At 28.9% G+C, this 288,358-nt stretch overlaps 5 protein-coding genes and 1 long non-coding RNA gene across 10 annotated transcripts; 4 read left to right on the top strand and 2 right to left on the bottom strand.

Annotated features, from left to right (window-relative positions):
- Positions 1-15,734: 15,734 nt before the first annotated feature.
- On the bottom strand, positions 15,735-16,723 carry LOC126735189 (uncharacterized). Its single transcript, XM_050439140.1, has 2 exons — positions 16,600-16,723; positions 15,735-16,045 (listed from the first exon to the last, which is right to left on the bottom strand). The coding sequence occupies exons 1-2, from the start codon at positions 16,721-16,723 to the stop codon at positions 15,735-15,737; spliced, it is 435 nt and encodes a 144-aa protein (XP_050295097.1).
- A 1,771-nt stretch (positions 16,724-18,494) lies between these two features.
- On the top strand, positions 18,495-31,363 carry LOC126735176 (uncharacterized). The gene is made up of 4 exons (XM_050439125.1): positions 18,495-19,322; positions 19,418-19,787; positions 20,798-20,879; positions 31,228-31,363. Exons 1-4 carry the CDS (start codon positions 18,495-18,497, stop codon positions 31,361-31,363), a joined length of 1,416 nt encoding a protein of 471 aa, XP_050295082.1.
- A 29,897-nt stretch (positions 31,364-61,260) lies between these two features.
- On the top strand, positions 61,261-64,079 carry LOC126735213 (uncharacterized). Its single transcript, XM_050439165.1, has 6 exons — positions 61,261-61,427; positions 61,481-61,671; positions 61,726-61,931; positions 61,989-62,277; positions 62,328-62,525; positions 63,823-64,079. The coding sequence occupies exons 1-6, from the start codon at positions 61,337-61,339 to the stop codon at positions 64,054-64,056; spliced, it is 1,209 nt and encodes a 402-aa protein (XP_050295122.1). The 5' UTR covers positions 61,261-61,336; the 3' UTR covers positions 64,057-64,079.
- Positions 64,080-69,422: 5,343 nt separating this feature from the next.
- LOC126735132 (uncharacterized) lies at positions 69,423-94,655 on the top strand. Of its 2 annotated transcripts, none has more exons than XM_050439064.1 (6): positions 69,423-69,587; positions 69,640-69,830; positions 69,884-70,092; positions 70,144-70,432; positions 70,488-70,685; positions 93,670-94,655. In XM_050439064.1, the coding sequence occupies exons 1-6, from the start codon at positions 69,497-69,499 to the stop codon at positions 93,724-93,726; spliced, it is 1,035 nt and encodes a 344-aa protein (XP_050295021.1). In that variant the 5' UTR covers positions 69,423-69,496; the 3' UTR covers positions 93,727-94,655. The 2 variants fall into 2 exon arrangements, with proteins under 2 accessions (XP_050295021.1, XP_050295020.1); XM_050439063.1 differs by lacking the exon at positions 93,670-94,655 and adding an exon at positions 76,919-77,990.
- Positions 92,786-94,454, bottom strand: LOC126735133 (uncharacterized). Its single transcript, XR_007660334.1, has 3 exons — positions 94,306-94,454; positions 93,339-93,594; positions 92,786-93,279 (listed from the first exon to the last, which is right to left on the bottom strand). It is a non-coding gene; the product is annotated as an uncharacterized LOC126735133 (long non-coding RNA).
- A 60,484-nt stretch (positions 94,656-155,139) lies between the features above and the next one.
- On the top strand, positions 155,140-284,628 carry LOC126735310 (zinc finger and SCAN domain-containing protein 10). Of its 4 annotated transcripts, XM_050439258.1 has the most exons (4): positions 155,140-155,422; positions 206,159-206,198; positions 244,891-244,948; positions 279,635-284,628. In XM_050439258.1, exon 4 carries the CDS (start codon positions 279,765-279,767, stop codon positions 281,178-281,180), a length of 1,416 nt encoding a protein of 471 aa, XP_050295215.1. In that variant the 5' UTR covers positions 155,140-155,422; positions 206,159-206,198; positions 244,891-244,948; positions 279,635-279,764; the 3' UTR covers positions 281,181-284,628. The 4 variants fall into 4 exon arrangements, with proteins under 4 accessions (XP_050295215.1, XP_050295216.1, XP_050295217.1 ...); XM_050439259.1 differs by lacking the exon at positions 244,891-244,948; XM_050439260.1 differs by lacking the exons at positions 155,140-155,422; positions 206,159-206,198; positions 244,891-244,948 and adding an exon at positions 263,105-263,718.
- The last annotated feature ends 3,730 nt before the right edge of the window (positions 284,629-288,358 follow it).

Raw genomic sequence — 288,358 nt, 5'->3', positions numbered from 1 at the left:
ATGTGAACCCCTGTCATTTTTGAAAATTTTACTGCTATCGGGTGCTTCTTTATGCTTCGTTCGCGAATTACGTTTTTTTTCGTTATGGACAAGCATCTATAAAATTAACGAACACAAAGAAAACACAAAATGTCGGTTTGACAACATATAACAACAGGCTATACATGTTTCGCTCTAGCTAAGGCATCATCAAGCCTAAGATCAAAAATATTAGTCAAAACCTTTAAAAGCCACACACAACCTTCACACTACCTAAATAAATAATAATTTTTAGGTTTTAAAAAACAAAAAGTAGAACGTAACAACAGAGACTCATCGAGAATTGAACTCGGTATTACAAGAACTATTTGAAGTTTATGTATTTTTCTTTATATTTGTATTATTTCTTATGTATATCTAAAAATCCAATGAACCATGAGGAAATGTCAATACTTCAGGCAGGTATTCTGGACCCAAAACTAAATATAAAAGTCTATAGAAATAAGGCAAGGACTTTGAGTCCAAAGTAAAGGGTATTAAAGTTTTTATTTAATTTTTATCTTTTTTAAATACAATCTATGATTATGTTAATATTGGAGTAAAAACTGGTATCCGGATATGTCTTAAAAGTACATAATTTAAAATTACGACGCATCTGATTTTTTAGAATTAATTTTTTAAGTACACATAAAGTGTCTATGTTAAATATAAATTTATTAAATTTTTCAGATTTGGCATACTTATCAGCCGTATATGGTCAAGGTATATTTATTAAACTGTGGAATATACGTATATTATATATTATTTAGTTTAAAAAAGGCTTTAAAATTTGCTTGAAACTAAACGAGGATTTAAAAAAGAAAATGTATTTTAGAAAAATGCAGTGCTGTAATTTTTTTTTAATTAAGAAAAATTAACGATAAACCTCTTATGGACGCCATTGCTAAAAATCATTTTTTTTCTTGTACGTTGAAAAATGCTCCTTGATGCATAAAACACATATGCAAATTTAAAAAAAAATATATCTCTTTTAATAAATAATTTTGCGTTTTTTATTAGACCTGATATATTGATAGTAAGAAGTTATTTAAAAAAAACTTTTTCTAAAAGTTTTAACACCCTATAGATCCAAAATTAAGACATTTAGAACCTACATTCATATTTTTTCTTACTTTTGGTTTTAGAATTACCCTGTAAAGTTTGTCACCAGGATGCATTACAATTTAAGCTTAAATAGATACCTTTAATATAAGTTCCATATCAACAATTACTTAAAGATTAAAATAAGGATTTTATACTGTTTTTCTATAAGTAAATATCCAATGTTTTGTTGCTAATAAGTATATTAGTTTAGAAGCTCATCCCACAAAACCTATTTTGTAAACGTTTTTAAATAGTATACAATATACCGCACTCAATGTTAATAATCGCATATTATTAACATGTAATAAATCTTTTTGTCAAACCTGAATAACATAAGCATAATATTAAATTCCTCAGCGTATATCACGCGGACATTTTATGCGATATTTATGCTTGAAATTTAAGCAAAAATCTGCGCCTGGTGTAAACCAAAAACGAACGTTTATTTAACTATCGTGTGATGCTTGGGTGTTAATAGAAATATAGAAATGTTCCTTGCCTGCCAGAACAATCGCTGGTTGGCGTTGCCATATTTCGTAGTGCTACTAAGCAATGCCTATAAGTTACAAGAATTACTGCCTATAAGTTACTGCCGAATTCTGTTCATATTTCTTTTATATCGTGAATATGCATATATGATATTCGTTTACGGCTTTTGCAATGCGGACTCAATTTAGGCAGTCATGAAGTACCAGCGTCGTTTTCCAAATAGAAGGGTGCCAAATAGAAGAGGTTTTCAACAAGTTTTCATAAGTTATAATCGGCGGTAGTCTTACAGGAGAAAATTATTTAGAGTTCTATATATTAGAGAATGTCTCCGTTAATGAAACTAAAAAATTTAGAAGAAAATTAAAAACCCTTTTGGTAAACGAATCTTTTTATACGCTAGGAGAATTTTTTGACAAAATATTTTTAATATAATATATAAATATGTATATATATACCCACCTAATTGAGTACCTAACAAATGTCTTTTAGGCATATATTTGTAATTGTATCTATTTGTTTTTTTTAATTTAAATAGTGTTATTGTACTTTACCAAATTTTAAATCTGTAAACTGTCTTTCAAATGTTTCGTATCTAATTGTACTAAACTTTTATATCAATTTTTTTTTGTAATGTCTTTTTAATTAATGGTTTTTTATTATTCTCTTTTTAAAACAGTGTTGTAATTTGATCTTGTAGACTAATAATTTTATTGTACCACAGGTTATTACTTACAGCAATGCGTGATTATGTACTTATTATAACTTATCTGTCAATTTATTGATGTTTCTTTTACAGGAATTAACTTCTGCAATTTAATTTTGAGTCTAATTACAAATAGTTAGATTATTACGATCTAGTCATTAGCCAGCTTGTGTTGATAGAAAACTTTGTATTTCTGAACAATAATTTTTTTAAACCAAAACTTTCCAAACGGATGCATTGATCGAGGTGGTCCATATATTTGGCCACCTAGATCGCCAGACCTGAATCCTTTAGATTATTGCCTTTATGGGTGGTTCAAATCACTGGTATATTCTAATAAAGTAAATACAAGAGAAACATTACTGGAACGGATAACAAACGCAACACAGACTGTAAGAAATTCGTCCGAATCTATCCACAAAGCAACCCGAGCTTCTCACCACAGAGCTGACATGTGCTTAGAACTAACAATACTAAAGTAAGTAATTTTTTTCGCAAAGAGACCCGCTTAAATTAAATAGTAATAAATGAAACTTCAAGGCCACAGGTCTCAATTATATGGAATACAATATCACAGGATTATACATGTTTTGCCTGTACTAGGCATCATCAGATCTTCTGTGAAGAAGGAATAGGAATAATTAATCTAGTAGATTTGTCATGATTTTAGTCTTGCTTGATATTCAGCCTAACTTCTTTAAGTCCAGTTCCTTTAGCGTCTCCTTTAATTCAAAAATTTATTTTCTTCTTTTTCTTTCTTCTTATTCTTGAAGAAAACCTTAAAGTCTATTAACTGCAAATGGTCAATCCAGTTGGATATCCTGTGAGACAGAGTTCTAAATATATTTCTAGCTCTCTGGTGGTCTTCCTAGCATTCTTTAGCCGTCTTTGGCAATATATGCTCTTGGTCCATTTTGTCTTTCTATGGAGGACATTGCATCTTGCATATTTGTTCAATCTGTAAGTATCTTCCCTGTGATGCTTCTTGAGGTTTTCATCTCTGCTGTTCTGAGGATGCTCTTTGTCTTATTCGTGTCTGCTTTAGTCTCGACACCATAGGTCATTCATTCAATTTTATTTTATTTTTAACTTACATACTTCAAGGTTCTTCTAGTTACAGACGAAAACGATTTTTTTTTAAATAGACACTATATAATTTTTTTTATAAACACTAAAACTATTTATATAAAACCGATAAGTGCTATGTAATAAATCAAAGCAGACAACAAATAGGTATTTAAATTAAAAATTTATAGAAAAATAAAAACCACATCTGACTGCCAACTGCTTCAATCTGAACTAAATAATATATATGACTGGTGTCGGAATAACAGACTTTTTCTTAATGTGTCAAAGTGTTTTCAGGTAACTCTTTGTAGAAACAAAAATTTTATTCAGCACAATTATGAAATACAAAATTTTCCTTTGACTAGGTGTCTAAATTAAGGATTTGGGTGTTACTTTTGACCAAAATTTCAACTTTAAAAATCATATCCATAATACAGTTATAGCAGCATCCAGATCTCTGGGTTTTATAATTAGAAATTGTCGCAATTTTGATGAAGTTAGGGTGGTGCAGTTCTTATATTGCTCATTTGTTCGCTCCAAGCTTGAGTACGCTTCAATTATATGGCATCCAGTATATCAGGTGGAGATTGATAAAATTGAGTTAATTCAGCGTAGATTTTAAAATATTTAATGTGAAAGACTGATGGTGTTTATCCAACAAGAGGAACATGTCAAGATATAATGCTTGCGCGTTTTAACATGAAAGCCTTAGCCGACCGCCGTGTGGTAGCGGCCGTGGTCTTTTTATATAAGTTAGTTAATTATAAAATCGACTGTAGCTCATTGCTAAATCAAATTTACTTTGTCGTTCCCAGATTAAACTCTAGAAACCCTCAAAGATTTCAGTGTAATAGAGCAATAAATAACACTTTTAGAAGGTCACCGATTTATTATATGTGCAACTTATTTAATATTCTTTATAACCACAACTTGGACCTCTTTGTTGCTTCAATGGCTTTTTTAGTAGGATTTTTTAATCAATAATATTAAATCATGAATTGCTCTAAGAGATTTTGTAAGTAGGTAATAGGCTTTGAGTAAATGTATGTTTTCTAAAATTTTTATTAGCCCATAAGCCTCTTTCATAACTTTTCTTTTAGCTAAATATTATATTGTATTATTTAATTTTAAACCTTAAACCTGTTGTACACAATTCTTTCTGTATTTCCTGTAAGTGGGTGACTGTTGGAAATAAAAGCTTTAATATTATTATTTAATTTAAATCAGATGAGAAACCTCCAAGAATTTATCCATGCTATAATATGCTTTACTTATTAGCAGGTTATAGAATTTGGATTTAAAATTAAGATCTCTGAACTTTCGTGATAGTTTGTCGTAAAATTTAACTGCTAGATCATCTGGCCCATTTTGACACTCCAAGTCTGTGGTGTTGTACAGAGAGTTCCGCATTTACTTTTATTTTGATGTAAATGTAGTAGGTTTCGAAAGAAGACTCTTGACTAAACTGATAACATTTGAGTTTCTTTTGTGTACGAATAGGACAATAAATCCATAATCTCTGAAGCTGCACATAAGCCTGTCCTAAATCCAAACCGCCGATTGGAAAACAATTTATGTTCTTCCAGATATTCCACTATTCATTGAACAATACATTTCTTCCAAAATCTTGGATATGCCGGTTAATAGTGATATTTTTCGGTAAATTGACATGTGGTTTTCATTTTGCTTTTTATATAGTGGAATGACTAGAGCCTTTTTCCAGATGTTTGAAAAAGCAAATTCTCTAAGGCGTCTTCTTGCCAGTTTTTTTTGAAAATTCTTAGTACTTTTACAGATATACCAAAACAATTTTTAATTTGATTAAAAATTACACGTATCTCGATAAAAACAAATTAGTTTAGTTAAAAAGTGAGGCATTAGTAGGATGGGTTCAAAGATAATATTAGTAAGATTACTTGTCATTAGATTTGGAACAATATTTACGAAAAAAATTATTAAATTCATCAGCAGTATAATTACACTCTTGAACTTTTTTCACGAGAATTTCTATGATTATTGATTATTTGCCATGTGCATTTTAATTTATTGTTTTTATTAGAAATTAGTTTCAAATTATAGTTGCATTTAGCATGATTTGTAGCTTTTTGTAATCTTTTTTCAAACTAGTATTTTATAATGCAGGGTTTGTTTTTACATCATCACAAAAAAAAACTTAAATTATCAAGCATAGTTCCTAGATCATTATTAAGCAATTTTGTTTTAAATTCGTAGTTTGTATTATGGTTTTTCGAGAAAATTAATATGTATAGGTCCCTCTGATCAAATTTTTAAAAACAGTTGCTATGTTCTTAATATCAAAGTTTTTGTCACTTTTAAGATATACTTTCTATACAGTGAATTTTTTTTTCTAGCAACCCTTAGTTAAAGGGCCTTATATATTTTAAATTTTTTTTTTTATTTTGATAGCTGGAATATGAGTTTATTGGTCTAAAAATTAGTATCCACCACACTGATGCTGCAGTCATTTACCTGAAAATTAATGCAAATATTATCTAGACAGTTTTGATTATATATCTATCTTGTGCTTGTTCATCTCCAACAATATTTCCATCTTTATATTCTGCATCTTGAAATCTATCTTCAAGGAGTCTAATGACAGCACTCGCTTTCTTGTAAATATGCTCGCTATATTTGGTGTAAGAGCACCAATTAAGCAAGAATTTTCACTGTGTGGAGGTGATCATTGGTGCCATAACTTTTACGGAATTGTCACCAAAATACAATTCTTAATTCTAAATTTCTTTTTTTCTTTTAATACAACAAACACATGGATTTATTCTCCAAATTCGAGTACGTAGCTTCGATCAAATCCCAACAGTTTACGGCCAAAGCGGGACAATAAACAAGTAATTTTTCCACAATATTCCTGCTCGCCGAATGAATATTTTACGCAGGTTTATTCTCCTCATTGACACCTCACATCTTTATTTGCTTACTTCCCAAATAACGGTTGTAGCGTGCATCTTAGAACCGAGCTTGGGTTTCAAGAACTGGCTTATAAATTTGCATTTGTAAGTATGCGGTGCCTTATTTATTATCCTTTAACCCCTATAGAAAGGAAGAGTAGGGAAAGAATGGTATATCATATACTGAAGGAGCACTTCTCTATCCCGTAAGTATCAATAGGGTAGTATCAGGGAAGTAGATTATTTTTTTGCCATATATTTAAAGTCGCGCTAATTATCTTCCTGTTATCATAAATTGTTGTTTCAGAAAATTAAATGTAAGTATAATAATTTAAATAATATTTCCAAAAGTATATTTTTAATTTATCGTCTTTGGTATAGTAAAATATATATCACAGCAATGATTTAAAAATCTTTTATTTTTTTATCGACTTGCTTCAGCAGTGGTTTTTTCCCGGTATTGACTTGAAAATCGTAAAACTATTATCACAACAGTACTATGAAAACTATTAAGAAGAAATTATTTAAAAATTTATTATCACGTTTGTTACCAAATTTTATAATTTTTTTCTTCTCGCATTGGCTTGTAATTACTTATCTCAACAGTGATTTTACCAAGAAAATTTTTTTGCAAAATAATAAAATATTTATCCAAACAATGATTTTTGAGCATTCTAGGATAAAAACTTTTTTTATCTAGCAAACAAATATGATCAAATATTTTCATTATCATTTATAGGCTTTACAATAATCCAACATTTATCTCAATTGTGATTTTAAGCAACCGATCCAAGCACATCAATAGGACCAGGTTAGAAATGATTATTAAGGAATATTATTTATATTAGCAGTGATTTTATAAATTTGTCCACTCATAGCAAGCATATTTTTTTTTACTTGGCATTATATGATTAAATTGAAAGTAAAAGCGTTTTTTTTTTATCAACTTAGCAATTATACAAAGCCTACCTCAATTGTGATATGAAAGGTTCTAGTTTTTATAATGCCTAACTATTAATAACTGTATTCTTAAAAATAATAAATTATATACTAAGACAGTGATTTGAAGATTCATGGCTAGGAAATAAGAGTATTAAAAGAATATTTTTTTTAATTATTGGTTTGCTCTGGGTAGTGAGGGGATGACGTCAAAAAAACTCAATTTCTATTAAGATATGTCTTCCTCAATACTAGATTTGATGTGTTTGGCCGTTTTAGCTAAACAATATATAGGGCGATTCAAAATTGAGTGCAAAGATTTCAAGGGTGTATTTACCAGCCAAAAATAAGAACTTTTTTTTATATAAACGTATGTCCTAACTTGCTCCGGTTTCTAGATATAGAGTGTAAAAGTTTTCTAATAAAATCGGTCTTTTATCAATTACTCAAAATGTTATCAGCCGATTTAAATAAAATTTGGTAGGCTTATTTGTCGTCATAAAGGCCCTCCTTTGGTATAAGATAAATTTATTAATTCCAGTGGCGTTTCAGGGGGCTACCTACTTGATACTTAAAGGTAAAATTATGGTACGCTACCGCTTTTTAAGCGGTCGATAATGTAACTTTCTTGTCTTTTGAGCCTTACTCGTATCTAGCTTTGTTTCCAGAAAAAAAATCAAAATCTATGCCTGGCCCTATTAAAACAAATAATAAATTCGCATCGATTATTGAGATTCATTTAATTTCTTTTCAAAATTTAACTTAGTCTAAGTAATAGATACATACAAAAGCAGATTTTCATAACAAAAAAAAATATTAAAAAACTTTTACACTCTGTATCTAGAAAACAAAACAAGTTACGACATACGTTTTTATGAAAAAAACTTCTTATTTTTGGCTGGTAAATACGCCCTTGAAATCTTTGCACTCAATTTTCAATCACCCTGTATTTTTTAAGATTTTCAGGGTGGACTGTTTTGTCTCGGACACACTGTATTTGCTTGAATCATAAACTTTATTAAAGCAAATAATAAATATAAATAAAACTTTAAACTTAGAAGAAGTGAAGAACAGTGGTAAAACATTAAGAGATATCGTTGATCTTCAATAAGAAAGGTCCTAAGTGTGACTCTTCTATTGCACCAGATAGCACAGAAATCTCTTTTGATTGGTAACTTTTTACTTAAAATCAAATACATTTAAGTAAGAATCCAACAACACCCATTCTCTTTATTTTATATAGTAACATTTGGTAATTGACCCTGTCGAAGGCCTAAGAGAAGTCTGTGTGGACCTAAAAACCATCTTTCGGTGAGCTGGCTTTAAACTTAGCAAAACTAGAGAGAGAAAGAGACAGTCATAGTTTCGTAAATAAAACTTTTAAACATCTTAGGAATTATTAGTACGCTGATAGGTCTGTTATTAATTATTAATTATGACTAATTAAACTAATTAGTCATTTGGGAACGGTCACGATAAATTAAATATGGAGAATAGAGACCATGTTAATAGAAAGAAACTGAGAGAAATGGCATCCAATAGTGACAACTTGGTATAGATATCAGAAATTAAAATACATAATTCTGGACAATCTCCCTGGCTATACATTTTAGGACCAGAGGACTACAAGTCAACTGGTCAAATTACGAGACAGTTTTACCACTAACCAAAACTCTTTATTTTTAATCTCGATACGTGTTTCGCCAACGATGTTAGCATTTTCGGGAGAATTAAAACTCAACTAAAGCTACTTACAAATTTCCTTTTATACTTATGATGTAACTAATAGAGCGGAAAAAGCAATGAGACATGGCCAAACAATCTTAAGCTATGTAATTGACTATAAGAAAATGAACCTTTATCCCTGTTAAGAATGTTTTTTTGATTTTTGAATATTGCTATGCATCTAATTTTTTATTGTTATTAACTGGTTTAAGTAATTTTAAGTTGTCTATCCCTATAAAGTGACCAGTATTTAAAACATGTTCAGCCACACTTGACTTTTTAACTGAAAGAGGACTTAAATTCTGAATATAATTAAAGATCTACAGCCAAATTCCTATCCCAGGATATCCCCCATAGCAAAACCGTTGAAAGAATAAAATGGCAAATGAAATAGAAAGTAATGCTGTTCAACAACTTGATGAGTCAATAGGTTCCATGAAGTTCAGCATCAAAGCTACTCTTAAATCTAGCATTTAATTTTGAATTAATCTGGTAGAGGAAATTTTTATTAAGAAACTGACAATGGCAGTTTTTCAAGTTTCTCTAACAGCTTCGCAGATTGTATATATGCTTCACCAAATTCGGACACCCTATATACTTGGAGGACCTCTAAGAACTACATATGAATCAATTAAGGGAAAAGTTTAAAAGTTTGAGAAGGTCTGTGACATACCATAAAAATATTTTTGACTTTTCCATTTGACTTAAAATCTACATTCCTTATTATTTTAAATTTTCTCGTGATACCAGTAACAGTATGAGACAAAAAGATAATTGTGCATACCTTATTAGGAAATAAGTTCTTAAAGCGTCAAAAGATTCGTCATGAACATCTTTCATTTTCGTCACTCTTCGACAGCCAATAACTATAAAACACTAAAAGTAAATCCATCGTCTTACATGAGCTACATGTTCTTTATATCTGACATTAATTGATCTTCTGGTTTGTCCTATGTACTTTTTATTACAATCATTGCAATTAATCTCATAGATCCCAGAGTTTTCATTGGTCTTTATTTTATCTTTTGGATTTTCTAAAAGATTTCGTAACTTGACCGAACTTCGATAGACCATTCTTAGACCTAAGTCTTTGAAAACTCTATCAAAGCCTCTCATCAAGATAGGATCGTATGGTATTGCAATAAAAGTTTGCTTATTTTCATCTTTTTAAAATGTGGTAGAGTTTTTAAGATTAATTTTAAACCCCTGGTCTTCTAATCAGCTTATCAATAATCTTATCGTCATAACTTTTGACCCTAGCAATTGTTTTCATTGTTGCTTTTTCTTTATTAAATCTGCTATTACTTAGAGGAAATGAGACCAAATGATGTATCAAGAAATGCATGGTTAGAGTCACACACACATGTATCTAAAAGTATTTGTTTCTTTTCTATAAATATCAAATTCTAACTTATTATTATTTTTTATTACAAAAGTATCTAAGAATGCAAGTTGGTTATTTGTTTTATTGTTCGAAGATAAATTTATTAGATGGAAAACAGTTATTGAGTTGTTCTACAAAATTATCAACATTGCATTTGCTTTTGTCGAACACAGCAAACACATCATCAACATATCTTAACCAAACTCGTGGGAAGTATTGGAATGTATTTTTTACATTTAACTCAAAATGGTTCATAAACAGCTCTGCTAGGAAGGGAGAGAGGCAATTACCCATGGCTGTACCTTCCAGTTGTTCATAGTATGAGTTGTTATACTAAAAAATATTTTGTGACATACAAAGTTTTGTTAATGAACCACTACTTTCCAGAAGGTCAATCAGACATTCCAAAGTTTCTGGTATGGGAATGCTGAAAAACATTCATAAGGTAATTTTAATGTCTGAAACTGCGTTACTAAAAACTTTGAAATTTTGTAAGTTGGAGATCCTATAGTGGAGACAATTGGTCTCATTTTATTGCCAGGTTTATGGATTGATGGTAAACAATATAATTTTGAAATTGTTGGGTTCGAAAGTGGTAACTTGAATTTTTCTGAAGAGGAAACAAGGTTTTTGCAGTCATTTAATGCTCTGTCTTAACCTGCGAAATCATTTTTGATAAAGTTGGGGCCATTTTCAATTCCGCTCTATTAGTTACATCATTAGTATATAAGGAGATTTATAAGTAGTTTTGGTTTAGTTTTAATCTGTTTAGTTCTCTCGTTTTAATCTCCGAAGATGCTAACATCCTTAGCGAAACACGTGTCGAGATTAAAAATAAAAAGTTTTGGTTAGTGATAAAACTGTCTCGTAATTGAGCATCACACCAAAGGTTCCAACCATAGGACTATCAAGTCAACTGGTGTGATGCCTCCAATAAATGATCATCTTCTTTCGAAATCTAATTACCCCATAACTCTATCTCCTTTGTTTTAAGAATCTGAACTATTTTGCAGGAATCTCGATCTTTATAGCGGAGCATCACCGAAAAAAACAAACCTAAACGAACGGGCCGCCGTATTAATTCATTAATTTATATGCACTGTCTGGTAGCCAGGTTAGGCGTCAAGACTATATTAATGGGGGCCCCCGGGGTACAAGAACGGGACCACGCCCTATAATATATATGTATGTATGTATGTATGGGGCCGTCAAGCGGGGGTACCATGCACTTGCCCGTGTGTATATCAGCTCAACCAGATGGGTATCTTAACGAGCCACGTAGGTGGAAAAGTGCGTTAGATTTGCAAGGTGGTTTCTTGTTCCTGCTGTACCAGCGACTATAGATCGAGAGAGCTTTTTCGATCTCACGGAAAATTATTATGTCCTTTTTTCGATGCCATTATAACTGACATCGTGTCGATTTATTGGATGTCCGTCTATTGAAAAATGCGCGGAACGACGGAATGCTGGTTGTACCTAGAACGGTTTTTTGATGGACAGTGTCATCATTATAAGACATTTTTCATATTAATGAGATGTAAAACCATCTATCAATATTATTATGTTTAATATTAATAATAATAACAATAATAATAATAATAATAAATATTGTAACTTAATTCAGGAACATAATTTTATTGATAACGGCAAAAGCTCTAACCTGACTCGCGTGGAATGTCTTTTGAGTAAACAAGTAAAACTGAATAAAATGCTCCCTTTTAAAGACCCATGGAACCATTTAGCAATGTTTAGAATTTTCTTCATTGTTTTTGCGAAAACAAATTGTTTTGCTAAAATTTCAAGAGAAAACTAAAAGTTAAGTATAGGGTGTCCCATTTTGGGTATTTTTGGGGGATATCTGCGTTATTTTTAGAGATAGAGAGTTGCGGTTTTCGCAACACTATGCTACTTTTTCGTAAAACTAAGGATGCCATCAACAGAATTTTCATAGCCCTTTTAGTTTTTAAGATACAGGGCATTTTTGAAATTTTTGCATCTTGGGACCCCCATCGTATCTCTGTTATTTTTACAGTTTTTGTAAAAAGTAAAAACTCATTTTTACATTTTTTTTTCCGTAGAATCTAGTGGTGTATATATATTTTTTTTTATTAATAGTTTTTGAGTTATAACCCAAACTAATGTTTTTTAAATGGAACACTCTATATATTTATAGTTCATAAAATTGGTCTTTTTTTACTTTTTCAAAAATATATAACAGTATAGAATTATTTTCAAAAATACGCAAATAACTAAGAATTTTCTAAATTAAATGCATAATTTAATAGTAGGTCATAAATAACAGTAGAAGACAAATAAAAAGTTACAAATTAATAACGACAAATGGGAAATTGCATCATTCTTATTTTTTTTTGTAATAAAGACATAAACAAATATATAAATTTAATAAACACTATAAAAAAACAACCATATAACAAAACAACATTTTTAAAAGAGATATTCAAAATGACCATCATCTTCTCTGATACAAAATTGGCACATTTTTGTAACCCTTTGAATAGCATTCAAAATAATAATTTGTCTCCTTCTCAGAGTTTGAAATGCTAAATGAATTGCGTCTTGAAGTTCTATGAGATTATTGCATTGTCTTTTATACACTTGATTTTATATATACCCCCATACATGTTAATAAACATGTTAATTTAATAAAAAACAATTTATTTGTAATTTTTTTGTTTCTCATTATAAATAGGCATTGCCTCCCATTAAATTATGAATTTGATCATTTAAATTTAGAAAATTGTTATTTATTTGCGTATTTTTGAAAATAAGTCCATACTGTTTTATATTTTTAAAAAGGTAAAAAAAGGTCAATTTTATGAACTATAAATATGGGTGTTCCATTAAAAAAACATAAATTTGGGTTATAACTCAGAAATTATTTATCAAAAAAAATATATCTACACCACTGGATTCTACGAAAAAAATCTATAAGAATGAATTTTTACTTTTACAAAAACTTTAAAGATAACGGAGATGGGAGTCCCAAAATACAAAATTTTCAAAAATGCCTTGTATCTTAAGAACTGAAAGGGAACTCATATAATAATCTTAATTTAACTTATTGATGTTAGATTTTGGATTAGAAATAAAAAGTAGAAATAGATATATGTTATTCTAAGCGCAAAAAGAAAACATATCGTGGGCTTAAAGGTAAAACTGACCAAGTCAAAAATATCAATTTTTGGAAAATGAAATTTTAAACTTGACCCTAAATTTATGTCGTAATTACGAAAAAAGTTTGATTTTAATAAAAGTTTTACTTATGCGTTTATTTAAAATAAATTATTATCCTTTATTATATCCCTCAAAACATTTAAAAAAGCAGCCATTGATATTTGTTTTTTGAAAAAAAGTAACTTGGTCACTTTTTCCTTTTTATTAAAATTGTTAAATACGGACTTGGTCAAACAATAGAATTCAATAGAATTCTAGTTATTGGTACCATAGCGACGAGCTAGCTAAAATCCTTTTCCTAATTAGTTATGGGAGTTTTTTAAATCAAACACAGGATTTTTTACAAAAGAACTGATTTATACATAGTAAATTTATTTTCAAAAACTTTAAGTTAATAAATTAAAAAACTCACTTAATCCGAGTCTGATTCTGTATCACTCTCACTTGCTGTAGGTTCTGGGGCGGTATTTCATTTTTGTTTATCAACTGGTAGAGCCTGGTACCAATTGTGATATTCTGGAGGAATATCGTTTTGAGTACAAAGCTTCAAAAGACTATTTTTTTTCTTCTCAGAAATACTTAACTGTGCCTTGTATAATTTTGGAATTACGTTGGGAATCGCATTTAAGCGACCTCGTCCAATTACGTTAATCCTTTTAAATTCTATTTCGCTATAGTTATATTTAAAGAGAATTTGGCCCGGATTTTCTTTGTGGTAACGCATAACTTTTATTTTCAGCCATGATACCTTATCTCCGTTTTTATCTTTTAATCTATTTTTAAAAAAAGAACTTGCCAATGATTTTAAATCAAGAAAATCTGGAAACCTTAACTCCTTACATTGATAAGGCTTACTCTTTTTATTTCTAAGTCGCTTAGAACGAGCCAATCGAAACACATTAAGTAAATCATTCATAGTGAATATAGCAACATGTTTCTTGGTAGACTCAATAGCACTATGCAAAGAGTCTACTTCCATGTAAGAGTGGCCTTTCTCCAAAAAGGTATGTTGTATGGTCAAGAAAATACGTATTTTGAACTAAGTACAAAAATAAAGCGGGTATGTCCTGAATGCGGTTTTGACCGCTGCAAGTATCTGAATACATGCTGATCTCTGTTACGTCTTTTGGAATTGTTCTTGCCCACTCAAATAATGCAGTTCCGATTTCGGAACTCCCTCGTTGACCGTTAGTCTCCGTCCACGCGTAGCAATATGCATTATTTGGTGTCGCTGCTTCATAGACAGTTAAGTTAAAAGCACATAATTTCATACTGTAATAAAACTGGGATATATCGGAGAAAGGAATTTGCAAAACGCTTTGCAAATCAAACGTGATGCTAGTAAAATGCTCATCATTAGAGGCTCATACCTTATCCTGCATCTTGGCAGCATTTGCTTCATCGCGCTGATGTCAAGTCCATACTGTTTGGTATTTTGGTCCATACGTATGTGTTCTTGATAATCCTCAATGGTTATGAGTTTATTTTTGTATTGTTCACAAGTGGAACATTGATCTTTTTTAGGCTTGAAAAAAGCTAAATTATATTTACTGCAAAAAATATGTCGATACGTCGCTTCAGAGACCTTTGGCTCGTTATTGCTGTTCACTGTTACATGCTTCTATGTATAACTGATACATTTTTGTAATTGATAGGGTCCAAGTATTTCCAGTTATTAGATTTTCTGCAATAATGGGATTTAAGAGTAGGGAAACTTTCGATGTGGCTTTTAACTTTTTCTTCTAGCTTCTGGGAAGTTTTATTACCTGGCGCCTTACAACCACGTTGATCTGGTAAGTCAAATAACCCATGCTCATTTACTCCAGCAAAGGCATGGTGAACGGGCCCGTGACTAATGCTTAGAGTGTTAAAAAAAACTTTTTGCAAACACGGATTTCGTGAGCCTTTTTAAAAAAAAAATGATCTGCTTGCTTGCTTTGCCGGTCTGGTTTCAGTGCGAGGCTTCCTACACTTGGGTTTAACTGATTTTACACGGGCCAATATATAATCTTTTTGTCTATCATAATTTAATTGCCAGTAGGTAGCACACAATTTTCTTCTATCGTTCAAACTAAAGTGTTGTGTACATTTAAACTTGCAGAGCTCGCAATCAACATCTTTGGGAATTTTTGCATTTTTGCATTTTTTTATTGGTTTCGTAAGGTTCCCCCAAAGACCTTTTCTATTTATTTATGGCTTTTTTCCACTGATCAGGGTATGATTTTTTCCACCTGCTCTTTTGTTTAGTTGTAGTAGATACATTGTTGTGCTCATCATCATGGTTGTCTTCATCGTCAGTAGGATTATACTCACCTGAACTACCTTCTTCAAATTCTACCACTCCCATAGGAGAGTGCGGATCTTCATAAAGGTTCGCATTCAGATTTTTAGGGCGAAGAATGCGTTGGGTGTCTGACGTCGATGGTAAATTAGTGTCAGCAAAAGTGTTGCAAAGCCCTTTTGTCTTTTCTGCCACCAGATCACATTTTATAACTGAAAATAAAACGCAATAATAACTAATTAAGTAATTTATAAAAAATTAGAACTAAAATAAAAAAATTATTATCAATTAATATAAAGACCTTAATTTACACGTACGAATTCAAAATAAAAATAGGTACAAAACACACACTTAATGCACTCAATTTATAAGCACTAAAAACATATTTTTTTACTGATACAATAGAAAAAAATTATACATACTTATAATAATTTATTAGTTTTATACTTTTACTATTTTGATCAATTTTACGCTCTATTCTACGATGGGCTTTAAAAATTCTAATCTTTGTTTTTTTTTTAGTTTCCTGAGGATTTGAAAAACAGAACATTCCTATTCTTTTTAACCGTTATTCAGGCACAAACTTGCACAGGATAATTAAAAAAAAACAAATCCTAACCTATTTACTTAGTTATACGTACATAAAAAATAATAATACTGTATACATAGAACATAACAATGTATGTACATAGAGAAGAAGCTATACTTAATACTTAATTATAGCAAAGAAAATTTTTTTTATTTAAATTATTACAAGAATATTTACCTTCAGATACTGCTGGGGAAGAAGCTGAGGTGTTTATATTTCCAGGGGCATCCTCTGATGCTATGATGGGATTAATAACGGTTTCTGAATGACCCAAAACATTAGCAACATTTGATATTTCCATAGTTTGGCTTATTAATTCCTCATACAGCGGGCCTAGAATTAAACAGTTTCATTTAAAAAAAAGGATATAAAAACTTTTGACTGACCTAACCTATAAAATGTAAAAATCTAATTATATCTATACAAAACTTACCTTCTGCATCAATATAAATAAGAGTTTTTGATTTTTGTAATGCCAATTTAGCAATATATCGAGATCAGCACTCATTATAATAAATAAATCACAAAAAGCGGCAACTTCACAGCGCAAAACAAACAAAACAACTGCAAACAGTAGTATATCAATGACTAAGTATATCAAAGCCGTATGCAAAAATGATTAAGTTTCGTCAGGTTAAAGTGACCATGTCTACTTGGTCACAATAAAATCTGATATGCTATAACCAAAAGTGACTAAGTAGAGATGGTCAATTTAGGCTGATATCAACTTTCACTTTAGAAAACTTGATCATTATTAACTTATTTTACGTACCTGCTTCTGAACCCTGGGGGGACTTGGTCAGTTTTTCCAGGCAAAGATATATGATTTTTTAGACAGTTGGTCAAAAAAACAGAAAAATGGCAATTTAGGGCTTGGTCACTTTTACCTTTAAGCCCACGATATACAGAGCAAAAAAAAATTATTAACACTCTTATTCCTAAAACCGATTATAAAAAATTTAAAATGACAACACCGCACGCAAAAACTGAAGTCATCATGCTAAATGTCATTCTGTGTTCTGTGTTTTTTCTTTAGTTTTCGGTTGAAAAAGGAAAAAGGTTGAGTCATTTAACAGATCATTACCCTATTTATCTAGAGATTTTCTCCAAGCTAGACTACCCTAGTGATAATACTAAGAACCTAAAAACTCATTATACAATTTTTGAAAAGCAAAAGTTTACAGAACTTATACAAAATCAAACCTGGTAGGAAGTATATGAAATAAAAAACTCAATCCTGACATATCAAAACTTCATAAACATTTTTAGTTCCATAAAAAATAAATGTACAATAAATAAGATAGAGCAGCAGATAAGATAAGCAGTTGAGTGTGGATATATCTGTCTAGAATTTTCTTCAATTTCAGGCATTTCAGGTATTTTTTTTTAATTTCAAGCAGTTTTGACCATGTATAAATTTTGCCAGAATTTTCTCAAGTTCCAGGTAGTTTACACAATTTTTTATTCATCCATGGTTCAACTGCTTTGAAGAAACGATGTTTACTACACAGACGGGCGTGTTTTACCAATGGCGTTTCAATTTAACTTTTTGTCAAAAGTCATTGGGAAAAAAGGATGGTACCGTAGAATGGGGCTATTCTGGAAATCAGGGGTAATTTGAGAATTCATCCGAGAAATGTTAAAAGCGGCAACAACGCCCACAGAGTTAATAACAATACGCAAATGCCGCGCAAGGCCATTAGTACACATGCAACCGCGTACTCGAGCGCAGATCGACGAAAGGTAGCTGTTTTATTTTGGCGCGTAAAAATATTAGGAAAAACACGTGTTTTTTGGTGAAAGAACGGTAAGTGGTTAACTTTACTCTGTAAATCTAAACCGATTAATTGTATGATATTGGCACTTAATCCAAATAAAAGTATGGGGTTTTAGGAAGGTGTGTTGGTAACATAAACATTTTAGGACTCTTTTGTTTTTTTTTATTCAGTATTTTCTGGAGTGGGGTAATTTGAGAAGTGACTGGGGGCTATTTGAGAAGGCATGGGGGCTATTTGAAAATTGTTAGAAATTGCTTTCAAATAAAATTGGCTTTTTCAGAATGGTATGAGATAATGGTGCGCACTTATAAAAAAACATTAAGCCATTTCAGAAATGGCAAAAATTACGTGCCATATAGGCATTACTCAGAGAAAGCCTTAGCCAGAGCAATAGAAGAAGTAAAAAAAGGGCGGTTAACTTTGGCTAAGGCCTCCGAGCATTTCAAAGTGCCCATCGCCACCATAAGCAGACGTGCTAGGGGGAGCAATATATTTGAAAAACCGGGAAGACCTTCAATATTTTCCAAGGAAGAAGAGGAACAGTTTGTGAAATACCTAAATATTGTGGCAGCTTGGGGATTTCCCTTTGACATATTGGATCTAAGACTTTTTGTGAAGAATTACCTGGATAAAAAAGGTGTACAAGAGGTTCGTTTGAAGGATAACTTTCCTGGTAGAGATTGGGCATTAGCTTTTCTTAAACGACACGAAAAGCTCATATCAAACCGTCTATCATCCAATATTTCAACTAAAAGAGCTTCACTTTCACCAGAAGCTATCGATAATTTTTTTGATAATGCCCGAGATAATTTATTAGCGGTAAATCCTAGTTTAATGATAAATTATGATGAAACAAACCTTACCGACAACCCAGGCACTAAGAAATATATTTATAAAAGAGGATCAAGGTACCCAGAAAGAGTGATAAATTCGACAAAAACAGCCATAAGCTTAATGTATGCTGGTACTGCTGATGGCCAGATATTACCAGTTTATGTAGTGTATAAAGGTGAGCATCTTTGGGACTCATGGACTGAGGGAGGCCCTAAAGGTGCCAGATATAATAGGTCTAAAAGCGGGTGGTTCGATTCCGCTTGTTTTCGAAATTGGTTTTTTACTGTGGTAGTTCCATTTTTTTAAAATAAACCTGGAAAAAAGGTGAGTAGGTATAACAGAGAGGTTTAAGTCATTTTACCCATATTTAATTTTCATTTTAGGCTCTCATTGGGGACAACTTATCTTCTCACTTTTCCGAAGACGTCCTTAAAACGTGCGAGAAAATGGATATTGCATTTATTTGTTTGCCAAGCAATGCGACCCATGTCATGCAGCCATTAGACGTCGCATTTTATTCTCCACTTAAGAAATATTGGCGCGAAATTCTGACAACGTGGAAGAAAGGCCAAGGGCGAAAAATGACTACACTCTCAAAAGATGTATTCCCTAGATTGCGTGCACAGCTCCATAACAAGATTAAAGAGAATGGCAAAGGAAGGCAAAATTTAATCTCCGGATTTGCCAAAACTGGATTGCACCCTCTAAATCCTGCGCAACCAAAGGAAAGATTACCTGCATCGTCCACCACAGGTACAGATTCTAATATTTTAAATTCAAGCATTTCAAGCTAAGTTAGATGAAGACGAGGTAACAACCGAAATGATTATCATAATACTTAGCCCTCCTAAGATTGAAGGTTCAGGGACCAGGCAATTTTTTACCTTTTCGGATAATCTTTCAGAACTAAACATAAAATAAACATATAGTTACCACTGTTTGTAACCTTCAAGAAACCTTTGTTACCTTCAAACCAGAGTTATTTTTAAGTTGTTTTTTTTTGTTTGATTATTTTTTAGAGTTATCTACTTTATGTTTTTTTGTTTACATATTTTAATTGTAATTTGCAATGTTGCAAGAAATATTTTTTGTTTTGTATATTTTTTTTATATGTTAACATGTTTTTAATTTTTTTAAAAATGTTTTTTTGTTTTCCAAATATCCCCTTCAGTGGATAAATGATGATTTATGCAATTTTAAGCCATATTCTCAAAAAGCCCCACCCTATGGGGCAATTTGAGAAGGCCCTAAAAAATTTTTTTACGGCTCCCAGAAGAGGAAGCCGTTAGTCAAATATAAGAAATAGATACCTCTATTATAGGTCTTTCCAACGCCATTACAAAATTGATCAAGCTTACTTTTGTCTTATAGATATCGCTTAAAAACCTCAAAAAAATTCTCAAATAGCCCCATTCTACGGTATATATTTCCTTTTGACGTCATCTATCTTCGTCTGCATGGTTTGACATTCAGTACTCGGTTTTCTTGACCACCAGAGCAGTTTCTCTGAGGCCATTTTAGAGTTTCTATAAGTCAATGAACTCCCACTATTTAAGGAAGTATGTTGACAGAACGTAGATGACTCATATCCGTGGGTTTGTCGATTTTTGTTAGTGTAATTACATGCGCATGCTTCTAAGCTGTAGGGAAATGAAGAGAGAAGAAAATCCTCAATATGGTAACCAAAGATCTTATGAAAATGTTAATAAATCACCAAAAAACCTTTTAATATTTAAAATTATATCCTAATGTACACATTTAAGAGAGGTTCGTCTCGATTACCCACTTCCACATACCATATATAGGAATCTTCGACCATCCCAGCACCCCCACTGATAACACTATGTGAGAATCTACGAAGACCTCCTTACCATGTTATAAAATCCGAAGCTTCATTTAAGCTTGTCAATATTTAAAGCTCATAAACACTATCACATAATATTTATGTACCCTCAGGATGAAATAAAGAATGGTGAAATTGGTAGACTATATAGACGTACATGCTGGTCCAATTAACTGCTATATTTATAGTAAAATGGACGGGATTTAATAGGAAAGTTGTAGGTTTTTAAGCTGGTGATCGGATGCATTTAAGTTATGCATTATTAAAATATTTAACCACTTAATTTTCCTCCCAAAAAAAGAGAATTCTAGTAGTTCCATGGAACACGTGTTCGATTGAATCAATCCGTGGATCTCTATCTTAACAATATAGGAAGTCGCTATACACTTCGATCTTTTCAAGATGGTCAGATAGCGACACTGCTACGATTTAATATTTATATCGCTCAGGGGAGATCGCGAATGGGCCGGCATACAATTAAGCTATTTATTATAAAAAGGAAATCGAACGTTTTTAATCATCTATAGAATTTGTAATTGTTCGCTAGTATAATTGTGAGTGAGTGAGGTTTCTAGGTAATGCAAATATAAAATTCTCGTTAATTATAGGAAATTGGATTTTAATGGAAGTTTTAGCTCGTAAGTGATGAATTTTGTTTACTGGGTGCAGCCAAATAAGTATTCAGTATGCGAAATAATTATTACGAAAAATTTGTTTAAATTAAATAAAATTCTTTAGAAAAATACAAAAATACCTTTATAAAAATTTATTTAGATATTATAGACAAAAAGAATCAAATAAGATTATTGATGGTTTCTAAAAATAATGGGAAATTTTGAGAACGTTTAGAGACCATTCTGAAAAATTAATATTGGTTTTAATTTAAAGTGCGTGTAACTAATTAATAAAAATGCATCAAAATCTTCTCCAAAAATTTGAAGACCCATAAAAATGTCCTTGAAATTTAAAAAAATTATCAAGCCCAAAACGTGTAAGAATCTTGTTTTTTTTAAAATACCTGAAATCTTTTAAGATTTTTTAATTTTATTCTATACATAAAAATTTTTGAAAAATATATTATAACATTAAAATGACAATGTAATGTCCAACAATTTTTATGAAAATACTACTATACCTATATTTTTTATGGGTATTTTAAGTTTCTTAAAAAATTGGAGAGTACAAAGAGTAAGGAAATATATATATAATTATTTAGCAATCACCTGAAGATTTTGAAAATTTAACATAGCGTCAATAAAGATATTTACAAATCTAAAAAAAAATCTCAAAATATCTAGAAAATCTCAAAATCTCTGAAACATTTAAAATCATTGTAAAACATTTTTGTTACAAATCTAGTTAAAATTGTCTCCGTATATTTTTTTGCTTTGTGTTTTTCTAAACTTGTCTAAGGCTTTTGATAAGGTCGATTACATCATGCTACTTAACATTTTAGAAACAAACGGAATTAAAGAAGTTCCTTTCTACTAAGAAGCTATTTATCAAATAGGTTTCATTTATTATTTTATTATATTATTTATTTTCATGTTACCTTTAGTCTTCTAGTGAAATAACATATTTTGCAGATAACTTTGCCGTTATCTACAGAAAAACCAGTTGAAATTGTGAAAACAAGCAGAATATGACCCGGTCAACGTTTTCAAGTGGTTAAATAGCCAAAAACTTACCATTCATTCTGAGAACATTTTTTTAATGCGGTTTCGATGCTACACTGATTCCTTGCCTAATCTTCAAGCACTTACCGTCATTTTTCCTGATAAATCAATTAGCATTTACTTCATTGAAAAAATTAAATATCTAGGAGATGTATTTGATCCACACTTAAAACGGAATGATCATGTTGAACATGTTAAAAATAACGTTAGATCATGTTTAGATAAATTTAAAGACCAAAAAAAGTACTTTGATTTTTCATATTAAAAAATACTATACATAGCACTAATACAACTATATTTAACATAAACTATTTTGGTATTAGATGGTGCTTTAAAAGCACAAATAAGGTCACTAGAAACTGTGCAAGAAAGTACTTTATATCGTTATTAGTGTAATAAGTTTGATAGTACCAAATTAATATTTTTGTTAAAACTTTTGTATTTAAAGGATTACTTTGTTTGAATTATTTCTCTGTATATTTATAAACCCCTGACAACTTTAACCTTTTGTGTGTCATTTGTTTATTCGGAAATTTTAATTTTAAACTTTTTTTTACTGCCTTTTGGTAAATAAACTTATTATTATTATTAGTATTATTATTATAAAAACGTCTAAAGACATTTTTTAATAATGAATTAAAATATTAAAAAACTGGAATAAAAAGTCCTCAATGAACAGTCAAAAACTCTGCACCAACTAGATGGAAGTGCATTCAGTTCGATAAGTACTACTGCGTGACTTGTACACCTTATATACCTAATCTGTACTTTGAGCGTTTAAAATGTATTTAATTTCTCGTAATTTAAAGGTCTTCAAAAATAAATTAAGTTTTTATTTGACGAAAATTAAAAACCTTGCATTTAACGCCCTTTATGAAAAATGTCGTATGATAATCCTTACATTTTATACACCAAATTCCGATTTTTTAACTAAACTTTTAATCATGGATTAATATGTCTACTCAGAATCATCGGCGAGCTAGAGGAATCAATATTATACAAATTCAGAGATTGGAAGGACTCAATGGTCTCAGATTATGTTTATTTTTTTTAAAAACTATTACTACTATGTTTGTGGTGTTAAACAAATAACTTTACCATTCTGATGATGCCTTAGGGCGAAACACGTGTAATAGTTTTTTAAAAAATAAACATAATCTGAGACCATTGACTTTATGTCCCTCCAATCTTTAAATTTGTTTTATTACGAGGTCTCTTTACGAAAAATTGAGTATTATTTAAAAAACTATTAATTCAAAATAAATTTTTTCTATCCCAAAAAGCGGAAAAACACTTTTTTGGGTACTTTGGTGCCATTTACTTTTTGTAATTTTCATCGCAGCAAGTGGACTCAATGAGAAAAGTTATAGAAAATTATTTCCCCGACATTTTTTGTTCTTACAAATTTTCCCAAAAACTCACCGTTCCCGAGATAAATGAAATCCAAAAAACTTTTGAGTTTTTTCAAATACCCGGTACGCGTCGAGGTCGCAAATTTCAAGTTAAGCTTTTTCCGCAAAAGAAAGTGTAGGTAATTTTTCGTCATAAATTTGACAGTTTTACTGTACTATAATTTTTCCTAACGCTATGTGAGGAATGTGCTCTTTAAACATCAAAAGAGTTCGATCCATTAACTCACACATGCGTAAAAGTGCCTCAAAGTCATATAAGAAGCAACGACGCGTAAACGTTTCGTCATGATCCGATGGCCGTTTGGTGTTTGGTATCGTTTCGTTTTATCTCATCGGGCCGGTACTGTACATACGGGATGGTTCTCAAAGTAGTGTCGTCGCTTGCCACATGTCGCGCCCGACTCTAATTGAAATATTTCAAATGGAGAAGAACAACAACAGTACCACTGCGGTACCGAGACCTAATGGTTCGGATCAGCTTTATGCCTTTTGCTCTTTGGCGGACGCTCGTAACTTATGACGTCGTAATGAGCGAATGATGGGTTTATGGCCTTCTGTATACAGCTGGTGGCGAAAAAAAAACCCCGATGAATTTGTTTACTAGGAAGCTGCACGTATTTACAGTTATAACTTGAGGCATATGTTAGGGAAAAAGACATATTTTTGTGTAAACTAGACATGCGGCAATAACTTTTCATTGTGAGGTTATTTAATGTAAGAAGAAGGTCTTAGGAAACTCGCTATTTTCTTCTGTTTTTAGGTATAATAAGCTTGGATTCGAGTATCATTTTTGAAAATTATCGGCAGCAGGACACTTGTCATTTTCAAATCTAAAATATTTATTTATGTTATTATACAATGTAGTACTTATACAGGGTCCTGTAGCAGTGCGTCGGTCTTCCGTAAAGCTTAAAATAAAAGGGTTAACATGGTCTAATCTCTTATTCTCAAAGATTGGTGAATATAAGAAGAATATAAGAAGTTTGGTGATATAAGCGGCATTTTTTTAAAACGGAGTGCCATTTTATTTATTTCATTTTTGGGACCCCTTAGGCTACTTAGTATATGCGCTAAATATGGCTACTTTGTCATTCGTAGTTTGACTGCAATAATTTTTTTACAAAAAAAATAAAAAATCACTAAATCATTTAATTTCATTTTAACATCAGGAATATTAATTTAATGTCAATATTAGATTTAATTCCGATTCTAGCAGAATGGAGCATTACTTTGACTAAAATAATTACTCAATGCAGCATTGGCATTCCAACAAGAGAAACCGATCTAACAGAACATGTATTAACCATTTTTTTAGTAAATCAAACTATAATAAATATTACGATAATACATATATCAATAAAATTATTTGTATTAGACACCCAAATAATTGATCATTATGCAATTATGCTAAATATTGAACTAGTGGAACCAAAAACAGAAAACAAAAATGTTAACAAAATACATCACATAGTAGATTATGAAAAATTACTTAGTAAAATAAAAAACACCGACTGGTCAGATATATTACAATCAAATGAGGTGGAAATTGCATGTCACAGGTTTATCACGCAGTTTAACGAGCACTTAAATTCATCTAAAATTGAGAGGGGAAATCCCAGAAAATTGCATAAAATAAAAGAATGGATTTCAACAGAATTAATCATTGCAATACGCAAAAGGGACAAATTGAAAGGGAATTTAAAAAAACAATACCCAAGAATTGTAAACAGAATACAAACAATATAAAAATTATGTAAATATCTTAATTAAATGTAAATTTGATTACTATAAAACTTACTACTTACTACTATAAAAAGTTTTAAAAATAGGAATAATATTAAAAAAAATTATCAGATAATAAATGATGTTACTAACAAAAAAGAAAAAAGCTCGGCTACTCCTAAAATTTATAACAATAACAATGAAGCTTTTGAAACGGACAAAGTTATGGCTAATTTCTGCAATTAGTATTTTATAAATAATCATAGACATGAAAAATAAAACTAAAACTGCTCAGAACGAATTTCAAATTTCCCAAATAATTTAGTCTTCAAATTCTTCCTTAATTGTATTTGACCCAAGTAAATCAAAACGAGATTACTAAACACATAACTACTCAAAAAATAACTCATCATCAGGTTTAGACCAAATTTATACTAATATAATCAAATTAATAAATAAATTCATTTCAACTCCTTTAAGCCAGATTATAAATTTAATTTTCACAAGTGGCCAAATACCAGCTTACTTTAAACAATCTGTGATAACTCCAATACATAAAAAAGGTTTAAATAATAAGATTGAGAATTATCACCCAATAAGCCTTATAAATAATTTTGCAAAAATTTTAGAAAAATGTATTAAAAACCGCTTAACAATATTTCTGAACTCACTTGACATATTCTCGGAAAATCAGTAAGGATTTACAGAGGGCCTGAATACATCACATACAGTATATAAATTAACTTTAGAAGTAACAAAAAATTTAAATACTGGTAAAAAAAGTATAGCAGTTTTCATTGATCTGGCAAGGGCCTTGGGCCTTTAATACGATACAGCATACAAATCTTTTTCAAACTTTAAATCATTATGGTATTAGAGGTATAGCACTAAAACTATTTAAAAGTTATTTTGAAAAGAGTGACCAGGTCCTTAAAATAGATAATACCTATAGTGATCCATTATATGTATCCATCGGAGTTCCTCGAAGAACAATACTGAGACCTATATTGTTTAGGATATACCTAAGATCTCTTCTAAAAATACCATTGTCAGATCAAATAGTATCATTTGCTGATGTTACTGCTTTAATCTTTAGCTAGAGAGGCTTTGTGTGATGGATTTAGGCATGTAAGAAACTGGTTGTGTACTCAAAAATTAATTTTGAATATGGACAAAATTAATTACAAAGCCTTTTCTTTGACCAATTCAAATAGACTATCCTTTAATAAAATTTTATTGGATGATGTTAATAATGAAGAGATCTCTAAAAAAAAGAAAACTAAATATTTGGGAGTCATAATTAATCAACACCTCAAATGGGCAGAATACATTAATCATCTTGCTGGAAGAATTAGACATTTGATCCAAAAATTTTACATACTAAGAGAAATTTTAAGCACTAAACTTTGTATTCTCATTTATAAGTCCTTAGTAGAATCTCTAATAACATACCGCATCATAGCATGGGGCGGTACCTATAAAAGTACATTGCAGCCTTTGAATCTAGTACAAAATTATGTTTTAAAGGTAAAACTTAGGCCAGTATGATGAATGTTTGTGGTGATCTATACTGCGTGAAAATATACAAATTCAGTTCTTGTATATGTATGAAACAAACTTCTGTGACTTTATCCACGGCAAGGGACTAAATTCCGTTCAAAACCTTACACACAAAATCAGAGTTCATAATAAGCATAATAGATATTTTTGCACTTTTATCGATACTGTGACATGAAGCCGCTGCAAGGTTATAGATGGTTTCACTGTCAGCAGGCCAGTGTTGACCAAATTAGACGACACCTACGTTTTGTCAACCATATTAGCTTCAATTTCACTTGTCTTATTCCTAAAAGCTTGGATATTTTGATGAAATAAGCGTATTTGTTGCCTATGTCGTTATGCTATGTTCTCCACATTGCCTTATGTTTCTCAGGTTTAAAAAATTAACAACAACAAGTGTAGTCGCTAAAAGATTAGTTGGCTAAAAGATTCGATCTATAAACTGATTTTGATATTCTCCTGTAGTTAAAACTACTCTTTATTTCTGCTTTTTAAGCTTTAGGCATTGAGTATCTTTTTTAAATGAAAAAAAATTCAGGTTTCAACTGCGTGGAAAAGAATTTTTAAAATTTTTTAAAAGTGTTATTTGGTCATAGTAAAGTCGATATAATAACAAGTAAAAATATGCATAACTTAAATGACTACGATTACAATTTTAATGCAATTAGTGCTTCAATATAGTTAACATTTTGTATTTAAGAATAAATAAACCGTACGAAGGTCGAAAAGAGTTAACCCGGGTGTCAGTTAACCCGGGTGAAATTAACCTTTGTGAGATGCAGTGCGAGCGAAGAAGGCAACCGTTTAACTTGTTAATATTTTTTGAAAACTTCCTAGATTTAGAAAATGTTAATATTTTTAATAGTCGTAAAAGTGTTCGTGTTCATTTTCTCGCAAACGACGTTTAACAGTATCTACCATCATTAGGCACGGATGTCTTTTTTTCAATTTTAACTACAACTTTCACAATTTTTCTACAGAATGAAATTCACGAAAATCCAGAAGCTTTACATTACTAACTTTACTAACACCAAAAATTTCCTACACCTTATTTATTTAAATATAAAAACCATAAAAATAAAAAAAAGATGGTTTCAATAGTTCAACTTAAATAGTTATTTTCAACTTGTGATGTTTTGTGATCTTTTTAAAAAACTTTGAAATTTAACAATCTTGGTATTTTAAAAAATAAATAATATGACAATAGTACAGACATAATTTTAAAAGTCTTATATATTTGTAATAGTGCATTTACTTACAACCAAAGCAGCAAAAAATATTTAATTTTTTCTTTTTATTGTGATAAAATGGAAGTAAATAGAGACCAATAATTTAAAGTCTGGATAACAGAGAGCACTTTTTCAATTTTCTGAAATAGCTAAAAAGTGCGATCAAATTCCTGGAATTTAATTTAAAAAACTTTAGGAAAACAAAAAGTAACTGGAAATGTAAAAAAAAATAGGCAAAGCATAACCTTAATGTACCCGATACCCATTTTTTTCACAATGTTTAATTTTAAATAAAATGATCACTATTTTCCTTTAGAATCAAGTTTATGATACAAAAAAAAAAATCATCTGAAAGCCTGAATACCAGGAAGAACTATTTCAAATTTCTGAAAAAAAGAGAAAGTTATGCGATATTCCTGCGATAAAATACAAAAATTGAAAAACTATCTGGTAAATATAGGAAGTAGCCAAAAATAAAAAAACAATAAATAATTTAAGGGTAACCTCACTATACCTATTTTCTTAATAATTTTTAACTTCACCACTTTATGACTGATAAATGGCTCTTAAGTATTTAATTTTAATATTTATTTTAATTGACGTTAATGCACCTAATTAAATGTTTTAGAATATAAAAACCATATATAGTTAAAGCGACTCTGTGTTTTTATTTTTTTAAATTTAGGTATTAATGTATGTATCTATTCCAGATGATCAAAAATTTTCAGTTTTCTACTGTGTAAAAAAAGTGCGAAAAAGTTAGACGAAATTCCTGCAATAAAATACAAACATTGAAGAACTGCTTGGCAAGCATAGAAAGTAGCTAGAAATAAATAATAATAAATAACTTAAGGGTGACAAATGACTCTTAAGTATTTAAATTTAATATTAATTTTTGTTGAGGGTAATCTTCCTATTCAAATGTTTTAAAATATGAAATCCTTATATAGTTACAGCGACTCTGTTTTTATTTTTTTAAAGTTAGGCATTAATTTATCTATTCATTCCAGATAATCAAAAATTTTCAGTTTTCAACTGTGTAAAAAAGAATTTCTTTAATTCTTCCTGGTAGTATTATTTGGGCATGGTAAAATTGAAATAATAACGAAAAAAATTATAAATTAATAATGAATTTACTAAGAATAATAACACTATTACATTATTAAATCTTAAATGGCGAGTTCCACCTTATTTAGTTACTAAACCACTTCTGTTAAATTACTTCTTAAATTATACACGTACTTATATAATGTCTATAGGAAAAAAATACTTATACATCCTCCTATACATATAATTATTAAAATATACTAAAAGTTGAACAATGAATTTTATAATGTGTAATATTAAACTGTAATCTTAGTCTAACCGGAAAAAAAATAACTATACATTTGATGAAACAATAATACATTCCTTATATTATTTCGGAATATTGAAATTAAAAAATAATTATAAAAATTATTATATTTTAACACAGATATGAATGAAAAATTTATCTGAAACAATGCAGTAGTATGTTGTGGCATAATTAACTTATTTCTAACTCCCAAAGAGCGCCGATGTGTCTCATCCCTAAATAATAATTTAAATTCTAAATATAAGGGGCCAGTTCATATCTAAAATTTTATAAATAAACATTAAAGAAGATATTTAAACAAATTCTCGATATTCATCCAATTTAATTGTTGTATCTTTAATATAATATGGTCAAATTTCTTGAGCACAATAGTTATTTTACATCCTTTGAAGCCTAACTTTTTTAACCTGAGAAAGACCCGAATAAAAGAGAGTTAAACAGTAAGACAATTTTGATAAAACATATATGTCACACAATTTTTTACGCACTTTAAAACTGGAGTATAAAACTTTTAAACCTACATACGTCCCTTTACTTAGTGTTGAAATATTGGGAATTATATTTCTAATCTTAGCGTTGTTGATCCTCTATCTCACGATGAATGTATCCCCTGAGAAGCTCTGAGTCGTGTCTTGATGTAAAAAGCAAGAAATTGGCTTTATCAGTATTTAACATCAGTCCATGCTTTTTACTATACTGACAAATGTTAAATAAGTCACTGTTTAATTCAGTTTATGTATCATTATAATATTTAGGATCAAACGTGCATAACACTTGTGTGTCTTGGGCATAAGATTGTATTTGAGAGTATTAATTTATTCATATCAAAGGTGTATAATAGGAATAATAGAGGGCTTAAAATAGACCACCGTGGGACTCCAGATTTCACAAGGCCCAATGCTGATATTCCCACTTGTCTACACAAAAACCTGCTGCCTACTACATAAATACGATTTAAAAAAGCAAAGCACTCAATCCGAAACTCCAAAGTACTCTAATTTAGCACACATAAGATTGTGATCAATACAATCGAACGTTTTTGAATAATTGAGTAAGACTAGTATAGTAGCCAGCTTTTTATCCATGGATGAAATTATTGAATCGTTTAAATTCGTTAAAGTTCTTGTCGTACTAAAATCGGGACGAAAACCTGACTGAGTGGAGGGCAGCAAACCGAAACTATCAACAAAAGAAAACATTTGTCTGTATACCACTTAACAGGCAAGAGACTTAGGCCTTAAATCAAAATATGCATAACTTAAGTGGCCACGATAACAATTTTAATGCAATTAGAGCTTCAATACAGTTTACATTTTGCATTTAAGATTAAATAAACCGTATCAAGGTCCAAAAAAAACCCATTTAACCCGGGTGAAATTAACCTTTGTGGGATGCAGTGCGAGCGAAGAAGGCAACCGTTTAACTTCTGCAGGTGATCTCTTACTGGCCCGAGGCTACCGTCTAATAACACAGCTCCACGAGGTACCACGTAAACCTAATGATACGGTACCGACGAAAAGAAGCACCGAGTAAGTACCGGATTTTAAGCGCTGCTGCCATGCCGCGGTAACGTATACAATATTGTGGGCAGCGGGTAATTTTCAGTACCCCCGATCCACGAAATTTGTTGTTTTATCTCGCTCGGTTACGACGTAATTTCATTCATACACCGGAATCTGGGTTATTTGACGGTCGATTTATGTAAAATATATACTCGAGTAAGAGGAGATAAGGGCCTGGACCGTTTGGCTTTTGGTATTTTGCATAGATCAAGGGTTTACCTGTTTTTTTTTAAACTTCAAGATGAGAGGTTTGAAGCTGCCTGATTATGAATGGTGCTATACTAGTTTATAATGTTATGCTATTAAAATTATGCAAAAAAAAAACTATTAAAGTCTTCTAAACTGAGCCAAGACCTATTACTTAAGTATGACCGCAGGACAGGCTCTCAATAATGGTATCTTTATGTAGCCAAGATCTAATGAAATATTGTTTATTGAGGTTTTAAATCTATCAGAAATTATTAATATTCAAGAAATGCAAAGCATGCAAAAAAGAAATACTGCAGAGCAATCACTTTCAAATTAAACTTTAAAGGTATTTATTTGGGATTAGAAGCTGAACATCGTATCCACTTAAGTTATGCATAAATATAATATAATTTAATTAAAAGAATTCTTTTGTACTTTCAGGAAGTCGGTGTTTTAAGGTTAATATCCTCGTTTAAAAAGCCTGATTATCATTTGGATGTAAATCTAGCATTACAGATTAATTTTTTTAAATATCTTTGATTCAGTTCGCTTCATTTTTCCATGCAGATTCTAGATTTTCTTTGAAGATTTAAAATGGAAAGGAAAATTCTAATAATTATTTTGATATAAATTATGTCATTTCTATATAGATTGTTGATGTCATATTATAATCCTTTTTTAGGTAGTTTTTTTCCTTTTCCTTAAATCAATTTAAAAAATAATATGTTTACTTTATGTTTTTTGTAGAGAAATTTATACATTAATTTAGTAAAAAGCTTTAAGTCTTTAATTTTCTTATTTCTAAAAATATTCTTAAATGTCTCGAATAAAGTTTTTTTGTCAATTTGATATTATTTTCACTATCCCACTGAATTTTCAGTGCTTGTAAAAGAATTTTTTTGTTTTTCTAGACGGTTAAAATTTTAAAACATAATTTATACCAAGGGAAAAGGCGTTAACATGATACTATCGAGTTTTTAAAGATTTTAGCCAGGAAGAGTAAACTGGAAAATGTAATAAACGTACCAACAAAAAAAGAAGAAGTAATGCTGAGAAATCGCTTTCAAATTAAATTTTCAGATTATTTTTTCCTGCTTAGAGACTGGGCATCGTGTCCCCTTAAGTTATGCACAAAGATCATGTAATTTAATTAAAAACATTCTTTTGTACTTTCAGGCAGTCGAGTTTTATTTCCAATCCCCATTTAAAAAGCCTAACTATAATTCCAATCATTCACTCAAGATGTTTTTCATCCAAAAAAATTAAACACAATCAATCTGGAATAAGGTTTAGAATGAACTTTTAAGATTTTTTGGATTAAAAACTGGGTGGATCCAGAGAATAGAACGACAATAAGAAGATTATACATAAATAGGCATTGTATCCATTTCAGTTTTGCAAAAATATAATTTAACTTAATTAAATTACTATTTTACTATAATAATAAGCTTTAATTTACTCATTTTATTAATAATCATGTATTTATTTAGCTTCAACTACAAAGTTAATAATATAGATAATATAATACACATTTAAAACTCTAAAAAACAAATTAAGAGTCCCTTTTTTGTTATTTTTTTAACGTTTAATTTTTTTTTTACATAAAGCTACTTTTAATTTTTATATTAAATTTTATAATATTACTATAATTAACAAAAGCGACTTTTAACAGTTGTTTTATATTTCTAGATAGAAGTTTTTAGACTTAAATAATGTAGTTTAAAAGGCATGACTATGACACTGAAGTCTTCATTTTCTAGATTTATTCTAAACTGTCCAAAATAAACTAGTTTAAGTATCCAGGAGGATGTTCTAAGTCTTTAAAAATTGTTTTAGCTGGATATGCCTTAAGGTAATTATAGAGAGTTAGTCTCAAACTTATAATCTTGTGCAGTTAATTTATTACATTAATTTTTTATTTCTAGAAGTGTAAATGCACCTATTTTAATTTTTTCTGATCTAAAGTTTGTTCAAGGATGTCGTTTTTTAATTATTTCAAACTTTTCGCCTATTTTTTTAGGGTTTTGAAAAAATTTTTCATGCCTTAGATAAGAAAGTATTTAAAAAAACTGACAGAAAATATATCCAAATTCCTGAAACGCATGAGAAAATACTATAAGCCTGGATAAGAAAAAAATATAATTTGAATTTCTAGAAGAGGTGAAAAAATTAGATTAAATGTCCGGAATAAAATAAAAAAATATTTATAAAGCATAAAAATAAATATAAACCATAAAAGGTAACTGTAAATTAAAAAATAACAATAAATTTATGCAAAACCTTAATAAAGGTATGCAATACCCGTTTTTTTAAAATTTAAACTAGAACTAAACCGTTTTTCTTCAAAATGAAATTAGTGGAAGGCATAGTATTCTTTAATCCTGAAAACCAGGGAGAACTATTTCACTTCAATTTCCAGAAGAAGTTGAAAAAGTGTCACTAAATTTGTAAAATAAAATAATAAAAAATGTACTTAAGAAAGCAACAAGTTACTGGAAATTAAAAAAAATATATAATGCATAATCTTAATGTACACGAAAAGAAGAAAAAATAAATTATCATAAAAATTTATGAAAATTTTTTCTGAAATAATAAATAATTTACATGTATTTTCGTCAGTCAAAGTGCAATTAATGGTACATCTAATACATAAAATTTCTTTTGAAATGTGTGTATTTTATATATTTTATGTTTTTTAAGTAGATCATTATTTTTAATTTTATTATATCTAAGATTTCTGAATTTTAAAGGAATTATATTGTAAGCTTTAGGTGTTAAGTAAATAGCGTTCTCTGAATTCCTTAAGATGTTGTCTTCGACAGCCTCGCATTACATTTTAAAATTTGTATAGTAAACCTCTTTAACCTAATTTCGTTTATTTTATTTTTTCCATTTTGTAGTAACTTAGCCACAGATTATAATGAAAGTTGGTTGAGAGAATTATTTTTTTTTGAGCAAAAAAAAGCCTGGATAACAGCAAGAACTACTTCAAATTTCTAAAAAAGCTGGAAAAAAATTAAAATAATACTTGGAAAACATGAAAAATAACTAGCAATAAAAAATATAACAAGAAATTTATGCATAACCTTAAGAGACACGATTCTTATTTTTTAAATAATTTTTAATTTTGACGAAAACTGTCACCACTTTATCAGAGACAAATGGCTCTTACATATTTATCTTTAATATTTTGGGTCAACTGTCTAGAATAAATGTTTGTTTATCCTTCCTGGTAGTTAAAGTAAACTATTTAATCAGTTTCAACTGGCTCGTGTTTAATGTATCTTAGGCATTTCCAAACATATGATTTTTTTTATCATTCTTGGTTATTTTAACTAGTAGTTATAAAAAAACAGTAGGAGATATGCACCTTTGTCTCCCCGATAATCTATACACAGCTCTCTGCCAAACTGATTATATAATAATAAAATGAGCTTCGTGTACATTTAAGTTATGCATGCGGCAACATTTTAATACGGTCATTCCAGAACCATGCCTGGAAGCCAATAATGATACTTTTATTGTACTTTTTATGTCGCATTATCTTTTTCTCGAATTTTTTCCTATCCGTCTTCCTATACCTAACTTTATCTGTTCACGAGAGCAATCTGTCCCGCCATACTCGTCAGATTATTGACATTCTACGACGTCTGTCTAATTTATCGCACTCGGGCTGCGATTTCCTTCTGTTTTTCATCGGCGACTTCCATGTCGCTTTGGAAGCACAAAGTGAGCCGACCAATGGCGCATTTTTTTCCTTTTTTTTTTGTACCCCCTTCGGCTGTGATCTATAAGATTGCCGCGCGCGTTGTTGTAGAAAAAACAGGGAAACGTTTAGATGATATATTAGACTGATAAGGATGTATGTATTACCATTGAAGTTTTTCAGATTTTTTACTCATTAGGTGCTCATTTTACTGTCTCGATTATTCGGAAATTGTGATCTTCTGGTACAGTTTACATCATTATATATATTTATTTTAAAAAATCCAAAATGACTTCATATATTATCGTATATCGAAAATTTAATATGAGTGGGCGAGTTGCAAGCCACGAAACCACAACGAGGTATTTAGGTCTTATTTAAATGGAATTCCAGAACCACTTTTGTTTTAAATTATTGTAGGTATACACCGGTATCATTATCAACCAGGCACAAGATATTTTGTGGTTTTATATAATTACACCTGCACGTGTAATTTATACTATGCACATTTTTGTATAGTAATTACCATAATGGTAGAGGGTTAAAGTATTTATTTTGTTTTTAAGAAGCATGGAAGTTACAATTTTCTACTATTTGTAGAGATGGGGACCTCATATATCGTCTATTTTTCCTACAACCTTCACTAAAATACAACATAAAAAGTTTAACCCCCATTAGTTAAAAATATAATACACTCCTATATAGTATAAAAGATAAAAAGCCCAATTAGTTCCTGTTGTGCCATTTCTATCCCATAAACAGCGCTTTTGATATATCTTCAAATTATAAGTGATTGACAAGTTAAGGTAAGCCACACTGGTAATTATAGTTTGACTTAAAAGCTCGGCACCTCGTTGCTATTGTTCACTAATTCGGAAATTGGACGATTTGGTTCTTTATATATGCCGACCCACAATAGACGATGAGTCTTTTGAATGGTTCTTCGTCGTCATTTTTAAGATCACTTATTGTTTTATGAGAGAGAATATATAATAATAGTAGTTTTTCATTAACGGATTTCCAATTTTGGTTACATAATTTTTGTACATAAATAAAAATAAAGAAAAGAGTATAAACAGAAAATAAAATAATGTGAAAGGTGTACAAAAAGTCAATATCTTCACAGTGGTTATTGGCTAGTCTACACAGTTTAGTTAATTGATTATTCATACTATAATTAATTGTTCTGTGATATTTAACTAAGAACAATTTTGGATCACGAGTGAGTTGGTCAATTCTGAGAATTCTGAGAATTGAATTTAAAAATTGGTCAATTCATATATCTTAAAATTAGTTAGAAATAATAAAATATGTTAAAGCTAAAATTGTAGAGCGTCTTATAAAGTCTAATTTTTTAGAAACACATTTTACCCTAACACAAACCATTTTCTAGGTAGGGATAATAAAATAATAATTTTTTAAGTGTATTTTCTTGAAAAGATCAACGGTACCACCATCTTGAAAACATTCAAAATATGAAGAGTATCATCGAAATATCTAAATAATTTCACAGTTTTTAAAATGAGGATCGAGTTAAGAAATACTATAAAATAAAAGAATAGAGTTGTGAACATTTTGGCGCCCAACAATTGTTCAAAAATCCATTTTACTTTCTTTTTACATTAAAAATATCACAAATTTCTATGGTATGCCACTCTAAAAAAGGGGACTTTTACAAGCAAAGAAAGGTACGAAAATCGAGTTCTTACAGGTTTAGACCAGCTTGATCCGAGCATTTGTATGTCAAGAGTTTTTTCAATTTTCCTTCTAATTATTAATTGTGATTTTTATATCTTACATTTTTTTTTGAAATTGATTGTTTCTTGGTTTTCTTATTGGTTTCCAAGATAATTGTTTCTTACTTCTTCCAGGCATTCGTAAGTCAGGAGTTTTCTTTGTTTTCCTTCCTATTACTTATTGTGATTTTCTGTATCTTACATCCTTTTTTAACTTCTTTTTTTATGTAGTATCTAAAAAATAGTTTTCTTCTTTCGGGCATTGATAAATAAGGAATTTTTATTATTTTCCTTCCAATTAATAATTGTAATTTTTAACTCGTGTTTTCGTTCTTTTTTTATTGAATTTCTTAGAGACTTTTTTCTTTCTTCCAGGCGTTTTTATGTCAGAAGTTTTCTTCATTTTTATTTTAATTATTAATTGTGATTTTTTTTATATTCTATATAATTTTTTTCAATTTATTGTCTTCTGTTTTTTTTAATGAAGATTTTTTTCCTTCTTCCAGGCATTTGTCAGCCAGAATTTTTCTTTCAATTATTAATTGTGAACTATTATATCTTACATCTTTTTTTAATTTATTGTTTTTTCTTTTTTTTTTATTGGGTTTCTTAAAGAATTTTTTTCTTTCTTCCAGGCATTTGTATGTCAGGAGTTTTTCTTCCGTTTATTAATTGTGATTTTTTATATCTTACAAACTTTTTTTACAATTGATTTTTTCGCATTTAGAATATAAATAAATGATAAATAGTAGGAAGAAAAATAAAGTAAAATCACGACTTAAAATTTCCATGAAAAGAATATTTAAAGTCAATGAAAAACTAGAAAAAATAAATAAATTAATAAAAGATGTGAAAGAGTAAAAATCGTAATATAAAGAAAAAAATCTGAATTATTTAAAAAATCAATAAAAACAACAAGAAAAGTCAATTAAAAAAGGATCTAAATGTGAAACATCATAATCAATATTGTGAAAAAAAATCCTAAATAACAACGGCCTTTAATATATTTTTTTTTTAATTAATAAAAAACGAGAAAAAAATCGATTGAAAAATGATATAAAATAGTAAAAATGATAATTAATATTATAAAGGAAAATGCTGAGTTACAACTGCCTTGAAGAAAATTTTACATTTTTTTTTAACATTAAAACTATACCAAATTCCAAATAAAAAAATTAATTCAATTAAGATGTGGCACCCTTAAAAGGACTAGCAAAGAATTATAAGCAAAGAAACGTACAAAAATCGAGTTCTTACAGGTTTTGACCAGTTTGATCGAATTCTATATATGCAAAATTTAATACCGTTAAAATTAAATCAAATAAACAAATAGTTGAGTTAATTAATTTTAACTAAAGAAATTAAATTTGATTTACACATTTTTTTATTGCATTATTTTGGCGCCCAACAATTTTTAAAAAATATAAAAATATCTATATCTTATGGAATTATACGTATAAAATTTAACATTAAAATAGAAATAGAACAATAAAATTAACCCATTTAATACCCACCATGTTGTCGTTCAGTTAATCCCCATAAGTCTGTACATCTTCGTTACATTTAATTCTATAATTGAACATCATAAGGCAGAAAGTTTCTTGCCAGAATAAATCACCGATCCGACGTCGTTTGACTTAATTAGATTTAATTGGCCATGTTTAACGTTATACGTATCGTCGCCATAAATAACTCTACGATTCTGCCGTTCTCTGATTTTTTCCTATTTAACTTCGATCAGCGATAGAGGAAGAGGAAAAAAAGGTTCAAATTTAATTCATAAATACGTCAACATTGCTACAATTCTTAAAAAAATAAATATTTTTTAAAAGGTCTATAAAAAACTGAATTTATTGCAGCTAAACCATAAAAAGGTGTTGTTGGACATGGTCACAAAACACGCACGGCAACCCAATTTGAATTCGAAAGTGTTAAGTTCATAAATTAAGGCTTAACATAACATTAAATGGGCCTTTAACTCCTTAACAAATCCTGAGAAGGGGAGATTATAAAAAAGCAGTTCAAAGTGTAATAAAGAAACATTTTCCTTTTATAGTATTGTATTATTTTCTCCCTTTTTTTCAATATCAACGTTTCACTTCTATATTTGCCTTTAGATCGTCTGATTAACTGATTCTTTCCGTCCTATTTGTGTACTGGGGTTAAGGTCAATCACAACTTGTAGCTATCGGCAACTAATTCGGCCGCAATCCTATATGTACCTATGATCTTTCCAATCAGCTTTTCGCTAATACTGGCATATTTCATTTGCGGCAATTATATGTGCAGAAATTGTTAATGAACCTACATAAAGGAAACATCTCTGTTGAAAATATAGCTAAGCAATACAGTAAGTATTACATTTCACAAATTTTCAACTTTGTTTCCCAAAATATTAGAGATAACTAAACTGTGGATAACTAAACTAAGAAATTGTAGGTCTCGAAAATTGAATTATTAAAAACAAAATAAATAAAACACTGAACAAGATATACACAGATATGACTTAAATCCTGAAAAAAAAGACATTTAATAGTGAACTCATCAAAATATAAATTACCTGTAGCTACGACCTAAGTCCGGGAACCAATTGTTATTATTATTCTTTATTTTTATGTATGTTTTGTTATTGTAATTATTATGTATAGGTGTGATAAGTTATACTACTTCTGTGATTATTGTTTATTTACTGGTAAATTCTAATAGTTTTTTTTCATTATTGCAAATAAACTGATTTATTATTATTCTCCATTTTATGTAGCTCAAAAGGCTTGCTGTGTTTGTTCTTGAATTTTAGCTGAGGAATAGTGGCTATAGGTGGATTGAAAGATTTGCTTCTTATGAGTCTTAGTCATCTGTTCACCTTTCTTATTCTCCATTTTGGGAAGAATTTCCCACAAAGCACTAGGCATATTCTTAATTAAGGCTTGCTGACATTCCATATAAAGTACATAAGTAAAGCAGTTTTATTCTTCTTCGTAACTCAAGCAAAGATGACCCAATACTTCATTGATATATGCCGATCGAAACAGCAAAAATAAAAAAAAAAAAAAACGAAAAGAAATCCACCGATTTAAATAATATTTCTTGCAGAGCCGTCCCGGGAGGCTACTTAATGGACGACCCTCGATGAATTGCGAAGTACCCACCACGGCGAAATTAAAAATAATTAAACATAACTTACTCGGCCGTTACTGGGAAGAAACGGTACCTCGGCTGGCACTTGAGGCACCCAACTGACTTACGCTCATACCACACATACAGGCATCCGTCAGTTTGTTTGGTACTTGCTATGTTTATGTGGAAATGCTGTCAATTAACCTTTTAGGTATTATTATTTTTTAATGAAGGATTATCTTGTATATAATGATTATTATATATATATTCATATTTATCGTCTTTGCCCAACTTGATTTTGAAAAAATTGAATTTTATGTTAACAAGCACAGATTATTTATTAATTGACTATTAACAAAATGTAGAATATATTGGTGAAACTTTACAATTTACACTCTTGACTAATAGCAGGTTAATAAGCATTATTATTCTATATTCATATGAGATATATGCAAGAAAAAAAATATTTTTATTAAATATTTGCATTCTTGATAAACCTTCATTTTGGAAAAGAGTCATTGTTAAGCCCATCGAAAAAATCGCAAATTCGACTCAATTAAGTGACTTAAGACCCATTACTATTTTGCCCTATATATAGGGTGTTCCAAATTCGACCCTCAACATGCGTATCTTGGAATCTATAAGCAATACGAAGACGGTTAAAAAGGCCGGAATAATTTTGAAAATAATTGAAAAAAAAAAACGAAACTTCAATATCGATTTTATTTTTTTCTGAGCTTATTTTAAAATAATTCGCACTTTTGCATTGCCACTTTTTTCGTGCTATATAACGGTGTTTTAAGACTTTTAGCACGACGTTTCGTCTTTTGCCAACCATCAATTTTTTTTTCTTTTGGGCGCCATATTGAATGTTTGCATTTTTAATTTCTATGGCTGTCTGACTTGTGTAGATCTGTTGCCATTCGACTCTTATTATTCTCTGCAGGTTTGTTTTCATTAAATAACTAATATCTCTATTAATTATTTATAATAATTAATTATTATCTCTGCCTATTTTGATTTATTATTTATTAATGTAAATAGATAATATATTTATTTAACAGTATTTACAGAATATATAAAATCAAGGGGATTTAGAGAGAATTAGATAATTAAAAATATTGGGAATGAATAAGGAAATTAAGGAGGTGATTTTTGGGATATTTTGCACATAACTTACTTACACTATAGGATAGAATTAGAGAAACAATTTTTCAAATTAATTAATTATATCTTTTAGATATTTAAAACGATTTGTCTAATTTGCTTTCGGAATAATTTTAATTGTATTTAGGGGTAATACATTTTTTATTATAGGAATTTCACGAATTTTTTTAGAATTGTTTCAAATCTCTAAGGATCAAAAAATTGTCTTAAAATTCCTCAATTAAGACTCGAAATTTTCTATGTTTTTCAGACTCTCAGTAATATTTTAAATTTTTTAGGTATTTTAACTATTATCTTATTTCATCAAAAAATTTAAAATTATGTTTCACGTTTGCGGAACTAATTTTTTGTGGATTTTCTATGCTCTTGAATAATTTTTATGTCTTTCAGAGATTTAGTGTATTTTAATAAAAATTATTTTTTATATTTTAGATTTTTCAATATTCTACGAGTTTAATGAATTATTTTTTTAAACTTTTTTCAAATGTATGTAGGTCAACAAAAATTCGAGAAGTTCCTATAATAAAATTAGTCAACATTTATTTATTTCTTTATAGATCTTTAGACGTATTTTTTATGCATTCCAGACATTTGAAAAGATTTTAATATTTATTTGTATTTTCTGATGATACAAAAAAATTTGTTATCTTTTTCAAGCTCTTCGGGATATCAAATAAGTTTTAACGTTTACCCTATTTCTGAAATTTTAATTATCTTTCTAGGGGTATTTTTTTAACAAAAACTTCACATGATTCTTGTAACTATAAATATAATAAAAATTATTTTTCACATTCTCAGGCATTTCAATTCATTTTATTATAGAATCAGGAATTTCACAACATTTTTTTTGACCTTGATTGATTTAAAACAGTTTTCCAGGTTTTCAGAGGCATTTTTTATACATTCCAGACATTTGAAATACGTTTTTACGGCCTTGAAATAATTTATAATATCTTTCGGAGATTTGAAATTTTTTTACAGGCTTTCAGCATAATTTTTTCTGCGTGGAAGGAATTCCAAATTAATTTTTACGTTTCTCGTGTTTTTTTTTAAGTTTAATTATAAGTATTAGAGTTTTAAAAATATTGCTTTACATGTAATTTATGATTTTGCAATAAATTTGTATTGTTTCTTCATAAAATTTCTAATATAAGACTACTCGAATTTTTCCATGTTTTCAGATTTTCAGAGTTATTTTTTATACTTTTTAGGCATTTAAAATATTATCTTATTTCATCAAAAGATTTGAAATTAAATTTCACGTTTGCGGAATTAATTTCTTTCAGATTTTCCATGCTCCTGAACAATTTTTATGTCTTTTAGGGATTTAGTGTATTTGAATTAAAATTATTTTTTATATTTTAGATTCTTCAATATTTTACGAGTTTAACTAATTATTTTTTAAAACTTTTTTCATATATATGTAGGTCAAAAAAATTTCTAGAAGTTCCTATAAAATTACTCAACATTCATTTTTTTTTATCTTCAGACGTATTTTTTTTGCATTCCAGACACTTAAAAAGATTTTAAAATTTATTTGTATTTTCTGATGATATAAAATAATATGTCAACTTTTTCAGACTCTCGGATTATTTGTTTATCATCTTCAGGGATATCAAATGAGTTTTAACGTTTACCATATTTCTGGAATTTTAATTATGTTTCTAGGAGTATTTTTTCAACAGAAACTTCACATAATTCTTGTAACTATCAACAATTATAGCAATCTTTTAAAACAGTTTTCCTGGTTTTCAGAGGAATTTTTTATGCATTCCAGATATTTGAAATACTTTTTTACAGTCTTAAAATAATTCTTAGTATCTTTTGGAGATTTAAAATAAATTGTAATTTTTTTACAGGCTTTGAGCATAATTTTTTCTGCGTGGAAGGAATTTCAAATTAATTTTTACGTTTCTCCTGTTTTTTTTTAAGTTTAATTTTAATTCTTAGAGTTTTAAAAATATTGCTCAGCCTTTTGAAATATTTTTCTTTTATTCCATATTATTCCATAAATTATTCTTTTGACTATCAGAAACTGAAAATAATTTTTTTTTATTTTCCAAGCTTTGACAGTTATGTTATACGCCTTCGATATTAAAAATTTAAACTAGTTCTTCATGTTTCCGTCAGAGGATAATTTTTATGTCATTGGCTCTGTGTTTAGGCTCTTCTAATAATTTTTGATCTTTCTAGGGATTTGAAAGAGCCAATTTTTATCAATTAAATTTTCCAGGCTTTTGAAAAAAATTAATATGCCTTTGAAGAATTTGAAGGTTTCCATCACATTTTTCAGGCTTCTGGGGTAATTTTCAATTTTATTACAGAAATTCGACGTAATTCTTTAGGTGTTTTAGACACTTGAAATTTTTTATGTCGTTCGGGTATTTACAAGTATTTACCTGTCAGATATGATATTTAAATGATTTGTTCAATTTTTAACTTAAAAACTTGACTTGACTTATTAAATATTAATAATTTTTTAAATTTTTTTAAATAATTTTATTATCTTATTTTGTTATAGAAATTTCAGAAATTTTTTTTACTTCCAGAGATTAAAAACAGTTTGTCCAGGCACATACAATTTCAAGCAATCATGAACCATAAAATAGAAGTTTGCAACAATGATATTTAAGTTATCATTAACAATTATAGGCAGCCAATTGTATGTAAACCAATTTCCAGATCTTCATAGGCATTTTGAATGCTTTTGAAATACTTGTCCAGACTCTTGAAATATTTCTGTATAGTTTTCAAAGATCTGAAATGATTTTTCCTATTTCCTAGGTTTTCTAGTAGGTAGTACTATAGTAATAGTACCTATTTTCTGGTAGTTCTTCATAGTTTTAAGGCACTTAATGTAATTTCTTATAAGTATCTTCTTAAGAGTTGTCCAAATGATATTTTGTGACTTCATAGATTTCAAATAAATTTTTACGTTTTTCATATGTTTGGAATTTTAATTATTTTTTTTATGGAATAAAAAATATAATATAAACTTGCAGTGTAATTCTTTTATTTGTTCTAGGCATATTATTTTTTTCATATTTTCCTTATCAGACGTTTGGAATAATTTTTATGTAATTTATGATCTTACAATAATTTTTTAATGTTTCTTCAGGAATTTAAAACAAACCCAATTTTCACTATTTACAGGAACTAATTAAATTTTTTCAGAATCTTGAAAATTCTTGTTTGAATGTTCTTTTATTTATCATATTTTTTAGGCTTCCGATTAATTTTATTATAGGAATTTAAAGATTTATTTTCCTTGACTTGACTTTACTAACCTCTGTGAGTCAAAAAAAGTCATGTAATTCCTATGAAACAGTTACTTGATATTTTGCATGCTTTCCAGGTTTTCAGAATAATACTTTTTTATACCTTCCTAAAGCATGATGTAATGTAATTCTTAAATAAAGATTGGTAATTATTTTAAGGCTTGTGTAGTCATTCTTTATTTCAGATTAGGCATTTCACGATTTTTTAGAGACTTAAAGTAATTTCTCACGCTTTTGCAATATTTTTTTATGACCTTTAGAGATATAATAAAATTTTACGTTTTCCATATTTTTGGAATTTCAATTATGTTTTTACGGGTTTCAATATATTTTTTTTACACGAACTTTACATCATTCTTGTAACTATCAGCAATTAAAACCAAATTTTCATATTTTCCAGCTTTTCACTTTTGGAATGCCTTTTAACTTTACTATAGAAATTTCATGTAATTTCTTATGTACTCTAGAATTTTCAATTATTGTTTAAATTGTCCAGGTCTTCAGAGGTATTTTTTACCTTTTCAAATATGAAGAATGATTTGTTTGAAGTTCTTGGAATAGTTGTCTATATCTTTAAGGGATTTAACATAGTTAAATTAAAATTAATTTTCATATTTTTACAGGATTACAGGATCAATACATACAAAACAGAGCCATGAGGGTCATACTAAAATGTAATAGATATACACCGGTGGATAATATGCTAAATGTCCTAAATATTTTGGCAGTAAAACAAAAAATATTGTTTAATACATGTATGTTTGTTTTTAAATTAAAAAATAAATTGCTACCAGAATATATTTGCGAAAAAATCACAATATTTAGTGACTTGCATAACTATGCTATCAGGCAGCGAGGGGATTTTGTACCAATGGGGAGACATACTTCAGACAGAATGACAAATACCATTCTCCATAAAGGCCTCAAATATTTTAACGAATTGCCAATACATTTAAAGAACAGTGAAAGCCTAGTCACATTTAGAAAAACATTAAAAAGATATATATATTCCATCCCAAGAAATTAAATTATATTATATTGTATAGGTATAAGGTATAAATGTTTTATTTTGGTTGTATTGCTTTGTGTTTTATTATTTTATCTTTACTCTTATAATATAGTTTAAGGTTTTATACTTTTAAATTTTAAATTTTTTAAGCTCTAGATTAGGTTTTAAATTTTTTATATTTACATATTTTTATTTATTTTTTTTTTTTATCTTAGTTAAGGTCTTAAATTTTATTGTTTCAAATTTATGATAGTTTTAAGTTTTATATATATATTTTTTAAATTATCTGTTGTCATTTGTTGATATAATTTATACTTATACCTATAATACCTATTTGTTAGTTTACTATATGCTATTTAAATTTTCCTTTTTATTTTTAGTTATATTCTAAAAATTTTCTTTCTTTGTAATTTTTTGTAGCATGATGCTAAATAAAGAAACATTATTATTATTATTATTTTTCAAGCTAATATTCAATTTTAATAATTAGTTTTATTATAGAATTTTCAAGTCATTTTTTGACTTTCAGAGCTTTGAATCAATTTCTTGTGTTTTCCAGGCCTTTATGCTTTACAGGCATTAAAAGTATATTGCAAGCTTTTGAAATAATTCTCTATATTTCTCAGAGATTTGACACAATGTTTAATAAATTCCAAATCCTTTTTTTATTTATAAACAATTTCAAAAAAACTTGTCACACTATATTGTAGTTCCCTGAAGAAGCCAATATATTTGGTAAAACGTCGGGCAAATTAAATAAAATAGATTAGGATTCTTATTTATTGATCCCTAAACTACATAAAACACCTCTAGTAAAATTGCGTTGTTAAAAGGAAATAACTGTGTATGGCTACTTTCCGAACTAAGGTTTTATATTATTTTAGGATTTCTATGTGTTTTTTTCGGTTTCCAGGTAGTTTTTTTTTTTAGTTCCTTGACATAATTTCCAATTCCTGCCAAGATTTGCTTGGAAGTTGCCGTTAATTTTGGAATAGGATCCTTCTTTTAATAACCTTCATATTATTATGAAAATGTAAATACGTTAATTATTATTCTCCTAGTTTTTGTACAATTTTATTAGTATTCTGTAGTTAAAGTTGATTCGTAGGATTTCTTTAGGATTCTACTTACGTTTAGTAGTGGTAGTAGAAGTAGTTCATCTTGTTCGAGAACCCCATTTTCGCCCCAATTTAGGTTATATTATTGTAAATCCCTGTAGTTCTAATTTTCTAGAATTTGTATACTTGCTTGCTTTGACTGTCAGTATTCTCCTAAAATTATTGGTCTCTTTGGGCAAAAACAATGAAGATAATTCTAAATATTTCGAAACTGTTCCATCGGGTTTTAAAAAGAACCCGCTTCGTGACAATTCATTTAGTTTTAATTGTTTAGTCAGTTTTTACCTTGGAAACAATTAAACGACAGTCAAGGCGAGTTAGGTTAGTGTTTTTGACGTTGACAATAAAAGTGTGTTGCCGAATTTCGTTACAATATTTAATACACTAGCAAATTTTTGTCGTTATTCTTTGTTAAAGCAAAAATGATATTCAAATAAGTACAAGTTACCCTAAAGTCAATTAAAAAAAACAAATATTAACTGATTCAATATGATCATAGATGCCAGACATACTAAGACCCAAATACACATTTTAAATTACAACAAGTAACTTATTGATAAGGAATTATAGGAAAAAAAACCGCCCATCAAATGCGTGGGAACGATTAAACCCGCGAGCATTTAAATAATATCAAACAAGGCGACCGTGTTTTCCTTGATAAATAATTGTTGTGTAGGAAGCTCGAATTTGGACTGCAAAATTCATGTTTATCGAGCGAATATTCATCGGAGGGGACACCTGACATCGTGAGAAAAGCAAATTTACCTAAAAAAGTTCAAAAAAAAAATAAACGGGAGGGTATTTTTCGGGAGCAAATATCGGCTATTTAATTTTATTACGCGCTTATCGCATTCTCGATAAATTTATTTTATATTGTGTGTTCGTGTGATGTGCTAATCCCTATTTAAATATTATTAGCTTCGATAGTTCTTTATGGACATTGAAATGGAGGTTTATTTATATGCAGGCTGGTTCTTTAAAATGCGGCGATAGTAATTGGGAAAACGCGTAAAGCATTCTGTATGAGAAATGTCTAATCTCTGGAATAGTGATTGATCAGTTTACGACCCCAGGTTTTTTTAATCTATTATTATACCTTAAATGGGAGTCAGTTAAAGAAAAATTAACATATCTCTCCATGTCAAAAAAAAATTCAAGCTCTCCTACCACCATCTTAACAGCATAGCAACTTGCTTATTAGACTTTATTTTCTACTTTCTACTTTATTGCTACAAGAATTTATTTTCATTCCAATTAATGAGAATCTGATATTCCAAAAACACATCATCTAAATTTCATTTAAAAGTCATAACACTAGTTTTTAAAGTATTTACACGCAGTTTGTGAGAATCACGTTATCTTTTAGGTATTGTAGAACGGACATGATGGTAGATTTTCTGAAAGAACCTACTGGCTCATTTAAAAATATTTGTTGAATGTTACTGGAAGATTTCGAATATTTGCTTAATAAAGTGGGACCACATACTTAAAAAAAAAACACAATTTTGAGAAGCTATTCCAGCAAAGGAGCGATTAGCAATAACTCCGATGGGTGATAGTTATCCGAGTCTGCATTACCTGTTCAAAGTGTCTCCATAATTAATATCAAAAATGGTACCTGAAGTATGCAGAGCTTTAATCGAAGAATTGAAATACTTAATTAAGGTAAATTATACTAATTTATTTATTTAGGAAAAGTAAGTAATATTCAACATGAAAAGTAATAGTAAAGCAAAGGTTAATAATTAAGAAACAAATGAACTGAAATGAACTTCAACTTAACAGTTACAAAATTACATGTTATAAATCAAAATGTTCTAACAAAAAAAGTGTTATTTATTCAAAATTTTCATAAAAATATTTCGGCTCTCGGCTGCGTGATTTGACATAGAAGGGACTGAAAATGGGTTGGAATCTATTTGCGAATATGGCGTTGACGATAATGGGGTAACAGTTGGGTGTGTTTCACGAGAAGCAACTGATGCTGGATTTGAAAATGATTGAAAATCTGACGGTAAAGGGGTAATGGTAGAATGTGTTAGGTTTGGTTGTATGGAAATAGGCCTATTCGAATGTATAATTGACGTGAATTGGGAATAATTAGAATGCTGCTCGAGTCGCTGTGAAAATGCATGCTGAGAAGACCATTTTTTTGCTTGGTACATCAGATTTTCCATTTCATGCATTACGTCGTCTCTTTAATTTTCTTCCAGTGCTCGATGTCTTCGAGCTATTAATTCCCCAAAAACGTCCATTCATCCTCTTCTTTTAGGTGTAATTTTTCCATTTTATCATAAATGACTTCCTGTGATACTTTGCTCTTTTTTGTAGTGCCAGATTCCAAAGAAGTTATCTGGTGTTTGGTTGGAGATGTGCTAGGTTCTGGAAAAAAAAATTAGAAAAGCTGATTTAAAAATATTAATACCTGCAGAACTCTAAAATACATAAGTACAAGCGCGTCGTGTTTCATGTTGACTGTATTGTATTAATCCTATATTCTAAAAACGAGAGGTAAAAATAATTGCATCTGAAATAGAAGCTACAAAACAAAATTTATTAAAAGAATTAACATACCTATATAAGCAATATATATCGACCAATGGAAACCACTTTGAAACATCAATTCATTTAACTAAATATAATTATTTTATTACAGATTCGCGCTAACACAGAAGAATAGCAACATATAGCAGCTGACTATGAGAAATTGTGGAATTTTCCGCATTGTTTAGGATCGCTGGATGGAAAGCACAATTTGATGCAGTGGCCAATTATTAGCGGTTCTGAATTTTATAACTATAAACATTTCTTTAGCGTTGTTTTAATGCCCCTCGTAAATGAAAACTATTTATTTTACTTTTGTCGATTGTGGTTGTCAAGGTAGGCTAAGTTTGGCGGAATATTGAGCTGTTCAAGAAAATTGAAAATAAGGAATTAAGTTTTCCTCCACATGAATATGTGTTTGTAGTTGACGATGCATTTGGCTTAAGTAACCCTATGCTGAAATCTTTTCCCGGTATCCATACAAAGGAAAGCATGGAAAGAAAATTTAATTACCGTCTCTCACACTTTTTGGGATATTGTCGTCGGTGTTGAGAAAACCAATGCTTTTACAACCAGACAAGGTTACCCTTATCACACTAACTGGTTTTCTACATAATTTTTTGCAAAAAAGTCGAGTTTCACGCTCAATTTATTCACCAAGTGGAACTTTCGATTCGGCAATAGAAGGACAATTTATTTCAGGAAATTGGCGCAGAGACCAAGAGAATATTACTTCGCTATTACCACTACAAAAAATACCTAGAAATTCAAGTATGAACGCAAAACATATTAGACAGGAGTTTGCTAAATATTTTATGAAAAGGGGTAAAGTTTCATGGCAAGATGAATATTGTCAATATGCAAAGATTATAAATATATGTATATGTACCTAAATAAACAATAAAACAGAACTTACCTCTGAATTGATCATATTTCATGGTGTATCGTGATGAGTTAAAAACTTCGCCATTCTCGAAAATGCAAACCAGGTAGGTTTATATAAGTCGTCAGTACTAGCGCCACTTTTTTAGGTGGCCATTACGAATGCCTTCTTTTTCTTTAACTCTACTATAGAGATTTCCTTGGAAAATCCAGTTTGAATTCTCTTCCATGCATCGTAGATTTTATTTCAGTTTTTGTGTAATGCGTGAGACGGGTCCTAATAATTATTTATTTCTCATAAAGGTCCAAAAATTCACAGGTTACCTCATTAGACCACTCCATCATTTACTAAAAAAACGTGCCGTATTTAACCCAAAATCGCCAAGTAATGTGGCGCGAAGAAAAAAATTTGTCAAGTTCGATACTTGGCGTCTTTGACATCCCGACTCTGAACGGCAAGTACAAATTGCGTGCCGAGTTTCACGTAGTCTTCATATACACTACTCGACACTTGTCTAGTATTGCATAGTGGGTAGGCGACTTTAGTCAAATAGCTTGGTCAAGCCACAAAATACTGCAGCAGCATCACCACCGTTCACAGTTAAAAATAAGGATTCTATAAATGAAAAGTTTGCATCTGATTCACCCTTGGTACCTTAAGTCCCAAATTCCTTAATTATTATAATGATTAATGATTAAATATGACTTAAGTCGAATTGTAATCAATTTCTTGATGATTCTTGAAAGGGTTGAAAGAAATGCTATTAGTACGTAAAACGAAGGTGACTCCGAATGATGTGGTTGTGGCTACCATGATTGTGGCTACTTAAAAGAATCCAGAAATTAGCCGGTATTGAAAGATACGAGACCTTCAGTGCCGCATCAGGTATATTAAAAAATAACCGTACATTAAGTTCATCATAGCTAGACATCAAAGCAGACTTAAGCTCAAGTATGTAGACCAGTAGGCAAAAGGAGGAATGAATCTGGTCCAGCCCTGTACTTAATCGACTATTCATAGTTCGAAAATATATGAATTTTATCTGCTATTTTACAACAAGTTATTTAGCCTATGAGGTTTCATATTCGTTTTCATAACATTCCCCGTTTCCCTCTTGGTTCATTTTCGTATCTTCCAACCTAAATATTGTCTGAATTATTTAAGCATTTTTATTTTGCAGTCAATTGCTAGTCTGTATAGTGCTTAATATCTGACAAAATAGCCAATAAAAGCAATGCTACTTACATCAAATTTCTGATTAAATAGTGCAGTGATCTAAGATACAGAATAAATAATCTTAGATAAAAATAAAGATTGCCGTCTTTCATATTCTGGTACCGCCGAACTTTGCTAATTCATGATGATTTTTCAGTACTAAACGAGGTAAACCCCGAAAAAAGAGCGGGAAATGTTAGTTTACCGGCAATATTTATTTAAAAATCAACACCTAACCTTACTATTCATCTTCTTGAAATAACAAAGCAATCAATTGGTCTTAAAGGAAGCTATTAACATATCCATTTTCACCTTGAACTATATCCAAGCTATGTACATTTAAAAAAAAATATATGTTTTTTTTCAGTTGAAAACGTATTATCTCCTATGCAACAGGGCTTTTTTCTTGACAGATCTATTGATACAAATCTGATTTATTTCTTACAGGACATTTTAGATACCATGGATAATAGAGTCCAGGTAGATTCTATTTATACTTCAGTAAAGCTTTTGATAAAATTGATCATTCTTTGGTTCTGGAAGAATGTTCTGATGTCTCTGTACAATGAGTTTAAATTGATTATCTTAGAACATTGTCGAATCAGGGATTTAATATTTTTATACAATAGTTAATGCAAATATCGATTGTATATATTTATTGACAATGTTGCCAATAGCTATTGCAGAAGAAATTTTAAGAAATCTTCGTGGTTTTGTGATTCCTACGCATCATACTAATAGCTTAACAGAAGCTTCAATTTCTGCTAAGACGTACTAATGCGTACTGATAATTAGATTTTTATCATGTATCAAGACTTAAAGCTAAATTACTGGATTTAAAATTAGAATAGGTATCCGATTTTTGGAATAGGTATTTTTTGCAATTAACTTAAGAGACTTTTGATTCCTACTACTGTAATATATAGACCAATTTTTTGGACGATTGAATGTTTGTATCCTCAAACAGAAATAAATTATTTTTTTTAAATAATTTCTGAAAAACTTATAAAATTGTTAAATATAAAATAAAAAATTTCTTCAAGCCATAACAAACTATTATTCTTTATTTGGTTTATTGGTAACTGAGAAATTAACAGCACATTAACTTATTTTTCAAATTTTTTCTCTATAGCTAGAAATCACGTCTAATCCCTGAATGTCCTAAAAAATTAAGTTGAATTCCTGCAATTTGAAAACTATCTTCAATATATCAATTTTTTACAAGAATATTTAGGCGTGTTTGACATATTTGACAAAATTACATAATAATTATACATATACAAAATAAAATTATGGAAAAATAGGATCCAGCTTCAATGCTTATCATATAAAGAAACGTTTCCATAATATATTTTTACGATAAAAAGTATATTTTTAAGAGTATTATAAATTCTTAAAAATTCGTTTTTTCAATGCTTTTTAATAGTTAAGTCGGGTAAAATTGGGATATCTTAAATTAAAATTACACACATTTTAAGCCTTTTACCATAATTTCTGCTCCGATTAAATGTCAAAATATATATTTGTGTTTTTTTTTTTTTTTAAAGGGTACATGAAAATTCGCTTTATAGTTAACGAAATATTACTTTTGGTAAAATTACACATATTTTAACCGTTTTTCATAATTTTAGCGATTTTTAGGAAACTTGCCAAACTGGATCCAAAAAATGATTTAAAAAAAAAACAATAAAAAATTATGACACTTAATAAGAACTTTGTGTAAACATATTGCATAGCATTTCTCTAAAAACATAAACTTACCAAAAGAGTCTTGCTACTTTGCTTAAAGTAATGCAGCAAAAAAATTGATATTGTTTGTAATTAGAACCCACATAGGACGACGACTGACTAATTAATTTTTGATGATTTGTAAAATTTTGACACATTATAAATACCATTATATTCATGTTATTTCTAAGTAAATAAATTTAAAACATGATTATATTGACGCTGCTTAACATCATCCCGCTAATATTTCTTTTTAAAAAAAATTATATTTTATATGTTGAAATGATATTGGGGAAGAGCTGTTTTATCTAAAAACGCTGCAGCTATAAATATGCTTGTAAGTTCTATGTATCAATTACAGAAAAAATTGATAGAAAAATATGTGTATTTTTTTTATTGTCTTTATTTCTGTTACTCCTAGTGAAACCATTTTTACTTAAATCATCCAAGAATAATAATTTTTACGTATTTCATAATTTCATTACTGCCTAAATTAATTTAAAACTGTATTTTGCTTGCATAGTTTGGCTCGCGTATTTACATTTTTTTAAATATATTCATCAATATTTTTTCAAACTCCTTCTTAGTATTGATAAAAATCTGTTTGAACATAAAAACCCCTATCTATGTACAAGATCTTTAACTACATGCTCCGTATACAAATAATTGAAAAATATATTCCATAAGTACTTTACAACCCTTGAACTGTTCATGTTTATTTACCCTTACACTCTTTTGTCTGTATAGGCATTTTGCATGTATGTACCCATGGGGTAAATTCAATGGCTATTGAGCGATAAAAAAGAACCAACAAAGGACATTGGAACTCGCGTTTAATTTAATATACGGGCACGCGGAGATTACATGTAAGAAAATTTAAACGTAAAATATTGTAATTCATGTAAAAAAAAATTAAATATGTATTATTGCCGATAGGTTTCGCGTGTGCCGAAAACGTCTTTATGCATTTATCTCATCTTTAAATCATCCGGGTTTCGCATACGAGACCGAATTTCGCGTGTACTTTGCATTTCAGACAAATTGCAGATATCGCCTTTCAGGGCCGGCGAATTCGGCATTTTGACAGTGAACGATTCCTTCCAAAAAAAAAAACGATGTGCCCTGACGGATATTGCAAATTTTTTTTCGCAAAATTTCGCAATCTAAATTGCATATGCTAATCCAGCACAAGGTTTAGTACAAGGATCGTTTTTAAATATACATGGCGTATGGTAAACGCTTTTGTTGTAAGGAAACGAGGATATTTAAACCAGATTTGCATCATCAAAAACGTTCACGTCTAAAAATCACAAGATCAAATTTTTGATTCAGCTGCTGCTTCATCAATATCTATCTGGTAAGAAAGGGTTACGTGATCTGTATATGAAAAAGAAGGAGAAACACATTTTTGAGTTCTGAAAGAACTCTTCCAAATATGGATTCAACTGTCTATAGTACCATCATAGTTTCACAAACATGTGAAAGTTATCTAGAATTTTCCAAATTCTTGTTACATGCCTCAAGCTGTACCCGTGACCCTTAGTAACCCTTCATCAAGAGATAAATGTCTAAAGTAATTTAATAGAACACCTTGAGGTAGTTTGGATTTAGCCAGGCTTCTATTCCACCAAAAGCTTTAGTACAAGGCTTCTTTTTAAATATAGTTTAAAGTATAAGTTCAAAAATTCTTCTTATGATATAGTTGGGCTTACAAAAATATAAAAGCTGTCCAAAGTGATCCAAATTATTGTTACATGCGTCTCTGGTACCTGAAACCATTGTCCAAGTAGTGAAAGTTTGAAGTAATCCAACTCTCTTAATCACAATCATTTTTGTTCTTTTACAGACATCTGGGAGTACGTTGGAGCTTCCTGGAGTAACTTGGAATAACCTAAGTTGATTTTTATAAACACTGTTAGAGAGCATCTTGTAGTGCTTTGAAATTAGCCAGGTTTCTGAAATAAAATAAATAATTTTCCCCCTTAAAGACATCTTGAAGCATTTGGATCTATAAGTTTCCCTAACAAATCCTTTAACTTTTATTACTTCAAATTGCTCTGTTGACATTTGTAAGTAGTTTGATCTCCTAAGGGTAGACTGAAGCAACTGGGAAGTTTAGAAAAAGTGTGGATCAAGATAAATAGATCTTTTTTCTACAGACTTATAGATAATATAGGAAAGAATTATATAATTGTTTGTGATATTTGGGAATAATTTAAAGCATTTTAGAAAAATTGCGTTTAACCCAAGTTTCTGTTATGAGACTTTGAATGGTCTTTGTCCTAATTTGCCTTTAGTTATTTGGAAGAAAAGGTACCATGGAGTAGAACGATCCACATTTCTGGAGAATCCTAATTTTCTGGAATAGAAATTCAGAGCATCTGGGTATATCTTAAGTGTTGATAGAGACTTTGATAGAGAAGTTTTGGAGTGTTATTTTAAAAAAACTTGAAACTAAAAGTGAGGTTCAATGTACTTTTAAAATTTGACTTCAGGTATTCGAAAGTAGTTCAGATCTCCTTAAGATACACTGGAGAAACCCAAATTTCTAAATCAAGATAAAAATATATATTACTTACAGGCATTTAAGAGAGTTTGGAGTGAACCAAATGTCTGGAACAGGAAAAAAATATATTTTTTTTGAGGCATTAAGAAATAATTTAGAGCATTTTGGAACAAATAGCTTATAAGTCCCCGCATTAAGGTTTCCTACACTATTTGCTCTAAATTATTTAATGAATTTGATTTCCTAAATAGCTTGGATCATCTTGAGCTAGAACATCAAGAGAAATAAATTTTATTTACAGGCATTTGGAGTATTCTGGAGTAATCCCATTGACATAAGTTAAAAACTTATTTTATTTATGGGCATTTGCGGATAATTTACATCATTTTAAAGCAATTGCGTATTTCCCAAGTTCCACTAAGTTTTCAGCCAGCTTTCTGGAATAGGATAATTAATTTACTAAAAGGCATCTTGCAGCATTAGGACCTATAAGATTTTGTAACAAATCCTTCAACATTCTGTTATTTCAAATGGCTCTTTAAATTTGACTTTATGGATTTAAAAGTAGTTTAGATGGCCCTAGTGTAGATGGGAGCAACCCAAGGTTCTAGACCAAGATAATTAGATATTTTTTCTACGGATATTTCGGGAAATGTCTGAAGTAACCCAAGTGACCATAAAAGAATGGATCATGTTTTAATGAAAGTCATTTAGTGACAACTTTATAAGTACCAAAGACCTGTAATATATATATATAATTTTTCCAGAAATTTGCATCGTATAAAGATTTCTGGTTCAAAGTAAATAAATATTTTACTTAAATGCATTTGATAGAATCTGAAGTAAGCCAGATGTCTTTTAGAGCAATTGCATAAAACTCAAATTCCTGTAATAAAACTGAACGGTCCCTATTTGATTTAAAGTTATTTGGAAGAAGGTTAGAGTCACGTAGAACACAGTAATTTCAATTTCAATTTCAATTGTTGTAACAAGTTTTACACCTTTAACAATTACATAAACGTATCAAGTTCTGGTTGAAGATAAATATATATTTTAATTATAAGGCATTTGGGGGACTTTAAAGAACCCAAATGTATGAAACCAGATGAAAATATAATTTATTTTGATACATTTAGAAACAATTAAGAGCAACTGGGTATAACTCAAAATCTTGTAAAGAGATTCATTAGTGCTTTTGTTCTAAACTATTATTAGGAAATTCACTAAAATATATGTTGAAAATAGTTTAGAGAACCTTGAACTTAAATAGAGGCATCCAAATTTCTGGATCAAGATAACTATATAGTTTACTTACAGGCAATTGGAATAATCTGAAGTAAGCATTATGAAGTAATTAACTAAACCTTACGTTTTCAGGAGTTTGATTTTAAACCTATCATCTTGACATGTGATATAGAGCACCCCAAGACTCTAGGTAAAGATAAGTTTCGATTTTACTTACAGGAATTTGAAAGTAGTTTAGATTTTATTAGAGTAGACTGGAGCAACTCGAGTTTTTGGATCAAGATAAATAGATTTTGCTTACAGACATTAAGGGGAATCTATAGTAACATGAGTCACCATATTAGTATAGACAATTGTATAGGTTTCTGTAATGAGACTTTAAACTCACCGGTCTCTGCTTTAAATTTACTCAAAAAATTGGTTTAGAAATATTTGGAAGAAGCTTAGAGTACCATGAAGTAAAACGAAGCTTTTCCAATTTTTGTGCCAATTTCTGCACATCTCATATTTACTTAAACATATTTAAGAGGAGCTTAAAGTTTCATAAAGTAAAATAAAATAACCCAAGTTTTTGGATAAAGATGGATATATATTTTACTTACAGGCATTTGAGACAATCTGGAATAAAACAAACCAAGGGTCTAAAACATGAAAAAAATCTTTTTTCTTTGAATATTTAGGGACATAATTAGGATCATCTTGAATGAGTTAAGTGAACCACCAAGTAACCAAGTAATCAGTCCCTGTGAAAATTTTAAATTATCATTGCTCTAAATTGTGTTATAAATTGGATTTAGTGTCGTTGGGGAGAAGCCTAGAGCTCCAAGGAGTAAAATGGAGTAACTCAAATTTCTGTATCAAGATGAATATATATTTTATTTGCAGGCATTTGGAACAATCTTGAGTAAACAAAGTGTATAGAATAAAAGAAAATGTTACTTTTTTGGTTATATTACGTATTTTTGCGTAATCGTACATAACTCTAGTTCCTGTACTAAAATTTAAAATTGTCAGTAAGTAAGTACCATCGAATCGAACTAAATACCTTAAGTTTTTGGATTGGGACAAATATATATTTTATTTACAGTTAGTTAGTTGGGAAAATTTGGAGTAACTTAAATTGCTGGAATAGGAAAGATATTTTACTTTGAGTTATCTGGGAATAATTTAGAGCATCGTTGGCTATATCCTAAATTCCTGTAGTAACAACTTTAACTAATTAAAAACGACTTACACTACACCATTAGGCAAAATAAACCAATCCAAGATTCTGGATCAGAATTAATTCATATGAAGGATTTAGAGAAAATTAAGAGTGACTGGAAAAAGTGTGTTTGAAATATAGAAGATTTTAGACTTACAGAAATATAAGAAGATTTTATACTTTAATTGTTTCCAAGTAAGGCAAATTTTTGAAATAATATATTCTTTTTATTACGTAGAGACAATAAGGACTATTTTGGAGTTAATTTAAGTGATCCAATAAATTTCTGCAAAAATATACTCTTTATTTTTACAAGGTATTTCAAATCAATGTGAAGGGTAAGTTTATTTTTTTAGGGTAAGGAGTTGATTTATTTATTTCTGGAGCAATCTGGAATAACTAAATAAATTTGGAAGAAGTTTTCTCCAAGGCACTTAGATATAATTTGCTCAGCAATTGCAATTACAAAATATAAAAGGAATAGAGGGTTTTGTGTTGATTTTTAAACTAGTTGCGTAAAAACTGGTAAATAATTTTATTAAAAAAAAGTAGCTATCTTATACTGGTACAGGAAAAAATTAGAATAACATGAGGAGAAAAACGTAAATAATTACTGCAGCTCTTTTGAAAAAACCAGATCTCTCACATGACCAGTATTCTCATTTAAGAAATCAACAAGACCATTAAAATAACCTAACGTCCATTAATTGCAACAGATGCCAGGAAATAAAACAATAATAACTTACCGGGTCGCGTCCAAGTCCAAAACACATAAGTCTGGTGGGTCGCGTGGGATCGTGCGATATTTATATTTCTGGAAAATGACAAATTTAGTTTTGACTAGCAACGTGCTTGTCGGACACAGCTAGTATTTGTCATCGTCGTAATAATTTCGCATTCCTTCGTCCCGAGGCCAAAATACACAAATGTGACAGAATTTAATGCGCTACTTGCTACCACCCACACCTGGACCGTAATGGCCGATGCTTTATTTCGTTTGCGAGTGATGCAGAAAGGAATTATGTTATTACGATTAAAATAAGACGTTTATAGTTGTTTTAACTTGGTTTATTTTTGAAGCATCATTTCGGTGGGTTATGTTTGAAATCTTTGGAAAGCCTTCAATGTTTTTTAAAAGGGACTGAAGAGACTTTGACCAAATCTCATCAAGATGTTCTAAATTATAGAGATGCTTTTCTTATAGTTTTTATGCGTTTCGGATATTGGCTGTCGTGCATGTTCTAAAATGCAATTGTGCTCATACCAACTTAGGTTCTAAGATTTTTTAACCATGAGATTCGTTTTATACCCACACTTCATTTCTTTAGTACTTTTCCTTGCAAAATAGTCTGCAATAGGTGAAATCTGTTTTTATTTCTCATTACGTGCCTCAAATATTGGAGCTTTTGTTTTGTGATAGAGTAGGAATGAGAATATTCAATGATATATTTTTTGTTTGCGTTTGATACAGCTCTCCTGTATATACAGGAGGAAATGAACAAAAGTTAGCACAACTTATTAATGCTGATTTGAGCTTGTACTATAATTGGCTAGTTTGCAACAGATTAAAAACAAACAAGTAGGTAATATTCAACTAGACATAAATGGGATCAACCTAGAGGAAGTTACTCGGTCTGAATATTGATCAGTCATTGAATTGGCAAACTCATATATAAACAAAATAACATCCAAAATAAATGCAATGATACTCTGTATAAATAGAAGCCGAAACTACCTAACAAATAATACAAAAATGAATATCTATAATGCCTTTTTCTTGCCCCACCTCGGATACTTGTTAGCTGTATGGGAAACCTTTTCTAAGACTAAATTTGACAATGTCCAAATATTACAAAATAGAGTCCTTAAAATATTATTTCAGTATGATACATTTACTAATACAGAGTCGCTTTATAGAGAGCTTAAAGTTTTTAAACTAAATAAGTTAATGGAGTTTGAAAAATGTAAACTTATGTATAAAATTATAAACAAAAAATTAAAATGAAATACAACTGTTAAATTTTTAAATGACGTTAATAGACATAATTTCAGTTAAATTTATATGTCATGTATAATAGAACGGTAATTGGATTGAATAGCTCAATGTACTCTACATCTAAAGCATTTAATAGGCTAGGTACCTAATAATTTGAGAAATATTCAAAATTTTAAAACTTTTGTAATAAAACTAAAAGAATACTTTTGTATTTAATCGGATTAATTGTGTGGCTACTTTTTCTAAAATTTATTTATAGTAATCTACTTACAATTTATTTGTTTATACCTAACTACGATTTTTGTGCACACTCCTTTTAATTATTATTCTTATTTCTTGAGGCCAGCGCTATAAGCACTGTTTAGAGATTTAGTTTAAAAAATTGTATGTAAAATTTTTAAATAATAACAAAGTGTTTTCTTCATATATCCTGTAGATTCTTCTGTGTTTTCTTGAATATCTCTTAAATTTTTTTTTGTTTCTGTTCTTTAAGTGTCTGAAATTATACTAAATATTTATTTTTATCTAGGTCTTTTTAAATTCTGCTTTCAGGTAATCTAAGTTACTCGCAAACGCTCGTCCTAAATTACTATTTCTAAGCGTCTCTAAAAAACGAGGCATGTTAGTTTGTTCACACTTTTTCTGCAAAGTCCTCTAAGTTTCTTTCATATAATTTCTGTATTTTTCAATTTAACTACATTCGAAATTAATGATTTAAAAAAACTTAAGCTATGTTTTATTTGTTTTTTTTTCTTAGGAATATTTCTTTCTTATCACGAATAGGGTGTAGTGTTTTTACATTTATTACATGATTATTTATCTTTATTATTATGATTACGCAACAATTTTTTTTTGGTTTCCCCCTGTAGAAAAAAAATTGCAATATAAAAGTTTCATCATTCATTCAACATATTGTACATACGTCTACATTTCGACTAGAAAACTTGTTATACCCGACCACTTTAACAATGAATTTTTTTAAATAAGGTTGTTGCAGAATTTTTGCTGCTATACATTTTGTTTTATGTAATAGACTTAAAAAAGCTTTATCTATTCCAAAGACCTCTATATGACTCTAGGACAGAATAGATTCTTATAATATTCCTAAGAGAAAACATAAATATTTAATATAGAAATCCAAGCTGATAATAGCTGCCTTAACAGATTAAAACAATAAGAATTACAAATAAGATATAAGCGAGACCCTGATAAACGTAATATTTTATCAACAGTTCAGTGTGTTAGTAAGAGTCATGTAATATTTCATACGTTATTTGAAACAGTAGAGAATTTCTGATAAAAAATGACGAGTGTATCAGCCAAATATATAAAATTTATCCAGACTGGCTTGGACCTTAATGAAGTGGAAAGTGCTACTGAAGAGCTTGAAAATGGTAAGAATATTTTCCATCTAGCCAATAAATGATTAAAAAAATTTTTTTTTTAGAAAACTCTGGCAGCTTCCTTGGTCTAATAAAAAAAATATGTATTCATGAGAAAACTGGCGTTGAACATAGGTTAGTACTAAAAATAGCCCCTCGAGACCCGGCCATAAGGGTGGCAAGACCAATCGCCTTAGCTTTTAATAGAGAATATGAAATTTACAGTAAAATCCTGCCAGAACTGGAAAATTTCCAAGTGAACCAATAAACCTAGTTAAATTAAATAATATTTTAAAAATATATATTGCAGACTCTACATAAAATATCAGCTCCATTTACTGGATATGCTCGATTTTATGGAGGCTCTATTCAAGAAGGAGATGAAACGATTCTAATGGAAGATCTTAGCTTTAAAGGGTTCAAATGTCATAACGAATATGATGGTATGAACTTTAAGCATATGAGTCTAATGTTTGAGGAATATGCAAAGTTACATGCTGCTTCCTTAGCTTTAGGGTGGGTAAGAATATTTTCACAAAAGTTTATCACGTTAAACATTGAATTTAATTTAAGATACAAAGATCCTGGTAAGTTTAAAGAACTCACAGCCAGTTTAGAGCAAAACATTTTTCAAATAAGAGAAGCCAAGAACCCCGAGCGTTACAATCTTCTACGACAAACAGTGACAGAAATGGGAAAAAGAGCTATAAAGAGCAACAAACAGGCCGAAAGAGCTCATAAGAAGTTTACCGAATTATTTCCAGATTTCTGGAAAAATTATACGGGGAATCCTGAGAAGGAGATTCTTGTGATAAGTCATGGAGATTGTCATCCAAATAATATGTTATTTGCATATAAAAATGTAAGTATAAGATTTGCAGATAGTACCAATCAGTATTTAGAACATTTTAGGAAGTCAATGTGGATCCTAAGAAAATTTGTTTCATAGATTGGCAACTTTCTTCCAAAGAAACTCCGATTCACGATCTGAGTTTTGCTCTATGTGGTTGCGCCTCTAAGGAAGCTCTTAGTCGTATTGATGATCTTTTTGGAATATACCATAAAACTTTAGCACAAAATTTGAGGGAATTTGGGTGTAATCCTGAAAAAGTAAGTAAATAAATACGTACTATTGCCCTTAAAAATATTATCTCAAATAGAGATAGGAATATAGGAAATGGTAATTTTTACTCTTTTTAAACAAAACGTTTTCGTTTTTAACTTACTGTCTGGATCATCTGGAAATTATGTTTTTTTTTAATTGTACACGAAAATACTAAGACGTGAGACTTAGAAGGGAGAAGAAAGGGATACTGATATGAAATTTGCATTGGGTGTCAGTTTGGTCACAATCGAGTTGCATGACCTATAAGTTTTTGTCTAATGTGTTTAGTGATGCTATAACGAAAGTGGTGTGTGTACACAAAAGTATTAAGAAGTACGGGTTGCATATAAACTGATTGCATTCTAAACTGAAGAAGTTTTTCTGACAAATATACTAACGTCCTCTCGCTTGACAACGGATACTGTTGTAACTAAAATAAAATATCAGCTCCATTTAAATTTTTTTTAACTTGACTATTTAACGTGCCTAATTCGACCAATTAAAATGGTAGAAAGGCGTGACCTAAATAAGGCGGGAAAATCAAATTACCTTTAATGAGTACTCTCATAATTTTATTATTTAATCGCAATAACTATGATTAATTAAAAAGGTTGCTGATAGAAAATAAAACATTTTTAATTAGGTGCATCAGAAATTGATCAGATAAAATTAAACTTATCTTATATATCTAATCGAGTTAATGTGCTGCAATATTCAGTTAACAATAGTGTAATAGTATTAATATATTGTGAATCTTTAAGTGAATCAAACGAATTATCAATTAAATGGCAAGCCTTAACAGTGTAAATTCCCTCAGCTTTTAAATCTTCTAAGGAACAGAAGGTTTCTATGGCAGTTTTTTAGTAAACGTGGTATATCAAAGATGGCAATAATCCATTGTCCATTTACAATAAAGTAACATGGAGTAGGTTTGCTGTCAATAAACTACTACTACTCTTAGAGCTGCTCTATTGGAACCAGCTTGGTAGCAAATTGTTGTACAAACTTTTAGACCAATTGACTGTAGATCCTCAATATAGTTAACAGTCAATGTTTTTAGAGCCTCTATTTTAATGATGATTATGTAGACGTTACTTTAGGCTTATTGTGAACGTGCGAGTGAAAACCAAGAAAATTATGAAGAATGATAAATTATTTTTATTAAAACGTACAAAATAATCAAAAAATCAAATACATTCTTACAATATTTATCTGCTGAAATAGGTAAATGTTAATTATAAAATAAAATTATAAATATAAACATAAACATAACATAAACTTATGTATTGTCTGTAATTTTAGATATTCAGTTATGAAGATTTCCACGAGCACTGGAAAAGGCATTTCCTCTATGGACTATACAGAGGCCAGATGACGTTAAAGTTGATCCTGATGAGTCCAAGACAAAAACAAGAAGCCGCAAAATTCCCATCAATATTGGACATATTAGCAAACGATTCCCTATCAAATCCCACCTTTACTCAACGAATGCAGGATCTTTTTGAAATCCTTGGAGAACGTTGGCTGAAACACTAAATCAGAATAAAAATAAAAATTAGTGTTTGTAGTCTTATTTGCATGTCCCACTTAAAAAAAAAACCTTTAAAGCAAAAACCAGGGGGTTAAAGTCCACACATGAAACTGTTGTTATAGGAAGCGGGAATATCTGAAACTAATTTGCCATCAATATATGCAAACGTCCCAAATATACGTAAGATAGCTCCGGAAGTTCATAAAAGACTGCAAAAGTTAAATTATACAGTTAAATTATTAATATTTAAGAAATTTAAAGGAAAGATATTTAAAGAGCAGAAAATTTCCAATAAAAAACTCTTATCTTCTGGAATTCTGTGTTCATTATTTATAATTTATTCTTTTATTGTAATTTTCATTTAAAAATAAAAATGGTGCTTCGAGCGGCGTCATAACTCGATCACGGCAAGTTTCAAATTTTTATGTAGGTATTAATAATAAATTTTAAAATTCGAAAAAAGTATTAAAAAAAAACTTTGACAATAAATTCAATGTAATAATAATAATAATAATAATAATAATAATAATAATAATAAATATTTTTTATTTGCAAACTCAACATAACTACATAAAAAAAAAGAAAGAAATACACATTTATTATTTTATGCAAATAAAAGGCCGACAAATTCAGAATTCTGCCAAGGCAGATTCTGGTCTTTAACATTGTGGCCAAAACTTAAAAAAGCTAACTAGAAAAAAAATGTAGAAACGCTTGTAACAGACTAAGTTTAATTATACACACCTACCCAAAAAATTTAGTTGAGTCTTATGTCTTGGACTATGAATTGTGTTTCTTCTTAAGCCCAAATGGTGAACATCATTTCTAAAAGTAATCTTAAGGTATAGGTAAGGTGGACTACGATATTTAAGAATTTTATAAAAAAAAGCAAGTGAATGAGCAACCCTACGATTTTGCATATTTAACCACCCCAGCTCGGAAAGTCTATGGGAAACGCGATTATGTCTGCGTATGCCAAAAATTAGGCGAATACATGAGTTCTGAAGCTTTTGCAATCGGCATTATAGTCTAGGCACCAACCGTAAACAACATCGCAATAATTGCATTGTGACAGCACTAAAGAGTCACACAACATTTTTTTAATATCTTCACTTAGATAATGCCTATGCAAGTAAATTAATTTTAAAGTAAAATACCCTTTTTTTAGAACATTAGAAACGTGTTGATGAAATCGCAAATCACTATCCACTATTAAGCCCAAACTTTTGCAATTATCTACAACAGGAATATTAGCATCACCCCTCTTAATATTAATAGTGTTGCTGTTTAAAATATGGTTAATTTTATGCTTATTACCAATAAACATTACAGATGACTTAGAAGGATTTAATTTTAGAAAATGTTTTGAAGAAATATCACATATGGCTTGTAAGTCTTGATTAATTTTTGCTTCCGCATTATTAGCATCTTCTGGCAGAAAAGAGTAATACAACTGAGCATCGTCGGGCTAAAAATGGTAAAGGTAGTTTTTTAAATAAAAATAAAATCTAAAAGTATAAATAATAAAAAATAAGGGTCCTAAAATACTACCCTGAGGCACGCCATTATCAACTTCCAAGGGTTCAGATACATTTTCCTCTATCTCGACTCGCTGCACCCTACCGCTTAAATAAGAATTAATGAAATTAATAGCTTTATCAGAAAAACCTATATAGTGAAATATAGACTTTAAGATTTCGTGATTAACAAAATCAAAGGCTTTCGTATAGTCCAATAGAACAAGGGCAGAAATCATACCATTATCCCTAGATCTTATGATGTCATCAATAACATTCGCCATTGCTGAAGCACAACTGAAGTTCTTTCTAAACCCAGACTGTTTAGGAGGCAAAATATCATTAGCATTTAAAAAATTTCGAATTTGAGTGTCTAAGATTCTTTCAAGAATTTTTGAAAATGTAGGCAGAATACTAATGGATCTAAACTGATTAAAATCTGTTGGATTATTTAACTTTGGCAATGGCATCACAAAGGCCTCTTTCCAACATTTGGGAAAATAGCTGCTTTCAATGCATTTATTAATTATATGGAATATAAAAGGTATTATAAAAGGGCAGCACATATGAATTAATGTTATATTAGGATTGTCGATACCAAATGTTTTAGATTTAATGCTAAATAAAATAGAACATATATCATTATAACTTACTGTGCGAAATAAAAATAAATTTGAAACAGGCAAGGAATTATATTTATAAAAATTAATTATTTCCTGACTATTATCGCTGCTAGGTACCTTACTGCTGTCAACAACTTTTTTTTTTTTTTAATATATAATTTAAATTTTAATAGAGTTAATGTTTTAACAAATTAAACGAAAATTTCCTGAATTAACATTTTTATAATAAATTTTCAAAAAAAGTACAAAATCATATTAAATATCTTTTGAAGTTGTATGAAAAACGTCCAAGATTTATTAATAAATTTAAATTATTAAATGTATTCCAAAACCGTTAGATCTGATGGGATTGGGGTCTTGGTAAGAAAACTACCTCTAATTCAGAAAGTATTAGATCTACAAAAATGCTTTATATAAGAATTAAATCCTTAGAAAACTTTTTTTCTTTAAGCATTAGCCTTATTAAGTAATCCTACAAAAGCTAAAAAAAAATGTGTCAGAATTACCTTGAAACCAAAATTGAAATTATTACCTATAGTCCATCTGTAGAGTCTCTATATTACTGTAGAAAAATTATACTAATATCTTAAACAATTTAGTGGTTATGAAGAAAAATGTTAAGGAATAACTAAAAAATTGAAATTATCAAATATATGCCAAAACCCTCAGGTCTAATGGGTTTGGGATCTTGGTGGGCAAAACTGCTTCTAACTTGGAAAGTATTAGACTTAAAAAAATGCTTCATATAAAAAATAAATACTTAGAAAACGTCTTTTTTTCAAGTAAAATCCTCATTTAAGCACTTTATAAAATTTGCAAGCAATCCTACAAAAACTAACAAAAAAGAGTCAAGATTACTTTGACACTAAAATTTCTCCAGTCAAGCAAACTTTTCATTTAAAATAAATATTTTTAAATTAAGTTTATCTACAAAGTCTTCTTTATAATATCCTAAAGGAATTACATAAATATTTCAAGCAGTTTGGAAGTTGTAAGGAAAAATATTTAGGAATATATAAAAAAATTCAAAGCTTCAAATTTCTACCAAAAACCGCAGATTTGGAGAGCATTGGTTTATTTCAGATAACACTGCCTTTAACTCCAAAAGTACTACACCTAAAAAAATGATTCATATATCAAATTATTCCTTTGAAGACGCCTTTTCTTTCAGATATTTACTTAAGTACCGAAAGATTTCTTAAATGATCCTTAAAAAATCGGAAAATTTTGAGACGAAAATTACCTTGAAACCAAAATTGCTCTAGTTAAGTCAATTTTTAATATAGGATGATAGAGTTTCTGCTATAATAACGTAAAAATATTGCAAAATTATCCTAAGTAACTAGTTATGTACATTGTTTGTACAGTGTTACACTGTACTATTTTTAATGCTTTATTTGCAGTTTTAAACGCATTTGTTATTTTAAACTAGGTTAATCTTCGTTTTTGCTTTGAGTATACTGTATTGCTGTTTGTCAAATAAAAATTTCATTGGTGTAATAGAAAACATAACTAATTTAAAGTTATACAGAAAAAAATTATAAATATTTAGTGGACTTTTTTTACTTTTTGGAGTTCTTTTTATAGGGATGCTTAAAGATCACATCATCAAGGTTTGAAAAAATTTAAATTGTTTATAATAACTCTTGCAATTTTTTAAATTCTTATAAATCAAAGTCGTAAAAAAAATCAATTAGTATTGTACCTCTGTTTTCTTATTATTCAAAGGCATTTAGATTTGACAAAAATTATTCATACATTTTTTTTAAGAAATTGACTAAAGTTCCGTGTTTCAAAAAATTCTCTTCATAATTTTACTGTATTAGAAATATTATTATTAAAGAAAACCCTCATAAAAATATTTTTTTGTTATTGTTCTATTTTATTAATAATAGTTTTTTTATCACTTATAATTTTTTTTAATCATAATTTAAAAGTAAAAAAAATTGTTAACGGCTTTATTGTTTACTAACTTAACAATTTATTATAGTCAAGTTTACAACTTTGATATATTTTTTTCTGAGTACTTCTTTAAAATACAAAAACAACGACATATAACAAAAGAAAATTGAATTTTTTAATAATAATAATATTTCAATACTAATGATTGGTATGTTGGAAAGCCTTTCTTTCTTCATTATAAAACAGAGAATTTTGTATTATTTTAAGTTTAGAAGAGCCTTTTCCCCACTTGATACTGTCACAGGTAATGATAAGAAAATTCGTAAGAAAATTGCTAAATTTTGAAAAAAAATATTTTTTAAGATATAGTTATAAAGATTTTATAGGTGCATTTTAGAAAACAATATAGGATGCACCATTGTCAACTTCATTATATAAATCTTAAGCTAAAATAACTCTTTCATTTTTAAACGGATTACAGAAAATTTTCTCAAGATCTTCAATTTACAAGAGACTTACTTTTTTTTTCAATTTCGTGTTTGTGACCCAATATCTTCAATATTGCGGAGGGTTGTTGGGTGGGGTCAGAAATAAAACAGAAACCTGTTTACCTAAATGTCGACGTTTCGACTTATATTAAGTCATCCTCAGGACACTAAGTCTAGGTTTCTTAAGTTATAATTAAAATAGGAGCGTAGAGTTATTTTTAACATGAGTTAAATTGTAGGTGTTACTGTGGGCAAACTAGAATCAACAATGTCGTCGTAGTCAATGTCAAGTCAATGTAGAATCATCATTGTTGATTCTAGTTTGCCCACAGTAACACCTACATTTTAACTCATGTTAAAAATAACTCTACGCTCCTATTTTAATTATAACTTAAGAAACCTAGACTTAGTGTCCTGAGGTTGACTTAATATAAGTCGAAACGTTTACTTTTTTTTAATTAAGTAAACGAGCTATTGAGAAAATTAAACAATATATCTTGTGCTGCTTTATTTGCTTCAATATTACGCAGTAAACATTTATTAGTCATTCATTGGTCAGTTTTGTTTTTAGCGAATAAACGCTTTTTTCTTTAAAATCTTATAATATTAATTGGAAATTCTCTTTCAACAATTAAAACAAATATATTTAACACAACAGTTTCTAGAAACCTGGAATTTTCCCAAATAAAAAACAATAATTATTTTTGCAATATTTATTATAGGAATTGTATATTTAATTTTCTTTTATATGAATAAAAACAAACTGATAATGGTTATCCGATCTAAATTAAACAGTCATTGAAACAAATAAGATATAAACCTTGAAGAGACCTTGAAGAATATTTTTATTTCATCATGCAGTTTGATGTGTTAATCAAATAATTTCAAAAATTGTAATATCATTTTAAGTGAAAGATGACGAGTGTATCAGCGAAATATTTGAAACTGATCCAGAATGGCTTGGATGTTAATTGGCATGAAAGTGTTACCGAAGAGATTAAAAATGGTAAGCATATTATGCATCTATTATCTAAATGCATTTTTCATAATTTTTTTAGAAAGTATTGATGGTTTTATGGGTATGTTAAAAAAAATACGCATCCAAGAGAAAAGTGGTTTGGAGCATAGACTAATACTAAAAGTAGCCCCTGGAGATCCGGCTTTAAGGATCGTAAGACCAATCACTCTAGTTTTTAATAGGGAATATGAAACTTACAGCAAAATATTACCAGAATTGGCAAACTTCCAAGTAAATCAATAAATTTAGCTTAGTTAAAAATAATTGAATCATAAATATTTTAGGCCCAACATAAGATATCTGCACCATTCACTGCTTTTCCTCAATTTTATGGAGGATCCACTCATGAAGGAAAAGAAACCATTTTAATGGAGGATCTTACTTTCAAGGGGTTTAAATGTCATGAGAAATATGATGATGGCATGGATTTCAATCATATGTCCTTAATGTTTAAGGAATATGCTAAGCTACATGCTGCTTCCTTAGCCTTAGGGTAAGTAAAACTATTTTTACAAAAATTATTTGTCACCATTAGTAATTTAAGATATAAAGACCCTGACAAGTTTAAAAAGCTCACGTCCAGTATAGAGGAAAATATCATTCGAAAAGTAGAAAACGAGGACCCTAAGACTTTTAAGATTTTAGAGCAAATAGTAATAGACATGGGAAAAAGGGTTGTAAATGGTAACAAAAATGCTGATTTAGCTCAAAAGAAGTATAGCGAAATATTTCCAGAATTCTGGAAAACATTTCTCGAAAATTCTATGGAGCAGATTTTTGTGATTAGTCATGGAGATTGTCATCCGAATAACATGTTTTTTCTCTATAAAGATGTAAGTTTAATGTTTTCCTATTAGTACCAACCAATATTTAGAAATTGTTTTTTAGTGCGCAAAAGTCAATCCTCAGAAAATGTGTCTCATAGACTGGCAACTTTCTGCAAAAGAAACTCCGATACACGATCTGAGTTTTGCTCTGTTTAGTAGTGCCTCTAAAGAAGCGCTTAGTCGGTGTGACGATCTTTTTAGAATTTACCATAAGAGTTTGAGTCAAAATTTGAGGGAATTTGAGTGTGACCCGGAACAAGTTAGTATATCACAAATTGTGTTTCTCTAGTGTAGTTTACCCAATTACATTAAAAAAAATCATTTTATTAATATTCTTTAAGATGGGATATGGGAATGGGTATTGAACTTTTTCACTCTTTAAATATTAACATAGTCAATCTAGCGAATTTTTTATATTTTAATTCTTGATCAAGTTTGACAAAAGACGCTTGAATCCAAAAAGTATGATTCTTGTCTCTTAAATATTTGTAAGTAATTATAAGCATAATCGAGCATTTGCCTTGACTATAGATTCAAGAATTGAGAGGCAAAGGGTTTATCTTACACTGACCGCCTGTGACCAAAATGTGAACGATTTGCATTTAACAATTGAGAGTTAATAATTTCTATATGTACTTCAATTAGATTCATTTCTATAATCAATATAAAGAGACCTTTAAGCTCTTTCATTTTTTAGAAATAACCTTAATTTATTTATGGTGGATTTATGGACATAATTTTGTGCTCAAGAGTTAAGTTATCTTTTGAAAGACCAGCCTTAGCAACAATGCATTTTCCATTCTCTAAGAGAAAAGAATATTTATCAATACCATTTGTGGGAACAACTCCCTAATGGTAATGATGGTGGATAATTTGACTAGACATTATTTGATAAGATAACCACATACAGAGTCCGGCAAAATGATCTCCCACATTTTGATTTTTAATAAAAACGCCAATGTAAATGCTATTTATATTTTATTTTTATTAACTAAAAATATATGGTATGCCATTTTATTTTTATTAAGTTTTAAAAATTACAGAGTCCAAGTGGCGACCATTTCTTTCGACACACATTCGAAGCTGATTTTGAAGTTTCCATTACTCGAGCAGTAATTTGAGGCGATATTCCTGTAAATTCTTGGCGTATTGCTGCTTTCAATTCGTCAATGGTTCGGGAATGATGTTGAAAAACCTTCTCTTTCAGGTAGCCTCAAAGGAAAAAGTCGCATGGGGCAAGATCGGGTTAACGCGCAGACCACCCAACGTCTCCACGTAACGAGATTACGCGTCCTGGAAACATTTCCCTTAACAGGTCCATTGTCCTTCTTGCCGTATGAACTGTAGCCCCATCCTGTTGAAACCACACATCCGGATGTTCAAGTTTCCTAAGTTTTGGTTCAAAAAAATTACGTAGCATGTAGACATATCGATTAGCAGTTACCGTAACCGTTACCCCTCCTTCTTCAAAAAAATAGGGACCCCAAACACCAAAAGAACCAACAGCACACCAAACGGTAACACGTTGGCTGTGAAGTGGCCTTTCATGGAGCTGCCGCGGATTTTCTGGTGCCCAATAGCGAAAATTCTGCTTGTTCACACAGCCAGACAAATGGAAATGAGCCTCGTCACTCGTTATTAAAAGCGCATTTTGCGGGACATTTTGAAGAATATCATTGGAACATTCTCGGCGATTTTCCCAGTCCCGTTCACTCAGTTCTTGCACGATCATCATTTTGTATGGGTGGAACTTCAGATCGGTGTGCAAAATTCTTCTCACAGAACGATCTGACAAACGCAAAGCAGAGGCATGTTTATGTTTAACAGCTGAACGTCTAGGAGATCGTTCAACTGCTTCTCTTACAGCTGTAATGTTTTCAGGTGTCCGATCACTTCTGGGTCTACCAGTTGATTTTCTTTTTAAGGCTGAACCTGTAGCTCTAAAATTTGAAACCCACAACACTATTGTTTTGCGATCTGGAACTGGATCATGTCTACCAAGCGCGAAGTGAGTACGATTATTTCTTTGTGTCGTAATCACAGATTCGCTACTTTTGAAAAATGTTTTGATAACGAAGGCACGATGCTCGCCCGTCCAGTTCATTGCGACAACAGAAATGGTAAGGCGCGCGCAGCCAACCGACTACGCTAAGCTGGCTCCCTCTTTAGTGATTCGGGCTCAGTGGCGGCGCAAAATGTGGGAGATCATTTTGCCGGACCCTGTATCATCAGTGTCTCTGGATTTGCAATTTCAATTTTATTATCAACAAATTCGTAATCTGAGAATCATTGGTTATGGGAAAAACAAAGAATAGCTGTGTTTTAACAGAACCTGAAGTTTTAGAGGAGACCATAAAATTGCATCAAATCTAAGCTTTGACTCAGAGGGATTCAGAGTTATTATAATTTGAAGCAGAAAAATGGTCAGAACAAACTTAAAAGTTATTGCAACCTTTAATGGACTAAACTGGCATAGAACTACCTCCATGCATGACTTCTTTAACACAAAGCATATGGAAAATGCGAAAGAGCATTTATTTTAAGTACTTAGACCATTAGTAAAATAGATATTCGTACACAAGGAATATTTACATGATAGTTTCGTCCTAATTTTATACTGTGACAAAGAAAGAGACAATCCTAAGATATTGGTTTGACAAAGAAATAGACAATCCCGGGATTTCTTGGAAAACTCAAAGAATGTTTGTCATTAAAAATTTTGAAAAACCTACAAAAAACATATTGAACTTTACATTATATTTAAATTATTCACACGAGATCAATTGGCGTTATAAAAAATATCTTTTTAGATGTTGGTGAAACAAGTACTTGATGTACAATATTTTTTGTGTATTACAAACATCTCTAATTGGTTATTGGTACTTAATTGTATAATAAGTATATAATTGTACAATAAGTATATACGACATATACATGTGGATAGCAACTGGTATTTCTATGAACTTTCAAAAAGGTGATGTATTTATTGGCGCACTTACCAGTAATGAAGTATTTACCTTGCTAGCATATAAGTTTTAAAGATTCAAAAGAAAGAAATTAATAATTTGTAGTTGTTGTATATTTTTATATATTTTTTAGTATTCAATTAATATTTAATTTTATTTATTTTCTCTCTGTATAAAGCATATTTATTCATGCAGTATCATTTTTTAAGTCTGGTTGCTTTGTATTTTTTATACTTTCATTTTGCCCTGCTTTGGTTTCAATATTTGATTTCTACGGATTCATGTGACTCATAAATTGCCAAAATTTAAAATATATGTCAAGTAATTGCCATTCTCATGATATTATTAGTTTTCAATATAATACTTTGATATTTCAATGAATGTAACGCGGACGTTGTGTAAAGCATGACTCTCGAGTAGGTATTTAAAGACTGGAACACTCACAAACTTTTTTACTAGTAAATTTTTTATTAAATATTTACTTCTTCGATGTTGGCTTACTGCATGCGATTTTTTTAATTCATATGATTACAAATACATAGCAACGTGAATAGAAAACTTAAAAGGCAATAAATATTTGCGGAAATTGTCATAAATATCATTTTCTACTGTTCTATATTAGATTTCTTGCTTTGCATTCCTTATTAGGTAAATCCTCAATCAAATCTACCTCAGATCTTGGTGGTCCTATGCCATCGCACATTCAGATATGCTTTTATACGGTTTTCTATTATGATTCTTAGCCAGTTCGATTTTTTGTATGTCCGGTTCTCATGTCGATGCCAGACACATTATACCGCAGTTCTCTCCTTCACAAAATTTTCAAGCATATTGTGCATTAGAGCACACTTTCTGACATCCGCAGGCTGCACCACAATACATAATTAAGTTTTAACATTCATAATTTCTTCAGAGAGTTACTCTATCACGTTGGACATTGAATGTGTAGTGCGGAAAGACGACAAGAAGAAATTTATGATTTTCAGACAGTGAGTCTTCCGCCAATGAACTAAGTCACCACTACCTTGACCAGCACTTTTCTTTCTAGTGGATTGGAAATTAAAGTTTATTTCTTTGGCCAGCTAGGTCTCCGGTCCTAACCTGTCTCGATTTTTTTTAAAGGGGAAAATAAAAGACCACATTTACAAAACTCGCCCAATAATACGAGAAAATATAATAGAAGATCGGCTATAAACAGCATATTGCCTAACTTTCTTAGATAATTTTGTTCTTATTCTTGTTACTTTTTGTAAGTTTAATCTGACAGCTTGTTGATTAAAATTGGTTACGAAGTGCAGAATATATAGCGAATTAAATGGGAAAACAACATTTATTTGTTTTTCCCACCCTTATAAATCCTCGCGACTGATAAAAAAATATTACATACAAAAAAAATGAAAACAGCAAATTTTTGCCACTTTTGGTACCCTCTATATTATGCACTATTGGTTGCAGCAATGTGGTTCAACGAGATTTTTTTGTAGATACTTTTGCGCTCTATAATTTTTGTTCTATAAGTACTTTTTTTTCTACTTACGGTTTTTGAGGGAATTCAAGCACAGAAATTTGTTTATATTTCCAAAAAATGCCGGGATTGTCTATTTACAGATTTTAGTGTTGAATCATCAATGTTATTGTTAATCAATGTAATGTTATTGTTAATGGTTATTATCTTAGTCAAAGCAGAATATTTTAAAGAAGTTGATGATCTTATTGAAAATAGCCCACATAAAACGATTTCTAAGATCCCTATTTCAAAAATGATCTCGCAGGTTAAGACAGCACTAAATGATTGCAAAAACCTTGTTTCCAGTTCACAATTTCAAATTGTATTATTAAGCAAAAATTCATAAACCTGGCAATAAAATATAAGCAATTGTCTCCACCATAAATCTCTGAGTAACAACTACTTAACTAACGAAATAATTTTGTAGAATAACTCAATAACTATTTTTCATCCATTAAGTTAATCTTCTAATAAGAAAAAAATAACCAACTTCCATTCTTAGAGACTCAAAAACAATAATCGATTAGAGTTGGATATTTATAGAAAAGACTCTTAATTGTTATTTTCAACATAAAATGCCTAGCATGCATTTTTTGGTTCATCGTTGGATCTCATTGTTTCTCATCTTAATCTTTTACTACTTGGTCCTATAAGTAGTAGAATATTTAATGAACATAAAGAAAAAGTTAAAACAATTGCTAAGGTTAATGATTATGACGATAGAATTAAGAATATGATGATTGAAAGACATAAGCTTAAAGTTAATCTTACAAACTCTATCACATTTCAAAAAAAGGAAAATAAGCAAACCTTTGTTGTAAAACCATATGATCCTATTTTGCTAAAAGGTTTGACAGGGCCTAAACTCTAAGAAGGATCTATTAAGGTTCATCCAATATTTTAAAAAATCCAAAAGATATAATAAAGACAAATTGAAAGCCCGGGATCTATGAATTTAATTATAACGATTTTACAAAGGGCACACAAGAAGAAAAAATTATATCAGCTTTTAAAAAGAACATATAGCTCACGTTAAATATGGCAAAGTTGAAAAGCCAAGTTTAACTGATCATGGCTTAACTATCCCTACTTTGTAGGAATAGACATTAGGTTCTGATATAACACAGCTATTCTTAGTTTTACCCAAAACTAAAAAAAAAATATTTTCCAATAATCAATTGATTGAAAATGAAATGTAAGTAGCAATTTCAGAGATGTAGACACTAGTGATGTGTCCACTTCAACTACCTTATTAGGTAATATCAAGTCAAATTGATTATCATCTCTTGTTTCAACATTTTCACAAATTGTATCCATAATTATTATTCTCTTCTCTTAGAGAATAAAGACTTTTAAATTAAAGCTTAACTCGTGACCAAAAAATTATGTATATTATCCATAAATCCACCATGAGCAAGTTAAGTTTACGCAAAATGCGGTAACTTTTGAACAATAAAAAAGAACATACCGCTTCTTTAAAGTCTCCTCAAAATGATGGATGGTTTTAATTTACAGAAGAGAATTTTAATGAAGTATCTGAATTCTCTATATCTCTCTTAAACTCTCAACTACTAAATACAAATCATTCACCTTTTGGTGATCAGTCTGGTGATGGTCCGCAGGTGGTCAGTGAAAGTCAAAGGCTGTGCTCCCTCAATTCTTAAATCTACAGACGTGATTCATACTTTTCGGATTTAAACGTCTTTTGTCAAATCTGATCGATAGTCAAAATATGAATAGCGATACTATTTTTGCGGATATCGTGCCTTTTTAAGCTAGATTTTCTGTACTATATCCTGGTAAGTACGACTAAGTACTGTCTGGATGTTTCTTTGAAGTAGTATGCATAATTGTGCACGAAAAATCTCCGGTGAAACGTGAATCTAAGGTGCAGATATTAATAAGAAAGTTGCACTGATTTACTTGTTTCCTTTTATGTACTATACAGATGCTAGGTGTTATTATTATTATTACTAATATTAGAAGAAAATTTTTTCAACTTGTCTTTTATAATTTTAGATATTCAGCTACAAAGATTTCCAAAAACACTGGAAAAGACATTTTCTCTATGGACTATACAGAGGCCAGATGACTTTAAAGTTGATCCTAATGACCCTAGCCCAAAAAGAAAAAGCAGCAAAATATAAGTCTTTGTTGGATTTAATGGCAGACGATTCCCTTTCAAGTCCTAAATTTATTCAACGAATGCAAGATCTTTTTGAAATCCTCGCAGAAAATTGGCTTAAAAACTAACCAGAAAAAAAAAACGTTTAAATTATTTTGTGCAGGCTTATTTGCGTGCCCACACCTTTCGGGTACTTAAGCCTTAAAGAAAACCCCTTTTAAGCGAAAACCAGTTTAACGAGGGGTCAAAGTTGACTAAAAATCCCACCCGTTTCCCACGGGTCGGTCACCCCTCGTGCCATTCAAATTTTCTCGTTTTATTTATTTTTTTCTTATTGAAGTTCTCCCTCTGGAAGTTTGGCCAACGTCGTCGTAACTACGTTGGTATTTAAAGGTTTCAAAGAACAAGTAGAGGTATTATTTTTGGCGAGGGCCTCCCTCTCCCTCCCTTGTACGGGATTACTGCGTCGGCATTTGTTTGCCGATGATAAATTGTAGAGGGGAACTCAGCGTGGGACTTTTCGAAAGGTGGTGATGTTACGCCCGCTTTGATTTTCGAAATTATAGTCCTGGACGAGTCGAGGGAGAGGATTTTTCTTTTTTGTTCTTTGTTTAATCTGGAGCGATCTCAAGGTAATAATTGGGATTGTATGGAGGTAATATACCTGGCGTTCTAGTTGCTTCCCAAAAAGTGATCCATGGTATTAAAAAATAAATCGAACGTTTTTAAAACATGTCTAAAGTTCGAGATAACAGGGTATTAGGAATGTAATTTTTTTGTAATTTTTTTGTTTGTTTTAGTTTGTAGAAGTATTTTGGTTCCAAAATAATATAAAAAAAACAATATTTAACAATAGGATTATAATAGAAATGAAAATATTTATTTACGAAATAGAAAAAAAAAATCAGAAATACGTTGTAATTTTTTGCTACTAATTTTGTTGAAGAATTAAAAATAATTTTTTTATCTGATAGTTTTTGGATAAAATTATTCCTACATTAATAGAAAAAATACAAAACAAAACGATATAATAAAATTTCAATTAGATACTAAAACAAAATAATAAGTGTGTGCCTGGAATAATTATTTAATTACTCTTAAGTCATACATTTCCAACAGATTAAGCGTCTAAAAAATTCTTTAATTACATATAACTTCTTTCAGGTATTTGAAGGAAATTGGACTAACTTAAGGACTTTGTCCTTTTAATTCTAGATATCCAAGAGTAATTTTAGAATGTTATTATATGACTTAGAGTGCCTAGAATAATTATCTAATTACTCTTAAGTCTTTTCCAGGCAGTTTCAACAGATTAAGCGTCTAAAAAATTCTTTAATTACATTATTATTATTATTCCAAATAATAATATCAAAGTCATGGAAAATTATAAAACCTTAATAGTTTTTATTAAAACTAGATATAAAAAAATATTTTTTTTTTGAAAAAACTATAGTATTTTTATTTACCTTAGGCGATCTTAATATAATATATATTTATTTAGCAAACATGCTACACATATAACATAATAAAAATAATTGAAATTTTACACAGACACTTTGTTAAATGTTGCGTTCCACTTTATTGGGGATCGGTTTATTTAATTTGGTTGATGTTTCGATTTTTATGAGATCATCCTCATGACTATATGACGTAGATAGGTGCAAAGATTTTATAGGATTTTCGTGGTCTAGTAATATAAACTTTTTAACCATTTACTTATTTTTCGATCATCTTATTTTTTTTATTCTTCGTAATATTGACTGTATTTGACCGTAAAGTTATAAAAAGAATACAAAATTTCAAAAAGAACTTGAATAAAAAAATTTATTTCAGAATAAAAATGCTGAAAAAATATACATATAAACATTGTACAACTAAAGAACTTTAGTTTAAAATAGCACTATTAATACTTAATTAAGAATGGCTATAAAAATTCAAATTAAAAATTTGGGTAAAATTTAAAAAAATGCGCAAAACATACGTTTAAAAAAGTCTTTTGTTTTCAAGAGTATGGTTTTTAAATCTAGAAAAAAAATTGAAATTTTGAATATTTTTTCGATAATTGTTAAAACGTACGTTTATTAAAAATAATAATTTTTCCAACTCTATTTTTTATGTGTAACATTTAGCAAAAATATAAAATTTAATAAAAGGGCTTGGAGGAAGTCAAACGAATATTAAATGATTATTAAGTCGTCAAAATAAAAAATAACAATTTGTAGAAAATTCAAAAAGCTCTTAAGTCGCATTTAAAATCTTTTGCTTTTGTATGTCGTTTTTTTTTTTCAAAATTTAGGAAAAAAAGGATATTTTATATAAATTCTGAGGAATTCCGAAGACATACGTTTGTTTCTTTTCTTTTAACTGTCGTTTATTATTTTTAAACTCTATTTTTCTTGTTTAATTTTTAGCAATATTAGCTGTATTTGAACAATATATTTTACTCCTAAAATAGTATAAAACTAAATAAAAGGACTTTGAGAAAAGTCAAAAGAAAATGAAATTATGATTAAAAGGTAAAAATAAAAAATACAAATTTGCGCAAAATTAAAAAAAAAAAATATTTAAAAAAAAAATCTTAGAAATGCTTAAAACATACGTTTACCAGATCTTAATTTTTTTTAACTGCAGTGTGTTTTTTTTGGCAATAATAACTGTATTTGAACAAGATATTTTACCCCTAAGATAGTACAAAAAAATACAAAATTTAATAAAAGACTATAAGGAAGATTTTTTTAAAAATTCCAAAAGTGTTGTAAATAAAAACCATAAAACCATTAATAAACTCTAAAAACTTAAATTTATTAGTATTCTTTTAACTGTAGTTTTAATTTTTTTTAAATTTTTTGGCAATAGTTGACAAAAACAAGATATTTTGCCCATAAAATAGTACAAAAAATATAAAATTTATTACAGGCTGTAAATTTAATAAAATTCCATTTTTTTTAAATAGTGTAAATAAAAAAAATTAAACGATTATTTAGGCAGCAGTCACCAAAATAAAAAATTAAAATGTGATTTTTAAAAATGCAAAAAGAATTTTCCTTTAGAAATTTCATATAAACGTATCTTAAGGTTATTTAGAATAACTTAAAAAAAGCATATCATCAAAATAGATATACCTGCAAAGTTCTTTCTAAATGATCAAAAATTTCTTTAAAAACTTTTTAGCATTCCAAATTATATTTCTAGGCATAATCAAGGAGTATTTCATGTAGCTTTTCTTAAAATTCATTATCAGCATTTTTGACAATAAAAGAATACATTTTTTAAACAATTTAAATTAAATTTTTTTCTTGGAATATTTATGCTTCTCTTAAACGAAACCAGAATTTGAAACATGAAATTGCCAGCCTGAAGGAATGTAAGCCGTCAACAGTTCCATCAAGTGTGAACTCCAAGTTGTCATATGCTGCAGCAATAGGCACCAAAAATGACAGCAAGGTTTGGTTGTAAAGCAAAAGGGTCCGGAGAAAGACGTAAAGCAAGTGAAGGAGGATTTGAGAAAGAAAGTCAATACTACTGGAGCCGGTTTATCGCTAGGTAAAGCAACTAAAAGTGGCGGCGTTATCATTAAGTGTGGCAATGAGAAGGAGCTAACTTCGATTCAGTCGCAGATCCAGAACAACATGGGTGACAACTACAGTGTTGAGGTACCAAAACTTTTAGAGCACAGGATTAAGGTGGTAGGGATTAATGAGTCTGAGTACAACCTATCAGATAATGAAATTTTGGCCAAAATGAAGAATATGGTATCCGAAGGTGTTTCAAGTGCTGTCGGTATGGTCATTTACTGAAAGAGTGTAAAGAAAATAAAGTGTGTGCAAAGTGTAGTGGATCCCTTGATGTTAAAGAATGTAATGTAAGTAGCGTTAAGTGTATCAATCGTGTAGTATCTAATGAAAAGTATGGTCTTAGGCTAAACGTCAATCACGTTTCATGGGATGTAACTAGTTGTGATTCCTATAAGCGAATTGAAGAGTTACAAAGGAATAAATATATTAAGTAGCATTTAGACCTTAATATTGCACTTAACACCAACATTGTTTAATTTAATTGCCAAGGTTATATAAACAACAAAGATAACATTATTTTACTAGTAAATGACTGGAGGCCTAAGATCTTGCTTTTGAGTGAGACTCACGTAACCCCGGTTATTGAACCATCTGAGTTGATTATTGATGGGTACAATTTGGAGCAATGCACTAGTAACAATAGTAGAACAAGTGGGGTCTTGGCCCTTATTAGAAACGATATTAGATATAAGGTGGGGTCTGTATTGTCTATTGATGATTATGTCTGGTTGTTGTCTTTTGAGTTATCTATGGGTGGAGGTAAATATTTGTGCTCTGTTTTGTACCATTCGCCTCAGAAACAAGATGCCAAATTTATAGAGTTTTTTGGGGGATATTTAGAGCAAGTTAGTGGATTTAATGGCACCAACATTATTCTTGGGGATTTTAATTTTGATTTATTGAAAAACAGTTTTTATAGTAACAAGTATCATTTATACCAATGGGTTTAGTCAAATAATTAAGTCTCCAACTAGAATAGTCCAAAGAAGTCAGACTCTGATTGATTATTTAATTTCAAATGACAAATCTCTTTCGCATAAAGTCCATCAAACTCCTAAAATTAGTGACCATTCTATTATATCAATTTCTATGGATCAATCGAAGGAACAGCCAATGGATATAGTAAGTTATACTAGGTCTTTTAAAATCTATAAATGCCATAAACTTCAGGAATAACTACTTACATGCAATTGGAATAGAAATAGTTCAGATGTTGACTTACTAACTAATACTTTTGTCACAGATATTAGAACAATTCATGACAGTATGTGCCCAAGGATCAAAATTATGCAGAAACAGAAATATGCCAATAAAAAATGGATAATTCAAGATATAAGGGAGCAAATGCAGGAAAGGGATCGATTATATAAAAGGACTACTATAGAAAATAACGACAACATTTGGAATGAATATAAGGCTATAAGAAATAACATAGTAAACAAGATAAGAGTAGAAAAGGACAGATTTTTTGCGAATACCATAGATCTAAATAAAAATAATCAAAAAGAACTCTAGAAAATCTGAAGACGCTTTTGCCAGGAAAAAACCAAAACATGCGTAATGAAATAAAGTTTGAAAATGAAATCATTACACAGGAGGATGATATTGCACATAGATTTAATAATTATTTCGTGAATAGTATTGATCTTATTCTTTCAGATATTCCACCTGCAGTACATTGTCAAACATATTTTATTGAACCACCTTCAGTCCAGAATACCTTGACACAATTTAATAAAGTTTCGATGACTAAAATGAAGAAAATACTTAAAAATCTAAAAAACGTTGGTGGTGGGGAGAGTGACATCTCTAAGCAGGTTCTTTGCGATGTTGCTTATGTTGTGAGTGATCGTCTTTTGGATATTATCAATACATTCTTAAGTACTGGGGTTTTTCCGCAAGCCTGGAAACTTTCTACTGTTGTTCCTGTTCCAAAAGTGCAAAACACTAAATTGTGTAATGAATTTCGGCCAATTAACACTGTACCTATTTATGAGAAGTTCCTTGAAGTATGTGTTAAGGAACAGCTACTCGAACAGTGTAATATAAATAAAATAGTTGTATCTAAACAATCGGAGTTCCGTGAGAATCATTCATGTGAGTCTGTCATTATTAATATAGTTGATAATTTTCTCAGGGCCCTTGACTCTGATAATCTAGTACTTGCTCTGTTTTTGGATTTTAAGAGAGCATTTGAAACCGTGAGTAGAGAAATATTAATTAGGAAATTAGAACGGGGTGTAATGTTGTGTTGTTTGCGGACGATACAATGTTATATGTGGTGGGTAAAGATATTCATCAACTGCAACAGGTCATGAACCTTAAACTCAATAACTTATTCATCTGGCTTTGTAGAAATAAACTAAGTTTAAATGCAAGTAAATCCAAGTTTTGTATATTTGGCAAAAGGTCTAGATTAAGTTCTATAGACATGGGCAATGTACAGATTTCTGTGAATGGGGAAAGTATTTTGTATGCCAAAGAAATTCAATATTTGGGAACAATTTTCGATGCCAATCTGAATTTCCATGCTCATGCAGATTATGTCATGAGAAAATTTTCAAAAAAAGTTGGATTTATCACAAGAATTGGAAAAAATTTGTCACACGCCTGTTGTCTCTATGTCGGGTGTCTTAGATATGTTGTCTGTACATTAAAGAATTTTGTATAACGTTTATTTATTTATTTTTAAATTAAAACATCAGATGCTCCCCAATTATACTTGTAATAAATTAAGAGTTTTTGGAGATATACATAACTATAATACGAGAAATCGTATAGACTTCATACTAGTCGACAATAATTGTTATAGTCATAAATGGTTAACAAAAATACCCGGAGAGCAGGTGTTCAGCATGCACTTAACAACATTTATATTTAAATTTAATTCATTCAAAAAAAAGCAAGCGAACATCGTAAAATTTGTTTCTATTCGGTCGGATAACGTCTCTATTTGAATATCGAGTTTCGTGATAGGAACTCATTAGTAAGTAGGGTTCCACCTTAAATTTAAGTAGTAGTAAAGATTAGATACGTAAACAATTTTCATAAATCTCGTTCTATTTGGTTTAAGACGTTAATTTACTTTTTCAAATACCGGAATTTAATCAGAAAAGAATAAAATTGTGTGTTTATCCATTAATGATTTTAAAGTGAAATGCTATTAGGGAAAATGGGCTACAAGATGTATAAATTAGTTCTGTATTATAGTCTAAAAGCGATTATGATGTTTAATAATAATTTTAAATATAAATCAATATTTTTTTTAATAAATGTTGAAATATTAAAACAATCTCTCTCTACTCTTACTTGTTAACTTCTTATAGTCACACAATGTGTACACGAAGAGAAAAAACTTTACTTTTGAAAAATAATCTTTATCATCCTCTTATGTAATTTTTTTTCTCATAATATTGGTCAATTGTCATCTAATTATAATCTATGATGGGCCCTAATTTAAAAAATATATTTAAAGATTTTTTTGCGCAGCATAAATATTTTGGTAAAGAGCCATGTTTCAATAGGAAAAAGTGGCATTAAAAGTGATTCTGGTTCTACCTGGTCTTCCACTATAGGATTTATATTCTGATGGTCCATATTTACTGGTGGACTATAAATTGTTTGCTTACTAACTTTTTTTTATTCTCTCGAACTAGAGCTAATGATATGTTCTCATTTTCACTACTTTCATTGTCATCGCTCTGTCGTATTGCTTCATTCTCCAAGGTTTCTGCTTGTCTTAAGTTAACCATATTCCCATCCTTATCCTCTGGCCAAGTTTCATCCCCAGCTTCAACATAGGTATCTTCCAAGTCAGAGAGATCCTTATATTCAATCATGTCTATAAGTTCTTGGATGTGGCTGGGGTCATTCAAGTTGTATCGTTTCTCTTTTTTATCCATTTTTTGGCCTTCTCTGTAAAAAAACATATTTTCTTAAAAAAAAGGTATTTATAGGTTTTTAAGTACAAAAGCAACTAGTATCAAATGTACATATGAGTGTACGTATGAATACAGTAACCGATACCATTTCTACATATGAATGGACAAACTAGTTTTAGACCATATAAATACAAAAAAAAAGACAATGGGTGGAATGCATAAAAAGTAGTATATGCTAATGCTTCGCTAAAAAGTATTTACTTTGTAGCATTTGCTTTTACATAAAAGTATCTATTTCGCCTATGAAGTAAATACTACACTCTACGGCCCAACAGAAGTACCTACTACTTAAGAGAAAAGTATCTACAGAGACAAACAAAGAGACGTGCAACTAGATATAAATTTTTATCCTATTGTTGTTGCTCTCTTTAATCTGTATATATTGTATTTCGTTGTCTCTCTCTTCCCTTATAAAAGGTGAGCTAAGGTGGCGCCACAATACTAATCTTTCGCAATGCTAAATGTATTTAATTATCAGAGCAGTCAAGAGAAAACATTCTTCCATCTCTATCTAAATGAATGCAAAAATACGGGATAGCTTGTGTCCAATTCTCTAGTATTTCTAAAATTATAATTAAGTACGGCAACACTGCAATCCTTACTCAAGATGAACACGTAAATTTCAATATGGCTGAATAGTTGTTGTTGCTGATTAATTTTGTTTTGTTTTACATTATTAGTTGAGATTTTGGACGAGTGCTTAAATTTTACGTATTTTATTACCTACCGGATTTAGGTGAACTTGGTTACAGTAGTTAGTAGTTGTAGTTTTTTGTAGGATACATATTTTAATGTTTTGACTTGTATTAGGAACAGAAATATGTTCATTAAGGTAATTGTTAAGGCTGTAGTTAAAATAGGTATTCCATGGAGGTTCAAAAGGAAAAATCAAGATATTTGCAAAAAAAAACATTAAAAAAAATTAAAAAACTAAAATAAATAGTCAAATTAATTTAATTTTTATAATATAACTTTTGTTCGGACTATCTGTGCTGACTATTTGCTGCTCTTTTAAATTTATTTGTAGTATTTGTGTTTTATTCTTTTAATTAATTTTTGTTGATTAAAAAAATACTGCATCTTAAATAATTAAACATGTGTATATGTATTTCATAAACATACAAATTTAACAGTATATTCATTATTATAGAATAGAACAGACCTATCTATTCTTTACTAATTAGTAGAAAAACAGTTTTACCATTTTACCGAATCAATTTTATTTATTCTGGATACCTGTTTCGCTAACAATATGAGCATCTTCAGCAAAACATTAAACTTTTTTATTTTAAGTGTTACACCAAAGGATATATTTTTTGGAATATTATTATAGTACTGTGATAATTAAAATCTTTATATATTTTAATTGCATTTATGTATATGCATGTTACTGTTACCGTCTTAAATTATAAATTATGAAAATAATTAAGAATATGCATGCACATATTATAATTATACCATATACTAAAAATACAATACAAAATGTTTCAGAATTATATTTAGTTTATTTAGTACCCCAATTTAAATGTTATGAAATTGCATTGTTTTAATTAAAATCAGCCGTTCTGTCTCAGAACATAATTATGATCTTCTGACTTTTGAGACATAACGGCTGATTTTAATTAAAATAAATCATTTAATGCTTAATAGCCGAGGTTTGAATTATGGCGGCAAACGCTATCTGCGCCATCTAAGTTCACCTTTCACGAAGAGAGAGAAAGATGAAAAATAATCGGATATTTTATTAGCGCACAGTTGCGCGTCTCTTTGGTTGTCTCTGATGGTATCTACTAGTGTCGCAGTAAGCGCGTGTCAAAGTTCTCAAAATTGACAAGACACTTGTCAAAACTCGTTTTTCTATCAGTGCGTCTATTAGTATTAAGTGTGTTAGTGTAATTCGGTTCGGATTCAAACTTTTTAAAAGTTCAGTGATTATAATACTGGTTTAACTATGAGTGATTCTTCAGATTCCGATGCAACAAAAGAGCTAGGACAAGATAAAAACGAACCAGTATTATTTGTTACTCTACTTGAAAGTTATCAAATTTTATTTGATAAAAAGATGACACAAAAAATTAAAAACGAAAAAGAAGATGCACTAAAAAAATTAACAACTGGTTTTAATAAAATAATGGGAAAAAACCTAGACACAAAACAAATTTTGAAAAAGTTTAATAACGTGAAAACAAAAGTTAAGAAAATAGTTGACTTGAAAAAAACTGGAAATAAAAGAATTGTACTGACGGAATGGCAAAAAAAAATCTACGACTTATGGAATGTAGGAGAAAACCCAGTTCTACACAAGGTACCAGGTGCATGTCAGGCCGGTGTAAGCAATGAGATTGATGTTTCCTTCCAAAACAGTAAAGATGACTTCCTCAGTTCTAAATCTGGCTCCAAACAAGTTAAAGTCATGACACCTAAAGGTTCTAAAGCAGCTGATAAGGAGGAGACACTTATTCAACTACAAAAGACTTGTCTACGAAAACAAATTGAAGCAGCCGAAGTCCAAATTTCTGCTTCTCGAGCTCAACAGTCTTCAGCCGAAGCTCAGGAACGGGCCGCGATTGCATTGGTAAATTTTGCCAAAGCTGGTGGGCAGTTAGTTGACCATTTAATTAGGCGGGACATGTTGGATTATTAACAGGAATATAAAATCTACGTATGAACCCATAATTTAAATATAATATGAGGTGTAGTATCGATTTATTTGTTTTATAGTTTGATATTTTGTCACAAACTTAAAATTGAAATAATTAGTTTATTTAGTTGTTACTTTTTTATATTTAGTTTATTATTGAACATTTCATAAGTTACCTATTTAGTATAATTATCATAATAATAATAACTTAAATTATTAGGTATGTTAGTTATCATTACGAAATAAAAACTCAGCAACTTCATTTCTACGCTGTGTACCTTGATTTCGAATTTGTGCTTGATTACCCTCTGGAATTAGTTCATTGGGATGCTGAATTTTCATCTCAATTCGATCAAAATCATGGTATGGATCTTGTAGATATTTAGCTATATTGTGAAGTACAAATGTACTCACAATATGTTCCGGAATGTTTTCAGTTTTTAGGCGAAAAGTATACGGGAGCATTGGAAAACGCTGTTTTAACTGACCAAAGCAGCGCTCTATGACACATCGTTCCTTTGCATGGATTAAATTATAATTTTCTTGCATTGGTGTAGTTGGATTTTTATATGGTGTCAATAACCACGGGGCAACACCATATCCTTCATCACCTAATAAAGCTGCCTCGTGCACATTATTATACATAATTCCATGCACTATGGAGTTTCGCCAAATTCGACTATCGTGTGCGGAGCCTGGCCAAGATGCATCAAACATTTCTCGGGCATTACAAGTAGCTTGAACATTTATTGAGCATACTCCTTTTCTGTTCACGTATTCATCACCGTGAATAGATGGTTTTGTTATTTTTACATGAGTACAGTCAATAACACCTATAACCCTGGGCATTCGCTCACCACGAGCTCCCTCATTAATAGCAACTCTAAGCAATTCGTTAGAGTTGGGGAACTTTATCCAATTGTTTCTTTTTAAATAAATTGCTTTAGATACCGTGGCTAAGGTTCTGGAAACAGTGCTTTGATTGACGTCTAGATCAACACCAACTCCTTGCTGAAATCCAGGATCTCCTGTAAGAAAAGTTATTTACATTTTTCAAATTACAAAGTTAATTTACTAGAAACACCTAAACTTCTCAAAAAAACCTCTATTTTCCGAGTCGGTGACAGGGCTCCACCCCTTGTTTCCACCGGTTCATTATCATCTTGAAGAAAATAATGTCCAAGCCACTCTACATTTTCCCTGTTAAATCTAAAATACCAAAGCGTGATTAGATGATTGGGATAGAAAAATCTATTAAATTTATGGTAATTTAATAGATTTTGCGTGACTCAAAGTAAAACACTAAAAAAACACCAAATAGAAATTGATAGCTGCCCGCGTGCTGTGAAAACTTATTTGCCGGATACGTCACTATATATTGTATACATGGAGATGAACAGCAGGTCTGCGGTAGAAATTAAATGTAGATAAGGTAAAAAACAAAAATAAGGAAGTCCATGTACATAAGAATGTGAATCAGGTCTGAAGGGGTTAAATGAGCATAAAAAATTAAATAAATCTACTTTTATTTACAATGAGTGTTATGCTTAGAAATCCAGATTGCAGACTCTACTCATTACATAGATCAAATTTGATTTCGAGCGACATTTTTTACCTAATCTGGGATCACAATTTTTTCGGGAGATTTTGCTTCTCATTCTTTACAAACCCTGCTCTACACTATACTATTTAACCCTGATGTGCGGTTGTAAAAAAAAATTAATTAAGAAAAACAAATTGAAATTTGTTTGCCTTGAAACCGCTGTACATTGTCCATATCTGAATCAATCACAAACAGGGCGAGCAAAAAAAAAAACAAAACTCGATTAAACGCCGTTCAAAAAAACACTTACACGGACTGTCTACTGTTCCGCTCGCCGTGATTTTATTGCCTTTTTAGGCGGACTCACGCCAGGCTCATTAGTCACGTGGACTTATTGATATTGGGCCAATTAATATAAATAAACGGTTTATCAAAAAGCGCCTATCTCGACGCCGCCATATTTGAAATGATGGGGTATTGCGTGCCTCGGGGATCGCGTGACCGGTACCGCCGGTACATATACGCGGTTAAACATTTTTTTTTTCGCATACCGAGTGATTTTCATGCAGAAGGGAACGCGACACGGTGAGATACTGCATCCACATGCTGTTCTATTAATATTAAAACATATTAATGGTACATTTAAATAAGTGCTTTATATTACGTTCGTATAATTATTCTATAAAAATTATTTATAGACTTTTGCTATTTTATTTATTCTAAGGTGAGAAAACCCTCATAACGGTTGAAAGAGAAGAATAAACTAAAACGTAACTTGAGAAACAGAGGAACTAGAGGTGGTACTTTCCAGACAGCAGAAATAAATATGATATTCAAAGGTTTCCTCTGTTTGAAAATATAGGGGGCCAATGGACATCCATTAATTTCTTTAAAAAATCCACATCGACATCTCTGGAGATGAGTGGAAAGTTAGCGAATCTTCTGGAACCACAGTCTGCCGAGTATATAAGCAGCAAGCAGCGCCAGAAGACCAGTTCAAGTCAGAATATTGATGCATTTCTTAAAATACACATAAATAAAAGCAAATAAATATAGTGTAAATAAATATTTCTAGTAGTTTTAAGTGATTTTGTTTAGTGCGTGGGTAAATATAAATTACTTGACTATTTTTGTGCATTGAGCATTTCATTAATTCATTTCACACCTTAACGAACGGTAAAAACTCTACATTGGTGTCACGGGGTCCGGTGCGAGCGACGTCTAGAAACCGTTTTTTTTTTGAAAATTTGTACATAGAATGTTGACTGTCGTCAAAATATTGATAAAAAAAAGTGAGGATGATTGGAAAAAATACAAAACTTTAGAAGTTATGAAGATATTTTTACATACGTTAAAGACGAAATTATTGCCGGCTTGCACAAGGTTTTTTAGCTCTTGATTTTGCTATAATTAAAAAATATATACAGGGTGCCTCCGATTAAGTCGGCACTATTGGTATGTTTGTTAATATTTAAGATACAGGGTCGGTTAAATTAGCAAACTAGTAGGATTTTTTCTGTTGATTAAAATGGTGAAAACAGAAAAAAAAATTGAACATCGCGTTTTCGAGAAAATGTAAAAAATGTACTTTTGTTAAATGGAATCCCCTGTATATTTTTACATAAATCAAAAGATAATAATTTTCTTAATAAAAAAGTTTATTTACACTAATAGCCTAAACCTAAAAATAACAAAGGTATAGCGATATTAATAATTTCGTCAAATTTAGGCAAGTTGGCTTTAAAATAAATAACATTAAGTAAAACTACTAATTTACAATAAATGAGCAAAAACATCGCCATCTTATTTAATACATTTCTGAGCACACTTAAGCACACGTGTTGTAGCTTTTCAGATTGATCTTCTATCTATTGATCCAATTATTTGCCTAATATGTGTTTGAAGTTTATCAACGGTTCTGTATTTTTTTTTATACTCTTCATTTTTTATGTAACCCCAAAAATAAAAATCTAGAGGGGTTAGGTCTGGTGACCTAGGTGGCCAACAAATCGGGCCACGTGTCGCAATCCATTTATCGTCAAACAGTCTATTAAGTAATATTCTTACATCATTTAGTTGAGGGGAGGTGCTCCATCCTGTTGAAAATAGATTTGTTGCCGTCTCTCCAAGTTAACATTATCCAAATAATCTTCCAGCGCTCCAGATAATATCAGATCAACATATCTCCTTCCAGTCAAAGCGCCATCATAAAACACAGGTCCTATTACTTGGCTTCCTATTAAGCCGCACCAAACGTTTATACTAAATTGATTTTGAGGATTTCTGGGATCAGTAAGGAAAAGATTTTCTTGGGACCAATAGTGTACATTTTTACGATTATACATACCTTTGTTTGAAAAATTAGCTTCAAATTATACGGTTTAAAATATTATCATTAGCTTCATATGCATTACGTAACCAGTTGCAAAAAGCAAGTCTTCTTTCGTTATCGCCAGGCAACAATGTTGGTACTGGTCGATACTTATATGGCACAAATTTGTATTTCTTTAAGACCCGCCAAATTGTTACTAAGCTCACACCGTAAGCTCTTGCTAAATCTCTAGTTGAGTTTTCCATATGAGCTTCAAAATATGCCAAAATAGAAATTTCAACATTCTCGCTTACTATAAATTGGTTCCTTCTTCTAGTTCTTTTAAACACGTTTTCGTTACTTCTAAATTTTCTGTAGAGAATTAAAAAGTATCTACGGTTTAGCAAGTTACGAGTCTAAAATCTCTGCCGGTACTCTTCTAGCGCTCTGTCAGTATTTTTTCGACATACAAGGTAACATTCTAACATATCACATTTTTCAATATGCGTAAAAGGCATTTCACTAATTTAGATTTTACAAAAATCAACTTTGCTAACATGTAACTCTCAGTTTTTTTTTATTTAATAAAATCTTTACGGCTACTGTCATTTTATTATTCAAACAATTATTCATTTGATTTATTTATTTTGTTATTTTTAGGTTTAGACTATTAGTGTCAAAAAACTTTTTTATTAAGAAAATTATTATCTTTTGATTTATGTAAAAACATACAGGGGATTCCATTTAACAAAAGTACATTTTTCACATTTTCTCGAAAACGCGATGTTCAATTTTTTTTCTGTTTTCATCATTTTAATCAGCAGAAAAAATCCTACTAGTTTGCTAATTTAACCGACCCTGTATCTTAAATATTAACAAAGATACCAATAGTGCCGACTTAATCGGAGGCAGCCTGTATATTGGGGCAATTTTGGAACTTTTTGAACCAGTTCTCTACCAGTACCATGTATAAAACTCTTGATAGATATTTTTTTTTAAATATATAAAATTCAGCGGAATAAAAAAAGTTAAAATATTAAAAAAAAAATAAATATGTAGGCTTCCTTTAATAATACCATGAATATCCCAGAGGTATCTTAAGCAATTATAAATCGATTAATTCAATGTAATTTTTACATAAGTAAAATAAAATAATTAAAAAAAAAGTAATAGCATTAGACCTTCCTGCTACTCCCAGCGTCACTCCAATAACTCCTTAAAGTGCATATTGCACACAAATTGCATATCTAAGGCCGCTTTCAGACGGGTCGGTATGGCAGCGGTACAACAGCCGTGCGGTAGACGTTCGGTATGTAGAGCAAATGTCGCTTCTATATAACCAAATGTTTGACTTCACACGAGTCGACGCAACAAGATTTCGGCACGACATGCTTTCTACATGCTGCTTATCTGCAAGTTTTTAGGCGGTAAATGGTTTATACCGCATGTATGTTTGATTACGTTTGTATTTGAAAGTTGAAAATGTCGAACGAGATAAATTTAGTGCAAGAAATAGAAAAATATGAGTGTCTCTATAACTACAAAATCGCAGAATATTCGCGAAAAGATATTACGGATAAAGCATGGGAAAGAGAGGCAAAAAAACAAACCTCTCAGGTAATAAACATTTTTTATATTAGTCTTATAAACAATAGTTATACTACCATGGGACGCTACCATTTGGCTTGATAAAATAATTTGCTAAATAACTACGAACAGTAGCTCCAGAAGATGCAGGGTTTATGCGAATAATCTCTTCTAGCAAATTATAGTTTTGAACTGCGATATTCAGTCGATGTTCGAATGTTGGTGTCGAATACCACGTCCCGTCTTTAATTCGTATAAAATTATGTAAAACACAAACACATTTTATTATATTTATAATATTAGAGATTTTTGTACACCTTATGGGGGTTAGCAACACTTGAAATTTTTGAGTTACCATGCCAAAACTACATTCTATGGTTTTTCGTCCCCTGCTCAACCTATAGTTAAATATACATTTCTTATTATCCAGTGTTTGTATAGGGAATGGTCTCATTAATTATCAGTTTAAGGCAAACGCGTTATCTCCTACGAAGAAATATGGTACTTTTTCCTGGCTCTCATCATGTGGCAAACAAGCACTAGCGGGTGGATTTAGACTATTTCTTTCCAACCACTGACCTGAATTTGATGCACGAAAAATTCCTCCATCATTATTTCTGCCTGCATAGCCGGTTTCTATCATTGTGAATAAGCCATCTGCATTACAAACCGCAAGTAAAACAATTGAATGGTAGTGTTTGTGGTTTACTACATACTTACTAATGGTAGTGAATTTTTTGTATTCTAACGTGCTTGCCATCAATTGCTCCTAAGCAGTGAGGTAAGTTCCATAATTCGTAAAAGCGATTTGCTATTTCCTTTCACTTTTCGTTAGAGGGAATTTTCATATAAACATTGTGAAGAGTGTTCCAAATAGCTAATGTTGTTTCGTTTACTATATACGATACTGCCGTAACTCCTCTTGCAAAATATAAGGCCAGAGCAGAATAAGTGCATCCCGTGGCAAGATACCTAGAATTAATAAGAAATAATCAATCATATAACTTTTGTATTTCTGGAAATTCATTTGTTTTTATTTTATTTTAGTTCAAAAGTGTAAGGAAAAATGGCGCAACATCAGATCTTCATTTCTTCGAAGTATGAAGACCCCTCCAAGTGGTTCTAAACGAAAAAAACTGTATTACCTCAAGGATTATTTGCAATTTATACTGCCTTATGTAAAAATAGTAAATACTTCCGAAAATAATGGCAATGTCCCAGAACCTATTCCTGATGAAGATCGTAGTTGTGAAAATCGAGCAACAGAAGACTCACCTTCAAATGAAAATTTTAATGAAAATTCTCGGAATGACGACTTTAATTTAACAGAAGAAACAAATCGACCTGCATCATTAGCAAAACAGAAAACAATACAACATTTATCAGCATTAAAAATTCTCATAAAAAGTATACAAAATTTTTTGATTATTTTAGAGATATTTCAGGACAAGTCTGTAGGATCAAAAGAGATATTTCTAGAAAATCAATGATCATATTTTAATTAATATCAATAAAAAATTATTATTAAGAGAACCTTAAATAAATAATAACCGCATTGCACCCATAGAAATCTCTGAATCTGGTGCAATTACAAACCGTATTTTTTAATGTCAATCCGATCGATTAAGATTGCGATCTTTCATAACCAGTGGGTATTACGGCAAAAACAAATAAACCATTTACCGGCAGCGTATATATACACGGTCGAACCGTAAAAACCGAAAAACGTAATTAGTTCCTTCCCATTTTAATTAAGAACAAGATAATTTAGTGCTGTGGGTGGGACGTCTTGCATGACGGTTCATATACCCGCACTATCCGATGTTATCGGATCCCGCGTAACCGCGATTTATTAAAAATTAAAAAAAAAAAAAGAATCATCGAGCAGATATTTGAATTTATCGGACGGGTTCAAATGTTATAACCGATGACGTCAATGATCTCTTATAAATTAATGCCAAATTGTTTAAAGGCGACAGTCGGTGGCGGCGGCGGCGTATAATAATCGTTATTAATAAATAATTTATGGCGATTTTTTGTGTGTTTTTTTATGTTATGTAGACCAATAAAGGGATTATCCTTAATGAGCTAAAAAATATTTTATTTATAATTATATGTACTCTAACGGCTCTGGTGCTTAGAGCAGTAGAATCTTAATATGGGGTCATATATTCAAGAATAGTAACACTAGTAGCTGCAAAAACTACTTACTACTACTCAAACAACTGTTTATATGTTTTTAATAATAATATTTGAAGCCAAGACAAAGGCTGTTTGCAGATATTCCCGAGCTGAAGGTAATGATTACCCGACCTAAGAGCCTTTTTTGATAAGTAATTCTATGCAAGAAGTTCAGAAAAAAGATTGTTACGATGTTGTTCCATATGTAACCAATTTAAGTGAGACATGTAACCACAGACATGGTAATATTTTATCAAATCGAATATAAATCTGCAACATGACTTTTGAATAATTTGCATTTGAGGAGTTTGGGTGCAAAACCGGATATATCCACTTTTGACCGAAAATCCTTTTTTGACGGTTTTTGGATCTTTGTTATCATTTCTATAGGTTCATATATTTGTTTGGAAGTAAATCCGAATAAATCCCATTTAAAACGTTAAGTGATCTTCGACATTTGGAGCAAAACCGGATATATCCAAATTTTGATAAAAAAAGCGGATATATTCAAATAAACAAGTTGTGCGTATTCTATTGCACTTTTTATTGTTTATTCTAGTAGTTGTTGTTTGGACGTTTAGTTGTGATTCCACGCGCTTTTAACTCCTGTAAAACCAGTCAAATAAAAGTGTTCTTTTAGTGTTTTAAGTTCATAAGACATCCATTAATACATCCAGTCATTACAACAAAAGAAAAATACGTTGAAATATATTCGGAAGTGGGTTTGGTAAAAACACTGGGCCTTTGCTGGCAAATGTATAATGTTAAAGAACTAGAAAGGTATATAAAAAAATAAAGAGAATTTCAGAATGCAAAAGAATTCGCTTAAAAAAAATTGAGAATGAACATCTCAATTTTATCGGTTTACATCATTGGGTGACACAGTTTGGGAATCATTTCTTAGGAAGGGAAAATCAGAAGACAACATACAGTTTAGTACACTACCACTAGGTAATTTCATACTAGAAAAAAAAATTAAATTATTTGATGGGACATTTTGGGGATGATTGGCGAAACAGGGAAGGTTTTTTTTGGTACAAAAACCTATTACATGGTAATAGGTTTGGATGTGGATACTTCGGTAAATTTTGAAACTTAAGAAAAAAATGAGCTATGCGAATGTCTGCATGAAGAAAATGCAATACATGTTTAATTTTTCCCTTATTACTTTTGTCAAATTAATTAACTTGATCTAGTTTGTTTAAAGAGAAATAAATATATATTTTGGCTTACTATGTCTCATTTATATGCAAAAACGGATATATACAAACTTTCATTGCTAATAATGACGAATTGTTATTTTTTTTGTTTCTTTTTATATCAATAAATTGGTCAACATCGCTTAATTAAAGCTATTTTCTTAAAATATTGCTATTTTTAAACATAAATACACAGGGTTTCTCATGTTTCCTGAAAATTTTATGAAAGTGGATATATCAGGTTATGCATTCGAACTCCTCATTTGTCCTTTATCTATAGATGTCAAGTAATCCGTGTAAGGCTTCAGCACCATAATTACATACGGAAAAAACTAGAAAGTTGCAAACCATTCTTTTTGTCGCGATATTCAACTTCGCATTAGAGAAATATGAAAGTTTTAGTCATAACCTAAGCGAGATTACTCAGCTATTTTCTAATCTATATACAGTGTGTGTCAGCCAAATGGAATAAATTAGCTAATAAATAGATGGGAGCGTGTTGGAAAAAACGATCGAACACGTCGATTGGTTTTTATAGTTGCGCATTTTTTTTTATTAAAACTTTTTATACAGGGTGTATCAGAAAACGGTGGTCAATACCAACTTGCTTAGTTTAAACATAACACCCTGCATGTTAATTAATTTTTAAATTCCTCAGATCATTTTAGACATATTTTGTATACAACGTCCTATACCCATTTTTGACTGTTTCGGAAATATTAGGTCAAATTCAAAAAATAACATTTAGAAACGAAAATTATTTATTTTTTAAGATTCTCTACAACTCACTTAATAAGAAGTATTAAGTGAGCCCATTTAGATTTTGGTAATGATAAAGCAAGCAATAGCTTGCTATAGTCCTTTGAATTTCATTAACTACAAGCCAGAAAAATTGTTCATTTAACAGAAATGCACAAAATAACAATTATACAGATGATTAGCTATGGAGATAATACACGGATGCAAATTAAAGTAACTCGCTTATTTCACGAAAAATTTCCAAATTTGCCGCCTTTAACCCAAGGGACAATTAGTAAAATAGAAAAGCAATTCCGCGAGCTGGGCCATGTTAGGCAGGTAAAAAAAGCAGCTGCCAATGCAATAAGTGAGGATGCCAAATTTGCTGTTATGCTTGAGTTTGAGGAACACCCACATACATCTACTCGGAAAGCAGCCCCAGTACTCGATATTAGATATTCATCAGTTATTAGAATATTTAAAAAAAAAAACAAAATGCATCCCTATAAAATTATACCCACCCAGGAGCTCACGGAAGACGATTTTGATAGGAAAATGTATTTTTGTGAACAAATGATGGCTATGTTAGACAGCAATGTGATCCAATTAGAACATGTTATGTTTTCTGATGAATGCACCTTTACTCTTCACGGTCATGCCAATTGTCAAAATTGCTGCTATTGGTCCAGGGAAAATCCTCGCTGGACGAGAGAACTCAATACCCTGAAAAAGTTAACGTGTGGGCAGGAATTATTGAAGATCAGATCATAGGTACCTTTTTTGTTGAGGGCAATTTGAATGGCGATAATTATTTAGAACTGCTTCAAAATAATGTAGGCCAACTTGTATCCTGATCCAGGAAACCCACAAGTTCCAGCGAATATGATATGGATTCAACAAGATTGAACACCACCCCACTACCCAATAAATGTCCGGCAGTACCTCAACCAAATATTTCCAGATCGGTGGATAGGGAGGCGAGGATCGATGGAAGGCCAGCACGGTCTCCCGATCTGACGCCATTAGACTTTTTCTTATAGGGATATGTGAAAACTATTGTATACAAAACTAAACCCACTGATTTAGCTGACTTACGAAGACGAATAACCCTAGCAATTAGATCGATCACACCTGAGATGTTGAGTAACGTTAGAAGAAATTTCTATATATGGCTAAGGTGTTGCCAAGACGTTCGTGGCGAGCACTTTGAGCATCTCCGACATTAACATTATTGTTTAGATTTGTATTATGTATAAGTTTTTGAATATGTTGTAACAATTTTCGGCAAATAAATTATTTTTTTTTCTAAATGGTATTTTTTGAATTTTACTTAATATTTCCGAAACAGTCAGAGATAGGTATAGGACATTGTATACAAAATATGTCTAAAATGATCTGAGGAATCTAAAAATTAATTAACATACAGGGTGTTATGTTTAAACTAAGCAAGTTGGTATTGGCCACCGTTATCTGAATACTTCCTGTATAAAAAGTTTTTATGAAAAAAAATGCGCAACTATAAAAACCAATCCGCCAACACGCTCCCGTCTATTTATTAGCTAATTTATTGAATTTGGCTGACACACACTGTATATGCATTATGGGTGTGCAATATATCGTATGTAATGTATGCAATGTATGCAATTTTCCTAAAGCCACATGGACCATTGATGATATTTGCTCTACTACTTATCCAACAGTTAACAACTATGTACCACTAGCTAAAACTAATAAAGTCATGCACACATATCATGCTAGACAAATTGTTTCGGTTCTATAATGTTCCAAATATAAGGAATGTTATCCTTGATCTTGTCCTGCATTAATCGAAAAGCCATGTCTTTAAATCAGATGTTGACAAATACTTGATTCCTTACTTGGTTCTCATGGATACAATTGCAACAACAATAATCTACAAGGAACTAACTACTATTATGACTTGAAAGCTGCAAATTTCACCATCATAAATAAACATCTTGGATCTGTAACATGGGATAACCCGTTATCCAACAAAACCATTGAGGAAATGTTAAATATTTTGTATAATATTCTTTTTTATAGTTTTTTCTCAATGACAGAAAGGCTGTAATAAGATCGAAATTTGCTTAATTTTTTTGTAGTTATTTTGGCTCTGTGTACATCAGTCAAGTGCTCTGTTTACTTAAAAAAGGTTGCTTTATCTTTTCTCAGAAACTATTCAGGAGTATATTGATTTTAAACAGAATTCATCAGCAAAACTAAACTTGCTCATGTATGTTAATATACTAGCAGGTGACTTGGAGAGCAATAAGAAGATTCATTACATTTAGATTGACTTCTTTAAGGCATTTGACAGGGTGAATCGTGACATCTTACTTAGTAAACTTCTTGGTCTTGGCATATTGAATTCTATTTTGACAGGTTAAGGAGCTACCTTACTGGTAGAACTCAGATTATGCAAGTTACCACTTCACTTTCTTCTCTTTGGTGAATTACTTGGTATTACTTCCTTGTCTTATTTCTGTGAAATTTATGAAGCTTTTAGATGCACATGAATTACACCAACGTTACTTTGGCATGAATTTCAGTATTTTTAAGAATAAAAAATATAAAAGTTTAACACCATTATTTAAACCCTAATGTTTCACTTAAGCTATTAACATATTGTGACTTATGGTGTCAAATGCCTTGGCAAAATCTAGCAAGACGAGGGCCGTAACACTTATTATTTCAATATTGGTAGTTATATTATCGTCAAGAGCTGTTGGTACTGTGGTTAATGCTAACTTTCTAATGACTTGGAAAATGACAATATTCTAGAGAACAATATATGCTATGTATGCTATGTAAGACATACATGTAACAACATAAAAGTACGTACTTCGATCTGAAAACAAATCTAACAAAGCAGGGCTTCGTACGGCAAATTTTCCTTTCCTATGTGAACATTTTGTTTTAAAAGACTGACGTGTACATACATCTACTACTAATCTCTTCCCGCTAGTGAAGATAGAGTATATTCCATTAGAAGTACATGATATCCTACGCTACAATTATATTTTTATGACAATTTTTTTTATAGAAGATTTAAAATAACATAGATAGAAAACCGAATATAAATAAATTAATTTTATTATAACAGATACGGTTTATATGTTAATCACAATTTTTAAGCATTTAGTAGACTTATCAGATATTCAATCAGTCAGTTCTACGTTCTTACTTTTCAATGTTTAATTTAAGGCTTATCACAATAAGCCAAACCTAGTTTATCTCAATTCTTTTAAGTTTAATTATAAATGAAAGGTATTATTCATATTATTAGTATTTAGGGCTTATCAATATTTCAATTTTATTACATGGAGCTTCATGTGTAAAGTCCTTTATAGATACATGTACTTAAGTCTGCTTACAAATAAATATATATTTCTTTGGTACAATTACATTTTTATGACTATAAATTGGACAATATTTTAAGATTGAATTTCAATAATGTTTTTTCATTTCTTCTGCTCAAGAAAAGACTCTTTTTGAACTTATCACCGCGCTTATCAAATATTCATTTTAATTTTATCAAATATGCAGCTTGATTCCATGATTTTTAATAATTTTTCAATATGTTTTACCATACCAAACCTATTTAACTCAATTCTTTATATATTTTTTTATTTATTATAAAAAATTTAATCCAATTTTTCTATCTACTATTCACCTATTCTATCACCGATTCTGCCCGACTTTAATCTAATTTTTTTTCAAATAAATTTATAACTTATCTGATATACATAGGTTGGACAATATACTTAAACTGAATTTTATTAATATTTTTTTATTATTTTATCTTAAAAACACAACTGTTTTGGTACTTTTGGTGTGTTGATCAGGTATGCCTCATCCAGTTACTTTTTAATTTTTTTTTTATTGATAGTAACTCAACCTTAATTTTTTATGAAATTTGTTTATTTTTATATATTAAAAAAATTATTGATTCAGTTTTTTAGACATTTGGAAACAATCTTTATCAAAACACCTTTATCACTAATCAAATATCTAATCCAATTTTCAATTTTTTGAATGGTTGTCAGCATATAGCATATGGCACTTAAGCATTTACTAAACTAAATTAGACAGATCTTATTTATTACTTTTTAAATTTTTAACATGAGGCTAATCAGTAAATTAAACAAAATTTATCCCAATTCTTAATTTAATCAAGTATTCTATATAGTAGTAGTATTTGGATATTATCAGTTACTAAAACCAACATTTGAAAAATTTTTGTTAATTATAACATTAACAAGATTTATAAATCAAAACTTAATCTAATACATAATTTTTAAAGCAAGCAACTTTCAATTTTATTATACAGTGCTTATAAGAGATTAATTTAATACAAATTTTTTTTATTTCATTTTAGGTGTTTAATGGACACAGCCTATCAGGAACTAATTTAAAGTCATTGGTAGTTTTTTATGTTAAATCTAACATGTTTCAATTCTGTATTGTTTTTAATATTTAAATATAAGGTTTATTATGAAGTCAAACTAAATATATCACAACTCTTTTAAATTTGATTAAACGAGACTTCCAAGAGATCCAAGATTATCAGATAGTCAACCCAAAAGCAAAGTTTACAGAATAGAATACTCTATATTCTATTCTGTATTCTATTCTCTACAGGGTGTAACATAAGTGATGACTTTAATTTTAAGGAGTGATTCCTTGTCATTTTTTAAGTAAAAAAGTTCATATAAACATATGTCCGGAAACGCTTCGTTTTCGAGATACAGGGTGTTAAACTTTTTTTTTTAAATCGATTTTTTATTAATATCTCATAAACGCATTTACCGAATTTGTTAAAATCTTTACATTTTGTTAGTCACTCTATAAGGTACCTTTTGGAATTCTCACATCTGGCCTAGAAATTTCAGGGGCGTGCCCACGGGTTAAGTCGGATGATTTTTTTGTAAAAAAAATATCGCCCGGTACAGTTTTTGTAAGTATGATATTTTTTTTAAATAAAGCATCTAAAAATGAAAATGTTTTTGTCTCTTAATTTTTTTTCGTATCTTGCTTCGTTTAGAAATAAATTTTAAAAACCATATTTTAGCACGTCTCGGGCCTCCATAAAAAAAAACCTAAAATGCTTCAAAATTGATTTTATTGGGAATACTACATATTTATGCAGGTATGTATAAAAATTTTTCTGATAAGAACATTCCTGTGTCTTACATTAACATTTGCCAGGTACTGGGTACTGTTAGTTAAATGTGTTTTACTGTGCAGGTAACTATGAATAACGCCGAATTAGCTCAAATGTATTTCATTTATGGCCTTGCAGATGGAAATGGTGCAGAAGCCCGTCAAATTTATCATGAACGCTTTTCCGATAGACCAATTCCAGCAGAGAAAACTTTTATAAGGATCCATGCCCGTCTGTGTGAGACTGGATCTGTCAATGCTCATGCTGAGCGCGTTGGTAGACCGAGGGTAATAATGACGCCACAACTATAGGAAGCAATTCTGCAAGCAGTGGAAGACGTGACGGATCGTCTTCCACTGCAGTAGCACGCGAAGATTATCGTTACAGTTTAACATCAGCCACGAAAGTGTTTGGAGGGTTTTGCACACAAATTTACTTTATCCATTCCACATTCAGCTGGTGCAAGCACTGTTACCAACAGATTTTCCTGCACGATTAGAGATTTACAGATTTTGCCAGTGGTTTCTTCAAAAACTGCCCAGAATCCAAATTTTACGGCTAAAATTCTTTTCACAGATGAGGCCTGTTTTTCACGGGAAGCCATCAGAAACTTCCACAGTAACCATCTTTGGGACTTTGAAAATCCCCATGCCATTGGAGAAGGTGGATTTCAACAGCAGTTTTCCGTGAATGTTTGGGCCGGAATTATCGGTGATCATCTTATCAGACCGCATTTTCTCCCTCCTAGGCTAAATGGTGATAGTTACAATTTTTAGGAATGGCTGCTTTCTAATATTATTTTTTTCGTATTATATCCATAGTGAATATATAACATAAAATAGGTCTGATTTTTGATATAAGCATTATTAATACTTACCTTTTAGTGATATTAGGTAATATTTTCAAAAATGGTAAATTTTGTTTTCAAAAGTAGTGAATTTTAAAAAATTCCAAAATAATTAGTATAAAAAAATTAAAATTTAAGGGTATAAAATATTCTTTGGCCTATATTTTAGGTTAGGAACAAGATATCGAGTTGCGGTTTTCGCAAGATTATTTAGACATCATTTAGCTATTTTTCGATGAAAAAAAAATCATATCAACGCATTTAAGTTTTTTGAGAAAATTAGTCATTTGTGTCAGAAAGCCGAAAAAAGCCCTCTAGCGGCGAGATGTAAAACTAGAAAAACATGAAATATAATAATATTCGTAGCTTAATAATAGCTCTTTTCAACTAGCCCAAGTTTGATAAAATCGGCTAAGGCGTTTTTAGTATACAGGGTGTGTTTTAAGCCAACTTTTGAACACCCCCACCACTTTATTTTTAGAGATACAGCAAAACTATTCAAATAAAAAAGGTTCGGATTAGTCTGTACTTTAATAATCAGCTATTTTTTTGTTAGGTTAATTCAGCAAAATTTACAGAAACATCAGTTTTCTAGATTTAAGATTGCAGTTGCGCCCCCTAGCGGCCATTTTAGAAACTTGAAAATATATTCCAGGTCATTCTCTTGGCCATTTTAGTAATAAATTTTTTTATCGCAAGCTTCTACGATGAATAGTTTCCCAGATACAGTACCTCGCATTCTTATTTGGCCACCCTGTATATTCTATTCTATACTCTGTATTCTATTCTGTTAACTTTGCCAAAAGCAAGCAATTTTTAATTTTATTATATAGAAATTATCACATGCCAATTCCATGTTAATTTATTGCATTTTAGATATTTAATAGACTCAGTTTATTAGGGATATTTGTATGGCTGTTCCAACTCTATTAAATTTGATGGCTTAAAGATATAATACAATTTTAGTACTTAAAACTTTTTAAATATTAAAACTACCCTTTTTTTAATTTTCTTTAATTTTAATATTAAAATAATACTTATTATAAATTAAAATTAAATCTGATAATATTTTCAAGTAAATACTTGTTAAGGTTTTTGAGCTATTAAGATAATATAATGGGTTTATTAGATATTTGACTTAAAGCCAGTCTAACTTACCTCTTTCCACTACATGGATCTTATGACACTACTTCAAACTTAAACCCAATCCAAACTATCCTTTATCGAGTTATTATATCTGGCTTAACAGACACTAAAATTAATTATTAAATTAAATGCTTGTCAGGGTTTTACTGTACTTAAAATATTTCTACGAAATTTGGGATCTATTATTGACGTCCGCACTTCATCTCTGATTATCAGATACTCAGTTCAACTTCTTTCAATTTTATTATTTTTTACGAATTAGATATGCAACCTTATCCACTTAACCATTCTTAACAACCCAACCCTCCTCAACCAAACTCCTAAAAAAAATTAAAATTTTTTTTTAAACATTTTTAATCCTATTTTTTAAAAATTACAACCGACCCAGTCCAATTACAAGCCCTTTTTTTGAAAAACCGTTCATCACTTATCTGACTTCCAGTCCAACCTTTTCAATTATTTAAATGATTGTCAGCATATAGCACTTATCAGATTATCAGCTCAAACTGTGTCTAACCCATTTATATTTTCATTAAAAAGAACTTATCAGACATCCATGAAATCTAGATCTTAATTAAATTTCATTTTATTATATTAACAATTTTTTTTATAGTAGATTTATCTGGTAATTAACGAAACCAAATAAAAATTAAGTAATTAAATTATTAGTGAATTACAGATACAGCTATAAGGAACCAGCTCAACATTTAATATTTTTTCTCAATTTTTAGGTAGATTAGACTTATCAGATATTCAGGACCAATCGGATCTCGTTTATTACATTTTAATTTTCTCACATAAGGCTTATTAAGAAATCAAACCCAACATATCTCATTTTTTTTTAAATTGATTACATGAGACATAATTTTAGTAATTACAGCTGATCAGATATTAAAGTGAAGATAGTATAGGCTTATCAAATATTCAACCTCAGCAAGCAATTTTCATTAGAGAATAATTCAACAATAATTTATTTTAAAAGAAGTCGTCCACATTCTCAAAGAGACCTTGATATAAGCATATCAAAAGAAGAGAACAACCCAAAGTCTCAGTGTCAAATTTTTTTTTTATAAATTAATTCTTAACACGTGTTTCGCTCCTCAGAGCATCATCAAACCTTAAAAATATTAAAACACGACCAACTGGGTCGCATTATATACACGCACTGCTACTAGTGCTCCCAGTGTCACCACTTTACGTATAATTAATTAATAAGAAAAATGAGACCGAGACTTTCTTTTAATATAAATATATTTTTTTTATTTTAAGTGATCAATAGACCAGATTACTAGGATCCAATTTAAAGTAATTTCAATTTTTTATAATATTTTTAGTATGCGCTAGCCTTATCAGATCTTAAAACTAATCTTTTTAAAATTTTCTATCATTATAATATTAAAATAATACTTATAATCAATAAAAACTAAATCTATCTAATATATAATTTTTAATGCAAAAGCTTCTTTTAATTTTTGAGTTATTAAGTTAATATGCTGGGCTATAAGCTCAATTTAACTTATCTCTTTCAATTACTTGGAGCTTATCACATAACCAACATAATCCCAATCCAAGCTATTCCTTTCCGATTTAATTATACAAAGTTTATTAGACATTAATGGAATAATAATTTTTAGTATTTAACAGACACGGTGCTTATCAGGATTTTAATGCTTGAAATATTTCTGTGGATTTGGAACATAGTTTTAATCATTAAGGAGAACTTTTTGCATAATTTTTTTTTTAATTCTATCATTGGGATCCGTATTACTAAATATTTTTAGAAAAAAAAATTATACGAAATTGGTTTTCCAAAAATTAAAATAATTCTTGAAATCCTTTTAATTTGAAACAAATTCGGTTCTTTGACTTTTTTTACGTATGAGGCATCGTTTTCAAGTAAAAAAATAAGACACATTGGATCTGGACCACCCTGCACTAATACCGAAATACTGCTAACAATTTAATTCACTTTAATAACTTCATCTTATATATTCTTATATATCTAATTGCGTGCTATTTTTAGTTTTAATTATCTTAAATATGTGTTTATTTGAGTTATTTATGTTTATATAGTATATAATCCATAAAAAAAAATTTCTCCGACAAAAATGTATCTTTGGTAGTTACTTTGCTGTGCAGTGTCTTCAAGTGCCATGGCGAGCACTAATCGCCTATTAAAAAACAAGCACTACATATTAATAAAAATTCTAAAAATGGTAATAATGCCCTTAAACACATAACAACATTTTCATTATCGTCAGATTCAGGTACGACCTCCTTCGTCGGAATCAATAAAGCACAATTATCGCCCCAGTATAACAAAACGACGATAAAACTGCCCGTGTTTCTTCGTCCGATTGTTTCTTCTAATTAGCCGGTGAGCCGACCGCTGATCTGCTTTGATCGTCATCTATAAACTCATAATTTCCGATCCGTTCGAAAGGGACAATAAAAAAAAGGAAATAAATCGAACAAATTGTCCGCGAAAAAACAGTCGAAGGTAGTTTATATCGCGGCCAATGAGCGTACAGAGTCGAACGTCCCGTTTATAAGTTATTTTATGGCTAACTGGTAAAGATAACTATAAATTCCTAGGAATTCTTTTAAGGTCTATATTGGCACTAATTAGTCGATACTATGTACCTAAGAGTCCGTAATTATTGTTGAAAAAAACTTTACTTACTATAGATTGGCTTTTGCTTTTTATTGGTATCATTTTTAAGGTACTCGAATGATACGTTACCACATGCATTATGGAATCGGTATTATTACTGATCGTTTGGTTTTAGTGCTTAACTAACACTTTTCTTGGAAAATTGAAGAATAATTACTGGAATATTTGTTTTTTTGATGATTGCCAATATCCTTACGCGTAGTATAGTAAAAACTTAAAATGTTTGTTTATTATATTTTCTGGGCCAAATTAGGATAGAACATAGGTAAAAAAATTATATGTTGAAATTTTAAAGTGGTTTGTGTATAAAGGAGAAAATAAAAAATAAAGAATTTTTCACATTTTTAAGTAAACATTTCTTAACTTTACATGTTTCTTATAATATTTTGGAAAAAATTATATTGATTTAATTTACATACTGAATTATATTGTTTTCTCCTTAATTTTCTTGCTTAGCATATTTCTACCGTGTTAATTGAGAAGGGCGTATTTGCGAAAACTCACTTTTGAGACATTTGACTTTAAAGACTTTAATTTGTGCCATCCGCAGATTTAAATGGATTAACATGAAAAAGGAATTCGTAATATGATTCCGCTTAAAGAATTTTTATATATTCATATTATATGTATAATATTACTCTAAAAGTGATTTTTGATAGAAACGCCCTTTTTAATTAACATATCATTCAAGAATGTAGTGATTTTGGGCGTAACTAAATTTAATTTCAAATTTCGTATATGAGGGTACTTAATAAAAGCAAACTAAATTATACAACTCAACATTTACATAGGACACAGATCGGAAAAACCAAACACTAAACACGTTATTAATTTATACACGAGTGAAATTCTCCAACATGGGGCTTTAAGGATTCGAAAACCTGCAATAGATAATAAATAAGTAACTTAAATTTAATGTTCAGATTGCCAACTTACATTTTAAATTTTATGGGTTAAACTCGAAGGCTTCATTCGTCATCACTGGACTCTACTCTGTCATTTGTTGTAGGTAAACTTTCCCAAAATGGCATTCTGGATTTTGGAAGAATGTTACGAAGTTTGTTTACAATTTCAGTTTTCTTAGTATTTGGTTTTCCTTTAGGACTAATTTCTTTTTTGGGCTTTTTTAAAATTTTCAACTTACCCTGTTTCTGAGATTTGGAATTTAAGAAATTAAGTTCAATGACTTCATCATCAAATGAATTTTTATATGACATAGTTCTTTTTCCTCTCTCAAATATTGCCTCTACCATGTTACTTAAGTATGGTCTAGGAGTAGTTTTCTTTAGTTTATACTGTGATGATTGATCTTCCCATTTATAGAAACAATCCAAATTCATTTCCATAACTTTTGTTAATTTGGATGCAGCTCCTACCGCTTCTGCGAAATCTGGAAAATCATATATTTTTCCAGGCTGCTTCAAGCTGACTTCAATTTAATGGTGGAACGAGTCCGCTGCCATAAACGTATGACCAGGTTCAAAATATCTCAGAATTACTTTTTCTATAGAAGTTTCTGTCCCATTAACTTAATATATAAAAAATGAAAAGAGGCACCAATTTTTATTTTGGGCCGAACAGTTGTCAAGCCACAAAATCACACACTTAGTATTTCTCATGGATAGGAAGTATTGATAAAAACTGCTAATGATATTTTCTTTTGACCTCCCTTGCATAGCATCATGCCACAAAACGGCGTATGGGGACATTTTGCCTAATTTGCTGATGATTTCCTTAAAAGTATCACATCTAGGTAACATGATTACCTGAAAATTAAAAATGAGAATTAAAAACGACGAATTTAAAACGAGCATTAAAAAAAAATTAAAAACCAACGAATTTTACTTATCACTTACCTTCTGGAGATCAGCGGTGATAACGATTTCGGATGTAGTTTGTGTTGCATTTGCATATATTTGGTACATTCTGCGGGCATTCTTATATTTTTGATGATTTTTTTCCTAATCATTGCAATTTTTGCATAAGGGATCCAGGTTTTCCTTCTTATCAGCACTATTATGTGTTTTAAAAACTTCGCAAGTCCAGCACTCTTTATGGCCCAATTTACTAAATGATATATTTTGAGTGGCAACCACATCTCTGTATAAGTAATATGAAAAGGAGGCATTGGGAAATTTATTCATAAAATCGTCATACATAGGCTTAATAGTAATATCACTTAGGAGATACAGGCGGTTGGGAGCATGCTCCCTTCGGTAGTGTGAAATGGATGGTTTGAATGTTTTTATATGCTCAATAATAATGTTTCGATCAATTTTTCTTTTTCCATAATTTGATGTCCGGCCGTCTGGTTTTGCAATAAGAGATGTACCTGAGCTTAAAACATTTCGTATTATTTTATCATTATTTGCATTATAACCCAGAGTACAAAGGAAAAACTTTTTACACACTTCTTGTTTATTGCCCGCTTTATCTGTGAAAAAATAATTTAGCGTTTTGCTTCTTCTGAAGGGTCGTTCACCGACTGTTTTTCTTTTCGTGGCTCTGTTGGTAAGGCAACTGAATACAAAAGTCCTTTGATTATCTGCAGATAGTTTCCAATATTCTTCGTATAACTCGAGCATTTTTTTTACACAGGATTCACCGAATGCTTTTTTTATTAAATGCTCGGTTTTTCTTTTCTTTGCCTTGGATTCTTTCCTTTCAGTTTTAGTTAGTTCAAAATACCTTTTACGTTTCCTAACTTCACCTTTTTTTGTAAACACTTCCATTTGTATTACATTATCTAGAACATCAAGTATAATGCCTTTCACAAATTTTTCGGTGCTATTTTGGCAGACAAGCCAAAATAAGCTTCATCGCGTTGTCAAATAAGTTTGTAACAATTCCTCGTATAAAAATTGTATCATCAGTTTCTTCGCATAATTGCATTCCAAAATTTTTACATCCCTGATTTAAAAGAATGTTACTTAAGATCACGATTTTATTTGTAGACGAAGGTCCAGGTCTATTTGGGTCATGGCAATTTGACAAGCAATCTGTTTGTATATTTGTACATTCCTTATTAGTCAATGGAATGTCATCTATGACTACAATTTTCTTTTTGTATGAATAAGAAGTTCCAGGCTTATTTATGTCATAACAATCTATTTCGTCATCAGATAAATCAGATGTTTCGGAAAATTCGTAATGGTAGTCTGGGTCAAGTTCAACTTTGGGTAGTTTCCTCTGGTAATTATTATTTTTGAAATGACAGGTATCATCTTTTAATTTTGCATTTAAAGCTAACGTAAGCAATTTTTTGCTCCTAGATGACATAATTAAAATTTTGACTGCAAACAGATTAGAAATAAATATGTAAGTTTTCTTTTTCTTCAATATGTACTAACTTGCCAACAATTTGTACAACTCTATTTATACAGCAATACTCTAGCGCAAAGTAGCACAAAGATCCTAATTTTAACGTATATATTAATGAAAACTACAACACAGAAACTGAACAAAAGCAATAATATAAATCTCACAAGATATATATGTATATCTAAAAAAGTGAGGGTATAACGAACATCGACTTCTAAAACCTAAACGTTATGTTAATTGATACAGGCGTATCTGCACCAATTCTGTTGGTTACGTCTAAATCTACTAATATTGTCAGATACGATCGTTTCAATTAACAGACACTGCATTTTTGTAGATACGCCGTTTCTATTTTTAATTATACACACATTTAGATGATCAGATACGCCTCTAGATTTTAACAGATGATAGAACTCATTGCGACTCCCTAGAGGTAAATAACTTAAAATGGCCAATTTTGCAGATACGCCTTTTTTAATTAACACGGCAGAATTGTATATGAATACTGCCCCTTTAGAACTTTGTCCTATTTTAGAAGTCTAATTTATTATATAATTTATTTATTAGGAACATTACTAATCATAAATAATCCCTTTGTATGGTAAACTTATAGTATAATATAAGCAATTCATAATATAAAAAGAATCGTCAGTGTGAAATTTATAAACGAAATATTAAGGTAAGTAGAATTTCAAATCTTGCAAGTTATTCATTTAAGCCTTTAATTAAGTTATAAGTCTTACAATAAAACCATTTCATTTTAATTTTTACAATATTTTTTACTAAAAAAATTTTTTTTAAATATCTTTTTATTATTTTAATTTTAAATTAAATGACAAATTTACATCAGAATTAACTAATAAATTAATGTTAAAACTATAAGTAACTCTACTACATATAAGTGAACCAGAAATAATCATTTATACAGTATGTGTTTCACAGATATTTCGATTTTGCTTAGAGAGTGCAACGTCAATTTCTTTAAAAAAATTAATAACGATTTGTGGTACTTAAAATTCTTACAACTAGGAGACTATATTAATGTTTATTTTCAATTCGTAACTAAATTATTGTTTAAAATTGGTATTATAGGACAGTTTAGTTAGCATAACTTAAAAGTATATCTTAATTTTAAATGTAATATAAATGATATATGTTTAAATAATGAAGCCATCACCACCGTTCAGTATAAGTTTTTGGGTCTTTCCATAGACAAGTTCCTTTTCTTTTTCCCAAAGTCTCATCAGGCTGCTACGCCCTAAGGGTTATTGCCACCAGTCTTAATTTCTCCATCACCAGATCTGCATACTTCGCGATTATCGAGTCGCACCTTCGATATGGAATTTGCTTTTGGGGTTTATGTTCAAATTCACTTTTTAGTTCAGTGTTTGTACTCCAGAAAAGGGCCATTAGATATCTATGTTGGGCCAAGGTGACTGATGTCGCCCGCTTTTTGTTAGTCATAATATTTTAACCCTGCGTTGTATTTTTATTTTGAAAACAGTTTGCTTAGTTTTTAGAAAAAAAAACAGCAACTCCACTTAGGAAGCCACTATAATACGCGACAAGGCTACCCATTCCTCATTTTGAACTTGTCCGTGGCTCTATCATATATGGAGGTAGAAAGCTATTTAATAAACTTCCACTAGAAATAAGACAACTTAAGACTGAAAAAAGCCTGCGTACAAGGACGAAAATATTTCTTACTAGTAAAGCGTACTATAGTTTAGGTAAATTTTTTAATGATTAGCATTTAAGTATTTTTCAAAGTTTTATATAATTTTATTTTATTTTAAATTAGTTTCTCGTTTTTATTCCTTTTAATGTACAGTCTATTGGTTTTGTCTACAACTTCTATGTTTATATTGACAATAAAGCATTTTTGAGTTTGAGTTTTTGTGTATTTGTGACTTATTTATTTGTAATTATTTTGATTTTAAAATATTTTATTTTTCGCCTTATTTAGACTTATATATACAGTGGATTTGAGACATAAACGAAAATAAAAGATAAAAATAAAAACGCAACATTTTAGTTATGCATTTTGAGTTTATGTGAAAAAAGTATAAATATAAAAGTTGTAGATCTTTTTTTAATACAACTTTACTATTAAACGTTTGTTCAGGACTTTCAAACTCACCCCCTTTCACTTACCGGCCTCAGATCGCCCGTAAATTATTTTTCTCTCATTTTTATTATGTTCTCTTCCTTTTCCAATGTATCGACCCCTTGGTTTGATTTATAAAAACACCCTTTAAATTTTATTCAAAAATGAATAAAATTAACCAATTATCCCTATTAGATTATATTAAAAAAACTTAATAGTAGAATTTTCATAAGAAATTAACTAATTTATTAATATTTTAACCGCAAATAATTACTCTAGAAGAAATTAGTTAATATTTTTAAATAATTTAATTATACTCATTATAGTCATAGATCTTTTTAGCAAAATTTTATTTAAGCTAATTTTTAATTTTCTTGCTTAATTTGTGTTTAATATTTTTATATTAATTATAGCATAACCTACATGTATATTGCTATTTTTGGTTATTGGAATATTTTTTATATTTTTTTGTAATTTTTCACTTTTTTTGGGCATTTTGTAATGGCATAACTTTAACATTATTTTCTTGCACTTAAAACCAGTTTTGTGTTTGAAATTTAATTCCCTACTATTAAAAAGTTTTATGTAAATAGTTTCTTTTTTGAATTTTGAGCTATTTTTAAGAAGTAAAAAAGTTTAAATAATTAAATTAAAAAAGTTAAAATAGCGCAAAGAAATTTGAATATCAATATCACTATTATCTAAATAGATCATAAATAAGCGCTTTATGGTCAATTGTAAGTATAAAAGAATGTTTAAATAAATAACTATATATGATTAATTTATAAGAATTTATTTAAACATTTTTAACAAATAAAGTATGGCATAACTTAAGAATCTAATTAAATTAAATTTTAATTTTCATAATAATTTTTTTGTTACAAATTAGTATTTAAAAAAATGATATGTATTGAAATTATTTAAGATCACATCACTTTTTTTTTTCAGTTTAAATTGAATTAATAATGGACTAACACATTAATATTAAAACTGTTAGTAACTACATATACACCATAAATAACCAACCGTTAACACTTTAAATTTATTTTATGTGTAATTAATAGATTTTACAAATATTTAAATTATTGGTGGCTTTTTCTTTTCTTAAAAAAATATAATGATTTATTTTACTCAAATATCTTTTAACTAAATTATTTGTTTTTAATTTTCTAATAAATTACTACTACTAAATTATGGTATAATTTTAGTATTTTTTTTAGCTTAACTTAAGTAAGACCTATATCCTGGATGCAGTTTAAAAATAAGCCAAGAATTATTATATAAAATAAGTGTTTTCATACGGAATTAGATAAACCTTAGTTACATTTTCTATAAGGCTTTAATATTTTAATTTAAATGAATTTTATGTCATTACCCTATTTTTTGACCATAAAAATATATAAAATCGGTGCATAAGATAGACCTCAAATTTTATTTCAAAAATAATAATCTAAACTAGCATTATTAATTTTTTTTACATACCAGATGTACTTTAAAATATTTGTCTGCTTCACCTTATAGCACCTTTGTACTATACATTATGTATAATTTTATATATTTTTTTTCGTATTTCCCTTTTGTTATGCTACAAACATAAACATCTTTAAATGAACCTTTTTTTTTGTCAGTAACACTCCAGTTACGCTTTTTTCTGTTTTTTTGAGACATGTTAGGAAACTAAAGAATGGAATTTTTCTCAAAAATTAATTAAATGTTAAAATTCTAGGTTCTTTAAAAACTATTAATATATTTATTATAATATATTAAAACTATTAATATATTTTATTAATATATTCTCACTATAGTAAAATTTGTGTTTAATAGTTTTAACTTACAGCATAATTTAGATGTATATGTCTGTATAAAAAAACTAGTATAATACTCTGTATCTGCCTAATTTTAAATGGCATATTTTAAGATCGTTTTATTAGACTTAAATTTAACAAGACCTTATCTTATTTAGCTATTTTGTGTTTAATTTAATTTTTTTTTGTTTCTCTAGACAGCTCACTTTTCTGCTTTCTAAAATCTGCCTTTTGCTTTTGCCTTTAATCAAATACGATTATTTCTTAACTCAAAAATGAAGACTAGTTTCAAGCTTATGAAACTCGTGTGGCGGCAACTTTTTCTCACACCCAACCATAACATTTCATCCCTCATATAAAACACAAAAATAAAAAATGAAACATACAGTCATGAACCCGAATATAAATGCGACATTCTTTTGTTAATCCGGTAACAAAAGAGGCAAAGACCTCGAGTCGATCTCGTGCGGATCGAAAGAAGGACACCTCGCAGCTGCCCTAAGGAATCCCCCTCGCGATTCCCGCCATAAAAGATTCAGTTCATTAAGGCAATATAGGAAATAAAGATAGGGAAGTAATGCTACAAGAGGGTGAAAAGTAATAAGAACTTTTACACCCTTACCTATGACTATACTGCTTACCAGGTGTCTGGGAAGGTCACCTGTACACTTTTAGATCGTGGGAAGAATTTGTCTCATGTAGTAAATCTGGTTATGCAATTCTCTTACTAATTAAAACCGTAAATTCTGTGAGTGTTAATTAACACGTAGGTATGTTTAGGTATTCATGTTGTGAGCGGGGAAAACTTCAAGATCGCCAATATAAGGCAAATCGAAATAATTCACGTCAAGTGCGACACGTGTTTTCGACATTTCACCATGTTAAATCGAATCGTGTGGACAAAGTTACCTTTTTTTTTCGTCCAATTTATTGGAAAGAAGGTAGAATTCATTTTATTTGAATGTGAGCATTTTAGTACAAAGACATACGACATAAATATATTTACTGATAATTTCTTGATAATGCATCATGCACTAAATTCTTGCGTAATAAAAATAAAGATCGAATTGATTTTGATTTGGGTTGAATATTTGCTAAGTCTTAGATATTCTAAGAACTTTAAAAAAAAATAATTGTATTCTCAATTACAGGCTTAGTTGAGTGAATTTAAAAAAAGATCAATGATAAGCCGTGTCTTTTGAACACTAAAAATTATTTACGATTGAATATTTGATAAGCTGTACATAATAAAATAATGTTGAATCTCTAGAAAGTATCATGCAATCAAATTTAATCGATAGGATTGATTTTATATCGGGAAAGTCATTAGAATTATATATTAGAAATTCAAGAGTTGGTTTGACTTTATGATACGGTTCATGTTATAAAGAAAAACGAATCATACATTAGATCTGACCGGGGTTTAAATTCTGTTTCTCTACGACTATTACGAAATAGTTACATTTCTATAGTCGTAGAGAGTGACGTAGTGACGTCGTGAGTAGTAAGATGACTAGATTTTAAAACATAACCCTTATTAATTTTTTCCGTTGCCACTTTAACACCGTTATGTCATTTTAAGCCATGTCATACTTCGAATTGACTAAACACAAAATCTACATGAGTCCGCGATCACGGAACTTTATAGTAACATGAATACATTCAACCAATTAAAGCTACAACGGAACCGTAATTCCGTGTGCATCTAAACCCAACCTAGAAACGTTGACATCCTAACCTATCTTCAACTTTGTACTTGTGTAATATTTTTATGCATTTTGACATCCAAACATTCCGAAGCTAAGAAAAATACTTATATAAATATTGGCCAATACATTAAAAAAGTGTAAATTTAAATATTTACATACATTAGTTATTCCTATAGCTTTTTGATTTTTATAGCGATTTCACTGCTACTCTCCCGGAAATTGTAAAATTAGCAAAGGTGACTGCTGACAATTTGTTGCCTGAAAAATTGAAAGATTTATATCTTAAACAATATGACACTGTCATGCAATGGCGAAAATTAAAAAGAGCTAACTCGTTTTCCGAAAATGTGATTCTCGCCTATTTTAGTCAAGTCTTATAAAGCTTCAACACTATGTGTATTCAATTATTAGAAAAACAATTAACATTAAACACAATACAAATATATCAAAAGATGCCAGGCTACGAGCATTTTTGAAAAAACAATCTGATGATTATCGAGGAAAAAATCAAAGATATTAACTGGAGAAAAAGTCAATCATTTTATAAATAATGCTCCAGATTATATTTATCTTGCTACAAAAATACATACATGTATTTAGACATATTTTTACCCACATATCCTAGATCTTTAAAATACCATTAACATGTATATAATGTACTAATTTTTTAGGTTACTGCATTAGGAAAGTTCAGGATATTGAGAACTTGAGGTCCGCTATAATAATAAATGTTCCTAATACAAAAACTAAAGTGCCTAGACAATTTACAATCACTGGAAAGTTTTATACCTTATTTAAAAAATATTTATTTCTAGGGCCACCAGATATTGCGACAAATATTATCTTCATTAACTTTCAAAATGGACGCTGCACCAAGCAAGTGATTGGAATAAACAAACTAAGTAATATGCCTAAACAAGTGGCACAATTTTTTAACTTACCCAACACACGAGTCATTGTTTTCGAAGAACATCTGCAACAATGCTTGTGGATTCTGGGGCGAATATAGAAACATTAAAAAGACACGGAGGGCGGAAATCTATAGAAATTGCTGAAGGATATAGATATCATTACAAAACCGCCTAAATGTTTCAAGTCAAATAATGTCTCAAATTAATGAAGATGAGGAACCAGCACCGAAAAAACCCACATTTCAGAAAAAAAACTGCAGGAACTACAAGTGGAGCTTCCTTGTGCAAGTGCTAACTCCCAACAGCAAAACATATTTACCTCATTAACGACTGAAAACATATCAGATTCCCTTAAAAATATTACAATTCAAAATTGTACTGGAATTACAATAAAAACCATGAAAAATAAAATCAAACATATTATTTATAATCTTTATTGTTTTTTGATAGTTTTTGTTTGTTCAAGAATGATAAATAAACATTTGATCTAAAAAAAAAATTAGTTTTTTTTATCGAGTAATATAAATTTAATTTTTATTTTATTATTGCTTTTACAAACTTTTTTTAATAATAATATATAATAATATACCATAGTGGTACTTTTTTTGAAAAGGTAAAAATAGAAGTATTTGGATCTGATGTAATTGACTATAGTGACCCTAAGAAAAAAAGTTTATGATGAACTCTAAAAGACAAAACGTCGTATCATCAATTTTAAATTACCGTCATGAAGGGCGAAAAAAGTGGGTATGAAAAAGTTTATTTTTACTTTGTTCTACGACTTTACATGACAGAAAATAATTTAAAAGATTTTTTGGATTTATTCGGATATTTCCGGAATAACTCGTAAGTTTTAAATTTTTACAAAACATTTTAAAAAGTATTAAATTACGTTATTTTACCCTAACTTTACTGACTTAAATTTGGGACACCCTGTTGTTTTATTTGAAAGTCGTAGAAAAACTCTAGTCTATAACATGAGTGAAATAGATAATTCTACACTTGTTATCAACTGATTTTAAAATGTTTTATGCTAAAATGTCTACAGGGTCGATTAAAATAAGTGGTCAGCAAAGATAAAAATGTTATAACTTTTTTTCTTGTTACTTTTTAATTATTTGGATAGAAAAATTAAAAAGAACCAGCAATTTTACATAAAAAAGGTGCTCTTGTCTTATTTCGATAGGAGCGCCCGTTTTTTAATTAGTCGGACATAAATGACTCAAAGGACACTCAAAGTATATTTGATCATGTTTAAATGGGTCAACAGCACAGCAGTGGCCTAAGCTCAAGAAAATGCTCTGAGAAAATTGACATTATCATTTTAGCGTTACATTATATTTTTTTTTGGTAGAAGTTATGTAAATTAGAAAAACTTTTTACAATTTTTATTCTATGTTTAATATTTTTTATTTGATGAGCCTATAAGTAATTGATTTTAGTTTTTTTTTTGAAAAAAATGTGGGGCCACTGTTGCATTATTAAAATTGCGATAATGTGGTAATTAGCCTGATTTATTGGTAGTATATTATTACTAAAAAACAAAAAATAATTAGAATATTTTATTAGAAAGTCATAAAATTATAGTAAACATTAAACTAAAAATACAAACAAGCAAAATGTCAAAATATTGCTAGACTTAGACGTCTTCTGTTTCTTCTTCCTCCTCTCCTTCAGAAAAAATCTCTTCTGAAGAATTTTGTGAAGTTTTTAAGTTTTTGTAAAAATCGTGATGAACCGGCGGTATGAAAGGAATTAACTCCAGAAGGTCTCTTATTTTTAACATCTATGTTGCGCCCTTTGGGATACAAGTAACTAAGTTCGATACTCTCCAAAGTTTGTATTGATCTTTTTTTTTCAACACTAAATGATTCGAATTCTACATCTTCATTATTGGAGTACTTGTAAAATATACAAAATGGCTCTGATTTTTTATAAAGTAGCCACTGAATCTTAAGCCACTCTACTTTCGATTTAGTTGCTGATATTTTTCGATTAGTTAGATTTTGTTCCAACTTTGCTGTAGAGTAGAACTCACTGCCAGACATTTCTAATACTTTAAAGGGTAATCTTTTTCTGGATGATTTATCAACTTTTTCAGTGCTGACATAGCTTTTAACATAATGGAAAACGCATGAACCCACTTCTTGAGGACCTCTGGAAGCAACAGATTCATCCCATGTGTACATAAACACTTCATTCGTGCCTAAATTATGGATACCGAGGCAGTACGTCCGAAGTTGTCTCTATAATAACATATCCCAGTAGATATGACGGGTGTTGGTAAAGTTTTCATGAGGTCGAAAGCTATGGCAGTTACTTCTTCTGGATTTGTTTTTGCAAAATTCCCATTTCTCTTCATACCATCTCTAGCAGAAGTTGCTTTCCGATGATGCAACTCTCGTTCCATTTGAATTTGTTGTTTTTCTGCATCATCCCTTAAAAACTTTAATTTGTTTTCAAATAAATCACACTTTTTGCAAGAATCCTTTATCAGGGCGTAGAAACAGAGGTTAAATTTTTTCAAACAAATTTTTCTGAATATGAACATCGAGACAGGAGTCACGTTTTCGAGCTCTTTTTCTTGTTTATAAAGTTCATACATCTTTCCAAGACTTAAATCTGGGGCTAAATACTTTCTGTGTGGGTTTTTGCGTCGAGTGTAATGAGACTCATACGCAGGGAATTTTTCAATAAATTGTATTACGCTCTGAACCATCTACTGGTGCAGCTAAACCTTCTTTCTTATTAGCCAACACCCGACTGATTCTGCCATTAGAAACTTGAAGGACTTTTTAAAAAAATATTTGCATAAAAAGTAAATACGAGTTTTCTCACGCCTTGAAGCTCCATCTCTTTCAGTATAGGTTCTTAATTAATTTACAACTTCAACAAGTGCAAAAAAATAGGCAGATTGTAGATCAAATATATCAATGCTATAAAATATTGGCGCTGTGAATTAATTTTTTCCCAACAGTGACTTTCACAACAGTCTTGTACTTCTAGAAAAATTTGAGCTGGCACAACTCTTTTGGACCTATTAACGTATTCTTGACCGGCATTTCGTTTTTTCTTTGCAATATTACGTTTCCATTTACTTTCATTTCTTATGCGTTTTTTACCTCTACTTTGCTTTTCGGCTTCACTATCGGACCCCGTAGATTCATTTCATTGTTCAAATATTTCATTGCCCGTTTCAGATGGTACATACTCCGACCCAGAATCTTGAAATGGATCTTTATCACTATTTTCTGAACCTAAAAATAAATAATATTTATTTTTTGTTTTCTAATTTTCAGAAACTACGGGAATAATATTAAAAAACGACTCCTCTGTTGAAATTATTATGAATTGTTATTGTTTCAAAAAACCATTTTGCAAGAACTTAATTGGGCAATCCAAACCACGTGACTTTTTCAGCTATTCAATATGACAGTGAAGGTCAAACATTGAAATCGATCCGCATTTACTGAAGAAAGTTAACACATTTTCTTATATCGCAGGTATTTTTAAATAATTTAACAATTTGTACCCTTTGTATGATAAAAATCCGCCAAAATAATCAGTAAAAATTGCAATTCTCAATATTCAAAAATAATTGCAATTAAACATATAAACAGCACACTGTTTGACCATCGCAGTCACACTGAATTTTGACTTTGACAGATTATTGGATTGCCTAATTTGAAAATTGTTAAAACCTAACCTTAAAAATATATCCGGTTAAGTCGTAACAAATAATATAACGTAAAATGTATACAAAATACTTACCGACAATAACAGATGAAGAACAAGCCATAATCACATCAAGTTACTTCTTTTTAACTTTATCCTATAAAGAAACAATGTATTTTCACTTTTACGCTGACGCACGAGATTTTTTGTTTACAACAGAATAATAATGCGACAGTGGCCTAACCCACAGACTACAGGGTTAGGCCAGTATTGCACTCAGTTATACGACTAATCAGAATGCAACAAGTAACTATAGTGCTGCCATCTATTATCAAAGAGAGATAGGTGGCTTGGGCCACTGTTGCCTTAAAGATCGCGTTATATGGAACATAAATGAGCATAAAACTCAAAATGTCAATTTTGTGGGTTAGGCCACTGTTGCGCTGATAGACTCAAATTAAAACGTATGTTACTAATCATCAGGTTTATACATGACATAAGGCTATTACAAATACCTAATTTTAAGATCAAAAACTGTTTTCTTTGTTTACAATTTTATTTCAAAATTGTAAATAATTGAGAAAAATTAAAACAATTAACTTACTAGCTAAGAAAAAAAACTAAAAATACCAAAAAAAAAAACAAACAAACAAAAAATTTCTTGAAACCAGAGGCTTCTAACGAAATAAGACAAGAGTCCCCTTTTTATGTAAAAATGTTGGTTCTCTTTAATTTTACTGTCCGAATAATTAAAAAGTAACCAGAAAAAAAGTTATGACATTTTTATCTTTGCTGACCACTAATTTTAAACGACCCTGTATATATTTTAGCATAAAAAGTTATAAAATCAGTTAGTAACAATAACAGTAGTATACGATAAAAATTTCAAAAAATAACGACCAAGCGTTTGGAAAATATTAACAAAAAATCATCTTCAATAGTAATTATAAAACACCCTGTAACATGAAAACGATTCACTTTTTAAGATTTCCGTATATGAAGTTTCTGTCTTATTTTTAGACAACGATGCGGCTGGAAAAATATTGCGATGTAATTTTGAGAGTCCCTGTATGTACTTAAAATAATGTATAAACTTAATTTAACAGTTAACAAGAATGTCTGAAACTTACGAATGACAATTCAAATAATTTCAATATCCAGAGAGGAAGTCTTTTCCGGCTTATGTTTATATGATAAATTAAAATTTATTTTTCAGCGAAAACAATTGACAAACAAAAAAATCTTGCAATAGCTTTGTAATGAAGAGGCAGAACTCAGATTCATTTTTACCACCTGGCCAGAAATCCAGACAATAAAAAGCCACCCTTCACACTTAACCCCTACGAAAACATTACCCCCTCGCCCTTAAAGTTGCACAATATTCTCACGGTTTCGGCAAGATTCCAGCAGGTGAGACGTACTTGATTATTCTTCAAGTAAAATAATGTCAATTTTACCCCCCTTCTCAGTTCGAAAGTACAGCCCTTATGAGTTCCTATGCACGTATTGTTTGGTAATAATTGTCCGCCTCCCCTCGGTGTTATTTTCTACTTCCGCGTGTTATTTCCCTTGGCTGAGATTCTGGATGGGATAGTGTGATGGAGGTGGTGGTGGTTGGGGCCAGGTGTAGAGATTTAATATGAATATTCAGAAACATTTTTATAATTATTTTATTTTAAGGCCTAAGAATCAATCTTAGATTCAAGTGTCATGCATGATTATAAAGGAAAATATCATGTTAAAAAAACGCAAAATTCAAGTGATTCAGTCTAGAATAAAAAAATTTCCAGAGAAATGTTAAAAGATTTAATTAAAATAATCTACATGCGATTTTTCAACTTTTTTCGCAATTTTAGATTCGAAGTGACTCGTGTAAATTACCTAACCGCCCAAGTTTTCACATAAATTTTACAGTTCTAATGATAGATTGGCGCCAATTTGTAAACAAAATTGAATTAAATATTTAATATTTTTATCAGAATTAAAAATTTTATTTTTTTTGAAAAGCCCTCCTCCTCTTCCCACGCCTCACAAAATCAAAAAAAAATAAATTTTTTTAGTCATTTAAGTTTTGCTCGCAATAAATTTTGCTTGCATATTTAATAATAAAAATCCAATTTTCGGACATAGTAGTGGTCGAAAAAAAGCTAGGCAGAGCTATAGTTTGGTAAAGAAAATTAAAATGGATGAAGGGTGTACATTGTGAATTTTATATTTTTCTATTTTCTCATACAATTATAAGGTTAAACCAAAATATTAAAATATTTTGAAATCAAATTTAGTTTTTGAAATAATCTAGTTTATATGCAAAATTTAACCATAATACTTGTAAAAGCATTGATGGAATATGCAGAAAATATAACAGCTATTAAATTTCTCTCGGAATTTCACTTGCTAAATTTCTTCAGTTCAGCATCATCTAAATTGATTTTATTAGTCCATCAATATAGTCCTGAGAAATTATTTTCCAGAAATTTTGATTTTCCTGACGCAATTCGTTCACATTTGATAGATTTTTTTTATGAATTCTCCTATCAATTTTATCCCACAAATTCTCAATGGGGTTGAGATCTGGGCTTTCGGCTGGAAAAGGCATAACTTCAAGTTTACTAACACTTAACTAATTTTGATATGTGTTTTGGGTCGTTGTAATGTTGAAAAACCCATCTTAAGCTCATGTTGTCTTCTGCACATGGTAGCATATGACTTTTGGTATACAAAGCGATTCATAACACTTTCAATTTTCACCAATGGTACCATACCAAACCCACCAAAGTAACCCCAAACCATAATGCCGCCACCACCACCGAGTTTTACGGTGGGTCGCGTATACTTAGGGTTAAATCTTTCATTCACCGGTCTCCTAACCCAGCAAATACCATCGGATCTAAATAGCTTAAATCGACTTTCGTCTGAAAATACTACTGTTTTCCATTTTTGGTAAGTCCAATTAAGATGCTTTCTTGTGAATCGAAGTCCAGACTCTCTGTTTTTCTTTGAGATAAATGGCTTCTTCTGCCATGTAAACCAGCTTCCTTAAGTCTTTGTTTTATAGTGCTTATCAATATTGAAACGAGTCCTAACTGTTGCTTAACTCGAGAAGCACTAATAAAGGGATCTTGCATAACCAATCTCTTTATATTTCTATTTCCGCCACATTTATTTATTGTTTTTAAAAACTTTCTCTACATATGAGCGATAGTGTATATGAGTGATTAGGTAATTTATCTTTTAAAGTAACAGCGAGAGTTCTAATTTTCAACATGGCGAATGGGTATGATCTTGAAAAGAAAAAATTGTAGAATAAGGGGTCAAGAAAGAAGGGGTTTAGAGCATTCAGTCGAAGTTGAAAAAAAAGAAAATCTTGGAAAAAGAAGTAAATTGGAAAATTTTAGGAATTTAAAAGAGCATAATAAAGAAGAAAAGGAACCACGTAGAAACTAGGCGTGATGACGCAAAAGAGCTATTGTTCAAACATTCGAAATGATGAAAAAAAATCTTGTAGAAAGTCAATCGAAAAAATTGATGAAAGTCTTATTAAAAAAACCAAAAGTAAAGAAGCCAAGAAGGCGCCAAAAACCAAATACCCGAAGACGAAGAATAAACAGAAAATCACAATAGTGATGGGCACGAGGACCCCTGCGAGGGCGGTATTGTAAACACAAAAGGGCCTAATCTGTAAACATCGGGCGAATTGTGAAGGCAGCTTGCAAACAACGACGCTAAATAGATGCAATGACCGGTGGTCAAGGCACCGCCGTCGTAGAACCGGACTTCTAATTTCTTACCAAATACGCAAGCAGTCGTAAAGATGAATGGGAATCTGTCTTTTTCTTCTTTCTGGGGACCAGCTGTGTCGACATTATGCCGTGTAATCGACCTTTTTTTGTTAAGAAGATGGTATTTGATCAACGTTTTGATTCTTATTTTAGATTAGGAAATTTGATTTTCAGATAATGCTTCTTCATCTACTAGAAATACTTGAAATTTATAAAAATTATTGGTTGTCTTTCACCGTGACAAACTAATATCTCATAATTAGTATCAATCCATGTTTTAACTAAAAAAATTATAATCTTCATTGAACAGTTTTTTGTGCGCAGGGCTGGTTTAACATAATTTAATAGAAAAGTAAACATAATATTTTATTATATGGTAATAAAAAATAGTATATAGATATCGATGTCCTTTTCAAGCGATGGTGAGAAAATCGCTATATGAAAAATCGTTTTAAAAAAATATTAATAATCTAAGGGGTTATTTGAGGGATTTATCGTTGTCGGTGGTTGTTATTTTGGAGAATTTTCTTCGGAACTGTCCATAACATAAGAATAATCCATATGTAAAAAAAATATTTTTTTTTGTAATTAAAATTGTTCAATTATAAAGAAATGGTGATTATCATTTAATTTTTTTCAGATTTACCAACACTTAATTTAGATATTAACCAAAACATTTAACATACTAAATATTGCAACCTAATTAACCCAAAAGAAACAGTATCGTTAATCAAGAAAATACCCACATTTGCCACGCCTAAAAAATTAAATAAAAATCCTTAACATTAAACATAAAAATAAGATAAAAACTTAATTCTAAAATAAAATTTTAATAAAAATCAATCAATAAATAAAATGTAAAAAATAACAATCACCATGATAAAAAAATATAGTACGAAATAGCTACAATACGAATTTGTTTCATTAAGGATTGGATCGCGTGCAAATAGTGTTTTTAATTTGTCCAATTAAACCCGAAAAACATCACTTTCTCCAATACTTTTCTAATTTTGAGACTGAGATAGGGATATATAAATGAGAATTCGACTTTTCCACCTTTTTATATATAATTATATCATCGTTTTATTTTCTTAAATGAACCTAAGTAAGTCAGAATAAGAGAGCAACATAAGAACCTACTAGAACTCAATAAAAATATTTTTATAGATACAAAAAATATTACATTTTGTATAGATTGATTTACCTCGTAAATGAATGGTTTTGGTTTTTATGTTTCTATTTCTGATTCTGCTTTTTCACAGAGAGTATAATACTTTATTTGCTTTAGGAAATATTCTTATTTAAAAATAATGTTTTAGAATTAATTCTGTTGTTGTAGAATTAGTTGTTGTTGTTGTATCTACGACAGAAACCCTAAATTATCAAAAACCCTAAATATTTAAGAAGGCAGATTGTCTTGGTTATTAAAGCGTGATATAATTAATTTGATTTAATATTCCGGAAATTTTGTCAAAATGCCTGAATATGTTTTCCCGTCATCTTACAAAGATATTCAATAAATGTGTTGGGCTGAAGCAGTCTTTTATAAGACTTTCTTTTTGGAAAATCTGTGTTTAAACCACTAGAAATCAAAATATTGACACATTTTGTAAACCTTTAAAACTCCACATAAATGCCATGGTTAAGTAACACAATTTAATATTGTTATAATCTCTAAATTTAAGCAATTTTTAGTGTTGGGCCATCATTTTTATTCTCATTTTTATTCTAGATTATATTTTTTATAAGACATTTTAAATTTTTGTAATTACAGAAATTGGATTATTAAAATTTTAGCTTGAGTTAAATTATTATTGAAATTTGATCCTGGACTTTTTTATAGACTTCGAGATGCACCTTAATCCGTAGATCCAGTTTATTAAGCTTTAGGTTAAAGAGTCGGGTTAATTGAAGTTTAAGTGTATATTTAAAAATTATATTGTATTATTTATTTTTCTTAATTATCCTTATATTAAAAATATTCTGTATATTAGAAAAACTATATATTTATGTATATTATAAAATTTATTTAATACTGACATACATTTTGCTTAACCTAATTAAAGACTGTCACATTTAATTATTTCATTTATCATTCGTCTCTCTGTATATCTGCAGAGGTTCTGATAATATTTTCTACATAATTGCTTACTTTAATAATGTTTTCAAAATTAAAATTTTACACTTGTTGACGAGTTCATCGATTGAGGCCATCGATGTTAGGTATAATCGTGGTAGTGTTCTTCCATATCATATCTGTTTTGATGGGGAAAACTCTCTTTTCGTTTTCTTGTATATTGACTATATACCCTAAGTCCCTTTTACTTCTTATGACTCCAAAAAAGAGCACCAGAAAATCTTGTGACAAATTATAAGTTAGAATATACTTCAATAACATTGTTCTACATAATAAGAATATATATTTGAAATACAATAGTAATCAAAAACTCTAAAAAACCTGTTCGCTTACGAGAATTTAATATCGAGGTACTATTTAAATTAAGTCCAATAAAATATTGCTCGAAATGATTTAAATAATCAAGGAATTCGTTTTTGGTTTTCTCTGAGGGAAACTTTTTAAAATGATTCAATTCCAATATATTACTTCATAATAATATAATTTTTGCAGTACCTTCAATAGCAACAGTAACACTTCTACTTAAGGTTTGTGATACCAATCTAATCTTCATCTTTTTTTTTATTATACCACTAAAGATTTCTCTTACGAATTATGGCCAAATGTAATCCCTCTTTTTGCTTGATCTGTGGAATTTTTTAAACCAGGCTTATTTTAATTCCAAGAAATAGTCCATCTTTTCTCAAAAATACCGACAGACCGACCAAGTCACAGGTATCAAATTTATTAAATTAAAATCAGAGGATTAGGTGTTTCGCCCATACTAGGCACCATCAAATCCACTTGTGTATACACTAATAAAAAAGAACAAAAAAGAAGCAGAGAACAACACTACATGATACAAATCAAGGGTAGAAATTAAGTTCAAATTGGTAAATAATGTTTTTCAAATTGAATAAAATGTTTGTTTAGTTGTTGTTTTAGTTGCTAAAAAATTGCGAATTAATTTAAGCATAGGACATGGCTCTAAATACATAAATGTATTTAGACCACAGGTGCACCATTAAAAGTTAGGGAGAAAATAGTAACATTAAAAAAATAATAAACGCGCTGTATTTTGATAGCGAGATATTGCATAAAAAATTCATACATAATTTTTTAAGGCTTTTTTAAGTTCTACACGTTGAAAATGTTTGAAACAGCAAACAAAATTATTTCAAGACAACATTTTGGAAAAAGTAATGTTAGGTGACTATGGCGGCCTCTATCTTTTGCTTATTTCATTTTACAAAGAAGATCCTGGAATTAAAATTCTAGGCAATTTAGTTATAAACATATATAAATGTATTTAGACCACAGGTGCACCATTAAAAGTTAGGGAGAAAATAGTAACATTAAAAAAATAATAAACGCGCTGTATTTTGATAGCGAGATATTGCATAAAAAATTCATACATAATTTTTTAAGGCTTTTTTAAGTTCTACACGTTGAAAATGTTTGAAACAGCAAACAAAATTATTTCAAGACAACATTTTGGAAAAAGTAATGTTAGGTGACTATGGCGGCCTCTATCTTTTGCTTATTTCATTTTACAAAGAAGATCCTGGAATTAAAATTCTAGGCAATTTAGTTATAAACATTGTTTGTTTCGGATACTTCGCGTCGCTTTATCTAAAGTTTTCGCAAAAAATCGATTACAAAAAAAAATTGAGTTTTCCGAAAAAGTACGGGTAAGAGATCGCAACTTTTTGTTTTTTAAGCTTTTTATAAGGAACGCTAACTTTGAACAAAGTATCAAGATTTCGCTTATTTTTGCTGAAATTGACACTTGACAGATTGCGTGTACTATTTATTAAAAAAGTCAAATAGTTGGTTTATAAAATATTAACTCATCCTGAAGAAAAAAAAAACATAACAATGGTTCGAACTAACTTCTCACGGGTACAGAAGCTTACAATTGCTTTTGTTGAAGAAGTAAATATGGTTAAAAACATCAATAAATTTTTCGATTGGTCCGATTATATATCTAATCTTTAAAAAAACTAAACTTAGTCTTTTATAAATTACATACGAATCTTGGTTAGGTACATGAAGGAAAGCATGCAAAAAAATATGTATTTTTTGAATCCGCTCTTAGGTGTGCTATCGTAAGTATGTAAAGATAAACTTTTATCTATCTTATCGAATTTTAGTGTTTTCATTCTATTGGAACAACCAATCTGCAATTATTACCATTTTCACTCATGTCACATCTCGAATATCGCCATGCATCTGGGCGATTGCAATACATCCGTCGCATGATGGGCAGGCAGATCTCGCTACCATCATCGAAACGTCCCATCTTGGGGCCATTGTGCGTTTCAAAAGAAATACGGCACGCGCGACTGCCTCGCTGAAAAGACGATAAAAAATAATTTATCGTCGTCTTATGCGACATGTGTCCAACGGTGTGTATGGTATGGTATCTGCATGGGTTTTGCTAGATACGTTGGTATGTAAAATGGGCCTCTATGGGCTCTATTAGGTAAGCTATCGCGACTGGTAGCGGCAGATCACCGCTTATACGGTTTAATAGGGAAAAACGTTTAGAGAATGGTCTTTACGAAATAGCTTTTGCTTGTACTTGTGTATTGGCTTATTTTTAGGTAAAAACACAAGTAATAATTAGCGTTTTTTAGGGTTTTAGCTATCCTTAACCAGTAAAAACATTTCTTTTTTTTATGCGATATTAAGTTTATTTATCAAGCAGTGATTTAATATAATATCCAGCTCAATAAACATGTAGAAATAAACAAAATATTATGCAGAGACCCAATCGGGATTTTGGCAACCTCTTATTGATGATTCTGACGATATTTTAAACCCAATGATAACAAAACTATTTTTTTGAGCATTTGTAGATTTAACCAAACTATTTGATACAATTAGTCATAAAATATTGCTTGCCATTCTGCATTATATTGGTCTATTCTGCGGTCTACTCTTTTAGGATCTTTATGGCAGATAGATCACAATTTGTTCGACTAAATAATATTGTATTAAATAAACCTAATATTAATAACGGCGTTCCTCAGATTCAATAATATTACCCCCATTATACTCAACTGATAGATATCTTTAAGTTTTGATTCAGACAACAGTGTTAAAAGTTATGAACTTTGAACTCACACACAGAAAAATCCCGATGGATTTTTTCGCATTTTGTTGTGTAAAAAAAAATGTTTAATTTTAATACACAATTGTTAGATAATATCTCACAGTCCTGTATAAAAATTCTCAGGCATTTTGTATATGTTTTAATGTGTATATTTCATACAATTATTGCATATTAAATTAATACAATATAAGTGTATATTAATTATTAAGATAATGTGTATAAATATTCCACATTTTTTTTTTTAAATCCAATGCAGTTTGGTAAAAAATCTAATAACCAAGTATATTTTTACTACAATTTTTAATTATTTTTTTATTCTGGCTTGTTTTGATTTTATTCACAATTGTGTAGAATAAAAAAGATTCTTGCTAATAGCCCTTCACAATTATAGAATTTTAAACTATGTATTGTGTAGTTATAATACACAATTGTGTATAAAGAAGGACGCGCCCGACGCCCTTGCCTTTGCCGCTAGAACTTCGTTGTTAGGGTCAATGTTGCCAGATTCAATATTAAACAGTTGTAAAGATACGCATCAAAATTTGCAGTCGATATAACGTTGTTAACTGAAAATAATTTTTTAGGATATTTAAAAATAAGCCCAATCATCATAAGTTCTAATTTTATTTATTTAAATAATATCGTGATAATAACACGCGTAGGGAAAAAGGAAACGTAACTTTTTTAATTGGCGGTGTAATCTTTAAGATACATTTGATGGCAGCATTGCTATAATTCCCAGTGCCACAGATGTTCAACTGTTCATTTTTCAGTCCTTCAATCAATCGGCCCGCATTAATTTGTTTTAAGGTTTTTTCGTTTTGTTAAGTGTTAAAATTGCATTAGAAAAAAATGAATATATTCGTTGAAGATAAACTTAAGGAGTGGGGTTTATTGGACCAACTCCAGGAGCAGTTTGTAGGTAGGTAATTAGGTAAGCACCATATTTTTTTTTGCATTTATTGTATACTTTGGAATTTACTGGATATTTTAATGTTTAGACAGGTAGCTGTTCAGTGATAACTAATAACTTTACTTATAGAATATCCAATTTTAATGTAGAGGTCGGTTAAATTTGTAACCTTTATTGCATTTGTATTTCAATTTGTATTACAAAATGGTATCTACTTAATCATAGCACTGTCTGACAGTCCTGTACCGTCCTTTTCAAGTCCTGTAGTAGTATTGTAAGGAAATTTGAACACCTATACCTACATATACCTACTCACTGTGGGCAGCCACTAGCTCTCACACTCTCTATGGTAACTAAACTATTATCAACAAACTAAAAACCTTTTAAAATTAAATTTTAAAAATTTCCTAAAAATTACCTAGGCTATTAATATTAAAACAAATAATTAAGTTTTTTTTATTGGATAGGAAGGAAGGCTCCTGTAGAAATATCGTGTCCACCAAGATCCCCTAAACTTACATGGAGCTATAAAGGAGACAGTGTAAAATATCTATGGAAAAAACTTAGGTTTGAAACGATTGAAGAAGAGATTTAATACATTGCTCTAATGTATTAATGGTGGAATTTTCGAAAATATTTCATACAATTAAATAAATTGTTAAAATAAAAAAACAGCTTTTTTTTTATCCTGTTTTTCCCAGGCGCACTAGAATTTATTATTACACAGATTTATGACGAAATTCTCTAAAATGTATTTTAAATTTTTAAACAATTTGTTTATTTTTTTTATACAAATATATTGATTATTTTTAATTTTTTATGAATATAAATACAAAACATTGTAATAAAAAACTCCAGTTCTTATGTTAATTTGATATACAAACCTAAAATAAGTAACCTACACTATATTTAAATTTATAAAACAATATATAGTATTATTATACACAATTTGTAATAAAATTTAATAGTTGAAATGAAAGAAAATAAAATATATTGTTAAAACAAACTACACTAACGTGTGTATTAAAAATGCACAAATTGTGCTTTTTTACTGAACAATTATATTAAATAAATATAAAATATTGTCGAATTTAAGTACACAAATAGTGTACTATACATACAATAAAATAAATCAAATTGATACACAATTTGTGGATTATAGAACCACAGTTGTTTAAACACAATAGCATAGAGAAATTCTACACAAATTGATTCTGTACCATTTCCAGAATCAAATTGTTTGTAAAATCTATACAATTGTTGAATTTTTATTCACCTATTTTTAAGAGTGCATTGCTTTAATGCTTAACCCCAAAAATTACTCTCTAATGCTTTTTGGACTAATAAACATTTAAATACACCGGTTAGCGGTGAAAAACGACATTCTTAATTTAGGCTTAACATCTGATAGCTCCCTAATATTTACATGACATGAATCAAACAGTATTATAAATACAATTGCACATCTTAAATTATTGTAGAATAATTGGCTTTATTTTTCTGAAAAGGAAGCAAAACCTTACTATGTGACCTCCTCGTTTTATGTATGTTCAACTAGGCAGACTACCTAATGGAAAATGACTTACAACTGCTAATAAGAGAAGGATACAATTTATTTAAAATTGCTGCTTAAGGTTAATTGTTGGATTAAGAAGGTATCACCACATATCAAATAAATTGGTCAAATGGATCTTGATGGATATAAAGAAAGCTTCACACAGCATTTTTTTATTGAACTGAATCATTCAGTTGAAATACCCATCATATTAGTATAATCGTATATTATTTAGAACTCATGTACATAATATAAATGTTAGGTTTACAAGTGAAATTATACCACCACATCATAGAACTAATTTTTCGACCGTAGTTTTTCATATACCATTCTCTCCCTGAAACTGTTATTAATAATCCCTAAGTTTATGATTAACTGTTCGGTTGTCCTTATATATTATTTTTATATTATTTTAATTTCTCCCCTACACTAAAATCATCAATTTAATCAGGCAGGCGTTCGTCAATCCCTCATCTGGATTTTGCCCTTTTGACTAATGCAAGTTTTCAAACTTTCATGTTGTTTTGTAAATTTCTTCTATGTACTAGTTTTAAATAAATACATTTATTATTATTATTATTATTATTATTATTATTATTATTATTATTATTATTATTATTATTATTATTATTATTATTATTATTATTATTATTATTATTATTATTATTATTATTATTATTATTCTGTTTTAGCTCGCTGATAGCGGTTTTGTCAATTTCATCGGTCTGAAGGCAAGATGAATTTTGCTATGGTAGATTTAGGAACTTTCGAACAATGTTGCATGTATTCAGTATAACAGATTTCTGTATAGTGATAATCGTCCAGGAGGAAAGACCCAATGCGTTAAGGTTTTTGGACAGTGTTAAAGGGACAATTCCAGTGGATGAAATAACTAGAGGGAGTATATATAAATTTTCTTACCTCCATTATTGTTTTATCTCGTGAGCTAGATCTGCGTATTTAGCAAGTTTAGTGTGTGTCGTTTCTAGGACATTATTGGTATTTGGCACTGCTATGGGAATTAGAAAGGTTTTCTTGTGGGCTTTGTGTATTAAGATTATATCTGGTCTGTTTGAAGTCAGCGTCCTATCGGTCAAAATAGTTCTGTTCCAGTAGAGGCGAAAGTCGTCATTTTCAAGTACAGTTTCTGGTTTGTACTGGTAATAGAGGTAAGTTTCGTCAATTAGATGATAAAGTTTTGCCAGTTCTTGATGAATAATTTTTGCCACGCAGTTATGTCGGTGCAGATCTTCGGCAGCTGATAGAGATGTGCATCCTGATGTTATATGTTGAATTGTCTCCGGTACACGCAGGCATTTTCTACATCGATCGTCGATTTCTCATCTTTAGTAATATATTTAAGGTAATTTCTTATAGCAATCACTTGGTCTTGTGTAGCCATTATAAAGCCTTCAGTTTCAGAAAATAGATCTCCACGAGTCAACCAGTAGTTCGACGTTTCATTATCGACATGTTCGGCATTAAGTTCGTGAGGATGCTTCCCGTGTGTTGCCTACTGCTCCCATGTGTTAACTTTAATGGCTGTGTGCTCTGATCTTGTTACAGTAATGTGTTCTGCTATATCTGCACGGAGATTCAAGGGTGTGTATCCGTTAGCATTACTGCTCTATGAAAAGAAGAGGTTTCCCTCATAGTGAGGAAGTATTTCTGAAGATCTGCTACTTGTTTTTTGAAGAGAAAAGAAATATCAGTTAGTCCTCTGCCACCCTTGGATCTGTGAAGAGTAAGTCTTTCGATGGCTGACTGAGGGTGGTGTGCTCGAAACGTCGTGAGGGCTGTTCTGGTCTTCCTCTCAATCTCCCCTATATCAGTCTTTGTCCACTTAATGACTCCAAAAGAATATGTTAAGACAGGGATAGCGTAGGTATTAACCGCTTTAATCATGTTCTTACCATTCAGTTTAGTTTTTAAAATTTGCTTAAGACGATCGATATATTCCTTTTGGAGGTTCTGCTTCATTTTCTTGTGCTCTGTATGGGCTGACTTATGTATATTATAATTATTATTATTATTATTATTATTATTATTATTATTATTATTATTATTATTATTATTATTATTATTGTTTACAGCCAGTTAAGGCTCGCACTCCCTCTAAGGGGGGGGGGGATCATTTACTTATCCCAGATACCTGCGATATCAAAAGGATTAAGCTCTGTGGTCTGTGGGGGCCTTTTCGGTGTCCTTAAGTGACCTGAAATGTAGAGTTATCCCCTAGAAATTATTATTATTATTATTATTATTATTATTATTATTATTATTATTATCATTATTATTATTATTATTGTTTGTCAACTTTATACTAAAGGTTTATTGCATTTTTATGAATTTGATCATGATTGATTTATTCTACTGCTTTTAAACTGTAACTGCCAGTCCTGAAGATGTAGAAAATATAATTCGAAATAGTGAATAGAAGCAAATACATTTTTTAAGTTTTTTATCCTCAAAAGCTCTACTTATATTTTTCTAAGTCTTTTTTTACTTTTTCGACTAATGACTGAAGTCTGATAACTATTTATCTCGTCACTGAATTTAGATTGACCGACCAATAAAAGCATGTCTTTTTCTATCAATACTATCCTTCCAAGCATGACGTTTATTTCTAATTATTATAATGTGATTTTGATCTTTAAAGTTGAATTGAATAGAGTATAATGCAAAAAGTTGCCAAAAAATAAGATGTATTTTATACTACGAATTCTTCCTTATGTAATGTAGTTCACTAGGGTTTTTTAAATGTTCTATAGCAAAAAAAATCTCAATAGTAATTTTTTTGAGATTTATGGGGCTACAACTACAACAGACCCTTTTAATGAGTGAGTACTACGTGCTATGTACTTCGCTTTGAAGTAATGGAATAACTGAGTTTCCCAACCCCACTTTTATATTATTTAACTCAACAGTGATTTATGAATTTTAACCGCAAGTTAAAAACTTGTATTTATTTATGTGATTTACCAGTAATTAAACTACCTATAACCGGAAAAAAATACGTAAAATGTGATTTTTAAGGTTAAACCATCCATAACCAATAGGAAATCGGCAATATTTTCTTCAAAATAATCTGCACAGTGATTCATAAACTTCGTCAACCTCATATTTGCGTACACCATATTTTATTCAAAATTTACCTCTTCGGAATAATTTAATGAATATTCTTTTTACCTTATTGGCTAAGATGCTATAATATATTTGTTAAATAAGTATACTTTATTTTAACCAGCTATAACCACAAAAAAATAAATGTTTTATTTTTTTAGCATCCATTATCTCAACAGTGATTTTTTTTATTTATTGACCCCAAATTGGTAAAAACAAGGTTCCTCCTCATCTCGACAGTAGTTTTTTAAGGTTTGTCGAAATTGACATTAAAGATTAAGACACTCATAACAGCAGATATTTTTTAATGGACTTCCATCTTTGAAATTTATCTTATTTCACCTTTTTGTACTTATCTTAGCAGTAGCCTTAAAGGTTAAAATATTTAAAACAATAGTTGTCTCCTTATCGCAATAGCGATTTTTAAGATAAGACAATACACTAATCTTAGCAGAGATTTTAAAAGATAACGGCTCTTACCACTAAGTAAATCTTTTTTTTCCTCTTATCCTTTTAGACTTAGCTTTGGTATTGATATAAAGGTTAAAGCACCTATACCAGCAGATTAAAAAAAATATTCTATCCTATCTTATCCGCTTGAATTCGATATGAAATTTATTTTTATTTTAAAGGGTAAGTGCATTTTTACAAATTCTCCTTTTTATATAGTTTGTCATATTTATAAACGTAAATATATATTTAACTGAATATTAAATTTTAGACCACCTGTTATAACAAGTAGAATTTTTTTTTGTATCACGATAGTTTCTAAAATTAATGTACCTCATATTTAGAACTTTTAATTTATAGCATTTCATAAAAAAAAAATTTCTTACTTTATCGGCTTAGGTTTGATAATATATTAGCCTCAGCAACGATTTTAAAAAGCAAAAAGCGCTTCTAACCACTTAATTTTTTTTTTCTACTTATCTCAGATATAATAATAATAAATGGAAGTTTATTATGCAATAAGCCGTATATCTTTCCACTCATGTATAATTTGTTGCTTGATGCAGACTGGTTGTCCGTCTTGCAGTCTTCTGCCGTTGACAGCGCTTGCAAGGAACTTTACAAAAGACTTGATTCAGCTTTTGCTGCTTCAGCACCTTTAAAACAACGAAGACGACGGCGATTTCCAGTATGGTTTTCAAAACAAATTATTTCAAGAAATTATTTTAAGAAGAAAAAAGCATATCGTGATTAGAGATCCTCTCCAACTGAATTTAATCTTTCCAGATACAACAGGCTTCGTCAGTTAGTAAAATCTCAAGCCCGTGAGGCCTATAACTCATTTGTGACCCAAGCCGAGGAGAACATTGTCACTGATCTCTCATCGTTTTGGTCTTTTGTTAAAGCTAAGAAAGGTCACTCTTCAGTTCCGTCTATCATGTGCGATGCCAATGGTAATTCTTTTCAAGGAACAGAAAATATTGTGCCAGCTTTTGCCAAACTTTTTCATAATGCCTATAAAGATCCAATCAACCTCGCAGAAACCTATCCTCCTTCTAATTTCTCAGACCTCATTGACATTCTTCCATCAATTACCACTAAGGAATTTATTGCTGCTAGTCGGAGGCTAAAAAACAAATTGAGAGCCAGTCCAGATGGTGTTCAAAGTTTTGTGGCTAAAGACTGCACGTTTGTCCTTTGTCAGCCTTTATGTCATATTCTTAACCTTATTTTGAAAACTGGCAAATTTCCAGGCATCTGGAAATGTGCTAAAGTAATACCAATTCACAAAAAAGACGATATAAACAGAATCGACAACTACCGACCTATCTCCATACTTTGCAATTTTTCCAAAACGTTTGAAACTATTGTTTATAACAGAATTCTTCCCCAAGTTCAATCACTACTCTCTATAGATCAGCACGGTTTTATTCCTAAAAGGTCATGCATCACTAACCTCTGTAATGTGACTCATTTTATTTCTTCAGCCCTCGATAGAAAAAGTCAGGTTGATGTGGTGTATACTGATTTCAGTAAGACTTTCGATCAGATAAATCATAGCATTCTGCTGGAAAAATTTAACAAGCAATTCAACTTCTCAGAAAGGCTAATTTCGTTGCTTTCGTCATACCTTATTATACTACTACAGTTTGTTGAGGTGGAAGGTTGCAGATCTAATACCTTTGTTTCAACTTCTGGAGTCCCACAGGGTTCCAATCTCGGCCCACTTCTTTTTATCTTTTATATTAATGATCTTATAGAATTGATTTCCTGCCTTAGACTAGCTTATGTTGATGATCTAAAAATATTCTGGTGTATCAATAGTATCTTGGACTGCTTGTTCTTAAAGACTAACTTGGACCTAATTAGGGGGTGGTGCAGTCGAAATCAGTTATGTCTTAACATCTCGAAATGCTGTGTGATCTCCTTTCACCGAACCAAGGATCCTGTTTTGTTTAATTACAATATAGACAATCAAATCCTCTGTAGAAGTACTTCTATTAAAGATCTAGGGGTTGTATTCGACGATAGGCTCACATTTGTGCCACATATTGAACAGACAGTGACCTCCTCGTTGAAACTTCTGGGTTTTGTCATTCGAAATAGCTGACTCTTTAACAACTCAAACTCAATAAAACTATTGTACTTTTTCTTTGTTAGATCAAGACTGGAAAACGGCTCCTTGGTGTGGTGTCCTTTCTATGAATGCCATGTTGGCTACATCGAGAGTGTTCAGAGAAGGGTTTTAACGTTTCTTATGTTTCGTGAGGATGGAATATATCCTGTTAGGGGACATGATCATGATCTGATGTTAGGTAGATTTAATCTGCAATCTCTGGCCATGAGGAGAACAATTCATTTTGTAACATTCTTATGGAAGTTGGTCAATAATCAAATAAATTCTCCTCCTCTCTTGAACGATATTCTTTTTCATGTACCACGATTTGCTTCTAGAGCAAATATCTAGTTTTGTCTCTGACCAACCAAAAGTTACCATAATTCCTTTTCTCTTCCTTTTTTCCCTCGTCCCATGAATCCCTTTCTTTGTTCATTCTAACGTTAATTTACATCTCCTTTAATTTTGATATATATATGATGTTACTATAGTAATTTAAGTTTTCCTTATTTTTCTTTCTTTTTGTTATTTAATTTATAGTAATTTAATACTTGTTTACACTTTCAAAACATTAATTGTAGATTTTCCTATAACTGGGCTTTGCCTGTTGGAAATAAACTGCTAAATAAATAAATATAACATAAAAAGTAACATCCATGCTATAAAGATATACAGATATAAGGGTTAATTCACCTATATCCAGTAGAAAATTAGAATCTTCTTACATATTTATATTTATTTATAAATTTGTCAATGCTGTATTTATAATTTTTTATTAGTGATTTTTAGGGTTAGCCAACCTTGAAAATTGTATAAAACAAAAAAAAAATATTTTACCTGATTGATTCTAAAGAATAACGCTCCTAACATTTAAATATTTGCTGCTGTATTTATCTCTCAGCGATTTTTAAAATTTTTAAGATAATTATGCTTTTGATAAATTTTTTTTTAAGTTTGAATGCATAACTATTTTAGTACCTTAGAAAACTGCTTAACCTTTTTTTTTAATTAAAAATTATTGAAAATTTTTTAGTTAATAAACTGTTTGACATAAAATATTTTAGGAGTAACTTTAACCTTCTTTAATCCATAAAAGAGTCATAATTTTCTTGGTATCTATCTATCTCAACAGCGATTTTTGCAGTTCATAGACCCAATTTTATTAAAAAAAATATTTTTTCTCATGGTCTCAAATGTGTAAATACATTTGTCTTAGTGCCTTTAAACGTTTAACTAACTATAACAAAAATGTTTTTTTTTAATTATATCTCGTTAGTAAATAAGAAAGTCTTAGATTTATATAAACTTTAAGTGAATATAAGCTTCTATTTAATTTTTTTTATATATTTATTATTATTTTAGTAACTTTTAGGCTTTATCGACCTCAAAACCATTTTTAAGTCTATTTTTTTACTTGCCCAAATTCTTTAGAGATTTGAAAATTACATTACGGGCTTTAGTGCATCTTGGCGGTGATTTGTATACTTTAAGAATTAAAGGATCTTTGGTATTTATCTCAGTAGTGATTTTGATTTTGACCTAATAAACTCTACTAAAACTAAATTCTTCATTAAACTAAAAAAATATAAAAAATTAAATACACCCCTGCCTTACTATACCTTCCGATGCAATCTTATAAGAGCACAATAGGGTGGTACCTTTAAACTAGAACGTTACTTCCAACTTGATCGATCCCCATGACGTAGATCGGATTATATCTTTTAAAGTTGTTATTCAAATGCCACCCTCACTTTGAATACAGTTTTGTCCTTATTGTATCCTCAAGCGGATTTTTTAAACGAAATATTCTCAAACTGTCTAGGTCAACGATGACGAGGGACTTTCTTCACGAAAAAAATAAATATATCGTTTTATCGGCGAAATTAGCATTTCGACGTTCGATTACGCAAACGGTTTCACAAAATGTTGTTAAACATTGTTATCGGGACACGAATAAATGTTTAATTTTGTAAACATTTATCAGTAAGTGCGTGGGTTGTGTTAATTATAGAACGGGTGTCGTTACGTCAAGTTGTAAACAACTAGTTAATGGATCGAACTCGAAAGGAAATAGCGATAAATTATGTGTTAATTTTTTTTTCGATGAAACTTAAAGAAAGTAATTATAATTTATAAAGATTGTGATGAGGCGAGGTCATCTCTTATCATATCCAGTGATCTTTCACCACTATTTCACTGAAGATTCTTCTGATCATCCTTCAATAGAACCATTAGTTTCTTCTTTCACTCTTCCTCTACTGCATAGAAAAATATATTTTCCATTATGACTAGGATTTACTCAAAAATCATTTCTTACCTTCTTTCTTATATTCGCTTCTATAACCATATAACTAGAACAGAGCAATTAAAAAGGCATAAAGTTAATTTTTTCAAAAAGGGATAAACCGTGGTCAAATCAGTGGATTTGTGGCGTGGGTCTCGTTTTACTACCAATTAGCGAAACCCCGATTAAAATCGAATAAAAACTAAATTTTTAAAGACCCATTAGCGGTACTTAAATTAATGGAATTGTTGGATACACCCGTCACTGGCTTCTTACGGACTCCGAAACACTATTAAGATCGCTATTCTGATCTATTTAGATCGCTAGGAATATATTTTTTTCATTTGGTAATAGGCTCGATGCAATCAAGATAATATGGTAGAACCGTGGCCATCGGTATGACGGGGCATGACACGTTATCGGTTTTCGCTTCTATTTTAAAATATATACGGGATGATCGAAATGAACTTTTGCACATACAGGAGTATCAACCTCTAGGTGCTAATTAAATGAAATTTTTGATAAAAAAAACAATGTCTATAGAACTCAAATGTATTGTATGAATATTTAAATTTAAATAATTTTTACTATTTAAAGCAAATTTTAATTTATTCCAATAATTTATGATATTTAAATTTAACTAATTGTAGTTTAAAAAAAATATATACCAAATTTTTTTAATCTATAGATAAATCAGGAAAGGAACCTGTTAACATATTCATTTAATTTTAATTTTTTTTTTATTTTTATAGGCAGTATGTGTCATTTTAAGGCAGCGGGAATTCTGGAAAGTTTAATTTTTTCTTAGGTAAATGTATTTTTTTTAATGTATTCCAATAATTTCTTAAGTATTTGAAACTTTTTAGCACTTATTTTTTCCAAGCATTGTAAATGACTATTTTAACTTTTCTCGGCATTGGAAAAACTCCCTTTTTATTTATTCCGAAAAATTCTCAAAGTTTTTTTTTCTTTTTATTTTTTCTATTTATTCGTATTAACTTTTTTTAACCCAAAATTGATTTTTTTTAATATTTAGTTAATTTTATTTTAATGTACTCTTAAATTTTTTTTTAATTCATTTCTTTTCATGAACTTATCAAATTCTAAGGAGCTGCATTTAGTTTCACACAATGTAACTTGACAAAAAAAGTAATTCCTATAGAAATATTCATATTTAATAAAAATTATGTATATACATATTAATGAACTAATAAACAGTAGAATTTTTTGTTTATTAAATTTAAATATTTTTTACAGAATTTGTATAGTTTTAAGAGAGTATTTATATTTTTAATCATATAAAATAAATGTTAGTTTCTTTTTAAACTCGGTACTATTCATATTAAGTTGGAGGTTGTCCTACGCTGATTTAAATGGTGGAAGAACGATCAAGAAGTGACGATATTAACAGAACTGAAGAAAGTTTTCGTTTAAGAGATACTTAGAAAGATGATGAAATCAACGGCGAAGAATAGATAAAAGAATTTCTAAAATGTGAACCTTACCATTGTGAATTAAATCCTATAGAGTTAATTTGGGCTCAAGTAAAAGGATTTGTGGCTAGAAATAATAAAACACACTGGCAACCCGTTTGTCATAAAAATGAACTCGAAACCATTGTTCCGAATTTTACGACCTAAAATTGGTAAAAACAGCCTGGTTTATCATTTTGTTACATGTAGAAAAATGGAAGACTCACCCTATATTTATGCTACTTCTGCATAAATAGTGAGGCACTGTGCTCTCACCAAAAAGGAAATAGAGTATAAGAAAGTATGGTCCAATTTTCCCAGTTATAAGAACAAAATTGAACCAGCATTCAGAACCTGGATGAAACAGCATAGTTTAAGGAGAATCTGGAATAGTTGCTTCGAACCCTCAGTAGAGACCCTCGTATCCATTGTTCGTGTAGTGAATGGAATTAGTAAATCGTTACTATCTATATTGATCATTTCATGACTACATTTTTAAGGAAGTTTGCTTTTTGAAGGATCAGAGGTTGGTACAGTAAACCCATCAGAATTGCAAAATTGAAAAATTATTTATATAATTTTTCATCATTTCACGAACTCTGTATGAAGATTTAAGGATGATCGTCGCGTCCTGTTAATTCTAGACAACCATGAAACCCATCTTGAACTCAAAGACTCTCAGCAGGTATTGTAATTGTTACATTTGCTCCACATACCTCACATATGCTTTAGCTTTGAGACGTCTTTGACTACGGACCTTTAAAGAATTATTACAACCAAGCTGTTCCCAATGCTCTTGGGAACAGCATATCATTGTACTTTTACTTCCTAGTTTCAACCGATAAGCCTGCAAACACTGAAGGGACTTGTACTGCTAACAGAATTAGATCCAGCCCTCTTGCTACTCCTGATCTACCTTCAGCTGTAGATTTGTCATCCTCGTCGTTATTCTTACCTGCGCAATCTACGTTTTCAGCCTTACATCCAGTTAACGATGTATCTGACGATACTGTGCCCTCAATTTCAACTTACTGATTCTGATATGCAATTAATGAGCAAAAACTAAAAAAAGGCAAAAATTTTTTAAAAATGTAGGACAAACTTTAAAAAAAATAGAAGACAAAAAAAAAAGAATTACTGGAGAAGAGAGTCAAAAAAGATAGAACAATCCAAGATAAAACAATCCACGTTTTCCATAGTAAAGCAAGGAAAAAAATGTAACTCAAACCTCTAATGAACTTTATGTTAAATATTGTTATTGACTTGAGCAGTAGATTTAGAGTTATAATTTTAAACTTGACTAAAAATCAGTATCTTAGAGAATCATAGATGACATTTTAAAATTTACTACAGAGACTATACCTATATCAAACCTATTTTCAAAAAATGCTTTTATCTCATATAAAAGTAGGGCAGCATTTTCACGACTTTAAGTCACGCCAAACAAAATTAAATACAAATATGGAAGTTTTCAATATGCAATTCGCTCGTATATTAATTAATTATATATTTTCTTTAAATATTAATTAAAGTTGTATTGGTCTAATAAGATGTTATTGTTATTTGTTCCACTTACTTTTTTTTTAATAACAATTAATCTAATATGATCATATTTTATTATAGAGAAGGACTATTTATAGAAATTTAGAAATAATTGATTATGGTTGGTCTAGGTCAGATTTATTGACGTAGTCTACTTAAACAGTAGAAATATTAATGTTCCTTAGGTCGTGTCATTAATGATTTCATTAAAATTGAAGTGAATATTAAATAAATTGAGGTATAGTGCAAATTTAAAAAAAATATTAAGAATTGAAAATAAAATAAATCTATTTTTTTACATAAAAATCCATCTCCTACTAAAAGGACATTACGATCGTAATAAGATTTGATGACATTAAAATGACAATTCCAATAATATTTAAAAATGAATTAGGACATGATAAAATGTGGTAGAAAAATCGAGATTTTGGCTATTTTTCCATATTAAAAACTAGTGCATTGTAATAAATTTAAATTAAGTAAAAAACTCAGTATATAGCAATAACATAATAATAGCCCATTTTTCACCCAAAAACTCATATCATTGATTGAGATCTTAGACCATATCATTGATGAGAGAATATTTCTTATTTACAGTTAACAAAACTATCATAAAAAAAAATATTTTTCCAAGCAATTGGAGACTATTAGGAATTATATTGACTACTTACTCTAACAATATTAAACAAAATGTTCAAAACGTAATTATTAAATTGAAAATACTGTATAAGAACAGAATATAAACCTCTTACTATTAATATCAATACTTTTGTTGGAACATTATCCAGTAGTTTTATCAGGTCATTTTCAACACTTTACCATACACCTTGTATAGCTCCTAACTTGTCTAATATAAATATACATTAGATCTACAAAACTTGATCTCTGAGCTAATGTATAAGCTCAAAGGACTATTCTTGCTTATAAAGAAATAATCTTAGTCTTACTGGTTTTCATATTTAAGAAAGTGAATTTTATTTAAAAGCAAAACCGCGCGAAAAACATTTTTTAGTCCGTTAAAAAACAGGCTGAACAAACACAAAAGACTTAAACCAGACCTCAAGATGATTCAAAGATCCCGCATATTCTTCTGGGGCACGTGGATAATAGGTGAGATACCCCAGCGTACCTACCCTAAAGGAATCTCGATTATCAAAAGGATCAGGGAAGGACTTTAAAATTTATGACATTAAAGAGAGATTTAAACCTAATTTTTTATTACTATTTTTAATGCATGCATATAAATTATTGGCACCCCACGATCAATGAATGGTTCGACCTGCTCGATATCCGGTTTCAAAACGTAACAAATTACAGCAATTTCTACAAAGATCGAGCTCAATGGACTGATCTAATTTTTAGGCCATTAAAATCAATTTTTGTAACGTTATAACAGTTGTTTCGCTATCTGACGAATTTATATTATTAGTTTTGGGCGTGTATACACCAACAGTTGGAAGAATTATTGCCCATTTACATTTTAAGTACTGTAATTTAGGAGATTTTTAAGTGTAGATACCATAATATAGTGACAAGGATTAGTAGATTTTAGAAATTGGTTGTTGGATTTTGTCTATTTTTATTATTCTCTTGATACATGCAATAGTGGAAACCAAGAAGGAATAGAACAAAAATAAATACTGGTAAAGTGATTATAGCATTCGGATTTTTTTTTTGATACAAGTTTAACCAACTTCTCTCTTTCTAATAAGGGAAATAGGAATAATGTCCTATGACTATATTCGACTGTTTCTAAAATAATTACGTTTACATAATAATTAAAGCACTTTATTGCAATTCACAAATTATATTTCACATTCTTAAAATTTATTTTATAGAAACAACTTAACAGCTTTATACTCCAGACAATAGAGTAATTCTTGCTATAAATTTTTAATTGTGAAATATTCCTAATTTAAAATAAGAATGTAAATGCTGAATGTATCAAGCGTAATTTTTTTTAAGCTAAAGGTGAACTTGTTGGTCTTTGATGCATTTAGAAAATCTTTGGTCAAAAATCATTCATGATCACAGGATCAGAAGCGGAGTTTTCAATTCAATTTAAAAAATTTAAGAATATTGGTGAAATTTGTGTTTATTAGTTTTTCCCCAAAAGTTTTTATAGAAAAGGTATGAGAATAAGAAGAAAAAAAATTATAGGAAATATCTCTGATTAAAAATAGAGAATTTGTTGGTCAAAAAATGTAATTTTTTAATTTAATAATTAATACCTATTTCAGCTGTAAGATTTGAATGTATTTAACGTACGAAATATTATAGAAGGAATTTAACGTATGTTCCTCAAGATTGAAGTAGAAATCTTACTAAAGAAAAATACGTTATATTAGAAATTTTAGATTTTCCAAAACAAACTTTTGTAAAAGTTAATTTTTCTTGAATTCTATTTCGCATAAGAAAACAATAAGCTCTTGATAAAACAATCTATTTTTTCCATAGTAAAGCAAGAAAAAAATTTAACTGAAACCTCTAATGAACTTTATGTTAAATATAGGTATTGACTTAAGCAGTAGATTTAGAGTTTTCATTTTAACCTCGACTAAAAATCAGTATCTTAGAGCACCATAGAAGCGGAATACTAGGATAACATTGATACAAATATCATCTAAAAAAAAAGGTTTTAGATGTTGAATCATTGGAAGACCATTATTGTATATGAAGAATAACAAAGGATCCTTGATCCTAAAACTAAAGATATGACTCAGTTAGTCTGACACCATAGAACAGTTTTAATTTCTGGATAAGGATCCCATGGTAGACCCTATCAAATGCTTTAGCGAGGTCGTGAAAAGAAGCATATGAATTCTTACCCGTTTTTCATTCCTTTGTGATATTTTGTGTGAGTCAATGTTAAATATTTGTGATTTCTAAGACCGAATTGGGTGCCTATAAATATATCGTTTTTTTTAAATAGATGATTAATTGATTCTTTAAAATTGACTTACAAATTTTAGAAAATATGTTAGTGACTTATCTTTGTACATGTACAGTTCATTTTTGACAAAACCCCAAAGAAAGTAGTCCAATGGGTTAAGGTCTTATGGCCTAGGTAGCCAGTCTATTAATCTATCTCTGACTTTTCATCGGAGTGGGAAAACATTATCTAGGCATCTTCTACGAATTAAGGCATAGTAGGGACGCGTTCTATTCTGTTAAAACCATATAGCTTGATTTGGCAAATCTAGGGTATTTTCATCAAAATAAAATGTCACCAAGTCATTGATTAAAAAATCTTGACTTTTTGCTATGCTATCCCACTAACGGTTTTTCAAATAAATATGGTCTTATCCTCTCTAAGCCTTATGTATTTTAATTTTTAAACGTAGGCCCTTTTTATGTTACAAATCTGTGCTTTCCTCATCCCTGCCAAATCTAACGTGAGTTTTATGTTGTCTGTCCAGTGCTTTGGTTTATTTGCCCTGGTAGGGTCTTCACCAAGGCAAGTTTTTTTTTATTATTTCTCTTGTATTCTAGCCACTTGATCGACAAAACTCCACTTAAGTTAAGCTATATTCTCGTTAGACGACTGATGTGTTTTCACCTTCTATCAAGTAGTGACAGTCCAAGCATTTGCACGCACGCATTTCACAAGCAATTTCTCAAAGCATTTCACTTTTCATTGCACGCTATTTAAAAGTATTTAAAAAAATTCTCATTTTCATGTTTTTTTACAAGACTATTCAAGTTTTTTTTATTAAATTCTTCAACTGCCTGGAATTAAAGCAAAATTAAGGCACATTTCTGAATCAATTAACTTAATTGAACATTCACTTAATTTAACTTATTTCAGGCAATGGCAGTCAACTAGAAATGGTATTTTTCGTTTGCTTTTCAACTGCCTGGAAGAAAAATCTTTGTTTTTGTCTTTTTCCAGGCAGTTCAATAGCAAACGATAATTGCAATTTTTCCAACAGAAAAAAAAAATATTCTGACTTTTCAAAGAATCTCTATCTACTTATTAAGACCCGAAACCCTTACTGGGATTATTTGTTAAAGCATTTACTACCAAATTTATTTAAGTGTACACTAAAAATATTAAAATGGCTCTTAGATCCAATTAAATTATGCACGTATTTTGATAGAGTTAACGGGATTTTTCAAACCTTATCTTGTTTTTATTTACTTCTTTTTTGCGAATTAATTCACTAATTATTGTACCTGTGTTATTCTAAAAGTACTAGCTATTTTTTTGTAATGGTCTATGTTTGGACGCCGTACGTCATTACTGGTAGCACACATCGGTTGTATAGTAGACTTCTTAGATGCATTGTAATTTTTCTATTTTTTAGAGTGTTCTTCAGTTTTACAAACTAACAGTTTTCTTCTTCTTTTTATCTCTTGGGTTTAATTTTCTATTCCCAGTAATAGTACAAAGCCTAGGTATATACTAGTAGTATACTATAGTTTAATACATTCTATATTTTTTGGTCTTGAATTTTGATTTGTGGGTCTCGTTAACATAATTTTTGTCCTTAAAAGTTTCACTTGGAGTCCGATTGTTGTCGTCTTCTCCTCCAATTCCATCATTCTTTTTCTAGTTCTTCTCTGATTTCCGATAACCGAACAATGTCATGTTTAATATTTACTCATTTATTGAGAAACCCATGTCTTACCAGTTTAGTTGCTTTTTAAAGCAACTTCTAGGGCCAAGGTTTGTTTTATCTTCTTTTTTGTGTAGTAGTATTATGGTCCTATTACTCTGTAATTAATAATCCCTGCCAATACATTCACCTTTCCTTAATTGTAGAAAAGACTTTTTCTTAAACCAGTGTAGATTTTCAGTACCTAAGATAATTAAATTTTATAAAATGTTTTTTTTTTAATAACTTTGTTTACAGCCAATGAAGCTATTCAAGGAGTTATCAAAGACCAGCTAAGTACTTGATAGGTTTGAATTTTCGTGTAATGAAATCAAGATATCCAGTTTTTTATCATTAGAAACCCCAATCATTTCTAGTCTGCCGAGATTCTTAACGGTTCCAGTCTCTTTCTACGTGGCCTCAATTCTACTAATTGTAGACTGACTTACAGGTTCTCTGTTAGAATATTTATTGTTCAAAGTTATTTATACTTCATTGTGTGTTTTAGTTTTCTCACCAGTTACAAGCATAATTAATTTTTCGATTCTTTATAAATCACTTTTAAATAATTGCTGCAATTTGAAGATCTTCCAACTCTTTGCCTCATTTGAAAATGCTAGCGAAGAGTTGGCATATAAAATACAACCCCATGGTTTTACGTCTATGCTTTCCTATAAGAAGCTCCTTACAGAATGGTAACGCTTCAGGTCTGAATGGACTAAAGACTGATGCTTTTCAGCAATTTTCTGAAAATCTTTCGAAGTCATTTTTTAAAGATCATAGACCGTCAAAGATTATAGACCGATATTCTCATTAAACATCGTAAGTAAATAACTCAAAAGGGTCCTCAAAAAGCATTTGGTTGAATTTTTGTCTAGGATAATATTTTGTCAAAAAAACAATTAGGATTTAAAGAACGGGTATTAACAGAAGATGGTTTGACAAATTTATCAGGCTCACTGTACTCGTCAGTGGACAAAGGTGAGAAAGTTATTTGAGTATTTTTGGATTAAGCCAAGGCATTTGATACTGTAGATGATGCTGTACTTCGGAGAAAACCGGAATAACAGAAATTGCCTAAAGGTTGCTAAAGAGTAATTTGTTTGAAATTTGGTGCATGGCTTTGGAAGAATTTTTTAAAGTTTTTTTGTCAGTGGTGTGCGTGCCATAATTTCAACTGATTATTCTTAACGAAAAAATGGTCAAAAGTCACTGCTTTTTCTAAAAACAAGATGTGTTTTTACAAAATTTCTTTAGTTTATAGCAAATTTGATTCTTTGCCTTTTGTTCATAGGATGAAAGGTTTTCGAATAAAAAAATAAAAACCATGTGTGCTAGGTGATAGACCCAAGCTCTTTCCACCTCGTCAAAGGTGAATGACGACATGCCTTAGTTCTGTAAATAAAGCTAAGAATTCTTATACATGCAGGAATTCCTTACAATTTAGCTAGCTTTAGTAAAATTGTTGATAAATATATGATATTGAACCATTTTTATTTGGTACACCCTTTGAATGGATGAAATTCATTAATAAATTAATGCATTTTAACAGTTTCTGTGAACCATTGATACAATGCATCTCATCTCCAGTAACATTTATTCTTTAGGTAGTGCGGATCTTCTGGAAGAAAAAGCTTTAGCAAAGTAAAGTGACATAGAATCTGCAGGTTTCTTTTTTTTTACTTTTGAAAATCTTGTAAAATAATATACGAAAAAATGGTAAGTAATCAATTTTGTTCCAAACTGAATAAGGATTTTGGAAATATTTTTTGTTTTTAGAATAAATGTATTCAAGAACATTCAATTATAAATCTTTCAGAAAAAGGATCTGTCTGGACCTGATACCAGATTAAGAGCAAATTATCCTAAATTTAAATATTTTCATTTTATAAGCCTTGTAATTATTTTTCTATGATAAAGCATAAAAACCGAAATACTATTAAAAACAATAATTTTAAACTAATAATTCCTCTTCATAAAGATTTGAATGCGATTTAAGTTGCATGACTTAAGAGCAACCGAATTATTGACACCCATAAAAAAAATCGCCTTGATGTCTACAGACGTTTGTAATGCATTTATTCGTGTTTGTGTGTTATTAGTATGGCGATTTAAAATCAATGTTTTACGAATTTTAACGTAGACGACGAAAGGCCGGGAGGTGTTATTGCATTCCAAAGCGGCCCGCCAACACGTTAGAGGCGGTACATGTAACAAATTAATTTTAACTATTGATTTTAGCAATTGTAATGGACATTTTCCGCACCTTTGTTTCAGACGTACCGCGACGTCTGTTAATAGAATGTGGACGGAGCATTTCTGAAAGCAAACTGTTTGGAGTACAATATGATTTTGTTCTAATTGGCAAAGATAGTATTTAGGCTCTTGATGGTTGGTTCTCAGTTCTAAAGGTGATTTTTCGACTTTTTTTGTGCTTCTGTTACACTGTATTTTTCAAAGTTGCCTGGAAATTATATGAAATTATATACAATTTTCATTGGTACTCAAGTCTCCGTTGTTATAATATCAAAAATAAAAAATATATTTAAGGTTTTTAGCCAATAAAATAATTTTTTTACGCAGTTTCATATACAATTAATATATTCATGTATTACTTAATACAAAAAAAGATTTTGTTACAATCATCAATGATATTACCCTGAACCTGAACCTCCATTGAGTCTGCACTCGATTCTCTACCAAAAATTAAAATAACCGTCACTGGTCAAAAATCCAATATCAAAAAACTAAAAAAACTTCAATATGTTTTGAAAATAGAGATACTAGTGAAAATAATTTTATTTGCTGAAATAAATCTTTCAAATAATGGTCAATCATGTATAATGAAATATCATATAGTTCCAGTGGTAATATTAGTGGGTTAGATGGGAGAGGGTCTCGGGTAAGAAAAGTAAACAAATTTTCCTTTTTTATTTTTTTATGAATTTTGAACCAGCATTTTACTAATCACTGCCACGTGAAACTTTCTTTCTATTAAACAAGATCAAATTCTTTGTTTTTTCATCAAAATGTTTTTTGTCAAAAACGTTTTTTTTGTAAAAACTTTTGTCTTAGTGTCCGAAATTGGTTCAAATAAGTACAAATCATAGGATGAATAATGGATTCCAAATGGCCATCCATGACTGTGTTGTTTGACTGAATATTAAATATCATTTGAACAATTTTTTAATATAGGATTTCATTTGGACAATTTTCAAAAATTTTTTAACAAAGGATAATTACAAAAATACTAGGCGAAGGGAAAGGCTAGGGAAAATGAAAAATATAAGACCTTAGGTACAGTCGAGAATTTTAATCTTATTACGATCATCAATGATTCTTAGGTCGTGTTTTTTAGCTGTGTTATTAATGTAAAAAAATGGTCTTAATATTCTTGCAATTTTTTGAAAATATCAGCATATAATTTTTTATTTACTGCAAAATGATTGTCCAAATGTTTCTTCATTTTCTTACAATTGACAATAATACTCGAGTCTGAGATGGCTTTTAATATAAAAAATGACTAACATCTGAATTTATTTCTATATATTTTAATTTCTATCGCATTTAATTTATTTAAAATGACTTGGCTTAACTTAGAATTATTTCTTTTACATTTGTTCCAAACACAAACATGGAACAGTACTAACGTCTTCCACTTTCTTAAATATTGTACGTCCCTTTACCTCTGGTATGTGGTAGTCTTGAATGTTCTTAAATCTATTCTAAAATGTTGTTTTACTTTGTGAAAATGTTGTTCCCACTATATGTGAACCTCCTGTGCAGAATTGACAATTAGCACTGATGATGATGGCTCAAACGCCGAAAGCCTCTGCTATGCTAATAATTTTGCTCTCAATATATCTAGTTCGATTGTTTCGTACTATTTTTCAAGCAACACAGCGACTTCCCTTCTCTAATTTTTTAGAGACCAGAATCATTTTATCATTATCGCCATTTTTTCTTAAATTCTATAATATTTCAGTTTCCAATTCAAGCCTTGAATTGATTTGGATACTATTCTTTTTTACCCTTTCATCACAATCGTCAATAATATAAGTTTAAGATGGGTGTACATTTTTGTTTAATTCTAACAATAAATAATTCTGCTACTTGGATATTTTTGTAAATGAAATGCGTATGAGACCACTTAAATGGCTAGAAAAATTAAAAATACTTTTTTAAATTCAGTAATTTATTACACTAAAAAGACAAAAAATACAAGAGGCAAACGTTTCCTTAATATTTAAATGAACTTTACATATCTTTTGCAACATTTTCTCGTAAATGTGTTATGTATTTGGTCAATTTTATTGCGAAAAATTTTTTTAAATTAATTTATAAATTAAACTCATTTCAAATTCTCTTAGATATATATGTGTTTTTTCAATTATTTTTTTATATCTAGGAGAAAAAAAGGTAAATTACAAAACCTATGAAAATAGAATATATTAAAATGGTCAATATATATGTAATATATATCAATAAAAAATCATTTTGCCATTTATCTAATATATATAAGCAAACTGTTAATTTTGTGTTTGCTTCTGAGTGTACCTAGACATAAAAAAGAGGCCCTTGTTTGAGCATGTTAACTATTTAATTGTAAAGCTACTAATATAAAATTTTATTAAATATTAAAGATATTGTTTCTTAAAAAAGTGTCAATAAAAATTGTTAGAAATATTAAATACTTATACAATAGAATTTTTAAGGGGCGTAAAGAAAAGTTAAACAAATCTGTGAAAATTACAAATGTTTCTATTTCCATACAACAAAATACTACAAATTATATAAAAAAATCAAATTTAACGAAATAGGTGATATTTAGCTTAATAGCTACTTTTACATACAACTTAATATATTACTATAACACAGTAACTGATGCGAAAAGCAGTTAGAGATTTTGAAAATCGATAAATTTTCACAGTATTCTAGTTACCAATGCTGTTAGCATTCAGACCTTGATGACTGAACTTTAAATGGTCAGAAAATGACAAAAATATGAATTAAAAACAGATTTTTTTAAAATATTAAATAAACCTATTTCATATAGTTTATTAGGGAATTCAGATATAAATAAGATTTAGTATTAAATAGATGCCATCATTGGAATGTTTTTGTGAATCTTGTGAGACCACATTCTTTGCTATTATTTTTTTTGTTCTTAAGCGGCTTATATGTAGAGCAACTAAAAAAAAATTTATATTTATTTTTTGTTCAGTTTTGTTTGTTGAGTGTATTCCTCTATGAATAATTTAAAAGCATAAAGATTCAATATGCCAAGGGTGTACATACATTTGTCTGCGTAAATAGGATAAAAAAATTTGGAAAAAATAAATCAGTAGTATCTGAGTTATTTTTAATTGTATTAGAAAAGGTACGTTAATCAGTAAGCAGTATAAAAAGGAATATTTAAGGAAGCTGGTTTATACGAAAATTAGCGAAGAAACCCTTCATCTCAATCAAAAACAGAAAGACGACTTTCCAAAGAGCATATGCACTGGTCTTGCGAAGAATAGAAAACAGTAATGTTTTTGAATAAAGGCTTAATAATTTAATAAAGGCTAATAGTTTTATCAAATTTATGTAAGTTGACTTCTGTATTTTTTTATACACTTGCATTTTTTGTGTAACCCCGAAAAAAGTCTTGAGGGATTAGGTTTGGTGAGCTAGGTGGCCAATGAATCGGACCACATATCGCAATCCATTTATTGTTAAACAGTCTAATAAGTCAGTAATATTCTTACATCATTTAGTTGATGGAGAGGTGCTCCATCCTGTTAGAAATAGATTTGTTGCCGTCTCTCCAAATTTAAATTATCAAGATAACCTTCCAGTGCACCAGATATCATGTTTTTCTTAAATTCTGAATGTTTTGGTGTAGTAGGCGATGAACTGATGGCGCTGAGAAAATGTCAAAATAATTTTATTGAAATCTTAAAATCGTTTTGTAGAAATATAATATCCTGTTATGTTACATCAACGCTGTTGCAGCTGATCGTATGTATTTAAATAATTATCCAAAGAGAAAACAACCCAGTACAAAAATGTTAGGACGATTGGCTTAGAATCTTAAGCAGTATGATGCGTTCAAGAAACCAGTATTGTCAAGAATAGTAAACCCTGCATTAAAAAAAAAGAAAATAATGAAGTATTAGCTGTAACTGAAAATGCAAAAATATCTGTTTTGACAATACCACCGGAATACCAAAATCTATTGCCCATTCAATTTTGAGAAAACAGATATTTCACCCGGTCAAATTTAGAATCTGTCAAGGCGTTAGACCGGGTGACGAGGAAAAGCGAAGGACATTTTATGAATAGTACACCAGGAAGTATCAGGAAGATAAAACATTTCTCCATAGGATTATTTGGTCAGACAAGAGTATGGTTATAATAAATGGAATTTTTAACTGAAGAAATATCCAATATTGGTCAAGGGACAATCCCTCAATAAGCCGAATAGCTAGACATCAGCACCGTTTTGGTTTTAGTAAGTGGCTTGGGATTTTTGGCACATATTTAATAGGCCTCTTTTTTTACAATCGTGCGCGATTATCTATCGAACAGATTTCCGGAAAAATTGATAGGTACACATTCAACAGTTGCGTGGCCTCCTTGTTCGCCGGACATAACTGCGCTCGATTTTTTCTATGGGGGTATTTCAAAAACTGTGTTTACAACTGCGATTTTGAATCTGAGAATTAGCTGAGGAGAATAGTTCTTGAAGCGTTCAAGAGCATTTCACACCTGATATGTTAAGCGTTTTAAATTCGACGGTTAGATAACATTATCTGTGTTTGGAGAAAAGTGGTAATTTGTTTAAACATTATCTATAACCTAAATTAGTTTTTTTGAGTTTGTAGTTCTTAATTAATTTATTTAATTAACTAACATATGATGTACCTACATATATGAATAAAGTTTTTTTTAACCTGATTTGAATTTAATATTTTGGAACAAGAGTAATAACCGTCTAATCACATTGCAAGTATTGCAGAATCATATTGTCATATATCGTTGTATTCGTAATAAAATATACTATTTAATACAGGGTAATTTTTTTTACGCGCCATATGAAAAAATTGAGTTGACGGTGGTTTCTCCGAAACGAAACGTCGTACAGAACACCTTTCAACGCTGTTTTGTCGAATTAAAAAGTGGCCATTCTTTTACTAACGTCACAAAAATATAAAAATGAGATTGAAAAATTTCGGTTTTTTAGGCATATCTCCGGAACTACTTAGAATTTTGAAACTTTCTAGGCCTGAAAATACGCAACTTTTCTCTAATTTAACCAACTTTAACAAGCTTTCGAAAAATTAAGCAATACAACGGACGTTATATTGCTTGATTTTTCGAATTAACTTTTGACCTATCAGTTACATTTAAAATTGCAGTGGTATATTACTGTGATGCTCTCGAAATCCTGCCTGGAAATCAGATATTACTCAAACGGTTTCTCTAAGATTTTTGATAAAACTGGTAATAAATTAACAGGCTCTAAATCCGTAAATGTTTCTGGGTTGGAAATGGGTTAATCATAGATTGCTTGCTATTTAGAATCTAGAATTCCAAAATTTCGAAAAAAAAGGTTTTTTTGAGGAAGTGCTGAAGAGGCCTTAAGTTATTAGCTGAGAATCCCCCTCTGAACCTCCAAATCGCTGAGATTTAAATCTTTCATACTAAGAAGAAATTAATAATCTAAGAAAATAATTCTTATAACAGATACAAATGGACCAATTATTAGACTGTAGATAACCAAATGAAAGAAAAGTAAATTGTAGTGAAGTCATGAGAGAAGTGTTACCGAACCCGCTATACGCAAAAACGACGTTAAAAAGAGGGGGGTGGGAGGCAAAAAGCGGCGAATCAGGGACCGTGGAACCCCCGACAACGCGAAAGTTTCGCTCCGCACGTTGAAGTTTTCAAGCCAGTTCAGCGTTTAGTCGGTAAACGGACGCAATGATGAACGTCTGCGTTCGGGCTTCGCTACTTCAACAACTACATCGTTAAACAAACGCGAAAACGACAGTTTTTTTTTCTCTTTTTTTTTTTAAAACAATTTTTATTTGGTTTATTGTTGAGAGATTTTTTCTTTATGAATATTATTATTGTTTGGTGTTGAGGACTCTTTATGTGGTTGTGTTGTTACGATATTGAACTATACGGTTTATGTTTATGGAAGAATTTTGTTTGTTTATGGGTTGGTTTTGATGCTCTCGATGTTTTTTTGGTGAGTCAAATATAAATTATGAGTAAATTCTTCTCGTAGCATCTTATAATTATGTAATTATACCTAATTACACATAGGTGCATAGGGATTTATTAAACTTATGCCCTAATTTTCAAAATAAAAATAGTAACACCAACAATTATATTTAAATCATTTAAAGTCAAGTTATTCACGTGAAATTTCTTTAAAGAAAAACTTAATTCAGCTTAAATACGCAAAGTTAAGATATGATTTAACAAAACAGAATTTTAAATAAGCACTTTAATAATTAAATTTATTTTAAATAATTACGCTTGAGTGCACATCTACCTATGACACCACGTGATTTTAAGCAAAGTAGCCAATTTATTGCAAAACTTTAAATTTTATATTTATTTGAATAAAAAGAAACTAATAATAAAACGACTTTAATTATACAGGCCAAGTTGACCAATAGCTAGTTTTTTTTTAATAGGTATCAAGAATATAATTAATTCTTACATTTGTAAGTAAAAAACTCAACAAGTCTTCAGTTATTCAATATATAATATATATACCCTTAAAAAATTAAAAACTTATGAGGATATTTTATCCTATAAAAACTTAAATTAATTCCTTTACAAAATTATAAATTTAAATTCTTTAAAAGTATTAGGACAACTTTGAAACCTCACGTTTAATATCTCACAAAATTTTGTATGGAATGTTAATTTTAAATAAAATTATTTAAAAAAGTTAAAAAAAAAACTTTAAAATCTAATAGGAATTTTTCATTTTACAGCAGAACTTACTATACAATCTTAAATTTAAGTTAAATTAATTAAACATATGAAGAAAACTTGGAATTCTCATTAGAGGAATCTAAATCATGAGAATTCAATATGTTTGAATTCACTATAAATGCCTATAATAGTTTCCTAAACTAACAAAAATTCAAATGAATTTATTTAAAAGTATCACGAACCTAATTTTTAGATTTAAAAGAGTTTTACACCTTAAGAATGTCAAGGAAACTTTTAAATTTCATAATAATTGTTATAGACTCACAGGATTTATTATAAAATGTTTGATTATCATAAAATTGTTTAAAAATTCTAGTTTTAGGTTATTTTTTTTTACATTCCAAAAAGTAGGAACATGGAGAGTCTTGTATTGTTAATATTTATAAGGTTTAATTGTCACTAAAGAATGTTACTTGGAAATCAAAACAGTAAAAGTGTGCCGTTAATTGTAAAATAATTAGTCCGTTTAAGATGTCATTGAAATCACTAGAAATTAAATGTAAAAAAAATTACTTCAGTTATGAATTTTTCAAAAAAATCGCCAAGAATAATAATCTTTGCTATTTTGAAATTAAAAAAAAATTAACCTTAGGAATTTTAAAATATTGCATTAATATCACATATTCCGAAATTAAAATTATTTTAAATAATTATAAAGGTTCTTTGATTGGACATACACCATTAGCAGTGATATTTTTATCCAAGAGTTACTCAAGCTTTACTAAGTGCTTATGGTTATCTATGCCTTTACAAATAGTGAAGTACTAAATTTTAAAATTATTTTAAATATTTACCTTTAAGTGCATTTATACATATAAAAATCACGTGATTTTAAGCATATTGGCCATCTTATTGCAAAACTTTTAATTTTGTATTTATTTATATGAAAAGAAAATAATAACAAAATAACCTTATTAATACAAGCCAAGTCGAGTTATAGATATAATTTTTTACAATATTAAAAAAATTATTGATTTTTACCAAAGGGAGAAAAGCTTACAAAATCTTCAATTCTTCCACGTAACTTTATCTATAAACAAATTAAATACTTATTAGTTCAGTGTTGGATCTCTTGATATCTCTTTTCTTGAAACCTTTTATATGCTTTTTGGGTGATAACCTAGAAACCTGGATCTGTTTTTAAAATAAAGAATTTAAGGATGTATATTGCTTCAATAGACATTTATTTAAATTATTAAGAAGCTTAAGGAAAAGCTGATTTAGTTTTTTAAAACTTCAATATTTATCGTTATATTTAAGAAGAATTCTTTTAAAATTTAACGGTTTTACGTTTTTAAAAAAAATGTATAACCTTAAAATTTCAAAACTTTGAAAACCTAAAATTGGAGGTTTAATAACACAAAATATATCAATATTCTTAATAGTCGTATTGAGATGGAGGTTGTCTATACAGACTTTGAAGCAGCACCATAGGGTTTTATTTGTCATATAATTTGATATTTCTTATTTTCAAAATAATAATGGTAACACAATAATATCACATACTATTCAGAATGATTCAATTTCCAGTGATTCACGATGAAATTAAAAAAAAAAACTTTAAGTTCAAACTGATTATACAAAATTAAGATCACATTTAGAAAAGTATAAATTTAAAGAACTAATTTAGTTTTCAATTTTCTTTTAAATACTTACATTTGAGTGCACCTCTACATATAAAACTATGTGATTTTAAGCATACAAGCCATTTTGTTACAAAACCTTTTTTATTTATTTAGATTTAAAAATATTTAATAATAAAATTACTTTATTTATACAGGTAAAGTCAAACTATAGCTAATATTTTTTTAAATATTAAAAATATGGTTAATTTTTTACTAGTGGCGAGAAGGAACTCAGAAAGCCTCCAATTATTCAATATATGCTTAAAAAATTAAAAAAATTGAGAATAATACACCCAATAGAGACTTACATAAATTACTTTATAAGACTTTAAGTTAAAATTAATCTATTAAAAAATCTTAAGGAGACTCTAAATTCTCACACAAATTTAATATCTTAGAATTTCCTAGAATTTAAATTTTAAACAAAGGAGGAAATTTTGGATTCTCATAAGAGAGATCTTGTGAATACCTATAGTTTACTACAAAATTTACAATTTAAATTAATTTATTTAAAAATATCAAGCACTTCAGTGCTCACAGGGGTTTTGCATCTTAAAAATTTCAAGGAAACTTTGAAATCTCATGAAAATTTATTACCTCATGTTTTTATTTTTCTCATATTTCCTCGAATTTTAATTTAAAAAAAAAAATTATTTAAATTGAGGAGCGACCAAGCAAAACCAGATAAGCCATTATATAAAATTCCAAGATATCTACAAAAAACGTGCCAATAAGTTTTGATAGTATAGACCTTCTAGACAATATTTGGGTCCCTATTAATTAGTTAACATAAGAATTATTGCTAATTAAACTATCGATTGATTTGAGTAGGTATATTTAGTTTATTTTATAATAAAAAGTGATTGTTTTAATGTAGCACTAAGCTCTACACTTATAAAAAAGTAAAACAAGAATATACATATATTCACACGTTTATACTAAAAAACTTTTTTACTACAAAAAAAAGAAAAAAGTAGGAATTTTTTAAATTACAATCCTTCATTAAGAAGTAAAATAAAAAACTAATTACTATTATGGTTACACGTGTATTTTTTATTTTCTGAACACTACAAAAAGAAAAACATGAATCGCAACTTTACTTTTCTGTGGATTTATCTGATATTGAAATTTGTATTGTTGTTTTACTTAAATCTCAGTTCACCGTTGAATTTATCTAATGAAATGAAATAGGAATCCGTGATAAACTTATTTTTGTTAAAAAGTGGATCTATCTAGTTTTGCTTGACCGGTCCTTGTATGCAGGAAACTTTAAATTATTACAAGTCACCCTAAAATTTGATCAGTAAGTTCTTATAACACTTTTGACACATTTTTATTACAAAATACATAATAAATTTGAATTTATTAAATGACTAAAAGCCATTTATTTAGAAAAATGCTCCTGGGATTACCTCTCTTCTATAGACATAAGATAAATACAGTACGAGTCTCTAACTTGGAACAAATTCACTAAATCAAACTTTATTTTAGTGTAAAAAAATTTATACAAATGACGTTATCGATAATTTTTTTAAATGGCAATCCTGTTCCTGTAATGACTATTATTAAAGGGTTTAACAAGTTAAATATGCAAAATTTTAATTTTTCATCCCTGTCTTTTAAAAGACAATAATAATTCATATTATTAGTATTAATTGCTTAAACTCGATTACACTGAAACCGAAATTCAAGGCTCCATTTATAATATTTAAAATCCCATTTAAACTAATAATAACATCATATTATCTAACAATTATTTTGCTATTTAACTTTCTCCACTTAAAATAATGCTAATTAAATGCCACTCTTTTATTATTGGTTTTTTCCTTATTATTTGATTATCTTTCAGCAGTGATCTTTTAAAACTTTCCAAGCCTTAATTCAGTATATTAATTTATTAAAAAAAAAATATCTTTACCTTTCATTTTATCAAAACGCGAGCGCCATTTTCCCTAAAATATTAAATAAGCCACCTATATTCGGGCAAATATTGGCGTAATCCAGCCGAAAAACGCAAAGACACAATTGTACATTATATCTTGTGCAAACCGACTTATCAAAGGTAATTTTGTATATACAGATGGTTGACAATTTGTGTGTTTTATTAATAATAACATATTAGGAGTTTTCCTTTTTGGGAAAGTTGACAGTTACGTAGCATAATGTTTTCAAACATTAAAGAGGATTCAAAGATAATTTATAGTCTTTTTGCCTATTTTTTTATCTCAAATTACTCCGCTTCCTACTCAGAGAAGTCGAAAATTATACATAAATTTTTAGAATAGTTAGAAAATATTTTGACTTTTACGTAATGTGGAGCTTTAAAAGTGCATTTTAGAGTAAAAAATAACAAATATGTAAAGAGTCAAAATTTGTAATTTCAATAATAACTATATTTTTTTTAATTTCAAAGTTTTATCAAAATTCTTAAGGGGATTTAAAAAAATGAAACATTTATTTTTTTGTTAAAGTTTATAATTTAAAATCTTTAGTTGATTCCTAATTGAAAATCTTCTTGAAAATTTTCAGGTATTTTAATAATTTTTATTTTAAAAGCATTAGAATATCTAAAATTTAGGATTTTTTCACTTAATTTTTAAGCATATAAAAAAATTAATTTTAAAAAAATATGAAAACAAACATGTTAGGTCAACAAAATTTAATTTGACTTATTTACATTTACAATTTTTTGTATTTTTTCAAAATTATTGAGAAAAATACTCATGCGTTTTCTTCCATTTCCATTATTTTTTCCTTCATTTTTTTTCCTATAACCTGCCTTTAAATCGCTATTTTAAAACTCCTGATCGTAATCAATTTGCATAATTCTGCAAAACCAAAAGTTTGAATATATATAGACCATAGGAAGTTGGAAATTCAATTTTGAAAAATCCTCATTTGCCTGGAATAAATTCAAAAGTACCATTGACTAAATAAAAAATAAGAAACTAGGCGAACGTAACTTCAAAATCTTTCCTAACCGTTAAAAGTGAATTAAAAAATGTCCTCAAATGCCTGGAAATTGGGTGAAATGTTTAATTCATTCCAGGCAGTTGGAAATTCAATTTTGAAAAATCCTCGTATAGTAATAGGCTTATTATAAAGAGGTTATCTACCGATTAAAATTTAAAATGTTCAGTTAAAATTACATTAAAATTTATAGTACGAAACAAATTTAATACATAAATAACATAAAACAAGAACTTTTCTGGTCCATGTGTCTCATGTTGAAAAACAAGGATTTTGCAGAATAATTTTTAACTGGTAAGTTATTTGGGGTGGGTGGGGGGTGTAAGGGTAGTCTTAATGAAAAACGTTTTTATTGCATAAAATAATTGCCTTAAAAGAAAAAAAATTAATTTATTAAATAGATGAGTAATCATCTGTTTGTGCATATAAAAAAATTTTAATTTACAATATAGATTAGATTAAAACTTCTGTTTTATCCCCCAAATAATTTTTAACACCGAACCGCTAACTTCATATAAATTGAAGACATTTAACAGAGAGTTACAGTGTCAAAAGCTTTTGCTAGAATTACTGCCGATTTTTTTTTGTCAGTACAGCATCGAGGCATTTTTGCAGAAAGTTGATGATGATTGGCAAAAAACGAGACGTCGTATTACAAATCTAAAAACACGGTCACGTAGCACGAAAAAGTGCCAACGCAAAAGTGTAAGTTATTTTAAAATCGGATAAGAAATAAGCACAGAAAAAAATAAATTTTGGATTCTTTCGAATATGTTCGGAACTATTTGGACCATTGGCAATTTTGCAGAAAGTTGATGATGATTGGCAAAAGAAGAGACGTCGTATTAAAATACTAAAAATACCATCATGTAGCACGAAAAAGTGGCAACGCAAAAGTGTAAATTATTTTAAAATCGGATAAGAAATAAGCACAGAAAAAAATTAAATATATTTTTTAAAATTTTGGATTCTTTCGAATATGTTCGGAACTATTTATATAATTTAAATTTTTTTAATATTATATTGTTTAGCTCATAAGTTCTCCATTTTGCCCCAATTTACCTATCTTCGTATCTTTTATAAATTCCGAGATTCCGATGTTAAGGGTCGGATTGTTTCTGTACGCATGTTAATATTTTATATTTTGAGCAAAAATTTAAATACTTCTATTTTAGTTTTTTACGTTTATAGATTGTACATTTTTATTTATAATTTTTTAATTTTTTTAAAAACATGTTGAAGTTAGATATCAATAAAGCAATATTTGACTTGACTTATTCTCAGTTTTAGTGGGTCTAATGCATATTTTATTTCTTATAAGAGATAGATGTGAGTGAGAGTACATATAACAAAGCGGTTTTTAATATTTGCTTCAATAAATTAAAACCAGTAAGATTTCAATTTATTAGGGATTCTTATTGAGCTGTACCACATAAACTCCAAGTAGCATCCTAAAAGTATAAACAAAAAACTAATCTATAAGAACCTCGACGTTATTAAGACATTTTCATTACTTCCTCCGAAATGTAATTAAGCGAGGCGAACCATCACGACTGGCCCCGGCGAAAAAATCAATTATTCGCCTTAAAACGAAAAAACTGTCCACGCCATCATTAAAACAAAACCAAAACTTGGACCGACCAAGACGAAAACTCGTCTTGTTCGCTGATGACTATAGATGCTCGTACCTTAAGCAGTGCTCGCACCTGCAAACGAACCACCTTCGTCGATCTCATTCATCATATTATAATACTAGCATAATTTTATAAGGTACGATGCCTAATTATTTATGCGCATAAAGTTTTACATGCAACTCATTTGTTAACATGTTTCCACCATCTAACTTTTACATATCTGGGCACGCATGTTTCGTTTAAGTTTAGTTGGAGCCTTAAGTTTAAACTACGTACCGATAAGATATACCGGGTAAGGTAAGAAATCTAATTAGGACTGCGCCGGTGCACGCCGAACCGTGAACTGGCGGTCAGAAAAAAGCTGTCAATTAAAATTATTTGCTCCAGCAACTCAAAACGGTATCTATTAATATTTTTTAATTATAATTCTTTAATACATCATACTGAAGGAAAAATACAACGGGTTTGTGTGGGTTCAGCTAGGCGGTTTACGTAATCACCTGCTGTCAACGAGGATGGCTACGTGTATTAATAATAACACTGAAAAATCTCGATGTTTATTAATTATAAAAAAAATTGGTATTAAAATATTAATTTTCGGAAAAGTTAAATGGAATAAAAACACGTATTCAGTGTAGTACATATATTAACATCTGCCTAGCGCTTTCCTATAAAAAAATTATCTATTACTCTGAAGTTATGACTCAGTTGTCAGGAATATATAAGCAATTTTCTAGGATTTAGTTCCTAAAATGCAAGGAAAATACCTGTGCAACAATAAAATAACCGTGAATTTATGAATCCAACTATCCGGATTTAAAGAGGGGTAATTCATGGTCCAAGCATCTGCGATAAAGGTGTGACTTTACTGCCTGGGTTTAAAAAAATTATCAATTTATCATTATTTCACTCAACTGCCTGAAATCACTAAAAAATATTTTATGGATGACGTGCCTGGCATATTAAAATATTCCTGAATTTTTCTTTGAATTTTCTGGAATAATAAAAGCAGTAATACCCATATCCCAATATATAAAAAAAATGTATGACTAGTGCTTCCGTTTTAAGATCTTTATTGATTCTGCAACTGATACAGCGCATAGCATTTATAATTTAGTTTCATTTACTATTCCTGTTTACCAAAAGAAAAAAAAAGTGAAATGTGATCATAATCATTACCTAAATTGACCGCACTTGCCGATGTACGTTTTGCTTAGTGTATACGTTTTTAAAAAAAAGGGCCATTTGAATAACGATGTTCTTTGGTATGCCTGGATGTTTGTTTAAGTAAAATCGTTTTTTAATAAGTAGGTAATTTGCATTTTTTTAAAGTTTTTTGCAAATAATTTGTAGTTTAACTTTTTTAAATTCTAGAACTGATACATTTTTGAGAACTGACGAAATTCAATTCATTAAAAGCCAATTATTACAAAATTAGGCTTAGATCTAAGTTACAATAATAATAAGTTTTAATATAGAAAAATAGACCCGATTTGGTAATAAAGAATTTATTGATTTATTTATTATTAACTCAAGGAATCAATGAATTCTGCGTTATTAGCAAAAGGAAGCCTTTGTCCACTACTTCATATTGAACTACCTGAAGGATTTGATTTTTTAAATTTTAGGTAATCATTAACATTAATCCTCTAAAGTTCTTAAAAAATCAATTATAAAAAAAATTATTTAAATCCCTATAAAAATTTTGATTTTATTCCAGGCAGATGATCACGGCAATACTTGTCCTCGTCCTAACTGTCCGAAAGAATTTAGTTTTTATTCCACACAGGTAATAACTAGATGATGTGTGTTAATTTCAAAAATTTAATTAAAAGAAATGCTTTAACTTCGGCTTAAAAGTGAAAATATTGCTGGACTTTAAAAAACTTGAAAATATAGGATATTCTGATTCATTTAGGAGATTTGACTTGACTCAACCTACTGATTTTCTCTTTTTAAGAAAAAATATATCAACTGCTTGGAATAGTTTTTATTTTATCCCAGGAGTTTTCTTACTTAGTTGATGACTACATTGCTTCAATTATCCAAAAGAATGTTATTCTTATTTCAGGCACTTGATCGCGATAATAATTCAACTACCAAAAAAGTAACCGTAATAACTTATTTACGAAAAATTAAAGTCGTATACATGTTATGTTATGCACTAAAATCTGCATTTTATTTAATAAGGCCTGCGTTAATGGCGAAAAAAGGCATTAGAGAATTAGGATACTTTATATACCTGGAATAATTTTATTTCTATTCGAGGCAATTGATGGCGTTAATCTTCTTAAAAAGTTTAATTAAAAAAAAACAGCTTTAACTGCCTGGAAGAATTTTATTTTTATTTCAGGCAGTTGATGCCATCAATCTTAAATCAGAAATTCATATAAAAGAAGTAGGAGGAGTTATCTTGAACATTACCCTCAAATCTCTAAGCAAAAAAGATGTTCGTATCCATTTAAATTATGCAATTTAATTCTGGAACACGGTATTTTTGCCAAAATTGTTCTAAGCAGTGACCATAAGGAAGCGTTTAAATTAGTAGTAGAATTAAAACATGCAGGCCCTATAGTGTGTTTATATATTGGAATATCGGTATTACTGCTAGTACTATTTCAGGCAATTTAAAAAGAAAATTCATTTATTGTGCCGAGAACTTAATCGATAAATAATTTCTCATTCATTCCAGGCATTTCAGTAAAATAGTGATAAGTTTAAAACTCAAAGTATTTTTTTTATCCCAGGCAGTAAAGTCATATCTTAATCGCAGATACTTGGACCATGAACTACCCTCTTTTAATCCAAATAGTTGGATCCACAATATTATGATTATTTAATTTTTCCACCTATGTTTTTCTTGCATTTAATATACTAAATTCTGATAAATTGCCTATATAATCGTGGATTATTTTTAATAGAAAGTTTTTATTTTATCCCAGGAATGTCTTTACTGAGTTGATTACGACAATACTTCAACTGCCAAAAGAATAACTGTAATAACTTATTTACGAAAAATAAAAAAACTAAAGTCGTATACATGTAAGTTATGCACTAAAATCTGCATTTTATTTAATTAGGCCTGCGTTATTAGCGAAAAAAGGCATTCGTCGACTATATAATGTTGAACTACCTTAAAGAATTAGGATACTTCAATTACCTGAAATAATTTTATTTCTATTTCAGGCAATTGATGGCGTTAATCTTCTTAGAAAGTTTAATTAAAAAAAAAACAGCTTTAACTGCCTGGAAGAATTTTATTTTTATTACAGGTCGTTGATAATATAAATCTCAAATCAGAAATTCATATAAAAGAAGTAGAACATTACCCTCAATTCTCTAAACACAAAAATATGGTCGTATCCATTTAAATTATGCAATTTAATTCTGGAACATGGTATTTTTGCCAAAATTGTTGTAAGCAGTGACCATAAGGAAGCGCTTACATTAGTAGTAGAATTAGAATATACAGGCTCTATAGTCTTAACTACTCAAAATCATGAAAAAAATATTTTCTTCCTTTTTCATTAGGATTTATACTTTACGAGTCCATTGGAACTGTAGATTTTATTTCTTTCAGGTAGCTTAGTAAAAAAGAAAATATATTCGTATCCATTTAAGTTATGCATTGTATTAAACGTAAACTGTTTGCGTAGAAAGATTGCAGTTTTTAATTGTCATGATTAATTTTGCAAAGTGTTTATTGTCCATTTATGTTAAGACCTTGTCTATTTAAGTAAGAAAATTCCTGATGTATCTTTTGTGTGATGTTTTAATTGTTAAGTTCTGACAAACCCTAAAGTTTTACAAAAAAGTTAGTTTAAACAGACGAAACTTACATTTTCAAAAATATTTTGCCCATTTTCATATAGCCAACAACTCAACTAAGTGTGGTCTCATTGCCACAACTAACAAAGCCCAAACACATATTTTTGTTAAGTGAGGGCACCAATATTTGCCTAGAAGACATACGGCACATGACAGCATATTTAAGTATTATACGCATACATAAGACGAACCTTGGGTGCTTATGTAAAGCCAAAGATCAATATTGGTTTCACTTAGTAAAACAAACGCAAACTACGTGAAGGTTCGTGGTGTTTGGTGTACGAAAACCTCGTTGCGGTATCGCTGGCAGCATGTTATAGTTTACCTTCTGAAAAGATGACACTTATTCCTAGGTATTAAGTGGTCATTTTGTTCTTGAAGATAAAATCCAGTCTTTGACATTTTTCACAATTAAGTTTCGACCGGCATGATTATAAATAAAACTTCGCAGAGAGCAATTTAGCTGTTTAAACGAAAAAAATTTCCTATGAATGAAATGTTAAAATAGTTCATCAAATCATGGATGTTTTTGTGTACAGACTATAATACGGAATTCAAGATGCATAATTTAAATGTATGCGAACATATTTTCTCTTCGGAAGAAACCCAAATTTCTGGATGAAATTTTGATTTTTTTAGCTATAGTGGAATATGATTTGCTATATGCACCCAACTGCCGGGAAGAAATTAAAAAATTTCTTAGCAGATGAATCACAAAAAATTATGCTGCAGTTAAACAATTTTTATAGTTAATTAGGATCCAATTCAATGCTTGGAGAAATATTTTGTTTTTTCCAGGCAGCTGTGCATAAGACAAAGTCAGAGAGAGCTACAGGCTCCAATTCGATTATCTAGATGAAGGATTTTTTCCTGGCAGAAGGAGCTAATTTAGCTACTAGGAGAATGTTGCAAATATTTTTTGTAAAAACTAAGAACGTTTAACTGGTTTACAGAGAGCTATAGACTCGAATTCAAGTGCCTGGAAAATTGTTATTTGTTTCTTCCAGGCAGTTGAGCATTGTAGACTAAGAATTTTAAATTTTTTTTCCTGCATACCAAGAAAGTTTAACCAGCTTACAAATTCAAGTACCTGGAAGAATATTTTGTTTATTCCAGGCAGTTGAGTATTCTAGATCAAGTCACAGAGAGCTCCAGAATCCACTTCAATTACCTGAAAGAAGGATTTAGTTTTTCCAGGCATAAGGAGCTAATTTAACTGCTAGGAGAGCTTCTAAAGTTTTTTAAGACTCACGTTTTTTAACGGTGAACGTTTAGTTCACAGAGAACTACAGACTCTAATTAAACTACCTTAAACATCTTTAAATTTATTTCTTTACTAAATTATTTCATTTCATTTCACACAGGTGCTTGGGAGAGTTTTTATTTTATCCCAGGAATTTTTCTCTTGAGTTAATGACGTCAATCCTTTAATTATCCAAAAGAATGTTGTTCTTATTCCGGGCAGTTAAATACGATAACACTTTAACTGCTGGAAGAACAATTGACCAAAAATTTAAAAAAAATGTCGTATGCATTTAAGTTATGCATAAAATCTGCATTTTATTCAATTAGGTCTGCGTTATTAGTAAAAAAAAACATTTGTCGGCTATTTAATGTTCAACTGCCTGAAGGATTTTTTTAAATTCCAAACAATTAATCACTGCGACACTTCAATTGCCTGAAATAATTTTATGTCTATTGCAGGCAATTGATTACGTTTATCTTCTTAAGTAGTTTTTACTTTTAAAGGGGCATTCTAGTTTTCTCTCATCTAATTTAACTGCATCAAATGATAATGATGAGTTAAGTGCATTTAATTAGATTATATACAATCCCAAATTTAACTGGCTGAAAAAAAAAATTGAACGATGATTAACTGAATCAAACTCAAATACCTGGAAGAAAGTTTTTATTTTGCCAACCATTTTCATAGTATTTCATTGTTGCAGCCCGCAAGAAGCTTTTACACAGAAAATTCAGTATATTTTTTCAACACATAAAGGGTACAGGCAACACTTAATTGAAATATTTAGAAGAATTTTTTTTTTAAGTATATAATTAGTTACCTGTGCCTATAAAGCACTAGACCTTTATAGATTAACTGACCTGCCTGGAAGAGGTTATACCTCAGTCGACCTTAGTTCAACCTATTCTAGGATTGCATGTTCTTAAATGCCCTCCAGGTCATTAATGACATACTCTCTTACTTCTTTAGTAAAAATATAAGCTTTTTGGAATCCTGGTGTTAATTAATAGTTTTCTTGAGGTAAATGTAAAAAAGAAATATGGCTGAAGGCTGTTTTTTCTGAAAAAGTTGAATACTCAGGTTTCCACAGAATCCTGGGATAAGTGAAAACTTTCTTCCAAGTAGTTTAATGAGAGTGTGAGATATTTTTTAATCTGGATAAGTATACTGAATTGTCTAAAAAAATAATCATATTTCCTAACTAAATTGCTAACTGTTATGTTCCTTTGTAAGCCAACTAACAAAAATTAAAAAAAAATCCATATAATTGAACTTTGTATTTGTATCTCTCTTTCAGCCGATCAAATGCATTTGAAATTCCTAGAAGAAGTCTTTGAATTTTTCCAGAATGTTTGATTGAATTTATTTATACAGGGAATACAGGTTCAATCAAGTGCTTTTAGCCGCCTGGAAGAAATAACTCCTTTGGTTAATAATCGACCTGACTACCTAATTTCTGGAAGAAGGAACAAACTTTCTTTCGTACAGTTAGCGTCACACACATTTCTTCACCTGCAAGAAATTAAAAAAAAATCTACATTTGATTTTTTTTTATTTTGCAAAAAATGAAGGTTAAATGCATAACTTTAATGGCTACTTTACTTATCGTCTTTTTTATACAGCATTAGTTTAATTTTTTCTTGACTTTTGCTTAGAAATCCGTTTAAATTTGACATTTTCGCCAATATATGCATACAGGGTGTGCCAAACGAAACAGACATCTGCTTTTTGAGACACCGTTTACGTAACAAAAAGGGACCAGCACATTAATTACGAGAACTGTTCTCTTAATACATCTCACACAGAGTGAGGAATGTTAAATAGGCCTAATTACATCTAAAGCAAGATGCCAACTATTGTAAGCTGTACCAAATATGGTTCGACACGGTGGCGAGCAAAAAAATATTAATCATCCGGTAATGACAGGCGGTGGTGTTAAAAAAAAGTACCGCGTGTTTGTCAATCGGGTTTCGAATAGAAGTAGTAAGGTGCTGGTAACAAAGCAACAAACTCCGCGGGAGTCGATTCAGACCCAATAACGTTTTAAATAAGGTAGTCTAATAGGAGCGACGGTGGGTACTTTTTTATATATATATATAAGAATGAACAGTACCATTGCGGCAGCTAACAAGCGTATTATGTTTTTGTACCCGGTAGAATGTCGAAACATGTGGTTAACAAATGATTGTCTTATTTTTCAGTTCCCGAGTCCGGTAGTCGTCGTCTGATTTGGCCGCCTGATATTGCTTGTAGTTAATGATCCTGCCAGTCATACGTATTACAAATGCAATGAAAAAATCTATATTTAAAATGGATATTATCTCCAAGAAAGCAATTACCATAAGAGTGTTTTTTAAACATTACGAGCTCTAAAAATTATCACTTGTATTTTTAGTATATTTATTTAGCCTATAAAAATCATAAGAATGCATTTGAGAGCATACTTAACCCAACCGATTTATAGAGAAAATGTTGATGTGACTTACTGCCTGGAAGAAAGTTTTAATTTACTCCAGAATTCTCAGGAAATTCTGGATTTAATTTATTAGTCAAGTTACAGAGTACATCTACATCCATACCAAGAAAAGTATTATCTAACACCAGGATTTTAAAAGTTTCACATGGTCACTAAAGAGGTCAGAGGCTATGTAATTAAAGTCTTGGAAAACAAAAGTCAATTCTAGGTTGAATTTACGTCAATCGATGTACAGCCTCTTCCAGGTAGTTGAATAAAGGTCTCCTGCTCTTTGTGCACAGAGAAGTAATTGGCTACTTGAAAGAATATTTTCAAAATATTTTAGCTCAGTGCTGGTACTTTCTGTAAGTTCTATGTGATAATAAAATACTAGTAAAAGAAAAAATAAACCTGTAGATCACCTTCAAGGAAGAAATTTTTTTTTTGAGGCAGTGAAATTTGGAGGTCTTTGTGACGAAGTTGGGTACAATTAAGTGCCTGAAAAGAGCTTAAAGGTAGTTAAAGTAAATGGCAGAAAACTAGAAAATAAAAACCATTTTCCTGGTACCTAAGTTGAAGTCTGTAGCTCTCTGTTACTTGGTCTAAAATTTTCCAGGTACTTGAATTAGAGGCTATAGTTTTCTGTAAAATGGCTAAACGTACTTAATTTTAAGGAAAAGCAAATTCACCTAGTAGTTAAATAAGCTCTTTATATCTAGAAAAAATAAATCCGTCTTCCAGGTAATTGAATTCAAGTCTGTAGCCCTCTATGACTCTATGAAGAAACAATATTCTTCCAAGTACTGGTCTTGGAGTCTGTAGCTCTCTGCTACACGTAATTCCTTTTCAGAAAAATATATTATATATAATGCCTGGCAGAATATATAATAAATATTATATATTCTGCTAGGCATTTTGAGCTAGTTTAGCTCAAAATGCCTGAAAAAATAAATCCTTTTATCCATCCATTAAAATCCATTAAATTCTGTAGCTCTCGGTGACTTGGTTGGAGTCTGTAGAGTCTCTAAGCAAGTCCGTACTCTTAGTAATCTAAATTAGTTTATCTTATGCTTATAATTTTATAAGAACTAAAATTATTAAGCAACAACTTCAATCATGTGGTTACAATGCTTTTTTTATGGTGGTTAATTCTTTTTATTCCTTTTTTGGTTGCATAATCGAATGTAATTTCAAGCAATAAAGTTTTCCTTAAAATTGTACGGAATTTAGTTTTTTTTGAGGCAATTAAGTTAATTTTAAATTTCTCGGTAATAGTCTTTTCGAAAGGTTGATTTTTTTTTTCTTTTTAATAAGACATGAGAGTTTTTTCGTTTATTTTAGTCTAGACGATTAAAGCCATTTTCAAATACCTTTAAAGCAGCTTTTTTTCAGAAACTTGATCGGTTTAACTGCCTGGAAGATTTTTTTTTTAATTTTGTCTAAGCAGTTCAATCCATTTTTGATTCCATTTTCTGGAAATAGTTTTTTCTCAGACACTTACGTTCTAACGGGACCTCGGATCTGGAAAATACTTTTTGTCCATTTTTTCCAGGCAATTATCCCCCAGCAGCATTTTTTTCCAAACAATAGATTCTTCCTCTTTAAATAGGATTTTCAATAATTCTTGAAAGATTTTTTTACATTACCGTCTGAACCATTAAAACCAGTTTCATATACTTTGGAGGCAGTTTTTATTTCCAGGGATTTAATTTTTTCCTTAAATTGAATTTCAATTTTAAATCTATCTTTGATTCTTTAGAAGCAGTTTTTTTCTTAAAAACTTATTTTTTTTTTTAAATATGGCTTCAAATACGTTGAAAAATTTGTTTTCATTTCCATCCAGACAGTAAAAGAACGATTTAAGATACCTTGAAAGCAATTTATTTTTCTAAAGGTATTTGCGTTAGGTCTATTTTAAATTCGTTGTAAACAGTTTTTTATCAGAAAAATAAAATTTTCCTATTAAATAGGACTTGCTAGGCAATCGAATCCATCCTAAATTCTTTTAACGCAGTTATTTTTCTTAAAAAATTGATTATTTCTCTTTAATTACAGCTTCAAGTACTTTAAAAACATTTTTTTTTTCGGTTTTATCCAGACAGTTAATCCTATTTTAAAATACCTTAAAAGCGTTTTTTTTAGACTAGAACTTGATGTTTTTTCTTAAATAGGATTTGAACCGCCTGGAAGAATATTTTTTTCTCAATTCCTCTAGGCCACTTAATTTGGAGTTGAATTGAAGTTTGTAGCTGCAGTCTGTGACCTAGTCTGCTTATAAAGTGCCCAACTGCCTGGAAGAAATAAATAATTCTTCCAGGAAAATAAATTCCCATCTGTGGTTTGCTGTGACATGATCTAAAATATTCAACTACGTCGAAATAAAACAGAATTATCTTCCAGGCAATTGAAATAAAATCTGAAACTCTCTGTGACTTTCCTGAAACACGAATGAATGCTTCTTAAGAAATGAAAGAAAAAATAAATAGCTAAAAATATTTAAAAAAATTCCAGTTTTTTGGAAAGCATGAAAAAAAGTCAAATGCCTAGAACAAATTTTAGATTGGTCCACAGGCCTGGAAAAAGCAAAAAAAATATTTCCAAACTCTGAGAAAATACCAAACCCTTATAACAATTTCGTAGTTAAAAGTAGTTAAACGTTTTTCCTTTTTTAAGAAAAAAATTGAAAAAATCTCCAACGACTTCCAAAGAGCAACAAACAGCCCCCAATTTATATTTCAATTAAAATAACTCACCTGAAATAAAGTAGGTTCATACCCATTTAAGTTATGCATTCATTAAGAGTAACTATAATTTTTTTTAACAGTTGGCGTCTCGTTTAAAACCAATTAAGCTTATTAAACATTTCACAATTTTTGTAAAATCAATACCGATAATTAGGCAGATTTAAACAAGAGACCCATAGGATATTCCTAAAAACCAGACATTTAAATGCTTTCCACTAACCAATTATCATAAGCTCCAAACTCCAATTTTAGTTGGTTGACTTGAAATCTGTAAGTCAGTAGAATAAAATAGACTCTAAATCAATTGTTTGGTGGAATGTTTTGAGCTCTATTTTCCAGAAGCCAGTAGGGTAGATCAGACTCTAATTCAATTATTTGGAAAAAATATACCAATTTCTTCTAGACATTTAAGTATGCTTAACGAGAATATAGAGGGCACTAAATTCTAATTTAAACTGCCTGGAAAATGTCTGTTTCCTATTACAGGTCGTTAAGGGTATTTTCCCAAAAGGCACCAGTATCTAGTTTAACTGCCTGTAAGAAAGTTTCGATTTATTTTGTTACTTAAGTAGCTTTGTAAAGCAGTATTCTTTATACTTCAAATAATTTTTCTTAGAACAGCACTTTTAATTTTTTTCAGACAGTGGAGGTTTTTCAGTTAGAGTGGATCCATCATCACTCACAATCAAACGAGTCCTAGATAAAAACTTCCAAAGAGTGCCAGACTATTAATACACCCCACAATTTATAGCTCAAACTGAAATAACTCATCTGTAGTAAAATAGGTTCATACCCATTTAAGTTATGCATTCAATATGCGTAACTATAATTTTTTTTGCAACAGTTGGCGTCTCGCTTAAAGCCAATTAAGTCCATTAAATATTCCACGCTTTTTGTTAAAACAATACCGATAATTATGCAGATTTAAACATGAGACTCAAACGGTGTCCCTAAAAAAAACCACGCGGTACGGTAAAATCTGTTTAAATTTATAGTTGCTAACATAAATCTTAAGCGTGTTCCTGGACAATACTATAATTCACATAAAACAGTGAAAATAAATGAAGTTTTAACAAGTTACGAGCCGTTAACCTGTCTAAATAATCATATATTTTCCTGAAAAGTGTGGGAAAATTGTTCTCGAGTACAATGAGAATTATTTTGGCATTTGTTATGTAGTTTAAATTGTAGAGATAAAGGGGCAAAAATGTCGAATAGAACACATGCATACGAGAATTTTTTATCACGTTACATGACTCGTACATAATTCTAAACATCCACGTCTGGGTTATTCGATATGTTTTCCGCTGGCAGTCGTGTTAAGTAGATTTTTTCTTATCTTTTATAACACCTCTCTAAGTGAAATATGATATTTTGATTACCTTAGTAGGTGTTAAATTAATTTTTCGTCACTTAGATTCTTGTAATGCCGAGTTGTCATATCTGTTGAGTGTAATAAATCAGGTGTGAGGCAACATCTTTTATAGGCATCTTGGTTGGTATAAAATGTTTTTTTAATGTAGAAAAAGAAGTATTTTTAAAGCATAGGCATAACTGTATCTCCTTAGAGTCGAATTTTTAGAAAATACATTGCATTATTAATAAGAGTTCTTTAGGCAGAATTAAAAAAAAATTGCATAGGCAGTCGAGCTAATTTTACTCTACCTAGAAAACATTCTTTTTTTTAGGCATTTAAATATTAGCTTATAAATAGCGTCAGAACTCAATTTAGCCTCAACCCCAACCAAATTCAATTTAATTGCCTGAAATAAAGTTTGTATTTTTTTAGGCATTCTATAAATGGATATTTAGCTCAAAATTAGATTGAGAATAAGTCGTATTGTCTATAAGAATATCTGCATTTATTCCAGGCAGTTGCCAGCAAACAAGCACGACCTTTAGCATAACTTTACAGGATTTGAGGCACACTTTCAAAGCAAGGGTTTGTAAAGCATTTTTGCTTTCTTTTTCTCTACAAAAAAACCTAAATTTTAAAGGCTGTTTTATCAAACAGTTGTTTGGAACTTAATATTACCGCAACTCGAACTGACCTCAATTCTACCACCTGGAATTTTTTTTGTCCAGACAGTTGAGTGTACTTAACCAGAATACTGAAAGCACTTAATAGTGAATTTCTTGGAAAATGTCAGTGTTCTTTTACAGGCAGTTGAAGGTTTTTTTACCAAAAGACACCAGGGTCTAATTCAACTACCTGGAAGAAAATTTTTTTTGCCATTTTAGTATCTTCCATTGGTAGTACTGCTTGTAAAGCAGTACTCCTTATGCTTCAAATAATTTTAAAACTGTACTATAAAGATCAGTAAAAGACAGCAGGCACTTACTTAGTTGCCTAGACTAATGTTTTTATCCTTCTAGGCATTCCACCAGCAAAAGGTCCAAGTCCATGTTCCAATACAAACTTTCTGAAAAAATTAGTTTTCTTTCTACAGACAGCTAAATATATTTAAAGAGGTCACAAATTTTTAAATTATCAGTTTGTTTGCCTGGAAAAAAATCTTCAGATATTGAATGCTTTCCATTGTCCAATTGCTTAGACATGAGACTCAAATTTCATTTAACTACCTTAAAAGAGTTAACTTAAATTAAAGTAGCTAAAGTAGATTGCTGTAGGTCAGCAGGGTACTCATGACTTTAATTCAATTACCTGGAAGAGTACTTTTATTGCTTCCAGGCAATTTATCACCATAAAACGAGATCCAAGCAGCAAATGAAATACCCGTAAGAATATTAGGGTTTATTTAGGTACTTAAATATATTCACAGCGAAATTTGCATAATTTATCAACCTTATTGTCTGGAAAAAAATCTTGAAGTATAGAACGCAATTTCTGCTTTCTTTCTTTTCTCAAAAAGCGTTTCTTCATTAAGCGTTACGCGCGTGGACTTCATTATGGGCACTTTTGTCAGGTCTAAATTTTCACTAAGTTTGAAAGATCATATTTTGGAAATTAGAAGACTTAGTGTTTTTTTATTATTATTAAATGATTCAGAAGGTCTTAGTTTACTTAAGTTACTTTAAAAGAAATCTTTTAGTTCTATTTATTAGGTTTTCTTGGGGAAAAAATACGAAATTGGACTTGGCTTGACCAATAACTTGTTGCTGCTTATTCGACCGCCGCTAGTACAATCCTTAAAATATAATGTTTTTTATTAAAATAAGTAGGGGCTTGTAAGCAGTGAAAGGGTTCATTATGTGAAATTAGTATCACATGATTCAAACGGTTTTAGTCCTTTCTGTTGGATTTCTTGCCAAAAAATTACAAAGTTATTTGACCGCAATTCTCGCTTATCTTAACTCTAATTTTACCTGAGTTTAATGGGTTCTATTTTCGAATCTAAAAGAGTTTATTTAATGGCATCAGGCGATCGAAAAGGTCTTAAGCCCTATAAGGGCAATAAAATTAATATTTGGAAGTCATTAGTTTTCTTAAAAAAAAATTACAAATTTGGACTGGTTTGAAAAGCAACTTATTGCTGCTTATTCGACCACCGCTAGCACAGTCCTTATAATAACATATATAGAGGTTTTTATTAAAATAAGTAGGGGCTTGTGTTGCTACTTATTCGACCACAATTCTCGTTTATCTGACATCTAATTTTAACTGAGTTAAAAATTGCTGTATCCTAAAAGATAGAAGAGATAGCACGATGCAAAAGGTCTTAAGTCCTATAAGAGCGATAAAATTAACATTTGAGAGTAAGAGGGTTTTTTTGAAAAAAAAATTACAAAGTTGGACCTGGTTTGATTACTAACTTGGTGCTGTTTATTCGACCGCCATTCTTTAGGTCAAATTTTCAGCCGAATGGAATAAACTCATAATAAATAAATTCGAAATAGTTTCAAAAAAACGCTAGATAGGTGTAAAATATGCAGGGTGTGTCATGTAACAGTGGTCAATATCATCTTTTTATTTTAAATTCAGCACCCTGTGTATTACTTCATTTTTGGATCCTTCAAATTATTCTAGACATATTTAATGTATAAGGTTCTAATTTTCAACTGCTTTAGAGATATTAAGTGTTTTTCGATTTATTGCAAAAATTTACATTAAAGACAAAGACAATTATTTGGTTAGATAAATTCGTTACAACACACTTAAAAACTAATAAGTAATACTGTTTATCTCCTAACTAGACAACAAAAAAACATTAATGTCAATGTAGAACATGTTTAATATGCTCGCCACGAATGTCCTGGCAACATCCTAATCTTTAATAAAAATTTCTTTTAACGTTATACAATATCTCGGAGTAACAAAACTAATCGCAAGTTCTATTCTTTTTAAGTCAGCTAAGTCAAGCGGTTTTTGATGTATCCCCACAAAAAAAAGGGATCGTGCTGGCCAGTCCAGCGGTCCTTATCTCCGTATCTACCGATTTCGAAATATTCAGTTGAGGTACTGCCGGACATTGATTTGGTAATTGGATGGAGCTCTATCTTGCTAAAACCATATGATTTTAGCTGGAACTTTAGAAGTTTGTTAACCCCAAATTATATAATTTTTATATTCTCAAATTGTTCGAAAGCCTAGTCTTTGATTTTCTATCAACTAGTCTAAAAAGCTATTCTATCGATCAACAGCTTGTATTTCTTCCGCAACGTTTAACTGAACTTAACTTACTTACCTTTTTTGATAAATTTATTGGAAGAAGATTGTCATGTACACGCCCTTTCTACAGATGTCTGCATAGCATTGGATCGAGTTAACTATGCAATCTTAATTAATTAGTTGGAGAGTATTGTTATACATTCAGTCATGGTCAGCTTTAACCACTGTTTCAAATGGTGCTACTTAAAAATTTTCCAGTAACATATTACACACAGCTTTCTACCTGTCTGTAATATGTTACTGGTATAGATTGTTGTTTTGAAAAAAACATTTATAACGAGCTTAAGACGTGGACAAATAAGTTTACTACTAGTAAAACCGAAGTGCATCATCCACAAACTTACTTACGCCCCAGCCAGCAAAAGAGAGAGTTCGAAATCCTCTTCGGTGGCGGGTCGTCGTTCTGCTGTATCGATTGCTGCTGCTCCTCTTCTCTCTATACGCCCGGAGTCTGGGTCGAACACCGGCTTCGTTAACAACGTAAACAGGGGCATAGGGAAGCAGAGGGGCAGGAGGCTGCTGTGTCAAGGTCATCCGCGACTCCACTAGGTCCAACGGAGCACACACCTGATGTCATCGAGGGGTCATGACCCCGATATCCTTCTCCCAGCACGCGCCCCGGCTAAAATAATATACACGAGCACACGAAATATTTCCTGCTGCGGGAATATGCATATCTGCTTGTTGTCAAATCACAAAAGAGTTTTACTACTCACAAAACTCTTTATTTTATTCTCGATAGTGGTCTTTCGCTCACCATGTGAGCATCTTTAGGAGAAAATTAAAACTAAACTGGTAATAATAATAATATTAAAGAGCTATATTTATTTATTCAAAAAATAGGAGAAAACTCAAGGAGTCAAATAGGGTGGCGGTATCCAACTGAAGCTGCTCATACAACCACCCTAATACAGTATTCATAAAAAGTTGCTTAATGCAATGGTAATGACTTATTGAAGTTTATTACACTGTAGTTAATAAGCATATAAAACAATTATAAAGTATAATTCAATAGTCACTGAATATAATATTTACTAAATTAACTTTACTAGTACCGATTTAACTGATATGAAGGGATAATAAGAAATTTATAGTTTTTCGAAAACGAACTACGGAAACTAAATAAAGTTATGGTAATACCAGAAGGCAGTGTTTGCTCAGCAATTTTTAAAATAATTCATCCCTAAGTAACTCACGATAGTTAAATAAACGTTAATTTTTTATTTACACCAGATATTTGGTTTAATTTCAACTATAAATATCGGATAAAACGACCGCGTGATATGCGTTGAGAAATCTAATAATATGATTATGTTTTATTCACAGAAAGGTTTATTACATGTTAATATTCTACAATTATTATTTCATAAAAGTTAAAGGTTTAAGTGTATTGTATTGTATTATTTAAAAACGTTTATTAAATGAAAATACCATCTTGTTCTATATCTAATATACACACAAAAGAAAAAAAATTTCTATGAAACATTTAATACCCAGAAAAATTTACAATATTCCAAACTAATAAATAACAGCGACTCACCTAGATGACTTAACACCTGTGTCTGTAGTACTGTTATCCAATAAACAATAAATAAAATGAAATTATAACAAATTATCACAATTTCCAATAAAAATTTAATCAAATTTAAATTAAATTCCTAATAATATACCCAAGTTATATAAAAATAATTTCTAAAACTACCAGGCTTTAAATTGACATACCTACTTAATTAACACTTGCAAACTTAAACTGACATCTAAAAGAGTTTTTTAAAACTTTTTAGGTTTTCAAAAAAATATATGATCGACATTTTTTCTTAAAAACATCAATTTTTTGGCAATTTTTAATTTCAAGGGGAATAATATTATTTATTTTGGGTGCAAAATTATTAAAAAATCTGAAATTTGCATTAGTATCACTTTTAGGTAATTCTTTAAAATTATTGGTTTTATTTCTTGTTTCATACTTATGATTTACATATTTTTTTAAATAACAATTTTTATATACAAAAATACTTATCTCCAAGATGTATAAATACCGTACATCAAAAATAGTCTTAGAGTATAACAGCCCCGTAGGGTAAAGCCTATTTTTTCTATAAATACATACAATTTATAAATTATTTTTCTAATATCATCATATTATCGCACTATTTCGACTAAACTTGAAATAGTGTTTTACTCAAATAGTTTTTTATTCTCAGACTAAGATACGGATTCAGATTCCGATATCAGACTACGATATATAAATGACAATTCGACCTTTTTGTATATCATCGCATCGTTTTCTTAATAGTGTCATTTTATAATATATTTATGGTTAATAACAAAACATGTTTGTTTGAAGATTGCTCTAGCTTGATACTCTAAGTCAGTTTGTCTAAAAGTGGGCATAATTCTAACTCTGAAATATTACGTTTACTATATAAATATTTGATCTCTTCCCGGTCATTAAAACAAAACTTATATTTTAGGGTCAATAATAAAATAAGATTAATTAATGCAGATGTTTAAACTTTTCAAAGTTTATTGATGTATCTTTTAAAAGTAAATGTAATTTTGTAAAACGGCTGAAGTTTTTGCGATACAAAAACGATATGATAATTTTTTTTTTCTAACTGGATGTAATGCAAAAAAATGGATATAATCTAGGCAAGTAAAAACTGCAAAATAATCTTCTTACTGAGTTTTAAACACCCGATTTTCTTTTACTGACATCATTATTTACTCGCATAATACCATAGACAAGATTTATAGTCGAGCGCGAGATCTATTCCGAAAATACCCCAAATATCCAGACATACAAATTGCGGGGAATTAAAATATTTGCACGCCATCTTCTCGACTACAAAAAAATAAAAAATAATTAAAAAAATGGCGGACGCAAGCGACAAAATTCTAGCGACGGCCTACTTACTCTCGTCTGCGGCGTTGGCGTATGTAAGTAGATTGTAATTGTTTTGACGCCCCTGACAGATGAACATCGCTTAGTCTGACGTATTATGCCGTCTTATTTTGAATAATATTTTTTACACGGACGACTTACACCTGGCTACAACGTTGCCAATTTGGGAACCGTTAATTTAAGACCGTCTTGCGATATAGCTGGTTACGGAACATTATTTTTGATAGTGCTGCATAAACTGTATAGATATGATAAGCAGGTGCAGAAGGAGTATTTAGTAATTCTATTAGTATGGTGTGAAAATGTTGTTTGAGATGATGACTTATGGAAGCTAGTAAAAGACTTTGGTCATATTTATGATACAGTGGGAGAAAGAAATATTTGCCTCAAAAATGACAAATTTCTAGCGCTGTATAAAAAAAATTATTAATTTTTATTAGCGTATTTTAAACTGGATTAAAAAGTATTTTGGTATTTTTTTCGAAAAGCAAACATGAAAGAAGTTATTAAGGTATTTCTGATTTATCACCAAAAACGTGACCAAGCAATTTTTTATAAAAGCTGTCGCATTTCATAAATTTAAGTTTCTATGTATAAAGAATATTAATTCTAATAAAAAAGTCTAATACGAAAACTCTCTTTTCCCATAGGAAAGTCAAAAAAATAAATATATATATAATATATAAATAGCAATTTTCATATAAAACAATTTTTATTTTTAATTAATTTTTTTTATATATAATCAGCGAGTTTGGAATTAAAGTCTTTATAACACAAGTTATTTATATTAATAATCTATACATAAAAATATCAAAAGACTTTTTTTCCAAATTATGCAATGCCTTATTTTCTATTGGATCGGAAAGAATTTTAGAAATTTTCTTAAAAAACAAACCAATTTTTGATAGTGCTGCATGCATAAACTGTATGGATATAATAAGCATGTGTAGAAAGATTGTTTACTTATTCATTTTTTATTGAAAGTCTATTGGTTAATTAATCAGATTAGATTCGATTTAATAGATTAATTAGATTAGTTTACTTAATTTTTAATTTTCTGGAAAAAATGGTAATGAATACAACTGCCTGGAAATGTATGAGAATTTTGTAAATGAAAAAAAAAAAGAAAATCAGTTTGTGCGTGAATGAAATCGACAAATTACTTCAAGGCAGTTAAAAACTGATTTATGAACTTTCTGGAAAAAACGAAAATGGGTGAACTGCCTGGAATATTTAAAAAAAATTCAGTCGTTTTAAAAGGTACCGATTTTCTCATAGTACCAGAAATCGGTAAATAATTTTTTTTTATTTTTTTTTTATTCTAAGAATAAAAAAAAAAATTTTTTTTTATTCTAAGAATAAAAAAAAAATTATTATTTTAATTTAAGTAATCAATGCTCTTTTTTAACTGAACCGCAAAGTATTTTAGTATTTTTTAAAAAAAAACGAACGTGAAAGAAGTTATTAGGATCTTTCTGATTTATCACCAAAAACGTGACCAAACAATTTTTTGTAAAAGTTGTCGTATTTTATAAATTTAAGTTTCTATGTATAAAATATGTTAATCCGAATACAAAAGTCCTATACGAAAACTCTCGATTTCCCATAGAAAAGTCAAAGAAAAAATTAATTTGCAATTTTCATAGAAATTAATTTTTCTTGTTAATTTAATTTTTGATATAAAATCTGCGAGTTTAAGACTAAAATGTTTATAATCAAAGCTGTTTGAATTAATAATCTATCCACTTAGCTGTCACTTTTTTTAATGTACTTCCAATACAGCGGGAGAGAATATCGAAAAAAAGATTTTTCCACCAATGGCTTACTTTAAGCTAGATCGGAAAGAATTTTAGATATTTTATTAAAAAACAAACAAATTTTTGATAGATATAATAAGCAGGTGTAGAAATATTGTTTATTTATTTATTTTTTATTGGAAGTCTATTGGTTAATTGTGCAATATTGTTTAAGATGACTTTTGGAGGTTAGTGAAAAAATTTTTTGTTATATTTTTAATACAGTGCCTGGAAATAAATAAGAGTTTATTTGTTGCAGTTTATGAATAAAAAACAAAATTAAAAATTAAACAATTTATTTTTTAGTATTCTATAAAAATTGGACAACAAGCTAACTGCCTGGAACCAGTCAAAAACTATTTAAATTTCCTTGAAAATATGATAAATAATTGCTTCCAGGCAGTTGAAAAAGTAATTTTGAATTTTCTGGAAAACATGGTAATGAGTGTGACTGCCTGGAATTGTATGAGAATTTTTCAGATTACAAAAATGAGAAAATCAGTAAAAAAGTGACTCGAAAAATATCTTCTAGTTAGTTGAAAAATTAATTTACAATTGAAAAAAATTGAACCTGGTTCAACTACCTGAAAAAACGCATCAAGTGCCTGAAATAAATGACAAATTACTTCCAGGCAGTTGAAAAATAAATTATTAACTTTCTGGAAAAAATGGAAATAGATGAATTGCCTGGAATATTTTTAAAATATTTATTTGTTTGAAAAGTACCGATTTCTGGCGCTGTATAAAAATTATAATTATTTTTATTTAGGTAATCGATGCTCCTTTTTGGAACTGAATTAAAAAGTACTATTTTTTTCAGAAAACGAATATGAAAGAAGTTATTAGGGTCTTTCTGATTTATCACCGAAAACGTGACCAAACAATTTTTTGTAAAAGTTATCCTATTTTTTAAATTTAAGTTTCTATGTATAAAGTATTTTAATCCTAATAAAAAAGTCCTATACGAAAACTTTCGATTTCCCTTAGGAAAGTCAAGAAAAAATAAAAACTGCAAATTTTTCTTTTTAATTCAATTTTTTATATAAAATTTGTGAGTCTGAGACTAAAATGTTTTTAATCAATGTTGTTTGGATTAATAATCTTTACATGTAGCTGATTTTTTTTTTAATATACTTCCAATACAGCGGAAGAAAATATCAAAAAATCCCGATTTTTTAAAATATGCAATTTTCTCGAACTGGATGGGCTTTCTCTTAATTTAGACCATCGATGTCTTATTTTTAGCTTAATCAAAAATTATTTTAAATAGTTTTTTGAAAAACGAAGAAATAAAAAACTATTAGACTTTTTTCGCATTTATGACCTAAACCGTGACCAAAAATTCTTTGAAAAAGTTGTTTTATTTCAGAAATTTTTTCACTTATATGGTTAACATAAAAATCCAATTACAACAATATACTACGGAAACTTTCGATTTTTTATAGGAGAGTCAGAATTTTTTTTTTCTTACATGGAAACTATTTATTATAAAAGCATATATAAAGTTCGCACTAATAACTTACTAATGCAGATGTAGCGAAAAAACCTTATCCTAAATTTTTAACAACAAATTTCCATCCCATTTATATATTGAAAATCAATTTTACTCATTTAATTCATTGGTAGGTCAGATAATGGGCTCACGTCCAAAGACTACTTATAGGCGCGGCCTAAACAAGAAGTGATAATAAAAACCGACGTTATTAAACACCTCGACGATATCCGTGACAAATGTTTTTCAAACCGAAAATGCGCTTTGAAACCGCTATTTATTTACAAAGTCAAAAGGCACCATAATTGTTTGAGCAATACCGTTTGTCAATTACTTACGCGGATTTACGACCTGCCGCTGCTGTGCTCGTGTATGTACATCGGCCAATTTGCTTAAAGGTCAGACGGTTTTAGATCGGGTTGTCGGGACGTCCGTTTAACAATTCTAGTATTGTTAGATATATATTTTTTGCCTATAATCAAATAAATACAGTTTAAAAAAGGGCAAGGATTGCATAAACAAAACAACGAATTTTCCCATACAGTTCGAAAAAATTGCCAATTATGAAAAAAAAGGTTGTTCGCGATTTTCTCCTATTGTGTAAAGTATATTTAAAATTATTTTTGCATCAATAATTTATTTTCTGAATATGTATCAAATATTTTTGCTTTAAAGCTATAGTTTTAGTATAAAACAATAAATTAGGTCAATATTATTTTTATAGACATTTCAATGTTTTTCCTGTCTCTTCTAAGGCAAATCGAGAGTTTTTCTGAAATAACTTCTTAATCAGACTCATAAGCTTTAAATATAGAAAAAAACATCTGAACTTCTTGAACAACTTTTTCAAAAATTGTTTGATCACGTTTTTGGTCACAAATCAGAAAACCTCTAATACTTTATTTTTTAAAAAATATCAAAATCACTTTTTGATCTCGAATAACACTTTAAGATTCACTGCCAACAAAAATTCCCAGACTTTTGATAAGTCAAATTATTTATCATACAATTTAATAAATAGGTTACAATTACATTCAAAGAAGGCAAACTCTAGCATATGGCTACTGAACCCTAACCTCCAATTTCTCAATTTAAATTACAAATCATTATTGTCTACTTTTTTTTTTATTTGAGACTTTAATATAAACTTAACTTTGCTTGTTTTAAATTGAAGGATATTAGAAAACAAGTAATTGTGTAGCTTTATATCATTATATATAAATCTTTTTTTTAAATACTGCCTGGTGTTTAAAGATTATAATTTTTTTCTTATTTCTAGTACTTATAAAATTAATATTTAGGTTAATTTTATTATTAATTAAAAAAAAGACAAATATATTTTCATTATTCACAATTTTAATAAAAAATGTGCACATGAAATGCAAGAAAACTGCATATTTCGATAAAATAGTTGTTTGCAATTTTCTCGCACTGTGTAGAGACATGACTTACAAAAACTCTTTAATGCAAACATATTTGCATGCAAACATTATTATATAACGTTATTGATTTAAATTTGTAGTTTTAAGTTAAAAAAATTATAAAACAGAATTTTCATGAAATTTGCTGTTTTTATTTTTTTGTAGCTTTTCTTTGGAAAATCGAGAGTTTTCGTAGAGTAATTTTTTAATCAGATTTTTGCGCCCTACATGTTAAGAGAAAAATTTCTTAACTGCGATAACTTTTTAAAAAAATTGTTTGGTCACATTTTTGGTGATATATCAGAAAGACTCCAATAGGTTTATTTTTTCTAAAAATGTGTATAACACTTTTCGATCCAATTTAAAAAAGTGCATCGACTGCATAAAGAAAAAAAAATAATTTTCCTATATTTTCTATATAAACAAATAATATAATTTTAATTATTGATAAATTGTTGTTCGCGATTTACACCCACTGTGTTTAATATATTCAAAAAAAATTATATGCATCGGTAGTTTATCATATTGAACATTTTTTATTATAAACACTTTTGCTGTAAACCCATAGTTGCCGTATAAAAAATAATAAATTAGGAAATTAATTATTTTCATAGAAGTTGCTCTTTTCATTTTTTCCTGGCTCTCCTGTGGGAAATTAAGAGTTTTCGTTAAATATCACCTCCAACGCCTCCTGATTTGTTATATTCAACTAATATATTTATTTTTGAATTAAATATATATGATATTTTTTAATCCAGTTTAAAAAGAAATTTAACTGAAATAAAAAAATAAATAAATTTTCCAATACAGTTCAAGAAAATCACCAATTATGAAAAAAATACCAAATTTCTTTCCACTGTATTGAATATATAAAAAAAATATAGCTGCCTTAATAATTTATTATTTTGAACGACTTTTATTGTAAACACTTTTGACTTAAATACATAGTTTTAATTTTTTTAAATAATAAATAAATTAGACAAAAAAAAATATTAAAATTGCTTTTTTATTTTTTCTTGGTCCTCCTATAGGAAATCGCGGATTTTCATAAAACATCTTTTTAATCAGGTTTTTAAACTTTACTTGTACCAATAAAAATGTGGAAATACAAATTTTTCAGATAGTTTTTGTCTAATTTTAGGTCACAAATAAGAAAATCTCTAATATTACCTGACTTAATTATTTTTGAAAAAAAAATTAAAACACTTTTTGATCCAGTTAAAAAAACATTGACTGCCAAAATAAATTTTCCAATACAATTGAAAGAAAAAACAAAAAATTGCATTTTAGAAAACTAGTTTTTTGCAATCTTCTCTCACTGCATTAGAGATATGACTATCATTTTTTCTTCAGCATCAATAACTCTTTGATGCAAATATTTTGTATAATAAACGTTTTTAAATCAGGGTCAGTTTTCAAATAAAAAAATATATAATTTTTATATAATTGCTGTTTTTATTTTTTTTAGGCTTTCCTCTAAAAAAATCGACGATTTTTGTGATTAACTTCTTTAATCAGATTTACTTTTCACGTATAGAGAAAAAATATCTTAAAAAATCCCAACTTTAAAAAAAAATTATTTGATCACTTGGATCAAAACTTAAATTTGAATTCTTTCTCTCATAATAATATCATAAGAAGTTAAATCCTACTAGGAGTGAAGAATGACCGAAATAAAATAAAAATATTCATAATTATGCTTGATAATCCTGTCGTTAAAGATATTTACCCTCTTCTTTAAGTCAGACTTTTATACCTTACATATAAAAAAAAACTAAAACGCGACTACTTTTTCAAATAAGTTTTGATCACATTTTTGATTATAAATCAGAAAAATTTGATAGTAGTCAGAGAAATCAGAAAAATTTGATGATAGTTTATCTTAAAAAAAAATATCTAAAATACTCTTTGAGACATTTAAGAAATACGACCAAGTCAAAAAAAAATTCCCAAACAACTGAAACAAAAAGTTTTAGAAAAATTGTTTCTTCCAAATTTCTCTTACTGCGTTAGAGATATGACCATGCTTTTTTCTCTGAAAAACCAACTTAACCACCATTAAATCATGCATCGTTTGTTTAAAGATCAAAGGTAGTTGTGCCGCCAATTAAGAATTCTCTTATTATTGTAAAAGAGTTATTCGTTGATATGATTAGAACTTAAATTTCCAAATTTTTTTCATAAATATATTAGGAGCAATTAAGTCCTACCTGGAATCTGTCTTAAGGTCGAATAATAACCCCTAATTTAACCCAAATAACAAAAAAAAAATAAAATTCTTAATTGGTCAGCTGTGTATAATAAGCAACAGCATTAGCGGCCGTCAGAGATATTCACAGCCTCTCCTTTGATACACCGAGGAGTATAACAGTAACGCGGGCAAAAGGAAAATTCTTCGCATCGATATGTGGGAGTGCAAAAAGCCAAACGAGACCCGCATATCTCCACTTCGTATATACGTTGGTTACGAGGCCGGTAGGAGCAAAAAAAAAACCGGCCATTACAAAAAAAAAACAGATTCCTGACTTACCGACGTGCCGCCGGCCATCCAAAATGGTCAGCGGCCAGATACCATCGGGCTACCGGTACCTTTTCGGCTCGGTATTCTCTTCTGTACCGGGGAAGTTTAGTATTGAAAACCTTATTTTTTTTTAATAACATACTTATATTGCTATCTTTATCGTTTATATGAGTCTTTTCTACTTTTAAATACCTTTTATAGACACTTTTATAGAGCCACGAATGAAATAAGAAAATGAGCGTCATGTGCTATTAAGTTATGCACGCTATCTAAATATAAATCCTCACTGTCAAGAGTTCCGTCTATTATCATTATTTTAAAATTACAAATATTTTATTTTTAAAGGTGTATCAACAAGTAGTCCATTAATCACGCGCATTCCACCTTAAAAATATCGAACAGGTCTATAAGTAAACCTTAAAAATAACTCATTTTCCAAATTCTTATAATAGACAGTATATAACTGTGCCTTAAAAAAAATAAACGGTTTATTTGAAATGAATTCAATAAAATTATGCAGAAACGGTGTTTCTATGGGGCGGCACAATATCCACGTGTCGGTCAGCTGGTGGCACAACCTGGATAACCTTGGAAACTGTTTGCTGCGAGGATGACCTTGCGCCCTTGTGCTCGTGCTCCTGCTTGATGCAACTCCGGCGAGTTCGATGAATTCTGAGAGGAAATTCAGTGGCGGAACATCATAAAAACCCTGTTTTGTGTCGAGAAAATGACGAAAAACTCTTAAGAGGGTTTTTCCGATTTTCTGGAAAACTATTGGACTTTAGAATAATTTTTCTGTTGTATTTAAATGCGCATTAAAATTCCAAACAACTTTTGTTTTAATAATTTTTTTCTTCGACCAATAGTTTTCCAGAAAAAAAAATAAAACTAACATTTCTCCATCGCGGTTTTTTACAGAATTCTTTTGTTTATATTGGGTATAACTTTTTTCTGAAACATTTTTCAAAAAAATTGAAAAATATTTTTTTTTAAGCTTTTTGGGTGATTTATTAATTTCCAAAAAAGAAATTAAAATTTCGAAAAATTTTTTTATCAAAACTTTCACCTTTAAAATTCCTCCATAATTCTTTTATTTCGAGGTTTTTATTAAGAGGTTTTTTCCAATTTTGTAAAAAACTTGAATTTAAAAATAGCTTTTCCATTGCATCTGATGCGTATTAATATTCCAAAAAGCTGTTGTTTCAACCATTTTTTTTCCAATTAATAGTTTTCCAGAAAAAAAATACGAATTTCGCAAAAATAAAATTATGAATATTTTTTCATGGGGTACTTATTACGATTACGATTACGATTTCTTGAAGAAGACTTTCTTTTAAGTTTTTTGGGCAGTTTATAAATTTATGGAAAAAACAATGAATTTTCTCAAAAAATTTTTTTTCAAATTTTTCACCTCAAAATTTTCCAATTTTTCAAAAAATCCTACAGAACTCTTTTACTTTTTGATTGACAATTAAATGATATTTTTTATAATTTGTTCTATTTTTGATTAGAAATACAATGCTAAAAGATAATTTTCCACATTCTCAATAGTTTTTTAAGAAAATGAGAAAAACTCCTAAGAAGTCATTCCCAGTTCCCTAAAAAACTATGGGATTTAAAAACAATTTTTCTATTGCATTAAATGCGCCTAAAAATTCTGAACACACTTTATTTTAACAATTTTTTTCTACAACTAATGGTTTCTCAGAAAAAAAATAAAAACAAAAATTATGAGCATTTTCCCATATGATCCCTTACGATTTTTTCCGTAAGACTTTTTTAGGTTATATTGGGTATAAGTTTTTTCTGGTATATTTTTAAATATTCTTTTATAAGACTTTTTTGAAGCTTTTTAAGCGATTAATCCATTTATTAAAAAAAATCAAGTTTTTCATCTAAAGATATTCCAATTTTTCAAAAATCCTCAATAACTTCTTTATTTTGAGGTTTACGACTAAATATTCGATATGATATGTTTAATTTTTGAATAAGGATAGTAAAATTTTCCATATTCTTATGAGGAAAAACTATTTAAAGTGAGCCTGTATACTCACCTTGACGATCACCTCTCAACATTAAAACCCTCAAACCTCTTGAAATTTTCAGCAATAGATGCATAACTTCCCTACATACTTTTTGAAGAAGACCGGTTTACATAATAAAAAAACAATTGGTGCTTCCTAGCAAATATACTACCATCTTCTTTCCCAATAAGCACTGGCCCTGCCACTAACCGGATCTAGCTACTCTTGATCTTTCTTTAGAAGAACAAAAACAGATTTCAAAAGAACCATCAGTAGATATTGTTGTGTATCAGTTTATTATTAATGTAGATGAAACTGATACCGAATCAGAAAGTGATATAAATTTTAAACAAAATGGTCTAGAATAGATGAATTTGTAATTTGACTTTAGAATATTATTGGATTTGCAAATATTATTTTGTCTTTTATTTATTAGATAATACAAACAGAGTAAGACATTTTGCCCCCAAGGATGTTATTGTTGACAAAAAAATCTATGAACTTTAATAATATTAAAGTCATTGAATACAAGGATGAAAACTATATTGAGTGTGTTTTACTAGCTCGTATTTCCTTTTAAACTCTTCCTTACATTTTCATTCTGGGGCAACTTAAAACAAGAACCATCACCATTTAAAACGTCGCTACTTTTAGGAGTGATTACCAAATTCATGACTGGCATCCGAAAGGTTCTGGAAAGATCCTGAAAAAACTTGAAGCAGTTATTGATAAGGGTTCATTGCTTGACGACGATTTTCATTGAAAAGGGCGATTGATTAAAACAATGTAATTGATACATATTTTTTCATCAAAAAATGTGAACTGTTTAACCAATATACTTTTTAGTTAGAAAATAAGCAAATGACAGTCATGTTCAATTAAATTGTGCGTCAGTTTGATGCTTGGATCTAAATAACTTTTGGCTGACAAGACCTACAGATACGAAACTTTTAAAACCTATAGGCAGTACTATGGACCATTTCTTCAGAAAATATTAACCTCCTAGCTTAAGTACTTTTTAATTAAAAAATAAACAAATAAGAGTCTTTAATTAAACTTTGCTTCAGTTTGATGCTTGGACCTAAATGACTTTTGACTGACGAGACCTACAGATACAAAATTTAGGGCTTATAGGTAGTATTATAGACCATTTTTTTAGAAAATTTAGAACTTTTAAATAAAAAAAAATATTCTACTAAAGTTCATCTAGTTTATGAGTTCATGATGATTCAGGCAAGTATGCTTCTAGATTGTAAGAAAAAAATATATTAAGCTTAAGACTATCACTACTGCTGCTACTATTGTTCCTTTGCTAAAATCTTTTTTTCGTCCATGTGACTGGATAAATCTAGAATATTAAAACAAAAAATTAAAATATCATAAATTAATTTTGTAAAATATAAGGCGTGTCGGATTGGTCAACATTAAAAAATTGTCTTAAAGAAATCAACAACATGCTCATAGGAATTTGGATATTAGAACGTAGTGGATTTTTAGTGGATATTTATTGTAGTTATAAAAAAAAACGAAACTTGAAGAATTAGAAAGCAGCTTCTGTGCATAAAATAATTGATCAAGGATTTTGGCGTTTTTTCTCGAAAATATTCTAAAAATAAAAAAATTAACTTTTAAAGCCTCAAATTAGAAAACTAAAAAGGCTGGCAATTTCAATCTTAAAACAGAACCAGAATAAAACCATTGCGACAAATTTTCCTTAACAATTAAAAATAGGCTCTTGAAATTAGAAACTCTAGGGAGAAAATAAAATGCTTAAATTTATTAATTTATTTAGTTCAATCAGTTTAATAGGAAGGATGTTTGTCAATCGTGGCCACTTAAGTTATGCATTACTTAAAGAAATGAGTCAAGAAAATTAAAATTTCAAATTATAAACAGAAAAATGAAAATCGTATCCAATTAAATTATGCATTATAATTTCGCTAAAATCTCTTAAATAATATATTCTTCTAGCATGGGTAAACCTCTTTACATAATAACCATCATCTGTTGCCCATATATTCTCAATCTATATAATTAAACCGAAGAAACGTTACGCAGCTCAGGTTAATATCCAATAAATCCTTAATTATCTGGCGAAATAATAACGTACTATTAAATAATTTATTTAAACCGCCAATAATTAAGAAAATGCACTCGGCCACTATCAATCAGCGCTGCTTATGAAATTAATGGTGAATTTGTTTTATATTGAATTTAATTTACACTTAATGGCTTTATTTATATTGTAGACATCAGCGCATTGTTGTTGTTAGTGTAGCGTGATACCGAACCATTTTATAAGCAATTACATTGTGTAACGACGGTGGTGCTTTTTTATAGTGATATTTGAATAATTCTTATTAAATTGCTTATAAAAACGGAATATGCCCGACAAGACCACCTGGTACACGACTCTAATTATACCTAAAGGTAGTCGATCCGCTTTCGGATAAAAATACGGTCCAAACAATGAGGCTTATTGCTGTTTAACAAGATCTTAAGTTGGGAGTTTTTGCACTACGTCAAAGTTCTGTTTGGGTGTATTTGGGTAGGATGTATTGTTTTACGATGCATATTTTATTGTATATAATTGCCACTTGATTACCTTGCCAGATTTTTGATAGAATTACAGAAAATCATATCAAAGTTTTTTTTGTTAAAATATCGAAATGCATATCTTCAATATAACTTTTCTTATGCATTAAAAAACCATCAATTTATTTAATTTTTCCAATATGTAATGCATAACTTTATCGGTTACCAATGCCTAAAATATATTTTAAATGTCCAAGCAATACATCATATATTATTATCGTTAAATATATATTTATTTATTGATTTTTTGGTAAATTTTTGGTTTTGGTATATTTATCAACCGTTGGCTATGGTCAAGGTATATTTATTAAACTGTAGAATATACGTACATAATATACGATTCTATTTACAAAAGGGAGAAAATTTTGGCTTTTAAAAAAATTTACACGGGATTGTTTTTAAACTCCATTACCAGACTTCAAATATTTCATGAAATTTTTCTGAAAAATCACTGTTTTTTGTCTATATTATCCAATCTAATAACGCGGTGTTTATAGTGAATATTTATTTATCAAATTATATCAAATTTAAATAAACAGTGTTATTAAATTAAATGTTGAAAATATTATTTTCTGGAAAAACATTGTTTTTCATAAACACAACCCTTACCCCCCCCACCCACCCCGAACATTTGCCCAGTTAGAATTTTTTTTGAAAAATCCCTGTTTTTTGTCCATAATATCCAATCTAATAGCAATGTTTTTACATTCAATATTTATTAATATACGTATAGGTAATTATATAAAATTTAAATAAACAGCTGTGTTATTACATTAGATGTTAATGACGAAACCAGCTGGTATTCATGCGTATTATTTTGGAAATTTATGCCTTTTCAAAAAAAAATTCTTACTGGTAAGTTGTGTGGGGTGGGTGGGGGGGTAAAGATAAGGATAATGAAAAACGGTTTTTTTACAGAAAATAATTGCCTGAGAAAAAATGCTTATTTAAGAATATTATAGTTGATAAAAAAATCTATAGTTTTTGTATCTTTACTTTTCTCACATAACCTTAAGGTTTTCAAGTAAAACGTAAGAAAACCCTATTTTATTTCTCGAAAGCATAACGTATCGCTTTGAAAATTACAGTACAACTACTTTGTTATATCTATATCTATATATAATATAATCTATTTTCTTCATCTTCTCAACTGCCTGGAAGAAAGAAGAGAATCTTCCTGACAGTTAAGATGTATTAAACCATTAATAATGCATAACATACATGGATATGACTGCCATTTATTTATTACTTTTGCAAATAGATGTAAGGACTCTTGATGAAATTGAGGTCGATTTATTAAAGTTTTGATTTTTAGGAATTAAACGAAAAGTTATATAAAAAGGAGAAAAATATGCAATTTTCACAAATTTGATCAACACTAAATCAAAAATGGATAAAATTTCTTTCTTTTTAAGCCACCAAAGCGAATAAAAAACTCCCTTAACAAAACTTGGCATAAAAGACTGGGCGACTGACGGTCTGCAGACAATCCCGATTTAAATCCACGAGAGTTCCGCAAATAGCCGGACGCTCTTTGAAAAATGATACATCAGCTGCGGACCACGCTATATTTTCGCAACAACGACAGATAAATTAAGAGAATACGGGTAAAACAACGTAATTGTGACCGATTAATGGACTGTTTTGACGTATGGGACGTCTGGAAAAAGGCCCATTTATACAACGTAATTTACACGTGAATTTGTTAGTACAAACGTCCCAGTGAGTCGGTTAAATGACGGTGAAAGAACGTCGGGAGGGGCGACAGGGCGCCTTGGGTTAGTTAAAATTTACTGGATTTGATGACACGTACATTAGTTTGCCAGAGTGTGGGGTTAATGGGCCTTAGGTCGTTAGGAGGTTAGGGTTATTAACTATGTTAAATTACTTAATGTAGGTAAACCATTTTAATAAGTCTACATACCAAATAAGAGAATCTTAAGATGTACAGTTATATTATCATTTAAATTTTTAAGGCCTTGGAGGCACAACACCTAATCAAACATACCGTAAAACGAAACGCCGAACTCACTTGTCTTTTGTTTGTGATGTTAATGGATGCGACACCACGCACCTGTGTGGGTGGCCGAGGAATTTTTTTTTTTTTAAATCTTTAAATAGTTGAGAAGTTTGTGTAGTGTTTGATTTATTACTTGAAGATTTACACAGATTTTATTACCTATTTCGCATCTAAAAATTGCTCTTTACTATTGTTTAAAAAAAGCATAACCTAAATGGATGTTAGATTTTCTTTTTAATTTTATAATAAACTGTGGCATTGCAATTTAACTATCTAAAGAAAGAGAGTTTCTGGAATGAAAGTAGTAGTATTAATAATAATACTTTTTTTTACAACAAAATCAATACAATAGCCCAAGCAAGTAAATATGTGAAATATAAAACTATACTAATAATATTAAATCACATTATATATTTCAAATAAAAAGAAAAACAGAATAATTGTCAAGTATGGTGGATTGGTAATAAAAATAATATTAGGAACAAGTACCATTGATTGCATTTTACGTCTATTCTGCATATTCAACCACTTAGTATCGTGTAGCTTAAGTAACACAGGATCGTATTTTTTTATTATGTAAATAAATCGCAAACAACTTTAACCTTTTTGTTAATAAATAAAATAAAAAAAAAATTCTGAGCAATTTTTGAGTTCTGAGCATTGTTCACAGATAACAACTTTGGTTCAACGTAATTACCTTTATTAGAAAATCGATTTTCAGTGTTTTTACCGACCTGAACTTGTTTAAACTAATTTCGTTTATAGATAGAGTAATGTTCAAGTTTTGTTAAAAAAATGACTATTCTTACTTCACGTATTTTAATTTCTGGAATTCCTCTTATTATAAGTTTATTCTAATTATGTATCTTTTGTGTATGGTTATTTCGCTGACTGCTGCATTAAATTTTTGTTTGTAGAACTGCAATTTAATTTTTTAGGTGGTGTAATGATGCCTTTATATTTCAAGAAATTTGCAAAAATTGCAAATTAATTTCAGTTTCTCTTAACTCCAAAATTTCCTTATTTTAACATTTTTTTATCGAGTGCTTGTTTCCAAAAAAAAATTATAATAAATAATAAAATAGTTAAAAAATATTTATTTGTTATTGTGTTAATAATACATAATTTAAGTGGGTGCTACTTTTCTATTTTTAATTCGTTTCTAATAACAAGCCTACGATTTTTTTTGATTGCAGAAATTTAATGGATATCAGCTGATTTTTTTTCTTAGAATCATTTAAAAAAATATAATACCTTATATGCAACATAAACAATACGATTAAATTATATTTAGGAATGCAATAGAAGCACGATTAACAATTTATCCATATTATGTTTTACATTTTTTATTTATCGGATCTACGTAGCTTTTGCTAAATTAAGAATAATATAATGATAAAATGCATTACCTAAACGGGTACCAGTTACCGTTTTCTAATTGAAGCAAATTACGTAAAATATTAAAAGTTAAATTAATTTTTAATTAATTTATATTTTTATTATTTTTTTCTCTTGAAAAATTACTCTTTGCGAGAATACATAATTTGAATTTAAACTTATTTTCTTTTATCAGTTATATATAAATAATTTATAAAATATTTATTTTTCTTTTTTCATTTTGTTTTAATAACATTCCCAAAATGCTTAATTTAAAAGGATACGAAATCATTTGTGTAAATTAATTTTTTTCTAAGCTAATCCTATTTTATTTTATTTTCTTGATTTTAAGAAAAATAACGTTTAGATTTCTATAAATAATGCATTGGTTAACTGTGTAGCAATTCCTTGTACTAAATTTTTAATAAAAATACCGGATTATTTTTTTAGGTAAAAATTTAATTTGAAAAATATTTTTATGTAAGAAATTTAACTAAAACGAATAATTTTTTTGGTGAAATTTGTTTGAAAAATTATTTTCTTTCTTCATTTTCCTTCTAAACTAACCCATCTATTTTACATTTAGAGCAACTGCTTTTTTTATTTTAATTTCCAAATAATCTATTAAGAGCTGCACTTTATCCGAACTCTAAAATGCATAACTTATGAAGGTATTAGTTTTTTTTTTAATTTTAAAATTAACTATTGCATCAGATTCCATGAGATTTTGCAATAAAACTAAACTTAAAATTTGCAAGTTGCCTATAGTATTTCTTAATGATTTTTATTGCATAACTTTAATGGACAACAACTGATTCTTTTTTCTTAATAATTCTAAAATATTTTTATGTTATGCGATAAACATTAAAGTTATGCAAATAAATATTTTTTTTAAATATTATAGGATTGATAATTAAAACAATCTAAAAAAATAGTACTTTTTTAATTATGCATTTTCACCATAATAAGTTTTGACACCAGGGAATTTTGGATTTAAATTAATATAAAATTGACATGCAATTTTTAATTTTAATTTCATTCCAACATCACTTTTTTTTAATAATTATAATGTAATGCATTTTTGGCTTCTTTCGAAGTAAAGTAAACAAATTATTTTAAAAATTTGAATATTATTAATTTAATAAAAAAAACAAAGTAAAAACAAAATTAAACTTTGCAATAATTATTACTTAACTACATCCTATAAGAAATTTAAAAACTGGTATGGTATCCATTTAAGTTATGCGTTTTTTGCGCAATAATTTTTTTTTGTTAAACCAATAATAACAAATTAAAGATTAATAAAAAATTATTTTTAAATCTATCTAAAATCTCATGTTTCTATGACATATTGGAATAAAAGTAAACGCAAAATTTGCAAGTTGCTTACGGTATTTTTTTAATGATTTTTTATTGCATAATTTTAATGGACATCAACTGATTCTGCATTTTCACCATAATAAGTTGACACAGGGGAATTTTGGAGTTAAATTAATATAAAATTGATGTGCAATTTTTAACTTTAATTTAATTTAATAATAGCATTACATTTAATTAATAATTATAATGTAATGCAACAATGCATTTTTGGCTTCTTCGAAGTAAAGAAAAAAAATTATTTTAAAAATTTGAATATTATTAATTTAATAAAAAAAATACAAAGTAAAAACAAAATTAAACTTTACTATAATTAATACTTAACTACAACCTATAAGAAATTTAAAAAGTGGTATGGTATCCATTTAAGTTATGCGTTTTTGCGCAAGAGTTATTTTTCTTTGTTAAGCCAATATTAACAAATTAAACACTAATAAAAAATCCAACTGTTAATTAGTGTATAAATAATTTATGTTTATTACAAATAACATTAAAAAAGTCTAATATTTTAATTAAAGAGCGTAAGAATGAATTTAAAAATAAAAATTATTTTATTAAATATTTAAAATTATCCATATCAGCCATTCGAAAAATGCAAAGTATTTTGCTAGAAAGTTAAGAAAAAAATTTAAAAAACTTAAATAAAAAGACATAGATTGCTTTTTTTACTGAAAATTAAAAAACGGGTATTGCATACGATACCACCTAATTAATGTAATTTTTGTCAGGCCAAAAATGTTAAATTCAAATCCGGTGGCGGTAAATAAATATTTTAATTTTAATATATTGGGCGTTTACCAATTTTTAGTATAAAAACAATATTAATCAAATAAATCAAATACTAATCTTAGTGATAATTACTTACATTATATATTTAAAAACAACGATACTTCAAGTGTAAAGTATAAGTCAAGTGTAAGATGACATAATGTACGTACCTGGAAAAAATAAATGTGTTGAGCAACCAATTTTCTAATTATGGTATTTTATTTAGTATTTAGATATTTTGATTATTAAAAGATTTAAACATTTGTAACTAGTTAAATTATTATTTAACAGCTATTTATTATATTTGGAATATTAATACGCATTGTGTATGTCACCCACTAGCGGAATATAAATGTGCTATTAACTGCTTAAACAGATAGTAAAATAGGATATTTGGAAAGGTATAAATACTATAAATACTACAGGAAAACGTAGTTTGCAACATACAAATCTGTAAGTGGCTGAAACACTCCATAATACAGTGCTAAGTGGCTCTAGCACTCCACAATAGCAATAAATAAAATAATTGCTCTGCAAGTGGCTCAAACACTCCACAATACAGAAAGATTGCTCTGTGGCTCAATCACTCCACAATAAGCAACTTGTTGGTAAATAAATCTACGTTATATAGCCATTTTAGGTAAAAGGAAAAAGATGATATGCAGCTCTAGCACTCTGCTTTTATTAAATGAATTATCTGTAAATATTTTATGTAGATTAAACAGGTTTTAAATGATTTATGTCAAATATTATTATTATCTTGTAAAACACATATATTTAAAATAAAATGTTGAAATGTAAATAGCAACAACAATAAAAATAGGAAATAAAAAATAATGAAAATTGTAAGTATAAAAATAATCCAAAATAAGGCACAAGCACCTAAAATAAATAATATTCACGCACGCTACTTTTACTTCAAAAGTCAAATACCTTTTAAAAAGATCTTTTAAGCAATGTTTGGATCTCAGGGCTCTAAGACTGGATGTTTATAAGATCGAACCTCAAGTATGGAATTACTCTTGTATGGCTTGTCCATAAATTCTTTCTTAATCTTAATAGGTATTGCGGCGTTAAAAGAAATAGGACGAAGCGTTAAGTCTAGTTTAATATTTTTTAAAGAAAAAAAAACCACATCTTACATTTATTTGCACAAAAGTTGAAATTAAAATCAATATTTATATCAAATTAAAAAAAATATTTAAGTAGTGGCTAAAAGATCAGAAACATTTTAGTTAAAAAAGTAACAACTTTCAAATCTCTTTACCAAAAAGGTTAAATAATTGACAATAATTAATAAATACACTTAAAATTAAAAATAATTTACTGCTTGCATAAGAATTAAAAAAAAACTGTGTTGGTATCCATTTAAATTATGCATTTCTTGCACAGTAACCAATAATTTTTTAAACCAATAATAACAAATTAAACATTAATATAATAAAAAACCCAACTGATAATCAGTTAAACTCGACTCTCACTATATATCATAAATATTTAAAAGTCAAGATAATTAAAAAAAGTTTATCGTCGGTCAAATCTAAGTTGCGTAGGCGCTAACCCGCCGCGCACATTTTGCACTGTAACAATTTTTAATTACGCTCGTTCAAAGTTTTTTTTTTCTCTCTCTTTTAAATAAATCGGTACACGTCACAACGTTTTAACTATTAAAACGACGGTCATAGCTGACGCACTTTGTTTTAATTTAAACGATGCCAGCGGATCAATTATACGGTAATGCTTTGTTTATAGACTGGGGCCGCCACGACCACCCGATTTGTGCCTCATTAACTTTTTTATGAAGACCTTAATGTATAGGGTGGAGAAAGAGTGTTTTCATAGATTTATTTGTAAAAAGGATGCATGCACGTATCCGTTAAAGTTATGCATATTTTATAAGAATATCATTAAATTAAAACTGAAACTCACCTTTTGTGTATCGGTAATTTAATAAAGGTAAACCGTAAGCTAATATTATTAGTTTCAACATAATTATATTAATAGCAACAATAAATAAAATATAATCTACTTAATTGAGTTTGGTAATATCGCTATAGAATGTTAGGTATTATCGGCTAATAAACTATAATTAGGTTGTCAGCAGAAACAATGATTTGTCCTTTCGAATAATAATAAAACCGTAAAAGAATGTATCGTACGATACCCGATTAAAGTCCCGATAATTTATTAGTTCGATTATCTAATGTCGGAGATTGTTGTTGCATAATGAATCAGAGAACGCGCATTTCCCCGAAGATTTAGATAAGTCAAAGTTTAGTTAAACAGAGAGCGATTATAATCGAAATTTAATCAACACCAGACTTACGGGGGGAGAGACACGCCTAGATGCGGAGAGATAACTTATCTTTTAATTATTTTTTAATTCTTCTTGGTGGTTGATAAATGATCTTATTTTATCGCCGCCGAGTAGGTTGTTGACTTTATGGGGTGACGCAACACGTGTTGAGCAACATTTGTAGAAAAAAAATTATTAGTAAGCATCTGCCAGAAGATTAACTTAAAACTGTATCCAGACATTAAGCCTGGAAAAAATCTTAGTTAAAGGATAAATTACCTACAAAAATTTTATTCATTCCTTATAAAGAGACTAACATATAAAATTGAGAGTTTATTTAGGGATAATCACCTTAAATGCACCATTATTCGGGGAGTATCATATAAAATTGGGCCAATAAGAAATTTTTAAATTTACAAGACATTATATTTGCCTCTATTGTAAACATTCTTAACTTTAAGTTTAATCGTTATAATACAGTGGACTTACATATGCGAGAAATTTTTCAATTCACAATTTTTCTTTTAAGGTGGAAGCTGAAGTAATTGAATTAATGAGGTATTTACTTAGCAATAATGTTACATAAAAATAGGATAATAAGTGAGGTAATAAACGCAATTTTTAGGGCAAAAAAAACATAAAAACGAATAGAAATATGATTAAACGTGTATAAATAGAACTTAAACCAAGGGTAAAATTGTAAAAACCAGGTTTGTTGAACCAAATAAAGCCTTTATATAAAACTGAGTTAGGAATTTGACATAGATATGGTTAAATAATATTAATAATAAATAATAATTTAACTTAAATATAAGCAAATACAGTTCAAAACAATAGTTCAAAATTGTCTATCAATAGTTTTAAAAAGCTCTTTTAAAATCTAGGAACGATAGAACAATAGAAAATTTATTATAATACTTTACAGTGAGCCTTAATGTTTGCAGATGATGCAGAAGAAGAATAAAACTCTATTGATATCATTTGAAGAATTTGTCAAAGTAAAATCTGAGATTATATTATTAATAATTCTGAAAACAATTATCAAATTATATTAAGAGCTATAAAGGTACTTGGATTTGTTTACAGATCTTTGACTGATTTTTCATTATTTATTTGTGGAATGTGAGTAAAAGGAGTTTGAATATGTGTGCTTGCTATTATCTAATCGCATGCGAATTGAATTTGTGTATGTGTAATAATCAGAGTAAAGCACGTTGTGAATTAGGTCAGAAATTGAAATTAAGTACAGGAGTGCCTGTAAAAAAATTAAATCATATATCACTTATGGAAGAGTAAATATATCGGTTTTTAATAGTAATTGAGGAATAATTGGCTCTTGGGATTCTTTGGAGGCTTTTATAGCATATTCTAAAAAAAAGAAAAACTCCCTATAATAGGAGTCGAGAAACTGGAATTTTAAGTACAGGAGTGCCTGTAGAAAACAATATTATTTATCACTTATGGAACAGTAAATATATCGGCTCCCAATAGTCAAAATAAAAGAATTATTAGCTCTTGGGATTCGCTAAAGGCTTTTTTAGTATTCTCTGAAGAAACCAGTAAAATCCCTATAATAGGAGTCGAGAAATTGGAATTTTAAATACAGGAGCGTAAGAAACAAAATCATTTGTCGCTTAAGGAACAGTAAATATATCGGTTCCCAATAGTCAAAATAAAGGAATTATTAACTCTTGGGATTCTCTGAAGGCCTTTTTAGTGTCCTCTAAAAAAACAGTAAAATCCTTGTAATAGGAGTCGAGAAATTGGAATTTTAAGTACAGGAGTGCCTGTAAGAAACAAAATTATTTATGATTTATGGAACAGTAAATATATCGGTTCTTAATAGCCAGAATTAAGGAATTATTAGCTCTTGGGATTCTTTGGATGATTTTTAGGTACTTCTGAAAAAAACAGCAAAATTTCTATAATAAGAGTCGAGAAATTGGAATTTTATGTAAAGAAGTGCCTGTAAGAAACAAAATCATTTATCACTTTTGACACAGTAAATATATTAGTTTTTAATAGTCCAAATTAACGAACTATTAGCTTTTAGGATTCTCTAAAGGCTTTTTTAGATTCCTCTGAAAAAAACATCAAAATTTATATAATAGGAGTCGAGAAATTGGAATTTTAAGTAAAGGAGTGCCTGTAAGAAACAAAATTATTTATTGCCTATGGAACAGTAAATATATTAATTCCTAATAGTTAAAATTAAAGAATTATTGACTCTTGGGATCATTTGGAGGATTTTTAGGCACTTCTGAAAAAGCAGCAAAATTTTAATAAGAAGTTGACTTTTGTGAAGCATTTTTTTTAGTCCCAAAAAAATATTTGATTCTAATTTTTGGCTTTTTCCTTTAGGAATCATATGGGTTATTTCTCTGTTAGCTATGACTTTCGCCTAGATATTTTGTAATAAAAAAACAAAATACAAAAAATTTGAAAGTTACACGCGTATGTAAAGCTATAAAGCAGAGACTTCGCAGGTTTCTCCTAAATTAACTTTCCCATTAAAGTTTTAAAACTTGATAGCATGTAACTGATAAACTTAAATTAACATAAGAAAAAAAGAATTTTTTTTTGCAACTGTCGACCCTTTACTAGCATTACATCATAGAAATCATACATCACTTAAGTGAAAAAATGCTACTGGAGGATTATTATCCAGGGCAAGCAGCTCGTGGAAAAGGGAAAAGGAGTGGCACCGATGAGTCCCGACGTCGTCATGACCTTGGCCTTCCAAATCCGACGCGTGTTTGGACCCGAAACCGTCTCCTCCCTTCAACCCCTCATCGGCGGCAAACAAACTGTTGCGGGGGTAACAACCTCGTTCTACACCCCCGACTCGTGTCACGGGCGTTCTAGGTCAGCACATGGGCGGCGGAAAACTATTTGTTTTTTTAGAACGTAAAATGATTTATTTGTCTTATAAGGTCAATGAAAATAAGTTGGTGTCCACTTAAAATATGCATTTTTAAGAGTTTTAGTTTAGTTTAGAATAGTTTAAATACAGGAAAAGAAGACACTTAGTTAAAACCACAATAATAAATGCGTGTGTATCAGATGAAACAAAATGATCATACTCGACTATACATACATCTATACTAAAGTAAAAAGTTATCACAAAATAAAAGTCGGTACTATGAACTGTCTGAGTGAAAAGGCACATGGATAAACTTTTATATAGAGAAGAATGCAATACAAAAAAAATAATTGGGCAGCAAGTACAAAATAAGTTCTCTGTACGAAAGAAGAAAAACACTACATTAATTGAATTATTTTTTTACTAGATATTTCTTTAAATTTAAATTCGTCGAAATTGAAGCGGCGAAATTCATTGGGTAGTAAGTTGATCAAGCTTACTGCATTATATTAAAAAATGGTTTGATGTAAAGGCATTAAAGACTTTGTTATATTTCTTATACTATTTCTTAAAATATTAGAAATTTTAGAAGTTTTTGTATAAAATTACATAAATAATGATGTTTCCAAACATTTTCCATTTTGAGGCATTTTAAATAAATTATTTTGTAAGAAATGTGATGGCGTTTCTTTATATTAATAATAAGACCATCTGCGTTTACGAATTAGCGAAACGACTATATCAAGACAAGGAAAATAAATAAAATGGCATTAAAATGTTTGTAATAAAGTTTTAAGTTAAGAAAGTATAAACTCCTTATGTTTTAACATTTCTACATGTGTAGTAAAACATAATTGAAAGCCTATTAATATATAATCAATTTAATATAATCAATGTAAAATTTTATATATAATATATTTTAATCGATATAATCGATTTAAAATTTCAAAGAGTCAATAAGAATAATATGATTCCTACAAAAACTATTAATATTGAATTCATATTTTGATTATTCAATATTTGATCCAAATTTACTTTCCAAATTTTATCAAAAATTTGGATTAAAGAATTAGCAAACATTTATTGAATGCATCATTTGCAGGATTTTAAATGTAATTTTTCTTAATAAAAAGAAAATAATATAAAAAAAATAATTTACAAAAAACATTTCGTATGCATTTAAACTATCGTTTTTTGGAATTTTTTTTTACAATTAAATTAAAAAAAAAACAAATTTCATTATTTGTAATTTATGAGAAAAAGAGAATTAAACACATATTTATTGTTAAGAAATAAAACTAACTAAAAAGCTAACAAAGTTTTAGAAAGAATGAAAACTAATTAGAAATTATTTATTTAAATAAAAATATTTCACATTATTTTTTTTTAATAAAATAAGATAGTTGGTACATTAAGTAACGCATTTGAAAATTATAGTATTAATTTTTAATTAAGGTAAATTATTAATCATGGTTTCATTGCATTCTCAAGTATTAATACACTTTTTTTATAACAAAAAAATTACATATTAAGAAATAAGTTTTATTTTGTAAATACAATTCTCAAAAAAATTGTATATCGTATAAAATATATTACTAAAATATTTACCAATTACCTTAATAATTAAATAAACTGTATAATTATTTTTATCAATTTTTCCACCAACATTTTACAAATTCTTCTTTGTTATTAATTTTTTGATTTAACTTATTGAAGTGCTGTGTTGTTAATTTTTAAATTATGACGTACGTTTGTCTACATTTGTTAAGTCATGATATTTTATGTTTTGACCCCTTTAGGAAGAGAGTTTTTTGTTACTTTTGTTTTTTATTATTTATTTTGAGTTATAAATGTGATAATTCTAGTGTTTGAAGTTTTAAAGTTATATTCTTTAGATCTTTTAGGTAGCACTGATGACGTTAGCCGAAAGCACTTTGCTAGTAGAAAAACATATACACGTTATACAAATCGCTTCTCGCATTTTATTATTATCTAATATTATCATATTAGTAAATTGATAACTTTTATATGAAATATAATATATTAGTATTTTACCAATTATTAAGAGCTATTAATTTTATATTACCTTTGTGGCACAAAATTGCTAAAAAACCACTAATATTATTATGCAAAAAATGCATAATTTAAATGGATATGATACCATTGTTTCAAATTTTTTGTTAAAACCGTAGTTTACTAAACACAAATTATTTTAATTTTTAGTTTGTTTTTAAATATCTCATATAATCGATTTGAAATTTTAGAATTCTTCCTATTTTTTAAATTAAATAAAATTAATAATTAAAAATAAGTTTTATTATTGTTTTTTTTTTGTGTCTCAAAAATGTTTTATGCTTCTTGCTAAGTGAGATGGATATGGAGTTAAATAAAACTAAGGTTTTAGATTTTAATACTGCCTACGTTTGGCAATATATTAGACCATCCTCAGGGCGAAAAAAGTAAAAACCTTTTGTCCATAAATAATATACTCTACCGTCATACAAAGGGTAGTGAACTAGAAACAATGCTTATAATATTCAACGGTCTTTTTGCCTCAGTCCAAAACGTAGTGGAACCAATTAATGACTTAACCAATTACTAATTTCTATCCAAAGAATACATAATAAAAATTATGATGCAAAGTAAAATTATGATAAAAACTAATTAATATTAACTGAAAAAATCATTCTTTTAATAGTAGCATTTATTACTGTGTAACTATTGATGCATAACTTTAATAGAAAGGATGTTACTTATTTTAAATCCTTATTTAAAACAAAGTAATTAATTTTTTTTAAATTAATTTCAGCTTCAGACAATTCAAAGTTAAATGATTTTTTATTTCTTCCAGGCACTTTAAGTATTTCTTTAACTTCTTTTGATCAATTAGTCACTTCTGATTTCTTATTTTTAGCAAGTAATTTTTTACTATTTGAAGTCAAGCAATTATTTCAAATAGGAAAAATGCTTAAACATAAAAAAAAACCAGCCAACCGATATACTATAATTTTATTTAATTACAGATTTTAATAAGCTTATCTTTCCACTAACATTTTTCCACCTGATCCGATCTGACTCACATTATTATTTATTTCTTTTTATAATTCTATGTCATAATAGTTTCGTTTTTTCCCACCGCTGAGGTCATTGAGGTGAGTTAACTAATGTTATAATAAATAAAACTCATCGGAGATAAAATCCTTATAAATCATGAATTTTTGACTACCGTTAATAACCGATTATCACACAAAGTCGGCTTTCAACCTTAAATTAAAAATTATACTTATTTACATATTTTTATACGAGTAATTATTTATATATATATATTTTTAATATCACCTAATTTATTAAGCCATAAAATCTTCTAATAATTCGCTTTTTTTTGCAGATTTCCTTGCCGAGTAGGACTTCACAACAATATTAATAAGGTAACTTATGGATTATTTATACATAAATTAAAATATTCACAAATTCTCACTCTAATTAAAAAAAAAAGACATTAAGTGTCACAAGTTTTATAGCCCATAATAAAATGCTTCTTCCTACGACCCAAGCCACAAGACCCTCGTTAGATAAACGACCATAAAATTTTAAAAAATTACGCTATAAAATTTGGAAATGTCATATTTAATTCTCCGTATGTCACCCGATACGTGCCGAAATTTCGTATAAAGTAATAAAAAAAATTGTATGTCAACATGTCCTCCGAGATCAACCGATTTAAGTCTACCAGACTCATAATACAGATGTATAATAAGGATATCGAGGATTATTATATGAACTGTTTGGCAACTTAGTTGAACGCCTGAAGTGATTTTTACTGTTTTTTTTTATTAAGGAATTTTAGTGTTGATAATTAGCACTTTATATATACTGGCTTTATCATTATGACCCCTTTAGTTCTTGAGCTTTTCAACCTATAAAACAAAAAAATATATATATTATAATTAAAGGTGAATCATGACCATTTAAGTTATGCAACTTTTGATCGTTGTTATTAATAGCAGAACTTATTCCATTATTTTATTGCAAAGATTTTTATTTGAAACACCAATGTAAGTTCTTGTGTATTCTTTGAATAATTTACTTTCTTTATCCTTATAGAAAATCTATGAATTTTTATGATCCGTTCACTTTTTGATCTTATAAATTTTTAAACATTTTTTGTTTTAATTTACAAAAAACTTCGCTCTTAAATTAAGGTTATTCATATGCATTTAAATTATGCATTCTCATTTTTTCTCGTGATTCTAAGTAGTTGTAAATTGCTGATTTACAAGCAAGGGTTTAGGGCCTAAGCATGTAACGATGTATTGATTACCAAGAATTTTTAATTTAATTTCGATTTACCAAACATTGAGTTTAACTGAAAAAAATATTGAGAGTTTCGATGAATATTAAAGCTAAGAAATCCGTTTCGAGGTTATGTTATTCCATTAATTGTAAAAATTCTTTGTATTTATTGTTTAAAAAACAGAAATTAGTCACGCTTTTAATCTTTGTTGAACTTGTTACATTTGAGTTATGCCCTTTAAATAAATTTGAATTTTATTCATAAATCAAAAAAAACTTTAGTGTCAGTATTAAGTCAACGAAGGACTACTCTAAAGTAACAAGAAAATGTATATGTAGGTACTAAAGACCCCTAGAACAAAAAAAATCCGACGTTTGGCACCAAAGTAATTATCCCATGGGCCTTTCCTACATCCAAATAAATGATTATTAAATAACAGCTCGTTGTTTCAAATACCTGTACCCACATATTGTGTTAATCCCATACCATCTGCCTGGTGATAGGTAACTCTTAAGAGCTCTTAACGACGACATTTTCAATGTAAGCAAACAACACGCGACAACACGCGGTCGTCATAAAAAATGGCGTTGAAACCCTATACAAGACAAACAGCGCTCTTGAAATTATACAAATGTACGGTGAAATCGCTTCTGACATAAAATGATAGAAGTTATTATATCTGACATGCACCATACCGGCACAAGTGGGCCGTTTTACAAGAATTTTAAATCGTTTTTATTTAAATTTAATGCGTGCGTGTCGGGTAGTGTGACAAATTTGTCATAAATTTCGTACGCGAGGTGTGTAAAATTCAATTTTTTTCTTGTTCTTGAATAAATTTCATTAATTAATCCGGCTACGCCCTGGTCGGCTTTTTTTCTGTTTAGGAGAAAATTAAAAGCAAAAGGAATACCGTGCAAGATTTTCTAAATAGCTGATCGGTAATGATATTGATTTATGTGCGCTTAGTTGGCGCTAAGCGGGTATTTTGGAATTTTTAATTCTGTTGGGAATGTTGCACAATGCGTATAAAAAGATTAATGAGGGACGTGGATGGAATCTTTAATCGGGCCTCGTCTTGTATGGATTAGTTTCACGAGATTATCTTGAAAATTATATTTACTAAATTTGCCGGTTCTTTAGGCGGAAATAAAAAGCACCTTATAGAGAAAAAGCATAGCAGAAAACCTTTTGAATATTTTTTTTCACTTTAATTCGCATAACTTAAAAGGATATATTTTACCTTTATAATAATGCTAAAATTTCTCGTACAATATTTGGTCATTATCTCTTGCTTAAGAGCTAAAGTCTAATTAAAATTACATTTAATAATAAAGATGCAAAACTTAAGTGGATATGATCAACCGTTAATTATAACTTAATTTCTATTGACAAAACTTTTGTTGTGAACATGTAATATAAATTGTTTTTTTTAAATAAATACCATGGTAAAGAAATAGTGGTGAATTTTTTTAAAAAAACCTCTAGAAAAGAAAACTTTATTTCACTACGTTTTAAAAAAAAGTATTCATAACTCCTAAACAGGCATGGAAAAACCACAATAAACTCAGCCCTTGATTTCTTGATGCTTCTCTACCCTTAAGTCAAAATTACGATGCCTAACTTGTTGAATGCTACATATCTGTTGGATGCTAACTAAATTGGATGCTACATATCTTGCCTTTGATTTTATTATAATTTAATATAAAAGTAAAATATCTAAGAAAACAACGACAGGATATTAGTAAAAGGTTTCATAAATACCCCATACAACGAGTTGAGAAACACGATTAAATATTACACAATTTAATGATGTTTTAAAGGATTTTAGTAGAAAGAATTATTTGGGAGTGCCCAGAAGTGTAAATAGAATTTCCTTTATTAGGTGTATCTCTATTTTTACCAATCTCAAATTAATCAGATTATTAAAAGAGATAAAATCTTCCTTTTGCTTAATTTTCAAGATTTATATGAAAAAAATTAGTAGTATATTCCTGGTACTTTCACGTATTTTTTCTTTATATATCCTAGGGAATTTTTGCTTTTTACAGGAACACAATGTCGATTAATTTAAAATAAGTGGTTTGCCTGGAGTGTTTTTACTGAGACTTTTCATTATCCATAACCATCACAACATAAATAACTGTTAAAAGTTAGGATGCATAACTTAAATGGTTTTGATTTACCTTTAATTATATATTGTATTTGAAAAGAAAGCAAATTGTTGTAATTTACTCTAAAATAAGAAAGACCTTTGATAGGGTTAAGCATTGTTGCAAGTCACTTAACCAAAAAAATGAGCCTGATAATTAAATTAATTTAAGTTTTTCAATTATCTGTCAAATAGCCACCAGTATATTGAGATTAGAGCTACGAGGTCTGATTATACGTAACTCCGAAGCATTACTTTTTGCAGATGATCTTATGATGTATATGAAAGTTAGTTCTGAGGAAGACTGTGCCAGTTTATATGTGAAGAAAATGCATTTATTTTTAATATTAAAAAATGTTTTACTGTGTCTATAACCCTCAAAAGGAATGTTGATAAATATATAATTATAACATGCACAGTATAATGCTTGGAGAATCCCTTAGTGAGGACCTTGGAGTTGTAACAGATTGCAATTTAGCATTTACGGAGCATATTACAAACATGGTAAATGAGGTACATAGATCAATTAAGAATTTTAATGTTGGCTGTTGTTGCCATAACTTTATTCGATATTATTTGCCTTTAACTATGTATTGTTTTTATCTATAGTGATTTTAAATAAAAGTTCAGAAACCCAGGAAGGAAGTGAAAATTCAATAAATGACAATAAAACTCAAAAAATTACTGCATTTAATATAAAGATGTTTTGAAGAAATATTCACAACTCTTAAATAGGAAAATGAAAATATTGAGAAAGTCAGGTCCTAGAACTCATGATCTTCTTAGACACTCGGCACCTTAAAAGTATTAAAAAAAAAGACAATTTAAGGTTTGACGCATAACTCAATAGGATATGAATGCTTATTTATTTAAATATTTTGCCTAAAATTAGCGTTATTAGGAGATATTTAAATATGTAGTCAAAAATGTCATATAAGTTAAAGTATCTAATAAAACAGTGAGGGAATAACAGTAGAAGGTCTTATAGACCCTAAATGATAGAATATGTCACAATTAATTGGTTTTAAAAGAAATAATTATTTAGGAATACTCAGATTTCTGAATTTTATTTTATTTCTATCTTGTATTAATTAATAAACATGTTATACTATTATTTTTGATAAATGCCTTAATATATATTTTTGGTAGGGGCAAAGTGTTTGGAAAACTTATTTGGCAATTCAATTTATTATTTTAGTAACTTGTATTTAAAATATTCGATAATAATTTGCAAATATTGTGTTAAAGTTAAATTTTTTTAATTCAAGTAAATCTCTAGTTTACTCTGTGTATTCTTCTTATTGCTTTTGTCGTCTTATATTCTTTATAATGTAAATTATTTGAGGAACACTTAAGAAAATGCAATTTTCATTCAATAGAATCATGGATTAAATTTCCCGATTAATACCAGCGTTCAAAGTCCATCTTTAATTAAAACACCTATTTTCTCTATAATTTTAGTAAAAATTATTGTTTTATAAATTACAAAGCTCAGGAAGTTAAGCGATCATAACATCAAACCTAATAAACACTCCTGTGATAATAAAGACATATTTAAAGAATATCTAAGAGGAGTAAAGAATATTTACAATAATATGCAATTCAAATAACTCCTTAAACTTAATGAAAATCGATCTCCAAAATAATAACGCATAACTTAAATGGACATCACTCACTTTAATTTACTTAAAAAAATTATATAACCAGCTTATTGAAAGGTGTCAACACCAAAATCCCTTAATAAAAAAAACCACTGAAAATCTCTTCAGGCACTTAATGGCTTAATGGCCAAACAGTTCAATAATAATAATCCTCGACATCTTCTAAATTGCTAATTTAACCGACCCTGTATCTTAAATATTAACAAAGATACCAATAGTGCCGACTTGATCGAAGTTATTCAGTATATGTTAAAATATTCAAGAAAACTATGAGACAATAAGAGTAGGTGATCTCATAGACTTAATGTAGTAGTTCCAAAAAAATTATAGAAAATGTTACAATTTACTGATGTTTAATTTAAAAAGATTTTATCATTAAAAATTAGATGGGAATGTCTAGAACTCCAAATTTTATTTCATTCTAATCTAGTTTAAAAAAATAACTTTGATAGTTTCAATTATTAGTTACGAAACCCAAAGACGTAAAATACTGATAAAATGTAAATACATTTATAGGCTGTGAACATGTTTCAGACACAAATGTTTCCTAATAATTAAATAACAACTGAAAACTATGATGCATAACTTAGATAAATGTAATTCATTTTTATTTAAAGGAGCCTTTTCACATGCAATAATGGCATAAATAGAAATGTACAGGACAGTGACAGGACAGTATGGAACAGTTTATGATTTTTTGTATAGAAAAAATCGGTACCTCAACTGCCTAAAATTAATTAAAAAAAATAAGTATTTTAGTCTCATTAAAGATAAAATCACAAAATCTGCTTGTAGGGGATAAATACCAACTTTAACTCAACTTTAACTTAATGTACAAAATTCTGACTTTTTCAAAAAAAAAGAGTATTTCGGAAAAAAATACTTTAGTCATCGATGAGTAAATGACTTCAAATGCCTAGAATGTTTTTTTTTTAATTTTCCATTTGCAAAAGCCAGGCTTGGGAAAAAAATCCCATCAGAAATTAGGAGGCATAATTCTAATGGACATGGCTTACTTTTATATATTAATATTCAATTTTTGTTGAAACTTATTTAACTCGACTTTTTCTTCAGTAATACGACTTTTACGACTCTTGAGGACTAAATCTCCTTGTCCTTACAGAAGTTTAACGTACTTAAACTTAACCGTTAAGTTAGTAACTAACTACTTGAAAAAAAAATAAAAAAAACCTATTAACTAATACTCCCCAGGCATCGGGCTCGTTAAAAGCGAACGAGCGGGCCTTTTTTCTTCCCGACGAATTTCATGCGTATAAACAATTCCGATTTTTACCGCAATCCTTTTAAAAGCTAACAGTACTTGCACGCCCGCCAAGGCAATAAAATTATTCATACAGCACCAAAGACAATATAACCAATTCCTAAGCAAAGAAAAGAGGGACCGTCACAGCATTTCTTCATTGTTTACAATCCGACATCGAGACAAGACCTCTGAATCGCTCGTAAACTCCCAGACGAATTTATCGCCTTGTATATGTGACGGTTTGGTTCGCCTTCTGGTCACCGTCCCTAAAAGTCAAAACCCCGTCTCTCCCACACTCTCTCACGCTGAGGTTTAATGGAGAAAGAGATGGTGGATGACATTCCTTTAATATTATCGATGCAAGCTGACTCATCATTGGTTTTTTTTACGGTGTAGGTGGTGGTGCAGGTACCTTTTTCGGTTTGGTAAAAAAATCATCTTATTAGGAGCATACACTTACCAATTACCTTTTTAGGTATCATCTTTAAATAGTAGTATAAGAATACATTTTTTAAAGTATATATTATAGTATTTGTATTACTACGCCCTTTTTTTAAATTTAAACCACAAAGCAAAATCAAATAATGTACTTGTCTTTGTGATATAAAAATTACTATAATAAGCAAATTGTTATTTGTACCGCATTATCAAGTTATTATGCCAGAGTCTTTAAAGATGTTTGCTAAATTACTGATTAATTCTTACGTTCATTCTATACTTGAGTATGTCGATATTGTATGATACTCATTTACGAAATATAAAAGTGTTGACTAATGAGTTTTTTTTTAATTAGCCAATGACAAGGTGGCTTGTCCAGATCCATACTGAAAAAAACTAAACTTTCCGTTATCGCATTTGAATTTTCGCCTCAAAATTTTCATTTACTTGCAGACACCTCGTACAAACCTTCTAAAATTTTCACCGGTTTATTCAATGCGTGACCTATATAATTCTAAATCAGCGTATGTCGCTCTTTATCCAGATACTTTATTAAAGTTTAAAAATATTTATTTATATTTATGTATAGGGTACAATGACAATTTTTTGTTGATTTCTTTCCTTTATATATTCGTATAAACCATAACGTAGTTATTTTCTGTACAATTGTTTGTATTTATTTACCCTATAAGTAGCTTTATTACCTGTAAGGTCGTTTTTTGTAAATACGTAAATAAATATTTTTTTTGTTCAAACTAAAATCTTGTATACATTTCGACAAAATATTTTTTCAAAACAATTTTGTCAACAAAATTTTATAACGAGTTACTTATTTTATTGGGTATTACGTCACTTATAGCTAAAATCAATTTAGAAATTACGATCTCACACGCTCGAAAATTGAAAAGAAGAAGAAAATAGACTTATTCACGTATTTAAAAGAAATATGATTTCAAATCTATAATGATACCGTTCGATATACTTAATTTAATTTAAGTTTAATAGGTTTTAAATAAAATAACATCTCTGAGCTCGTTTCTTCTTTTCAATATCCTCCCTAACTTTCTTATGAATATTAAAATTAAAAAACGATAAAAACAACGAGAAGACCTAAATAAGTAATAAGTAACTCATTATGAATTCGTGTGTATGAATGCGATGTCTTAATAAAATATTTTTAAAATGTATTAAATTATTTTGTTATAAAGCATTTATAAAACATCTTTTACAGCGTGTCTATTTAGTACATTCTTCCTCCATTATGGCTGTATATTTGAAATAAATAAAAAGCTCCATTTTAAAGTTTAAGTTCAACTTTAGGAGGCTAGAGAGCCACAACTGCTTGTTACAGGATAAAATGATTTTTACATTCCTGATTTTACATTTTAGAATTGATCTTAAAAACTTAAGATAAAAGTGTAAAAAATCTTTTTATCCTATAACGAATAGCTATGAATCTACAGCCTCTTAAAATTGAATTTTTTGACGGCAGATATAAAATAATTTTATAAAGGTTTTGTAGTAAGTATTATATTATAAGAGCGAAGACTTTTTTGCTTTATTCTTGTTATAAACCTTGTGCAATTGATTTTTTTTTCTAGGTTTTCTAACATTGGCTTTTTTCTTTAATGAATTCCCTAAGTTAAAGTAGCCCTTAGATTTTTGCTACTTATGTAAAAATTTCTATAAACATGTAAGTTTGTATTTAATAAAAGGCTTTATTATTATTACACATGGCCTTTGAAGGTAAGGTGTAGATGCAATATTCTAGGAATCAACTGTACAAATCCGAATTTTACTGTCAAAAAACTAAAATAAATAAAAAAAGAGCTCAAATGGATCTACATCGGGCAGTACCCATACAAAAGAGAAATCTACACAAGCAGTTCGCAGGTAGTTTACCGCAACCTGATGGCCGTAAATAACGGACGTCAAAACTGGACGTGATTTAAATATACGATAACGATCTCGTGGTAACAGTTGTAATGTTTATGTCAGTATAAAACACAAGTGGAATATTTTTATTGTTTATTGGGTGTTAACAAGACGTCCGCCGCCACTGATGACGGCGAAATCCGATACGCGCATTATGAAGTTTCTAATTTATATACTTAGAGCTATCATAATATTTTTGCTTTTAAAGAGGAAACAGATGAAATTCGAGACGGGTTTTGCAACAAAATATTGATATCGGATACTCGGGTTCCTGCTTGAAAAAAATTTAATGAAATCCCTTTTTTAGCAGTTATTAGTTAATTTTTCTCGGTAATTATAGTTAATTTAAACTGTTTGCAAAGAATACGTATTTAAATATCTAGAAAATTTGATTTACAGGGATTTAGAGCCATTTTAAGATAACTGAATTTTTTTTTTTAATTCCAGACAGTTAAGATAATTTTTTATTTATTTTCTTAATTATTCCAGGTAGTTGTAGTCATTTTTGTTATCTTTTATAGCAAATAACCCATAATTTTTATTTGTTTACATTAAAAGTAAGATAACGAGCAGAAGCTTTATTAAGCTTTATTTTGCAGCTGAGGAAGTCATAATTATTATTTTGTATATTTAAGACGGGTTTTCAAGCAACTTGGCAGTCATTAATTAATAAGTCTTTTTTAGAATTCTTCAGATTTCTCGAAAATATTTTTTTAGAAATTTCACTTTTTTTTTTAAATCATAGTTCAAATACCTAGAAGATTTTTTTTCAGGAATGTTAATTTATTTTAAAATAGCTATAAGTGAAGTAAGGGTGGCTTTTTTGGTAGTTGTGACAGTTATTATACATTTTTTCCTAAAAGTGAATTTTATTATATTTTGTAGTAAATACGTTACTTTTGTCTTTTCTTATAAGAAATAAAGTAGAAATATATTTTTAGGCAGTTAACAAATTTATAATTTTTTTCCTGATAGATAATTTTTTTATTCTTTTTTTTTAAATAGTTATTTCAAAATTTAATATTTTTTAAAATTATTTCATGCAGTTAAAGTCATTTTCTTCATAGCAAATTACGCATGGTTTTTATTTTTTTACATTAAAAGTAGGATTTTAACTGCAGCTTACTAGACAGTTGAAAAGGAAGCAAAATTTAAATCCCTTAATCTTATAAAAAAACTATTTAATAAAAATAATTTTAATGGAATTCGAGAGATAATGAATGAGTCATTCGAGGATATCTTTCAAAGTACTGGGTTAAAAGATTTTGATGATATATTAAATTTTTTTTTTAAATTCTTGTTAGTCAAATTAGGGTTGTTTTGTGCTACTAGCTTTATCAGAATCAAATGTTTTGTTGACTGTGTAAGGCTTTACTGACGTGAAACAAAATATAAGTCGTAGTATCTTATAAAAAAATATCGAAACAATAAATAATGAACGAATTTTCAACAAACAATTTAAAAGGATGCTGTCTAGAAACTGATATTACTAAGCAATTTAAATACAGAAATTCAGTAAGTATGTGTAAAAAATAAATTAATTTAGTTTTATTTAAAAACTCTAAAACCTGATGAAGATGTCATCTGATCAGAAGCAACAGCAGAAACCTCGTTCACACAGTCATTACGAAATATTCAAAAAATCCCATAAAACCCGTCGAATCGACGATCATGCCGATATTTATAACCGAAAAATTTGCAATTACAATGCGCGGAACCCCATCATATTTACATAAAAAGCAAAGCGAATGGGCAGAATTTAAAGACGCATGTAGGTGTCTTTAAGAAGTCTCTCTCTCGCTCGTTTTACTTTATTTAATCTATATGTATCGGGATCTGCACGCATTTATATGTATGCGCCCCATTTACATAACACACCAGGCCTTTGCCACTCTGATATTTTATTGGTTGCCGATTTTCCAATCGTCGTGTTCCACTATGCTTTGTTTACTTTCACCATGTTTGAGAATTGACGTGATATGAATATTATATTTGGACAAGAGTTGTTCCCGTATCGATTTTCTTCTTTTATGAATTATCAACTTATTGTCCTTAATTTGTCTGGACAAAATAAGGAAATTCTTCATTGCACTTAAGTTACAGCTTAGCTGCAAGATTATTCTTTTAATAATGCATAACTTAAATGGATGTGATTGTCATTTATTTATTTTTTATTTTGGCAAATAGATTTAAGGCTTATTAATAAAGTTGAGGTGAATTCTTCAATATAATTACGCATAACTTGTATAGTTGAACAACTTTATTTATCGGCGATCTTTCAAAAAAAAATAATTAAGATGTCTTGATTGTCTGAAAGAAATTTAAAATGCTTTCTTGGCAGTTAAATTACCGCATAGCTGCAGAATGTTTTTTTTAATTTAATAAAAAATAATGCATAATTTAAATGGATATGATTGCCATTTATTTAATAACTAATTAAAAAAAAAACGTCTATAACGTCTATAACGTAATTGAATACCATTTAGTTATTTTACCATTTTTTAAGGAAAGTATTAATTTCCTTAACTGCCTGGAATAAATGCATAAATTAAACAGATATAATTGCCAATTATTTATCTAATATTTTTGCATATTTTAGCAAATCCTTAATTCAAGGATCCACGGAATTTTGGTAAATCAAAATTAGCTTTTTTGGGCTTTTTTTGACACTTTTTTCGCTGTAGATCAATCGTATTTTAATTATGATTTTTTTGAGGACTATATCAAGTTTTCTTTATTTTTCATCGATTTTTCATAGACAAAAAATGCTGCAAATAATATAAAATAATTCTTCTAGGCATTTGAGGTTTTTTAAAGAAAAACAATTTTTGAAAAATAAAACTGCCCTTAAGGTAGTAAAAAATTACTTACCTCTACTAGGAAAAAATTTAAGCAAATAGTGTTACTACAAAACAATTGTTTCCACTATCAAGAAAATAGTAAAGAAGAAATAATAACTAAATTAGTTGCTTAGAATCCTGTTTTTTTTTTTAAGCTTTTTTAAGCTTTAACAGTATTACTCTTATTAGTATTTATTATTCTATTAGTAGTAAGTCTTAAAAAAATTTGTCGAATAAAAGTAAAGTAAAATAAAAGAGAGAGTATATTTACGTCAAAGAAAACTGACTATAACAGAAACTGAATAATTGGTAAAAAAGTGTAAATGTTATTAACAAATGCGCATTAAAATTATAAGTAATTCTGGAGTAAAACCCTTTTAGACATAAAAAAGGGTTTTTCGTATCCATTTAAGTTATGCATGACTTTAATTAACTTAAAAGTGTTATATGGCGCATATTTATTATATTCTATCTATTATGCATATTTTACCCTAAAATTGATTTAATTTCGTTGATGTTTATAGAATTGTAAGCAAAGTTTTAAATGACAAATAATTTCTGAAAAAAATTAATATTTATTTTATATTCAGGAAAAATTTAAAATAAGTTTTCTTTGAATTTTTATGTAAAATTTTCCAAACTTGAAAAGAATTATTAATTAAATTGTCAAAGAAAATTTTAATTAAATTTTTAGGTGCAAAAAATAATATAAAAAAATAAAATTCCTAAAAATCTTAAGTACTAGGCGATTTTATTAACAAAAATTAGGTATGATAGAAAAAATAAACAATTTTTAGGCAACGTTTTATAATATTAGAATTTTCAAAGCTCAAAAAAAAATCGATATAAATTGGGAAAATACAGGATATTTAAGAAAATCCATGTATAAATTGTAATTTTTTATATAAAAAAACTAAAGGTGTTGTAGGGAAATGTTTTAAATAAAAGTTGTGTGAAATAAGATATTTTAAAATTTTTTAAAAAACAATAATTTTGCATATTTTTTTCAATTTTATGATAAAATTAAATCATGATAATAATATTAAAAATAATAATCTTTATTTAGCATAAAAAAACTACATATAAATTACAATATGTTACAAAAAAATCTATCAAAATGTAAAACTTTCATATATCCAGTACATATTAACCTACTTCAGTCATCTTTTTTGGCGTATTTTTATCCTAACATTGATTTAATTTCTTTTATATTCAAATGGATTGTAAGCAAATTTTTCATTAAAAAACCATTTTTGTAAATAAATGCTCTTTGTATCCACTTAAGTTATGCATAAATTTATTCAAATTTGTGCTGATTTTTTTTCCTTATTAAAAAATTTGTTTTGCAGATCTTTTTAAACCAAGAAAGTTGCTCGTATTCGTTTAAGTTATGAACAACTTTAATTAATTTTTAGGGTAAAATATCTTAAATTAAAAAAATATATTTTAAATTCTAAGCTACTGTAAAATTACAAAAAGCAGAAAATTTGTATAAATAATCAGTAAAATTTTAAATAATATAAAAAGGGAATCATAATGGGAATGTAAATGCATTTTTTGAACAAATAAATATTCATTGTTAGTCCTGAAGAGGCATAACTTAAATAGATACGAAGACAAAAAGTTCTTCGTATCTATTAAAGTTATGCATGCTATTTAATAATTAAAGTGTGTTATGTAATATTCAAAGAATGGAAAGATTTCTTATATTACCCAGCATAATGCTTACAAAATTACTATTTGGAGAAATTTTTAAAAAATTCGGACGTAATGGACATACGAATATGTAAAATCCTAATTTTCCCACTCTATTAAGTAATAAAATGTCGTCTTTCTGGTAGAATATTATTAGAAACAAAAAAAATCAGTAGTCTGTTTTTTAGAATTAATTAAGGTTTTTACATATAATATTTTATAAAAGTGAGTAATCACTGCCAGCTAGAGGATACTTAAACTTCACCTCACATCTAATATGAAAAGAATTATTCTAGAAAATAACCGAATAATGACTACGTCAACCTGCCTGGACTATTACCTAAACGTCATTTCCGCTGTATTCATTATTCCTCCTGCTGTATCTGTCAATAAGTTTAAAAACGAGATATTTGATTAAGGTCCCAACTAAGTCTCTCTCCCAATAAAGCAAACGACGTGTTTTAAAGTGGAGCGTTTTCGTTAAATTTTCATGAGCCTCCACACTTTTAATGGTCTACGGTCATGTTTTATGTATAACGCGCCCCGCGAGATGAAGATTATTTCGTTTTAAAATTGTTTTATTAATAAATATGAGCCGGACGATCCAAGGTAAAACAAACAGAAGAAATTGCGTATAAAGTGAGTCGGTTATGCCTAATTAGCCATAGGATTATATCTTAAATGGAGAAAAATTAGGTTTATTATATTTTGCATCTAGGAGAAGTATCGGATTGCAATTTGTTGAAAAATGCTTGCGAAAGTGTTGTGGATAGTAATATATTATGATCTAGGAACTTTATAATACTGTGTGACTAGTTTTTGAATTAAAACTGCTTTTGAGTAATTTGAAATGGGTTTCAAATAAAATTGAAAAAAATGCTTCCAAGTACTTGAAGTTTAATTTACATGAAAAAAAGAATTAAGTTTCTGAAAAAAAAACACTTTTAACGGATTAAAAAATGGTTTTTAACAGGATGATTCTTTAAAAAAAAACAAAGGTTCTGTAAAAGACTGATGAAGGAATTAAAAATGAATTAAACTGCTTAGAAGGAATTTTAAAAAAAACATTATTACAGGCAGTTGAAGTCCTACTTAAGGGAAAAAGCCGCTTTCAAGATATTTTAAAATGGAATTTTCTGTCTGGATGGAAGTGAAAAAAAATTTTTTTAAAGGACTTAAAGTCGTAATTTAAGAAAACCAATTAATTATTTTAAAATAAAAATTGCATCCAAGGAATTTAGAATGAATTCAATTGCTTGACAAAAAATAAATAAAAAAAAGTTCTTTAAGTCCTATATAACAAGAAAATCTTCAGTTTCTAATAAAAAAAATGGATTTGGCCCAAATCCCTATCTTAAAAGCATTAAAAAAAATTCTTACAGGCGGTTTTGAAAATAAACTGCTTCCAACGTATTTTACATTATTTTTTACTGTCTGGATGAAAATAATATTAATTCTTCCAAGCATTTGAGGCCTTATTTTAAGAGAAAAAATCATGTTTTTGAGAAAAAAACTGCTTCCAGAGAATAAAAGATGGATTTGAAGTTGAAGTTCAATTTAGTAAAAAAAACGACTTTTTAAAAATGCTTTTAATTACCTGGGTGGAATTGGTAACAAATTCTTCCAAAAGTTTAAAGTCCTGTTTAAAGAGAAAAAATCAATTGTTTAAAATAAAGTGCTTTCGGGGAGTTTATAATATATATAACTGCTTGGAAGCAATGAATAAATAATATTTTAAGTCCTGTGCTCCATTTAATCAAAAAAACTTTAGTTTTTTTTTTTTAATTAAATGGAGTTTTTTAATAAACACTGTTAACAGGAAGCTAAAGATGGATTTAACTACATGGACAAAATTTAAAAAAAAAATTTCCAGGCAGTTGAGAAAATAAAAAAAAAGCTGCTTTCAAGGTATTTGATAATGGTTTCAACCCTTGACAACCCAAATAGACAAAAAATCTTATTTAAGAGAAAAAGATCAAATTTTCAAAAAAACTGCTGTCAAGAACTTCAAAATGGATTTAACCTTTAAAAAATTGAACTCCAGACATTTTTAAGAAAAACTTACAGTTCGCAGTTAATAACTTTATTTGATTACCAGAAATGTTTAAAAAAAAATTGATTATATTATCAAATTCTCTTAAACCAGTACTTTAGTAGATATCCTAGAATCCTAAAGGTCCTGACATAACAAGTCCTTATATCTTCCTTGGAAGTTGATCTACAGTAATGACTATTAAAATAAAAGTTAAAGACTCATTTATTATCTAGCCATTTATATTAAAATTATTTCCAAATAATAATTATTTTATAGGATACAATTATACAAATTTTGCTTTACGTCAGTAGAGCCTTACAGCGTCGAGCTCGCAGTCTTTGGTTGATAACTTTGGTACTGATAAAGATAGAAGCATAAAATAAACTTTATTTGATTATCAAGAATATTCTAAAAAATATCGATTATTTTATCAAAATCTCTTAAGCCAGTACTTTAGAAGATATCCTAAAATAATAGAACAATATCTTCTTCAAACAAGTGCTGACATATAAATTCCTTATATCTTCCTTGGAAGTTGATCTAGAGTAATGACTATTGAAACAAAAGTTAAAGACTTATTTATTATCTAGCGATTTACTTCCTAATTATTATGTCTATTACATTATTTTTTTATGAAATACAAGGATTTTAATTTTGCTTCACGTTGGTAGAGCCTTGCAGTGTCAAACTCGCAGTCTTTGGTTGATAACTTTGATTCCTGATGCATAAAATAAAATTTATTTGATTAAGGGAAATGTTTAAAAAAATATTGATTATATCATCAGAATCTATTAATCCAGTATCTTAGAAGATATCCTCGAATGTTAGAAAAATGTCCCTTTTAAACAGGTGATGACCTAAAAATTCGTTGAAGCTTTTATGGACGTTGATCTACAGTTATGACCAATACAACCGAAGTTGAAAACTCATTTAATATCTACCGAATTCCTTAAAAAATTTTTTATTGCATAACTATTTTATAAAATACAACGATTTTAATTTTGCTTCACGTCGGTAGAGCCTTGCAGTGTCAAGCTCGCAGTCTTTGGTTGATAACTTTGGTTCTGATAAAGCCAGATGCATAAAATAAACTTTATTTGATTGAGGGAAATGTTTTAAAAAATATCGATTATATGGTCAGAATCTATTAATCCAGTATTTTAAAAAATATCCTCGAATGTCCCTTTTAAACAGGCGATGACCTAAAAATTCGTTAAAGCTTTTATGGAAGTTATGACCAATATAACCAAAGTTGAAAACTCATTTAACATCTACCGAATTCTATTAAAATTATTTTTATAGCATAACTATTTTATTAAATACAACGATTTAAATTTTGCTTCACGTCGGCAGAGCGTATATTTAATTTTAACATAGTTTAAAACACTGCGTTCCAATATCCTAATATTTTTATTCATATTTTCTAGTGCTCGTTCACTTTTTCCCAGCAACAGCTCCTAATTAAAACCTAATGAATAATTTAACTATACATAAATTTATAATAGATCTTAGATCTGGTCTGTTTAGTGTACAAATTCCTTATACAAAAGGCCATAAAAACGCGTAAAGCAGAAAATAATTAATAAAAAAATTATAACATAATATGTTCGCCATCAGGCCCGGTTTTTTATTTCGGAAGTGAATTATTAACGTTTATGACTAATTAATGCAATTTTTCGTTAATATGAGAACACATACGGATTTCGCATAATCGTTAAAAGCAAAAATAGTTCCGTTACTATATGCACGTCTAATATTAACATCATCATTACTAACTAAAATTATCACGATTCATTTGTTTCCGATGTCAGTACGGCATGTCATTTGTCAAATTGTCACGATTCCACTTCGAAGTGATTTTAAAATAACCTTTGTGATAACATAATGGCATCAAGTGATATCCTCGTTAATTAGAATACAATTTCAATTAAGGAATATTTCGGTGACATTAGTGGACTTTAATAGGGTTAATATAAATATTTATGTGAATCGCTATCGTTTCTATGTAGATTTTTTTAAATGACCAAGTTCCTATATTAAAAGCAATTAAGGAAATTGTTTATTTATGTTAATAACAAATTTCGCTTCTAATTTAATCAATATTTAAAAATAAACAAAACCATGTTTATTGTGGTGTGATTCACCTTTGGTTCAGCTCAATACAATTTACTATTATTATAACATTGCAGAAATCAGTAAATATTGCTTTTATCATCAGTTCCACTTCTTTGGAGATGATAATGATATAAATGTGGTAATGAAATAATGATCCAGATGACTTAATTTATTCCAGCTGCCGTTTCCTTAATTAAACATCGAAAAAAAAAAGACAAACGTACGTAACAGTTTAATTAAAACTATAATCAAAGATGTATAATTTAATAAAGAAAATATTCACCGTCAAGTAACTTAGCGGTTTTATTTAATCGCAAAAATGCAAAAACATTTCCGTTTTATGACAAGCGAAAAGGGAAATGAGGCAGGTTTAAAATTATTGACTGGAGATTACGTAAGTGGGTACGCATGTTATATCATTAGTTATAATCATAAATGTGATAATTAACTTTTGGTCATTAAGAGTGTACTTAATGTAATGCATTAATATTTGTTAACTATTAATTAATTAATATTTTGTTACAAGTTAGAGGCATGCTAATTAAAAATCAAAACGTCAAGAAATACAAATTAAAAAAAACCTTAAAGATCCATAAACAAAACGTATTAAGAGATAAAATACAATAAAGAGGTACTCGGTGCTATACCGCGATTTTACAATGGCCTGCAGCTTAAGCCGAGCTCGGGTTATTATCAGCCTACCAATCTGCTACTTTGGTAGTAGTCAGACCAAATGCTCGCTTTGTACCTGTCATGTTTCTACTTTAAAACATTTAACATCGTTATTGCTTTGGAATAGAGATGTTTGTTTTGTTCCTTTAATCTGCTGGTTTATTCAAAATTCATTTATTACCTAATTGTTTTGGGATTTTTGTAGTATCTTCGTAGTATAAATACTCAATGTTACCAGTTCTCTCAAAATTTCTTTAAATATTGACTTTTTTCAGGCGATTGAGTCACTATGATTATGCTGAATCTTATGGCTTCTGTATCTGGAGATCTACTGAACCTACAAAAATGCAATTGGTTTTAGATTATAGACCATTTTATTGGCTATAAACAAGGATATATATGTTTTTTTGTAAAAGGCATTCTTTAGAAGCTATGAGCTAATAACCGTCTAACAGTCTGTCAATGAATAAATTAATAAATACTGACATTTTTAATTTGATTTTAATTTTTACAATTGAATGATTCTAGAGAAAGTTGAAAAATCAACATTTAAAATTTACCGAAAAGGGTTTTTTTAATGCTTTTAGGCTCAGTAAATTAAAAGGTATGAAGCAGCAACTGCAGAACTTGATTTAGTACTGATCTGCTGACATGCAGCAAACTTTAAATGATCATATATCAGCGATATTTGTGTCACAACCTCTTGGAAAAATACACTGGATTTTTCTTATATCTAGGATATCTTTATAAATATTGAGTTTAAAGCTTTTACAGCTAGTGCAAAACATTGTTAATCTAAAAGGGTTAATTTTATGCTTTTATGTTCAGTAGATCAAAAGCTATCAACCAACAACTATGAACTTAATAAATACTCAGGCTACCTATAGTTTATGATATGTAAGCCAATCTCCCAAGTATCCAGCAGTATTGCCACTTTTTTCAGAATTTTTTAAAATATTGACTTATTCCAGGCAATTGAGCCATCATAATCATGCTGAATCTAATAGCTTCTGTATCAGGAAATCTATTGGACTTACAAAAATGCAATTAATCTTGGATTATAGTCCATTCTATTGGCTTAAAAAAGAATAAAATATTTTTTTCATGAGGCATTTCTTAGGAGTTTGGAGTAACAGTTGGTCATTTACTGCCTGGAAGATATTAATAATTAATCATGCTATCTGATAATTTTATTTTGATTTTAATTTTTAAAATTAAATAAATCTAGGGAAAGTTAGAAAAATCTACATTAAGAAATACAAAAAAAATTTATTTGAAGCTTCTAGGATTAGTTAAATCAAAAGTTATGAAGCTGTAACTGTGAGCTTGATTTAGTTCTGGCGTGCTGACGTGCGGTACAATTTAAATGATCTTATCTCATTAACAGTTATAGTAATAAAAATATTATTAACATAAATTGGTAGGTTTTAAATAAGTTTTTGTTATGATACTCATGACTTTAAATCATTTACCAAAGAAGATATCAGTGCTATTTGTGTCAGTACCTCTTTGAAGAATTTTTTTTCTAATATTTGGAATATCTTTATAAGTATTGAGTTTAAGGTTTTTGCAGATATAATCAGTATTTTTGTGCAAAATATTGTTAATCTAACAAAGTTAATTTTATTCTTCTACGCTCAGTAGATCAAAGGTTATCAACCATCAACTGCGAGCTGGACTCGGTAAGGTCCTACTGACGTGAAGCAAATTTTAAATGGTCATATGTCATAAACATTTAGTTCTATAAAAATAACATTAACGAAATTATATAGGTATTGAACAAGTCTTTACCTTTTGTTATGATATTCATGACTGTAGATCATCTACCCAAGAAGATAACAAATATCAACGATATTTGTGTCACAACCTCTTTCAATAAAACATTTTTCTAATACCTAGAATATCTTTATAACTATGGAGCTTAAAGCTTTTGCAAATATAATTAATATTTTAGAACAAAACATTAATAATCTAACAAAGTAAACTATAGGCTTCTACCCTATCAGATCAAAAGCTATGAATCAACAACTGTAAGCCTGACTAACTAAAGGTCAAAATCTTTAAATCTAAATTAAAAAATAAAAATAATGACTTGTCATCATAGCCAGTGGTATCCTTTTTCAGCAGGTGTTTGTTCACCCTACCCACAAAACTTCTTTTAAAGGTTTTAAACCCCATAATTGGCCGACAAAGCGGTAGTTAGATTAGTTTTGTTAAGGGTAGGTGGCTACCAGGTCATAAATATCATAAAATGTCAAAAGATAAAGGCGGATTACAAGATTTGGTGAGTTTCACGCAATTATATAACCGCCTATATAAATAAGCTAATAAATATAAAATAGCTGAGGGGAGAATTATTGTTTCGGACGAGGCCGATAAATCATAAAATTAAGAAAAGATAAATAACAATAATGGTCGCTACTTTAATTTCCGAAGTCAGCGGGCAACCTAGTTTCGAATTATTATTATGCATAACCCCCGAGCGGTCGTCTGAAACAACCGTTTCCTGTATATTACATTCCACCTGACGTCGTAATTAACCATTCATTTTGGTAATTACTAATTTAACTCGATATTTTATTGGAAGCTTATATTTATTCTTTATTATTTGTATATTTACTTGTACTGGGAATTTTCAGAATATCTCGTATTTTATACATAAATTAATTGCATACGACTTACATTTTCTTATTATTGTAATAATTTATTGAGTTCTAATTTTTCGAATAGGGAGAATATTTTTTTAACTTTTTTTTATCAAAACTATGATAGGAGAAACTGATAACATCGCAGATTATTTATATTTTGTGCATAACTTAAATGCACACGGTTCCTATTTTCCTATTATTGTCTTCAATTATAGCTAGGTTTTTTTGATTCTTTTATTCCAAGGTAGACTTAAAATTGTCCAATTTTTTTTTTTATAAATTCGACATTTTACTTGTGATTTAACTATGTCAAAGGTATAATTAATTTATTTTCTTAAAGCGACCTAAAAATAATTTGAAAATAAAACAAAATACTTCTTAAAGTAGATAATTTTTAACTTTAAAATTATTTTTTTCTATTTTATATATTTGAAATCTTCTTTAAAAAATAATGAATTTTTTGGAGAGGGCTATTACCAGAAATTTAGGCTGCAACTGCCTGGAAGAAGAAAAAGTCTATTTTAGTTGCATTAAAATTTATTCAAATGTCTAAGAATTTATAATTGCCTGGAAAAAAATGGTAACCTTTTAAGTTAAAAGGTTAATAATAACTAACTTCCATACGGATATTTTTGTTTATATTTAACGTTAACAAACTTTAAAAATATTGCTTTCAAATATGTGTTTTTTTTACATTAATAAATTAAAAACTAAAGAACTTAGGCCTATTTTATCCGAAAGAGATCCGACTCTACACTATTTCTTACTTTTATGTCATGTAAAAAATCCCTTGCTCTTTTAGTTTCTTTTGTCTTGAATTATTTTTTCTATTTAAATAACAATTTTTTTTTCTTTGCCCTAGATAGTTTGAATTTCTATTTTTTTTATATTTTTGATTAGTTCTGTAATAACTTTTAAGCTCCTAAAAATGTAGCTTCTTCTTTTAAATTAATTTGTTTTTTAAATTAATAATGATTTTATTTAATTTTCTCTACCTAAAATATTATAAATTCTTTTTTGAAATTATTATATAATATGAGTTCTTGAAAATGTAAACTCAATACCACTCAAAATTTAAGCAAAATACACGTTTGAAAATTTAAATACAAATTTTTCAATCAAATTAATTGCTATTTCAGCATTTTAATAATTATACAAATATTTTGAAAAAAATTTTTTTTAGTTAATTAAAAGTTTAAAAGTTAATTAAATTCATTAGACACCTGCCTTAGCATTTTTTTAAATAAAAATTTTTGAGGAATATATTTTTTTTGCTATGAAAATTTAAGTGGTTAACCAAAACTCAAAAACTAAGCAAAATAGACCATTAACAATTTATACACAATTTCTTCAGTTAAATTAATTGAACACATATTTCAGCATTTTTTAAAAAAATTAAAAGTTTTTGAGAAAAAAGAAGTTTGATAAAAACCTTTTTTTTATTGAAAATTTGATAAATATACCATAACTCAAAAACTAAGCAAAATACCCGTTTTAAAATTTGTACACGAAGTTTTCAATTAAATTGATTTGACGCATTCTAACATTTTAAAAAAAAAATAGTTATTGACAAGCAATTTTTTTTTTGAGACAAATTTGTTTTTCATTGAAAATTTAAGAAATTAAGACCATATCTAAAAGAATATATATTAAAATAAACGTTTAAAAATATGTACACGAAGTCTCCAATTAAATTGATTAAATACCTGTTTCAATATTTTTTTTTTAATTAGTCTAAAAAATCATTTTTTCTAATGAAAATTTAAGACATTGATCATAACTCAAAAACTAAGCTCAATATACGTGTGGAAATTTGTACACACACTCTCCAATTAAATTAATTGGATAATTATTTTAGCATTTTGCAAAAAAATTGAAACTTTCCGAAAAATTTGAGAAAACTGAGAAATTGGTTTGAAAATCTGTAATTGCAGGTTTTGCCTGTTTTTTAATTTTTTAATTTATAACAATTGCATTACCTCTGCCTTCTATATAAATTTAATGATTGAAAAAAATAAATATTTACTTTAAAACTCTAAGAAAAATTACCACAATTACAAGGTTGTAATTATATTTTTATTATCATTTTAATTGTTTTGGTTGTTTTTCTCGAACAGCCACTTTTTTAATGAACTTTAACGAATTTCTTGTTTTAAAACTAAAAATTTAGTTGCTTACAACAGATTAATGCAAACTAAGCATTTTTCTTATATCCACTTGTCGAACACCACTCTTGTGTGCAACAACTGTTTTTGTACGAAGATCTTCCGATAAATATCTTATGCGAGGCATATAGGAAATACTAAATTTGGTTTATTGTAATGTGAGTTTCTCTATTTATGTATATCCTAAAATATTTGGATTCATACTATTATAAATAAACAACTGATAAAAGCAACATGGAAAGTGATGGAAAAAAACGCAATTGTTAAGAGCGACAATATTTTTAGGAAATAGTAACTTTAATACTGAGGGTTTTTACAATATAAGGAACTTTGAAAAGTTTCTTTACTTTTGTCCGTATCCAGACATATTTGACTTGAAAGTACTTTGTATCTTGACAATAATAAACTACAAAAAAAAACACAACGAGCTTTTTGATTTTTTATTTACTATAACAAATTAAAGATTGATGAACTTATATAGGCCCATTTTATCCAAAAGTGACCTTAATTTTCCATACCTATAGCCTATATTTATTAACCAACAAGCCATTAATTTAAGATAAAAATTCAATTATAATCAGTGAATTTGCCGGAGCGAACAATTTCGTTTCCATCAGGCTTAATTAATACGTATGTAAGGCCGTAGCAACCACCATCAGTGTGCACTTTATCCTTAACTCCACCTGGCTTAATTATTGCCGATTAATTCGTTCCCAGAGCATATTTATATCAATTAGAACGATCCGGTAAGAGTGGAGAACGTAAAACTGACCTTTTTGCGGCGCGACGATTCCGAAACGGAACATCGAAAATCAATTAAAGAGGTGCGATCGAATGCCTTACGTAAATCACCGGTTGCACCTCGGGTGTTAGGATCGCTGATATGGTAATTTCCGTTTGGTTTATGAATGAGCCGCGTTACGATTATCGTTTGATACATATATGAATTTGCACACACGTACGTCGTACATGTATTCAAATTAATTTTAAATGAGCATTAAAAAAATTGTTACGCAACTAACTAACTAACTAACTAACCGTGGTCGTTAAGAAAAACGTAATTTAACGCCAATTTTAAGTTGAAGAAGAAAAAAAAAGAGCTAATTAGCGACCCGTTTAATTGCCTTTAAAAATGCGAAATGCTCTCGTTAGCCGATGAGAACGCATCATACCAACAATTTTCAATAAAAATTTACACCTGATCTTGTCACCTGCCCGCCTGCCTGAGAGGGCACCTGTTGACGTTTATCATAATAAGAAAAGTACGTGGTATGATACATGCAAGGTTTTTACCTTATTTGTAAAAATTATAGTTGTGGCGTATTTTTCCTGGGGGATACGGAATTTGTTGGGCGATAACGACTGACAGAGATCGATGGTCTATATTGAATAACACCGAATAAAAATACAATTTTCGTGACGTAATGGAAATAAGGATTTTACCATTGTTAATTATAAAAAAATGTTGTAGTCAAATGCCGGTAATTGAAATAAGTAGTAACTTGAAAATCGAATCCATTTAAGTTATGCGTTAAATACATACCGTAATAAAGGTTTTTTTTGTAATAAACTATTAATTTCATTACTATTTTTTTGGTTTTAATTACACTTCTAAAAAAAAATTAAAATATTATTTAGTATACATTTTTTATAAGCTAAAACTTAATATTATTATCAAAGTTATAAATATAAAACTTCTTACATTTTATTATTAATTCTTGCGTTGACCAATATTCTGAGTATCTTTTATTTCTGTAATAAAATTATTTCATCTCTTTAGTTATTGTTTTAATTTTTGCACATATTTTTCTTGGGAATTTTATTCGATTAAATTATGCATTTTTTGTATAAATTAGTTCCCATTTATCCAATTTAAAAAAAATTAAGTCATTTAAGAGAACTTGTGTCAATTTTATACTTAATTATTTTTCATCTGTTTTTATAAAATAATTAAATAAATCGTCAAATGCCAGCAATTAAAATAAATAGTATGTAGTATTTAAGTTTTGCGTTAAATGAATAACATAATCAAACAGTGTTGTTAATTACAGCAAATTAACCACTTTATTAATATTGAGGTTCGACTTATACTTTAATAATAAAAAATTAGAATAGTATTTACTCTCCTTTAATTATATAATTTTTTTATAATTTAAATTTTTATTTGAGTTGCTTAAGCATTATTTAAGCTATAAATATAAAACTTCTTCAAAAACTTTTTGAATTTTATCAAATCTTTAATCTGGTAATATTTTTTTTTTGAATATGTGTTATTCCTGTAATGATGTATGATGTAATTACTATTTTTTTTATTTGCTAAGACTTTAAATTTTAGATATACAAATAATAAAATAAAAATTTAATAATTTAATAATAATAATAATTTAATAAAATAATAATTTAATTTTTAGATATGTATTCTGTATTCGATTACCTTATTAGCTTTTTGTAAATTAGCGTCGTTTTATAGAATTTTTTTTTACTTTATACCTATGCTGTTACATGTGAAATTAAATTTAGAAAATAATACTAATAATTTTAAAATGCCAATGATTGAAGTAAAGATTTAATTGGAATCGTATCCTTTTAAGTTATACCTAATAATACTTTTTCCGTAACCTTTTGAGTCTATTAGTTGTTTTAATTTTACTTTTTATAAGAATGATTTTAACCTTATATATACTATATCTAATTAAATATAGATCAAGGTTACTTAAATAATATTTATCTAATTGTATAAAAAATTAATTTAAACCACAGTCAATCGATACTTTTCGTTTAAGTATTTTTGTTTTGGTTTTTTTTAATGTACATTTTTAAGTGTAAAAATAATAATTTTATTACACAAAGTCTTAAAATTGAATTAAAATACAACTTTCTTTGTTTTCTAAATTTCTAGGCCAATTAAAATTATACAATTGCGTAATTTGTTTGATAGTAATAACCGACTGAATTCGATGTCATGCAATTTTTTTGCGTCTTCTGTTCTTTGCATTTGTTTTTTAATTAACATTGTTTTATTCGTTTATATCTAGTTTTTTACCTTTCACTTTAAAAATAATGAAATTTATCATCTAATGCTTGGAAATAAAATAAATAAACTTAAAAATTGAATTCATTTAAGTTATGCGTTAAATGAATAACGTAATAAAACAGTAATGTTTATTATAGCAAATTACTAAATGACTAAACTGATATAAGGATTTTACCATAATTTTTCAAAAGATAGTAAAGATACCCTCTTGATTTGACTGTCACCTAAATTAATTTTTTTTTCTTTTTGTTTTAAGTGATATTGTTTTATCGAATTTTTAATTATTCTTTAAATTATTAGTATAATTAATATATTATCTTATTATAATTATAATAATTATTTTGGAACATTGGAACAGTTTATTTTATTATTATTAAATAATAATAAAATAAACTGTTCCATGCTAAAAATTGACATAAATGGTAACTTGAGAATCCAATCCGTTTGCATTAAGTTATGCATTAAATGAATAAGCTAATAAAATAGTGATGTTTATTATAGCAAATTATTAACTTCAAATTAAAATTCTTTTTAATCGCCTTTTATAAACCGCAAAACCTAGCTATAAATATAGATTATAGGTGGAAAATGAAGGTGACGTTTAAATAAAATGTGCCTATAAGTTTTCTTTATATAGGATGAAATGAAATTATTGAAACTGTAGGTGGTAATTCTTTAAGTTATGCATTCTTCGATCAAAAAAAATTAAGAAGTTGTTTTTTTTTAACCCAAAATGGCTTGTCAATAAAAAAATACTTTTTTGATTTCAAATTCCTAAAATCGCTTTTCAGGCTACTTAATAAAGACCTGATTGATAGTTTGATGGTATAACGTTAACAAATAAGCCTAAATAAAATTGTCAATAGAGCCTTTGATAGGATCGTATTAAAAAAAAATAATTCAATTTTCCTGAAAAGAATATTGTAGCTAAGATATTATCTTAAATAATAAATTGCAAGATGTATTTTTTTAATTATGACATCACCTATCATGAGCCTGATTGATTGACTTTTTCTATTATGTATCTATTAAGTTAATACTGCCAAACCTTAATAGTAGTAAAATTTTGATCTTTTCAGGTAAATTTATTTAGCAGCAAAACTATTAATGCCTCAAATCAATAACTTCTTTATTACATGTAAAAAAGTGATTACAAAAATTTAGTATCCTATACATACATATAATTATGCCATAATATTAAAACAAGTCGTCGTGGCTGACAATAGCTACTCACCATGATTTATAATGATTACTCCGGTTCGTCGCCATTTTCTTAAACGGTATAATAAGATATCCGTTTCCCGTTAAATTATAGAAAGCAAAAAAAAATGTCGGCGGCTCCCCTCTAAATCATGACTATGTGCGGAATTATACAGAGTATAGTTGCCGGGGCCGATTTTTATTACCAGATAAGCCATACCGAGCTACACGCATGATTGGGTTTTGACAACGACCAAGACGGATGATATATTGAATAAATTTATTAGACGGTATAATATAATGTGTGGTCGATTCGAAAATAATCTTCAGCAATGCTATTTATTACTTGAAACATTCCTTATTAAATTATGCATTATTTCTGACAACGAAGTTTATCAAGGAACGTCTTTTAAAGCCGCGGTTCATCACCATCCGTTCAAACAAAGAAAAATTTGCTCCATTTACCTCCTGAGTACACTATCAAAACCAGAAAATTCCTCGAGAAGAATGTATTCCATTTAAAAACGATCCGTTTTAGTCAACCCGAGGAAAATCCCTCTTATGTAACTTCAAATGGCGCGGATATATTTCAAACGTTCCGATCTCCGTATACGGTCCGAGGATGCAAATGCCGCAGATAAGTTATATAAAGAATGCGTATTATTCGAATTTTAAAGGTATGTTAAATAATTAGCGGTATGTCACTTCCGTCTCTTTTTAGCTTATCACGATTGGCTGCGTTCCCGAATTTTAGAAAATGGTGTCGGAGCCAGTCGGTTATCGCCATCTTATAAATTACCCGAGTTTATGATTTTAATTGGCCCAGAGGTTTAAGAAACAAAGAAAGTCTTTTTAAACAATCTTGATTTGAGTTTAGGATTATATTTTCTTTTGTATAAGAAAAGAAACAACAATTCGGTATTTTAGATTAAAGAACAGAAATCGTTTATAACAAATGTTATTTAACACCATTCAAGCTCAAATTGAATTTTTAATTGATATTTTCTGGCATAAGCTATGGGGATACGATGCGCATTATCTTATATGAAAAATAGCCTGGCGTTTAAGCTTTTTTTTAACATAAGCTTGCATAATTTTAGCCATTTCTCTTGTGTAAAAAGCTCAGAAGTTAATACGTATTCTAGGCATAACTTAAATGGATTCGATTACCAAGTATCTATTTATTCCCTTAAGTCAAAGTTAATAAAAAAATTATATAAGGAAATTAGATTTTAAATAGAAGCACATGAAGCGTAAAAGGTGACTTAATTAGTTTTATTGTACCGAGTCATAATGTTGATATTAATATTATTAAAAATAAAAATAAAACAATACTAATAAAGTCAAAGGCTAACTAAAAATATCGGTGTGAATAATTTCAAAGGATACGGTTTAAAGTTAATTTTTATTTCGATCACTGGCATATGACAGAATTTATTATATTCCTATTTTAATTTACTAGGCAACAAAACAAGTATAAAATAAACAAAACCTATTAAAAAAAGTATAAAAGAATTAAAAAATTGGCTAAATAAAGATTAATTTATTAGAAATATGCATGACTTAATCGATAATAATTTTTAAGAGAAATATGTGTAAAAATTAAAACAATAACAAAAAGAAGAAATAATTTAATTATAAAAGTCAAAAAAAAAGCCTTAAAGAAGATTTCTATTACAAAATTAGGAATTAAAAAATTAATAAAATGCTTTTAACAAAAAAAATTTTAACAAATTTTTATGTACTAGGTTTTTATTTGATCTCCAAGTTCCAGCACATGAGAAATTATACTTTATTCAGATGTTACTAAATTAAAAAAATAATAAAAATAAACCACAATTACTAAATAAAAATTTAAAAAATAACTTTTTTTTTCGGCAATGCGAAATTATTAAAAAAATTATACAAATTAAAAAAAGTAAAGAATATTTTATTACCTAATACAAAAGTGTGACTAGGACACAAATGTAAACAAAAATTTGATGAAATTTGATACAGAACAAAATAAAAATAATTATTTCTCAAAAAAGCATAATAAAAATAAAGCAAAAGGAACATTTGAATGCAACAATAAACATAATTAGTTTATTATGTTATGCATTTAATTTAATGCATTTAATTTAATGCATTTAATTTATGTTATGCATTTAATTTAATGCATTTAATGCATAACTTAAATGCATTCGATTTTCAAGTTACTAATAATATGAAAAATTGTTAATTAAAAAACAATTAAAAATGTAAAAAAAGAAAACGTATATGATTTTATAAATTTTCTCAATATAACTGATTAAGAATAGAACAAAGAAAAATATGAATACTTTAGTATTGAATACGATTTTTAAGTAAAACTAAATATAATTATTAAGACATTATATAAAGAAAAGAAAAAATATTTTGTTACATAAATAAAAGATATTTAGACTATTATTATTTTGTAGGTTCTTTTACCAATAACTTAAATAGGTACGGTTCCTAAGTCTCTGTTCATTGCGATTTCTACCATATAAGTAATTTTATCTGACTCAAATTATATTTAAAATAAAGTAAATATACAACATTAACCAAAAAAATCATAATTCTTTTATTTTCCTAATGCAGAAAAATAAAAACCAAAGAAATATTAAAATGCAGCAAGTTTTCGATACAGTCAGCACTTCATGCATAACCTAAATATATACGGTTATCAAGTTTATATTTGGCGTAATTTTGATCATATAAGATATTTTACTTTACCCTTATTTTACTTAAAAAAAGATAACCAACAATAACTGAAAAAATAACAAAAAAAAACATTTATGTCCCTAATGCAGAATTATTAAAAATATATACAAAATTAACAGAAAAAAAGTAAATGTTATTCTAATTTTCAATACAAAAGTACCTAAATTAAAAAACACAAAAATGGGTAAAATTTCAAAAAATTTGAAGAATTAATCCATACTTGCAATGGGGTCGTAGGTTGAGATAAAATGAAAAAAATATATTTAATGTAATAGTGTGTGACTTAGGTTTGCATTTACTATTTTCAGCAACACACTATTTAGTTTATCACATCACTTTTAGAATTATTGTATTGTAAGCTCCTTTTAAAATAATAATAATTTTCATTTCTCAATAATTTTGAAATTATGAGAGACTATGTTTTTCATTCTAGCTCAAAAAATGTTAATGCAAAACAAAATAAGAATAGTTTGTTTCTGAAAAAAGCTTAATAAAAATCCTTATAGTTTAAATAATACTTGCTATTTCTATAATAAACTTTACTATTTTATTACTAATTTAATGCATAACTTAAATGGATATGACTTCTAAGTTGCTGTTTCCTATTAAAATTATAATATGCGCATCGTTAATAAAAACTTAGAATTTTCTTGCATAACCTTTAGAGATACGATAAATATAATAAACGATGCATTCAATACCGTTTGAACCCAATTAAATTCACGTTATTTTATTTTAAAATATTGGACACTTTCACAAGAAAATATATGCTCCAAACTGCCGATTTTAAAATAGAAATTTATCAGTTACGTCTAGAGATTTTGTTTGCCAGAACCGCATAATGATTAATGGTATTCCTATGTGAATGATAAAATTTTTTTAGCTCAAATAACTTGGTAACAATAATCCTAAAAATAAAGTGCTCAATTTCACAATAATACTAAAAAAGTACCACCATAACGACATCAGTCTAAGCAGCGGCAATAACCATAAAACGAATCTTAGAAAAAAAAAAAAAAAAACGCCGCAGGAATCGCGCGTCAACAATGTCATAACGCGATGACATAAGATATAGAAACCGAAGCGGTTTCGACACCTTTTTCCGTCATAAATTCATGCGACGACGACCAAAATCGGAGAACGGCTACCGGGAATCGCCGATCGTCGATAGAATTAAGAAAAAAAAAGAAAAAACTGACATTTTTCTAAGCCGTTTCGTACGCCGTATAAATATTGTAGAAGAAATCGAGCAAAAACAATTTGTAGCGCGCGTGAACGCGATCTCTATCTGGGATTGATTTACTGCCGAAAATGTCCATCTGAGGACTCGCAACTTACGGAGAAATGTAAATTGAGGAGTCGTAAACGGTTTTATCGCTCCGATATTTGAGACTTCGTTAATTTGTTGCATGTGGCGAGTGCAGACGAGCGTCTATAACTACAAAATCAGTAATAATCATAGTAATTTACTTTAAATGTAGTCGCTCTTAAACCTGCTGTATCTAAGCAAATTTTTAAATTTATCCTCACACTTCGTTCTCTACGACGGAAAAGTTATATTGAAAATATCGGCATTTATTGATTTTATATGCATAACTTAAATCGATGTTATTCTCACTTGTGTATAAAGTTATAATTTTTTAGGCACTTATGTATGTAATAATCTTCTATATTAAATGTTATTAGAATAACAATATCAGGTTTGTAAATTGCGTTTTATTGCGAAGATTTGATCGTCTGAGGACCCATAACTTACGGAAAATTATAACGTGAGGAGTCGTATTCGGTTTTATTGCTTGGATATTTGAGAATTCGTTAATTTATTGTATGTGACGAGTGCAGACCAGCATCTATAACTACAAAATCAGTAATAATCCTAGTAATTTACTTTAAATGATGTCGCTCTTGAACCTGTTGTATCTGAGCAAATTTAGAAATTGATACTCACACTTCGTTCTCTATGATGTAAAAGTTATATTGAAATTATCTGCGTTTATTGATTTTATATGCATAACTTAAATGGATATGATTCACACTTGGTTATAAAATAATAATTTGTTAGGGTTTTACATATGTAATAATGGTCTAAATAAAATGTTGTTAGAAAAACCATATCAGGCTTGTATGTTTGTATGCGTTTCATTAAATTTAATTGCCTATCTGAGGACGCAAAACTTACGAAAAAATATAAATAAGGAATCGTATACATAAAGTGTTTTATCGCCCAAATATTTGTTTATTTATTGGTTGTAATGAGTGCAGCCATACATCTATAACATACAATAAAGTAATCATTGGAATAATTTACTTTAAATTAAGTCGCGCCTAAAACTGTAGAAATTAACCAAATTTTTAACCAAACAAAAATAATGTTTTGTATATACAACTGATCCTCAGTAGTTTGCATAATTTATATAATAAATCATAATAAAACTTCTTAATTTGATATGCATAATTTAAATGGGTACGATGGTCACTTATTTATTAGCATATATTTGTAATAGAAAATAACAAGTAGTCTTTGTAAATCTGCATCTGCAATTTAGATTCTTGATATACTATTATATAAATTAAAAGGATTTTACTACCATTAATCTTTAAAAACTTTAATTAAGTAATTAAACGTTTTTATGCATAATTTTATTGGACATGATTCACATTTTATCAAAATATTAAAATTTTCATATGTATAATTTATTAATCATACAATTTTCTGTTTGTGGCTGTACCTTGTCCTTTAGATGTTTTTTTTTAAGAATTTAGACAATTGTCAAAATTTCCTATTTCTACTGTCTCCTCCTTCAAAAGAAATTTTTTTTTTACTTTTCGTTATTTACGTATAATATTCCTTAAACTTATTATTAATTTAATATACATTTAATTTTTTTTTATTTTTAGAGTGATTTTCAAAATTTCTATTAATTGCTCTTCAGAAATAATTTTGTAATTATACTACCTAATCACAATTTCTATGTTTTATCTCATTTTCCAGGCGAAATTTTTAATAATTTTGTTAACTACTACTTGGTCCTAAATAAAAAGTTTTTCCTAATTATTACATTCTTTCATTGTTGACTTTATATTTACTTGCATAAAGTGCCGATTTCTGTACGTATTTTAAAATTATTACAATTTTTTAGTTTTCTAGACTCTGGATGAATTCTTAATTATTTCTAGCATAAATTTTGCTTGACTAAGTGGAAAAATTATTATTTTTTTTGTTAAACAGGAAATAACATTTTTATTATTTTTAGAGTCGTAATACATAATTTAAGTGGATACGATTATTACTTGAAATCCTTTTTTATTAATAAAAATTACCCGAAATTTTTATACTATATTTGTATCGTAGCAAGATAATAATAAAAAAAATATAATTAATTGGACAATTGTTTCTCAATTGGCATTTATTTTTTTATTTCATTATGTTTCCAACTCCTCGATTTTATATGCATAACTTAATTGGGTAGGATGCTCACTTATTCATTAGCATATATTTTTTATACAAAATAACAAGTAGTCTTTGTAAATCTGCGTTTGCAAATCAGATTCTTGATATATTATTGCTTTTTTAGATGCCATTCTTCATATTCCATTAACCCTATCGCTTTCCTAAGCAATTTCACTAAGTTATCATTAATGAACCTGTTCACAATTACCTGAAATATTGATAACTTTATATAAAGTAAACGATCGCGTTTAAACCGACCATTTAATAAACGATAAAAACCGCCTACTCGAAAATCGGTATACTGACACGCGAATAAAATATATATTGAATAATATCTAATTCGCATGTAAATGAGCAAGTGAGCAAAACGATTTTGAATTGAATAGTTACTCCCATTGGAGGCATTGTGAATGTTCTGATGGTGGTACCCCAATGGTCAAGTTAAGTAACGCCCACGTGAACACCGCTTGAATTTGAATTAGTTATAAAAGACCAGGTTGTTTAGTGAATGGTACGCACGTAAGTGATGGAAACCTAATACTTAACAGTCACAATTTAGAATGCACATCTAAAAAAAATTAAGCAACTAAATCACCATTGTTCGGGACAGCTCCTATATAAAATCTATATATAATTTTACGAAACGAAATAGAAAGGTTCTATTTTCGTAATTATTATAATGTTGAATTGCCCAACAAAGTCCATTTATGCACTTAAGATAAAGATCTCGCTGCTACAGTACATTTATTTTTATTTATTTGCTTCTAATACGTGTAAACGGGCTTATGGTTTCTTTTTCCAATTTTAAAATTGTTTAACCGATTCCTCTGAATATTTATTATAAGATGCAATGAAAAGGATTTTCTCGTGGGATCCTGAATAATTTATATCGGCTATTTGTGGTACATATTCAGTGAGCGTTTAATGCTGAGTATCGGACATTAAAGCGTTAATTTTATCATTAATCTAGTAATAAAGTAAATCATTGGGGAAAAAATTTCAGTAGCGTCGGGTTAAAACTAAAAATATGTTAAATTTTAGTTTATTTGTTACTAATTTTTTTTTTATTGAAAGTTAAGCAGAGTATTAATACTTCTTTGCTTAAAACTATTATTAATTAAATATGAGTCTTAAGTCATAATTTAAATGGATACGGCTCTTATTAGGATCAAATGTATGATTTTTTTTTTACAAGAAAAAAGACACGTGGTTTTTATATATCTCTATTTTAACCAAAAAATTTAATTTAAAAATTATCTGATCGTTGTTTTTTGCTTGCAAGTTTTATATAAATTTTTAGTAGTTGGAATGGCTTAAAAAATATGAATTTATTACTATTATATGCATAACTTAAAGGGATTCGATTTTCATTTATCTACTAAAATATTAATTTATTGGGATTTAAAATTATTATTGCTTCATATTCAGTAAAATTTGAAGCATTTCAATTCATTCATATTCAAAATCAGTAGAAAATGAAATAATTTAACTAGATTCATTTGGTCATTATTAGAAATAATATATCAATTGTAAAACAGATCGAAAATTGTTTATTTTTATGACTATACTACGCTATGACTTATTATGCTATGACTTACAGTTATTTATCAAAGTTACGTTTATTTATGTAACAAAATATTGGGACCAATTTATCAAATACCACTGGAATAAAATGAGGATCAGTCAATGTTAATGCTTCTGAACCTAATTAAAATTTTAAAAATTAAAACCAAAGATTTTAAATACAACAATCTCATTCATTTTTGTTAAAGAGGCCAACATACAAAATTGAGGAAAACAAAGAAAACACAAAGTCACCATCGCATAACATATAATAATAGACGGCACGTGTTTCGCTCTAGCGAGAGCGTCATCAGACCTACAATTATACATAGAGGATGGTTTAAAAAATTAAATAAAAATTTAAATATTTTTTTTTGCGTTTTTTATTTAAAATAAAAATTAGTCCTACTATTAATAAGTCTTAGCTTTTTTTCAAAATCAGTTTGATCATGATTTTTTTATTTGTAAATATTACTTTTTTTTATATTGGTTTAAAAATTACGATTTAAGAGGATTCGATTTTCATTTATTGCTTAAAATAACAACTTATTGGGAATTAATGTACTTTGCTTAATTTTAAACATGTGGAAAATGGAAATAATTGAATTTTAAAATATTTGATCTTTTTAAAAAGAAAGAATATTAATAGGAAACAGAAAAATTATCTGTGTTTGAAAATTTAAATTAATTCATTAATTATTAAACGTTTTTATGCATAACTTTAATCGCTATGATTAACACTTATTTATCAAAACATTTCAATTTTCAGATGTACAAATTATTTAATATCAAGTTTTTGCTAATTATGTCTAAACTTTGTTCTTCACATTTTTTTTAAATTTCCTTTTGATTTTTATTTTTTTATTTCCGTTTCGTAACTTTGGATTATTTCTTGAATTTTTGGAATTATTTTCAAGTGGATTATTTATAGCCTTTTAGAAATAGTTTCGTAACTACTACCTTCCCGTATTTTTTTCTACGTGTTACCTCGTTTTTCAATTGGAAAATTTTTCAAGTTACCCGACTACTACTTGGTCCATAATAGAAAATTTGTCCTATTGACTAATTTTTTGAGTTTTCTTTGATTTAGAGGAATTTATTATTTAATTACACTTATTTTTTTTTTGATTTGGATGCATATTTGACATTTTCCTAATAAATTTCATTTTAATATACTTCGTCAGTTGCAAGCTGTAACTGACTATCAAAAAAGTTAAAATAAAATCAACAAACAGGTATTCAGCGTAACAATAATTTTTCTCTTATTATTTTCAGGATCTTTTAAGAGATCTTTTGAAGAATTATTCTTTTTTTAAATTCAAAGTTTACCACTAATTAACTGTGAGCCCGAGCGCATAATTTAAATGGATACGACTCTCACTTATTTATAAATATATTATTTTGTTAATATCTAATCCTAATTTATATAATAATATTTTATTAGACAAAGGACACAAAATATTTGTTTTTTTTTATTTTAATAAGAGAAGGCAAAAATTCAATTTTTAATTAATCTGATCATTGCTTTTTTGATTTGTAAGTATCATACTTTGTATATTGGTCAAAATGCCTTAAAAATTGTGAACTAATCAGTCCTATATGCAATATTTCAAAGGATTTTTCTTATTTAGTAAAATGTTATTTTATTGGGATTTAATGTAATGGGTCTACCAATAGAAGTGATAGAAGTTTAGTGGGCCATGTATGCAAAATGGGATGTGTCAAAACACGGATCAAGCGTCAGTTGTGTTAAGTATACTTTGACATTTCATCATGAATCGTTTAAGTCAAGAGCAACGTATAGCTATCGTGAAAAGGTATTACGAAAATGCGCAATCGGTTAGGGCCTGTTATCGTGCTCTTAGAGAAGATTTTGGCCATCGTGGACGGCCTTCTGAGCTTGCAATAAGGCGCACAATTAATAAGTTTGAACGGGAGTACACTCTTCTGGATAATAAGCCACCGACGCGACAAAAAAGGGCAAGGACCGCTGAAAATATCGCCGCTGCAAGAGAAAGTGTTGACGCGAATAACAATGTGTCTGTTTTGCGCCGTTCTCAGCAATTAGGCATTTCACCAATGTGTCTGTGGCGCATTTTGAAGAAAGACTTAGGCCTACATCCATATAAGATAGTTCTAACTCAAGAATTGAAGCCTGCTGACCATAGTTTGCAAAGAACGTTCACCGACTGGGCTCTGTTGCAGTTGGAACAAAATACCGATTTTGGGAAACAAATCATCTTTTCAGATGAAGCCCATTTTTGTCTTAGTGGCGTTGTCAATACGCAAAATTGCCGCTTCTGGTGTCAGAACAATCCCCAGAAATTAGTACAGGTGCCATTACACCCGTTAAAAGTGACTGTGTGGTGTGGTTTGCATGTCGGTGGAATTATCGGTCCATACTTTTTTGAGGATGCAGGGGGGCGTACTGTGACAGTCAACGGAGAGCGCTACCGCGACATGATAACAAACTTTCTTTGGCCTGCAATTGATGGGGGAGACTTTGAACAGAATTGGTTTCAACAGGACGGAGCAACATCACACACTGCCCGAGCCACAATTAATTTATTAAGAGAGCGTCTTGAAGATCAAATAATTTCGCGACATGGCGAGATCAACTGGTCACCAAGGTCTTGTGATCTCATTTCCCTGGACTTTTTTCTTTGGGGATATCTGAAGTCGAAGGTGTATTCTAACAATCCTCAAACCAGCAATGAGTTGAAAGTTAACATAACTAGGTTCGCGAAATTCAGCCCAACTTGTTAGAAAAAGTGATTGAAAATTGGGTTCATCGTCTAAACGTCTGCCGCCGTAGCCGAGGTGGACATCTTAACTATATTTTGTTTAAAACATAATGTTACATAATAGACTACAACATAAAACATCAATCATAAAAATTAACCAATTCGTTTTTATTTTTTAGCAATTTAAACTTATATCATTCTTATTGGTAGACCCTATCTATTGATGAAAAATATGACTATGGCTAAAGCAATGATCAGATTAATTATAGATGAAATTTAAAAAAAGCAATATTTTGTGGAAAATAAAAATGTAGGCATAACTTTAATAGCTATGATTAACTTACAACTATTTATCCAAATATTTAAATTTTCATATGTATAAATTATTAGGCACCGAGTTTTTTCTAATTGTGGCTATACTTTGTTCTTTAATTACTTTTAAAGATAAGATTTTTTATCCTCTCTCCGTAAATTTTTTTACTATTTTTTTTATATATAAAATTTATTTCAAAAGGTGGTTGTCCTTTATTTTTCGTGGATTCTATACTCCGTTTTTGTCTTATTATAAATTTAATATATAGACAGATGAGTTTTTGCAGCTTTTGATTTTAAAAACTTATTTTAAAATTACTGTTAGTCGTTTTTTAAAAATAATTTCAGTAATAATTCAATAATTTCTTATGAAAAATTAAATCAATTTTTCCGACTTCTACTTGGTCTTCAATAAAAAGTTTTTCGTAATTATTAATTTTTTTTATTATTATATTTACTGCTGTTTTATTGCCTAATATTCCAACTTCTGGACGTATTTTGATATTCTTATAACTTAATTTTTTTTTGAGCAGTCCTAAATAACTAAGTATTTATTATTATTTGGAAATTCAATGGATGCACGATTACCAATTTATATAATGTAATTTTTAGTATCTTTTTTGTTACATAAAATTTTTTTTATTATTACTAATATTTTTTTTCTAGTTAAAAAAAATACTACTGGTAATATATGCATAACTTAAAAGGGTTCGATTTTCAATTATTTGTATGAACTGCAATTCAATGTTTAAAAAAAGATGATGTTTGCTTGAAGACAAAACGTTGTATCCTTAATTCTACATCATCATTATACAGGGCCAAAAACTGGCTATGGAAAAGTTCCATTTATTTTACTCTAGGTTTGGAAATAACATCAGAAAAAAATATTAAAAACAGGATTTTTCTAATTCTGTTTTTTTTTTCGGATACCTCCGGAAATATTCGACTTTTCCTGTACGTGATATTTTTGCGACAGTACTTTTGTCAATAGTTTACTTTTTAATTAGTTTAAAAAGGACAAAATATTAATTGGAAACACTGGCCCAAAAACTGAGCTAACAATTCTATTAAAATTTGAGTAAAAATTCCTTCAAGAGCTATTGAAAAAACTGCAGAAAACATAAATAAGCTAATTTAGGAAATACAAATCTTACATTAACTTTCTTTATTTATTTCAGGCTCAATCTGCACTGTAATCACCTCCAATAAGAAGAACTATTACAGATCAAATAGGAGGTAAATATAAATTTTTTAACTAAAATCCCTCATATGAATCTTTTGACTCAGTGGGTGGTACACTAGACACAAGAGATTAATTACAAAACTTACGTAAAATATTTTAAATATTATAAATTACGATGAGTTAACAGCTCAACTACCCACCTCCGAAAAAACAAATGACCGCCAGAAATACAATAATAGACCAAGAAAATAATGAAAGCGATTTTTCCAACAGCTGTCCAAGCCATTCAAAAATCCTATTCTCTCCGGTTTATTTGTTGTATAGTGACTGTCCCACCCACAACACTATAACCAAGTGAATTTTCACGGCCCGTTTATAACCACAAGCGACTCATCTCGCTTCGGTTACAGGTGATTGATGCTGTAATTATTTAGACACATCATCTCCACAAGATATGTGAGTACAGGCAAACATAATTTTCTTAATAAATTGCCTGTGAGCCAAATACCTGCTTCTCTTTCATTCGTTTACTTGGCATCGGCTTAATTAGAACATTTAGAAAAAAAAAACATTGAAATTAGTAAACAACATTCGCGCGATACATTCATGTTAGTTTAACGCCTATAAATTGTAAAATAAATATCAATCAATATTCACATAGCATCTGGTTTCTTTGTTTTATTAATTTTTTAGAAGTTGTTTTAGAAGAAAAGTTAAAACTGTAAGGGTTAGTTAAAAGAAATCACTACAAGCATTGTCTAAGGTTATATACAAAAAATAAAACATCTCTCCTCACTTTTACTCAAAATGGAACATTTTAAGTTGGGTTTTTGAAACATTTGTATTGTTTGTTCAGTTGTATTATTTGCAGTTTTTAAAAGAAGTTTGACTAGCAAATTTTAATCAAAAATACTTCATATTTGCCATTGTATACAACAAAAAAAATAGTATTATTAATATTTTTTATAAGCCACTCATAGGAACTTATACGAACATTCAGTTATTTTTTTTTACTTCATATTGAGCCTATTTTTATTAAATTTTCCACAAAATAATATTTTTCAATTAGGATTTACTTGATTATAAAAATTTGGCCCTACCTAAATGTCTACTTAAACCACGCATAAAAAAATAGTAATAATATTAATTTTACTTGTCTTTAAGATAAAATAATATTTTTAAGCAACTAATATTAATATTAATTTTTTCTTTTCCACCTAATAGTCGGTCTCTTTTTAGGTAATTTTAAATAATGATATTTATCAAACAGGATTTATTTGTTTCGAAAAGTAAAAGATGTGTTAAAAGCTGGCAAATATTTTAAAAACTCTTATTGAAGACTTATAAAATCCCTGGCGTAAAATTAAAAATTACCTCAAATGACAAAATACATAAAAAAAATTACGTGAAATGCTTGGACAAAATGGCAAAATTATTTTAAATACCTGGAAAATATTTTTTTTTTAATTTACTGAAAGCCTAACACAAAATGAAAAAATTTAATAAAAAATATCTGGAAAAAGGGTTTACAATTTAAAATTTATTATTACTATACATAATAATATTTTAATTTTTCTAAAAAATTATTTAATTTTTATAAGATAAAAATTATTTGATTTTTATTTTTGTATTTTCCAAACACTTTCCTAAACTTAATTAAAATATAAACAAAACATACAAAACCAATATTACAATCTTTTAATAAGTTTTAGTGAGTGATTAAATAAATGTTTTAAAGTTGATGAAATTTTCGGCTAATTAAATATTTTAATTTTAAAAATTGCTTTAAGATTTTTATTTGTTTTTATTTTTTAAAGCTCTTCAAATTAAATTATTAGCAAAAATGTTATTTTTTGGTGTTAAAGGCTTAGATTTTCCTTTTATTCGAAGTTTTTTAAATTCCTTATTGTAGTCACTGAAATGTTAAAATTTACACAATAAATATATAAAGAGTTAAGAATCTTATATTCTAATGACGTTCTTTTATTTTTTTTTAAGTCTTATTACAAATATCTCTGCGAATATTTTTTTAATTAAAATATATACAATTTATATGAAAATTTACATACATTTATACTTTTTAAAAAACAAATACCCGGAGCTACTATTTAATTGGCGCAGTTGGTAGGAAGTCAATATCCATCATAATTTTTAAAACTTACCGCCTATTTCTCAAAAACGATAAAAAAAAACAATTAGTTAATTCTAGAACAAAATGCCTTTACAATTTTTTTATAAACTCAGTAGTTAAAGATAAAATTTTGGAAAAACTGTCCAAAATCAAGTGAATTTTCTTTATAACTTGGTTATTTTTCCTGATTGCTTTTTACCTTACCTACCTAATAAAAAAATTTACTAGAATGTACTCGGTCTACTAGTGAAAATTACTTAAAATCAAACCACTTATTACAACTTAAACAAAAAAAAATTGCTATAAAAAAATATGTGTTTTCATTGATATAAAATACTTTTAATTAAAAAACAAATCTTACATATTATCTTATTATATGATAGGGTGTTCCCTATTTTCCAGTAGAAACTAGAATAAAATTGGAAAAGCCCTTAAAGACTTATGAATTTTTTATCAAAATTGTTTTAAACAAATTAGTGTTTTCTTGGATAATTTTAAAAAAGAACTTTTAACTTTAAAAGTGTTTAAGTGTATTTTTTTTATTATATTGTAAAGTTTTCTCTGTTTAGCAGTGGAAATTAGAATAAAATCGGATCGTTCTTTACAGACTTTCCTCGTTTTGGAAAAGTGAGGACAATTTATAACAAATATATTATACAAAAAACTACTCTTGCAAGGAGAGCATATAATTTTAATTCTTTCCTAGTTAAACAAGGTTATATATCATTTACCTTCTATAGTGACAATTGGTCAAAAAACTGCAATGAAAAGTAGAGATAAAAAAATTCTTTTCAAGTTTATGCATTGGTGAATAATTTGAAATATTTGGAAAAAGTAAAACTCCAAAAATTAACTTAAAAATTAAAAATGTCCACTTAGCCACCTATAAAAAAAATAAATTTTACTTGTTTATAAGGAAAAACTGTATTCGTATGATTGGTTTAGAAAAAGCCACTCATAGAATATTAATTTGTTCTTTTTCACTTAATAGTTTACTCTTTATAGTAAGTTTTAACACAACATAACGTTTTCCAAATTAGGACTTACTTTATTTAAAAAAAAACTCTATGAAATAAAAAAATAAGTAAGATTAATCAAAAATCCAAAAATATATTTTTTAACTATACTAAAACAACTTAATATGTCTAGCAATGAAAAAACTTAAGGATTATCACTCTCACAGATTACCCTATTCCAGTGAACTTCATAATAGTATGATCATAAACTGACTCAACAAAATCAATGAAGAAAACAACTACTAGTTACTTCATTCTACTGAGCTTCACCCTAAAGTTCTGGATCCAAATCCCAATATAAATTATAATAAATTATCTGATATAGGCAGTGAAAATAAGAAGAAACTACTTGTTGAACCTCAGCTTGCTAAAACCGAACATAAGAATGGTGCATGTTGAAAAAATCTCTTCAGCAGTTGAAGCACTAACAAAGTTTCCTAAAGTAAAACTTCATAATGAACCGATTAGTTTTCTTGAGTTTCACGACTCTATACGAACCCCAATATAGACTAGAAGAATCCATATAGGTGGTGAAAAAAGACACTATTGAGTCAGAAAAGCTTTATAAAAGTCAGGTGAATAAGGAAGAAGATTCAGTAGCTAATGCAAAGATATCTTCAGAAGCTCCATAAAGAAATGATGCAGTTGAATCAAGAGCTTTCAGTGAAGTTCTCGATGGTCCAGAGCATCTGGTTAGTAAAGACCTGAACGACACCACAGATATTAAGAGTCAGAACGATTTTCAATCGAGTGAGCAGCATGATTCCAGACTCAGCAACATTGACAATCAATCCGGGACAAAAGTCATGAATATGCTGCGAAACTTGTTGGAAATAAGTCTATTCATGCATTGCTTCATTTAAGTAAATTTCGTGATGTTCTTCAGAAGCCAAAGGTTTGCTTAGTGATAATAAACCAAACGATAAAGCTAAAGAAGACTTGCTAGTATAAAAAGGAAAGAATGATCTTAAAGACATTAAAAGGGATGTTGAACTTCATGAGCTTCAAATTGAAGATACTCTAATTGGTAATACAGTTACCACTAGAAAAACTGAAATCAAATGATGCAGATCTTTAAAAATGTATTTGTTCTAGTAAACTTGATATGATATAGCTCCATCAGTTTTCAAGGTCAAAAATTCATTTGTTATTAATATAAAAAGTTTACATGGTCATGATAAAACCTCGATCCTGCTCCACATTTCTGATTAAATGAAAAATTAAAATTTTGCTATTTTGAAATATAATTCATAAATAGCTTCTTTGCACTCCTTTGTCCTATCTGCATTTATCTTTTTTTGTTGTTTTTCATCCGTATATTTTTTTTTTCACTAAATTTTATTCTAACTATTTTCAATATGGATTTTATTTGTTTTTATATTTAATTAATATTTTTCTTTGAAAAATATAAATTTATGACAACTACGTTTTTTCTTGGACATGATGTTTAAAATTGTGAATAAAAAAGCTTCCAGTGAATGGAGTTTCAATATTTCTTTAGTAAAAAACAATCTGTGTACTAAAAGTGCCTTGGCACTGAAAAAGACTAAAACTAATCACGAATCCCAATGGAATACATGGATTTTCCCAATTTTTTCAATGAATTTTACTTAAAAATTTTAAAAATTCTTAAATTTTTCACTATAAAAAAAAACGTTACAATAAATTCGAAATAGCGAATAACATCCTTGCACGATCCATTAGTGTAACTGAAACACCTACAAACCGGAAAGTAAATATCAATATTCACACAGTATCTGACTTCATTTGCGGCGGTGTCCTAATAAAAAATCGCCCACGTGCCGTAATTATCGATAGTAACAGTTGACAGTAACGCGACGCGATCGAACGTATTAAAAAAGTGCGAGAACACACCCTCGGAACTGCCTTCATTATCGACGAGCGAGCTCTCAAACTGACATTAGAAGTCGTCTAATAAAATCGATCAAACCGACCCACACGTACCTAATCTCATCTTTCCTTGCACTTTAATATGGATATGTTGACTTCCTTTTAATAAATTTTATTGGAAAATTAGGACTCGTTTGTCAATTGGGTTTTTTTTGATTTTTGAAAATGTTATTGGATCTAATATGGGGAGAAAATTTGGACTTATTCATTGACCAATACAAGACAAATTGGATTTTTCAATTTCTTAAGATTTGTTTTATTGTAGAAGAATTATATAAAAAATAAACATGTTTCAGAAAGTCTGTTTCAAGAATGCTCCAAGAATCCAGAAATATATGCATATGTTGCAAATTAAAAAAATAATTTAGGGTGTTTTTAATGATGGATTATTTTTTTTACTAATTTTTTTACTTACTCGCTTATAGATTCTTTCTTTAAACCTTATAGTTCCCTTCTTTTTAATTAATTTTGTACAAAATTAAATTTTTATAATCAGATTTTACTACCGTTAAAAACACAATATTATTAGGTCTTACTAAAAAATGTTGTCATTATAGTGAAGAAAAAACTCACAATTTTCATTAAGGTTTTATTAGTTTTAAATACAGCACCAATTTTAGTACTTATTCAGGCAAACGGGGAAATGCTTTTAGCAATTATTCTACTGCTTTTTATTAAAAACTAAATTAGTTTATTAATGTAATTTAATTTTTTTAAGCCATTCGATAATAACTCAACATTAAAATAATGATATTGATATAATACCTTAACTTTCGTTTATCAGTTGAGTTTTATTTAATTTTTGTAAATATTATTGAGTTTAATACGGGTACTAAAAAAATTGGGTCTTAAAAAAAAATAAAAATAATTTTCAGTGACCATAATAGCTACATAAAAAGCCAAAATATTTTAATAATTCGATAAAACTTTTAATATAAGAATGATAGCAATTAAAGGAATTTCATTTAAAAAATCATTAAAGATATTATTTTAGACAATACAAAAAATTTAATTTTACAAATATTTTACCTAAAATTAACGTTTTCAGTTTAGGGCTTTTAAAAAAATATTAGTATGCTCGGATCACATACAGGATTTCTCGAGATTTTCTTTACAAGAGAAAATAGAGAATAATTTAATCAATGCCACAGAAATTTTGTTCTAAAAAACCAGAAATGATTTCATGAACCATGTATAAAAAAAATAATTTTTAGCTTTTTTTGAGCATAAATTAATTTTTTATTAAGCCTTATGAGTCACTTATACCTTCATTTTCCTTCATCTTCTTTTGCACGTAATGATTTTCTTCTTTTTCGTACATTTTTGTACATTTTAAGTTTTACAATGTTTTAAAAATGTCGATATACTTGAATTTTAATAAAAAAATGTCTGCCTTTATAGAGGAGGAAAAAGAAGAAAAAATCACAGTTTTCATTAAAAGTTTTACTAGTTTTCACATATACCGCTAATTTAAGGACTCATTCAAACAATCTTTATAATTGTTTTGCGAAATATTTAAATTTTGATTTTTTGAAAAAAAAAAATTTTTTCGAAATTCATGCTAAATTCAATTTTTGGATTATTGATGTTTTTAATTTCTCTATTAAATTATGGATTTTGGAAGTCAAATTTAAAACTGTTTTTTTTTGTCAAGGATTTATAAATATCTAATTTATTTTTGAAGTTCACGAAGTAGTCCATACTTGCAGTAGAGTTATATGCCAAAGGGTAACTAAAATTGTTTCGGTCATCCTTCACTTAAATTTAGTGGAGGATGACCGAAACAATTTTAGTTACCCTTTGTTATTTTATTTTTGTTTTGTATTATTAAATTTAAACCAGTAGCGTAATTTTATTTTATTCTATAGTAGTCACTTTTTCAAGTTTTAATAATTTTTTAAATTTATTCCTTTAATTCTTTATTATACTAATTATTAAAATTATTTTTGTATGTTTTTTTGTATAAAAGTTGTCTTATTTTTAAAGCATTGCTTATATTTATTTTTTTGCTTAGAATATTTATATGGAAAAAAGGACAGTGCTTTTAGCAAGTATTTTATTACTTTTTAATAAAAATTAAATATATTTATTAATGTAATTTAATTTGTGTAATTTATTAACTTCTTTTTCGATTGAATAACTAACAACGTCTAGAAAACAAATAAATTTAACATTACATTTAAAAGGATATTGTAAATTCTTATTTATTATATTATTTATTTCTTTATTTAAATAATTCGTTAAACAAAAAATCCTGTTTTATTATTTTGTGATAGTTTTTTTTTATTGTAGCGAATTAATATTAAAAAGAGTTTATTTGTTTTTATAAAAGTGTAATTTTCGTGCCTTGTATTATTAAAAATTTATTAATTTAGGAAAATTTGCTTAAATAAAAGAGCTAATTTACTTTAATTTCTATTGTAGAATAAATATTGTAAACACTAAAATAGAAGTGAGATTATAATTGATTTTATATATATTTAGTTTTTAAAAGGGAAAAGTACAACTTTATTTTTAATTTATTATTAATTTGCTTAATTTCTAGTTTTAATATAGTAAGGTTTTATATTTACATAAATTTATCTAATTTATATAATTCACTTAAAACTAAACTTTAATTTTTATAAATTTAACAATAATAACAAAAACTAAATATAATAATTTTTTTGCATTTATTTATTAATTAAGGTGAAATTAAGGAATTCGGCAAAAGCATTTATTATCTATTTACTGATTATTTCGATGAAAAATCTTAACTCTTAGATGTCTTCTATATAAATGAAACTTGTTAGTAAAATAATAATTAATTATTTAAAACTATTACCGTAAAAATACAATTAAAAACAAATAAAATATTATGCATTATTTTAATTATATAAACTTTTCATCTCTAAATTGGCCAAAAGGAGTTTATTCACGGACTTCTACACATTTGAAGTCCGGATAAATATATGAGTGAATATCAAATATTTGATTTTCCAGTTAAAGATTTTCAAGTTTAAAATTTGACAAATAAAAATCCAATAATCTATAAATGCAGTGATTTAACGAAAGTGGATTTATTCCGATTAATGGCAATTAAACTTTATTAATAATTATTAATACTAAGGTCCCATTTTAGACCGCATCAATAAATAGGATAATTTTGTAGTAGGTATCCTACACATACACTTTAGAAATATGTATGTGCTTAAACTACAAAACTAAATAATCTAAATTTTCGCATTTTAATTTGAGCATATTATTATAAATTTTTTTGACACTAAAAATAGTTAATTTCTGTATGTGTTCTGGTCTCTTTTCTGTTCATATTGCATTTACTTCTTTCCTTACACTTATTTTATTTTAGATAATTTTTGTAGTATAATTTTTTATATCACTATTTTTTACAAAGGAAAATTTTGGGGGAAAAATGAGAGAATTTTAACTAGAAATCCTTAAGGCATAATGTCCTAAACATCTTAATTTTGAGCTATAGGGTGTTAAAATTTTAAGAAGAAAAGAGTTCTTATATCATAATTTTTTATCATACTTAGATATTTTTAATAAATTTGGTACCTTTTCATCATTAAGGAGGATTTTTGAAAGAAATTTTTTTTCCTGATTTTCACCAGGGACGTCTATACGGGACTTGAACTTTTAAACAATTAAAAAAAATTATACGCCACTAATTTTTCTATAAATTAAGACTATTTTTGAAATCCCCATTTATTTTAAAGCAAATTTGGGCTCTAGACTTACTTTCATAGGACGTATAATTTTTGCTTAAAAAATTAATTTTTGTCCTAAATTTTTATAACTACTTTTAACAAGATATCATGCAAAAGCACTTTCAAAGAACTAAGAGAAACATTTTTTTTTGGTTTTTATTTTTTTACGCAAAAACGATACATCATAGTATGAAATTAATTCTATAAAACTCGTTTTCTTAAAAATCTATAATTTTCTCTAAAAATTTGCTTTGAACGTATTATGAAGCATCCTCAAAGTTCATTTAAGAAAAACGATCTGGAATATTTAGCAAAAAAACCAAAACAAAAAAAACTTAAATTTACTGAAAATCCTTTTTAACACTGGATAAGTTGATATTTTAGATCTGTAAGAATTTGTGAAATTCTTCAGTGAAAATGTTGAGCCGTTTATCCTCAATATTTTTCTTAAATTTTCTTGTCAGTTTACATCAAAATCAATATTTCCTTGTCCGTCAATATCCGAACATTATTCTTATACATCCGAAAACTTTCTCACCGTTAACATTCAGCATCTGTTAATCATTACAAAAAAAAATAATTGACTCCCACAAGGCTCATCACTCCGAAGGTTCACTACACACCAACGAAATCCTTGATGGCTTTATAATAGAGATATCAAATAATAATAATACGCACATTTTCGTTGATTGATGTTTTAAATCGACCCGACGATTTGTTACGGCAGTCAATTTTTGTTTCTCCGATTCGGCTCTTTTGTTTCACAAATCCGCGGCCTCGATTGATTCCAATATTAATTGATCAACCTCGAGTGGAATCAATAAAGAAACCTCTGGTGGTAAAACCCACACTGATTTAAAACAGTTAGAACCATTAAAGGTCTTCGGAGTTTATTATCGTGGTGTCATTGCGCTTATAGAAATCATTTTTCTCGTATTATTGAATCATTAAAGGTACTTTTTTTTAAACACCCGCAATAGTTGAGAGTACTGAGAAATAGATTGCCAACGTAAGAAAGATAATAGTAATAAATAGCTTCCTAAGAAGCAAATTTTTAAAAGGAGATCGTTAAAGTTGAATCACCGGCTACGACGGAACGGGCTTGGTGTATCTTGAAACGGGCAAAACATCAATAGGATGAAGATAATGAGGCAAAATTGAATGGGGCGTTACGACTTTAAGGTTGTCTTTTTACGGAAAAAGGCCCGTAATGAGTAATGAATAGGTTCAGGTTCGGTGGAAAGTAGATATTTCAATTAGCTATGATATGCCGTAATCGTGCAATTATTAATATCAGGATGGGTGAACTTATACTAGTTTAGAGAATCGATGTTTGATCATGCAAGTTATTGATGCTGTTGACCCAAAGATATCATAAATTATTTTGAAATTATAAGTGTTTTAGTTTTAACTGGGGATATTGATTGGTTGGGTAAAAAAGCTGTGTGAATCATCCGACAATTATGATTTTCAACAGTTGTCCAGTCAAGGATTTTAAATTACTTAAAATAAATGCATTTAGAGCTGCTTCTAGGCAGTTTGCAATAGAGTTTATTTTACAATTATTGCGACAAGTTTTCTAAAAATTATGCAAAACACCTGCGTTATTTGACTAAATTAACAAAAATATTTTTTTTTACATACAGACACTAAGAGAAGACACTTAAATTCTTCCTGCTTAAGGGTTCAGTTGGCCAACAAAAAATAAATATTTTAATAATTTCTTCTGTGAAATCTCCACCCTTTTATATAAACAAAATATATGAAGTAATGTATTTTTAGGTTAAATATATACGTTCATCCAGAATTTCAAGTATCTTAACTAATCTTTAAGCTCTATCTTCAAATGTGCAGGAGTAAATGAAGTAGTTAATAAAAAAATCCCAAACAAGACTATGAGGAATAGTTGAAATCTTGAATTTTAAACAGTTTGAGCATAACTTAAAAGGATATGATTAATTTTTTTATAAAATTATCTGAAGCTCAAATGTATAACTGTATCCAAAATTTCAAGTAATCTTGCTGATGTTTAATTTTTTTCTCCGTTTAAACGCACAGGAGTAAATGAAGTAGCTAATGAAAAAATATTATTCAATATTTTAAAAATTAATTACATTTTGAGTAGCTACATATCGAGCATAACTTAAATGCACGAGATTCATTATTTCATAAAATTATCTTAATTGAAAGAATATTTTGCATTAATAGAAAGTTCATATTGCAAATAATAAAAGCAATGAACATAAAGGTTTTTGATATTAAAGAGAGAGCAGTGATGTGGGGCGTTAGTTTCCCACATCCATTTCATCATCCTTATTTTTTTAAATTAGAACAACTTTTTCCATTTTTAGTTTTATTGAGATTAGAGATTTTAGATTCAAATATTTAGACTGGTAGTTATTATATGAGCTAGATGGGCATTTATACAATGACTAATTTTTTCAGTATTATTATCGGGATTTCATCACGGCTGCAGAGTATTTACTTGAAAACCCTAACATAGTATGATGAACTTCCTTTGCATCTGTGGCAAAGGGGAAAAAATTGAGAATTTGGCTTTCCCTAAGCAAGAAGGAGTAATAAATGTTATATTGAATTTCAAATTTCAAATGCCCAAAACAAGGTTTCAAGGTGATTGGTTTAAAGAACTTAGACTTATTACAGAATGATTGTAAATACCCCATGTGATTTTTATTTTATTCCCTAAACACTAAATTTTGTTTTTATTTAAAGACATCCTCCTAGAGTAGTAGAGAAGTAGATTTTATCTTAAGATAAAATGTGTAGGTGTAATCAGAGATTCAAGTATCTTGCTGAAATATAAGTTCTTTGTTTGTTTTAATGCATAGGAGTGAGTAAAGTAGTTATTAAAAAAATCCCAAGTTAAATTAATAAATACCTAAATTTTCAGCATAACTTAAATGGTCGTGATTATTTTTTTCATAAAATTACTTGTGTTTATTAATTTTGATTAGCATGTAAATACCTAATTCTAATAACTAGTAATTGGTGAAATAACACATACAACTTTAATATAAATATAAAAGTATTAGAACAAGAAGACACAAGCCAAAAAGTAAGATGAAACAAATATATTTAAATAGTGTAGTCATCAAAAAATTCTTCGACGCTATAACGTAGAGCCTAAATACGTTTAAATAGAGATCTATCAGATATTCTCTTTATCTCTATGGGTAAACGATTAAGTAGTTGACGAGTATTGAAGACAATAGAGTCGTGAACTTCTAGAACTAGATATAGATATACAAATGGATAGGCAGTTTTAAACCAAGGTTGCTTTATATTTTTTATTGATTAGTAATATAGTTTCTATGATAAATAATGAAAGCATGGTCAAAATATTGTTTGCCAAAAACATAAGTCTACCAGAATCTCTGGATTAATATTTTTATAATATTTATATATTTATTAATATATTTTAGAGATCTTTTTTGCAATACAAATACTGTATGCATTAGTTGTTTACCAATTCAATTTTAACTTCTTGAAAATGCTGTATATGTCTGTAAATTGAAAGAAAACAATAACAGTATTCTGCGAATTATTTAAAGCTTTTGATGATGTAGATCCGATGATACTATTGCCTGAGTTTTAAAGGACGAAGGAAAGATAGACTAATCCAAAGCTTTTGAATATGTGGGTTCAGTGATACTATTGTCTAAGCTTCAAAGCGCATTGAAGTAAATAGTTCATAGATGATAGAATTTTGCTGTTGTGTAATTTATTTCTCTGTTTAAACGCACAGAAGTGAGTAAAGTAATTATTCAAGAAATACCTAGTAGATTAGTAGTATTAAGAATAGTTGAGATTTTGAATAGTTACATTTTTGAGCATAACTTAAATGGACGTGATTATTTTTTTATAAAATCACTTAAAAAAGCAAACAATTGATTTGGATGTTTTTATATTGTGTAAAAGCTTAAGTATTTATCTATAAAATTAGAAATGTCTATGCCAAGAAAGGAAAGATAATAGTATTTTGAGATTTATTGGAAGCTTTTGATTGTGGAGATCCTGGAATTCTCTTGTCTAAGCTTTATAGGTTTAGCCTCAGAGGGTATAAAAGTTAGAGGTTAAAGGTTATTATTTGCAGTTCAAGGGCGATTGAGTCGTTATCAGAACGTAGAGCTTCTAACAGTGAGATAAGATAAAAAGATGTGAAAACGATTTTCATTTTTTTGTAGTAGAAGCAACAGGTGTAACCAAATTTCTATGTACATTTATTTTTATCTGCTATGACTGATGAAATTTTAAGAGTTTATTTAATTTATCAAGATATATCCAGATGAAAAAACAGTAGAGTGACCGCACATCAAACAATTCTCTTGTGTAAAGAGGTGGTGGAATAGTATTTGATCTTTCGGTAGATAACTTTCAATATATAATTTTGATCTACAGGCAGTTCAATGGTTTCCCTATTTAAACGCGCAGGAGTGAGTAAATTTGTTCATGAAAAAATCCCAAGACAAATTATTAAGAGTTGTTAAAATCTTAAATTGCTACTGTTTTAAGCATAACTTAAATGGACGTGATTCATGATTTATAAGATTTACAAGTGCTTTTAGGCGCTGGGAAAGGCGCTTTTTCTATTGTATACATGGTTGAGTATTTATCTATAAAATAAGTAATATATGAATGATTCACCTCCATTTAAATTATGCACAAACGTGCACGATTTCTCTTATTCACTTGGCTAGTAATTTTGTTTGTAAGTCATTTAATTTATTTTAAAACGTTATAAATTTAATCCAGAATTGTGCCAGATCAATGCACAGTTTAAATTTAGATTTAGCAAATCCTGACTTACAGACATATGGAAGTTCTTTAAAATGTCCAGAACCTATCCTACCCCCCAAAAACTCAAGTACACTTGAATCACAATAGATATACTTGTCGACACCAAATATCTGTATAAATGCCTAAACAGCAATGATAGCAGTATTCGAGGATTTATTGAAAACTTTGGATTATATAGATCTTGAAATTCTCTTGTCTAAGCTCCATAGATTCAACTTAAGGTAAATAGTGTCTATTTCAGCTTGTACTTAAGATAAATGATCGAAGCCAGCATTTGCAGGTGATACTACCATATTATTGTAAGACAGGGTGTGCTTTAATGGTCGTTAAAGTTTGAACATGTTTTTAGTGTAATGCTGGATCCATGAAGCTCTGCAAGTAAACCCTTAAACAAAAAGTGCTGATTTACAAGTTTCGTTCTTTACCAAGACGTTTTAATAGTTATTGCATGCATTGGTAGCGGATAATTACCACTTCTATTACCATATTAATATAAGTACCCTTATTTAATATTAAAATATTCATTTTTAGATAAATAGAAAAAAAAATTACGTACTCGGCATTATGGTATGGCATTTCCGTAAACACGCGCGCCATCACTCTCCTGAAAAGATTTACGAGCGAAACAGTACATATCGCGCTGTTGCCTTTTTCGCATCGGTGGTCGGTACGACCATATGCGACGTTTCGCGGAACAGTCGCCACCTGACAGGCATTTTTTACATAGCGGAGTAATTACAGGGACCTGTAATTGCGCCTCGCGCCGATAAAGCCTTTTTCGGGTCGTACGACGCGATTGTTTTTCTATGGAAACGCGTCTTTTTTTTGTTGTTGAAATTCTTGTATTCTTGCTCGTTTGAATAAAGTACCCCGATACTATCATAGGAGGTCTCTGAGTATAAATATGAATAAAAAACTAATAAAATGCACAAAAATAGTAACACGTCACTTATATACATTTTAGTTAAAATTTGATTCATCCTCTGTCACCTTTTTTTTTTAAGTAAAAAATTCGAAAGTTCTTACTATACGCATCTATAGGGCGTGTCTCCTCGCTCCGTCTCCCTCTTATGCATGCGAGACTCTCGCGAAAACTGGCTGGTTTACTTTGTCAAGTGCAAACGTAATGCGGGCTGAACGACTTTTTAGCTGATTTGCTCGATATAAACTGTCAGAAATGTAGAGCTATAAATCAAAAAGACACTCGACGAGGTACCGAAGGAATGGGACGTTGTATCGATCGAAATATCGGCAATTATAAATATTATACCAACATAATACCATATCCATTAAAGCTATGCATAGAAATTTAGCTTAGAAGTTAAGATTTGTCAGGTATTTCACTGGGCTTTAAACCATTTGAAGCAGAATTGTTGTTTGTTAATCTCAGTTTCATCACATTCATTAAAGTTATGCATACAAGAACATATTTTAATTTTTAGATCCTTAAAAGCAAAAAGTAATTAACTACTACCTCCAGGCACTTGTAATTTACTAGTTGTCCCTCTTTTAGAAAGATGAACTCGCTTTGAAATATTTTGAATAACATTTTTTTCTGCTACTTCTAGGCAATTGACATATTCATTTTTTTCCAGACAAGTAACAATTTTTTTTGAATATCTGAAAAAGGTAGGATATATCAAGTTTTGATAACTGAACGTCATCTCCTCTATAAGTACATTAAATTTTTGATTTTTCTACAATTTTGAAGTAGTTAAGATTATTAATAAGTTTCCCGAAAATTTAAATTATTTTAAGCCTTTAAAAAATAGTTTGGAATTATAGTATTAATAGTAAGCGCAATTTTCCAAATAAATGGCATTCTAAGGCCAGGCAGTCTAACTCATTTTTAATTTTTTCGAAAATGCCTGGAAAGTTGATTGATCTAAGAGGTGATACTTCAGTAAGCAAAAATATTCTAATATAGTATATATTTTTTTGAAATAAATAATTGATAATAATTTTTTTAACCAATTGCAGCAAGTAATAATAGTAAAGTAAGTAAGTAATAATTAGTTGGGAATCATACTCATTAAAATTATGCATTAAAATTAAAGAAGCTGCATGTAAAACGTGTAAAGTGTTTTTAAATACCTGCAAAACGTTTAATTTTTTGGGAGTTCAAAAATATATTTATTGAAAATTGCTTTTGAAAATTAGAAAATGTATTCAAGTGAATTAATTTAAAATAATCAAAATTCCATGTATCGTAAATAAATTACTTTGATCATTTGGAATAACAGGTAGCCCGTAGGCAGTGCTATTATTCGTGGTCTTTCAGATACTAAAAATTTGTTTTTAAAAAATTATAGAATAAAAACTCAAATGCTTGGAAGAAATACAATGTGTACGATTTAAAACCGTTTAGTCTATAGGTAAAAATAATCTTTTTCAATATTTTTTATGTGGTAATAAATTACTGAAATTCATGCAAAAATTATTCAAATATTTGGCTTTCTTCCAGGCAGTTGAAATTTTATTTTACAAGAATTCGAGACGCTTAAATAAAATATTTTTTACCACTTTAAATCGACAAAGCAAAAAATAATCAGTGTATATTTCTTTTAAGTAGTAATTAATATTTGGCAGTCATGGCTATTAAAGTTATGCATTGGAATTATAAAAAATTCGACTCAGATTGAATTCTTTTTGAGCAATTGAACTCAGATTTATAAAGCTGAAACGATATAATTTCTAGAATTTATTCATCTAATCACATCGAAACACTAGAAAACTTTGGAGAAAGTAATAATGTTGAAAAGCTTGTATTACACATACTAATAATTATATATTACATTAAAAGATTGTACCATACATTTTTTAGAAAATATATCATATTGGTTGAGAGTAAACTTAAATTTAACGAAGTCGGATTTAAAGATCCACGTTGTTATCTTATTCTTACAGATGTTCAAAATGATTGAAGGATCACATTTTTAGAGTATTTTCTAGAATGATTGTAAGAATAAATTAAGGTCGAAATTCCAATATTATAAATTTAAGAAATATTTCAATTTGAATTTTTAAAACGTGGTCCTGTTAAAAGCAACTTTATCACTTGGTAATAGTTTTATTGTTACATATATTCTAAAAATATCTAATAAATACTTGGGAGTCGTGACCATGTAAGTTATGCAATAATTATTTTCTGTGGAGTTTGGAAAAATCTGTTAATACAGACATTTTACTGGAATGCTCAGAAAAGAAGGCATTTTTCACATAATTTGTGGTATTAGCATTAAATAAATAATTGAAGAATTAATTTTTTTTTAAGTTTTGAACATTTCAAGGCAGTTAATAAATATTTAAGTTTTTAAACAAATAGTCGGGAGTTTAAAACTTAGACTTAGACTAGCTTTGCCTAATTTTACAATAAAATGGCGTTCTTTCAGGCAATTTAAGTTATTTTTGATTTTTTCGAAAATGCTTGGACACTATAGATTGTATATTCAATAGTCGTCAATTTATTTATTATTTAATAGAAATAAAATAATAGGAATTGTGTCCAATAAAGTGGGCAAAAATTAATTAATCAGTTACATCTAGATACGCTTTGATTTCATTTAAAGAAATATTGAATAACTTAAAAACCCACATGACTAGAAAAAATTGAAAAAAAATAATATTAGCCGGTTAGTCATCTATTCTATTAAGCAAAAATAATCAGTTTCTATTTATTTCATGTTGTTATAATTAGTTGGGAACAAGGCCCATTAAAATTATGCATAAAAATTAAATTCGCTTTATTTTTAAATTATTTGAATGAGATTCGTTTTTTGCTACTCCTAGGTAGTCGTACTATTCATTGTCTTCCAGAAATATTTTTTTATCATTTGAGAAATTGTGGAATGTGAACAAAATAAAAACTCCAATGCCTGGAAAAAAATTTAATTTAATTAATCTGTAGGTAAAAATAATCACTTTCTATATTATCTAATCGATAATAAATGGTTGTAATTCATGTCCAAATTATTCAAATATTTGGCTTTCTTCCAGGCACTTGAAATCATATTTTCCGAGCAGTCAAAAAATTTTAGAATAAACATAATAGACGCTAAAATACATTTAAAAAAAATTATAACTTTAGATCGTCAAATCTACAAGCAAAAATAAAAATTTTATATTTCTTCTAACTAATAATAAATAGTTGACAGTCATGGTTCTTAAAGTTATGCATTGGTATTAAAAAACTAAAATATTCGGCCCAGGCAGTTGAACTCGATTTTACTCGAGTTAAAACAGATTTACTTTGAAGCATTTAAAATTATTTAATTATTAGAATATCAGATAAATTATAAATAAAAATAAAGTTTTACTTACACGAAAATATATAATAAAGACTTGAGAATTATGACCATTTAAGTTATGCATCGTGATGCCTTCCGTATTCATTATTTATTTTCTATATATCTTGTGGCGTTTGTTGAAATCTGATATTATGGACGTTTCACTGGCTTCCTCAGGAATCAAAATATTTTTCATAATTTAGTTGTTAAAAGTCGTTATTGTGTTTTGAGGATGCCAAATAAATAGTGGACCATCATATTCGTTTAAGTTATGCATTATTTTCAATAAAATATTCACTAATAAATTAACTCTGTTCTCGACTTACGAGCCCATTCCTACTGGTACTTTTTACCCCACGCACCATAATAATTGAGAAATGATTATTGCCAGCGACTAGTTTGGGCGTTTGTATAATTTAAGTTGTATTTTCGCAACATTTCTTGCCGTTCGGTAGCAGATAAGGTAGCAGCGTTACGTCGATAATAAAATTAATTTTCTTTGCTGCCTGATTTCGATACCTTCGGGTCTATCTATACCACCTTTATTACACACCGTGAAATTTACGTTTTAAGATTTATAGTCAACTGCCATACAAAGAACTACGTATATGCTTTACATATCCCACTGTACGATCGAACTTTTTTTTTCCTTCTTTTAAAGTTTAATTCTTATCTCACAATAAAGTGTATCGGTTTCGAGCCGGTCTGTAGTGAAAGGATATGATTTGAGAAGGAAAAGACGGTTTTTAGGTGTTCATCTGGTAGCCGAGGTCGATCCTTAATGGCCCATGCGATGGTAATTGGCAATCTGCCGGTGGACCGCGTAATAATTGTACCAACATCTCTTGGGATCGTCGGGTTGTTGTTTTAAATTATACATTAAACGTTCAGCCGAGAAAATCGACCTGAAAATGGGTTATTGCAGGTCAGGCTCTTGGTCGATTAAAAGAGGTACTTTTTTCTCATTGTCTCTTACTATAGAATATTATACAGAATATCACTTTATTGTCGATTCTGAAAACCATACCGTTTTAATTTAATTTTAAAACTCGAAGTCGATTATAAATAAGAGTGGGTAAGTATAAGGTTCTATTGCCTTTTACTAAGCTCTTAAATCATCTATGGCCGAGCAAGCGTAACTTTTTAATATGTACGGAACTTCTGCAGGCGGTTCGCTATTATTTTTCTAATTTCCTTTCTCTGTTCGTATAGGCATAAGTAATTTAGATAGATCAAGTCTATTACTTTGTATGAAAAATCTGTTAGGTTAAGGATATTGGCGAAATTATGTACATTTTCTTGTTTTTATATTTTCCTTTCATTAACGTTGATTTATGTATAATTAAATTTTTTATACATAATTTTAGGCTATGGGCACTTTTGATAGTAGAAATTTACCAGAATGGGAAAGAAATTGATAGTTCTTCGGATAAATTGTAATTTTTTAGCACTTCCAGGCAGTTAATGTAGTAATCATTATCTGCCAGGAAGTTTATTTTAATATTTTTCTTGAACACCATTATGCTTGAAAGGTATGATTTTGCATTAAATTTAAATGACTTAGAAAAAAAAATAGATGTTCAATAAAGTTATACATAGAAGAGTCTTCTAAAATTATTGGTTCCAAGCAGTTCAGAATAAGAAGAAAATAGAACATCAGAATGCATGAAAGAAGTTGGTAACAAAATTTGATTTTCCAGTTTAATCCAAAACACTTTCTTTTTATTTTTAAGAAACTGAACATATAGGCCTATGAACTTGAAAAAATTATGCATAGTTCGTTTATTTAAAATTAATGTTAAATTTGTGTATTATTTTTGCTTACAGGTATATTTACTCTCAATTCAATTAAGTTTTCTTTATGAATATTTTACCTTGTTTATACCTACTTCAAATGCTTTTAGGTAAATCAGCAATAAAATTACTGGTTATATGTCACAACTATAAATAAATAGTAACTTGGTCATCCTATCCATTTATGTTATGCCTAAAAAATTCTTGACACTCATTGAAGGTTTAAGGCGTTAAATTAAAAAATATGTTGATTTTTATATATTTTTTTTAATGTAAATTTTAATTTTTATTATAACTTTTTTTACTTCAGCTAAATTACTAGTAAATTTGCTTATTAAATACTAAAGAAGCAAAGAAATATCAACGTCGGGTTTGTATCCATTAAAAATGTGCCAATTTTTTCAAACATTTGCCTTTTTAATAACCAAAGTTTTTCTGGGATAAAAGATTTGTTGAGCGACGTTTCGATTCTTTATTGAACCTTCTTCAGGCTAAAACTACAAATTATTATGGTACATGTTTTCCTTCTAGACGTCTTTTTGCGTTATATGCAAATATAGGATTCAGAAGAAAAAAAAATGGTTTACGTGTAAAAAGACCAAAGACATTATATTTTATAATCATATTTTGAATTTTGTTATTATTAGTCGTTGGGTAATAATAATATGTCCAATAGGAAAACCATATAGTTTCTGTTTTTAGCCTGAAGAAATTCCATTAAAGTTCAAAACGTCGCCCAACAAATATTAAATCTTTTATTTTCTGTCCCGTAATCTACCTTTCTTTTAAACCATTGGAATTTTTTTTAGCAATACTAAAGTGTCGAAAAATAGTGCTTAATTTCTTGGCAGGAAAATAAATCTCTTCACTTAAAATCCTCTAATATACATGCAGAAACTCTTTCTTTCTATTTCTTTTAAGCAATAATAAATAACTGGGAGTCATGGCCATTAGAGTTATGCATCGTTTTTTTCTGCTAACTCCGGGTAGTTTAAATTAATTTTTTATATATTTTTTTTTATTTATAGTATCAAAATTAATTTTTTTTTAACTAATTTCTTATACGTTTTTGGCTAATATAAACAAATTTACGTTCACTTTATTACTTCTTAATTTTTTCTTTTCCTTAATTAACGTTGTTTAATGTATATTTTTATATTTAATAATATTTATTTATTTATTGATAAAGTAATAATAAAAATCCTTAGTAAGAGCCAAAAAAGTAAAAAATTAGGAATCCTATCGTTTTTTATGCATACAATTTCGAATTATGAAGAAAATTGACAAAATTATAAATAGTGCCTTAACTGATCTTTTTTTTGTTATTTGATATATATCTTTATTTTAACTTATTTTTAGTTTGATTCGTATAATATAATTTCTTTCGTATATCTTCAGAATAGAAATAAATAGTTAATTGCATTTTATTTTCAATTCATGTACTTTTAATGAATTATATGTATTTTCTTTAACATTTGTTTATTTTTCGTTGACTTTGATTTTAATCTATTTTTTTTTAATTTTCGTTAATCTACTTGCAATAACGCTATTTGTTAATTTTAATTACCGTTTAACTTAATTAAATTAAGATAAACGGTAATTAACAGAATATAGAATAATAGAATAACAGTAATATCAGAATTAACAGATGTGAATTATATTATATTTCATATCTGTTACTCTGTTAATCTAAGAAATTATATCTATTAACTTAGGAATTTATATATATTTTCTTATTTGCTTAATCTATTGTTACTTATATTTTAATCTTTTTTTAATCTTATGTATATTTTTATATTAACTTATTTTTAATTCGACTCTTATAATATTTAATTCTTTTTTATTAAATCTTAGAAATATAAATGAATAGTTAATTATTTATTTTTGTTGTATGTTATCCTAAGGGTTTATTTTAATTTAGTAATATATTTTTGAAGACACAATTTAGAGACGTTTTAATATATATATAAATAAAAAATATTACCAAAACTACGTACATTTCTCCTTTATTTTAATAACTAAATAAATAGAAATAATTTTTTATATTTATTTAAACGTTTAAATTTTTTTATGCTTTTTTTGACTTTAAAGATCCAAATGAATAATAAGCTGAGAATCATAGCTATTTAAGTTATGCATTTGTGTTCTTTTTAATGGAAATATAAATTTACTTTATAATTTATATTATACATTTTATATTTTAAATATTTAACTACATTTTAATTAATAATAGTATAGTTTTTGAACCGTTATTCTTTAATAAAGTCAATAATAGTAATATGCATTATTTAATTTTTAGTAATAATTACTCTGTTAAGCTTATGCACAGTGCAGACCTTTAACTTAAGGTTTTTAAATATCAGCAAATTAAATTCTGTTTCTCCTTTTTATTTAAAATTTGGTCTTATATTTTCTACAGTAATTTTGACTTATTTTATATGAAGCAATAAAAAACAACTTTTTGTATTCCAAAAATGCATAGTAAAACGTCCATCTGATTCATTTAAGTTATGCATAGAATAATTTTTTTTATCTTCGGAGCTTTGAAGACATATTAATCTTAGTTAGAACTTTAATTGAACCACTGTAGTAACATGATTTCAACGATACATCGTCAGCGTAGTCTTGTTAACCGTAAACGGCTCGATCATCGATTAACCAACAAATTCATACATCAACGATCAATTAATCCGACGATTTAATAATCTTAATGTTGTTACAATCAATAAATAATTTAATAGAATAATTATCATTAGGCACGGTACTATGGCATCAAACAAATAACGCGAAATGCGATAGCGAATCTAAAACAAACTTAATTAAGGCGTGCGGAAATTAATAAAATTAATTAGAAATGTGCATGTGTGCTTAATTAATTGCGGGTCGGTTTTATGTCGTGGGTGTTGCCAACGGAATACGATTTTTATTGTATTAATATAGCATCATATCAAGAGGGTTTTTTTAAATTACTTTACTGGGTAAAATTATTATAAGCTTGGGAATCGTGTTCAGTTAAGTTATGCATGTAGAGCTTCTAAGATAAGGGGGGTTGCTAGAGTCGTGTGAACTCTCTTGCAATCTGTTATAGTTCGTATAAGAGAAGAAGTTTTTGCCCCCGAAGTGTCCCACAGAAAATGGATTTTTCCTCTCCTCTTGTTTTCCATTTTGGGAGAAAACAATTTAAAAAATGCCCAGAGTTCGTATCGGGGCAACGAAAAAACCGACCGTAACGAGCAAGAAAAATGTTTCTTTTCTTCTGCCCGACAGAATGAAAAAACCACCCACTGAAAGGTATCGGCATATCTTCGACCGTCGTCTGGCCTTATAAGTATCGCCGCGACGATCGACGGAATACAAATTTCCTTTCTGTACTCGTCGTTTTTTTTTTTATTTTTTTTTTGAAATTTTTTTACTTTGTACGGAGAAGAAGAATGCGTCAGTGTACGCCGCCAGTATGGGAGTGTGATAAGAAAACTAAAAATCCCGCGATTTGTTTGACGAGTTAAGAAGTCTAAGCCGTGGAATCTGTTTGAAATATGTGAACGCAGCGGTTGAACCGATGCCAACAATCGCCAAAATCCGCAACATATTTTGTATTAAATAATCCGCAAAAAGGCGTATGGAACATGCAGTTGTTCTGCGACAAAATTGTTATTTTTGTTGTGCAGTGCCGTGGCTGTAGGACCTTCTCCAAAGGAATAGGTTTTTATGTATAAGAGTTTATTAACATTAGTTTTCGAGTTAAAGTTTGTAGCCGAAACAATGTTTATCATCTTTAGATGTATTTTTTAAGCAAATGTGAGCCATTGCATCAAAGATTACGCCTACATCTTTCCTTTTATTATAATTTCAATGTTGATTTCCTTTTTTTCAAATTTATTCTTTGTATTTTTTTTCTTCTTCTTATATGCTTTCTTTGTATGACTACTTTTAGCAATAATTTATTTTAGCGCAATTATTTATAAAATAGCATGTTAAAAAATGTCAAAAACTGGAGCAAATATTGGCTTTGCAATCGCGTGGAACTAAGTTATGCATAAAGATTTTTTTTCGTAAACTTTGTGAGTTTCAATAATTTTTTTTTAATATTTTACATCAAAGATATGTGATATTTTTAAGTTTTATTTTTTTTATTCACTTGCAATGACGCTGTAATTTTAATCAATTTCTAGCTCAATTAGGTAACCTGAAAGTTTTTTTTATTTTTATGATAATAAATTTTTAAACACACATTTTAAAGAAATTTTAAAGTACATAAAAATTAAAAATATCGACAAAACAATATACATTTCTACTTTCTTTCGTTAATTAAATAATTATTTTTTTATTTGTTTTAATTTTATAAATCTTTCATGTCTTTTCTCCTTTAAAGACGCAAATCAATAATGAGCTGTGAACCATATCTATTTATGTTATGCATATAAAAAATTGTTTTCAACGTATTAGTTTTTTAATCATTTTAATGGTTATTTTAATTTAATATATAAAAGAATATGCATTTTATAAATTAAAGATTTAATAGCATTTAAGTAAATATTATTATAATTGTTTAACCCCCTTTTTCTAATATATTTATTATTATTGGTAAGATATTTCGCATTTTTTTAGTTTAATATGTAAGCGAATATAAATGTTATATTTGCCATTTTATTAAGCTTATGCATAGTACACACCTTTAATTGTTGTTTGTTTTGATAATTGTAAATTTATTTCATTGCTTTATATATATATATATATTCTATTCTTATTTTCTATTTATAATTCTCTCCTATATTTTTTATATTAAAGATGTGTCAATTTTTAAAATTTTATATTCTTTTAAATCAATTTTATTTCATGTATATTTTAATTTTAATTTTTTTTATATTAAATTTTATTCTTTTCGACGAAGCTATTCTTAATAACTTTCTTGTTATATATTAAAAATGTATTTAGAATTTTTTACGTGAAACTTTTTAAGCTTTATTAATTTCATTTATATTTGGTTTTTAATAGCTGGTATTTAGAATATTATAAAAATTATTTTTGCTCTGTATTATCTTATTTTAGGTTAAAGTGTTCTTACCAATTTAACTAACTTTAATTAAGATACTATTCCAATTTTACCTTTGAAATCGTACCTATTTAATGCTTAATTTCTTTTATGGAAAGGATATCTATTTGTGTATTTTTTAAGGAAAAATACATCGTTGCTATAAAGATGTAAAAAATTATTTTTTTTTATAAGTTTTAATAGCAGTGGCTTCAGATTGCAGATCGTTTAAGGTGCATATAAATAGCTACTTGGAGATCGTAATTATTTATTTATTTTATTAAGTATGAATTTTAAAAATTACTATCTTATACGCTCAATTATTGAAAAAAAGAAAAAAATAAATTTGTTCGCGTATTTAGAAGAAATATGAACTTAAATCTATCTACGAGACCTTTTGTTTTATTTAACCGAATTTAAGTCCAATAAATCTTAAATACAAGAATCTACTTGAGGTATAATAGATAGATCGTATTGAAATTACACAATAAATAAATTGGAAATAGTACGAATATTCAAAATGTTGCTGATTTTGTACTTCCTAACTGTACTGTTAATTGATTTTAATTGACTTACTTGTTCTCTTATTTATATTTTAATTGTTATTTTTTTGTTTAATTCATGACTTTTGAGTTGATGGTATCATACAAATTATAGCAGCTATATTTGTATTTTAACGATTACCCAGAAGGTCTTGAAGTTTTGGGTCCAATTCCTGTGCTATTTTTTTGAATATTATACAGTTTCTGGGAATGTATATTTTAATTATTACTTTTTTCTTATTTACATTCAATTATGGTTAGATCAAATTTTCTGTTTCATCCCAAATATTGGATAAAATAATAAATTGGGATTCAGATCCATTTAGCTTATGCATACAATTTTTTTTGTGGAAACGATTATGTTTGTATTTGGTTAATATCCAAAATAGTTATAACTAGCTTAAAACTAATTCTTTATGGAAAAGTGCATCGTTTTTGTATAGATTATGCTCAAAAATTGTTTTAGCTTAAGGCTGAAAAGGTCAAATAAATATAAACTTAAAGGTCGCATCTAATGAAGTTAGGGAATTTAATAATTTGCGAAAGCTGCGAATACTGGGAAAATGTTGCTGATTTTATACATTTTAATTAAATTTCTTTTATGTCTTTTTTTTCGTTAATTTCTTGTATTTCTAGTTGATTGCACCAAGAAAATTATGGCACTATATTAATATGGCACTATACTAATTTTATCGTTGAACTAAGGAAAAAAATATGCATATGAAAATATTTTTCATGAACTGTATTTTATTGATTCTTGTGCTATTTTTTAAAATAAAATGGTTCATTTAAATATATATTTTTAACATTACTTTTTTTTACTTTCGATATGTTTGACTTAAATTTTCTGTTACATCACAAAAGGATTTACCGTAATATTCTCAAATGTCTATCATATCCTTAAGGTTTATGCAATAGCAGCAGCAGTTTTATTAGTTATTTAAAATTTGTATCCGAATCCCCTTTAACCCAAAATACGTATTTTACTGTACGGAAAAAAAAGCCTCACTTTTATAGAAAGCATAAAACAACCCTTTTATATGCACTTTATCGCGACACAATATTCCAGCCTCTGTCCTTTGTGTACTTAATAATACACCCCCGCATTGCACCACGTTAAAAGCAAGGGACGATTGCCATGTTGCCAAGAATATTGGACTAGGAAACTTGATTTTCAGGAACATCTTATAAGGACATTTTTCACTATAATAATATTTTTTTTAATTTATAAAAGAATCAACCTTATCTCTTATTTCTTTGGCACCATCTAAAAGTACTATTTCGTTAGTATTAAAAATTTGTCATTTATGTGAAACCCTTATTTTTTTTTAATTTTATTGATGATTTTGGGGTGTTTACATATGTATAGTAAAATTTTATATGCATATAATTGGCGCAACCTCATCACTGGAAAATCTGGATATAACTGATCTGTTGGATGAAGTGGGTTCTGTTTTCACAATTATCGTAATACATCGATTTTGCAGTATTTCCAGGCCAGGCCAATGATATATTATAGATGCTATTCCTGGCGATTATTCCATACTGCACTATAGATCCAAATTACAATTAATAATTGATTGGAAAATCTTGTAAGGTATTAGGTTTTTTATTTAATTTTTACTTATTATTTTAACTAAAACTAAAAAAATACTACAGTACAATTATTGTAATTTTACCTTAAATCCAGAAATTTTTCAAGATTTTTTATGTCTTATTCTCTTGGATATACAGTTTGTTAACACAAAAAAAAATACGGTGCAAAATAAATTACTGAGAAAAATTCGGTAAAGTGAACTTAATATTATTTTGGGGTGAGCTTTGTTTTTTTTATAAATAATGATAATAGATAATAATGTTTATTTTACCCTTATTACTCGTTGATCATCAGAAAGTTGCAACTCATTATTTAAATTGGCAATAATACTAAGCTCACTAATATCGCTTAAAGTGTTTTGACTTATTTTTGTAGAAGCAATCACAACGCAAAAAACTACTCCAATTAAAATAAATGAAGGAATAAGTCGGATTTGCCCACTAATGCCTCTATGATAATAAAACTTTCGGTTAACAGCCAGACTTGGAAGACGTTGAAAATAACCCTAAGGTCTAGAGATAAAATTATATTTTGTTCCAAATGCCTGGCATATTGTAAGGATGTCCAAGCATTTTGGAAAATTCCAAATTTTTGTTTTTCTAATTTTAAAATTTTTGGATTAAAAATTGGAAACAAAAACTTATCCTAAAACATTAAAATTAAAAGAAACAGATTTGGAATATTTGAAACACGTGGAAAATGGCCCTAGAATTCAGGAATAAAACAAGATTTGATTTCAGATTCCTGGAATAATGTAGGAATACTCGAAAAATCTGAAAAGTTTTAAAATAAATTTAAATCTTTTAACTTTAAGTACTGAAAAGAATAAAAAAAACTTATTTTACAACATTAAAACTAAAAGATCAATTTTTTGAAACAGTAATAATTTTCTGAAATTGTCGAGGATTATTTTGTCTCCAAATGCATTTATTATGCTATTATTTAAATGCCACTGCTTGTAAATGTACTTTTGTCGGTTTATATTACATTTATAATAAATATTAATCATATCTTGCTTTTTTTAATTTGTAAAAACCGTTTTCAAATTATAAATAAAATAACTGCCAGTTTGTACTAGAATATTAACAAAACAGTTTACATATTGTCTTGTCAACTGCGGCAAATTTAGTTTCCCTAACAAAGGGAAATAAAATACAAAATTTCCAATAACTCGGCAACCTTGCGTCACGATAACAACACAGCAAGACGACGTATCAGCAGCATAATATCTCCTCCACAGGGTCTTCGACCACGTGCATCATCATCACCATCATCATCGTGCCGTGGCGGTCGGTCGTCGTGGTGTATCTCGCGTTTTCCTTCGGGTCCGGTCCATTCATGACGCGGAACGGGGTCAATCGTCAGGTGGATCGAACTCGAACAGGTACCAGTGGTACCACCACCAGCAGCAACGCCGTAGGCGTGGGTGTGTGTATGGTGTACTGCGGTGTGAGAGTGCACTGGCTCCTCTTGGAGGCGCGAGGTGCGACGATTTCAGTTTTATGCCTTTTATTTAGTTATTTTAGTATACACCGGCCTTACAGGTCAAACAAGCACAAATCAGGGTGTTTCAAATTCGATCCTCAATATGGAGATCACGCGGAATCTATAAGAGGTACGAAGATGATTAAGAAGTTAAGAAGATTTGAGCTTAATGATATGCCGTTTAGAAAATAAAAAAATTCTGAAAAAATCTGAAACTTTGAAAAGTCGATTTTTTTCTGAGCTTATTTCTTATCCAAATTTAAAATAATTTGGATATTTGCATTGCCACCTTTTTTATTGTGCTACATGATGGTGTTTTTAGATTTCTAATACGAGGTTTCGTCTTTTGCAATCATCATCAACTCTGTTTTTTCTCATGGGCGCTATATTGGATTTCTACAATTTTAAAATCTGTGCAATATAAATATATATAAACCAAATTTATTTTTTGTAAAAACCCGAATTTTTGAAAAAAAACTAAATTTGCCGCACTTGACTGTGCTAAATTGACAGGACAATATGTAAATTGTAAACTATTTAAATATTTTGTTTATTTTCTAGTACAAACTGACGGTTATTTTAATAATAATTTGAGAAATTAGTGTTTTTACGAATGAAGAAAAGCAAGATATGATTAAATTTTAAAACAACAAGACATTTATAGGCAGTGACATTTTTAAGAGAATTAATAATAAACGCATTTGGAGCCAAAATAATACTCGACAATTTCGGGAAATTATTACTGTTTCAAAAAATTGATCTTTTAGTTTTAATGTTTTAAAATAAGTTTTTCTTTTCCTTATTTAAAGTCACACATCTCGTGAGAGTGGTTTTTAGAGCATTCTTACATTACTCCAAGAATCTGGAATCAAATCTTGTTTTATTCCTGTATTCCAGGGTCAGTTTCCACGTGCTTTAAGTATTCCAAAACATTTTTCTTTTAATTTTAATATTGTAGGTTAAATTTCTGGTTTCAATTTTGTAGTTCTAAGAAATTTTAAAACTCAAAAAACATTTTGAAATTTTTCCGGATTTTTCGAACATCCTTACAATATTCCAGCCATTTGGAATAAAATATAATTTATTTCTAGACCTTAGGGTTATTTTCCACGTCTTCCAAGTGTTTTAAATAATACTTCTTATAATTTTAATATTCTAAAATATTTTTTTGTTTTCAATTCCTAATTCCAGAAATTTTCAAAGCTTTAGCATCTTCCAGATTGTTTGAGTTATTTTGTGATATTCCAGGCATTTGAATTAAATCTTGCTTTATTCCAGGACTTTGAGTCAATTATCACGTCTTCCAAGTTTTTCAAATAATTTTTCTTTAAACATTAATGTTTAAAGAAAATTTTTTCATTCGCCTCTATTTGCATTGTTTAATATTGCAATGTAATGTTTTTATTTAATTTAACGCTATTGCGCTTTTAAGATTTTTTTTTAATTTGGGAAATTTGCATGTTTTTAGATTTTTTTAAAGTTTTCTAGGTTAATAGAGTTATTTTTTTAATTATTTTAGGTATCTAAAATAAATTTTTGTTTTTTTCCAGGCTTTTAGAATCAGTTTTCTATTTTCCAGATACTTAGATGGACTTTTTACTGAGTTCCAGACATTCAAGTTAAAATTGTTTAAATAAATTTTAAAATTTTTAAGATTTTTCGAGCGTTCTTACATTATTCCAGGAAACTTGAAATCAAATCTTGTTTTACTCCTGAATTCTAGGGTCATCTTCCACCTGCTTTAAGTATTCCAAAACATTTTTCTTTTAATTTTAATGTTGTAGGTTAAGTTCTTGGTTCCAATTTTGTAATTCAAATAATTTTAAAATTTAAAAAAACATTTTTGAAATTTTCCGGATTTTTCGAACATCCTTACAATATTCCAGCCATTTGGAATAAAATATAATTTTATTTCTAAACCTTAGGGTTATTTTCTACGTCTTCCAATTGTTTTAAATAATATTTCTTATAATTTTAATATTCTAAAATATTTTTTTGTTTTCAATTCCTAATTCCAGAAATTTTCAAAGCTTTAGCATCTTCCAGATTTTTTGAGTTATTTTGTGATATTCCAGGCATTTGAATTAAATCTTGCTTTATTCCAGGACTTTGAGTCAATTATCACGTCTTCCAAGTTTTTCAAATAATTTTTCTTTTAACATTAATGTTTAAAGAAAATTTTTTCATTCGCCTCTATTTGCATTGTTTAATATTGCAATGTAATGTTTTTATTTAATTTAACGCTATTGCGCTTTTAAGATTTTTTTTTAATTTGGGAAATTTGCATGTTTTTAGATTTTTTTAAAGTTTTCTAGGTTAATAGAGTTATTTTTTTAATTATTTTAGGTATCTAAAATAAATTTTTGTTTTTTTTCCAGGCTTTTAGAATCAGTTTTCTATTTTCCAGATACTTAGATGGACTTTTTACTGAGTTCCAGACATTCAAGTTAAAATTGTTTAAATAAATTTTCAATTTTTTAAGATTTTTCGAGCGTTCTTACATTATTCCAGGAATTTAAAATCAAATCTTGTTTTACTTCTGAATTCTAGGGTCATCTTCTACCTGCTTTAAGTATTCCAAAACATTTTTCTTTAATTTTAATGTTGTAGGTTAAGTTCTTGGTTCCAATTTTGTAATTCAAATAATTTTAAAATTTAAAAAAACATTTTTAAAATTTTCCAGATTTTTTGAACATCCTTACAATATGCGAGGCATTTGGAACAAAATATAATTTTATTTCTAGACCTTAGGGTTATTTTCCACGTCTTCCAAGTGTTTTAAATAATATTTTTTATAATTTTAATGTTCTAAAATATTTTTTTGTTTTCAATTCCTAATTCCAGAAATTTTCAAAGCTTTAACATCTTCCAGATTGTTTGAGTTATTTTGTGATATAACAGGCATTTGAATTAAATCTTGCTTTATTCCAGGACTTTGAGTCAATTATTATTACGTCTTCCAAGTTTTTCAAATAATTTTTCTTTAAACATTAATGTTTTAGGATAAGTTTTTGATTTTAATTTTCAATTTTATAATTTTTGAAATTTTCAAGTAATTAATAGTCTTCCAGTTTTTTTTGAAATTTTTATAATATACGAGGCATTTGGATTAAAATCTCGTTTTATTCCAGGACTTTGAAATCATATTCCAGCTCTTCCAGGTATTTCAAATCATGTTTCTTATACTTTTAATGCTTTAAAATAGGTTTTGGTTTACAATTTTTATAGTCAGAACTTTTTTAACAGTTTTCAGATCTTATGAGTATTTTTATAATATTCCAGGCATTTGTATTTTTTGTTGTTTTATTTCAAGATTTTAAAGTAATTTTTTCATTCGCCTCTATTTGCATTGTTTAATATTGCAATGAAATGTTTTTATTTAATTTAACGCTATTGCGCTTTTAAGATTTTTTTTTTAATTTGGGAAATTTGCACGTTTTTAGACTTTTTAAAAGTTTTCTAGGTTAATAGAGTTATCTTTTTAATTATTTTAGGTATCTAAAATAAATTTTTGTTTTTTTTCCAGGCTTTTAGAATCAGTTTTTTATTTTCCAGATACTTAGATGGACTTTTTATGAGTTCCAGACATTCAAGTTAAAATTGTTTAAATAAATTTTCAAATTTTTAAGATTTTTCGAGCGTTCTTACATTATTCCAGGAATTTAAAATCAAATCTTGTTTTACTTCTGAATTCTAGGGTCATCTTCCACCTGCTTTAAGTATTCCAAAACATTTTTCTTTTAATTTTAATGTTGTAGGTTAAGTTCTTGGTTCCAATTTTGTAATTCTAAAAATTTTAAAATTTAAAAAAAAATTGGATTTTTCAGAATATTTGAACATTCTTACAATATTCCAGACATTTGGAATAAAATATAATTTTATTTCTAGACACTAGGGTTATTTTCCACGTCTTCCAAGTGTTTTAAATAATATTTTCTATAATTTTAATGTTCTAAAATATTTTTTTGTTTTCAATTCCAGAATTTTTGAAAGCTTTTGCATCTTCCAGATTTTTTGAGTTATTTTATGATATTCCAGGCATTTGCATTAAATCTTGCTTTATTCCAAGACTTTGTGTTAATTATCACGTCTTCCAAGTATTTCAAATAATTTTTCTTTAAACTTGAAAACTTGAAACTTTAAATGTTTTAGGATAAGTTTTTGATTTCAATTTCTAATTTTATAATTTTTGAAATTTTTAAGTTATTAATAATTTTCCAGATTTTTTTGATGTTTTCATAATATACAAGGCATTTGGAATAAAATCTAGTTTTATTCCAGGACATAATCCATCTCTTCCAGGTATTTCAAATCACTTTTCTTACAATTTAAAATGCTTTAAAATAGGTTTTGGTTTTCAATTTTTATATTCAGAATTTTTTTAAGAGTTTCTAGATTTTATGAGTATTTTTATATTATTTCAGGCTTTTTTAATAAAATGTTGTTTTATTTCAAGATTTTGAGGTAATTTGCCCATTCGCCTCTATCTGCAATGTATAATATTGCAATGTAATGTTTTTATTTAATTTAACGCTATTGCGTTTTTAAGATTTTTTTAAATTTAAGAAGTTTGCATGTTTTTGGATTTTCTTACAGTTTTCCAGGTTAATGGAGGTATTTTTTAATTATTTCAGATATTTAAAATAAGTTTTTGTTTTATTCCAGGCCTTATAATCACTTCTCTATATTCCAGATGCTTGGAAGGATTTTTTTAAATTTGTTTGTAAAATAAATTTTTTAAGTTTTGTAAAATAACATGGAAAATGACTACCAATAATAACCACTACGGTATTGCATTGCTACTGTTTCTATCTAATGTGTAATATTTATGACAGTTTAACGATTTTCTTGTCAGTTTATGCACAGCTTACCGCGGCAAATTTATTTTTTTTTTTTTAACTCAGGTTTTTCAAAATATTACTTGTAATACATCATTAAAAAGAAAATTTTGCAAAGATTTTAAAAAGGCAAAAACCAAATATAGCCCCTATAAGAAAAAACAAAGTTGATGACGATTGGCAAAAGACGAAACGTGATATAAAAAATCTAAAAAGACCATCATGTAGAATAAATAAAAGTGGCAACGTACGCAACGCATTGTGCAAATTATTTTAAAATCGGATAAGCAAAAATAGTATCGATTTTTTTTGAAAATCTGTGGAACCATTCGGAATTTTTATTTTTTTAAAATTGCATATTGTTAAGCTCAAAAATTCTCAACTTAATCCCGATTTAACCATCTTCGTATCTCTTATAGATTCCCAAATCTCTATGTTGAGGGTCGAATTTTAAACACGCTGTATACAGGGTGTAAATAAGTATGGACAATATACTTGTTATGAGAGGTAACTTAAACACAAACAGTTCAAATAAGCGCTATAACCGACTTCGATTATTTTTCCTTTATCAGTTGCATTAATCAAGGTATATATAGTCTTAATAAGAAAAACAAAAAATATTATACTTCTCACTTATTCTACAGACTATAAGTTATCATATATATATCTTACTATACATTTTACAGAAATACCTATACTTTACTTAAAATAACTGATTTAACATTTGTGTTGGAAATAGGCATAATTCCACTAATATTACTAACATCATTGAGGATACTAGGACTGCTACATTCATCTCTTCGGTCTAAAATTCGAGATTCCTAAAAAGAATCTTACTTATTCCTAATGCCGGGTTATGCATGAGTTCTAAAACACTTATACCACAAGACTATATTTACTTACATTATTCTTGTTGACTGTTAAATCAAAAATAAATAAAATTCACAGGCACTGAGAATGTGTAAATCATAATCGAATGCCGAATGATTTTTAACGTTTGCTCATATCTCCTCTCTAGAACCAATTTCTGTCTATCAATAATGGCTATAAGATTAATTGTCTTCAGTTGTAGCTGCAAAGTGTGACAAGCCATTAATAAAGGATCATATTGTTGTTATTTATTCTTTTATTTTTTTTGTTATTTAAAGTGGCCTTATATTTTTTTTGACAGTGAATTACTAAATTAATTAAGCTGGTCTGGTTTGAATATTTCAAAATATGTTATATTTAACCTGGTAACAGCAAAATTTTTAGTATACTTTAAAATTAAATCTGCAATTTATTTTTTTTTAATTGTAAGATTTTGCATATTTTAGTAAAAATTGGAACATATATGTTGTTTAAAAAACTACCAAAAGCAATAACTCTCTTAACCACTTTGACATATTTCCTGATTTCATTGTCGCAAAACATACGACTCACTATTGAACTATTTACCACTTGACGAGTTTAGAATACTACCAGATTTGCTTTAATATACCCATAGGATTTCTTGCTGCAAATAAGACAAAATTTGCTACAATTTGTGAAAAGAAAAATAAAAGTCTTCTATATACTTAAATTAAACATCTTCTTTCAGATAAACCATCACGTCGATCACCACACTCCAACTTTCCGTCCGGGTTCCAGCATCAGCTGCCGCCACGCTGTACCCAGCAGCAGACTCCCCCAAGAAGGCTTGGAAGCCGTACGAACACCTGCTGCCCGCCATGACGATGGCAGAAAGCACCCTCGAGGCACACGTCGCCCCCACCCAAGACAAAACCAACAACAACAACCACCCGATGGTTCACAACCACAACCATCGCCCTATGGTGAAGCAACGAAAGCGGAAACGGTTGAGTCAGGTTCTTGATAAGCTCACTGGTGCAGGCGTGAGTGTCAAGGAAGAAGAACCACAACCGATCAACAATAACTTATACAATAACAACGAGGGAGACAAGGAGGCTTTGAGCAAGAAACATTACTCTGGAGAGGTGTTTAGGTTTGACCAAGTGGCTAAGCAGATAAGTGAGGAGGATGACGTGTTCAGTCCGGCGAGCTCAAGTAATAAGTCACCTCACAGCTCAACCGAATCGCCGAGGATCAGCTTTAGTCCCTTGAGGATCAAAGAAGATGACACGAGCCCGTCTCCCCCAACTTTTCATCATCGTGGTCCAGTATGTCCCTGCTACCAGTGCGTTACCGGTGCGGGTCACCATCCTCCTCCTGTACATCCATACGACAGATTCTTTCCTGCTTCCCCCATAAGTCCTTTGACTCCAGCATCTCCTGCACCGAGTAATAACTTCGAGCGCTACCTGCACTCGAAATACCTTCCGGACATCTTCAGACGACGTAGCCACTCGGACTCAGATCTACCGCTATGGTTCGAAAATGTAAAAGAAGAACAGAAACCTCCAGTACCTTGGCCTCTTGCGGCCAGAAATCCACCGGTAGACAGCCGTCAGTCACCGCAAGAATTCCCTCTGGATCTATCCATGAAGGGCATCAAAGCCAGAGAAAAAGCCGCAGCCACTTCGTTGGAATGCCTTACAGCTCCGCCACCACTACCGCTCCTCCCTATGGGATTCTTACCACCAAGAGGCTCCGTGTCGGTGCCAGTGGTCAAAGGTGACGTGGCATCTCCAACCACCAAGGAGTCAGTAGCCTCACGTTATAACCTCGAGGTCTCCCCAGTGGTGGAAGAGATGCCCCCAGGTTCAGACGTGGCCTTCGTATGCCCCATTTGTGGACAAATGTTCTCGCTCCACGACCGTCTTGCCAAGCATATGGCTTCGAGGCACAAAAGTAGGCAAAACTCTTCAGAATCAACCGCTAAAGCGTACTTATGCGAGGTGTGCAAAAGGTCGTTTGCCCGAAGCGATATGCTGACAAGACACATGAGACTTCACACCGGTATTAAGCCGTACACTTGTAGAGTTTGCGGTCAAGTGTTCTCTAGGTCGGACCACTTGTCCACCCATCAGAGGACACATACGGGCGAGAAACCTTACAAGTGTCCGCAGTGTCCTTATGCTGCTTGCAGAAGGGATATGATTACGAGACATATGCGCACACATACCAGATATGAACCTGACGGTTTGAATAGTGCGCAGCCTGTTAAGACTGAGAGTAGCCAATGATGGCCAGGTGGAGAAATATCGTTGGTTTTTTATGGTATTTTTAGGTGGAAGGGGGCCTAGGACCATTCTGTGGGTTGAGTTGAGTGGGAAGTCAGGGGGTTGTGATGCTGTGATTGACATTTTTGATAAAATTTTTGATATTAGGGGTTTTTATAAGAGGATGTAGTAAGGGTGTCTCTTGGGTTGATTTGCTACTTAAAGTTGCTAACGTTTCCTCAATTGTCACGGTTCTTTAGAGCGTCATGGTCTTCTGATTTACTTATTTGGTCAGTTTTCCAGGTAGAACAGCTTTTGTTTCACTAGAAGGTTTATGGTGAATGTTTACTGTTTCATTTTCTGGTCATATGCACGAAAATTATGTAAAGGCAAGGGTTTTAATTGTGTGTTTTTTTCAGAAAGTTTTTCTTTTTCTTGCTAAATATTACTTCTAATCTGATTAATAAACTCCTCATGAATGATGAGTTTTCAAGCCTAAACTATTGGAGAAGTCCATTTTGGAAGTAGGGTAATTGATAAAGAAGATTCCTTCTTAGAAGGAAGTCCTTTCTCCACAAAATAAATCACTCTTATTGTAAATCTTTTTTAATGCACAGGTTTGTTATAAAGAAATAAAATGAGTGGTCTAAGTTGTGTAAGTACGATTTCCGAGATTTTCTGACATTTTATGAATCGAAAAATGTGTTTGATGTTGCATTTTTCTAGGGTTTCTGGCAGCACAAGATCATTGATTCATCTTGAATAGTGTCAAATATTTCAAATATGTATTTCTGGCTAAAAAATCTAAAAAAGATTGATAAAAGTGTTTGTTTAATAATTCTGGAGAAGATCTTCAGTGTTCTTGTAAGAATTCGATCATTGCCTATTTAGTTTCATAGAGGATGCATATTTGTCTAAACTGTTGAAGAATCTCTTCATTGGATGGTTTTTACGTAGATTACTAAACTGAATATTCTAGGAGAAGTAAGGGTTGGACTAGGTTGCAATTTTCTGACATTTTTTGAATAAACAAATCTACTAGGTCGTCAAGTCTTGAGTTCTTCTGGAGGTTCTGAAAGCATTTTATCTTTGACTAATCTTAAATACTGCCAGACTCTTTAAATGTGTATTTCTCTTTAAAAGTTCTTGAGTAAATCTTACGCGTTACTGCAGAAATTCGATCATTGCATATGTAACTTCTTAGATGATGAATATTCGCTTAAACTAATAAAGATCCTATTTATTGGATGGCTTTTACATAAAAAAAGGAACTGAATCTTCCAGGTAAAGTAAGGGTTGATTTGAGGTGGAATTTCAAAGGTTTTTTTAATAATTCTAAGATATAAGAATGCATTTAAGGGTCACAATTTACAATTCTTCCGTAGATCATGAATCCTTTAACCAGGGTCTAAAGAAAAAAACTAAAACAATAATAAATATAAGTTTTTGACTTTTTCGAGCTTACTTTTTTCAATATTTTAATACCTATCTTCATTCTTTTCTAATATTCTTACTACCACTTGGGTTATAAATATTCTCCTTACTGCGCTCTTTTCTAAGGGTTGGGTAAGGTTTCACAGACTTTCTTCTTTTCATTACAAGAAAGAAATGATTTAAAGTCAAGAGTTTCTACTGTGTTTTCTTCAGTGAGCTTACTGTCTTTTTGTTCATAAATGTGACATGTCATCTGATTGATAAGCTCTTAATAAATGTTAAATATTCAGGCTTAAACAAAAAATCCTTTTTATCATAAATGAGATGGATATTCTAAGTGGTGTAAGAATTAGATTCATTGATAACTTCTTATATGACTATTAAAGATCTTATTCATTGGATAGCTTTTGTATTAAAGACGGAACTGAATCTTCGAGGTGAGGTAAGATTATCTTGACTAAAAGATTGGGTTTAGTGAAAAGAATCTTCAATTCTTTTGTAGATCTTGAATTCTTCCATCAGAATCTATCTATGAGGTAAAATACTAAGAAAATATAACTTTTGGACAAGTTGTGAATTTTCGACATTTTTGAACATATTCTTTTCTGGGTTTTTTTTGTAAATATTAGTTCTTGCTACTTTGCAAATTGCTCTGACACTTGCCTCAATTTTTTTTATATTTCCATCACTTCTTCTTAAGTGAACTTTTCTTCTTCTTTTGAAAATCCTCGTTACTGGAGATCTTTGTAAGTATAGGGTTTCAAAGATTTTATCGTATTAAGAATTTTTCGTAGAAAACTGTAGGAAAGAGGTCTCTGGAGCTTTTAGGAGAATTTTATCTTTAACTGATCCTGGATATTCTTACGCTATTTACTTCTAAATGTGTTTATTAAAAATAGAGAAAATCTACGGGGTTTTATAAGAAATCTGCCTACTCTTTATTAAAAAACTCCTAATCCCCAGATATTTTCATGTTAGTAAGTCGACTTAAGAGGCAAAAAATAACAAATTAATACCAATGTACAAGAATGGTCCTATATCCCATGACAAAACAGTAGCTCAAAATACTCTGTCATATTAAATTATGTATTATATGGTAAATATACACTTATGTAATATAATATTTGCAAAAACCCAAAAAAGATTTTACAAGACATTCTCTTTTTTATATATTAAAAACCTTATGTCAATAAATCTAGTCCAATTGGTAAAATATTTTTTGGATAGTTTGCTCGAAAAAAAATTGTTATTATTATTATATGGTTAAGATCTCAAATCATTCCAGAGTATATGCAGGGTTTTTAGGACATCCTGTATAAAAGCAAACAATTATCGCCCATAAGGCCAGTTAAGGGAAGACATTGACAAAAGACAATCCTTTTTACTCTTTATTACTTTTTATATTATTAATATTATTATTGTGCCAAAAAAAAGTTGTTGGTAACAAAAACTTGTTGTTAAAAATTATGATTAATTTTTTACATTAATTAACTATTGAATAAAATTCTTAATGATCTGATTTGTATAATGGTTAAATACTCTGTGATATATTAAACAAAAAACAAAATTAAACATCTTAGGATTAAATTTTTAGTGCTAAAGTTTGCGTTGCCTATTTTTGATATTAGAATTATTCTTTATCTGTTCTTATTAAAGTTATTGTTAAAAAGTGCCACGGAAATGTTGTTTGTACATATAATCATTGTTCCTGTCCCACTGTGTAAAAGACGTAATTTAATTTTTCTTGATACCATTTTGTTATATTGTTGGAACAAAAAGGAAACGCGAGGAGGCTTAAGGTAGTTATTTATTATTGCGGTAATTAAAATAAAACGGTTCAAAACCCAGTTTAAGTTTAACTTATTTAATTTTTAAGTTATTTTGTATTTATTTGTATATTTATTTTTGGTAGCTTGTAGAAAAGAGGCTTTTTTTTACTTTTTTTTTAATTTGATATTTTGTTACTTTCGTTCTTTATATCTATGATTTGATGTCTTTTTGTTACTTTTCGAAATAAAAATTTCAGTTTTTTTCAATATTTTGTTTGTTTTTTTTTTATTTGGCTCGCTTTACCTAAAAATTTTAGATCCCTGTTTTAAAAAAATCAACTGAAGAAATGTCAAATAATGCATATTGTGAATTTTGGTCTAAAATCAGAGAAAAATAAACATATTTTATTTGCTTTTTATCCAAGCTTCTTCTTTCGCAGCCATTGTGAACATTCACAGAATATACAGGGAACACTGTAGTCATTTCTCAAAAACAAATTTCTTAAACACGTCGATTGGTATTTTTACTTGCCAATTTTTAGCATCAAAAAAAAAATTATACAGGGTTTGTCATGTAACAGTGGTCAATATCAACTTCGTAGCTTTTTTCGATAAATCCAATTAATTATAACTGCTCTATATCACCACTACCATTATTAATATAATTTTGTTCAATTTTTTGTGTCGTATTGATTATAAATTGTTTTAATTCATTTATAATAGAATTATTTGTTTCCCAGTAAACGTAAATCAATATACTGGCTTAAGAAGATCTTGAATATTTAACTTTTTTTAAGTTTGTGACCCGATATTTCCAAAACGGTTTAATTACTTTTAATTAATATTAACAAAATAAAAGTAATTAAACCATATATATTTGAAATCAGAATATTCCTCTCTTTTTAACTATAAAGTCATATAAAGGGTGTTCCATAAGAAAAAACTTACTATCTGTCAAAATTTGACATCGGATTCACAAATTTCAAGTAAAACTCCAAAATATATTTTATAATTACCATATTTTTTTTTCACTTTTTACTTAACTCCTGTACAGGAGGAGTCAATATATGAGTACATGAAATATGTCGAGAATTTCTCATGACATGCCTGGAATATGGACATTCTCAGAATATTTATTGTAGTATCGTGATCGGACCTGTTTGGAATATTTTGAGAAATTTAACTAATATAACTGTTTTGGGAATATTTGCATAAAAAAACGCGTTTTTAATTTCTTTCTAGTTTAGTAGATTTTTAACCAGCTTTGGCTTTTACAGTTCTTTCCAAAAATTTCAGGTCTATATTTTAAAAAAATATGAGAGTGGCTGTCTACAGACGAAATTATATATTTAATTATTTTGACTTTTGGTTTAAAGTGAGAGAACAAAAAAATATTTGTTTTTTATTTCGTGCACAACCATTAAGAACATTCGATATATCCAGGGAACACATTTACATATTTTTTAATTTTAGTCCGCATAACATGCCTGGAATATGAGCATACATACAAGATTCAAGGCATATACAACTCTGGAATATTTTTTACATAAAAACTAAATGGTTTTGCATAAAACTTTTTTGAAAGAAACATCCTTTAAAAAATTTAAATCTTTATTTTTAAAATTTAAATCAAGATATTCCACTGAAGTTGCGAAAATGAGTTTTTAAACTGATATTACCTAAAAATGATCAATTCAAGTAACATGCATTTGATGTATATTATTTATAAGGATCTGATTTCTGTAAAATAACTGCGGATGCCTGCCTAAAAACGAAACGTCGAACTATCTGTTTAATTATTTTCAGTTTTGGTCTAAAATGAAAAATATTAAATAGATAGTGGACAAAAGAATGGCTTTTTATTTCGTCCAACACCATAGTGAATATTCATGGAATATCGAGAAAATTCTACACTTATTTCTTAAACATAGTTCTTATAATATGCCTGGAATATGAACATTCTTGGAATATTCAACACATTAAAAAAATATAAATATGTCCGGTATATTGTTAAAATATTTAAAATATAAATATTGAAAAAAAATTGTTGTTCCAAAGCTCTTGAAATCAAAAATTTCAGGTTCGTATTAAAACGAATAACTGAAGATGCCTGCCTAGAGACGAAACCTCAAAATATGCGTTCAATTATTTCGAATTTTTAAGTCAAATGAGGAACAATTAATTATTTATTTTATTTTTTATTTCTTATAGAATTATTCTAATCGTATACAGAAAAGACAGTGAACACTGTATTTATTTCTCAAATTTAGTTATCGTAATATGCCTGGAATATGAACATCCTTAAAATATTTAAGACATTTATTTTAATGTGGATAGACCTGTTTGAAATATTTTTATAAAAAAAAAAAATATTAATATTTATGGAATATTCTCAACATTTTCAAAATAAAAATAATTGAAAAGAATTTCTGGCATCTACAGTTCGGAAGCTCAAAAAATCAATATTGTGTATTTAAAAAAAATAACTCAAGATGCATGTCTAAAGACGAAACGTCTAATAATACATTTAAATATTTTGAATTTTAATCTGAGATAAGGAAAATGAAGATTTTAATTCTGCTTTTTATTTCTTTCACCACCATTATGAATATTCACAGAATATATAGGAAACACTACATTTATATTTCAAATATTAGTTCTCATAACATACCTGGAATATGAACATTCTTGAGATATTCAAGACATTTATATAATAATGTGATTAGACCTACCTGACATATTCCTAGAAATAATAAAATTGTTAGTATCTTAGGAATATTCTCATCAAAATTATCTAAAATACAGACATGTGAAAATTTTTAGTTAAGGTTTAATTAAATTAACATAATTACAATGTCCAAGTTTTGTTTTATATTTTATTCTTTTTCTTTAAATATTTAAACAAGGACACAATATATATAAAAACTTTTATATTATAAAAACGGTTTGGTTCCTACAGCTTGCCTGGAATATTCTTTTAATAAAAACGAAATGCTTTCGAATATAAAATCATCCCTTTTAAATTTAAATCGATATTTCACTGGAAGCTAAGAGTATTCAAGACTGAGACAGATTCTGAAGTTTCCTGCAATAAAATGGAACAAAAAACAAAACTAGTTGAATGTGAAAAGTATGTACTTTACCTATTCGATATCTTTGACGACTTTACATATTATATTACATTGGAACTAAAACGTGGAGATATTTCACAAATTGGAAAAATTATCTTAATTGTCTAGAAAAAACTGGAAAACTAAATAAAACTGCCAGGATAACAGCAACTGCAATATATTAAATTAATTTACTTTAGGAAACAAAAATGAAAAGGCATATCGCGTCCATTTAAGTTATGCATTGATCAAATAATGCTCTATTACTCTTTTGGTCCCTCTACATCATTTGAAACTTTTTTTTATGATTACTTAAACCGATCACTAATAAATGGCTTTATTTACTGTACAGGCAAAAAGAAAAAGGTATAATATCAACCCTTATTTTGCTAATATCTTACAAAAATTTTTAAAAAGCGTCACTTTTGATTTATCACTGGTACCGACCTAGAAAAAAAGATGAGGAATTCAGATAACAAAGCAATTAAAATAAATAAATTCGCTTTAAGAAGAAACCAAGTTTCCTCTAATAAATCTTCCAACTACTTAAATTTAGAGGTAAGAATAAGTCTATAATGATGTCAACTGCCTGAAATTTCAACTCTTTGAAAAAACATTGAAGGGATTTAACTGCCTGGAATAAACTAATTAAGTAACTTTAATAAATCAGTCTTAAAGAAATGCATGCGACATAACCTCAAAATATGTCAAATCTATACTAAATTTTACAGCAAATTGTAATAAATTTCCGGGATTATGGGAATCTTGATCTATAACTAAAGAAAAAATAAAATATACCCCATAATATGTACATCTTTTCAATAGAGGCATGTGAATATGCAAATTACGTAATCATGGAATCATGGATCAGCTTCCTTTCTTTATTAAA

Source organism: Anthonomus grandis, chromosome 4 (assembly GCF_022605725.1).
Source record: "Anthonomus grandis grandis chromosome 4, icAntGran1.3, whole genome shotgun sequence".
Classification (NCBI taxonomy): domain Eukaryota; kingdom Metazoa; phylum Arthropoda; class Insecta; order Coleoptera; family Curculionidae; genus Anthonomus; species Anthonomus grandis.
This window is presented reverse-complemented; position numbering and strand designations above follow the sequence as displayed.

Coding starts and splice junctions, on each gene's coding strand:
- LOC126735132 (XM_050439063.1), top strand. CDS start 69,497: ATGACGAGTGTATCAGCGAAATATTTGAAACTGATCCAGAATGGCTTG. Junction 70,093..70,143: donor GCTGCTTCCTTAGCCTTAGG/GTAAGTAAAACT, acceptor TAGTAATTTAAG/ATATAAAGACCCTGACAAGT. Junction 70,433..70,487: donor TGTTTTTTCTCTATAAAGAT/GTAAGTTTAATG, acceptor ATTGTTTTTTAG/TGCGCAAAAGTCAATCCTCA.
- LOC126735310 (XM_050439259.1), top strand. CDS start 279,765: ATGACGATGGCAGAAAGCACCCTCGAGGCACACGTCGCCCCCACCCAA.
- LOC126735189 (XM_050439140.1), bottom strand. CDS start 16,723: ATGGAAATATCAAATGTTGCTAATGTTTTGGGTCATTCAGAAACCGTT. Junction 16,046..16,599: donor TTCCCCAGCAGTATCTGAAG/GTAAATATTCTT, acceptor TTTTATTTTCAG/TTATAAAATGTGATCTGGTG.
- LOC126735176 (XM_050439125.1), top strand. CDS start 18,495: ATGGTGCGCACTTATAAAAAAACATTAAGCCATTTCAGAAATGGCAAA. Junction 19,323..19,417: donor GAAATTGGTTTTTTACTGTG/GTAGTTCCATTT, acceptor TTTTCATTTTAG/GCTCTCATTGGGGACAACTT. Junction 19,788..20,797: donor ACCTGCATCGTCCACCACAG/GTACAGATTCTA, acceptor TACACATTTAAG/AGAGGTTCGTCTCGATTACC.
- LOC126735213 (XM_050439165.1), top strand. CDS start 61,337: ATGACGAGTGTATCAGCCAAATATATAAAATTTATCCAGACTGGCTTG. Junction 61,428..61,480: donor TACTGAAGAGCTTGAAAATG/GTAAGAATATTT, acceptor TTTTTTTTTTAG/AAAACTCTGGCAGCTTCCTT. Junction 62,278..62,327: donor TGTTATTTGCATATAAAAAT/GTAAGTATAAGA, acceptor AGAACATTTTAG/GAAGTCAATGTGGATCCTAA.